We start from the raw sequence: 288,358 nt of genomic DNA, 5'->3' as shown, positions 1-288,358 counted from the left end.
TGTGTGTGCATGTGTGACAGTGTGCATGTGTTTGTGCAGGTGTGAGGGTGTGTGTGTGCATGTGAGGGTGTGCATTTATGAGTGTGTGCATTTATGAGGCTGTGCATTTGTGTGCATGTGTGAGGGTGTGCATGTGTGCAGGTGTGAGGGTGTGCGTATGTGTGAGGGTGTGCATGTGTGTGTGCAGGTGTGACAGCAAGCATGTGTGTGCGTGTGTGTAGGTGTGAGGGTGTGCGTGTGTGTGCATGTGTGGGGGTGTGCGTGTGTGTGTGCAGGTGTGAGGTGTGCATGTGTGAAGGCGTGCGTGTGTACGGGATGAGTGTGGCACTGTAAAAATTTGATGAACTCTGATAGCACTTGTCTTACTGCACTGCTAGCACAAATGAGTATCTGCACACATTCAGAGAAGCTCATGGGCATGCTGAGTGTCCATGGACTCCAGGTGACCAACCCAGCTCAAGGATTTTCACTTGAGTAAGGCTCATTGAAGAAGTTGGCTTCAAACCAGCCACTGGTAGAATGAAGTGTGCCACATACATTATTCATTTTATGCTACCCCTTAGTGCTTTTAAAATTTCACTTTCTAAATGTTTTCTCTCTTCAGTTAAATTTGCAAGCTCCTTGAAAGAAGTGGCAATGGACCTTAGATGAAAATACAAATAATTTTGATTAAACAATATAAATATAGTTGAACACATATCAGTCAGTGAACTAGGTGGCACAGTCAGTTTACTCTGCTGCTAGCCTAAAGGTTGGCAGTTCAAACCCACCCAGTGACACCATGGAAGAAAGGCCTGGCAAACTGCTTCCATAAAGATTACAGCCAAGAAAATCCTATGGAGCAGTTCTACTCTGTAACATATGGGGTTACCATGAGTCGGGGGCTAACTCAAAGCAGTTAATGACAACAACAAACATTAAAAGATTTAAAGCAGGAAACATTCTGTGGCCTGAAGTAATGAGTCTGAGATAACAGAGGCTAGCCTTTCATGGTGAAGCTAAATACGGTGCTGTCATTCTGTGACTTCGTGAAGGTAAAATAGGGACTCTACCACTGGGCTGTCCCACTCGATTGTTAGGGAGGGTCTGGCAGGTAAGAGAGGAGACAGAGAAACAGAAAATAAAGTAAGAGAAATAAAGGAAAAGAGAAGGAGGAGATGAGGCAGAGAATGGGAGGACAGATAGTGTATGTGGGAAAGAAAGAGGAGATGTCACCAAGCTAAGCCACCACCTGTCTGTCAGTTTGTTCTTCAACAGTGGCCTGTGCGTTGCTGTGATGTTGGAAGCTATGCCTGTGCCAATGTATTTCAAATACCAGCAGGGTCACCCATGGTGGATAGCTTTCAACAGAGCTTCTAGACTATGACAGACTAGGAAGAAAGGCCAGACATTAAAAAATTAGCCAATGAAAATCCTATGGACACAACAGAACATTGTCCAACTCTCTTGTTTTGGTCATGTATGTCATCAGGAAGGATCAATCGCTGGAGAAGGACATCATGTTTGTGAAACAGAGCCAACAAGGGCAAAGGAGACCTTCAGTGATATGGATTGGCACAATTGCTGCAAAGATGGAATTGAACATGCTGGTGATTGTGTGGAAGATGCAAGGCCAGGCAATGTTTTATTTTGTTGTACCTAAGTTCTCCATGAGTCAGAGTCAACTCTACGGCAGCTAATAACAACTTATTGAAAAGCTGCCAAGGTTTTCCAATTTCAAGTTCCTTGAAATGTTTTTGAACAATTCATTTCTACCTTTTGAGAATTTACTTTTTTTCACTTTTATTGTCACTGACAGACCTGAGAAGTGCAGGGGCAGGCAGAAACACATCTACAACTCCAGGCTGAATGATGTGTCATTTGTCATCTACTGTAAAGCTTGTCTACTACTTGTTTGCTCAGCCTCAGAACTGGTCAGTTGTGTGTCTTGGTTTCCGTTCATCCTTAAATTCTACTGTTGCACTCAACTCCAATAATACTTGTATGCATCTTATTTTACCATTAAACTAATATTTTCATTTCATAGACTGAATCTAACTTCATTAATCATTATCTAATCATCCTCTTTTCTTAGTGGGCATTCACAGTAGTGTCACCTTTATTGGCTTCTTCCAAAGGCCCCCTCCCCCTCTTAAAAAAGCTATCTGATAAAATTTAAAAGGTCAGAGGATGAGAAATATTGTGACATTTAATGAATATTTGCACATGCTTTTAATTTACTTGGGGGAGATAAAGAATAGCTATTACCAAATCAAATATAATAATTGTCTTAGTGGTAAGGTTGGAATAGATGTTTTAGGAGAATTAGAGTCAATATGCCAAGCAAATATTTATATAAGATGTAACTACTGATGAATACCTACTTGAACTGTCTTAATTGATTTCATTTTTAATTATCAGAACTATGTTTGTTTTCCTTCCAGGGATTTTATATTTATAAATATACACAGTGGACCCTTTATTAAATATGTTAAGGGAGAGAGAGGACGAGCAACCATGTTCTAGGCCGTGGTTTTGCAGAGTTCAGTCTTCAGAATGATAGTCTAAAACAGGAGTTGGAAAACTTTTTCTCTAAAAGGCCAAGTATCAAATTGTTCAGGCTTTGTGAGCCATAAGGTCTTTATACCAACTACCCTACTCTGCTGCTGAAGTTCAAAAGCAGCCATAGACCATACATAAACAAATGAGTATGGCTGTGTGCCAATAAAACTTTATTTATAATAATAGGCAGCATAAGTACATGCGGCTTATAGAAATATTTTAAAAATAGAGGTAAATCAGTTGGAAAGGAGCCCTGGTGGCACAACCATTAAGTGATCAGCTGCTAACCAAAAGATTGGCGGTTCAAATCCACTCAGCTGCTCTGCAGAAGAAAGACCTGCTGATATGCTTCCATAAAGTTTACAAGCAAGAAAAACCTATGGGGCAATTCTATTCTGTCACATGGTGTTGCTATGATTTGGAATTGACCCCCATGGCACCCAACAATAATAACAAATCAGTTGAGATTATGGACTTGAGGGACTGTCCTATACATAAAATGCAGGAGTTTTGGTTCACAAATTTTTGACATCTGATTGTTTAGAGTCTTTTTGTTTTCTCCTCTTATGTTCTGACTTTTAGTTCAATAGCTAAGGTTGCTGATGGAATGAGATGTTTCTGTAGGTCAAGGGTTAGAAAACTACAGCAGTAGGCCAAATCTGGCCCAAGCCTATTTTTGTAAATGAAGTTTTATGGCTGCTTTTTGAGTTACATGGGCACAGCTTAGTAGTTGCCACAGAGACCTTATGGCCCACTAAGCCTAAAATATTTACTATCTGGCCCTTTACAGAAAACATTCATGGACCCTGCTGTGTATAATTAACTACAACAACAATTTGAAGCCAGAAGATGAGGTGGTCAGTTGTATAATGTATTTGTCTAATAAATTTATTGTTCATGGATAGACCTGGTAAGCATGTGAACATAAAATTACTAATCACCATACCACCAAAAATAATTCTTATTACATATCCAAATCACATGAAGCCATTGCCCCCTGCCTTGTTCTTCCTGACATAGAAACACCTGCTTTGCCACTTGCCAGCTTGAAGAGTCACTCCAAGTAAAGCCTGTCCCGTCATCAGAGCTAAAATGAGACCAGGGAAAGTGAAGAAAGGAAGGAACTAGAAGAGGGATGAGAAGGACACTTAGTTGCAAATTTTATGCACAAGTTTTGTGATAAAAGCTATTGTTGTTAGACACTTTCTGATGCATAGTAACTCTATGTACAACAGAACGGAATGTTGCCTGGTCCCGTGCCATCTTCACAGTCATTGCTGTTTGAGCCCATTGTTGAAGCCATTGTATCAATCTATCTTATCTTCCTCTTTTTTGCTGACACTCTACCTTACCTAGCATGATGTCCTTCTCCAGGGACTGGTCCCTCGTGATAATATGTCCAAAGTACATGAGATGAAGTCTCACCATTCTAGCTTCTAAGGAGCATTCTGGCTGTACTTCTTCCAAGGCAGATTTGTTTGTTCTCACAGCAGTTCATGATATACTCAATATTCTACACCAACACCACAATTCAACAGCATCAATTCTTCTTTGATCTTACTTATTCATAGTTCAGCTTTCGCATGCATATGAGGCAATTGAAAACACCCTGGCTTGAGTCAGGCAGCTATCTTCAAAGTTTCTTAGCATAGACGAGTGAGCATGTGCAGCTTTGCACCCATTTGTTGAACCATCTCAATTGGTATTCTGTCAATTCCTGGAGACTTGTTTTTCGCCAATGCCTTCAGTGCATCTTGGACTTCTTCCTTAAGTACCATTGGTTTTTGATCATATACCACCTCCTGAAATGGTTGAATGTCAACCACTTATTTTTGATGCAGTGTTTCTGTGTATTCTTTCCATATTCTTTTGATGCTTCCTGCGTCATTCAGTTTGATGCCTTGAACACTACTGACTGCATAATGGAAGAGTTGTCGGATGACATCAGAGACATCATACATGAAGAAAGCAAAAGTTCATTAAAAAGACAGGAAGGAAGACTTAATATTGTTATGATGTCAATACTACCCAAAGCAATCTATAGATTCAACCCAACCCTGATCAAAATTTCAACAGCCTTCTTTACAGAAACAGAAAAACAAACCTCCAACTTTGTATGGAAGGGCAAGAGGCCCTGAACAGCTAAAGCAATGTTGAAAGAGAAGAACAAAACAGGAGGACTTACACTTCCTGATTTTAAAACATACTGTGCATTTACAGTAGTCCAAATAGGCTGGTACTGGTATAACAGTGGACACATAGACCAATGGAATAGAATTGAGAATACAGAAATAAACCCACAGGAGGTGGGACCAAAGACAGTGGAATAGTCAGACGCTTCCTATGGTCCCTCTTACAACAAAGACCTGAAAAAACAAGTGAATCAATTATATATGACAATCTAGAAGCCCTGATCATCAAATACAAAGTTGAGGAGCCGGACTGAGCAGCAGGGAGAGAAAGAAACAGTTCAGATGCAGGGAAGAAGTGCCAGTCATGAGGTAGCCGGCACCCTGTAAGTTGGGTCAGTCCACACACATGGGCTGAGGTGAACAGTAGCAATCGGGACGTGTTTCACCATGCTGGGAGAGGCTAGACGGCAGAAAGTCTGCACAAGCCTCCAGAGCCATGGGGATGCAGCACTGGACCTGCAAAATTAAGTACAAGCGTCTAACCTACTACTTGGGGTCAAAATAACCCCTCCCCCCTGGGACTTTCGCACTGGAGTGTCACTTTCTCCTCACTCATGCCCTCCCAGCTCTGCTCCAACACCAGCCCAGCAGTATTCAACAACTGCCATGCCCCCTAAGCCAGAACTAAGGGCTATCTGTACCCAAACCAGTCTCACAGCTTTGAAAAATCACCACACCCCCTAAGCTGGGAACTGTAGGAACTGCCCCTTTGTCAAGGCACTGGCATAAGGTGTCCATGGACTTGTAACGCCCTTCACCCCTTCCTAGACCTGTGTGGGCCAATTCAACACCTCAGGACCTCATTAATGCAAAGCCCCTAAGCTGAGAATATCATTAATATCACAGGCCCGGTCCTGTGCCATGCTAACAATCTTTGTTATGCTTGAGCACATCATTGCAGCCACGAGTCAATCCATCTCCTTGAGGTCTTCCTCTTCTTCGATGACCCTGTATTATACCAAGTATGATGCCCTCCTCCAGGGACTAATCGCTCCTGACAACATATTCAAAATATGTAAGACTTAGCCTCAACATCCTTGTTTCTAAGGAGCATTCTGGTTGTACTTCTTCCAAGACAGGTTTGTTCTTTCTTTTGGCAGTCCGTGCTATATTCAATATTCTTCACCAGCACAATTCAAAGGTGTCAATTCTTCTTCAGTCTTCCTTATTCATTGTCCAGCTTTCACATGCATATTATGCGATTGAAAAAAACACGGCTTGGGTCAGGCACACCTTAGTCTTGAAGGTGACATCTTTGGTTTTCAATACTTTAAAGAGGTCTTTTGCAGCAGATTTGCACAACAAAACGCGTCTTTTGATTTCTTGACTGCTGCTTCCTTGGGTGTTGATTGTAGATCCAAGTAAAAGGAAATCTTTGATAACTTCAATCTTTTCTCCATTTATCATAATGTTGCTTATCGGTCCAGTTGTGAGGATTTTTGTTTTCTTTATGTTGAGGTGTAATCCATACTGAAGGCTGTGGTCTTTGATCTTCATTTGTAAGTGCTTCAAGTCTTCTTCACTTTCAGCAAGCAAGGTTGTGTCATCTGCATAATACAGGTTGTTAATAAGACTTCCTCCAATCCTGATGCCTCATTCTTCTTCATATAGTCCAGCTTCTCAGATTATTTGCTCATCATACAGATTGAATACGTATGGTGAAAGAATACAACCCTGATGCACACCTTTCCTGACTTTAAACCACAAAGTATCTCCTTGTTCTGTCCAAACCACTGCCTCTTGATCTATGTACAGGTTCCTCATGACCACAATTAAATGCTCTGGAATTCCCATTCTTTGCAAAGTTATCCATAATTTCTTATGATCCACACAGTCAAATGCCTTTGCAGAGTCAATAAAACACAGGTAAACATTTTTCTGGTATTCTCTGCTTTCAGCAAGATCCATCTGACATCAGCGATGATATCCCTGTTTCCACATCTTCTTCTGAATCTGGCCTGAATTTCTGGAAGTTTCCAGCCAATATACTGCTGCAGCTCCTTTTGAATGATCTTCAGCAAAATTTTACTTGCATTAATGATATTGTTCAATAATTTCGGCATTCTGTTTGGTCACCTTTCTTGGGAAAAGCCATAAATATGTATCTCTTTCATTCGACTGGCCAGGTAGCTGTTTTCCAAATTTCTTGGCATAGAAAAGTGAGCACTTCCAGCTCTGCATCTGTTTGTTAAAACATCTCAACTGATATTCTGTCAATTCCTAGAGCCTCGTTTTTTGCCAGTGCCTTCAGTACAGCTTGGACTTCTTTCAGTACCGTCGGTTCCTGATCATATGCTATCTCTTGAAACTATTGCACATCGACCAATTCTTTTTGGTCTAATGACTCTGTGTATTCCTTCCATCTTCTTTTGATGCTTCCTGTGTCATTCAATGTTTTCCCCATGGAATCTTTCATTCTTGCAACTTGGGACTTGAATTTTTTCTTCAGTTCTTTCAGCTTGAGAAATGCCGAACGTGTTCTTCCCTTTTGGTTTTCTATCTCCAGCTCTTTGCGCATGTCATTATAATACTTTGTCTTCCCAAGCCGCCCTTTGAAATCTTCTGTTCAGTTCACTTATTTCATCATTTTGCTTTAGCTACTTGGTGTTCAAGAGCAAATTTCAGAGTCTCTTCTGACATCCATTTTGTTCTTTTTTTCTTTCTTGTCTCTTTTTTTTGGTGTGCTTTAAGTGAAAGTTTACAAATCAAGCCAGTCTCTCATACAAAAACTTATACACGCTTTGCTATGTAACCCTAGCTGCTCTCCTCCTAATGTGACAGCACACTTCTTCCCTCTACCCTGTATTCCTCGTGTCCATTCAACCAGCTGCTGTACCCCCTGCCTTCTCATCTCACCTCCAGACAGGTGCTGCCCACATAGTCACATATGTCTACTTGAACCAAGAAGCTGATTCCTCACCAGTATCATTTTCTGTCTTATAGTCCAGTCCAATCCCTGTCTGAAGAGTTGGCTTCAGGAATGGTTCAGTCTTGGACTAAGAGAGTGTCCTGGGGCCATGAACTCTGGGGTCCCTCCAGTCTCAGTCAGGCTGTTAAGTCTGGTCTTTCTACAGGAATTTGAGATCTGCATCCCACTGTTCTCTTGCTCCATCAGGGATTCTCTGTTGTGTTTCCTATCAGGGCAGTCATCAGTGGTAGCGGGACACCATCTAGTTATTCTGGCTGAGGTCTCTGGTTTATGTGGCCCTTTCTTTCTGTTGGGCTCATATTTATCTTGTATCTTTGGTGTTCTTCATTCTCCTTTGCTCCATATGGGTTGAGACCTACAGCTGTATCTTAGATGGCCACTTGCTAGTGTTAAGACCTCAGAAGCCACTCACCAAAGTGGGATGCAGAATGTTTTCGTAATATGTTTTGTTATGCCAGTTGACCTAGTCCCCAGTCCCTCATCCCTGCTACTCTGGCCTTTGAAGCATTTGGGTGTATTCAGGAAACTTCTTTGCTTTTGGTTTAGTCCGGTTGTGATGACCTCCCCTGTGCTGTGTGTTCTTTCCCTTCACCTGAAATAGTTCTTGTCTACTCTCTAATTAGGGAATACCCTCTCCCTCCCTCCACCCTTGTAACCATCGAAGAGTATTTTCTTCTGTGTTTAAACTTTTTTTTGAGTTCTTATAACAGTGGTCTCATACAATATTTGTCTTTTGCAACTGATATCCAGGTTCCTCTATGTTATGAAATGTTTCACGGATTCATTGTTGTTCTTAATCGTATTCCATTGTGTGGATATACCTAATTTATTTTTCCATTCATCTGTTGATGGGCGCCTTGGTTACTTCTATCTTTTTGCTATTGTAAACAGTGGTGCAATGAACATGGGTATGTACATATCTGTTCATGTGAGGGCTTTTATTTCTCTAGGATATATTCCAAGGAGTGGGATTGCTGGATCATATGATAGTTCTATTTTCAGCTTTTTAAGGAAGTGCCAAATCGATTTCCAAAGTGGTTGTACCATTTTACATTCCCACCAGCTCTGTAAATGTTCCAGTCTCTCCACAACCTCTCCAACATTTATTATTTTGTGGTTTTTTGGACTAATGCCTTTGGATTAATGGTATCTTATCGTAGTTGTGATTTGCATTTCTCTATGAGCACTTCCTCATGTATCTGTTAGTCGCTTGAATGTCTTCTTTGGTGAAGTGCCTGTTCATATCCTTTGCCCATTTTTTAATTGGGTTGTCTGTCTTTTTGTTGTTGAGGCTTTGCAGTGTCGTGTAGATTTTAGAGATTAGACACTGATCGGATTTGTTGTAGCCCAAAACTTTTTCCTAGTCTGTAGGTTGTCTTTTTACTCTTTTGGTGAAGTCTTTGGATGAGCATAGGTGTTTGATTTTTAGGAGATTCCATTTACCTAGTTTCTCGTCTGCTGTTTGTGGATTGTTAGTAATGTCTTGTGTGCTGTTTATGCCATGTATTAGGGCTCCTAGCATTGTCTCTATTTTTTCTTCCATGATCTTTATCATTCTAGGTTTTATGTTTAAGTATTTGATCCATTTTGAGTTAGTTTTTGTGCATGATGTGAGGAATGGGTCTTATTTCATTTTTTGCAGATGGATATCCAGCCACGCCAGCATCATTTGTTAAAGAGACTGTCTTTTCCCCATTTCACAGACTCTGGGCCTTTGTCAAATATCAGCTGCTCATATGTGAATGGATTTATGTCTGGATTCTCAATTCTGTTTCATTGGTCTATGTATCTGTTGTTGTACCAGTACCAGGCTGTTTTGACTACTGTGGTTGTATAACAGATTCTAAAATCAGGTAGTGTGAGCACTCCCACTTTGTTCTTCTTCTTCAGTAATGCTCTACTTATCCAGGGCCTCTTTCCCTTCCACTTGAAGTTGGTGATTTGTTTCTCCATTTCATTAGAAATGTAGTTGGAATTTGGATCAAGATTGCATTGTACCTAAAGATTGCTTTGAGTAGAATAGACGTTTTCACAATGTTGGGTCTTCCTATCAATGAGCAAGGTATGCTTTTTCACTTATGGAAGTCTCTTTTGATTTCTTGCAGTAGTGTCTTGTAGTTTTCTTTGTATAGGTCTTTAAATCTCTGGTTAGGTTTAGTCCTAAGTATTTTATCTTTTTGGAGGCTATTGTAAATGGTGTTGATTTGGTGATTTTTTCTTTGATGTTCTCTTTGTTGGTGTAGAGGAATCCAACTAATTTTTGTATGTTTATCTTGTATCCTGATACTCTGCTGAAATCTTCTATTGGTTTCAGTAGTTTTCTTGTGGATTCTTTAGGGTTTTCTGTGTATAAGATCATATCATCTGCAAATAGAGATACTTTCCTTCTTCCTTACCAATTTGGATGCCCTTTATTTCTTTTTCTAGCCTAATTGCTCTGGTTAGGACCTACAACCCAATGCTGAATAAGAGTGGTGATAAAAGGCATCCTTGTCTGGTTCCTCTTCTCAAGGGGAATGCTTTCAGACTCTCTCCATTTGGGATGATGTTGGCTGTTGGCTTTGAATAAATGCCCTTTATTATGTTGAGGAATTTCCCTTCTATTCCTATTTTGCTGAGAGTGTTTATCATGAATGGATGTTGGACTTTGCAAATACCTTTTCTGGATCACTTGATAAGATCATGTGGTTCTTGTCTTTTGTTTTATTTATATGATGGATTGCATTAATTGTTTTTCTAATGTTGAACCATCCCTGCATATCTGGTATGAATCCCACTTGGCATGGTGAGTTATTTTCTTTGTTGTCTTTTTAATGACCTCTTGCTTTTTTCATGGATGATGTCCTTGATGTCATTCCACAACTCGTCTGGTCTTCAGTCATCTATGTTCAAAATGTCAAGTCTATTGTTGACATGATCTCTAAGTTGAGGTGGGATATACTCAAGGTCATACTTTGGCTCTCGTTGACTTGTTCTAATTTTTTTTCAGTTTCATCCTGAACTTGCATATGAGCCATTGATGGTCTGTTCAGCAGCAACTGATGATATTGAGCTTTTCCATTGTCTCTTTCCACAGATATAGTCAATTTGGTTCCTGTGTATTCTATCTGGTGAGATTCATGTGTAAAGTTGCCATTTATGTTGATATCAAAAGGTATTTGCAATACAGAAGTAATTGGTCTTGCAAAATTCTATCATGTGATCTCTGGCATCATTTCTATCACAAAGGCCATATTTTCCAACTACTGATTCTTCTTATTTCCAACTTTTGCATCCCAATCTCCAGTAATTATCAACACATTCTGATTGCATGTTTGATCAATTTCAGACTGCAGAAGGCGGTAAAAAGTCTTCAGTTTCTTCATCTGTGGCCTTAGAGGTTGGCACGTAAATTTGAATAAAATCATATTAACTCATTTTCCTTGTAGGCTTATGGATATTATCCTATCACTGACAGTGTTGTACTTCAGAACAGATCTAGAAATGTTTTTTTGATAACGAATGCAAGCCATTCCTCTTCAAGTTATCATCCCTGGCATAGTAGACCATACAATTATCCCATTCAAAATGGCCAATACCAGTCTGTTTATTGATGCTTATGCATTCCATCTCATTTTTGATGATTTCCAATTTTCTTAGGTTCATACTTCCTACATTCTAGGTTCTGATTATTAATGGATGTTTGCAGCTGTGTCTTCTCATTTTCAGTTGTGCCACACCAGCAAGTGAAGGTCCCTAAAGCTTGACTCCATCCAAGTCATTAAGGTTAACTCTTTTGAGGAGGCAGCTCTTCCCTGGTCATCTTTTGAGTGCCTTCCAACCTAAGGGGGTCATCTCCTGGAACTATATCAAACAATGTTCTGGTGCTATTCATAAGGTTTTCACTGGCTAATTCTTTTCAGATGTAGTCTGCTGGGCCCTTCTTCCTAGTCTGTCTTAGTCTGAAAACTCAACTGAAAACTGTCTGCCATGGTGACCCTGTTGGTATCTGAATACTGGAGGCATAGCTTCCAGCATCACGGCAACATGCAAGCCCCCACAATATGGCAAACTGACAGACATTAGCCATTAAAAAGATGCAAATCAAAATCACAATGAGATACCATTTCACTCCTACTAGGATGGCTAAGATAAAAATAAACAAATAAACAACAACTGAAACAAACCCAGAATATAACAAATGTTGGCAAGAATGTGGGGAAATTGGAACCCTTGTCCATTGCTGATGGGATTGCAAATGGTACAGCCGTAGTGGAAAACAGTGTGGTGGTTCCTCAAAAAACTAAAACCAGAACTGCCATAACCCATTGCCATCCAGTTGATTCTGACTAACAGTGACCCTATAGGACAGAGAAGAAGTGTCACATGGCGTTTCCAAGGAGGGCCTGATGGATTCGAACTGCTGACATTTTGGTTAGCAACTGTAGCTCTTAACCAATATGCCACCAGGGTCTCCAGAACTACCATATGACAAAGCAATTTCACCTTTTGGTATATACCCAAAAGACATGAAAGCAGGGACTCAAAAAGAGACTTACAGACAAATGTTCTTTTTCAGCACTATTCACAATAGCCAGAATGTGGAAATAACCTAAATGCCTATCAACAGAAGAATGGTTAAAAAAAAGTGTGGTACATACATACAAAGGAATGCTACTCAGCCAGTAGGAGAAATGAAGTCTTGATACATGCTACAGTATGGATGGAACTAGAAGACATTATGCTAAGTGAAATAAGCCAATCACTAAAGACAAATACTGTATGTTTCACTTATATAAAAAGACAAGAAAAGGCAAATGTATAGAGATCAAAGTTTATTAGTGGTTACTAGGGATGGAAGGTTAACAGTGATGGAAATATTGCATTGATTAAGGGTAGGATTTCTCAGTTGATTACTGTAGTTGCTGTCAATAAGTTGTATACCTATAAAAAGCTAAATTGGCAAAAGTTGTGTGATAGATACATTTATATCAATGACAAAAAAAAAGAGCAGTTCCTAAGGCTGCTTATGTGCAACCAAACACCTCATGGTATTTGGTTCCTTGGTTTGGAAGTTTAGGATCATGGTTTCATGGGATATCTCAGGTAACATGTTTAGTGCTTCTCTTCTACCTCCTAGTTTGTTGTGTAGTGCCTAGGCTCTTAAAAGCTTGTAAACAGTCATGCAAGGCACAGCAATTGTTTTCTGCTCACCTGGAGCAACAGAGGAAGTAGAGTCCGGAAAAGGTGGAGGATATGGAGTGTGTGGCAAATTGCCTCATTGAATAAGTGCCTCTTTTGCAATGAGACAAGAACTGGATGGTGCTGACAACCATTACTGAACATTTTGATCAAAGATAGATTCTATAGAAGAATCCTGATGAAAAAGGGGAAAATGCAGAACAGAATTTCCAACTCTCAAGGACTGCAGACTTCTTGGAGCCATGGAGGGTGGGTGAACCCCTTAAACTATTGCCCTGAGATAATCTTTAAACCTTAAACAAAAAATATCTCCTGAAATCTTAAAACCAAACAATAGTTTAGCTTAACTAGTAAGAAAGATCTGCCTTGAGCACTATGCTTTTTTTTTTTTTTTTTTTATCTATGTGGGATCAAATTGACAACAGCAATTCAAAAGATTAGGTAGGAGCCTTACGGGGCAGTAAGTTTATGTTAATGAGGGAGGAACAACTGAGAAAAGGAGGATGAGAATGGTTGCACAACTTGAAGAATGTAATTAATGTCACTAAATTGTGCTTATAGAAACTGTTAAAAAAAGAGAGTGAGAATGTTGACAGATTGTGATAACTGTAACTAATATCACTGAACAATTTGTGTGGAAATTGTCAAATGGGAACAAACCTAACTTACTGTGTAAACTTTCAACAAATACTCAACAAAATATTATTTAAAAAAAATAGGAAAGAAAAGACCAAAACGAATGTCAGAAGAGACTCTGAAACTTGCTCTTGAACGTAGGAGTAGCTAAAGTGAATGGAACAAATGTGAAGTAAAAGAGCTGAACAGAAGATTTCACAAGGTGACTTTAGAAGAAAAAGTAAAGTATTATAATGAGATGTGGAGTTAAAAAAACCAAAAAAGAAGAAAGCACTGGGCATTTCTCAAGTTGAAAGAACTGAAGAAAGCATTCAAGCCTTGAACTGCAATACTGAAGGATTCTATGAAAAAAATTAGGCTTTTAAAAATTTAAATAAACATTTAATTCTGGGTTTTAAAATGTGAATATTTATAATGTGTATGGTTATTATTTCTTTGACTATATAAATGGCAAGTTTGGGTAATGGGTCAAGCAAATTGTCATTAATCACCGCCAGGCCTGGTGAAGCCATTCCGTTTTTTAGGTATGTTGTCATTGTTCCTCCAGTTTTTCAGGCTTTGCTGGGTGATCATTCACTGTCTTACCAAATATACCACAACGTGAGCTTCATAAAAATAGCAGAAACAAAACCACAGGGAAACTTTTAGAGATTCCTCCAGTTATCATTTCCCTTAAATGAAGAAACAGATGGGATGCCAAATTTGAACATGCTCATTCCCTTCCCTTGAGGTTATGGTTGCAGTTCTCTTGTCATTTTCTGCTATATTAATTATCTTTCAAGTATGACAATCTTAAATAAAGTATGCCAACATGTGAGCCAGACAAGGAGAGTTCTACTGCTTTGCAGTTGTGCGGTATCCCTCAGGGGCAGGAGGTGATTCACGAAGATTATTTTGAATGGTATGTAACAACTCTGGGCTTTATTGGGCACTTTAATGAAAGCTTTAATAAGGATGGCTTCTAGATAAAAATCCCACAGGCCTACAAAGCAGCCCTCAACAAAATCCAAAACATTGAGATAATACACAGTATCTTCTCTGATCACAAGGCCATCAAAGTAGAAATTAACAGTAGAAAGAGCATGGAAAAAAAATCAAATACATGGAAACTAAAAAACACCCTGATTTAAAACCACTGAGTAATAGAAGAAATCAAAGATGGAATAAAAAAAATTCCTAGAATCAAATGAGAATGAAAACACATCACAACAAAACCTTTGGGACACAGCAAAGGCAGTCCTCAGAGGTCAATTTATAGCAATAGATGTACACATCAAAAAAGAAGAAAGGGACAAAATCAAAACATTAGCAACACAACTCAAACAAATAGAAAGAGAACAACAAAAGAAGCACACAGCCACCAGAAGGAAGGAAATAATAAAAATCAGAGCAGAAATAAATGATATAGTGAATAGAAAAACAATAGAAAGAATCAACAAGACCAAAAGTTGGTTTTCTGAAAGGATCAATAAAATCGACAAACAACTGGCCCAAACGACAAAAGAAAAACAGAAGAGGATGCAAATAACCCAAATAAGAAATGAAATAGGGGGCATTACAACAGACCCAACTGAAATAAAAAGGATCATAACAGAGTCCTATGAAACCTATATTCCAAAAAATTTGAAAACCTAGAGAAATTGACAAATTTCTAGAAACACACTACCTAGCCAACCCAACACAAGCTAAAGTTATCAATCTGAACAGACTCATAACAAGAGAAGAGACTGAAAAGGTAATAAAAAAAACTCCCCACAAAAAAAAAGACCTGGCCCAGATGGCTTCACTGGGGAATTCTACCAAACATTCGGAGAAGAATTTACACCAGTACTACTCAAACTATGTCAGAACGTAGAAAAGGAAAGCATGCTTCCAAATTCATTCTATGAAGCCAGCATAATTCTGATATCAAAATCAGGCAGACACCACACACACACACAAAAAATTACAGACCAATATCTCTCATGAATATAGACGTAAATATTCTCAACAAAATTCTAGCCAATAGAATTCAGCATCATAGCAAAAAATAATAATAATAATAATAATACACCACAACCAAGTGGGATTCATAAAGCTATGCAAGGATGGTTTGACATTAGAAAATCAATCTAAGTAATCCACCACATAAATAAAAAAAGAATCACATGATCATCTCAATCAACTCAGAAAAGTCATTCTACAAAGTCCAACACCCATTCCTGATAAAAACTGTCAATAAAATAGATATAGAAGGGAAATTCCTCAACATAATAAAGGGCATCTATACAAAACCAATAGCCAACATCATTCGTAATGAAGAGAGGCTGAAAACATTCACCTTGAGAACAGGAACAAGACGTGGATACCCTTTATCACCACTCATATTTAACATTGTGCTGGAAGCCCTAGCTAGAGCAATAAGGCAAGAAGAAGAAATAACAGGCATTCAAATTGGTAAGGAAGAAGTAAAACTGTCCCTATTTTTGGATAATATGATACTGTACATAGAAAAAGACTCCATAAGAAAACTACTGGAACTAATAGAAAGATTCAACAGAGTGGCAGGATACAAGATAAACATACAAAAATTAGTTGGATTTTTATATACCAATAAAGACAACAACAAAAAGAAAATCAGGAAAATGATACCATTTATAATAGCCTCTAAAAAATAAAACACTTAGGGACCGGGGATGTAAAAGACCTATACAAAGAAAACCACAAAACACTACTGCAAGAAACCAAAAGAGAACTACATAAAGGGAAAAGCATACCATGCTCACGGATAGGTAGATTCAACATTGTAAAAATGTCAATTCTACCAAATGCAATCTACAAATACGATGCAATCCCAGTTCAAATACCAATGGCATTCTTTAAAGAGATGAAAAAAAATAATCTTTAACTTTAAACATAAAAGGAAAAGGCCCTAAAGAAGTAATGCACTTTTGAAGAATAAAGCAGGAGGACTAGCAGTAACTGACCTCAGAACCTACTATACAGCTACAGAAATCAAAACAGCATGGTGCTGATACAACAACAGATACATTATTCAATGGAACAGAATTGAGGACCCAGATGTAAATCCATCCACCTAGGGTCACCCTGTCATCGACAAGAGCCCAAAGTCCATCAAATGGGGAAAAAATCAGTCTTTGTAACAAATGGTGCTGGCAAAACTGCATGTCCATTTGCAAAAAAACTAATTCGAAATGTATCAAAGACCTAAATATAAAACCAAAACCTAAAAAGGTCATAGAAGAAAAAATAGGAGCAACGCTAGAGGGCCTAATACAAGGCATTAACAGGATACAAAGAGTAACAAACAACACACAAACTCCAGAAGATAAGCTAGATAACCAGGATTTTCTAAAAATTAAACACTTACTCTCATCAAAAGATTTCACCAAAAGAGTAAAAAGAGAACCTACAGACTGGAAAAAAATTTTTGGCTATGACAAATCTGACAAAGCCCTCATCTCTAAAGTCTACAGGACAATCTAACACCTCTACAACAAACCGACAAATAATCCAATTAATAACTGGGCAAAGGATATGAACAGACACTTCACCAGAGAAGACACTGAAGCCATTAACAGACAGATGAAGAAATGCTCAAGATCACTAGCCATTAACTAAAAAAAAATTAGAGAAATGCAAATCAAAACCACAGTGAGATACCATCTCAGCCTGGCATTACTGGCATAAATCAAAAAAACAAATGTTAGAAAGGCTGCGGGCAGATTGGAACACTTATGCACTGCTGGTGGGAATGCAAAATTGTGCAACCATTTTGGAAAACAATGTGGCACTTCCTTAAAAAGCTAGAAATAGAAATACCATATGATTCAGCAATCCCACTCCTAGGAATATATCCTAAAGAAATAAGAGCCATCACATGAATAGACACATGCACACCCATGTTCATTGCAGCATTGCTCACAGTATCAAAACAGTGGAAACAACCTAGATGCCCATCAATAGATGAATGGATAAACAAACTATGGTACATACACAGAACGGAGTACTATGCAACAATAAAGAACAACAATGAATCTGGAAGTATCTCACAAGTAAGTAGTGATGAAAAGGCCTGGTACCTGCATCCACCATGGCAGTGGAAGCCTTGGTAGCCTGTCTTTTGGTGCACTTGTGGATTTTTCTTGAGGTGAGATTCCACACATAGGTCTGCCTTAGCCCTTAAATCAACACTGACAGCCTCCCTTCTTGCTGTTCATCTGTAATAAAAATGTGGCAATGATAGGACAGCCCAAACATCTTAGTATTTTTGGAGCATGTCAGGACAAGGCTGGCATGGCCTTGCAGGCCCTGAGGGCCCAGGAGTCCTCCTCAGGCGATGGGAGCGCCAGTGTGGCTGGATTGACTGTGTCATCATAGAGCCCTAGGTGAGATGGCGGCACCCCTGATGGAGGCCAAAAGTGTTTGTACTGAGTCTCCTTCTACCAAACTGCATCGGAGAAAAAGCATGTCAGCATGCTTTACGTCTGGGAGGTACAACCTGGGGATCCCAGGGACCTGGATTCCCAGGAGAAGGTAGCACAAGGTGAGGAGGCCAACCTGCAGGAGAGGCCCCTGGTGGGTGTGTCTCCGGCTCCCCAGGGCACTGCCCAGGCCGAGGCTGGGTCACCTGGGTAAGAGGGGAAATGCAGGGCCCCAGGCAAGTCAGTTGGCAGCGTTCCCACGGGCTCCATCCAAACACAACCACACCACCTTTTTCTTTCACGCAGGAGAAGTAAGCTTGTTTAACGGGGGAGAGATGGCAGGCCCCTTCTCTGTTTCAGTCTGAGCTGTCTCTCCCTTCCTGTGTAAGGAATGACTGTGGAATGACCCTGGTAGCTCACTGACGCACCGTTCGCTGAGGGTGGAGGGTTCTTTGAACGCAGTGGCCCGCCCCTCTCCCACCGCCATCTGCCTGGAGTTTTCCTGTCCAGCCTCCAGGGGTCAGGTGAGCGCCTTAAGGGTCGATGCTGCCGCACGTGAGTGGTCTTGAGCCTCTGTTCTGGTCACTGCCCGCGGTGGACCGAGGGCCTCCGCGGGACAGCTCCGTTGGCCCACCGGTGGGGTTTGCCTCCGGGGCTCTGCGGACGCCTGGGAGGCCGGGTTGGAGCAGGCCAGGTCCGCGGTGGCTCACTTTTCGCGCTGCATTCAGGGCAAGCTTGTGGGAACTGTAATCCACGGTGTGGACGGCTGCTTGCGCCTGGCTCTCTGAGCCCAGCGACACGGAAGAGAAGCCGACCAGAGCTCCGCCAGGTCTTGGAATCACCTTATGACTTGGGGCGGAGGCTGCTTGTTGATAGGAAGCCACTCTTTTTTCCAGGGTCTCCGCTGAGGAGGGCCAGCTTGCTGGATCGAGGCAGGAAGAACCTGTCTTGTTTCGGTGCTGTCCTGAATTGCCTTTGAAATCTTGAAATCCAAACAACAAACATGAAGGCCCCAAAGTTCCGTGACTTTCCAGACTGCGGCGCTTGCCTGCCCTCGAGGGACCCGCAGAAGCCTGAGAAAGCCTCCCCCTGTGGGAAACCAGCTGCAGAGTCCCGGAGGCCTGCAACGCTGGCTTGGAAACACGGGGTCCTTCCTTGTGCAAATTAATCATCACTCTGATCATTCCCAGGGGCCCTCTGCGAAGACTACCCATTTCCATCGTAACTTCTGTGTTTGAAGCAGTTGACGCTCCAAGTTCAGCTGCTGCGATGCGCGTTTACTGCAGCTGCTTCAGAACCAAGCCCATTGCGGTCCAGTTGATTTCCATTCTTAGTGGCCCTATAGGACAGAGTAGAACTGCCACATAGGGTTTCCTAGGCTTTAATCTTTACCGAGGCTGACTGCCGCGTCTTCCTCCCACAGAGCGGCTGGTGGGTTCAAACCACTAACCTTTAGGTTCGCAGCTGAGCGCTTAACCGCTTCGCCACCAGGGCTCCTTCCAGAGCTGCTCACTGGAAGATAATTAAGGACTGTGCCTTATTTGGGAATTGACTTATCCTCGGCGTGTTTCCTTCGCATAATTTGGTTGAGAAGAAGTGGTTTATACAGTGAGCCTGTCTTGGTGGACTATCGTTAGCTGTGAAAAGCACTCTTTTTAATCCTTTTCACGTGGATGGTCATTGGCCTGAGCCCTGCTTCTATTTTGCAGGGTAGTGTGAGCGCTATGGTTGGTCATGTCAAATCTGAAGAACTTCAGTATGCTTTGGTCAAGAAATATTTGAACTAGTAGTACTATGTGGGGAGGTTTAATTGTAATCTTTAAAATATTCCCAAAGATTGAAAAAAATTATATTCTCCCTTGTTAAAATTAATTTCTGGTAGAAGAAATCCATAATATTTTATATGGTGGGAAATGTATTGAGGAATTATAGGTTTTTTGAGCAACAAAGGAACCTTAGAGAACATCTTAAATGGTTTTCAAAATGTGTTTAGTCAATGGACTTACATTACAGAGAAGATAAAAGTGAGGCTGGTTGGTTGAGGCAGGTGGGGGCCTTGGGAGCCCTGAACACATGGTCACCCCCTCCAGCCTCACAATGAGTGTACTATGAGGCCCACTGAACCTGGGTTTCCAGAGTGAAGGTGACAAGGGACTAGCGCACATATGGGGAGAAAATGTGAGAAAGCCCACTTTTTTAATCTCATTTTTAAAAGAATTATTTTTATGACTTTTTGCAATTCATATGGTATATGCACTGTATGCAATTCATATAATTTATATATTGCTGTTGTCGTGCTATTGTTAGGTGCCATCGAGTCAGTTCTGACTCATAGTGACCCTATGCACAACAGAACGAAACACTGCCCGGTCCTGCGTCATCCTTACAATCGTTCTTATGCTTGAGCTCATTGATGTAGCCACTGTGTCAATCCACCTCATTGAGGGTCTTCCTCTTTTCCACTGACCCTGTACTTTGCCAAGCATGATGTCCTTCTCCAGGGACTGATCCCTCCTGATAACATGTCCAAAGTATGTAAGACGCAGTCTCGCCATCCTTGCTTCTAAGGAGCATTCTGGTTGTACTTCTTCTAAGACAGATTTGTTCGTTCTTTCAGCAGTCTATGGTATATTCAATATTCTTTGCCAACACCACAGTTCAAAGGCGTCAATTCTTCTTTGGTCTTCTTTATTCATTGTCCAGCTTTCACATGCATATGATGCAATTGAAAATACCATGGCTTGTGTCAGGTGGATCTTAGTCTTCAAGGTGACATCTTTGCTCTTCAACACTTTGAAGAAGTCCTTTGCAGCAGATTTACCCAATGCAATGTGTCTTTTGATTTCTTGACTGCTGCTTCCATGGCTGTTGATTGTGGATCCAAGTGAAATGAAATCCTTGACAACTTCAATCTTTTCTCTGTTTATCATGATGTTGCTCATTTGTCCAGTTGTGTCGATTTTTGTTTTCTTTATGTTGAGGTGTAATCCATACTGAAGGCTGTGGTCTTTGATCTTCATTTGTAAGTTCTTCAAGTCCTTTTCACTTTCAGTAAGCAAGGTTGTGTCATCTGCACAACGCAGGTTGTTGATTAGTCTTCCTCCAATCCTGATGCCCCCTTCTTCTTCTTAGTCCAGCTTCTCAGATTATTTGCTCAGCACACAGATTGAATAGGTATGGTGAAAAGATACAACCCTGACACAAACCTTTCCTGACCTTAAACCAATCAGTATCCCCTTGTTCTGTCCGAACAACTGTCTCTTGATCTATGTAAAGGTTCCCCATGAGCACAATTAAGTGTTCCAGAATTCCCATTCTTCGCAGTGTTATCCATAGTTTGTTATGATCCACACAGTAGAATGCCTTTGCATATGCCCCACCATTGAGTATGATGTTAGCTGTAGGGTTTTCATACCTGCTGTTTGTCAGATTGAGGAAGTTCCTTTCTACTCCTACTTTTCTATGAGATTGAATTTTGAAATGCTTTTTCTATGTCTATTGAGATGATCATATGATTTTTCTTTCTTAGGTTCTTCATGTAAATTACATTGATTGATTTTTGAGTGTTAAACCAACCTTGCATTCCTGGAATAAGGCCAACTTTTTTTTTCTTTTAATGTATATTGTCGGATTTGATTTGCCAAAATTTTGTTTAGTGTATTTGCATGTATGTTTGTGGGACAAAGAACTAAGTTTAGCCTTTTATTTCTGGTTTTTAAAAATAGCCTGAGCAATTAAGGTGCTCTTTGTCTTTCTAAAATAGCTAGGTAATTAGGGGCTGCACAGGCTCCATGCCTATCGAACTCAGTTCAGGAAGGAAGGGAGGCATGATGCATTCATGCTTATTCATTGATTGGATAGGTCTATGAATTATAGCCCAGTCATTTTGCATATTCATTGAGGTCCCAATGACTAAGGGGTCCCAGAGCTTGAAGCTTCTTCTTTGGGGCTTCTGGGATTGGCAAGAACAGCCATGCACAGGAGAGAGTGCGGCACATCCCCGGGGACAATTGAAACTTCATGGCAAGACCTCTCCCAGACCTTGCCTAATGCATCTCTTGGATTATATCCTCTCTGGGTATAATAAATGGATAACCGTAAGTAAAGGTAATAGTTTCCATGAGGTATGTGAGGCATTCTAGTGAATTATCTAACTCACTGCGGGCAGTTAGAAACTAGCAGAGAGGTTGGCGTTTGCCTATTCGGCAGGCATTCTAGTGAATTATCTAACTCACTGTGGGCAGTTAGAACTAGCAGAGAGGCAGGGCCTGGAAAGACAGAGTCCTAACTTACAAGAGACCCAACTTTGGATGATTCTGGTCAGAGAGAGAAAATGCCACGTGGGTGGCTGGTGTCAGAATGATCAAATGGGAAAGTAAGGCTATGAGTTATCTTCACATTTTGGAAATTAGCCTTATGTCAGCTATTATTCATGAACGATATTGGTCTTTTTTTTTTCCTTGTAATGTTTTAACCTAGTTTTGGTATCAGGGTGATTGTTGCCTCAAAGAATGAATTGGGATATATGCTCTCCTCTTCATTTTTTCTGGAAAATTTTACATAGATTGGTAATATTTTCTCTTTAAATATTTGGTAAAATTCTCCAGTGAAGCCATCTAATCTTAGAGGCTTTTAACTACAAATTTCTTTTCTTTAATAGATGTAGGGCTGTTCAGGTTATCTATAACTTCTTAAGTGAGCTTTGGTGGTTTGTGTTTTTCAAGGACTTAGTCAATTTCATCACTCATCTATGCCAAGAAATTTGGAAGACAGCTACCTGGCCAACCAAATGAAAAAGATACATATTCGTGCCTATTCCAAAGAAAGGTGATCCAACAAATTGCAGAAATTATTGAGCAACATCATTAATATCACACACAAGTAAAATTTTGCTGAAGATCATTTAAGGCTGCTGTAGCAGTACACCAACAGGGACATGCCAGAAATTCAAACTGGATTCAGAAAAGGATGTGGAATGAGGGATGTCATTGCTGATGTCAGATAAATCCTGGCTGAAAACAGAGAATAACAGAAAGAGGTTTACTTGTGTTTTATTGACTGTGCAAAGGCATTCGACTGTGTGGATCATAACAAGTTATGGATAACATTGAGAAGAATGGGAATTCCAGAACATTTAATTGTGCTCGTGAGGAACTTTTACACAGATTAAGAGGCAGTTGTTCAAACAGAACAAAGGGATACCGCATGGCTTAAAGTCAGGAGACATGTGCATCAGTGTTGTATCCTTTCACCATACCTTTTCAATCTGTATGCTGAGCAAATAATCTGAGAAGCTGGACTACAAGAAGAAGGGGGCATCAGGATCGGAGGAAGACTAATCAACAACCTGCGTTGTGCAGATGACACAACCTTGCTTACTGAAAGTGAAGAGGACTTGAAGCACTTACTGATGAAGACCAAAGACTACAGCCTTCAATATGGATTATACCTCAACATAAACGAAAAAAAAATCCCTACGACTAGACCAATAAGCAACATCATGATAAACACAGAAAAGATTGAAGTTGTCAAGGATTTCATTTTACTTGGATCCATCATCAACGACCATGGAAGCAGCAGTCAAGAAATCAAAGGATGCATTGCATTGGGCAAATCTGCTGCAAAAGACCTCTTTAAAGTGTTGAAAAGCAAAGATGTCACCTTGAAGACTAAGGTTTGCCTGACTCAAGCCATGGTGTTTTCAATCACCTCATATGCATGGTAAAGCTGGACAATGAATAAGGAAGACTGAAGAAGAATTGATGCCTTTGAATTATGGTGCTGGTGAAGAATATTGACTATACAGTGGACTACCAAAAGAAGAAACAAATCTGTCTTGGAAGAAGTACAGACAGAATGCTCCTTAGAAACAAGAATGGCGAGACTACGTCTTACATACTTTGGACATGTTATCGGGAGGGATCACTCCCTGGAGAAGGACATCATGTTTGGTAAAGTAAAGGGTAAGCAAAAAAGAAGACCCTCAACAAGATGGAGTGATACAGTGGCTGCAGCAATGGGCTCAAGCATAACAATTTTGAAGATGGTGCAGGACCGGACAATGTTTCATTTTGTTACACGTAGGGTAGCTATGAGTTGGAACCAACTCAATGGCACCTAACAACAATGACAGCATAGGCATAAAGTTTCTTCAAATAGTATTTCCTTGTTATATTTTAATATCTGTAAAATCTGTTGTGTTGTCATCACTCTCATTCCTCTTATTGGGCATTTGTGTCTTCATTCTTTTTTTCTCAACAGTCTGACTAGGGATTTATCAATTGACTTTCTCAAAGAATGAGCTTTTGGTTTCATTAATTTTCTCTGTTTTTCTATTGCATTGATTTTCACTTTGATCTTTATTATTTCCTTCTTTCTGATTAATTTGTATTCCGTTTGCTCTTCATTTTCTAGTATCTTAACGTGAAAGCTAAGGTTATTGATTTGAGAGATTTCTTCTTTTCTAAGTGTTTAATACTATAAAATTTCCCTTAAGTTCTGCTTTAGAAGCATCCCACAAATTTGAATATTCTGTATTTTCATTTTTATTTAGTTCAGAATGCTTTCTAATTTCCCTTTTAATTTTTTTGTTGACTGATACATTATTTTAAACATGTTGTTATGCTATTTATTTCACAAATATTTGAGAATTTTCCAGATATATTTGTGTTATCGATATTAATTTAATGCCATTGGGGTCCAAGAACATATGGCGTACAACTTGAATACTTTTAATTGTAAAGATTTGTTCTGTGGCTCAGAAAATGCCCTGCATTGGTAATGCTTCATGTACTCTTTTAAAGAATGCTTATTCTGCTATTGTTGGGTGGAATGCTCTATACATGTCAATTAGATCAAGCTGGTTTATATCCTTTGTCCTCGAGTCGATTCCAACTCATAGTGACCTTATCTGACAGAGTAGAACTGCCCTATAGGGTTTCCCTGGAGCAACTGGTGGATTTGAACTGCCGCCCTTTTGATTAGCAGTTGTAACTCTTAACCACTGCACCACCAGGGCTCCAGACTGCTTCATAGTGTTGTTCAAATCTTCTATATTTTTTGCTGATTTCCTGTCTGTTTTTACTCGTTATTGAGAGAAAGTTTTTGAAATCTCCAACTATGGTTGTGAATTTATCTATTTTTTCATTGCAATTCTATCAGTTTTGCTTCACGTGTTTTGAAACTCTGTAATTAAGGGCATACCCCTTTATGATTATTATGTCTTCTCAATTGACTCATTTATCATAATGAAATGTCCTTACCTAGGAGTAGAATTGCTGGGTCATATGGTGGTTGTATTTTTAGTTTTTTGAGGAACCACTATGCTGTTTTCCATAATGGCTGTGCCATTTTCCATTCCCACCAGCAATGGATAAGGGTTCCAATTTCTTTGCATATTCGCCAATATTTTTTGTTTTCTGTTTTTTTTTTTTTTTTTTTTTTTTTTAATGTTAACCATCCTGGTGGGAGTGAAATGGTATCGCACTGCCATCTTTTTTTTTTTTAATATTATTATTGTACCTTAGATGAAGGTTTATAGAAAAAACTAACTTCTCATTAAACAATTAGACACATATTGTTTTGTGGCATTGGTAACCTACATGTGAACACTCTCCCCTTCATGATCTTTAGTTTCCTATTACCGGTTTTCCTGTCTCCTCCTGCCTTCTAGTCCTGGGCTTCTAGTCCCTGGGCTGGTGTACACATCTATCTCGTTTTGTTCTATGGGCCTGTCTAATCTTTGGCTGAAGGGTGAATCTCAGGAATGGCTTCATTACTGAGCTAAAAGGGTGTCTGGGGGCCTACTCTCGGGGAGTCTCCAGCCTCTGTCAGGCCAGTAAGTTTGGTCTTTTTTGCGAGTTAGAATTTTATTCAACATTTTTCTCCAGCTCTATCCAGGACCCTCTATTGTGACCCTGTCAAAGCAGTGGTGGGAGCTGGGCGCCATCTACTTGTTCTGGACTCAGTCTGGTGGAGACTGTGGTAGTCATGATTCATTAGTCTTTTGGACTACTCTTTCTCTTGTGCCTTTGGTTTTCTTCATTCTCCCTTGCTCCAGATGGGGTGAAAACAGTGGAGTATCTTAGATGGACACTCATAAGCTTTTAAGACCCCAGACACTACTCCCCAAAGTAGAATGTAGAACATTTTCATTATAAACTATGTTATGCCAATTGAGCTAGATGTTCCCCAAAACCATGGTTTCCATAGCCCTCAGCCCAGTAATTCAGTCCCTCAGGGATTTTGGATGTGTCTGTGCAGCTTTCATGACTTTGCCTTGGACAAGCTGTGCTGGCTTCCCCAGTATTGTGTACTGTCTTACTCTTCACCAAAGTTATCACTAATCTATTGTCTATTTACTGTTTTTCCATCCCTACCCCTCCCCTCCTTGATAAAACCTCCTTGATAGCCAACAAAAATTGTTTCTTTTTGTGTGTAAACCTCTTCATGAGTTTTTATAATAGTGGTCTCATACAATATTTGTCCTTTAGTGATTGATTTATTTCACTTAGCATAATGCCCTCCAGATTCATCCATTTTTTGAGATGCTTCCCAGATTCATCATTGTTCTTTATCATTGCACAGTACTTCATTGTGTGTATGTACCATAGTTTTTTTATCCATTCATCTGTTGATGGGCTTCTAGGTTGTTTCCACCATTTTGCTATTGTGAACAATGTTGCAGTGAACATGGGTGTGCATATGTCTATTTGTGTGATGGCTTCTATTTCTCTAGGATATATTCCAAGAAGCGGAATTGCTGGATCATATGGTATTTCTATTTCTAACTTTTAAAGGAAGCACCATATTGCTTTCCAAAATGGTTGTACCATTTTGCATTCCCACCTGCAGTGCATAAGTGTTGCAATCTGTCTGCAGCCTCTCCAACATTTGTTATTTTCTGTTTTTTTGATTCGTGCCAATAATGCCAGGGTTAGATGGTATTTTATTGTAGTTTTGATTTGTATTTTTCAAATGGCTAGTGATCTCGAGCATTTCTTCATGTGTCTGTTAGCCACTTGAATGTCTTCTTTGGTAAAATGTCTGTTCATATCCTTTGCCCATTTATTAATTGGATTATTTGTTTGTTGTAGAGGTGTTGGATTTTCCTGTAGATTTTGGAGAGTAGACCTTTGTCAGATTTGTCATAGCTGAAATTTTTTTCCCAGTCTGTAGGTTCTCCTTTTATTCTTTTGGTAAAGACTTTTGTTGAGCATAAGTGTTTCATTTTTGGAAGATCCCAGATATCTAGCTCATCTTCTGGAGTTTGTGTGTTGTTAGTTACAGCTCGTATCCTGTTAGTGCCCTGTATTAGGGCTCCTAGTGTTGATTCTGTTTTTTCTTCTATGACCTTTATGGTTTTTTGTTTTATATTTAGATATTTGATGCATTTTGAATTAGTTTTTGTTATGGTGTGAGATATGGGTCCTGTTTCATTTTTTTGCAGATGGACATCCAGTTTTGCCAGCATCATTTGTTAAAAAGACTGACTTATCCCCATTTGATGGATTTGGGCCTTTGTGGAAGATCAGGTGACCATAGGTGGATGAATTTACATCTGGCTCCTCAATTCTGATTTCCTTTGGTCATTCTCTTTGTTGGTGTATAGAATTCCAACCGATTTTTTTATGTTTACCTTGTATCCTGGTATTCTGCTAAATCTATTAGTTCCACTAGTTTTCTCGTGAAGCCTTTTGGGTGTCCTATGTAGAGTATCATATCATCCACAAATATGGACACTTTTACTTTTTTATTACCAATTTGGATGCCCTTTATTTCTTTTTCTTGCCTTATTGCTCTAGCTAGGACTTCCAGCACAATGTTAAATAGGAGTGCTGATAAAGGGCATCCTTGTTCCTGTTCTCAAGGGGAATATTTTCAGCCTCTCTCCATTAAGAATGATGTTGGCCGTTGGTTTTGTATAGGTGCCTTTTATTGTGTTGAAGAACTTCCCTTCTATAACTATTTTATTGAGATCTTTTATCAGGAATGGGTTTTGGATTTTGTTGAATGCCTTTTCTGCATCGATTGAGATGATCATGAGATCGTTTTCTTTTATTCGTGTGGTGGATTACACTGATTGATTTCCTAATGCTGAGCCATCCTTGCATACCTGGTACGAATCCCACTTGGTCATGGTTTATTATTTTTTTGCTATGATGCTGAATTCTATTGGCTAGAATTTTGTTGAGAATGTTTGTGTCTATATTTATGAGAGATATTGGTCTGTAATTTTCTTTTTTTGTGGTGTCTTTTCCTGGTTTTGGTATCAGGATTATGCTGGCTTCATAGAATGAATTTGGAAGTATGCCTTACTTTTCTATGTTCTGACATAGTTTGAGTAGTACTGGTGGAAGATCTTCTCTGAATGTTTTTAGAATTCTCTTGTGAAACCATCTGGACCAGGAATTTGTTTTTTCTTGGGGTTTTTTAAAATTACTTTTTAAAATCTCTTTTCTTCTTATGGGTCTGCTCAGATTTTCAACATCAGTTTGTGTTAGTTTGCGTAGGTAATGTGTTCTAGAAATTTGTTCATTTCCTCTAGGTTTTCAAATTTGTTGGCTTATAGGTTTTCATAGGACTCTGTTATGATCCTTATTATTTCAGTTGCGTCTGTTGTAATGTCTCCCATTTCATTTTTATTTGGGTTATTTGCATCCTCTTCTGTTTTTGTTTGGTCAATATGGCCAGCAGTTGTTGATCCTTTCAAGGAACCAACTTGGTTTTGTTGATTCTTTCTATTGGTTTTCTACTCTCTATTTCATTTATTTCTGCTCTGACCTTTATTATTTCCTTTCTTCTGGTGACGGAAGGCTTCTTTTGCTGTTCTTTTTCTATTTGTTCAAGTTGTGTGACCAATGTTTTGATTTTGTCTCTTTATTTTTTTGATGTGTACATCTATTGCTATATATTGATCTCTGAGCACTGCTTTTGCTGTGTCTCAAAAGTTTTGGTATGATGTATTTTCATTCTTGTTTGATTCTAGGAATTTTTTGATTCCATCTTTGATTTCTTCTATTACCCAGTGGTTTTTAAGCAAGGTGTTATTCAGTTCCCATGTATTTGATTTTTTTTTCCCTTGCTCTTTTTCTTGTTAATTTCTACTTTGATGGCATTGTGATCAGAGAAGATACTTTGTATTATCTCAATGTTTTGAATTTTGTTGAGGGCTGCTTTGTGGCCTAAGATTTGGTCTATGCTGGAGAATGTTCCATGCGAGTTTAAAAACCATGTGTACTTTACTGCTGTTGGATAGAGTGTTCTATATATGTCTATGAGGTCAACTTGGCTAACTGGGGCCTTTAGATATTCAGTATCTTTGTTGAGTTTCTTTCTAGATGTTCTATCCTTTACCGAAGGTGGTGTGTTGATATCTCCTACTATTATTGTGAAACTGTCAATTTTTCTTTTCAGTTCTTTTAGAGTTTGTTTTATACATTTTAGAGCCCTTTCATTGGGTGTGCAGATACTAATTATGGTTATGTCTTCATGATGGATTGTCCCTTTAATCATTTTATAATGCCCTTCTTTGTCATTTTTGGTGGATTTTGCTTTAAAGTTTAATTTATCTGAGATTAGTAATTACCTTCTACTCTTTTGTTAGCCATTTGCTTGATATATTTTTTTCCCATCCTTTGATTTTTAATAAATTTATACCTTTGGTTCCAATGTATGTCTCTCATAGACAGCATATTGATGGATCCTTTTTTTTTTTTAAATCCATTTTGTCACTCTCTGTCTCTTTATGGGTGCATTTAAGCCATTTATGTTCAGCGTAATTATTGATAGGTATGAGTTTATTAGTGTCATTTTGTTGTGCTTTTTTTTGTGTGTGTGTGGTGCTGACATTTTCTTTGTTCTTCTTACTTTTCTGGGGTAAAATCCTTTTGTTTGTGTGTGTGTTTTCATTTCTTTTGTTTTTGTAGATTTTGTGTTTACTGAGAATTTATGTTTTTCTTCTTTATTTTGATGAATAGGTTTGTTACCTTTCTTCATGGTTACCTTGAAATTTACCTTAATCTTCCTTAGTTTGAACCAGTCTAGAGGAGGCAGACATGACACCTAGGGCCAGGTGTTCAAGAGACAGGAAAAGAAGCAAAGTAGGAGAGACGAGAAACTGAGAAGTAAAGAGAAACAAAAAGGAAAAAAGAAAAAGAAATGCCCCCAAGGATCCCACGAGTGTGGTGGCAAGGACCAGGGAAGAGGTTCCACAGCCTTGTGGCCCTTCACAGCCTGGCAAGAAGGAGTGGAGACGGCACACGGAGCCAGGTCTTCAACAGAAAGGAAGGGAAGGAGATGAGAGAGAAAGAAGAACCAAAAGAAGCCTTATACCATTGTTACAGTATAAGAATCTTACATTAATGCACTTTTTTCCTTCCCTCCCAGCCTTAATCCTATTGTCATGCATTTTGCTTATACATATGTTATAAGCCCATAATACATTGTTATATTTCTTGTTTAAAAGCCAATTCTTTTATAAAAAATTAGGTAATGAAGTTATAATCTTGTATATTTTCTCATGCACTTACCATGTCCAGTGCTCTTCATTCCTTTTGTTGATCCATGTTTTTGATCTGGTATCATTTTCCTCCTGTCTGAAGGACTTCCTTTAACATTTCTTGAAGCATGAACCTCTCAGAGATGAATTATTTCAGCGTGTGTATGCCTGAAAACATTTTCATTTCACCTCCACTTTTGCAGGACATTTTTCACCAGGTGTAGATTTCCAGGTGACAGTTCAGTTTTTTTCAGTACTTAAAAGATGTTCCTTCACTATCTTTTCACCTGTATTGTTTGCAACAAGAAATGTGATGTCATCTTTATCCTTTTTTTCTCTCTTCTTTATTATTATTTATTGTGATTTAGGTGAAGGTTTACATAGCAAATTAATTTCTCATTAAACAGTTAATGCACAAATTGTTTTATGATGTTGATTGCCAACCCCACAATGTGTCAACACTCCCCTCTTATCCTGCTCTGTCCAGGACCCTCTATTGTGATTCCTGTCAGAGCAGTCAGTGGTGGTAATTGGACACCATCTAGTTGTTACCAACTCAGTCTGGTGGAGGTTGTGGTAGTTGTGGTCCATTAGTCCTTTGGACTAATCTTTCCCCTGTGTCTTTGGTCTTCTTCATTCTCCTTTGCTCGAGCTGGGATGGGACCAGTAGATGTATCTTAGGTGGTTGCTTGCAGGCTTTTAAGACCCCAGTCACTACTCACCACAGTTGGATCCAGAACATTTTCTTTATCGACTATGTTATACCAGTTGAACTGAATGTCCCTCATATCCTTGTTCTTCTGTATGTAGCATGTCCTTTCCACTGGCTGTTCTTAAGATTTTCTCTTATTGCTGGTTTGAACAATTTCAGTATGATATACTTTAGTGTGGTTTTCTTTATGTTGCTCATGCTTAGAGTTTGTCAAGTTTCTTACATCTCTGGATTTACAGTTTTCATCAAATTTGAAAACATGTTGTCCATTATTTCCTCATTTTTTTTTTGTCTAGTGACTCCAAGTACATGTATACTTAAAGAAGTCCCACAGCCAGTGATACTCTTTTTATTATTATTATGTTTTCTCAATATAAACAAAGCTGATTGAAGAGGTTGGATTAAGGAAGAAACATCATATTGATGCTCTGGGTCCTTAAGAGATGTCATTCATTCCTTCAACAAATTTTATGAGGTGAGATACAGTGGTGAACAGAATAGACACAGGTACCGTCCTCTTGAAGCTGTAGGGATAGAAGACTTGCATTTAACAAATAACAATGCTTTGTACAAAAAAAAAAAAAAGCAGGAGGGGAAAAGGGAAGGGCACTATGAGACCATCTAGCAGAGGGAATAACTTAGTTAAGGGACAAGGGAAGTGTCTATTTAAGCAGAGGAAGAGGCTTGATCATATTTTTGTCTTCAAGCAATCACCCTAGCTACGACGTGAAAAAGTCTAGCTTCGTGGGACATTGGAATTCATGGTACAACAGAATTGCCATGGCTATTTAGCTGTTTAGTGCCTCAAAAAACATCTTTTCTGATTCCAAATGCCTCCTTATTACTTAGGTCATTTTTAGTCCACCAAATCACAAGAATATATTTTCAAGTCTGAGAAGGTATCAAGGCCATGATCACGGATCTTAAGGAAGTCATTTTCCTCCACTGCCTCCTTTGGTGCAGCATCTAACAGATCTGAGATAGGACACTGGAATAACAGAGTGGAAATGTACACATAGTCCTGTAATATAAAAAGCTCTTAATCTCCCAGACTGGAATCATTTACAAGGAATTATTTCCCATCTTACATATTCTATAATTCCAAGTTTCTGATTATATTGCGAATATTAGGATTTAAAATAGACCATTTGGGTGTCACTAGAATGGCAGATGTGGTGCCATTCCTCTTCAATTTGTCATTCCTGGCATAGTAGACCATATGATTGTCTGACTCAAAATGCCCAATACCAGTCCATTTCAGCTCACCAATGCCTAGGATATCGTTCTTTATGCATTCCATTTCATTTGATGACTTCCAATTTTCCTAGATTCAAAATTCATACATTCCACAATCCTATTATTAATGGATGTTTTGCAGCTGTTTCTTCTTATTTTGAGTCATGCCACATCAACAAATGAAGGCCCCAAAGTTTTTTTCTATCCACATCATTCAGGTTGACTCATTTTGAGGGGGCAGCTGTTTGCCATTTGGATTTTGAGTGCCTTACAACCTGAGGGAAGTGCTCGCTCATCTATGCCAAGAAATTTGGAAGACAGCTACCTGGCCAACCAACTGGAAGAGACCCATATTTATGCCTATTCCCAAGAAAGGTGATCTAACCAAATGTGGAAATTATTGAACAATACCATTAATACCACATGCAAGCAAAATTTTGTTGAAGATCATTCAAAAGTGGCTGCAGCAGTATATTGACAGGGAATTGCCAGAAATTCAAGCCAGATTTAGAAGAGGACGTGGAACCAGGGATATTATTGCTGATATCAGATGTATCCTGGCTGAAAGCAGAGAATACCAGAAAGAGGTTTACCTATGTTTTATTGACTACACAAAGGCATTCAACTGTGTGGATCATAACAAATTATGAGTAAAATTGTGGAGAATGGGAATTCTGGAACGCTTAATTTGCTCACAAGGAATCTGTGCATGAATCCAGAGGCAGTCATTTGAACAGAACAAGGAGATACTGCCTGGTTGAAAGTCAGGAAAGGTGTGTGTCAGGGTTGTATCCATTCACCATACCTGTTCAATCTGTAGGCTGAGCAAATAATCCAAGAAGCTGGACCATATGAAGAAGAATGGGGCATCAGGATTGGAGGAAGACTCATTAACAACCTATGTTATGCAGATGACACAACCTTGCTTGCTGAAAGTGAAGAGAACTTGAAGCACTTACTGATGAAGATCAAAAACCACAGCCTTCAGTATGGATTACACCTCCACATAAAAAAAAAAAAATCCTCACAACTGGACCCATGAGCAAAATCATGATAAATGGAGAAAAGACTGAAGTTGTCAAGGATTTCATTTTACTTGGATCCATAATAAACATCATGGAAGCAGCAGTCAAGAAATCAAAAGACACATTGCATTGGGCAAATCTGCTGTAAAAGACCTCTCTAAAGTGTTGAAAAGCAAAGATGTCACCTTGAGGACTAAGGGTCATCTGACCCAAGCCATGGTGTTTTCAGTCACCTCACATGCACGTGAAAGTTGGAAAGTAGGAAGGAAGACTGAAGAAGAATTGACACCTTTGAATTGTGGTATTGGTGAAGAATATTGAATATGCCATGGACTGCCAGAAGAATTAACAAATCTGTCTTGGAGGAAGTACAACCAGAACGCTCCTTAGAAGCAAGGTGACAAGACTGTGTCTCACATACTTTGGACATGTTATCAGGAGGTATCAGTTCCTGGAGAAGGACATCATGCTTGGTAAAGTAGAAAGTCAGTGGAAAAGAGGAAGATACTCGATGAGATAGACTGACACAATGGCTTCAACAATGGACTCAAGCATAGCAACAATTGTGAGGATGCCGCAGAACCAGGCAGTGTTTCGTTCTGTTGTGCATAGGGTCACTATGAGTCACAGCCAACCCAACAGAAGCTAACAACAACAACAACAATGGGGACTATATTGACCGATAGAGGAAGCATCAAAAGAATATGGAGAGAGGCAAGGCCAAGATGGCGGATTAGTCAGACACTTCCTGTGGTTCCTGTACAATAAAGATGCAAAAAACAAGTGAGTAAATTGTATGTCACAAGATAGAGGCCCTGAACATCAAAGGCAAAAATGAGGCATTGGACTTAGCAGCAAGGGGGAGGGAAGCAGCGAGGAGTTGCCGGACTTGACCTGGCAGGAACTGGCACCCCGCAGGCTGATTCTGCCATTGCTGTGAGTGCAGAGAGGCAAGCAGAGGTGTTTGGGATGTGTTTTCCACATCAGGGGTCTCCAAACAGCAAAAAGTCTGCTCAACCCTCCAGAACAAGTGAGAAGCAGCCCACAATTGGCAAACGCTAAATACCTGCGTTTAACCTACCACAATCCAAAAATACTCCTTTGGGAAAAACCTCTCACCCGCTTACCTGCTCTCTTCGTGCTCTGCATTGGGTCCTAGCTAGCTGCATCCTCTGGGCCAGAAGAAGGACCCTGCACTCACCCTGAGCCATTCTCCCAGCCTGGAAGAGGGAACAAATCAACAAACAGGGAAAAAAATAATCTGCCAACTCCGCTAATCTGGAAACTCAGGGCTGAAACAGCTCCTTTTCCAGGCACAGGTGTACGAAGTCCACAGACTTTGAATGTCTTTCAGAGCTGTGTGGGCCCATTTCAAAAACAGCATAGGCCCTCATTAGTACAGTATAACAGGGTATATACCTGAAGTCTAACTTGAACTGTTTCAGCTACATGGTGGAGAGGCAAGTTCGTGCCATTTGACACCACCCTGCCTATTAAGCAGGGTCCTCACCTACCTGCATCAGGGGACTGAGGATTAGTGGCTTCACCCATGACACTTAGCCACCTGTGACAGGGGTCCAAGAATAAGTCATGCCTGCCAATCCTTACAGCCAACAGCATTGGATGCTCATAGTCTGAATGCAAAACCCACTCAGTGACACACTCTAGGGAACAGGGACACACTTTCCTCAGAAACTCGGGGTAGTTGTCAGCCCCCTTCCTTCCTCAGCATGTGACCCCCTACTGCGCCCAGAAACTGTGCCTACACCAATCACCCCCACTCATCCAGAACTGTAGGTGAGAACCTGCACCACACACTTGTTGACTATCTGGACACCTGAGCTGAATCCATACAAGAAGAGTAGATGAACTCCTGGGCTCACATACTTAGTAACAGCTCTCACCACCAGGTGACAGGACATTAGAGCTTCAAAGTCATGAATAATCAAACTGGCTCACTTGAGCAGCCTATTTGGGCATGTCAAAACAAAGCAAGAAGCTAGGACACAGTAAGCAAACATAAAATAAATAAATACGATAACTTATTGATGGCTCAAAGATAACAGTCAATATCAAATCACATAAAAAGTCAGACCATGGTGGCTTCAGCAAGCTCCCAAAACAAAGAATCAAGAAATTTTCTGGATAAAGAGAATGTCATGGAATTATCAGAGGTAGAATACAAAACATTAATATACAGAACTCTTCAAGAGATCAGGGATGAGATCAGGCAAGATGCAAAACAAGCCAAGGAATGCTAAGACTTAAGCAGATTAGACAAGAGCATAATGACAAATTTAATAGGCTGCAAGAATCCATACAGAGACAGCAAACAGAAATTCAGAAGATTAACAATGAAATTTCAGAATTAGACAATTTAGTAGAAAGTCATAAGAGCAGAACTGAGGCAATAGAAGTAAGAATAAGTGAGATTGAAGACAAAGCACTTGGCACCAACCTATTTGAGGAAAAATCAGATAAAATAATTTTTAAAAAATGAAGAAACCCTAAGAATTATGTGGGACTCTGAGTTGGAATCAATTTGACAGCATTGGGTACTGGGGGTTCTATCAAGAGGAATAACCTACAAGTAGTGATTGGAGCACCAGAATGGTGGCGGGGGGGGGCGGATAACAGAAAATACAGAGAGAATCATTGAAGATTTGTTGGCAGAAAACTTCCCTGATATCGTGGAAGATGAGAAGATACGTATCCAAGATGCTCATCGAACCCCACCCAAGGTAGATTGCAAAAGAAAGACACCAAGACATATTATACTCCTACTTGCCAAAACCAAAGATAAAGACAGAATTTTAAGAGTGGCTAGCAAAAAGCCACCTATAAAGAAGAGTCAATAAGACTAAGCTCTGACTAGTCAGCAGGAACCATTCAGGCAAGAAGGCAATGGGATGACATATATAAAACCTTGAAGGAAAAAAAAATTGCCAGATAAGAATGCTCTATCCAGCAAAACTGTCTCTCAAATATGATGGCAAAATTAGGACATTACCAGACAAACAGAAGTTTAGGGGATTTGCAAGAACCAAATCAAAATTTAAAAAAATACTAAAAGGAGTCCTCTGGTTAGAAAGTCAATAACATCAGATAACAACCCAAAACTAGAATTCAGGACAGAGCAACCAGATATCAACCCAGATAGGGAAATCACAAAAATAAAGCTAAAATGCTGAAAACAGGGAAACAGAGACATCATTATGTAAAAGATGACAACATTAAAACAAAAAAAGAGGGACTAAAAAATGTAGTCATATATCTTTCATAGGAGAGGAAGTCAAGGTGATATAAAGAAGTAAAAGATTGGCTTAAACTTAGAAAAATACAGGTAAATATTAAGGTAAGGTAACCACAAAGGGAAACTAACAATCCTACACATCTAAATAAAAAACAAGAAAAACATAAAGACTCAGCAAATACAAAATCAGCAATAATGAAAGAAGAAAAGAGAATATATAAAGAAAAACTCAGCACAGAAAATTAAGTGTAACAAAGAAACTGTAAACAACACAGAAAAAAGACATCAAAATGACAGCACTAAACTCATACCTATTAATAATTACACTGAATATAAATGGACTAAATGCACCAAATAAGAGACATAGAGTGGCAGAATGGATAAAAACAGACAAACAAAAAAACCCACGATCTGCCTATATGCTCCCTACAGGAGACACACTTTAGACTTAAAGACACAAGCACACTAAAACTCAAATGATGGAAAAAATATATATCAAGCAAACAACAATCAAAAAAGAGCAGGAGTGACAATATTAATTTCTGACAAAATAGACTTTAAAGTAAAATTCACCACAAAGGTTAAGGAAGGACACTATATAATGATTAAAGAGCCAATGCACCAGGAAGATATAACTATAATAAATATTTTGGTATTTTTGGAGCACCAAACAACAGGGCTCCAAAATACATAAAACAAACTCTAACTGCATTGAAAAGAGAGATAGACAGGTCCACAATAATAGTAGGAGACTTTAACACACCACTTTTGGTGAAGGACAGAACATCTAGAAAGAAGCTCAGTAAAGACACAGAAGATCTAAATGCCTCGATTAACCAACTTGATCTCAGACATATACAGAACACTCCATTCAACAGCATGCAAGTATACTTTCTTTTCCAATGCACATGGAACATTCTCCAGAATAGACCACATATTAGGCCATAAGGAAAGTCTTAACAGAATCCAAAACATCAAAATACTAGAAAGCATCTTTTCTGACCATAAAGCCATAAAAGCATAATTCAATAACAGAAAAAGCAAAGAAAAAAAAGAAACCAAACACACAGAATCTGAACAACATCTTGCTCAAAAACTACTGGGTTATAGAAGAAATTAAGAATGGAATAAAGAAATTCATAGAATCAAATAAGAATGAAAACACATCCTACCAGCGCCTTTAGGACACAGCAAAAGCAGTGCTCAAAGGTCCATGTATAGCAATAAGTGCACACATCCAAAAAGAAGAAAGGGCCAGAATCGAAGAATTAACCCTGGAACTCGAACAAATAGAGAAAGCAAAAGAAACTCTTGGGCACCAGTAGAAAGCAATTAATAAAAATTAGAACAGAATTAAATGAAACAGAGAATAGAAAAAGAATTGAAAGTGTTAACAAGACCAAAAGCTGGTTCTTTGAAAAGATCAATAAAATCAATAAACCACTGGCCAAACTGACAAAATAAAACAGGAGAGGAAGAAAATAACCCAAATAATAAATGAGATGGGCGATATCACAACAGACCCAACTGAAATTAAAAGAATCATAACATAATACTACGAAAAATAGTACTCTAACAAATTTGAAAACCTAGAGGAAATGGACAAATTTCTAGAAAAACACTATCTACCTAAACTAACACAGAGGTAGAATAACTAAATAAACCTATGAAGAAAGAAGAGATTGAAAAGGTAATTTAAAAACTTCCAACAAAGAAAAGCCCTGGCCCTAATGGCTTTGCTGGAAAATTCTACCAAACTTTCAGAAAAGAGTTAACACCACTACTACTAAAGATATTTCAGGGCATAGAAAAGAATGGAATACTCCCAAACTCATTCTGTGAAGCCAGCATAACCCTGATACCAAAACCAGATAAAGACACCACAAAAAAAAGAAAATTACAGACCAGTATCCCTCATGAACTTAGCCACAAAAATCCTCAATAAAATTGTAGCCAATAGAAGTCATTAACATATCAATCACTCAATGAATAAATAATTCACCATAACCAGGTGGGATTCATACCAGGTATGCAGGGATGGCTCAACATTAGAAAAATAATCAATGTAATCTACCATGTAAACAAAACAAAAGAGAAGACACACATGATCTTATCAATTGATGCAGAAAAGGCATTTGACAAAGCCCAACACCTATTCATGATAAAACTCTCAGGCAAATAGGGATAGAAGAGAAATTCCTCAATATAGTAAAGGGCATTTATACAAAGCCAAGAGCCAACATCATCCTAAATGGAGAGAGTCTGAACGCATTCCCCTTGAGAACGGGAACCAGACAAGGATGCCTTTTATCACCACTCTTAGTCAAGATTGTGTTGTAGGTCCTGGCCAGAGCAGTTAGGCTAGAAAAAGAAATAAAGGGCATCCAAATTGGTAAGGAAGAAGTAAAAGTATCTCTATTTGCAGATGATATGATCTTATACACAGGAAACCCTAAAGAATCCACAAGAAAACTACTGAAATTAATAGAAGATTTCAGCAGAGTATCAGGATACAAGATAAACATACAAAAATTAGTTGGATTCCTCTACACCAACAAAGAGAACATCCAAGAGGAAATCACCAAATCAATACCATTTACAATAGCCCCCAAGAAGATAAAATACTTAGGAATAAATCTAACCAGAGACGTAAAAGATCTGTTCAAAGAAAACTAGAAGAGACTACTGCAAGAAACTAGAAGAGACCTACATAAGTGGAAAAACATACCTTGCTCATAGATAGGAAGTCTCAACATTGTAAAAATGTCTGTTCTACCCAAAGTGATCTTTAGATACAATGCAATCCCAATCCAAGTTCCAGCAACATTTTTTAATGAGATGGAGAAACAAATCAACTTCATATGGAAAGGGAAGAGGCCCCAGATAAGTAAAGCATTAATGAAAAAGGAGAGCAAAGCGGGAAGCCTCACACTATCTGATTTTAGACCCTTTTTACTGTAGTCAAAATAGCCTGGTACTGGTACAACAGATACATAGACCAATGGGACAAAATTGAGAACCCAGACATAAATTCATCCACCTAAGAGCAGCTGATATTTGACAAAGGCTCAAAGCCCATTAAATGGAGAAAAGACAGTCTGTTTAACAAACGGTGCTGGCACGATTGGGCATCCCTCTGCAAAAAAAATGAAACAAGACCCATACCTCATTGCATGCACAAAAACTAACTCAAAATGGATCAAAGACCTAAGTATAAAATCTACAACAATAAAGATCATGAAAGAAAAAATAGGGCAATGCTAGGAGCCCTAACACATGGCATAAACAGTACATAAAACATTACTAACAATGCACAAACAGCAGACGAGAAACTAGATAACTGGGAGCTCCTAAAAATCAAACATCTGTGCTCATCTGAAGACTTCACCAAAAGAGTAAAAAGACGGGGAAAAATTTTGGGCTATGACAAATCTGATCAACATCTAATCTCTAAAATCTACAAAATACTGCAAAACTTCAACAACAAAAAGACAACCCAATTAAAAAATGGGTGAAGGATATGAATAGGCCCTTCATCAAAGAAGACATTCAGGCGGCTAGCAGATGCATGAGGAAATGCTCATGATCATTAGCCACTAGAGAAATGCAAATCAAAGCTACAATGAGATACCATCTCACCCCAACAAGGCTGGCACTAATCCAAAAAAACACAAAATAATGTTGGAGAGGGGTTGTGGAGAGACTAGAATACTTATACATTGCTGGTGGGAATGTAAAATGGTACAACAACTTTGGAAATCTATCTGGTGCTTCCTTAGAAAGCTGGAAATAGAACTACCATAAGATCCAGCAATCTGACTCCTTAGAATATATTCTAGAGAAATAAGAGCCTTCACATGACTAGGCACACATGCACTGTTAACAATAGCAAAAAGATGGAAACAACCAAGGTTTATCCAACAACATATGAATGGATAAACAAATTATGGTATAGTCACACAATGGAATACTACACAACCATAAGGAACAATGATGAATCTGTGAAACATCTGGCAACATGGATGAATCTGGAAGGCATTATGCTGAGTGAAATTAGTCAGTTGCAAAAGCATAAATATTGTATGAGACCACTATCATAAGATCTCAAGAAAAGGTTTAAACACAAAAGAAAACATTCTTTGATGGTTAGGAGGGTAGAGAGGGAGGGAGAGGAGTATTCACTAATTAGACAGCAGACAAGAATTATTTAGCTGAAGGGAAGGACAACACACAGTACAGGGGAAGTCAGCACAATTGGTCTAATGCAAAAGCTAAGAAGATTCCTGAATACAACCAAATACTCCGAGGGACAGAGTAGCAGGGGTAGAGGTCTGGGGACCATGGTTTCAGGGGACATCTAGGTCAATTGGCATAGCAAAGTGAAATGTTTTACATCCCACTTTGGTGAGTGGCGCCTGGGGTCTTAAAAGCTAGCAAGCAGCCATCTAAGATGCATCAATTGGTCTTAATCCACCTGGAGCAAAGGAGAATGAAGAACACCAAAGATACATGGAAATTATAAACCCAAGAGAAAGAAAGTGCCACATAAACCAGAGAGTCCATCAGCCTGAGACCGGAAGAAGTAGATGGCACCTGGCTACCACGAATGACTGCCCTGACAGGGAACACAACAGAGAATCCCTGATGGGCCAGGAGAAAAGTGGAATGCAGATCTCAAATTCTAGTTAAAAGACCAGACTTAATGGTCTGACTAAGCCTGGAGGGAACCCAGAGTACATGGCCCCTGAAATCTCTCTTAGCACAAAACTAAAACCATTCCCAAAGCCAACTCTTCAGACAAAGTTTATTCTAGACTATAAGACATAAAATGATAGTGGTGAGATGTGTGCTTCTTAGCTCAAGTAGACATGTGAGACTACGTAGGCAGCTCCTGTCTGGAGGTGAGATGAGGAGGCAGAGGGGGACAGGAGTTGGTTGAATGGGCATGGGAAATACAGGGTGGAGAAGGAGTGTGCTGCCACCTTTTAGGGAGAGCAACTAGGGTCACGTAATAATGTGTGTATAAATTTCTGTATGAGAAACTGACTTGAATTGTATCCTTTCACTTAAAAGCACAATAAATATAAAATAAACAAATAAAAGAAGATGGAAAGAATATAGAGAGTCACTGCCAAGAAGAATTGGTTGACCTCCAATCATTTTCAGGAGGTAGCATATGATCAAGAAACGACTGTATTTAAGGAATAAGTCCAAACTGCTTTGAAGGTATTGGTGAAAAACAAGGCTCTAGTTATTGACAGAATACCAATTGAGCTGTTTCAACAAATGGATGCAGCACTGGAGGTGCTCACTCATCTATGCCAAGGAATTTGGAAGACAGCTACCTGGCCAGCCAGCTGAATAAGATCCATATTCGTGCCTATTCCAAAGAAAGTTGATCCAACAGAATGCAGAAATTATCAAACAATATCATTGTTATCACATGCAAGTAAGATTTTGCTGAAGATAATTAAAAAATAATTGCAACAGTTCATTTTCAGGAAACTACCAGAAATTTAAGCCAGATTCAGAAGGGAACATGGAATGAGGTATATCATTGCTGATGTCAGTTGCATCTTGACTGAAAGAAGAGACTAGCAGAAAGATGTTTACTTGTGTTTTACTGACTATGCAAAGACTTTCAACTGTGTACATCATAACAAATTATGGATATCATTGTGAAGAATAGGAACTCCAGCACACTTCATTGTGCTCATGAGGAACCTGTACATAGACCAAGAGACAGTCTTTTGAATAGAACAAGGGGATACTGTGTGGTTTAAAATCAGAAAAGATGTGTGTCAGGGTTGTGTCCTTTCACCATATTTATTCAATTTGTATGCTGAGCAAATAATCTGAAAAGCTGGACTATATGAAGAAGGGGGCATCAGGATTGGAGGAAGACTCATTAACAACCTGCAATATGCAGATGACACAACCTTATTTGCTGATAGTGAAGAAAATTTGAAGCACTTACTGAAGAAAATCAGACTACAGCCTTCAATATGGATTACACTTCAACACAAAGAAAACAAAAATCTTCACGACTGGACCAATAAGCAACATCACAAAAAATGGAGAAAAGATTGAAGTTGTCAAGGATTTCATTTTACTTGAATCCACAATCGACGCCCATGGAAACAGCAGTCAAGAAATCAAACAACATATGATATTGGGCAAATCTGCTGCAACTGACCTCTTTAAAGTGTTCAAAGGCAAAGATACCACTTTGAGCACTAAGGTGCTCCTGTCCCAAGCCATGGTATTTTCAATCTCCTAATATGTACGGGAAAGCTGGACAATGAATAAGGAGGACCAAAGAAAAATTGACGGATTTGAATTATGGTATTGGTGAAGAATATTGAATATGCCAGGGACTACCAGAAGAATGAACAAATCTGTCTTGGAAGAAGTACCACCAGAATGCGCCTTAGAAGAGCTATGGTGAGACTTCTTCTCATGTACCTTGAACATGTTATCAGTAGGGGCCAGTCCCTGGAGAAGGACATCATGCTTAGTAAAGTAGAGTGTCAGGAAAAAAGAGAAAGACCCTCAATGAGATGGACTGACACAGCGGCTGCAACAATGGTCTCAAACATAGCAATGATTGCGGGAATGTAGTAGGAGCAGGCAGTGTTTTGTTCTGTTGTACATAGGGTCACTATGAGTCAGAAGAGAGTGGACCACATCTAACAAGAAAAGAATTCCAGATGCTGCAATTGGGGGAGTGTCACTCTGTGGAATTTTTGTAATTCACTTGATTTTACAAAAAAAGTAGGCTTTTTAAAAATTCCATTCACTGAAATACAGCAAGACACATTATTTAAGAAAATCGCAAAAGGCCACATTGCATTACAGACCTTAGAATCTGGCTCGGCCAAGTTCTTTGTTGCTTTGTATTCATCCAATAGAAGCACAGTTGGAGGCTATTTATGAACTTTCTGCACAGACCAGCCCATGCCCCCATTTCAAGGCACATTTGTGTCTGTTATATGACAGATCTTGTTGTCTTTTTTTAAGTGTATGCATGTAGCTTGAAACACATTAATCACTTTTCAAAACCCTTCAAGTATTTGTGTGGCAATTTCAATAAACTCCATTTCAAAGCAGGTGGGCATATTGCCAACAGGTGAGGCCCAGCCAGGAGCAGGATTGGGGCATTTCTTATTGCATGCTACGTGTCATTAAGGAAAATATTTCAAACAGGAGGGAGAGTCCAAGTATGCCAAGCTGTGGAGTTTCTTTCTTTCTTTTTTATGTCCTGTTTTTACAGCAATTTAAGGTTTTGTGCCAAGCCACAAATATTTCTAATTTTACTTCTGATCCTTACCTCAAACACTGTATGCATCTTTGCTGATTTGATTTCTAAGTACACCATGTTTCAAAAGCCAGGAAGGCAGCAGTGTCCTCCCCTCTGACCCTGTGGCAACTCACCGACAGTTCCCTGACCATGTTTGGTGACCCTGAGGCTGCGAGCTGGTGCCTGACAGCTCTGATAGGCTCATTACAAAGAAGAAGCTGGTACCTCATTTACTATGAGTTGGCACTGGCAGTAATACTCAGAAAGATCCCATGTCTCTGCTGACTTGCTGACTCTTCCCTGCCAAAGTCAATGAAACACTGACAGCACTAGATGACTGAAACCTCACCTTGTGAAGCCCATTTGCCAGCTTGCACCTTTTTACAAAACACAACATGTTTTTTAGTATTTCTCCCAATAATAATGTCGATACTTAGTGAAAGGTAGAAAAATTCATTTTCATATTCTCTGTATGGAGCCTAAAAAAGTGGAACTGAAGTTGGCAGCAAGCATTTAGGATAATTTGTCACTGTGGTTGGATTCTCTAGAGCCTGGGCCACACTCCACTGCCTGTGCTGTTGGCCCCACAAATGTGTATAATTCAGCTCAGTTGAAAGGCTAGTTTCTGGTCTGTTGGAACATATTAAACAACTGAGAATGAAGCCCTTCAGTAAGCCTCCTGGACTCTCTGTTCTGGAGAAGTGTATGGAGAGCTGTATACTGGTTGTTGTTTGCTTAGCTAGACATGCCTCTTCAAATTCTTAATAACCAAAGAATGCGTGTGATTTTACAATTTTATACTTTCTAGGTGACCTGCGCAGCACACGCCCTCGGCACCAGATGCTGATTCAAAGGCCATGCACACCCATCAACCTAAGAAGAGCAGTGATGAAACAATGCAGCTTGTTTGTGGCACCCAATCCCAAGTGGTTGGAGGGACATCTTGCACTCTCATTATGTCAAGGACATAAAGAAATATGCTGTAAAAATTAAATTGATCTGGCTTTAGCTGTTGCAAATTTAAGATCTTCCTTTTGGAAAGAGGAAATCACTGATGTTTCAGGGCTTACTCTGTTTATTACCTTGTGGGGTAAACTGAAAGCTAAAGGAAAGCAAGGTGTTTTCTTTGATACCTTCTTGAATGTTAGGTTTCCTTGCTCACAAATCTATGCCGTGTTTTTTTTTTTTTTTTTTTAATGTGGATAAATAATTTTGGAATATTTAACAGGCAAAATATTATCATTTTTCAAAATAGGTTTTGATCAAGAGTGTTTTGCAATTGTTTTTTAATTAACTTTTATTAAGCTTCAAGTGAACATTTACAAATCCAATCAGTCTGTCACATGTAAGTTTACATACATCTTACTCCCTTCTCCCACTTGCTCTCCCCCTATTGAGTCAGCCCTTTCAGTCTCTCGTTTCGTGACAATTTTGCCAGCTTCCCTCTCTCTCTATCCTCCCATCCACCCTCCAGTCAAGAGTTGCCAACACACTCTCAAGTGTCCACCTGATTTAATTAGCTCACTCTTCATCAGCATCTCTCTCCCCCCTGCTGACCAGTCCCTTTCATGTCTGATGAGTTGTCTTCGGGGATGGTTCCTGTCCTGTGCCAACAGAAGGTCTGGGGATCATGGCCGCCGGGATTCCTCCAGTCGCAGTGAGACCCTTAAGTATGGTCTTTTTATGAGAATTTGGGGTCTGCATCCCACTGATCTCCTGCTCCCTCAGGGGTTCTCTGTTGTGCTCCCTGACAGGGCAGTCATCGATTGTGGCCGGGCACCAACTAGTTCTTCTGGTCTCAGGATGATGTATATGCCATGTTTTTAAGTTCAACAATATTTCAAATTCAGACTTTTGTTTTAGAGTTAAAAATACTTTAAAAATTATTGCATATTAAATTAAAATAACAATTTAGAAACAGCTAGGCCCTATAAGGAAAACCTGGCGGCGTAGTGGTTAAGTATGATGGCTGCTAACCAGAAGGTCGGCAGTTCGAATCCACCAGGCACTCATTGGAAACTCTATGGGGCAATTCTACCCTGTCCTATAGGATCATTATGAGTCAGAATCAGCTCAATGGCAGTGGGTTTAGTTTTTGGTTAGGCCCTATAAGAAGCCCTGGTAGCATAGTGGTTAAGAGCTTGGCTACTAACGAAAAGGCTGGCAGTTCAGATCCACCAGCCCACAGAAACCCCAGACACTATCTCCTCCCACGTGAAGTGTGGACTTTTTCCACTTCTGTTTCTCTTGGTGCACTCCACTTTCTTGTTTTTGATGCTGGCTGCTGTGCCTAGTCCTGCACCATCCCTATGATTGATTGTGGATAAGACTGTTGTGACCTAGAGTTTTCTTTAGCTGATTTTTGAAAGTAGACTGGCAGGCCTTTCTTCCCAGCCTATCTTAGTCTAGAAGTTCTGCTGAAACCTGTTTAGCATCGCAGTAAGAAGCAAGCCTCCACTGACACACGGGTGGTATCTGTGTATGAGATGCATTGGCTGAGAATTGAACCCTGCATGGAAGGAGGGGATTCTACCATGGACCCACCAAGGCCTTCTTTTCCACTGCCTTAGGTAATTTTTATTTTATTTTTTATTTTAACCAGTGCTTATAGTTGTTCTCTGTGGCAAGGTTGGTCCCATAGGAACTGCTTTTCCATTCCTAGAGCTGGAAGTCCTTTGTCCTCTTTTGAACTATCCGATTTTAGGACAGTCCTACCTGAGGAATGTATTTCTATGCATGATTGTTCATAAATTATGTCTTTTCTGTGGGCTATCAAAATCCTATGTTGTTGTTGTTAAGTGCTGCCCGGAATGAAACACTGCCCGGTCCTGGACCATCCTCATTATTCTTGCTATGCTTGAGTCCATTGTAGCCACTGTGTCAATCCATCTCACTGAGGGTCTTTCTCTTCTTTGCTGACTCTCTATACTGCAGTAATCTTACTTAAAACAGTGATTGGCATATTAGTCTTGAAAGTATAAAATTGTTAGAGGTCTGTGTTCTGTGCTCCTGTTATGTAGGATTATTCCACTGGGACAGGCTCCAAACCTAGCAGTCCCTTAAACACAGGGGGATTCTAGGGCCTAGCCATCTTACTTCCTGACTCTGAGTTTCAGGAGGACATTTCCTGAGATTTGAAAATGATAGTGGCAGGGCTGATTTAATTTGACCCTGTGACCTAGGAAATGGTAGTTTCTGAAGATGACCTGCAATGTGCTGCCTTGGGAGGTGTCCCAGCCGAGTGTCAGGGGCCTGCTCTCTCCTCCTACACTGGTCAGCATGGACTGGTCACTGCCCCTGTAGGGGACCCATTTCCTCATCCACAAAGTGTACGGGTTGGACAAATTGATACTTCAGTCAAAACCAGCTCTCTGTAAAAGATAAGGGACATTTCAATTCTGAGAAAGAAGTGTTGAATGAAACAATCGAGTGTTTGCATTTTAGTAGGAGACAGGCCCTCATTACCCCCAGCTCCAACCCCACCTTTAATTTTTCAGCCCAAAAGATGAACCCTAATTGTAGAAGCATGAATATTTTTTGGGCCGAGGCAGAGAATATTTTAGAGGCCAGGCAGGTCTCCTAAGCCCCTAAAATGTCAAGCATGCACACACACGCACACACACACCTCTCATGAATCTAAGTCAACACTGAAAATAGGCATCTGTAAGAAAAAAATGCAGTCTTCTCTGAGCCCGTGACTATTCCAGCCTGGAGGCTATAGCCTCATATACATACAGCTGCACTGTGAACATTCCCCAAGTGTATTCAGTGCTGAGAGCCGTGCTTACGTGTCAGAGCTGGGAACAAGCCTTTCTGTGGTCTCTGCTCCTCTGGGGCGTGCTCCATGCTCTGTGACTAACACAGTGAGCTGGAGGAAGGGTTGTTGTTCATGTCAGTCCACAAGACAAACATGCCAAGTGACCGGGGACACCACCACCTAGTAAGGAGAGCGAGAGAGACAGAGAGACAGAGACTGATCCCTGGGGCCAGGAAAGGAACCATTGGAGGTGGATGGTAGTCAGTTGTCTACCTGGGTCAGTCCATGAGGAGGGGGTCACCCAGAACTGTAATATATCCTTCTTTCTAGAAGACATTCCTACCAAAAATGGCCTGTCCAGACCTGGGATGAACCTATTTGTTCCCAAATACCAAATTGAACCCCTCTTAGACTCTACTTCCTCCTCCCACAAAGTCTACTCTGAGGCCTTAGCCAGGTCACCTGCCCCCTTCAAGAATGACTTGGTCTGTCACTCCTCCTGGCCCCTAGGGAATACTATGCAGTGTTTCTTAGGTGCTTCAGGTGTGAGGGAGTAAGCCCCCCGACAGCAGTAGCTATAGGATTTGCTTCTTCATCACAGCAGCACTTCATATGCTTTTTAGAGCCTTTTGGTCACTAGGTTCTAGCAAAAATTATTCTCTGACTTAACTAATTTAGTGACCCATTATCAGGTTTTTCTTTACTGAGGTAGCTTTATGACTAAATGTGAGTTCCTCAGGCCAAACTAAAGGCTAGTCTTTCCAGTGGTGATGTGCTTTCCCTCCTGTTAAAGGTATCCCTGTTCCTAGGCCTGTCCCTGTCGGAATACCCAAGCTGACGGCCACAGAGCCGGCAGAAAAGGACCTAGAGTGATATGACAAGGATGTCCTTTGTCTGTTGGGACACAAAATCCTGTGCTGGTGAGGTAGAGGCCTGGTCCTCCTATGTTTCTGATACAACCACACCACCCAGAAGGTCCTTCCTTCCAGAAACCATGGTGCTATCAGCTCCTAAGAAAAGGATGTGAGAGAGCCAGGCCAAACGTTTCTTCACGCACCCTGGCAGGCTCAGAGTACATAGAGAAAGGGTTTCAATGTGAGTCTGAAGAAAAAGTGATTTGAATTCAGTACTATTAAAAAAGTGACCTTTGAGGGGTGAGGCTATAAAGCTCTCCGGGCATCCTGAGCAAAACCGTGCTGCTGCTTGTCTCTGTCAAGGCCCTTTCACACTGGCCACACCTGGTCTGCATTTGGCAGGTAAGTTGACGGTGACTGCCCAATGGCTGAACTTTAGTGATTGACAGCTTGACAGCCAGACTGGCCCAAGCAATTGCCCCTCTTATGGGAAAACTCAGAGAGCACAAAACAAAGAGGGGGTCTCTTGAGCTCATACTGTACCCAAAACTCCATGGAGGTGACATTTCTGTTTTTCATGGCACCAGCCAGAGCTCAGTCTTGGAAACCCTGGTGCTGTAGTATCCCTACAGACCCAACGTGTTAGTGGCTTGCTGCAGAGACCCCAACACTGAAAGGGGTCTGTGCCTGCCACTCTCTTGCAGTTATAAACAGTGAGAGGAATCATGGCACTGGAACACAGCTTCATCTGAAGTTGGGAAGGAATAGTAATCTCAACCTCTGTCCTTCTGAGTCAAGGATCTTAGCAAGGAATCATATTTTGAAATAACAGATAAGGATAAAAGAACAAGGAACCTGAGCCTCCCAGCTAGTACCCTGAGCTGCATGTATGCCTTCAGGAGCTAAGAGGAAAGGTCTAGAGCACACCTTCTTGTCCATCCCCACAGTGTTTCTTTCTGTGGTACATAGCGTCGCTATGAATGGGAACTGAGTCAACAGCACCTAACAACAATGATTCAATGGTTGTTCTTGTTGTTAGGTGCTGTCAATTCGGTTCCCACTCATAGTGACCCTATGTACAATAGAACAAAACATTGCCTGGCCCTGTGCCTTCCTCACCATTGCTGTTATGCTTGAGCCCATTATTGCAGCATCTGTGTCAGTCCATCTCATTGAGGGTCTTCTTCTTTTTTACTGACCTCTACTTTACCAAGTGTCAAGGACTTAATTATGTTCCCCCCAAAACTGTGTGTCTCAGTTGGGCTGGGCCATAATTCCTGGTATTGTGTGATTTTCCTATATGTTGTAAATCCTGCCTCTATGATGTTAATGAGGGAAGATGGGCAGCAGTTGTGTTAGTGAGGCAGGACTCAACCTACAAGACTGGATTGTGTCTTCAGGCAATCTCTTGAGATATAGAAGAAAGAAGCAAGTACAGAGGCAAGGGGACTTCATACCACCAAGAAAACAGTGCTGGGAGCAGAGAGCATCCTTTGGACCTGAGGTTCCTGTGCTGAGATTCTCCCAAACCAAGGGAAGCCTGATGATGAGGAACTTCCTCCAGAGCTGACAGAGGGAGAAAGCCTTCCCCTGGAGCTGGTGCTCTGAATTTGGGCCTCTAAGCCATCCACTTGTGGTATTTCTGTTATAGCAGCACTAGATAACTAAGACAGAATTTGGTACCAAGAGAGTGTGGTGTTGCTCTAACAGATATCTAAAATGTGGAAGCAGTTTTGAAACTGTGAATGGATAAAGGAGTGACAGCAGCCAAGGATCAGTGCAGCAGAGAGCCTGCGGTGGCAGAGAAGCAGCAGCAGCAGAACCAGGATACAGTGTGAGACGGTGCTGGAGTCAACCCACGGAGCGAGAGAGCTGAGTGCCTGTGCACAAGAGGCTTCCTGATGGAGTGGGGTGCCTCCAGGCACTTATCAGTGGAGCTACTGAGCTTTCTTGAACACTTACCCCAGCAGGGCAGATGCAGGTGTGAGGTCCCAGAGCTGAGAGGCCCAGAAACCAGGAAACAGGTGAAGAGACAATGAACACAAGAAGCCAAGCTGCCTCAGTCTCAAAAGGTTTGGCCATGACCTCAGGGGTTTCAAAGGGTGGAGCCACGGCCTCTGGTGTTTCTAAGGGTAGAATTGCCACTCAGATGGACTAGGAGAATGGTGCGCCTAAAGCTAAGGGAGCAGAGCTGCTGTCTCAGTGGACCTGGAAGGCGGAGCTGAAGCCCAGGGCTGAGGGGCTTCCACTTAGAGTCTGGATAGTGTGGCCAATACCTAGAGTGTGGAGGGCAGGGCTATTGTGTAAATTGTCTCAGAGAACAGAGGATTATTTTCAAAGCTTTAAGGGCTAATGTAATGTGTTCTGATAACTTGCTTGGTGCCTGTTATCCCTTCTTTTCCTCCAGTTTCTCCCCTTTGTAATGGAAATGTCTAGCTTGTGCCTGTTCTGCCATTGTACCCTTGGAAGAAGATAACTTGTATTCTAGATTTCACAGATGAAGAGGAATATTTTGGATTTTGTACTTGGAGTTACGACTTTTGTTACGGTATGATGGGGTGAATATGTTTTGCATGTTGCAAGGAAGTGATTTTTTGGGGGGCCAAAGGGTGGAATGTTATAGCAGCACTTGATGACAAAGACACCAAGCACGAAGTCCTTCCCCAGGGACTGGTCCTTCCTGACAACATGTCCAAAGTACATGAGACAAAGTCTCACCATCTTTGCCTCGAAGGAGCATTCTGTCTGTGCTTCTTCCAAGACAGATTTGTTCATTCTTCTGGACGCCCATATTGTATTCAATTTCTTTGCCAACAGCGTAATTCAAAGGTATTGATTCTTTTTCAGTCTTCCTGGTTAATTGTCCACTTTTGCATGTATGTGAGGCAATTGAAAACACCATAGCTTGTGTCGGGTACATCTTAGCCCTCAAAGTGACATCTTTGCTTTTTAATACTTTAAAGAGGTCTTTTGTGGCAGATTTGCTCAATGCAATGTGGTGTTTGATTTTTGACTGCTGCTTCCATGGGCATTGATTGTGGATTCAAGTAAAATGAAACCCTTGACAACTTCAATATTTTTTCTGTTTATCATGATGTTGCTTATTAAATCAGTTGTGAGGACTTTTGCTTCCTTTACGTGCAGGTGCAATCTATACTGAAGGCTGTAGTCTTTGATTTTTATCGGTAAATGCTTCAAGTCCTCTTCACTTTTGGCAAGCAAATGTTCATCTGCATATTACTGGTTTTTAATGAATCTTCCTCCAATCCTAATGCTTTGTTTTTCTTCATATAGCCCAGCTATATGAAATATTTGCTCAATTTAGAAATTAAGTATGGAAAAAGGATGCAAATCTGACCCACACCTCTCCTGATTTTAAACCATGAAATATACCCTTGTTCTGTTCAAACGAATGCCTCTTGGTCTAAGTACAGGTTCCTCATGAGCACAATTAAGTGTTCTGAAATTCCCATTCTTCTCAATGTTATCCATAATTTGTTATAATCCACACAGTCAAATGCCTTTGCATAACCAACAAAACACAGATAAATATCCTTCTGGTACTCTCTTCTTTCAGCCAAGATCCATCTGCCATCTGGAATGATATCCCTGGTTCTGCACCCTATTTTGAATCCAGCTTGCATTTCTGGCAGTTCCTTGCCAGTGTATTGCTGCAAACATTTTTGAGTCATCTTCAGCAAAATTTTACTTGCATCTGTTAATAATGATATTGTTCGATAATTTCCTTATTCTGTTGGATCACCTTTCTTTGGAAAGGGCACAAATATGAATCTGTTCCAGTCATTTGGCCAGGTAGCTGTCTTCCAAATTTCTTGGCACACACAAGAGAGCACCTCCAGTGCTTCATCGTTTGTTGAAATGTCTCTATTGGTAGTCCATCAATTCCTGGAGCTTTGTTTTTTCCCAATGTCTTCAATGCAGCTTGGACTACTTCTTTCAGTACCATCGGTTCCTGACTATATGCTATGTCCTGAAATGGCTGAATGTCAACCAATTATTTTTGGTACACTGACTCTATGCATTCCTTCCATCTTCTTTTGATGTTTCCTGTGTCACTCAATATTTTCTCCATAGACTTCTTCAATATTGCAATTCAAGGCTTGAATTTTTCTTTGGTTCTTTCAGCTTGAGAAATGTGAAGAGTGTGCTTCCCTTTTGGCTTTCTAAATCCAGGTCTTTATACATTTCATAATAGTACTTTTCTTTGTGTTCTTGAGCAGCCCTTTAAAATCTTCTGTTCAGCTCTTTTACTTCATAATTTCTTCTCATTCACTTTAGCTACTCTACATTCAAGAGTATGTTTCAGAGTCTCTGCAGACATCCATTTTGGCCTTTTCTTTCTTTCCTGTTTTTTAGTGACTTTTTGCTTTCTTTTTAAAAAATTTTTATTGTACTTTAGATAAAGGTTTACAGAACTAGTTTCTCATTAAACAGGTAGTACACATTATTTTATGACATTGGTTAACCACCCCACAACGTGTCAACACTCTCCCCTCTCAAATTTAGGTTCCCTATTACCAGATTTCCTGTCCTCCTCTGCCTTCTAGTCCTTGCCTCAGGGCTGGTGCACCCCTTTGGCATTGTTTTATTTTATGGGCCTGTCCTATCTTTGGCTGAAGGCTGAACCTAAGGAATGTCCTCATTACTGAGCTGATAGGGCATTTGGAGGCCATACTTTCAGGGTTTGTACAGTGTCTGTCAAGCCAGCAAGTCTGGTCTTCTTTTTGAGTTAGAATTTTGTTCTACATTTTTCTCCAGCTCTGTCCAGGACCCTCTACTGTGATCCCCATCAGAGCATTCAGTGGTGGTAGCAGGGCACCAAATAGTTTTACTGGACTCAGTCTGGTGGAGGCTGTGGTAGTTGTGGTCCTTTGGACTTAATGTCCTTTGGACTAATCTTCCCTTGTATCTTTAGTTTTCTTCATTATTCCTTGCTCTTGAAGGGGTAAGACCAGTGCAGAATCCTAGATGGTTGCTCACAGGCTTTTAAGATCCCAGGTGCTACTCACTACAATAGAATGTAGAATATTTTCTTTAAAAACAATGTTATGCCAATTGAGCTAGATGTTCCCTGAGACCACGGTGCCCACAGCCCTCAGCCCAGCAATTCGGTCCCTCTGGGAGTTTGGATGTATCTATGGAGCTTCCATGACCTTGCCTTGTACAGGTTGTGCTGGCTTCCCCAGTATTGTGTACTGTCTTACCCTTCACCAAATTTACCACTTATCTACTGTCTGTTTAGAGTTTTTTCCATCCCCACCCTCATAACCATCAAAGATTGTTTCTTTTTGTAGGTAAACATTTTCATCAGTTTTTACAGTACTGGTCTCATGCAATATTTGACATTTTGTGATTGACTTATTTCACTGAACATAATGGAGATGCTTTCCAGATTCATCATTGTTCTTTATCATTGCATAATATTTCGTTGTGTGTATGTACCATAGTTTGTTTATCCATTCATCTGTTGATGGGCACCTAGGTTGTTTCCATTTTTTGGTATTGCTGACAATGCTGCAATGAACATGCGTGGGTTGTGCATATGTCTATTCATGTGACGATTTTTATTTTTCTAGAATATATTCCTAGGAGTGGGATTGCAGGATCATATGGTATTTCTATTTTTAGCTGTCTAAGGAGGCGCCATATTGTCTTCCAAAATGGTTGCATTATTTTGCATTTCCACCAACAGAGTATAAGTGTTCTGATCTCCCCGAAGCCTCTCCAGAATTTGCGACTTCCTTTTTTTTTTTTTTTTCTGCCAGTAATGCGAGGGTAAAATAGTATCTCATTGTGGTTTTGATTTGCATTTCTCTAATGACTAGTGATCATGAGCTTTTCCTCATGTGTCTGTTGGCCACTTGAATGTCTTCTTCGGTGAAGTGTCTGTTCATTTCCTTTGCCCGTCTTTTAACTGGATTATTTGTCTTTTTGTTGTTGAGGTGTTGGATTTTCCTGTAGATTTTAGAGATTAGGTCTTTGATTTGTAACAGCCAAAACTTTTTTCCCAGTCTGTAGGTTCTCTTTTTACTCTTTTGGTGAAGTCTTTTGATGAGCATAAGTGTTTAATTTTTAGAAGATTCCAGTTATCCACTTTATCTTCTGGAGTTTGTGTATTGTTGGTTGTGGTTTGTATGCTGTTAATGCCTTGTATTAGGGCCTCTCGTGTTGATCCTATTTTTTTCTTCTATGAACTTCATGGTTTTTGGCTTTATATTTAGGTCTTTGACCCATTTTGAATTAGTTTTTGTATATGGTGTGAGGTATGGGTCCTGTTTCATTTTTTTTGCAGGTGGACATCCAGTTTTGCCAGCATCATTTGTTAAAAAGGCTGTCTTTTCCCCATTTGATGGACTTGGGGTCCTTGTCGAAGATCAGGTGACCATAGGTGGATGGATTTACATCTGGGTCCTCAATTCTGTTCCATTGGTCAATGTATCTGTCATTGTACAAGTACCAGGCTGTTTTTGACTACAGTAGCTGTATGGCAGGTACTGAGGTCAGGTAGTACCAGTCCTCCTACTTTATTCTTCTTCTACAGTAAACCAAAAAAAAAAGAAAACCCAAACCTGTTGCCTTCGAGTCAATTCCAACTCATAGTGACCTTGTAGGACAGGGTAGAACTGCCCCATAGAGTTTCCAAGGAGCACCTGGTGGATTTGTACTGCCAACCTTTTGGTTAGCAGCCGTAGCTCTTAACCACTACACTACGAGGTTTTCCTCTTCTTCAGTAGTGCTTTACTTATCTGGGGCTTCTCTTCTTTCTATATAAAGTTAGTGGTAAGTTTTTCCATCTCTTTAAAGAATGTTGTTGGTATTTTGATCAGGATTGCGTTGTATTTGTAAATCACATTTGGTAGAATTGTCATTTTCACAATGTCGAGTCCACCTATCCATGAACGTGGTATGTTTTTCCATTTATGTAGATCTCTTTTGGTTTCTTGCAGTAGAGTTTTGTAGTCTTCTTTGTATAGATCTTTTACATCCCTGGCTAGATTTATTCCTATTTTATTTTTTTAGGGGCTATTATAAATGGCATTGTTTTCCAGATTTCCTTTTCATTGTTCTCTCTATTGGTGTACAGGACTCCAACTAATTTTTCTATGTTTATCTTGTATCCTGTTACCCTGCTGAATCTTTCCATTAGTTTCAGTAGTTTTCTTCGGAATCTTTGGGGTTTTCTATGTATATTATTCTATCATCCACAAATAGGGACAGTTTAACTTCTTCATTACCAATTTGGATGCCCTTCGTTTCTTTTTCTTGACTTGTTGCTCTAGCTGGGACTTCCAGCACTATATTAAATAGGAGTGGTAATAGATGGCATCCTTGTCTTGTTCCTGTTTTTGAGGGCAATGTTTTCAGCCTCTCTCTATTAAGAATGATGTTGGCCACTGGTTTTGCATAGAGACCCTTTATTATGTTGAGAAATTTCCCTTCTATACCTGTTTTATTGAGAATTTTAATCAGGAATGGGTGTTGGACTTTGTTGAATTCCTTTTCTGTGTTGATCTAGATGATCATGTGATACTTTTCTTTCTTTTTATTTGTGTGGTAAGTTACATTGATTGATTTTCTGATGTTGAACCATTCTTGCATAGCTGGTTTGAATCCTACTTGGTTGAGGTGTATTATTATTTTTTTTTTATATGATGCTGAATTCTATTGGCTAAAATTTTGTTGAGAATTTTTGCATCTATATTCATGAGGGAAACCCTGGTGGCATAGTGGTTAAGTGCTACAGCTGCTAACCAAAAGTTCGGCAGTTTGAACCACCAGGTGCTCCTTGGAAGCTCTATGGGGCAGTTCTACTCTGTTCTATAGGGTTGCTATGAGTCGGAATCAACGGCAACAGGTTGGTTTGGGGTTGTTATATTCATGAAAGAGATCGGTCTGTAATTTTTTTTTGCCTGGTTGTGGTATCAGGGTTATGCTGGCTTCATAGAATGAATTTGGCAGTATCACTTCCTTTTCTGTGTTCTGAAATAGCTTGAATAGTACTTCTGTAAGCTTTTCTCTGAAAGTTTGGTAGAATTCTACAGTGAAGCCATCTGGGCCAGGGCTTTTTTATTGTTGTTGTTGGGAGTTTTTTTTTTTATTATTATTTATTAACTTTTCAATCTCTTCTCATGTTCGGGATCTGTTCAGATTTTCAAAATCATTTTGTGTTAGTTTGGGTAGATAGTGTGTTTCTAGAAATTTGTCCATTTCCTCTAGGTTTCCAAATTTGTTGGAGTATAGTTTTTCATAATACTCTGTTATGATTCTTCTTATTACAGCTGGGTCTGTTGTAATATCCCCCATTGCATTTCTTATCTGGGTTGTTTGCAACCTCTCCTGTTTTTCTTTAGCCAGTTGGGACAGTGATTTGTTGATTTTGTTGGTCCTTTCAAAGAACAAACTTTTGCTTTTGTTGATTCTTTTTATTGTTTTTGTGTTTTCTGTTTCATTTATTTCTGCTCTGATCTTTCTTCTGGTGGCTGTGGTCTTCTTTTGCTGTTCTCTTTCTATTTGTTCAAGTTGTGTAGCCAATGTTTTGATTTAGTCCCTTCTTTTTTGATGTGTGTATCTATTGCTTTAAATTGACCTCTGAGGACTGCCTTTTCTGTGTCGCAAAGGTTTTCATTCTCATTTGATTCTAGGAATTTTTTGATTCCGTCTCTGATTTCTTCTATTACCCAGTGGTTTTAAGCAGGGTGTTATTCAGTTTTCATGTAATTGATTTTTTCTCCCTTACTCTTCCTATTGTTAATTTCTACTTTGATGGTGTCGTGGTCAGAGAAGATACTTTGTATTATTTCAGTGTTTTGGATTTTGCTGAGTGTTGCTCTGTGGCCTAAAATGTGGTCTGTTCTGGTGAACGTTCCATGCACATTGGAAAAGTATGTGTACTTTGCTGCTGTTGGGTGGAGCGTTCTATATATATCTATGACGTCAACTTGGCTAATTGTGGCCTTTAGATATTCTGTATCTTTGTGGAGTTTCTTTCTAGATGTTCTGTCCTTTGCCAAGAGTGGTGTGTTGAAGTCTCCTACTATTATTGTGGAACTGTCAATTTCTCTTTTCCGTGCTGCTAGAGTTTGTTTTATGTATTTTGGAGTCCTGTCATTGGGTGCATAGATATTTATTATGGTGAAGTCTTCATGATGGATCGTCCCTTTAATCATTATATAGCCCCTTGTTTGCCCTTTTTGGTGGATTTTGTTTTAAATTCTATTTTATCTGAGAGCAGTATTGCCACTTCTGCTCTTCTGTGGTCGTCGTTTGCTTCATATATTTTTTTCCATCCTGTAATTTTTAATAAATTTAGATCTTTGTTTCTAAGGTGTGTCTCTTGTAGACAGTATATTGATGGATCCTGTGTTTTTTATCCATTCTGTCACTCTCTTTCTCTTTGTGGGTGCATTTAGGCCGTTCACATTCAGTGTATTTATTGACAGGTTTGAGTTTATTGCTGTCATTTTGTAGTACTTTTTTTTGTGGTGCTGATGTTTTCTTTGTTCCTCTTATTCTCTTGTGCTGAATTCCTTTTTTTTGTGGATTTCTTTTTCATTTCTTTTCATTTTGTAGATTTTGCTTTTCTTGAGACTTTATGTTTTTCTTCTTTTATTTATGAGTAGGTTTGCTAACTTTCTTTGTGGTTACCTTGAAATTTACCTTTATCTTCCTAGGTTTGAACCAGTCTATTATTACTTGATATTGCCTTGCCTTCCTCTCCATTAGAAAGTTCTACATCTTTACCGTTTATTCCCTCTTTTTTTTTTTTTTTTTGTTCTGACATCGATGTCATTTACAGATTAACCTTTCTGGTTCCCTGTTGTATTTCTTTAGTTTTGGATGGTCCTTGAGAATTAATTTTCTGGGTTGGTCACTGTCTGGTACAATCTTACTTCCCAGATTCAGGGTGTGGTCTGATGTTGTTTGTTCTCAGACTGAAAGACTTCCTTTAATGATTCTTGAAATTTTGGTTTGGTTTTTACATATTGCCTTAATTTCTTTTTGTCTGGAAATGTCCTCATTTCACCAACATATATGAGTGAGAGTTTTACAGGGTGTATTATTCTGAGTTGGCAATTTTTTCTTTCAAGGTTTTACATATGTCATCCCATTGCCTTCTTACCTGCATGGTTTCTGCCAAATAATCAGAGCTTGGTCTTACTGTTTCTCCTCTGTATGTGACTTTCTGTTTTTCTTGAGCTGCTCACAGGATTTTTCTTTGTCTCTGGTTTAAGCAAGTGTGATTGTGATAAGCCTTGGTGATTTTCATTTGGGGTCTATCCCATATGAGTTTCATTGATCTTCCTGGATGGTCAACTTTTTCTCTTTCATGATATTAGGGAGGTTTTTTGTCAGCAATTCTTCAATGATCCTCTCTGTGTTTTCCATTTTCTTCCCTTTTTCTGGCCCTCCAATCATTCACAAATTTTTGCTTTTGTTTGCATCCCACAGAATTCTCAAGGTTTCTTCATTTTTCTTTTTTCTGACTTTTCCTCAAACAGGGTTTTATCAAAGTGTTTGTCTTTTTTTCACTCGTCCTGTCTCCCATCATTTCCTACCCGCTACTCAGCCCTTCTATGACACTGTCCATTTCTGAAATCTTGTTGTTTATGTTTTGGGTATCTAGGGGTGGGGTGGGCAATTGTTGTTTTTGTATGATTTATAGTTGTGAATTTATTTTGACATTTTGTTCCTGCATCATTTTCCTGAATTCTCCCAATTTTTGTCTGTATTTTCCATGAATTTGTCTGCCTTTTCCATGAATTTGCGTATTTTTTCCTCATTTTTGTCTGCTTTTTGCTTCAATTTTTGGATAGCTCTGAATATTAGAGATTTGAATTCTCCGGTAGTTCTAGTGCCTTTTCTTCTACTGGTAGGTCATCTGGTGTTTTATCTTGTACAACTACTGGAACCATCCTGTCCTTTTCTGTGTGTGTTTTGATATTGTCTGCTGTCTTCGGGACATTCAGTGGTTATTTTCTTTGTTTATTGGTTGTAGATCTGTGTGTTTTGTCCTGCTTTTTTTGTTTTATTTCGTTATGTCTGAGCAGGCAGGCTGTGCATTTTTGGTTGTTTGCTCCTCTGTGGTTCACCTCCTTGTCCAAGAGGCAGGTCCAGTCACTCAGCTATAGTGCAGCAGGGCAGGTCCAGCTGAAGGGGTGGGGCTGCAATTTGTTGTTTGTGGTATGTACTAGGACTGACAGGGTGGGATAGGAATCAGTGCTGGGCAGTTTCCACTAGGCCATGCCTGTGCTGCTTGGTGTGATGTTCAGCACACAGTGCAGGAAGGTAGGAATGAGGAGGGAGATTGTGATATATGGAGCTAATATAGGTATGGGAAAGAGGAGAGCACTGAGATTCAAACAGGAGCCAAAAACAAACAAGCAAAAAGAGTAATAAGGAACTTGCCATTGGAATGGAGAGAAGAGAAACCAAGAAATGGAGAAAAACAAAAAGGAAAAAAGAAAAAGGGATAAAATAACTAGGTAAAAATTTGAAAAAAAAAAAAAGAAAGAAAGAAAAGAAAAGCCCCCAGGTGTCTCACCAGTGTGGCTTCAAAGACCAGGGAGTGGCTCCCAGGTTGCACGGTATAGCCTGGCTAGAGGGGGTATAGAGGTCACACAGCGCCAGGTATTCAGGAGACAGGAAAAGAAGGTAAGCATAGAGAGACAAGAACTGAGAAATGAAGAAAGACAGAAAGAAACAAAAAAAAAAATGAAAGAAAAAAGAAATACCCCCAGGGATCCCACTGACTGGGAAAGTGGCTCCTAAGCTGTGCATTGCAGCCGGACTAGGAGAAGCTCCAAGCCACAAAAAGGAAAAGAAAACAAACAAAACAAAGCAAAAAAAAAAAAAAGCCCTGGGGATCCCACCAGCGTGGTGTCTTGGGCCGGGGGAGTGGTTCCCCAGTCCAGCAGTGCTTCACAGTCTTTCAAGAAGAAGCAAAGATGGCACACAGAGCCAGGTGTTCAAGAGAAAGTGGGGTGGGGGGGGAGGTGATGGGAGGCATGTAAGAAACCAAAAGGAACTGAAAATAGCAACACCAGCAATGGACAAATGGCACTCAGGTAGCCGGCCTGTGTTGACGGGGTGAATCCAAGTGGCCCGGGCTAGAATCAGTTGCCTCCCGGCCAAGACACTGGGGCTGGTGGGAAGCAGAAGAGGTCTAGTGTGAGGAGAAGATGGGTGGGGTTAGGAAAGCATATATTACTGGTTACCAGCTGCTCTGACTCCTGCTGGGAACTTTGTGAAGCTGCTTTCCCATACTCCTTGTCCACCGATCTCTGATGCGGCAGCACAGAAACTGCACTTTCCAGCTGACAAAGCCACCACTGCCAGCCAGGAAGTGCAGAGGTAGAGCAGCAGAGAGAGGATGAGGGGTAAGAAAGTGTATATTGTTGGTTACTGGATGCTCTGTCTCTTGCTGGGAGCTCCGTGAAGCTGCTTTACAGTGCTCCCTGTCCCACAATCTCCAACAGGAGTCCAAGATGGCAAATCTGTGCTGCTTTAGCTGATAGGGAACCTCCGCATGTATCTTTCCTCACTCTCTGTCTCCATCAGTGTCTTATTCCATTCTGTGCTTGGCTGAATTCTTTATCTCTTCATTTGACATTTTGGGTTCCTGGAGCGACGTTTGTCTCTGTTTTACTTAGTTTTTCAGGTCTTTGCTGTGGAGGGACAGTGTGGTGCTTCTGTCTATGGTGCCGTGTTGGCCAGAAGTTTCGACCTTTTGCTTTCTTCATGTATGATGTCCTTAATATCATCCCACAACTCATCTCGTCTTTGGCCATTAGTGTTCAATGCATCAAATCTATTCTTTAGATGGTTTTTAAATTCAGGTGAAATATACTCAAGATTGTATTTTGGCTTGCATATATTTGCTTTAATTTTCTTCAGCTTCGACTTGAATTTGCATAGGAGCAATTGATGGTCTGTTCCGTAGCTGGCCCCTGGTCTTGTTCTGTGTGATGATATTGACCTCTGTCATCTCTTTCCACAGATGTAGTCTATTTGATTCCTGTGTATTCCATCTGGTGTGGTCCATGTGTATATTTGCCATTTATGTTACTGAAAAAAGGCATTTGCAATGAGAAGTTGTTGATCTTGCAAAATTCTATCATGTGATCTCTGGTGTCACTTCTATCATCAAGGCCATATTTTCTAACTACTGATCCTTCCTCTTTGTTTCCAACTTTTGCATTCCAACCACCAGTAATTATCAATGCATCTTGATTACATATTTTATCAATTTCAGACTTAAAAAAAAAAAAAGCAACCAATTCTGTTGCCATCCAGTTGATTCTGACTCATAGCCATACTATAGGGCAGAAAAGAACTGCCCCATAGGGTTTCCAAGGAACTGCTGGTGGGTTCTAACTGCCAGCCTTTTGGTTAGCAGCTGAGCTCTTACCTACTGAGCCACCAGGGCTCCTTCGGACTACAGAAGTTGGTAAAAATCTTAAATTTCTTCATCTTTGGTCTTAGTGATTTGTGTTTAAATTTGAATAATAATTGTATTAACCGGTCTTCTTGTATGCATATGGATATTAGTCTATCACTGACAACTTTGTACTTCAAGATAGTTCTTGAAATGTTCTTTTTGATGATGAATGTGACACCATTCTTCAATTTGTCATTTCTGGCATAGTAGACCATATGATTGTCCTATTCAAAATGGTCAATACCAGTCCATTTCAGATCACTTATACCTAGGATATTGATCTTTATGTGTTCCTTTTCATTTTTGACAACTTCCAATTTCCCTAGATTCATACTTCGTACATTCCACGTTCTGATTATTAATGGATGTTTGCAGCTGTTTCTTCTCATTTTGAGTGATGACACATTAGAAAATGAAGGTTCCAAAAGCTTTACTCCATCCATGTCATTAAGGTCTACTCTACTTTGAGGAGGCAGGCAACTTTTTCTCAGTCATATTTTGAGTGCCTTGCAACCTGAAGGGCCCTCATCATCTGGCACTGTATCAGATAATGTAGTGCTGCTATTCATAAGATTTTCACTGGCCAATTTTTTCAGAAGTAGACTGTCAGGTCCCTCTTCCTAGTCTTTTTTAGTCTGGAAGCTCTGCTGAAACCTGTCCATGCTGGGTGACCCTGCTGGTATTTGAAATACCAATCACATAACTTCCAGCATCACAGCTATATGCAAGCCACCCCAGTATGATAAACTGACAAATGATTGGTGGTATGATTCTATACCTACCTAATAACCTTCCAGTAAATTCTTTTTTTTTTTTTTACATTAGCTATTGTCCATTTCTGTTAGTATGAAGTCTAAGCTGTACTGAAGACACTGGTGAAAAGAAATGCTCTTGGAATTGACAGAATACCAACTGAGATCTTTCAACAAATGGATGCAGTGATCGAAGTGCTTACTCATCCATGCCAAGAAATTTGGACAATAGCTACCCAGCAAACTGAATGGAAGAGATTCATATTTATGCCTATTCTAAAGAAAGGTGATCCAACCAAATTTGGTGGTTATTGAACAATATTGTTAATATCACATGCAAGTAAAATTTTACTGAAGATCGCTCAAAAGCAGTTGCAGCAGTACATCAATAGGGAACTGCCAGAAATTCAAGCTGGATTCAGAAGAGGATGTGGGACGAAGAATATCATTGCTGATGTCAGATGGATCCTGGCTAAAAGCACAGAATTCTAGAAAGATGTTTACCTGTGTTTTATTGACTATGCAAAGGCATTTGACTGGATCATAATAATTATGGATAACATCACGTAGAATGGGAATTCCAGAACATTTACTTGTGCTCATGAGGAACCTGTGCATAGATCAAGAGGCAGTTTGTCCAGATAGAACAAGGAAATACTGCATGGTTTAAAATCAAGAAAGGTGTGCATCAGGGTTGTATCCTTTCACCATACCTATTTAATTTGTATGATGAGCAAATAATCCGAGAAGCTGAACTATATGAAGAAAAACGGGCATCAGGATTGGAGAAAGACTCACTTACAACCTGTGTTATGCAGATGACACAACCTTGCTTGCTGAAAGTGAAGAGCACTTGAAGGACTTACTGATGAAAGTCAAAGACTACAGCCTTCAGTGTTGATTACTCTTCAACATAAAGAAAACAAAAATCCTCACAACTGAACCAATAAGCAACATCATGATTAACAGAGAAGAGTTTGAAGTTGTCAAGGGTTTCATTTTATTTGAATCTACAATCAACACCCATGGAAGCAGCAGTCAAGAAATCAAATGACGCATTGCATTGGGCAAATTTGATGCAAAAGACCTCTTTAAAGTGTTAAAAAGCAAAGATGTCACTTTAAGAACTGAGTTAAGCCTGACCCAAACCATGGTGTTTTCAATTGCCTCATATGCATGCAAAAGCTGGGCAATGAATAAGGAAGACCTAATAAGAATTGATGCCTTTGAATTATAGTGTTGGTGGAGAATATTGTATATACCATGGACAGCCAAAAGAATGAACAGATATGTCTGGGAAGTACAGCCAGAATGCTCCTGAGAAGTGAGGATGGTGAGATCTCATCTTATGTACTTTGGACACATTATCAGGAGGGATCAGTTCCTGGAGAAGGACATCACTTTTGGTAAAGTAGAGGATAAGTGAAAAAGAGGAAGACCCTTAACAAGATAGATTGACACAGTGGTTGCGAGAACGGGCTCAAGCATAACAACAATCCTGAAGATGGCACAGGGCTGGGCAGTCTTGTACACAGGGTCACTATAAGCCCCAAGCTGACTCCACGGCACCTAACATCAACAACAAGAACAACTTTTCTGTTATTTGGCATCAAGAATGCTGACCAGTACACACAGGTTCAGATGGTTTCCATTTTTCACCATTTTCGGTTTGCCATAAAAATAATTTTGCAGAGTTGTTGTCATTTGTTTTAAAGAGCCATAAAGTGCATATTCAGTATGTGTAGGCACCATAACTCCTCTTGAGTTCCCAAGTGCAGACTTGATTTCTCTAGCTGGTTGTGCAATGGAACTGTTCAGGCTCACACAGAGATCCATGAATGCAAAGCCAGATATGTATTGCTGGACTGGTCTCTGTGTAAAATCACCAGCTCTTTTTGCCAAGACAACCTAGTGCACCAGGTCTGGGAGGACAAAGAGCTCAGGATCCTGCTCTGGCCTGGCAGATTAGCTTTTCAGCTCTGTCCCTATAGGTTTGTTCCTACCTGAATTTAGTTCTAAAAAAAAAAAAAGCTTCCATCACCCTTATAAATTTTCACGTTCTAAAATATTCTATTATCAGATAATGAAAACATCATAGTTAAATCTGCTTCTCTTTTAGGCTTAGTTGATTGATTCCTTACAGCCAGCTGTTTGTTCTCTAAATGTGGTCATTTTTCTATACTGGAGCTCACTGGCCTCACTTCTTCTGCCTCTATATGCAATCTTCATACCAAAGTTTTGTTTCTAAGCCTACAAAAGTGTCAGCATAAAGTGTAATAACAAGTGTGCTTCTGCGTATGTGTGAGTGCCAAAGCATGTGTGTGGTTTGGTATCAAAAGATAAATTTCTGAACAGAGTGCCAATCTTGATGATAACTCATTCTGAATTTTAATTCAAGTCAACACTTTTGTGTTAGACATATGCTGTGTACCAGACACTGAAAAAGAGCCTGATGTTTTGGGTATTTAGATGAAAGACAAGACTGGCTAATACTGGAGATGGGTACAGGGAGAGAAAGTCAACATATCTGAAATTATAACAGCTGGTCCCACCACTTAAAACCAAAACCAGTTTTTATGGAGTCAATTCCAACTCCTGGTGGCCTCATGTGAGTCAGAGTAGAACTGTGCTCCATAGGGTTTTCAGTGGCTGCTTTTTCAGAAGTAGAGTGCCAGGCCTTTCTCCTGGGGCACCTCTGGGTAGACTTGCGCCTCCAGCCTTTTGGTTAGCAGTGAGCACATTCTGTTTGCACCACCCTGAGCTCTCCCACCACTTAAAAAATCCAAGCCCACTGCCATTGAGTTGATTCCAACTCATAGCCACCCTGTAGGACAGACGAGAACTGCCCCATAGAGTTTCCAAGGAGCACCTGGTGGATTTGAACTGCCAACCTTCTGGATAGCAGTTGTAGCACTTAACCACTATGCCACCAGGGTTTCCCATCACTTAGAGTTGCTCAATTAAGCAACAACTCCTGTGAGCCCCTCTTGGAAAGGTTGAGTAGATCCAAATTCTGTTAAGATTCTGGTCCTTTGTGTTTTTAAGTTGTGCAGAATCAGAAGTGGGAGTAATAGACACTGTATATTTCCAGCTTCCTGATGAGGGAAAGACCAGCTGTGGTCTGTTACTGAAGACCTGGCTTATTTGCATAGCCTGTAGGCGTGATCCTGGCTTCTTTGGGCAGGTCACTAAACCTGGGGTCCTTGTCTCACCTCTCACCTCTGTTTCCACTGGCATCTTTCCCTCCCCTAGTCCATTCCCCTAGTTCCTCTGAAATGCCAGATATGGAGATCTTTATGTTCACTACATAGAACCGTGACAGGGCCAGCCCCTAGTACTGCTGGCCAGGAGAAGCAGGGTCAAACTGGACTCTTGCAGTAACTACTATGTGACCTTGGCTTAGCCGCTTGGCTTTTCAGGCCCCGCGTCTACATTTATAACATGGCAGGTTGACCTGGGTCATATCTGATTTCTTGAATGCATGTGTGTGGTTTGGTATACTACGTTTTCTATGACGATGATTTTCATCTAGGCTGAGTGGGGGTAGGGGGGTGGGGTGGGTTGTGAAGCCCTGAAATCCATTAAAATTCCATGCAGTGTCACAGGGTATATGCTGGCCTGAGTCTGTTGGGCTTCAACAGGTTAAATACTCAACTCCGCAGCAGCAGTTCTGGCGTGTCTTCACCTGTCTTTCAGCCTGAAAGCTCCCAGTCCTTCACACCCACCAGAGGCTATGCACACCCTTGCCTGGATCTCAAGCTGACTAAACCGTGGGAGCCCAGTGGAGAGAGATTGTTTACCTGCCTGCCTTGGAATTTACCTCTAAGACAGGCCCAGAGTAGGGGTGTGTGTGGTTTGTTTGCTAAAATGATGAATCTGTGTAATGCACAAGCAATGAACCATGGGAAAATCCCTTTCAGGGCATTTTTGAAAGATTTAGTGTTAAGAACTGGTTAACATGGAATATTTTTAAAGGGGAAGGTAAAAAACTACAACCATTTTGAAATAACCCCATAAAGATCAGCACTGTAAACAAAAACCTCTAGTGGGAACTTAGTGCTGCCATAGTTATTTCCAGCTCTCTCCACTCTGAGTCTGGTCTCCCACTCCCCACCCTCCATCTGTTCTGTGGGTTCCATGGAAGAGGAACATCCTGCTGCTGACTTCTGCTCTCTTTTCAGCCTAGCCAAAGAATTTCTATTTTTGTGAATAGAGTGGAGAGGAAAAAAGCACACATAGAATTTTAGTTGCAGCTGATTTTTAAAAGTTACAAACCTATTACTCCAGAAGGAGGTGATTAAAAAATAATCAGTGTTTACTTACTATGAAGATAAATGAAGGAAAAGTGACTAGAAAGACTCTTGAAGAATATGGCCCTTTGTCACGGACAGAGCATCTAATCTGCCTGTCTTGGGAGCTGGCGTGAAGACCCACCTGTACTTGTGCCAGTAGAGAAACAGCCTTCTGCAGGGTGGGGTGTAGGTGTTCGAGCACTTTTTTTTTTTTTTAATTTTTATTGTGCTTTAAGTGAAAGTTTACAAATCAAGTCAGTCTCTCACACAAAAACTTATATACACCTTGCTAAAAAAAAAAAAAATTTTTTTTTCTCCTAATTACTCTCCCCCTAATGAGACAGCCCATTCCCCCTTTTCCACTCTCTCTTTTCGTACCCATTTCACCAGCTTCTAACCCCCTCTACCCTCTCATCTCCCCACCAGACAGGAGATGCCAACATAGCCTCAAGTGTCCACCTGATCCAAGAGGCTCACTCCTCACCAGCACCCCTCCCATCCATTGTCCAGTCCAATCCCTGTTTGGAGAGTTGGCTTTGGGAATGGTTCTTGTCCTGGGCCAACAGAAGGTCTGGGGCCATGACCACCGGGACCCTTCTAGTCTCAGTCAGACCATTAAGCCTGGTATTTTTACAAGAATTTGGGATCTGCATCCCACTGCTCTCCTGCTCCCTTAGGGGTTCTCTGTTGTGTTCGCTGTCAGGGCAGTCATCAGTTGTAGCTGGGCACCATCTAGTTCTTCTGGTCTCAGGATGATGTAGTCTCTGGTTTATGTGGTCCTTTCTGTCTCTTGGGCTCATAATTACATTGTGTCCTTGGTGTACTTTATTCTCCTTTGATCCAGGTGGGTTGAGACCAATCAATGCATCTTAGATGGCCGCTTGCTAGCATTTAAGATCCCAGGTGGCACTCTCCAAAGTGGGATGCAGAATGTTTTCTTAATAGTTTTTATTATGCCTATTGACTTGGATGTCCCCTGAAGCCATGGTCCCCAAACCCCTGCCCTTGCTGTGCCGGCCTTTGAAGCATTCAGTTTATTCAGGAAACTACTTTTCCAAGCACTTTTTAAAGACCGAGGAGTACAATCTGAGACGGACATCCAAGTATCTATTTCCAAGGTGCCCAGGAAAGTCCCAGTTTATGCCTGGTGTTCCTGTGTAATTATGAATAGTACTTCTCTCACACGCCAGAGTGTCCCAGTTGGGATGATAAGTTACATGAGCATCTATCTATTATCCTAGCCTACAGATTTTTCTTAGGTTTTTCACATTTTTCAATATTCCCATTCAATTCTGCATGCCTCAGCCAGATTAATTTTCCTAAACCCCATTTTTTCCATGAGCCTCAACTGCTTTCAGGTAGAACTTGCCTACTGGGTCGAGTCCTTAGACAGACATTGGAGCCCTACACGGTTGCCTTAGTCTGGGTTGCTTAGGGGAGCAAAACCAATGGAGAGCATATATAAACATACATAGAGAGATTTACTTCAAGGAAATGGCTCATTTCAATTGTGAGAAAATGGCTAAAGCAATTGTGGGTGTTGACAATTCCCAAATTTGTGGTACCTCTGCTGGCTCACGTGGTTGCAGGGGCTGAGGAGCCTAAAATCTGTAGGTTAGGTGACAGGCTGAAGATTTCTGCGGACTTACATCCCAAGAACCAGGGGTCAGGCAACAAGATGATTATGGAGTCCAGAGAAAGAGAGAGAGAGGGAGGGAGAGAAACAAAGGAAGAGCCTTGCAGGAACATCCATTTGTATACTGGAGTCAGGCCACAACCCCAAGGAAACTCCCTTTTCAGCTGACTGTGTGATCACATCATGAAAGTGAATAAGTTGTACTATGGAAGAGCAATCAGTCTAATGTCTGCTAAACCACTGAGAATCATAGCCTAGGCAAGTTGACACATAACGTTAACCATCACCAGGGTCATCATTCAAATATTTACTAAGTGCAAGACACTGTGCTGGTTATGGCTCCATTCATCCTTCTACCACCTCCCTCCACCCCCTGCCCACCGCTCTGCTGCATCTTACTGCCCGTTTAAGTCCTCCCAGTCTTCACTGCTGGGCTCAGGCCACACCTTTAGCTGGCCCTTGAGCCCATGCTTTCCTCCTGTCCTCTGTCCATCATCTATTATCATTACTCGTCCCCCCAACCCTGATATGCAGGTACTGATCTTACTCATTTTGTCTCTTAATTAGTAAAGCTAGTGTATACTAAGCCTCTGTAAGTAAAGACCTTGACTATCGTGGCTTAAGCAAGAAAAGTTTGTTTCTTTCTGATGGTCACAGTCAGAAGAGAGTGGTCTAGGTTTGGTGGGGAGGCTCTGTAACTTCCAAGACTGCTGCACATTCATCATTGTTCCTAACCCATAGGAAGGGGATGACAGAGAGTTGGGGTAAGTGGCTTCATCTTTAGTGAGATTGCTCGGATATTACACTTCACTCCTGCTTTGACCCATTGCCCTTAACTTAGTCATGCAGTCATACCTGGTTGCAAAGAAGGCTGCAAATCCCTTTTCTAGTGGGCCATATGCCTACCTAAACCTCTGGGGTTCTGTTATTGAGAAGAAGGAGGGAGTACTGGGGGCAGTTAGCAGTTTCTGCTGTTGTTTTTGTTGTATGCCATCATGTCGATTCCAACTCATAGCAACACTATAGGACACAGTAAAACTGTCCCAGAGGGTTTCCAAGAAGCAGCTGGTAGATTCGAACTGCTGACCTTTTGGTTAGCAGTCTGAGCTCTTAATAACTTCACCACCAGGGCTCCATTTAACATTTGTCTCCCCAGCTAGAATCCAATAGTCTTAACCACAGAGGTCTTTCTCCTTCTTTTTGTAGAAACAGTGCCTGCACATGTAGATTGTGCTCAAAAAAAAAAAAAATTACACTGCTTTAGATCAGTCATGGATCCTCTTTGGCACAATGCATTAAAATATTAGAATGTACCTTGAATCACTTTTAGTTTTCTTTCTGCTTAAAGATGGTGGACAGATCTCCACTTTGTGGGTAAGAAAGGCTCATTGGTCTTTCTTCATGACTTTTGACTTCACCATCTTTCTTATTCAGTCTGGCCACTGTCTTCCAGATTCATGATACAGCCTGCAAAGATTACACAGAAAGGATTTCTAAAAAAAAAAGGGAGCTCTGAGACGAGATGGGCATTGATATCCTATTTCAGTTTTAGTCATCATAAACCTGACAAAACTAAGACACAGAGCATTGATTTTGGGACACAGACAACACAGTGTTTCTAGGCCACATGCAAGCCTTGCTTTGATGTGATGTTCTAAGTTTCCCTTGAAGAGTTCTGGTGTTAGAGCTCTGTCTTCCTTTTCTGCTCTGCCTCATGCCTCTGCTTGGATCCAGGTCACAGAATGGAGATTCAAACCTGGCTGTGGTGTCCAGCATATATGGAAGAGAACAGAGTAAAGCACTCAAGGGTTACTATTAGATCTCTCCTTGACCAGGACCAGTGGGACAACTGGTGGACCACTTCAGGAGGTACACATTTCTTTTGCTGCTGAGGCTGGCTGAGTTGGAGATCAGCATTAGTGCAGAGTCCAAGGGAAGACAGACAACGTCCCTACCTCCTCACAGAAATCCTTTGGACCTAGAAGGTACCCCTGATCTGTATCATCCCAGAGGTAATCCTGATAGTCTAAAGACATAGCCCTGGGCTATCTATTTGGACTTCAGAGCCCCTACACCTGGGAGCCTTTTGCTGTCAGGATTGGTAGTAATTTCAGTTGTTTATGTTTTGCTGGAATCTGACTCAATGGCAACAGGTTTGGTTTTGGTTTTGGATGTTTTGCTGTGTGTGGGTGTGCATTTGAGTGTACTTGCAGATGTGGTGTAGTCCCTGCCTGGTTCACTGGGAGTCATGAGCCTCTGTGACTCTTCCCTTTCACTGGATCACTCTTTGAGGTCCACCATCTTCTCCAACCAGAGCCAGGCTTTTGACAGAGAAGACTATGGCTCAGACCTAGACCATTTTTTCTTCTGACATTCAAACCTTCTGATTCTTTTATTTTTTGATGCCTAAGTTTCAAAATAACATTGTCTTACATTAAACTTTCTATAAAGACTACTGGACTCTGATTCTTAGTGACTTGAAACAATTAATGTAAAACCATCCTTGTTAATTGCATTTTCCCTGCAGAGATTGCTTATTCAGCTCAAGCTCTCTTAGCGTTAGGTTATGAAACTTGTAATTGTGACTTTTGAAAAAGGGAAGAACTTAAAGTGTCTGTGTAGGAGTAAGAAAAAATTATCACTTGATGAAACACGATGATGAAAAGAGGACTGCCCTTTTCAGTCTAAATACTCACATCCAAGTTCTCTAGGAATCTCCACTCTGCAGTGACCTTACTGAAGCCTGGGTTCCAACTCACTCCACTTTCTATTCCCAAGACTCAACCCAGGGCCTGGTCCATCCTTGGTGTTCCCCTTCATGGTGGCAAAGGTGGGAGTTGTCATTATAAGTAGCAAGCATATTACTTTATTAGTATAATTCATATTTCATAAGCAACCATCATCATCTACATAATCACTGAGCTTATATGTCATAGTAGCCATTTGACTATTTTTTCCAGAGGACTGTGAGGTTTTTGTGAGCCAGTGGTTCTCATGTATGAGGACAGGCATGATTCCTCATCTGTTTCTCATTCTCATGAGGTTCAGAAGGCCAAACAGGTCCCATCTGTAAAAATGGAGACCCCTGTGAAAGTGCCTCCGGGCCAAGCTCTCAAGATGTCTCCTGGAGGTCTCTACCATTTGTGCTCCAATCAAAACCACCTTGTCTTATTGGACATCTGTTTGTCCTAGACGGGCTTATCCTGATCTCCTCACATCAGTCACTTTGGGACAATCTGATTCTAATGCAGCAAACATGAAACAGGAGGAGTTCCAAAGGAAGGGAAGAGGCCAGTTCCCACACAGTCTTTGCACTATGTTCACTTGCGGCTGGTGTGCACTGCACCATACTCATCTGCACCACTGTGGACAATGCCCTGCTTGTAGGCTCAGCAAATCTATGCTTAACAAGAGGCTTAGAAAGAAAACCCTTTTCCCCCTGGTTTTCAACTAATGCATGTTCATTGTTGTAAAATGTAAAAAAAGCATTAAGAAGAAAAAAACAAGTAATGAATCTTACCACATAGATATAAGCAATCTTATATCATTTTTGTGCATTTCCATTCCATTTTTCTGTATATCTATTTTTATATAGTTCAGATAATGGAGTATTTTGATGATTTTCTACCCCATTACCTTATAACATAAACATTTTCCCGTGCCATAAAAACTATTCTTAGTGGCTGAATAATCAATCCTTCTCTCTATGCCAGGATTTCTTGGAGGTTTCAACAGATGGAGGCATCCCTAGTGGTATATAAGGTGATTTTAGCTGACACATGAATAAATACTTTTATTTTAATAAGTATGTGTTTGTTATAGGAACCTTGTGGCTCAGTGGTTAAAGTGCTTGCTGCTAACCAAAAGGCTGGTGGTTTGAACCCACCAGTGGCTCTTCGGGAGAAAGATGTGGCAGTCTACTTCTGTAAAGATTTATAGCCTTGGAAATGCTATGGGACAGTTCTACTCTGTCCTATAGTGTCGCTATGAGTCAGAATCAGTTTTACGGTAGTGGGTTTTTTGGTTTGATGTGTTTATTTTGATGTGTGTCTGAGACAAATATCTAACTATCATATCCCTGTTATATCAGAGATATTATTGCTTAGAATGAGGCTAAGTAAAAAGGCAGGCACTGGATTTAAGTAGATTTAAAGAAAAGTGTTACATAAGTGAAAAATATAAGTTGATTATGCATGTAGAGAACTTGTGAATGAAGCCTGGGAAGCCACGTTCTTAATGACTTTGTTTTGGATAGTTAAGCAGTCTCTGATATTTTGCTACAATAACAATGTTGTGAAGAAAAGCTTTGTGTGTTGTTCTTGTTTACATGTGTGGTTTGTTTCTTTAGGATGGATTCCTAGAAGTGTTACTGAAAACTTAAATGTCAGTATTACAAATTGTAGCCCTGGTTCAGGCGCCACAAGAGTGAAGTCTTGGAAAATGTGAGAAGGCTGACTTTTGAAGGTCTGATTTCCATGCATCCCGGTCCCTCATACAAATGGCAATAAACTCAGGGATTTTTCTCTCCACCTGCTGTTCCTCTTGGGATTGCCTGCTCCTGCTCTATCTCCCTCTTTATTGCTACTGATCCAGCATTGATACCTGGCATCTTCCTCCCTGCCCCTCCTGAGTTCTGCACCCCAGTTTGTAGGTCCAGGCTGAGGAATCCAGAGCGAGAGTAAGATTGTCCACAAACCAGCATCTCCAAGTGGAAGGAAGCTTACCTCCATGTCCTCTCAGTCACTTGATACAGGCCTGTGCCCTGGCCCAGGGTAGAGACAGCAGCCACGGAGGTCAGCTCTGCTCTCTCAGGGTCCCCACAGGCTCAGGCTCTGGGCAAAGCCAGGGATCTGCATATGCCTCTCAGCAATGCTGCTGGCCCCAAGACTCCAGAAACAGAAGACTGCCTCTACAATCAAGTAATTACCATATGTTTATGCAAATAACATACACCTTCTAAGTTTGTTTGCCAACAGTGTCCTTCACCTCCAGGTATTTTCGTAAGTGCACTATGCTAATTGTTTTTGACAGCAACATGTAAAAAAACTGGCGTAGCACTGCTTATGAAAGTGATGGGGGGAGAGGGAGGAGGGCATGATTGACAAAGAACTAGAAGGTGAGTGTTACTTGCATAAAAATACAGTATTTCTTTCTCCTGGGCTTAACCCATAATGTCTCAAAACCCTCACATTTCAACTTAAAAGAGATGCTTGTTTTTAAAGCTACCCTGGTTAGAGAAAGAGGCAGAGCTGAATCGCACACTAGAAGATGTGGGACAAGAAACTTGGTTGGAAGGGTCAGCTGCTCCCCCGCTGACCCAGGTCCTGTGTTCCCAGCCAGGGTGCAAGATAGGTGCTTAGAGGGACTTCCTACACAGTTGACACGGGGACTCGTCAACACAGCATGTGTCAAGTCTGGGGTGGGGGTGAGATCCAGAAGGGAGACAACATTCTGTGGGAAGAAATGCCCCCCCAACCCCTTGGGAAGACAGGTGAGATTTCAGATGGGGGTATAGGGAAGGAGGAGTCTGGGTAGTATGGAGCAAACCTGAGAAGAGGTTAGCTAGAAGTCCAGGGATGTGTCCACTGGGGATCCCCACTTCACTAAGGGGATCATAAGGAAAGCTCAATGGAGCCACTGGATGTGTTCGAATTGCTGACTTTTCAGTTAGCAGCTGAGCACTTAACCATTGTGCCACCAGGTTTCCTTTTAATTGTATATTTTAAAGGAGTGAATTTTATGGTATATAAATTATACCTCAATAAAGTTACTTTCTTTAAAAAAAGTTACACACTTCCCCTGTTTCCAGTTTTATTTTCCCCATATCTCCCTGACTCGCTTTCGTTCTACAGTTTAATGAAGGAAGAGGCATCCCCAAGCTGTGTTCATGCAGGCGCAAACACTCCCAACTCTAAGGAACTCCCTCAAGTCAGACATGCCTAGATAATACCATAGGCACCACATGACGAGTTCGGGTTATTTTAAAATACATTTCAGAAGCATTAAAACAAAATACAAAACAGCTCTGCAAAGAGCTTTCAGCAGCAAGTCCTTCCCAATTAGCCTTTGGAATTTGCCTCTCCTGAAACGCAACGTGTCAGTAGGTGTGCCGGGAGTAGAATGCAAGGCTCTCAACCGAACAAGCAATTAAAAATCAATTACCCCTGTTCACCCCCTTCTTCTGGAGAAAAGAGCTCGGTATTTTCTTTGAGGTAAAAATATCATGTTCAACGGGTAGATGCAAAGAAGATAACACCTCTATAGACTCCTATGAAGCTATAAACAAGGAATGTTCCATAGGTTGATGGAAAGAGAGCCACAACACCTTGTTAACTAATAAAAAGCAAGGTGCTGAAAAAATTTATGGCATGACCTAAGGCATTGAAAATATGTAAAAATGTTTTAAAATGGCACAAACGTACATTATGTACATACATGCACTTGTATTTACATAGCAAAGTATTTACATAGGAAAGCTGCCAACAACAATTTGGGGAGGGAATGAAATTTGTAGAGGAAAGGCTATGGCAGGGTCTTTTATTCAAGTGGAGATCTTGAGTGGTGCAAACAATTAATGTGTTCAGCTGGGTAACCAAAAGGTTGGAGGTTTGAGTCCACCCAACGGCACCTCTGAAGAAAGACCTGGTGATCTACTTCAGAAAAATCAGCCCTTAAAATCCTTATGGAAGTTCTACTCTGACACACACAGAGTCACCGTGAGTTGGCATTGACTCATGGCAACTAGTTCTTTTAAACTGGTTTATTAATTTAGCTTGGACACCTCTTGATTTATTTTGTTTTATAAATAGAAGAACAAAGAAAAGGAAAGTGTGTGATTGAGTGGTAAGGAGAGGAGAGTCTCTGTGCCCACCAGGTAGTTGTAACAGGACTGGTTGCCCAACCAAACTCTTTAAGATATAGCATGACATTATGGCCTTACTGGGAGGATGGGGAAAATAATCTAGATTTGCCTAAGGGTCATTGACCACAGGGTCCTGTGTTTGGTCTGTGCAGCTGATCGTAGGCACTGGTGTTTAAGGAGGACTGATGGGGCTAATGAAACACCTCTTTGAACAGCTGTAAATTTACTACATGCTCCTGGATAAGAAGCACTGTCCATCACAGCTAAGCCTGAATTAATGTGTAGTACAACACAGCTATCTTTTATCCTGGAAAGATGTGCAAGAGAAAATCTACATGATGGATGGAGCCCTCTCATTTTAAAAGGTGGATTTATTTCTTTTATCCTGAAGGAGTTACGCCTACAAGCACTGGTGACAGAACAGCCCTGCCAGCCCTTCCATTTACAACTTCTCTCTTCTAGAAGAGTACAGTAGGTAACATTTTTATACTCCAGGCAAAAGTCTCCTTATAAAGCTTTGCCCACATGAAACTCCTGGGGACCTACTGGATGGCTTCTTTAGCTGTTCGATTTTCAAGCATCCCAGTGGGGCTGAAGATGGAAAATTTCAGCTCCTGGTGGAGCCAAAATACTTTCTGTCCTCAAAGGCCCTATTGGCTCAGTGCAGGGGTCAGCAGACCATGGCCAGGGGCCAAATCCAGTGCCTGCCTGCTTTTGTATGACTGGCTGGCTAAGAATGGCTTCTTGTTGTTAGTTGCTATCCAGTCGATTCCAACTCTTGGTGACTCCATGTGTGCAGAGTAGAACTGCTCCATATGGCTTTCGAGGCTGTCAGCTTTCAGAAGCAGATTGCTAGGCCTATCTTCAGGAGCACCTCTGGGCAGGTTTGAATCGCCAACCTTTGAGCTAGTAGTTGAGCACTTAACCATTTGTGCTACCCAAAGACTCTAAGAACTGCATATGCATTTTTAAATGTTGAAAAAAAGATACAAAGAAGAATATACTTTGCGGCATGCGAAAATTATATAAAATTCAAATTTCAGTGTCCATAAATAAAGATTTATTGGAACAAAGCCGCACTTATTCTTTATGTATTCTTGGTTGTTGTCGATGTTGGTAGGTGCCATCTAGTCATAGCAACTCTATGCACAACAGAATGAAACGCTGCCCGGTCCTGCACCATCCTCATAATCCTTGTTATTCTTGAGCCCACTGTTGCAGCCACTGTGTCAATCCATCTTGTTGACCGTCTTCCTCTTTTTTATTGACCTAAATGTGATATCCTTCTCCAGGGACTGGTCCCCACTGATAACATATCCAAAGTACTTGAGACAATGTTTTACCATCCTTGCTTCTAAGGAGCATTTGACTGTACTTCGTCCAAGACAGATTTGTTCATTCTTCAGGCAGTCCATGGTATATTCAATGTTCTTCACCAACACCATAACTCAAAGATGTCACTTTTTCTTCAGTCTTCTTCATTCATTGCCCAGCTTTCCCATGCATATGAGGTGATTGAAAATATCATGACTTAGGCGAGGTGCACCTTAGTCCTCAAAGTGAAGTCTTTGCTTTCAAACACTTTCAAGAGGTCTTTTGCAGCAGATTTGCCCAATGAACCAGTCCTTTGATTTCCTGACTGCTGTTCCCATGGGTGTTGATTGTGTATCCAAGGAAAATGAAATCCTTGAAAACTTCAATGTTTTCTCCATTTATCATGATGTTGCTTATTGGTCTAGTTGTGAGGATTTTTGTTTTTATGCTGTGCAATCCATGCTGAGAGCTGTAGTCTTTGATCTTCATCGGCAAGTGCTTCCAGTCCTCTTCACTTTCAGCAAACAAGTGTGTCATCAGCATATCACTGGTTGTTAATGAGCCTTCCTCCAATTCTGATGCTACTTTCTTCTTCATATAGTCCATTTCTCAGATTATTTGCCCTGCATACAGACTGAATAAGTATGGTGAAAGGATACTACCCTGATGCACACCATTCCTGATTTTAAACCATCCAGTATCCCCTTGTTCTGTTCAAACGACTGCCTATTGGTCTAAGTACAGGTTCCTCATGAACACAATTAAGTGTTCTGGAATTCCCATTCTTTGCAGTGTTATCCATAATTTGCTATAATCCACACGGTTGGATGCCTTTGCGTAGTCAATAAAACACAGATAAACATCTTTTTTGGTATTCCCTGCTTTCAGCCAAGATCCATCTAACATCAGCAATGATATCGTTGATTTCTTGTCCTCTTTTTAATCCTGCTTGAATTTCTAGGGTTTCCCAGTTGATATATTGCAACCATTTTTGAATCATCTTTAGCAAAATTTTACTTGCATGTGATATTAATGATAAAAAAATAATTTTTTTAACGATAATAGTGTCCAATAATTTCCACATTCTGTTGGATCACCTTTCTTTGAAATGAGCACAAATATGGATCTCTTCCAGTCAGTTGGCCACGAAAGTGTGAGCACCTCCAGCTCTGCACCTGTTTGTTGAAACATCTCAATTGGTATTTACTTAATTCCTAGAGCCTTGTGTTTCGCCATTCCCTTCAGTGCAGCTTATACCTCTTCCTTCAGTACCATCAGTTCTTGATCATATGCTACATCCTGTAATGGTTGAATGTCAACCAATTCTTTTTGGTACAGTGACTCTGTATATTCCTCCCATCTTCTTTTGATGCTTCCTGTGTCATTCAATATCTTCCCTGTAGAATCCTTCAATATTGCAACTTGAGGCTTGAATTTTTTCTTCCTTTCTTTCAGTTTGAGGAATGATGGGTGTGTTCTTCCCTTTTGGTTTTCTAACTCCAGGTCTTTGCATAGTTCAGTATAATACTTTGCTTTGTCTTCTTGAGCCACCCTTTGAAATCTTCTGTTCAGCTCTTTTACTTCATCATCTCTTCTTTTTGCTTTAGCTACTGTACATTAAAGAGTGAGTTTCAGAGTCTCTTCTGACATCATTATGACCAAAAAGGGTCTTTTCTTTCTTTCCTGTCTTTTCAATGACCTCTTGCTTTCTTCATGTATGATGTCCTTGATGTCATTCCACCACTCTTTTGGTCTTCCGTCATTAGTGTTCAAGGTGGAATACACTCAAGGGCATACTTTAGCTCTCCAGAACTTGTTCTAATTTTCTTCAACTTCAGCTTGAACTTACATATGAGCAATTCATGGTCTGTTCCACATTCAGCCCCTGGCCTTGTTCTGCCTGATAATATTGAGCTTTTCCATCATGTCTTTCCACTAATATAGTTGATTTGATTCCTGTGTATTCCATCTGGTGAGGTCCACGTGTACCAAACACACACACACACACACACACACACACACACACACACACACACACACACAAACCTGTTGCCTTTGAGTTGATTCCAACTCATAGCGACCCTATAGGATGGAGTAGAACTGCCCCATAGAGTTTCCAAGGAGCACCTGGTGTATTCAAACTGCCGACCCTTTGGTTAGCAGCAGTAGCACCTAACCACTACACCACCAGTGTTTCCACATGCACAGTCACCATTTATGTTGTCAAAAATGGTATATGCAATGAAGAAGTTGTTTGTCTTGCAAAATTCTATCATGCAACCTCTAGTGTCATTTCTATCATCAAGGCCAGGCTTTTCAACTACCAATCCTTTTTATTTGTTTCCAACTTTCACATTCCAATCACCAGTAATTATTAATGCTTCTTGATTGCATCAATTTCAGGCTGCAGAGGTTGGTGAAATTTTTTAGTCTTCTTATCTTTGACATTAGTGATTGATCAAGTAAATTTGAAAAACAGATATATTAACTTGTCTTCCTTGTTGGCTTATTTATGGATATTATCCTATCACTGACAACTCTGTACTTCAACATAGATCTTGAAGTGCTCTTTTTGATGACAAATGCGATGCCATTCCTCTTCAATTTTCATTCCCAGCGTAGCAGACCACATGATTGTCCAGTTCAAAATGGCCAATACCAGTCCATTTTAGCTCACTAATGCCTAGGATATCAATCCCTATGCTTTCAGTTTCATTTTTGATGACTTTCAATTTTTCCTAGATTCATACTTCATACATTCCATATTCTGATTATTAATAGTTCACATCTTTTTCTTCTCATTTCAAGTTGTGCCACCTTAGCAAATGAAGGTCCTGAAAGCTTTACTCTATCCACATCATGAAGGTTGACTCTACTATGAGGAGTCGGCTCTTCCCCAGTTGGATTTTGAGTGCCTTCCAACTTGAGGGGCTCATCTTCTGGCACTATATCAGACAGTGTTCTGCTGCTATTCACAAGGTTCTCACTGGCCAATTTTTTCAGAAGTAGACTGCCAAGTCCTTCTTAGTCTGTCTTAGTGTGGAAGCTCTGCTGAAACCTGTCTGCCCTAGGTGGCCCTGCTGGTATTTGAAATACTGGTGGCATAGCTTCCAGCATGACAGCAACACGCTAGCTACCACAGTAGGACAAGATGACAGACACACAGGGTATTTGTGGTACAAGGGCAGAGAAAAGGAGTTGGAAACCTTATGGCCTGCAAAACCTAAGTATTTACTATCTGGCCCTTTACAGAAACAGATTTTTGACCCCTATCTATGGAATAATATGAAATTGAAGTTGAATGCATAGGGATCAATATCCTAGGCATTAGTGAGCTGAAATGGACTAGTATTGGCCATTTTGAACTGGACAATCACATGGTCTATTATGCTCAGAATGAAAAAGTGAAGAGGAATGGCATCACATTTACCATCAAAAAAAGAACACTTCAAGGTCTATGTTGAAGTACAGAGTTGTCAGTGATAAGATAATATCCATAAATAAGCCTACAAGGAAGACCAGTTAATATGTATGTTTTTCAAATTTACATGATCAATCACTAATGCTAAAGATGAGGAAACTAAAGATTTTTACCAACCTCTGCAGCCTGAAATTGATCAAACATGCAATCAAGAAGCATTAATATTGCCATTAAGGTCATTGGTAATAACAGCTAGGGAGGAGTCTGAACTGAATTTCTCCTTTAAGATTCCACTGGATGGGTGATTGTCTAAGGAGTTACTCTCAAGCTACAGGGAAGCATAACGAGTTACTTATCCTGCAGTTAGATGAGGTGAAAGCTTTACATTGACCTGCCTTTCTTTATTTCTAAGACATGGTTCATTGTAGTACACACCATTGATTTAGTAATTAAAAAAAATAAAACACTTTGCCATGGAGTCGATTCTAACTCATAGCAACCCTATAGGACAGAGTAGAGCTGCCCCATAGGATTTCCATGGAGCAGCTGGTGGATTTGAACTGCTGACCCTTTGGTTAGCTGCCAAACTCTTAACCATTGTGCCACCAGGACCCATTGATTTAATAAGTGGTGTTAAAAGTACATATCACTTGCATAATACACACAAATTTCAGAAATGTTAACGAGAGAATATGTGGTTATTTGTAAAGTGATTGCTTCATCTCTTATGAGTGAGCTTCTTGAGGGCTGGGACTCTGTCTGATTCATTTTGAAACCCAGGATGCCCTCATGGAGCCCAAAGATGTCAGGAATCCTGAGAGAGTTGTGTATTTCAATCACTGGTGGATTGTGACATTGATTTAGTGGACCTTCTTCCAACATTTTAAAAATGATGTATAATAGGGTGGAATTAGGAGATTAGCATAGAAGGTAATACAATAGAATAGGAAACATACATCACAGAATAAGCTTCCTTTCCTGAGTTTTTTTTTTTCAGTTGTACACCTGTGTGGTGGGCTATGCTATAAATACATTTCTTACTGTGGGTTGTAATAAAAGAGTCTGCAAGTCCTCCCTAATGAATGTATTGAGTTGTGTTGGCTGGGGTACTGGTGTGTGGTGGCAAAAATGAGTGAGAATAGCAGGGCATTGTAGAGCAGAGGGTCCCCTGTATAGGCCCCCCACAACTCAGTGAGGAGGCATCCTCCTCCCATGAGCACTTACTTCCGCAGGACCTACCACTCACTTCACACTGTGCCCAGTTTGCTGAAGGCTGCGAAACAACAGATGATGTGACTCTTGTCATCAAGAATCTGACTGCATAGCTGGGGAATGAGATTCATACCCTCAAAGCAATAATAAGCAAAGCGAGAGTGTCTGTTAGAGACCTCAGTGGTGTAGAATCTGGGTGTGGAGGTGTGGAGAGAGCCAAGAACAGTTGTGTTGTGGTTGTGCTGGCTGAGTGTTTATATAGGACCCAGCATTCTGATCCCTGAATATCTGACCAGCCATGGAGCACTATCCCGGTTTCCAAACACTGCTGTCATCTCCTGGTGAACCAGACAGGACTACTAAGTGTCACTCGAACTCCTGGAGAATAGGAAAGTCAATGGCATAGGATGCAAACAGGCTGTGTAGCCTCCTTGGCCCCACACCCAAATCTTGGGCCCCAGATTTTATACCTTGGATGGTAGAGGGGACCTCAAAAGAAAGGAGGAAAAGGAGAACGTGTCTTCCTGGGCCATTAGGACTGGCCAAGGCAGGCTGTTGGGTTTGAGCAAGAGACAGAGCTGTGAGTACAGGAAAGGCAGGGAGTCCAGAAGATGCCCCACAAGGAGAAATTGACACACTATTTACACTCTGATGGTCCAATAAATGCCCTGGATTCTGACCCACACACTGGGAACCTGGCAGTGGGCAGGGAGAGAGCTCTGACCTCTAACCCCCACCTCTGTATAGTTAGCATTTCCCTTTATTGGGGTACTGTCAGTGATCTCCCTAGGGTAGGGGTCAGGATCCTAGTCTTCATGGGCCTGGAGCACCCCTGTTTAGCACCTGGTTCAGAGAAGACATGCTGTCGATTCTGGTGAATACATGAATGGATGAAGAAATTTAGTGGACAATTAGTCATCTTCCAACTGTAGAAAGGACTCTCAGTGGATGGTGAGCTTTAAAACACCCAGTCAGGTTTAGAAAGAGAAAATTGACTTAATCTGAGCCTCAGGAGTAAGCTGTAGCCAGAGAGGAGACTCTCCTGTTCTAGGATACATTCAGAAGCTGAGATGCGTTCAGGAAAGTTGTAAGATTCCTTTAACAGTATCACATGGCCCATCTAAGCATGATGAGCTAAGTGTGGGTGTCATAAAAGAGGATGAGGAGCAAACTGTTTAGAAAAAGTCTCTGAATGTCTTTCAGCTCAGAGTCTATGATTTTATGTGAACTAAGATTTTGAGTCAGACAGGAATTGGACTGGAGTAGAGGATAGAAAATGATACTGGTGAGGAGTGAGCTTCTTGGATCAAGTAGACACATGAGGCTATGTGAGCACCTCCTGTTTGGAGGGGAGATGAGAAGGCAGAAGGGGTCAGAAGCTGGCAGAATGGACACAAAAATAGAGGGTGGAGAGAAGGAGCATACTGTCTCATTAGGCGAAGAGCAAGTAGAAGCATATTGCAAGGTGTATATAAATTTTTGTATGAGAGACTGACTTGATTTTTTAACTTTCACTTAAAGCACAATAAAAATAAAATTAAAAAAATGATGGACACCCTTTTCTCCAACAAAAACATGTATTTAAACTGGAGTGTAGTGACTTCCATGCACAAGGACTCATGTGGTTTACATCCTAGATTGTTAATCAAAGAAGAAGATGCAGCCCCTTCCAAAAGCAAGGTTAGTTGAGAAAACATGGCCTTCTGAATGGAAAGGAATCATGAGGCCTGTGTGTATGGCTCTGGTAGCATCACTTGTGGGGCAAAGACTCCACAGTTTCCCTGCTCTTGGTGAAGAGGTATCATCCAGCAGTCATCTTCCACCTTCCAACAGAAACCATGGTATACCAATGAGTGAAGCTTCAGATCTGAGCCATAGGACTCAATTTTTCTCTTTCCAAAAATAGTGATGGCTCCAAAGCACAAAGTTCATGGTAATGACGATGAAAACGATGATGATAGTGGTTTCTCCTATATATTGCTGGGTTTTATGGTTCCTGGAGTACTTTAACACATATCTCCTTTGTTGGTATGGGCAGAGCAGCTCTTCCTAAACAAACAAACAACAAAAAAACCCATTTCCATAGAGTGGATTCCAACTCTTAGTGATCCTATAGGACAGAGTAGAACTGCCCCATAGAGTTTCCAAGGCTGTAATCTTTCCGTAAGCAGACTGCCACATCTTTCTGTCAAGGTGGTGAGTTCTAACTACCGACCTTTTGGTTAGCAGCCGAGAGCTTAAGCACTGCACCACCAGGGCTCCTTAACTCTTACTAATGCTGTTTAAAAGATTGAAAAAAGGGAAATTCAGACAGGTTAAGGGGACAGTTCAAGGTCAGAAACTGAGTGCTATCACCAGGGCTCGAGAACCTAGATACACTGATTCCAGTTGCTCAGCCCTATTCTTTAGACCTCTGCTGCATTTTTGAGAGTCATACTTCCCCTCTGCTAATGGACCAGGGTGAGCCGGTTCTAATCTAAGTGTGAGGTCATTGGCAGAAACACAGGAGGGGTCAGGTCTGTGTAGCTCTTCCTCCTTTTTTTATTTTTCAAAGTAATGCACTTTTATAATAATAATCCAAAGAAAATACGTAAAATGAGAAGTGAAATTTTCCCCCTTCCCACATCTGAACACCTTGTCTGGTCCCACTCCTTGTAAATGTCCACTATACACAGTTTGGTGGGTGTGTCTCCAAGACTTTGTTTTATATTTACAACCCCATGTGGTCGTTGTATATACCATACACTATATATTACAAGGAACCCTAGTTGCACACCAGTTAAGCTCTTGGCTGCTACCCAAGAAGTTGTCAGGTCAAACCCACTCAGCGACTCTATGGGAGATCGACCTGGTGATCTGCTCCCATAAACATTACAGCCTAGGAAACCCTATAGGGCAGTTCTACTCTGTCCTATAGGGCCACTATGAGTTCAAATGGACTTGATGACACTCAACAACAATATATTACATATGCATTTTATTTTTGCACACATATTGTCTTTATTAGTCTCTTTGGGCTGCTAGTAAAAAAAGACTCAGACTTAACTGATTAAAACAGTTAAGGAAATATATTATCTCCATAACAAGAAGGCCCAAGGCGGTTTGCTCCATGCTAAGTTCATTCAATAGCTCTACCATGTCATTTAGGACCCAGGTGGTTCTGCATCTCTCCTCTCCTGTCCTTAGTGTGTGAGTTCTGTCCTTGGCTTGTTCTCACAGGCCAACTATCCTAGGCAGATACCACCATATTCAGAGGAAGATAAGGACAGCCCCTTCCTGTTTATTTTTATTAGAGAAAAGCCTCTCTCAGAGGCCTTCTCTCAGACTTCTTAAGTTTCGGTGGCCTGGATCAGGTCACTAACACATTCTTAGTCCGATCACTGCAGTGAGTGTGACTGTCCTGGGTTATTTAGGATTTATTCCCAAACCCATGAGGCAATGCTTGGTAGGTGAATGACTGTGTCTGCTGAACACACACACATACACACACACACACACTACAAAGTGAGGCCATAAACACTGCACAAAGAACTGCATCTTGACTTTTTATATGACAGTGTACTACAGCTTTTTCCATGTCAGTATAAATAATCTACTTTATTCTTTTCAGAGGCTACAAACATTCCATAGTGTAGATATACTGTAAATCATTTAAGATTTTCCTCACTGATGAACAACTACGTTGTTCTACCTTTTCAATACTACAAACCTTTAATATCTGTGAATATGTAACTGTGCACATGTGTGAGGTAGATTCTTGGACTTCAGATAAACTCCTAGATTTCTAGACTCCTGATTCTGAGATTTCTAATTGAAGAGTCTGTAACTCTTAAATTATGATGTTGGCTTAGGCTGGGTTCTCAGGGAGGCAAAACCAGTGAAGCATACATATAAATATACATAGAGATATTCGTATCAAAGAAATGCCTCACACAGTTGGGGAAGCTGAAAAGCCCCAAATCCATGGGTCAGACCACAGGATGGAGGCTTCCCCTCACTCATATTGTAGCAGGGGCTGATGAAACCAAAATTTGCTCACGTCCCAAAAACTGATGATCAGGGGATGACGAGTAGGATGCAGGATCCAGCGACAGCGAGTTTTGCCAGAACATCCACATATATTGGATGCAGGCCACGCCCCCTAGGAAACTCCCCTTTTAACTGATTGGCTGATCACATCAGATCACAAAATGGAGGATAATTACACAATATCTGCCAAAGTACTAAGAATCATGGCTAGCCAAGTTGACACCTTAACCATCACAGATATATTAGGAGTCCCTGGGTGCTATCAGTTGGAATCAACTGGACAGCAGTGGGTTTGATTTTTTTGGTTTTAGGTGATGCATATGTTTAACACACTCTGCTGCTAACTGAAGGATTGGTGATTTGAGTCCACTGCAGAATCAGCCATTGAAAACCCTGGAGCACAACTCTATTCTGACACACCTGAGGTTGCCATGAGTTAGCATCAACTACACAGCAACTGGTACTGGTACAACTGTATTGCCCTCCAAATAGGTGATCCCAGTGTACATTTGCACTGGAGCATAAGCAAGGATCTTTTTCTATGCACTTCCACCAACTCTGGGTATTAACAACCTTTTATGTTTGGCTATCAAATTTCTGAAGAATATTAAATTGCTTTTCTTTTAACCATTAGGTTGAGCATCTTTTTATAAACTCTATAAACTCTTTGCATATAAACTTTTCATATATCTTTTCTTTGAATTGCCTTTTCAAGTCTTCTGCCTACTTTTCTATTGAGTTATTTGACTTTTATATTAATTTATAGAAGCCCTTTATTTCTCACATTGTCGAACCTCTTAAATCCAACCCTTTCTTTATTATAGTTTCTTCTTTTCCCTACATGCGAAGACCATCAATAGTCTCACAGATTCTGGAACTTTGAGATCCTTTGTTGAGAGTTGATATGTAATATTAAGAATTATTGGATTTTTTTTTCTTCCTCAGTTATTCACTTCAGTCCATTTCCATTAATGGGGAAGGATCTGTTTCTGATCATCAGTGGTTCTTACAACCAAAGCATTTGTTTAAAAAAAAATACATAACTTAGCAGTGGTTATTTTCTTCAAACAAATGTTACATAAAGGTAGCTCTGTTCTAGTTAAATTGAAATACGGTACAAAAAATCTGTTTTTTTTTTGGCACCCCTTTGTCCCTGCTGTCACCCCTAATGTACCCCCTTCAAATCTCAAGAAAATTCAAAGAAATTTGGAAAACTCCTAACCTGCGGAATAAATTCAAAATCCCTTACACTCTTGATTTAAGGTCTTTCATCATCTTATTCAACATGTCTTCCCCAGCTTATCTCCTGTGACTCACATATTGAAGTTCTGCTCCTGTAGGGCCAAGTGCTATGTCAGTTTGCCTTGGTCTGGGTCTGGTCAGCACGTGGAAACTACTCTGGATACTTAATTAGAGACATTTTGTCATGGGGCATGACCCATAAAGGATGGTGAGGCACCCTGTAGACTATCAGCAGCATGTGGCCACTACCTTCCACAGGGCTGGAAGAACATAGGAGGAAGGGCATCCCAGAGCCCAGGGGATGGAGTCACCTGGCAGGTGGCAGAATCATGGCAGGCCACCAGGTGGGATTGGGGATTGTAGAAGGGGAAGTTTCCAGTGGGTGTTGTAGCCCAGAAGGAAGTGCAGTGCTACTAGAGAGAAAGGAAGAAATGCTATAGCTTCTCCCTTCCTCCCTGCTCCCAATTGCACCTCCCACTGGCCAAACTTAAAGACAGTCAAAGGGCAAGGTGCCTTGGGAAGTGTAGTTCCTTGATAGGTACAGAGAAGTGAAGCCAGAAATGTGTGAGCCTGGCTTTGGTGGGAGAAAGGCAATGACAAGCACACTGCCCCACAGCTACTAGCACAGTTTGCCTCTCTCCCAAACTTATGCCAGTGCAGTGTGACAGATCTGGCAGTCTTTCCCCTCACTGTCCACCTTTTCAATATTAAAATCACTTTAAAATAGGAAAAAGAAATCTCATAGAAATTTTAGAAGACGCTTTGCATAGCAAAACTGAGTCTCATGGAATTGAACCACCATCCCAGCAATTCAACCACTGCCTCCCCCTTCTTTGTGTGTGTTTGCATACTTCTTCTACCAACAGCATTCCTGATTTCTATGTCCTATCTCAAAGTTTACTCATAATTTTACTTCCTCTCAACTCTAGGATCCTGGTGGTGTTGACTTGTTTGTGGCCTGGCTTAACATCTTTTAAGCTCTAATTCCCAGTCTTTACCACCTACTTATCTTAGAATTTTCCAATTCAAATTCTTGAGCACAGAATCTGGTTTGCCCCAGTTAGCAAGAACATTTCTGTTCCAGGCCACTGCTGGCCTTGCCTCCAATGCTTGGCTTAGGGGGTGGCTGGTGCTGCAGGAAGCAGAGCATGAGTGCCGTGGGCTACATGCCAGCAGAGAATAGAAGTGTGGTAGGTTTCCTGAGAAAGAGGTGGTATGTAGGGTCCTTCCAGTTTTGTGTGTTTCTTTTAACTTTGTGAGTGTGTTACTTTTCTCTTCAACTTGATTATAAGCTCTTTAATTGCATTGAGTATGGACTATGTTGTATCTTTGGTGTCCTCCACTACTGTTCATTCATTTATTCAATTATTCAACTAATATTTTGTGAATTCTTTCAGGCATTGCGTTATACCATGGGGATAAAAGAAAGATCAAGGCCCCTCTTATTATGACCTTCCTGCCCTGTGGCTTCCACATCATAAAGCCTCCTGCCTCTGCACTACGTAATGGCATAATGTTTCAGGGGTGAGCCTGGGCCTTGGGAACATCAAGAACCAGAAAATCGCAAAGGCCATGAGACCTCATTTCAGCTCTTATATCTTCCATCTTTCTGCAGGTGAGCTTCTTTCTTCCTGCACGCAGGCTTCACCACAGGGCCTCGACACGGCTGCTGGTGCTTCGTGCCCTGTGGTTGCACAGTGGGCTTGGTCTTGTCTTGGCTTTCTCCTTCACTCAGCTCTCTTGACCTTCACACTGTGACTCCTGCATTTTTCACCCTTTGAAAGGGAGAGGGATTCAGACAATAATAATCTACAGACATACCTTTCTCCCTGCCCTGGTTCCTATTGTTCTCATTTTGACTTCCAGTCTAAAAGTAAGGAGGCTTACCTACTGGTCTCTAGGTCTCATTCTCCTCAAAAGATAACTGCAGGCATCATCAGCCTATTCAAAACCAACTTATATTTTGAATAATCTGGTCTCAGATTGAAATTTCTTCTAAAATCTACATTTTACTTATCTGTCTTTTTAAATATTTCTTACTCTTCTTTATTATTATAACTGTGAGGCACAAAAAAGGGAGATTTCTCAGTGCTGGCGTTTTGGCGAGTGAGCTGCAGCACTCCTCGCCTTCCTGTTCCAAATGATGTTCTAGAGCCTTCGGTGAAGCATGAAGTGAGGCCTGATTAAGAGTTTATTTTTCAGATTGTAGGTGTGTAATCACCTAAGGTAGTTATGTTATGGCTACAACGGGAAAATAGTTTATAGTATCTGAGCATGCACATGTTCCCACAGGCGATCCCAGTGGTCATAAATCTAAGTGCCAAGTGGAGTTTGTTTATACCCAAATGCAAGCTAATTCCACTTCACTGGAATCTATCCCTCTTTCTCCTCTCTGGAAGGGCTTGGGTACAACTGAGGGGCTTGGTGTATGGTTTTTGGATGCTTCTAGATATAGCTTAGCTGTATATTGACCTAAAACTTGTATCAGTTTGGTTTGGAAGTTGGTGTTGTTTTCAAGCTGTATCTATGAAAAATTATTTTTGTTTATTTGAGACGTAATGAGTACTCAATGGGTTGTATTAGTTTGAAAGCAATTGATTTCCAACACATAACTGCCAGGCTGTGTCCAGGAGCCATGAATGTGCAGTATTTATTGGTCCTTATCTGGAATAATCAAAGATTGTTCTTCCTACTTTTGTTTCTCTTCTTTGTCATCTCTTCCTGGCTTTCTTCATATTTGGCTTCTTTACTTACTATTACAGTGAAAATATTAATTCCCTTTTTAACTTCTGCATTCTAGCATGTTACCTCATAAAATTCCCCTGGATGTGCCCTTTTTGAATTGATGTTACCAAACAAGGAAACCTCAAAGGGACACACATGTGTGCGCACACACATGCACATATGCACTCACACACTCAGAGGCACATTCACACATTCATGCATGCCATGGTCCTCTGTTGCAATAATATTAAGCCCAAAGTTAGGAAATTCAGAGCTCTGACTTCTGCCCTATGTTTGCCTGATTATGTCTAGAGAGGCTACATTTTTTTTTTTAAATTTTTATTGAGCTTCAAGTGAACAAATCAAGTCAGTCTGTCACATGTAAGTTTATATACACCTTACTCCATACTCCCACTTGCTCTCCCCCTAATGAGTCAGCTCTTCCAGTCTCTCCTTTCGTGACAATTTTGCCAGCTTCCAACCCTCTCTACCCTCCCATCCCCCCTCCAGACAGGAGATGCCAACACAGTCTCAAGTGTCCACCTGATACAAATAGCTCACTCTTCATCAGCATCTCTCTCCTACCCACTGTCCAGTCCCTTCCATGTCTGATGAGTTGTCTTCGGGAATGGTTCCTGTCCTGGGCCAACAGAAGGTTTGGGGACCATGATGCCGGGATTCCTCTAGTCTCAGTCAGACCATTAAGTATGGTCTTTTTGTGAGAATTTGGGGTCTGCATCCCACCGATCTCCTGCTCCCTCAGGGGTTCTCTGTTGTGCTCCCTGTCAGGGCAGTCATTGGTTGTGGCTGGGCACCAACTAGTTCTTCTGGTCTCAGGATGATGTAAGTCTCTAGTTCCTGTGGCCCTTTCTGTCTCTTGGGCTCATAGTTATCATGTGACCTTGGTGTTCTTCATTCTCCTTTGATCCAGGTGGATTGAGACCAATTGATGCATCTTAGATGGCTGCTTGCTAGCATTTAAGACCCCAGATGCCACATTTCAAAGTGGGATGCAGAATGTTTTCATAAGAGAATTATTTTGCCAATTGACTTAGAAGTTCCCTTAAACCATAGTCCCCAAACCCCCGCCCTTGTTCTGCTGACCTTTGAAGCATTCATTTTATCCCGGAAACTTCTTTGCTTTTGGTCCAGTCCAGTTGAGCCGACCTTCCATGTATTGAGTATTGTCCTTCCCTTCACCTAAAGTAGTTCTTATCTACCAACTAATCAGTAAAAAACCCTCTCCCACCCTCCCTCCATCCCCTCCTCATAGCCACAAAAGTATGTGTTCTTCTCAGTTTATACTATTTCTCAAGATCTTATAATAGTGGTCTTATACAATAATTGTCCTTTTGCCTCTGACTAATTTCTCTCAGCATAATGCCTTCCAGGTTCCTCCATGTGATGAAATGTTTCAGATTCGTCACTGTTCTTTATCGATGCGTTGTATTCCATTGTGTGAATATACCACAATTTATTTAACCATTCATCCGTTGATGGACACCTTGGTTGCTTTCAGCTTTTTGCTATTGCAAACAGAGCTGCAATAAACATGGGTGTGCATATATCTGTTTGTGTGAAGGCTCTTGTTTCTCTAGGGTATATTCCGAGGAGTGGAATTTCTGGGTTGTATGGTAGTTCTATTTCTAACTGTTTAAGATAACGCCAGATAGATTTCCAAAGTGGTTGTACCATTTTACATTCCCACCAGCAGTGTATAAGAGTTCCAATCTCTCCACAGCCTCTCCAACATTTATTATTTTGTGTTTTTTTGGATTAATGCCAGCCTTGCTGGTGTGAGATGGAATCTCATCGTAGTTTTAATTTGCATTTCTCTAATGGCTAATGATCGAGAGCATTTTCTCATGTATCTGTTAGCTGGAGAGGCTACATTTTTATGCGGGTAGTTTAGAATATTAATGCTGCTTAAAAGAAATGAGGCTTTATTTCTTTCAGAGTGGCAATTTTATATTTTAACTCCCAGACCTATTCTTAGGGACCTTAGGTGATATTGTGCATATTCTTTTGTAGAATAAGGAAATGTTTATATTACACAGTTCCATTATAAGATCAATCAGTCCTTGATGGTGGATTTATAAACACTGTCTGCAGGTGGTCCTCATGTCTCGTTCCCAGAAGACAAGCCTTCATTCGCAGGAAAGCGGCCTCACACAAGTTCCACAGGGCTACCCAAGACTCCAGACCCAGCACTGGACTCACAGATCCTCGAGGCCCAGACAGTCATTGAACATGTTATCATGCATCTTGGCCCTGAAACAGCCAAGCTTTAAATTCCTGTTTCACCAGAGCATCCAGGCGATGACCCCTGCAGGCAGAGAGACATGTGATTCCAGGCCTCTTTCTGAGCAGTGGCACGTCAGGGCTTCTTTGAGAAGGAAAGTTGGCCCAGAACAACTAGGCTCTGCCTGGGCTACCTTTCTCCTGGTTTTGTAGCTAACCTCTCTTCTTCCCATTCTTCAGCATATCAACCTCTGTCTTAGTTATCTAGTGCTGCTATAACAGAAATACCACAAGTGGATGGCTTTAGCAAAGAGAAATTTATTTTCTCACAGCCTAGTAGGCTAGGAGCCCAAATTCAGGGCATCCATTCCAGGGGAAGGCTTTCTCTCTCTGTTGGCTCTGGAGGAAGGTCCTTCTCATCATTCTTCCCCTGGACTAAGAGCTTCATGCAGGAACCCCAGGTCCAAAGGACACTCTGTTCCTGGTGCTTCTTTCTTGGTGGTACGAGGTCCCCAACTTCCTGCTTGCTTCCCTTTCCTTTTTTATCTCTTGAGAGATAAAAGGTGGTGCAGGCCACATCCCAGGGAAACTCCCTTTACATTGGATCAGGGATGTGACCTGGAGTAAGGGTGTTATAATCCCATTCTAATCCTCTTTAACATAAAATTACAATCACAAGATGGATGACAACCACACAATACTGGGAAACATGGCCTAACCAAGTTGACACATATTTTGTGGGGACACAATTCAATACATGGCACTCTTCTTAAAGATGAGATGAATTTTTTGCCTTTATCTTTCAAGTGGCATTTTATTTCAGTCACTGTTGTTGGTGTTGTTAGGTGCTGTCGAGTCGATTCTGACTCATAGTGACCCTATGCACAACAGAACGAAACACTGCCTGGTTCTGCACCATTCTTACAATCGTTGTTATTCTTCAGCTCATTGTTGCAGCCACTGTGTCAACCCACCTCATTGAGAGTCTTCCTCTTTTCCACAGACCATGTACTTTGCCAAGCATGATGTCCTTCTCCAGGGACTGACAACATGTCCAAAGTATGTCAGATGCTGTCTCACCACCCTTGCTTCTAAGGAACATTCTGATTGTACTTCTTCCAAGACAGACTTGTTCATTCTTTCCGCAGTCCACGGTATATTTAATATTCTTCGCCAACACCACAATTCAAGGGCGTCAACTCTTCTTCAGTCTTCCTTATTCATTGTCCAGCTTTCACATGCATATGATGTGATTGAAAATACCACGGCTTGGGTCAGGCGCACCTTAGTCTTCAAGGTGATATCTTTAATTTTCAACACTTTAAATAGGTCTGTTGCAGCAGATTTGCCCATGCTGCCTGCATGGGTGTTGATTTCAGTCACCAAAGTTTCTTAAATAAGAGAATAAAGTTAAGGTTTCATACCATATTTGAGTTTTCCAGAAAACATTCAAGAGGTTGCCCCTTCTCTTAGATAACATTACTGTAATTAAGGTAGACTTCTAATTCCTTGGAAGAACTACTGGGCTCTGTTTGAAATTTACTTGTGGGTATTTATTTAAAAATAATTGCAAAGAAAACTAGTCTAAAGAAAGTGAGCATTTTTCAGGGGATAGTAATTGTACAATTTTGTTCTGCTTTTACATCTGTCTAGTCAGGATCAATTCCTGGCATTACGCAGTGTGATTTATAGGCGAAGGCACGTGAAAGTTGGGAATCAGAAGACAGAGTTCAAATGGTGCTTTGCCTTTAATTGGCCATGGGGGCTTAGACAAAGCCTTTGACCTCCCTGGATCAGAGAGTCCTTTCTTGAAGAAAGGGGTTGACCTAAATGGGCTCTGGGGTATCTTTCAACTCTCTACATTCTGTTATTTTTAACTTAATGCTTCTTTATAATCTGTGTGACTATAGTAGAGATTTGGCATAAACCCAAGGATCTGTTATTGGCTTAGAGAAAATAAACATTTCTGGGTCTTCTGAAATCATGGGCTTAGTTTTTGAAGGCTTGGAGGTGTGTAGGCTATTGTAGGTACAGCACAACAAGAGATTCCACAAGCAGAAATTTTTTTAAGAAAAGTGTTAAAAGACGTGGCTTTATGCAGTGAAGAATAGTCGGCTGAGGGCGACATGTTGCTTTTATTCCCCCTGTAATTTACCTGTCAACAGGCTCACTGGAGAAGAAGCAATAAACTATGAGCTTACAAGTGTCAGGGCTTGATTCTGGTGGGGCAATTTTCAGGCCCTATTTGAGCTGGAGTTGTACCAAGTATCTCAAATAGTATCTCACTGGTATTTCTCGACCCCAGAGCACAGGACTCAGTGCTAAATCCATGGGAAACTAAAGGAGACCTCGGCCCCTGGGGAAGAAGCTCTCTTTGATCTTCTGCAACCAGGAAGTACAGACAGGAGGCTACTCAAGTCAAACAAAACAAACCCTCCATTGAGCCCAAAAGGACTTGACCTTGTAATGCTTGCCATCTCCTTGGGCTACCTGCTTCTGCTGGGATTTCTGTGGTCCTGGCACATAGTCCCATGTTAAACCCCTGCTGCCTTGCACCCTGTGCACCCTCATGCTGGGCACCAGAAGCCCTGGTGCATCCTTGCCTTTGCATGGGTGGACAATGTTTGTTGTCTGTGCGATTTTGTTGAACGTCTGAGACCAAGCCTTGCTTCCTTCTGCCACCCAGATGGTTTTGGACCTTCTCCAGGCTTCTTAGTGCATTTGCAAAGCGTTATGCAAGGGGTTGTGTGAGGGTCATGATGACACTGGCTGTTTGCAGCTTCTCTGTATAAACCTTCTGTATAGAAATTCCAGTTTGTCAATATGGTTTTATGTTATATTTAGATTTTCCAGAAAACATTGAAGAAGTTGACACTTTTCTCTTAGATAACATTCCCGTAATGTGGTTATAAGTGGAGAGGTGGTTATGCCCATCGATAGAGGATTTTTCACACTTTAGGAAAGAATTCTCCATGTACTTATTTATTTTAAATTTATTATTTTGTTGTTGTTGTTGAGAATATACACAGCAGAACATACATCAACACAACAGTTTCTACATGTATAATTCCATTGCACTGATTACATTCTTAAAAGTTGTACAATCATTCTCACCCTCCTGTTCTGAATTGTTCCTCCCTCATTAACATAAACTCACTGCTCTCAAGCTTCTTATCTAACCTTTCAAGTTGCTTTAGTCCATTTGATCCCCTGTAGATAGTTCTTAAAAGAGCCAATGCTCAAGGCAGACATTCTTTACTAATTAAGCTAAACTATTGTTTGGTTTAAAGAAGACTTCAGGGAATGTTTTTGGTTTAAGTTTTAAAGAGTATCTTTTTTTTTTTTTTTTTTTCAGGGTGGTTGTTTTGTGGGTTCATCCTGTCTCCATGGCTCTGGAAAATCTGGAGTCCTGAGAATATGAAATTTTGTTCTACATTTCCCACCTTTTGATCAGGATTATTCTATGAAATCTTTGATCAAAATGTTCTGTAATAGTGGCCAGACACCACCCGGTTCTTTTGCTGTCATGGCAAAAGAGGCAGTTGTTCATGGAGGCAATTAGCCACACATTCCATTCCCTTCTCCTATTCCTGACTTCTTTTCTTCCTTTCTTGCTCAGGACAAATAGAGACCAATTGTTGTGCCTTGGATGGCCACTTGCAAGTTTTTAAGACCCCAGGCACTATGTAACAAATTAGGAGGTAGAACCAAAACACTAAACACCTCATTAGAGCAATTAAGTGGGATGTCCCTTGAAACCATGACCCTAAAACTCCAAACCAAGAAACCAAATCCCATAAGGTATTTGTTATATACAAGCAGCCTCAGCAGCTGCTCTTTTTTGTTGTTGTTGCTATTGTTGTAAATATATCTATCACATAACATTTGCCAATACAGCTTTTTACAAATATACAGCTTATTTATATCAATTACATTAATGGGCTGTGCAATCCTTACCCAGGGAGTTTTCTATCACTGTAAACCAAAAATCAGTGTTCCATAAGCAATAAACTCCCTCTTTACCCCTCCCTCTAACCCCTGGTAATCACTAATAAACTTTGATCTTATACATTTACCAGTTCTTGCCTTTTTATATAAGTGAAGTAATACAATATTTGCCTTTTATGATTGACTTATTTCATTTAGCATAATGTCTTCAAACTTTCAACATGTTGTAACACGTTTCAGGACTTAATTTCTCTTTAAAGCTGAGTAGTACTCCATTGTACATATGTACCGCATTTTGTTTATCCGTCCATTCATTGATGGACATTTGGATTGTTTCTACTATTTGGCTATTGTGAATTGTGCTACAACAAATGTCAGTGCATATACGTCTGTTCATATTACTGCTTTCAAGTCGCTTGAGTATATTTCTAGCAGTGGGATTGCTGGGTGATCTGGTAGTTCTATTTTTATTTTTTAGAGAAACTGCCACACTGTTTTCACAATGGCTGTACCATTTTGCATTCCTACCAGGAATGGATAAGGGTTCCAATTGCCCTGCATCCTCTCCAACATTTGTTATTTTCCTTTTTTAAAAAATTTTAAGTCTTAGCCATCCTAGTGGGAATGAAGTGGTATCTCATTGTGGATTTGATTTGCATCTCTCTGATGGCTAATGAAGCTGGGCATCTTTTCATGTGTTTGGTCACCAGTTGAATATCCTCTTTGATGAAATCTCTGTTCATGTCCTTTGTCCATTTTTTGACTGGGTTATTTGTCTTTTTGTTGTTAAGTTGTTGAAGTTATATGGATATATTTTGGTTAATTAGATCCTTATTGGATATATGGTTTCCAAAGATATTATCCCAATCAGTAGCTTGTCTTTTCACTTTTTTGGTAATGTCTTTATATGAACAAAAGTTTTTAATTTTTATGAGGTCCTATTTATTTATTTTGCCTTTTCTGTTTGTGCTTTTGTTATTGTATTAGGTAATCTATTGTTAAAACCTAGACCCCACAGCCTTGCCCCTGTATTTTCTTCTAAGAATTTTATGGCTTCAATTTTCACATTTAGGTCCCTAATCTATTGTGTATTTGTTTTTATGTATAGTATGAGACATGGATCCTGTTTCATTTTCTACATGTGGAAATCCAATTTCCCTAACACCATTAATTGAAGATACTCTTCCTTTCTCATTGAATAGACTTAGCACCCTTATCAAAAATCAGTTGACCATAGTCGTGTGGGCTTATTTCTGGACTTTCAATTCTATTCCGTTGGTCTGTGTGTCTGTTATTATACCAGTACCAGGCTGTTTTGATTACTGTAGCTGTATAGTATGTTTTGAAATCAGGGAACGTGAGTCCTTCTACTTTTTCTCCTTCATAATTGCTTTTAGCTATTTGGGGCCTCTTGCCATTCCATGCAAAGTTGTATAATCTCCCTATATTTAAATAGAAACTCCTATACCCATTTCTCTCTGGCTCTGCCCTCCCTCATTTTGAGTAGTTTTCTGGTTTCCAGGGCAGCAGGAAGGTAACCCAAAGGGCAGTAAGGCTTGTGTCTTAGTCATCTACTGCTGCTATAACAGCAATACCACAAGTAGATGACTTTAACAAAGAGAGGTTTATTCTCTCACAGTCCAATAGACTAGAAATCTGAATTCAGGGTGCTGGCTCCAGGGGAAGGCTTTCTTTCTCTGTCAGGTCTGGAGGAAGGTCCTTGTCATCAGTCTTCCCTTGGTTTGGGAGCATCTCAGCACAGAAACCCTGGGTCCAAAGGATGCGCTCTGCTCCCACCACTGCTTTCACGGTGGTGAGAGGTTCTCATCTCTATCTGCTGGCTTCTCTCTTTTATATCTCAAAGGAGATTGGCTTAAGACAGTACCAAATCTTGTAGATCTCATCAATATAACTGCTCCTAATCCATTTTATTATATCATAGTGATAGGATTTACAGCATATAGGGAAATCACATCAGAAGATAAAATGTTAGACAATCATACAATCATACAAGGGAATCATGACCTAGCCAAGTTGCCAGATATTTTGGGGGGACACAATTCAATCCATGACAGCTTATGTCTTCTGATAGCCACCTGCCTTAGTTATTTCAGTGCTGTTATAACAGAAACATCACAAGTGGATGGCTTTAACAAAGATAAATTTATTCTCTCACATCTAGTAGGCTAGAAGTCTGAATTCAGGGTGCCAGCTCCAAGGGAAGGTTTTCTCTCTCTGTCAGCTCTGGCGGAAATTCCTTGTCATCAATCTTCCTCAGTCAAGGGGCTTCTCAGCACAGGGACCCTGGGTCCAAAGGACGTGCTATTCTCCCGTTTCTTGTTACTTGGTGGTACGAGGTCCCTCTGTCTCTCCACTTGCTTCTTTCTTTTATATCTCGAAGGAGATTGACTTAAGACAAAACCTAATCTTGTAGATTGAGTCCTGCCTCATTAACATAACTGCTACTAATTCCACCTCGGTAACATCATAGAGATAGGATTTACAACACAGGAAAATCATATAAGATGGCAAAATGGTAGACAATCACACAATACTGGGAATCATATCCTAGCCAAGTTGACACACATTTTTGGGGGACACAATTCAATCCATAACGCCGTCCTTCTCCAATCTGCTGGTTCTGTTCTGCCCTGTGGAGGTAGGATTACAATTTCAGAGCAATCGATCTCTGCCGTTTGAGTTCCCAGAACCAAGAAATAGAGGGCACAGAAAGAGCAGAGGGCATGGTCAAGAGGCACAGGCCTAGTGGGAAGAGCGCAGGGTAGGTGCCAAGAGGTCTGGACGTGAATCTAACCTACTACCAGTTCTAGGTGTGACTTTAAGCCAGCGAGGTCACCTTTCTGGGCCTCAGTTTCTTCACCTGTAAAATGGATAGAGTTCACTGAATGATTTCTAAGGTTATCTGCAGCATAAATGTATTATGATTCTTTAGCTTGAGAGAAAGACTAGGTTTGATGTGGAGAGGGTTAAGCTCAACACAGGCATTTGAAACTAAAATCCTAGGAGCTGTCACCATTTGGAGAAGGGAAGATAGAGGACTCTGGAGTTTAACTAAATGTAAACCTGTATTTGATGACTGACATCTTTAAAGCCCATCTTCTGCCTTTACTAGAATGTTTGGTCTACAAGCAGAACTTTGCTTGGTCACTGCTATTCCCCTACCAGCCAGAGCTGTTTCTGGCACAGAGTATGCCCTCCATCAGTAATTATTGGATGAGTGAATGAATATATGAATGAATGAATAAAACCACAGTATCTGCCATTGCTTCAGCTATCAAACCCAAACTCCATTCCCATATTGCAAAGCCCTGCTACCCTGGCCCTGGTACCCTCATGACATGTCCACTGGCCATCAATGTGTGTTCTCTGCCACAGTGGGTCTGACCCTCACTGACCTTCTCCATATCTCCTGTTCATTGCCACTTCCATGACTTGCTTCATTTTGTCCCACCTGCCTAGAATGCCCTCCATCTTGAAGTAATGCAAATGCTCCAAGGCCCTGAGTTCTACCTCTTCCACAAAGTCCTCTGTGATCTTTGGGCCCTGGTCAAACTCATTGTTGATAACATCCAAGTTACCTACTTAATTCTTGCAACCAGCCAACCTGGGCTTGTCAACATCCCTTGTACACCTGATAAGGCCAACACCCTCATCCAGACTCAGTGTATAAACCAGCAACACAGAGGACTGGAAAAGCACAGCAATTAGAGTTAGACAGATGGGGCTATGACCCTTTCAGCATGGTCACCTGGGTTGAGCAAACCCACCTGTGCTTGCCTTGGTTTCCTCACCTGAAAAGGGACTGCACACCCCAAGTGTGTTGTGAGGATTACCTGAGGGATTCTCAGAAGCCCTTAAGTCCCTGCCCTCAGAGATAGTCCATGAAAAGCAAGTGTCATTGCTGAGGCTCAGGGGTGAAAATGAAATCTGATTCTATCCTTATTTATGGCATCAGGCCACCACCTCTAGGTTTTTAATGAAATGAACATATGATCTGGCAAATAGGGTGTCATCTGTACAACTTGGAAAGGTAGATTTACAAAGTCATATATGATGCATGCTCATGTTTCCAGATTTGTAGGTTTCTCGAGGAGTAGAACAAGGAAGTGAAGAAGAGAGAGGGAGGAGTGTGGACTAAATTCTACTTCCCTTAGAAGTCTTGGACACACATTCCATGTGAAACAAAGCTTCATAAATATCTCATATTTTCCACAGATTGTTGGAAGCTTAAAAACAAAGATGGAAGTTTGCTATTTTAGCAGTAACCACAGTGGTCATGTTTCAGGGATTTGGTGTCCTGGGACAGAACCAGGGGTGGCATTGCTCTCTTCTCTCAGAGACGCTGAGGGACTGTAGGCTCCAAACACATGGGCATTGCTAGATATGTTAAGATTTGGAGGAGGAGAGGGGATTTATAAGAGGTGAGAAAAATCAGAATTCAGGGAGCTGTGTATATAAATGCCACCTCTATAGGGGTCATAGTGTGATCCTACATCAGAGCGTGGGGTTCCTGAGAAGAAATCCAGGCTCTGTAACTGTCCTCACAAAAATCAGCTCAAGAAGAGGGTAATTAGAAGAAATCAAAGTACCATCCAACCTGTGGATTTTTCAGGGTTGTGGGAGTGCTCTCAACAGGCCCCCTCACTCTTATTCTGCCTAACATTTATTTTAGAAATTTCCATTTCCTCTTCTGATTTTTCCTTTTCCAATCTTGAAATCCACAGATATGGAATAAGCTGAAACTGAAATGAGCCTACCGTGTTCTTCTTCTCTCCATTCACTGGATTCAAAAGTATAACTTTTAGACAGAAAGTTAAATCTCCATGCTGCAGCCTCTGCCATATAGGGTTTGCAAATCCACACAGTAAGACCTTCTCCAGAGGAAAACTGAGGAACAGAAATGGCATGATTTTTAAGATGACTGTTGTTGTTGTTGTTGTTAGATGCCATTGAATCAGTTCTAACTCATAGCCACCCTACTACATACAACAGAACAAGATACTGCCTGGTCCTGTGGCATCCTCACAATCACTGCCATGTTTGAGCCCATCATTGCAGCCACTATGTCAATGCATCTCGTTGAGGGTCTTCATCTTTTTCACTGACCCTCTGTTTTACCAAGCGTGATGCCTTTCTCCAGGGACTGGTCCCTCCTGATAAAATGTCCAAAGTACATGACACGAAGTCTCACCATCCTCACTTCTAAGGAGCATTCTGGCTGTACTTCTTCCAAGGCAGATTTGTTCATTCTTCTGGCAGTCCATGGTGTAGTCAATATTCTTTGCCAACACCGTAATTCTTCTTCGGCCTTCCTTATGTACCTTTGTCCAGCTTTCCCATGCGTATGAGGCAATTGAAAATACTATGGCTTGAGTCAGGCACACCTTAGCCCTCAAAGTGATATCTTTGCTTTTTAACACTTTAAAGAGGTCTTTTGTAGCAGACCTTTAAGATGACTAGCCATACTCAATCATCAAGTTATTTCCCAAACCAATGCTAATGTTACTTCAAAACAGGCTGCTGCCTGTGACAATTTCAACACTGAGTATTTTAAGATATAATTAGAGAATCTACAAAACATCTCACAACATGTATGAATCTGTAGGGCATTATGCTGAATGAAATAAGTCAATCATGAAAGGACAAATAGTGTATGAGACCACTAATATAAAAACACATGAAAATGTTTCCAAATAGAGAGAAACAGTCTTTCATGGTTATGAGGGAGGGAAAGGATGTGGAGGGAAAAACATTAACTAGATAGTAGATAAGTGGTAATTTGGTGAAGGATAAGACAGTACATAATACTGGGGAAGTCAGCACAACTTGACCAGGGCAAAGTCATAGAAGCCTCACAGACACATCCAAATGCCCTGAGGGACTGAATTGCTGGGCTGAGGGCTGGGAACCATGATTTCATGGGACATCTAGCTCAACTGGCATACCATAGTTTATAAAGAAAATGTTCTGCATCTGACTGTGGTGAGTAGCAAGTGGGGTCTTAAAAGTCTGCGAGTGGCCATCTAAGATATATCTACTTGTCCCATCCTGGCTGGAGCAAAGAAGAATAAAAAAAGACCAAAGATGCAAGGGAAAGATTAGTCCAAAGGACTAATGGACCACTATTACCACAACCTCCACCAGACTGAGCCCAGAACAACTAGATAGTGCCTGGTTGCCACCACTGACTATTCTGGTAGGGATTACAATACAGAGTGGGAGAAAAATGTAGCATAAAATTCAAATTCACACACACACACAAAAAATCTTGCTCATCTGACAGAGGCTGGAGAAACCTAAAGAGTATGGTCCCCAGACACACTTTTAACCCAATACCGAAGTCATTCCTAAGGTTCACCCTTCAGCCAAAGATTAGACAGGGCTATAGGGCCAACGATAACACACTTAAGGGTCATGCTTCATAGTTCAATCATGTATATGAGACTAATCGGTGCACCAGCACAAAAGCAAAGAGAAGGCAGGAAGAGATAGAAAAACTGGATAAATGGAAACAGGGAAACTGGAATGGAGAAGGGGAGAATGTTGACATCTCATGGGCTGGCAACCAATGTCACAAAACAATTTGTGTATTGACTGATGAGAACTGATTTTCTCTGTAAATTTTCACCTAAATCACAATAATAATTAAAAAAAAAGATTTAGTTAGAGAAATCTCAGGTGAGAGACTGAGGAAAATAAAAGTTAAGTGTGATATCAACAGAACCAGTGAAGGGGATTTATTTATGTTTTTTAGTTTTTAAACTCCTCCTACTATTTGGTCATAATTATTGCTTTTTAAATGAGGGTCAAATGCTTCTTGTCTTTGAAAAGCTCAGCAGCTTTCTAAGTAAACTATCTGACAAACACTCCACAGCAGCAAGTGGTAACTTGCCTGGGTAGTGCCAAGTGACCCAGCCGGTACTGTTCTTAGCAATGTTTGCTCAGTTTCACCCATTAGAATGTTCTTAACAATGGGAGACATGTCAAAGCGATTTGACACAATAATCCTGAGTTTACAGAATTTCTTCACAGTGTGTGAAACGAGTCCTGATTCTTAACTTCACGTGATTGACCCTCAGAGATGAAGTAACTGAAACTGGAGGAGAGAGCTCTCCTGCTTCCTTCCCACCCTCCCCATGTCAGCCCTCCCTGCCCAGCCTTCCACAGGAGTCTGACTTCTTTTCATGTCTCAGCTACAATGGCACAGTCCGTCAGGTAGTCTACATGCCTGGCTGAGTCAGGACTTTGCAAAGCATTCTACACAGTTTTGATACAATCAAAATTTATTCTCGTGGCCAATATCTTTTCTTTTTTTCTTAGCTTGGTTAGGACTCTGCAGGAAACAGCTTTTTGAATAACAGTACATCAGAGGAAGGTACTACTCCATATATCCATTTATTAATATTAGCATCCATAAATATTATTTATTCTCTTGGTATATAGATGTACCCAAGCTTGATATTTATTTAACAATGTAGTATTTTAGAGCAGACCATTAATTTATATGTATCAAATGTATCTATCTATATGAATTATATTGTCATAATTCTTAAAAGTTGCAATCAACATCAAAAGTGGAATCTCTTACAGAAAGGGCCACATGAACCAGAGACCTACATCATCCTGAGACCAGAAGAACTAGTTGGTGCCCGGCCACAATCGATGACTGCCCTGACAGGGAGCACAATAGAGAACCCCTGAGGGAGCAGGAGATCAGTGGGATGCAGACCTCAAATTCTCATAAAAAGACCATACTTAATGGTCTGACTGAGACTAGAGGAATCCCGGTGGTCATGGTCCCCAAACCTTCTGTTGGCCCAGGACAGGAACTATCCCCGAAGACAACTCATCAGACATGAAAGGGACTGGACAGTGGGTAGGAGAGAGATGCTGATGAAGAGTGAGCTAATTATATCAGGTGGACACTTGAGACTGTGTTGGCATCTCCTGTCTGGAGGGGGGATGGAAGGATAGAGAGAGTTGGAAGCTGGCAAAATTGTCATGAAAGGAGAGACTGGAAGGGCTGACTCATTAGGGGGAGAGCAAGTGGGAGTAAGGAGTAAGATGTATATAAACTTATATGTGACAGACTGACTTGATTTGTAAACGTTCACTTGAAGCTCAATAAAAGTTAATAAAAAAAAAGTGGAATCTCTTAATTGTCCAATTTAAATTCTGAAATGTTCTTTTTACACAGTAAAAAATATCACTTAAAGTAATAGTGAAGGTTTTGATCTATTATTAGTTAGAGCTATGTTTGTAATAATTAGGAACTGCACAGACTACTGGCACCATGAACAGTCACAAAAGAAAAAATCTTCTAAATTTCTGTTGAATAATTCAAACAAACAAGAAGTGGCAAATGATTATAAGATACAGAGGTGTGCTGAATAAAAACTATTGTGTGATTTTTTAAATATTTTAAATATTGAGTGACAATTTAAATTAATAAACATTTTACTGAGTTAAACATCAGAAGACTTGGTTTAAAGCTATCTTGAAAAAAAAGAACAGAATAGGAGGACCCTCACTTGTGGATCTCAAAAAATATCACAAAGCTGCAGTGATCAAAACAATCTGGTACCAGTATAATGATAAACATACAGACCAATAAAATAGTATTGAGAGCCCAGAGGTAAGTGTACACATCTATGGTCAACTCATCTTCAACAAGGATGCTAAATTCATTAAATGGGGAAAAATATCCTCTTCGGTAAATGGTACTTCAACAACTGAATTTCTACATGCAAAAGGATGAAGATAGACCCATATTTCATACTATATACAAAACTAACTCAAAATGGATCAAATAAATAAATATATGACCTAAAACCATAAAACTCTGAGAAGAAAATTTTGGCGTGGTGCTTCAAGACATACTCCTCAAAAACAAATCCTTGGACATGACACCAAAGTCATGATCAACAAAACACAAAATAGATAAATGGGAGCTCATCAAAATCAAATAAGATCATCAAAGGAATTTGTCAACAAAATGAAGAGACAACCTACAGACTGGGGGAAAATTCTGGGGAACAATATAATAAACAAGGGTCTAATATCCAGAATGTATAAAGTACTCCTATACCATAACAAGAAAAAGGCAACAAAATCAAAAAGTGGGCAAAAGACCTGCATAGACATTTCACCAAAGAGAATATTAAAATGGCCAGTTAACAGATGAAAGGATGCTCAACATCTTTAGCCATCAGAAAGATGCAAATCAAAACCACAGTGAGGTACCTCTTCACTCCCACCAGAATGGTAAGGTTAAAAAATAAAAAAGGATGGAAAATAACAAGTGCTGACAAGACTGTGGTAAAATTGGAACCCTTATCCATTGCTGGTGGGAATTCAGAATGGCTCAACTGTTGTGGAAAACAGTGTGGTGATTTCTCCAAAAAACTAAAAATGGTTCCATATGACCTAACAATCCCAATCCTAGGTATACCTAAGAGCCTTGAAAGCAGTGATGTGAACAGATATGTAACACCAATATTTACGGCAGCACTGTTCACAATAGCCAAAAGGTGGAAACAACCTAAATGCCCATCAATGAACAAACGGACAAGCAAAATGTGGTACATACATACTATGGAATATGATCCAGCCATAAAGAAAAACAAAGTCCTGATACAGACTAAAACCTTGAAGATATTATGTTGAGTGAAATAAATTAATCACAAAAAGACAAATATTGTATAATCTCACTTATATAAAATGACAAGTATGGGCAAATAAATAGAGACCAAAGTTTATTAGTGGTTACCAGGGGCTGAAGGGAGGGGATAAAGGGGAGCCACTGTTTGAGAAGCAGTGAGTTTTTGTTTACAGTGATGGAAATTTTGGGATGAATTAAGGGTGGTGGTTGCACAACCAATTAATGTAATTGATATCAAAAACCTGTACACTTAAAAAATATTGAATTGGCAAATGTTGTGCTATATATATTGTTATGTCCCGTGAAAATATGTGTTGGAAATCTTAACTTCTATGCCATTAAGGAATGGATTGTCTTTGTTATGTTAATGAGGCTGGATTAGTGTGGGGTGTGTCTTGAGTCAATCTATTTTGAGATATGTTGTTGTTGCTAGTGCTATTGAGTTGGTTCTGACTTGTAGCAACCCTATGTACAACAGAACAAAACGTTGCCCAGGCCTGCGCCATCCTCAAAATCATTGCTATACCTGAGCCCATTTTTGCAGCCACTGTGTCAATCCATCTCATTGAGGGGCTTCCTCTCTATCTCAAACCTCTATTTTACCAAACATGATGGCCTTCTCCAGGGACCAGTCCCTCCTGATAACATGCCCAAAGTACATGAGGTGAAATCTCACCATCCATGCTTTTAAGGAGCATTCTGGCTGCACTTCTTCCAAGAGAGATTTGTTCCTTTTGGAAGTCCATGGTACAGTCACTATTCTTCTTCAACACCGTAATTCAAAGGCATCACTTATTCTTCAGTCTTCCTTATTCATTGTCCAGCTTTCATATGCATATAAGCAGATTGAAAACACCGTGGCTTGGGTCAGGCACACCTTAGTCCTCAAGTGATGTCTTTGCTTTTAAACACTTTAAAGAGGTCTTTTGCATCAGATTTGCCGAATGCAACGTGTTGTTTGATTTCTTGACTGTTGCTTCTATGGGCATTGATTGTGGACCCTAGTAAAATGAAATCCTTGACAACTTCAATCTTCTCTGCCTTCATCACGATGTTGCTTATTGCTCCAGCTGTGAGGATTTTTTGTTTTCTTTATGTTGAGGTGTAATCCATGCTGAAGGCTGTAGTCTTTGATCTTCATCAGTAAACGCTTTAAGTTCTCTTCATTTTCAGCAAGCATGGTTTTGTCTTCTGCATATTGCAGGTTCTTAATGAGTCTTCCTCCAATTCTGAAGCCCTGTTCGTCTTCTTATAGATGATTTGTTCAGCATATAGATTGAATAAGTATGGTGAAAGGATACAACGCTGACACACACCTTTCCTGACTTTAAACCGGATAGCATTGCCTCGGTCTGTTTGAACAACTGCCTCTTAATCTATGTGCAGGTTTTGCATGAACACAATCAAGTGTTTTGGAAATCCCATTCTTTGCAATGTTATCCATAATTTGTTATGATCTACACAATAGAATGCCTTTGCATAGTCAATAAAACAAGCTAAACATCTTTCTAGCATTCTCTGCTTTCAGCTAGATCCATCTGATGTCAGCAATGATATCCCTCATTCCACATCTGCTTCTGAATCTGGCTTGAATTTCTGGCAGTTCCCTGTCAATGTACTGCTGCAACACTTTCAAATTATGTTCAACAAAATTTTACTTGTGTGTGATACTGATATTGTTCCATAATTTACACATTCTGTTGTATCACCTTTCTTTGGAATGAGCACAAATATGGATCTCTTCCAGTCAGTTGGTCAGGTAGCTGTCTTCCAAATTCAAAATTCTAGTGCTGCATCTGTTTGTTGAAATGTCTTAATTGATAACCTGTCAGCTCCTGGAGACTTGTTTTTCACCAATGCCTTCAGTGCAGCTTCCTTCAATACCATTGGTTCTTGATCACATGCTACCTCCTAAAATGGCCGAATGTCAACGAATTTTTGGTACAGTGACTCTGTGTTTTCCCTCCATCTTCTTTTGATACTTCATGCATCATTCAATATTTTGCCAACAGAATCTTTCAATATTGCAACTCAAGGCTTGATTTTTTTTTCAGTTCCTTCAGTGATATAAAAGAGATTAAACAAGTGAGCAGAACAGAGATGGGGAAGATTGATTCCAAGCCACATGGAGAGCTCCAAGAAACCCGAAACAGAAGCTGAAGAATCAAGGACCTTACCCTAGAGCTGACAGAGAGAAAAAGTCTTCCCCTAGTGCCAGTGTCCTGAATTCAAACTGCCAGCCTCCTAAAATGTGAGAAAATTAATTTCTGCTTGTTAAAGCCATCCACTTGTGGTATTTCTATTATAGCAGGACTAGATAACGTGTCTTATGCATTTTTACAAAAAAGGAAAAAAGCAGTTATTGAGGCTGCTTATGTACAGCCAGGATTATGGAGACCCTGGTGGCATAGTGGTTAAGAGCTATGGCTGCTAACCAAAAGGTTGGCAGTTTGAATCCACAGGCACTCCTTTGGAAACCCTATGGGGCAACTCTATTCTGTCCCACATGGTCACTATGAGTTGGAATCAACTTTTTGGCAATGGTTTTTTTTTTTTTCTTTTTCTTTTTTAAATGTACAACCACACCTCATGGGATTTTTTTCTTGGTTTACAGGTTTAGGGTCATGGTTTTGAGAAACATCCCAATCAATTGGCCCTATATTGTTTCTCAGTACCTTCTTTCTACCTCTTTGAGCATCTAAGGTACAACAGTTGTCTCCATCCACCTGAAGCATTAGAGGAAGACGTAGAGTCAGGAGTCAGAGGAAGAAATTAAATGCCTATTTGGTTGCCTTCATGAACAACTGCCTTCTTTGCCATGAGACCAGAACTTAGATGTGCCCAGCTCTCATTATTCAATGTTTGATCAAAGATTCTATAGAAGTATCCTGATCATAAGGGGACAAATTAAGTAAAAAATTTTAAATTCGCAATAGAACCTAGACTTTCTGGAGCCATTGAAGCTAGGTGAATCTCCAAATTTATTGCCCTGAGTTAATCTTTAAACTTTAAACCTTAAACTTAAAGCTATCTCCTGAAGTCTTTTTTGAACCAAAAAATAGCTTATCTTAATTAGTAATGTATGTGTGCTTTGAGCATTATGCTATTTTAAATAATTATCTATGTGAGATCAAATTAACAATGGTAGCTCAGAAAGTTGGATGGGAAGTTTAGGGGGCAGTGAGTTTAAGATAATGCTGGTGGAGTAATTTGGAAAACTATAGCACAACTTGAATGTAATTGATGTCACTAAATTGTACATGTAAGACTGTTGAAATGTGTCTTTGGCTGTATATACTTTCACCAAAAAAAAAAAAAAATTAAATCAGGAAGGCTTTAATTATTTATGTGGAAAATCACCAGTATAGTCTTTGTGTTCTATACAAGTTTAAAATTTTTGTTATGATTAGCTTACCTTAGGAGCTGGATTAAAATGCAAGTAGCTCTTAGACTGTGTTTGAACATTTTTGTACAGAATACTATTGCCATTTTCCCCTTAGAAAATAGAAGCAAACTTGTACTATGTCTAAGTGAGATATTTGGCTATGTTTTAGTAAAATAATGGATAAATTAGCGATGATTTTGTATTGGCCAGCACAACCTGGACAAAGAAATGTTTTGTTTGTGATTTCTACTTTTCCTTAAATGCTGTCTTCTAATGATTAGATCCTCACTCCTCTTATTGGTGCCATTGAAACGTTAAGCCTTCTCTTCTGATGAAATGTCCTCAGGGATGATGGCCAGCCACTATGGTCTAGCCCTACCACCATAAGTGGAGAGTGGGAATTGATGGGGCTGCCTGGGAGGTATGTGGTTGCCATCACATCAGTTTTCCTAAACTGGGCCCTGAGGCCTTATTTTACATGTCAGTCTGGCCCTGGTAAGATGGGGAGACTCACAGCTGAGTCAAGAATCATGAGCAGGGCATTTGCTCTCCTGGCCACATCCACCAAAAAGGAAACATTCAACAGCACCCTTAAGGCCAAAACCCAAGCACCACCAGGGCTCTACATTTAAGACATAGGCACAAAAATGGAGATGTAGGTAGGGTCTTGTGTTCTGCATAACAACCAAATTATATAGGCCTTTTAGTCGTCTGGTCAAACCTGCTTAGTGCGCCAGGAAGAATTGAAGTAGGCTAACCATAAGTCACTCAAGCTGACCCAGGACCCAGCTCTGCTTGTCCTTACCTCCAGAATGGGCTTTAGAATTATTCAAAGTACTCTTCCAGTATGATGCAATAAGATGGACAAAATGAAAAGCAACAATTACACTGGACGAAACTGTCAAAGCAATCATTTTGAAACTCCAGAAATTAACCAAGCCCCCTTCCAGCTCTGTCAGAAAGACTGTTTGATCCAGGTGAGGCAGGCACTGCCTGGAGTGGTGGGGGGGGGTCTCCTAATCTGGAGTGTTATCAGTGACAGTGGTGACCTGGGGCAAGCCACAGAGAAGGTGGCGGTTCCACTAGCCTGAGGTTACAGTCATATTTGGGGAACTCAACATGTTGGCAGGTTGGCTGGGAATTCTAGGAGGTGAGACTAAGACTGTGAGCTTGATAAACTCTCCACATATCCAAGGCTGACTGGAAGCTGTGCACAAGTATAAAAGAGCAGAGTAGCCTCAACCCACCTATGCATCTCTGGCAGGGACTGGAGGCACATACCTAGAAGACACAGAGGACCTGTGGAAAGTAAAATCTGGGACAATCTTGAAATGGTCTGAACTTAGAATATGCTCCCTAGCCAACAGATCCACCAGCAGAGAATGAAAGGTGAATAATTACAAATTTTAAGCAATCTGCCTCTGATCACTGAGCTACACAGGCAAATGGGAAACTCTGAAGAAGACAAACCTAAAAAAAAAAAAAAAAATTCCTAAGAAAAATCTGAGCAGAGGCATCAGTGGCTACATTTTGAGAGGGATAAAAAAAATTACAAATTATTGCAGTCAACTTTCCAAACAAATAAAAAAGAATAATAAAAGCAACAGCAATAACAGCTCCCGTTGGGGAAAACCATAATCCATAATCCCTATAATATACAAAATTTCCAGTATTCAACAAAAAATAAGAAGACACACTAAGAAATGAGAAGTTCTGACCCATATTTTGGAATAAAGCTAGCCTCTGACTTGGATTGGGGACATCTGGGCTGATGCACTCAACATTCTCAAAATCTCAGGTTCTCCTCAACTCTCTAATCTTCAGAAGAGACCCACTCTTTCGTATTAAATCCTAGCCCTCCTTAATTTGCTTGAAGTCAATATATGTCCCCCCTCAGGACCTGCTTCCACCTTCCTTCTTGGTGACTAGACCAGTAATTAGGATCAGGTCACCATAAAACCCAGCCAGGGAAGTTTTAGCCTGCTAAGAGAGAAAAGGGACTAGACAGGGAAGGAACTATGTGACTTCACCACGGACTCTCAGGAAAAGTGTCTCCATGCTACTAGAACAGCTTATGAATACTTGGACAAAGCAATGACCCACACTAAGTGAACTAAAAGTGCAAGAACTGACATGGTAATAGTGTAGAAAAGGACCAAAAACATGCATAGAATGGGGCCTGCATGCATAAAACTGGAAAACATACCAGCTGACTATTTTACTTGGGAGGACCCAAAAGAGACTTCATTTTTCAAAGCAATAAGGAGTGCACCGGTGACAGGGATAACAACATCATTAAGAAACTCAGTGGTGTCTGTCTCGCTGAGAGTGGTTACAGGGCTAGTTACAGAAGTGAGGTCCCTGGTGTCAGTGGGGCAGTGATAGAATCCTGAAATAATAAAAGTGAACTGGTGGCACTTCACTGTCAGGAACAAGGTGGACACAATTACTAGGACAAGCAGCAAGCCAAAGTAGCTGCTGGGGGTTCCTGAACACAAAGTTCTTAGGGGCAAAATGGATAATTTCTATAACCAAAAGTCATAATGTCTTGCTCAGTTTCTGGACCCGAGAAAGTTCTCAGACTTGAAACCCATTGACTGAAGGAAAGGCTGGGTGTCCATGAAGAAGGACCAGGCAATACCATGGCAAGTGTATGTGGCAGTGAGTTCCCCAGTCCTTTCCCAAATGAACCTATGACTATTACTTGTATAGCCATAACTGGAGAAAAGAGAATACTCAAGACATTTTGAGAAGTGTTGGATACAGGGTTGATATTGACACTCTGGGACCTAGAGCATCTTAAAGTGTGTGTGTTCTGGGGCAGGGGGGTTTATGGGGACCAGGTACCAGTGAAGTACTGACCCCGGTCTGACCCACAGTGGGTTGGATATGTTCAGGGACTGGCCTATCAGCTACTTCCTTGGCTCCCAAATGTATAATTGGAGTAGATATACATGGCAATTGGAAGAACGTCTACATTATGTCTTTTGCCTGTGGTCTAAGATCCAGTGGAAGACCCATTGAGAACCTCTGCAACTTAACAGTGTATTGAAAACATCATGTTAATCCAACCAGATTATCAAGAAGTGCAAGTACATTGATGACTTTGTAAGACACACATGCTCCCAAAGATGAGTGAGAAATAAACTCCATTAATATTTAAGGGGTGTATCAGTTTTTTTTTATCAGTTAGGGTGTGATCAGAGAAGCACAGACACAATGAATGTGATAGAATAAGGTATTTATTATAACTTTAGACGTTTGTAATTGTGGGAGCTGGTTAAGCAGTCTAGGTAAGGCCTCTGAATCTGGTACAGAGTCTAAAGTTGGCAGAAAAGATGGATGTGAAGTGGGGGAAAGTAAGGATAAAAAACAACTGGAACCCTTGAGAACAAACTGGAATCCACAATGACAAAGTGGAGCCTGTACCTGTCCCTCCCACCTCCAATCTTTGCTATGGCAGCCCTGCAATATAAACTCTTCACTAAGGAGCTATGCATGCACTTGGTTCAAGGTTTGAAGAAGTTGAAGGAGGCCACCTGATGGCTGGAGTGGAAGCGGAGGGCTTGACTGTGGCTCACACCTCATGGTGAACCAGCAGTAATGTGTATGAACTGCAGTACAGCAGCATCACACCAGCCTTCCAAGTGGAAGAAGGTGGCTATGGTCTTGCTTCCATCCACATCTTGAACAAATTTCCCTTGTGACCAGCCTTAACTGAACCATACCGGGGAGGACATACTGTGAAATGTAATACCAACTTACCAAAGTGATAGAGTGCAAAGCCTCCTCCAATGAGCCCATCACACCAGTGAAACTCTTAAAGACCCAGCAGTCTAGGCTATGCTAGGACACCCCCTTCAAAAGCGAACATAAATGATCACATGTCACACTTGCCTCTACCAGGAAGGAAACACAGCCCTTGGTTGGCATCTTCAGAATCTGGAAGCAGCAGAGTCCTTTCTCGCTGATACTGCTTCAACTCATTCTGCAGGTGGCACAGAAGGCCTTCAGTGCATACAGGACCAAGAGTGGGAACAGGCACTGCAGCAGCAGGTCCACACTTTGGTGCAACAACACTGCCATGAAAGCCAGGAGAACTCACAGACCCATGGTCCTGGAAGGTAGCTGTGGTAGAAGACAATGACTTGTGTAGTGTATGGCAAACCCCAATAGATAAATCAAAACATGGGTCCCCTAGGGTTCTGGAGCGAGACCATGCCAGCTGCAACAGAGAACAGCACACCAGTTGAAAAGAACTCTTGGTGAACCACTGGATTCCAGAGAGAACTGAGTCTGAGCTTGGAACTTCAAGTGATTCTGTGGCCAGAACTCCTGTCCTGAGATAGGTTCTACAGACCTTGGATCTTACAAGGTCAAGAAGACCCAGCATAAATCCATTTTAAGATGAAGTGGTACATCTGGGACTAGGCACAAGCAGGATCAGAGGACACAAACTGCTACATGCCAATGGTCCGGACCCCATGTTGTATTGGCTCCTCTCCCTCAGCTCAAACCTATGCTTGCATGGAGGAAACTTATAAACAATTGACAGAGAGGAGAAGGCTGATGATTGCTCACAGTGGGTTGACTCTGTATGTGGATATAAACCAAGAAGTGGCCCTGAAAGGGAGCAGTAAGGGCAGACCCTTCCAGTGGCCCCTGATTCTGATGGTTTACACCATGAGGTTACACATAGACCCATGGGCAGTTGTGACCAGCCTGGCTGGTTAGTCAAGGATCTGCAAGGAACCAGATTGAAAGACTGGAGACAAGAAGATCTGGGTAGAAAGTGTGGGGTGTGGGGGTATGGGTGACCTGTGGAGTGTGTACAAGTGTGAGGATTTTTGCACGGTAAGCTCATTCCCACCAGAGAGCACTGCCGTGAGCAGTCACTGGACAATCTAGCAGAGGAAATATCACAGCCAGCTGACGTCAACTGACATCTCCAGAGCTGGCACAGCGGGCCCAAGAGCAGAGTCAACATGGTGATAAGGGTGGAAGCTGTTCCTTAGCCACAAACATGGGTTCCCAGTCACCAATGCAATCTAGCTGCTACCACTGCCCAGTGTTCAGCCCGCCGGTAGCAATGCCAAGGCTAAGCTCTCAAAATGACACCATTGTTGGTAGAGACCATGCAGCTTATATTGACCTCTGCTACACTGGAAGGGGCAGAGGTCCATCTTAACAGTAGTAAACACATTTTCCAGATGTAAGTATGACTGTCCTGTCCTTTGAGCCTTGTAACACCACTATCCCATGGCTTATAAAGTTTTTGATTGACTAACACAGAAACTTGTGTAACATTGACTGGAGCCACTTAACAGCAAATGCATTGCTGGTCCTGATCTGTCACCTACTTCATCACCCAGAAGCCACCAGCCCAATAGAGTCTTGGAACAGTCTTTTGCAAGCACAGTTGAGGCACCAGCTTTGAGAAGATACCCTGCAAGGTGAAGCCTTATCCTACAGGGTGTGATAATTACCCCAAACCAATGACCACTGTATGATTCTGTGACCCTAAATGTAGAATCTGTGGGTCTGAGAACCAAGGACTGAAAGCCAAAGTCATCCCACTTTCTACTACTCCCAGGGAATGACTAGGGTGCCTGTGCTTCCCATCTCATGACTTTAAGCTCCAGGGAACTCAATAATAATACCACTAAACTTAAACTACAGCACCATCTAGTCACTGTGGATCCTTGGCAAGGGGTAATCCCTCTTCCTCATTAAAAGAAGGTTGGGCAGCTACCCCGCAATGTGCACAGGAAAGAATGCCTTTGGCACTCAGGACCCTCTGAGGCATCTCATGGTGCTCTCTGCTCAATTTGGGTGATAAATGGACAGGTGTGGCAGTCACAGCCTGAAGGACATGGAGGGCTTTCAGTGATGGAGGTTTGGTCACCTCCCTAGGTGGGCTACTAGACTAGCCTAAGGGCACCTGTACCTGATTTTGCTACTTTGGGGTAGTTTGCAAATTTCATCAAGAAGAGAGACCAGCCAGAACCTCAGAGGCACTGTTCTCAGGTGGGACAAGTCTGCTGTAGTAACCACATGAACCCGAATGGTGCAAGTGGCTGCAGTGGATGCTGTGATGTGTCACCAGATCCTCCCAATAGCTGCTGAAGTGCTGGTTGCTGATGGCTCACACATGAGTAATGCATTCCATGGGCGGAAGCTTCCTTAACCAAGGATATGCATCTTCCCCACTGGAAGCACATGCCACATGACAGAGGGATGTAAGGATATCAAGACCTGGCCCCCTTACCCTGAATGGTCACCCAGATCCTCCACTCTCTGTGGGGTCTGTTGAAGTTTTGGCAGCAACTTCATCATGTTTCCACTTCTTCCTTCACTAGCTCTGCTTCCCTCATTCTTTTACAGTTGTGTTCCTGAGAGCACTGCCCAGCAAATCTTCTGTGTGAAAATCTACATCCCAGAGCCTGTTTCCTGGGAAAACCCATTCTGACACAGAGGGAAATGTACAGTTTGCAAATAATCACAGAAGTAATCATGTAATTATGATTTCCCAAAATGCCATAAAAGAAAAGTACTGTTACACAGTACTCACTAATTTATGTCAAGAAATTTGGAAGACAGCTACCTGGCCAACTGACTGGAAAAGATCCATATTTATGCCTAGTCCCAAGAAGGGTGATACAACCAAATGTGGAAATTATTGAACATTAAAATCATGTGCAAGTAAAATTTTGCTGAAGATCATTCAAAAGCGGTTGCAGCAGTATATCAACAGGGAACTGCCAGAAATTCAAGCTGGATTCAGAAGAGGTTGTGGAACCAGGGATATCATTGTTGATGTCAGATGGGCCCTGGCTGAAAGAAGAGAATACCAGAAAAGATGGTTACCTGTGTTTTATTGACTGTGATCGACTGTGTGGATCATAACAAATTACGAATAACATTGCAAAGAATGGGAATCCCATAGCACTTAATTGTGTTCATGAGAAACCTGTATGTAGATCAAGAGGCAGTTGTTCAGACAGAACAAGGAGGTACTGCAGGGTTTAAAGTCAGGAAAGGTGTGAGTCAGAGTCGTATCCTTTCACCACACCTATTCAATCTGTATACTGAGCAAATAATCCAAGAAGCTGGACTATATGAAGAAGAAGGGTGCATCAGGATTGGAGGAAGACTCATTAACAACCTACCTGTGCAGATGACACAACCTTGCTTGCTGAAAGTGAAGAGGGCTTGAAGCACTTACTGATGAAGATCAAAGACTACAGCCTTTAGCAAGGATTACACCTCAATATAAAGAAAACAAAAATCCTCACAACTGGACCAATAAACAATATCATGGTAAATGGAGAAAATAGTGAAATGGTTGAGGATTTCATTTTACTTGGATCCACAATCAACACCCATGGAAGCAGCAGTCAAGAAATCAAAAGACACATTTCATCGGGCAAATCTGCTGAAAAAGACCTCTTGGAAGTGTTGAAAAGCAAAGGTGTCACCTTGAAGATGAAGGTGAACCTGACCCAAGCCATGATGTTTTCAATCGCCTCATATGCATGTGAAAGCAGGACAATGAGTAAGGAAGACCAAAGAAGAATTGATGTCTTTGAATTGCAGTGTTGGTGAAGAATATTGAATATACCATGGACTACCAAAAGAACATACAAATCTGTCTCGGAATAAGAACAACTGGAATGTTCCTTAGAAGGAAGGACGGTGAGACTACGTCTCACATACTTTGGACATGTTAACAGGAGGGATCAGTTCCTGGAGAAAGACATCGCACTTGGTAAAGCAGAGGTCAGTGAAAAAGAGGAAGACCCTCAACAAGATAGACTGACACAGTGGCTGCAACAGTGAGCTCAAGCATAACAAAGATTGTGAAGATGGGGCAGAATCAGCCAGTGTTTCATTCTGTCATATATAGGGTTGCTCTGAGTTGGAATCCACTTGACAACAGCTAACAACAGCAACAACAATATATCTGATTCAATGAAGAGTGCTGTGATACTGTATTGTAAGTGAATCCAATCTAGACTCAACACTCTAAAAGAACTCCTGAGGAAGCTGAGATTGGAGGGATGGGCATGTGCAAAGGCCCTAAGACAGGAACGGAGCTTGGTATGCTGACAGCACCAGGTGATTTCCTTAATCTTTCTGAGTTTCATTATCCTTATCCTTAACCAAAAAAACCAAACCCAGTGGGCTTACTTTCCAAACCAAACCAAATCCAGTGCCATCAAGTTGATTCCAACTCATAGAGACCCTATAGGACAGAATAGAACTGCCCCACAGAGTTTTCAAGGCGTGCCTGGCAGATTCGAACTGCTGACCCTCTGGTTAACAGCCGTAGCACTTAACCACTACACCACCAGGGTTTCCAGTGGGCTTACTCTAAATATAATAAATAATAACATATTTTATTATATTTAGAGTCATTTCTTCACTTATAAAATATAAGATGTAGATAGGGCTAGTGCATTTTCAGCTGTACACATGTTAGTTGTATCATTTTGGGCACAAGTATGACTTTGTAATTGTCTTTATTCAGAGATTATGTATGGTTTAAGGAGATGCGTACATGTGGCAAGCTGACAAGGGGTGGACTGTGATGGTTAAGATTGTGTGTCAACTTGGCTGAACCATGATTCTCAGTGTTTATATGTAATCACTCCCATGATGGGATCTGCTATGAGTAACCAATTCAGTTGAAAGGGAGTTTCCTTGGGGGTGTGGCCTGGATCTGAATATAAGCAGGTGTTCTGGCTTTTTGCTTGCTGTGGATCCTGTGGCTGCCTCCTATTTGTCTGACCTCTAGTTCTTGGAACTTGAGCTATCAGCTTATCTGCTAATTTTTGGTTCATAGATCTTCACAGCCTGTGAGTGGAGCCCTGCTCTCTGACCTGCCAATCTTGGGTTCTCCAGCCCCTGCAGCTACACGAATTGGAAGAAGCTTCTATCCTAATCAATGGACTTGGGACATTTCAGCCTCTACAATTGTATGAGCCATTTCTTTGATATAAAGCTCTTGCTATATACATATTTATATGCTTTACTAGTTTTGCTATGGGCATATCATCTTCTGTTTTCAGGCTTAGAAATTCAGCCAGTCCCACTTCTCATGGGTAGAAGTAGGGCACAGATAAATGCTAGTTGGTGCAAATGCAACAATTAACAAGACCACTGTGGGTGGACAGCACTCCTGAGTGGTCCACAGCCTGAGTCCACTGAGCCATTTAACCCAGCAAGCCTGAGCCCTTTAGCTGCCCTTCCAGGCTGGAGACCCAGGTGGTAGAGTAAGTGTACCTGAGCCCAATCACCCCCCACAGACATGAGGAAAGAACCAGGCCAAGGCCTCATCCCATAGTGCTTTAGTTCTATTCTCTTACTCTAACTCTGCCCACTAAACAAAGAGCCCACGACAAGTCCTCGGGTTAACCCATTGCCTTTACAATGAGAGATTTCAGAGAAAGGGAGCATAGTTGCATCTGCAGTCCCAGAAAAGTCTTTTAAAGAGAGGAATGAAATCAGACTAGAAAGCTTTCAGAGCTGACAGGGATACAGATCTCCAGGCTCCATCTCCTTGTTACTGATGAGAAAACTGAGGCCCAGATAGGAGCAATAGACACCCAGGGCCACCAGCCAGGTGGTGGAAGGGCCAGGATAAGAACCATGTCCCGGCACCCACTACAGTCAGTCTGAGGCCCTTTCTCTTCCTGGCCAGTTAGTTATATCTGATCTTGAGCTAAAATGGGTGCATTACCATGCTAGGTCTCCCAAGAAGGGAAAGGGGCCAGTATACTTGTGTGCCTGTTTGGGGCAAGTTTATCTCAAGTAATCTTCCCAACAAACCTGCAAGTTAGAAGTGATGGTATTTTATAGAGCAGGGTTTTCCCACCTCAGCACTACTGGCATTTTGGGCCAGAGAGTTCTCTGTTGTAGGGGGCTGTCCTGTGCCATGTAGGATACTGAGCAGCATCCCTGGCCTCTATCCCAGTAGCAACCACCCCTTGTCAATGGTGAAGATCAAAAATGTCTCTAAACTTGTCAAATGTCCCCTGGGGGACACAATCACCCTCTTTGGGAACCACTAATATGGGGAAAATATTCTCCCAGCCAAGCCTCTCACTAGTAAGTGGCTATGATACGGTGTGAAGGTTGTTGTTGTTAGGTGCCATCAAGTTGGTTCTGACTCATAGTGACCCTATGTACAACAGAACGAAACACTGTCTAGTATTTGTTATGCTTGATCCCATTATTGTAGCCACTGGGTCAATCCATCTTATTGAGGGTCTTCCTCTGTTTCACTGACACCCTACCAAGCATGATGTCCTTCCCCAGGGACTAGTTCCTCCTGATAACATGTCCAAAGTTCTTGAGAGGAAGTCTTGCCAACCATGCTTCTAAGGAGCATTCTTTCTGTACTTCTTCCAAGACAGATTTGTTCATTCTTCTGGTATATTCAATATTTTTCTCCAGCACCATAAGTCAAAGGCATCAATTCTTCTTTGGCTTCTTTATTCATTGTCCATTCCTTATACATTGTCCAGTTCTCACATGCATATGAGATGATTGAAAACACCATGGATTGGGCCAGGCACACTTTGGTCCTCAAAGTGACATCTTTGCTTTAAACAATTTAAAGAGGTCTTTTGCAGCAGATTTGCCCAATGCAATGCATCCTTTGATTTCTTTCTTTTTTTTGGCTTTAACAGAGAAATTAATTTTTTCACAGTTTAGGAGGCTAGAAATCTGAATTCAGGGTGCAGGCTCTAAGGGAAGGCTTTCTCTCTCCAGGTTCTGGGTAAAGGTCCTTGTCATCAATATTCCCCTGGTATAGGAGCTTCTGAGCACAGGGACCCTGGGTCCAAAGGATGCACTGTTCTCCTGGCTCTTGTTTCTTGGTGGTATGAGGTCCTCACATCTCTCTGCTCGCTTCTCTCTTTTATATCTCAAAACAGATTGGCTTAAGACACAACCTAATCTTGTAGATTGAGTCCTGCCTAATTAACACAGCTGCCAAGAGTCCCACCTCATTGACATCATAGAGGTAGGATTTACAATACATAGGAAAATCACGTCAGATGACAAAATGGTACACAATCACACAATACTGGGAATCGTGGACTAGCCGAGGTGACACACATTGTTTTCGGGGATGAAATTCAATACGTAACAGTGACTCTGTAGGAAGATCCTTTGATTTCTTCACTGCTGCTTCCATGGCTGTTGATTGTGGATCCAAGTAAAACGAAATCCCTGAAAACTTCAATATTTTCTCCTTTTATCATAATGTTGCTTATTGGTCCATTTGTGAGGATTTTTGTTTTCTATCGAGGTGTAATCCATACTGAAGGCTGTGGTCTTTGATCTTCATTAGTAAGTGCTTCAAGTCCTCTTCTCTTTCAGCAAGCAAGGTTGTGTCATCTGTACAAGGTAGGTTGTTAATGAGTCTTCCTCCAATCCCGATGCACCCGTCTTCTTCATATAGTCCAGTTTCTTGAATTATTTGCTCAGTATACAGATTAAATAGGTATGGTGAAAGGATACAACCCTGAAACACACCTTTCCTGACTTTAAACCATGCAGTATCCCCTTGTTCTGTTTGAATGACTGCCCCTTGATCTATGTACAGGTTCCTCATGTGCACAATTAAGTGTTATGGAATTTCCATTCTTCAGAACGTTATCCATAATTTGTTATGATCCACATAGTCGAATGCCTTTGCATAGTCAAAACACAGGTAAACCTCTTTCTGGTATTCTCTGCTTTCATGGAAGATCCATCTGACATCAGCAATATTCCTCATTTCAAGTCCTCTTTTCAATCTGGCTTGAATTTCTGGCAATTTCCTGTGGAAGTACTGTCACAACAACTTTTGAATGGTCTTCAGCAATATTTTACTTGTGTGTGATATTAATGATGTTATTTGATAATTTTTTGCATTCTGTTGGATCACCTTTCTTTGGAATGGGCACAAATATGGATCTTTTCCAGTAAGCTGGCCAGACAGCTGTCCTCCAAATTTCTTGGTATAGATGAGTGAGTGCTTCCAGTGCTGCATTCATTTATTGAGACTTCTCAATTTGTTTTCCATCAATTCCTGGAACCTTGTTTATCGCCAGTGCTTTCACCTCAGCTTGAGCTTATTCCTGCAGTATCATTGGTTCTTGGTCACATGCCACTTCCTGAAATGGCTGAATGTTAACCAATTGTTTTTGGTATAGTGACTCTCTGTATTCCTTCCGTTTTCTTTTGATTCTTCCTGTGTCATTTATTATTTTCCCCATATAATCCTTCAGTATTGCATCTTAACGTTGGAATTTTTATTTCAGTTCTTTCAGCTTGAGAAATGCTGAATGTGTTTTTCCCTTTTGGTTTTCTAACTCCAGGTCTTTGCACATTTCATAATAACACTTTACTATGTCTTCTCGAGCTGCCCTTTGACATCTGCTCAACTCTTTTATTTCATCATTTATTCCTTTTGCTTTAGGTACTCCACGTTAAAAAGCAACTTTGGGAGTCTTTTCTGACATCCGTTTTGGTCTTTTCTTTCTTTTCTGTCTTTTTAATGACCTCTTGCTTTCTTCATGTATGATGTCCTTGATGACATTCCACAACTCACTTGGTCTTTGGTAATTAGTGTTCAACGAGTCAAATCTGTCCTTGAGATAGTCTGTAAATTCAGGTGGGATATACTCAAGGTTGTATTTTGGTTCTTGTGGATTTGTTCTAATTTTCTTCAGCTTCAACTTGATGTGAAGGTTGGTTGTTAGAGTCCACACTTCCACCAGCAGTTCTCTGAGAAATGGTGTAGAAACAGCAGAAGTACCTGATGGGGGATTTGGGATTTGTCCAGAGTCTGTGCTATAGATAGGAGGAAGTTTCCAGCCTCCCCAGGATGTCAGACTAACAGATACATGACTCGAGTGAGGTCCAGTTTGGGTTTATGTTAAGTGCAGGCTACCAGTAAAGGCCATGGGCAGCAGTGGATTTTTTCATATCTTTGTTTGCTCATCTTCTTCCTCCCTCTTTTCTCTCTTCTTTCCCTCCTTTTTTCTTCCTTCCTCTCTTCTTTTCTTTGTACCTTCCTTCCTCCCATCTGTCTGCCTTCCTTCCTTTCATATGATATAAATTAAGAGTAAAGCAGAATCTAGGCAATGATCATAACAAAAAAGACAACAGATATATGTGCCTCCTGATACAATAGATAATCAACACCACCTGTTAAGGGTTCCTACCTAAAACCTTGAGCCCAAAGTTGATTGAGCTTCCAGGTATGGTGACCAGTTTAGAGAAAATACAGGGATGGAAGAACACAAGGATGCAATCAGCAAAATTCTGGCAGGATGAGCAACTCTGTTTCTCCAACAATGACAACAAAATTTAAGGGTACAAAAGAAGATGCAGAGAAGCCTGTGGATTGAGACATAAAAGTGACACATTAACCAATTACAGAGTGTGGGCCTTGTCTGGATTCTAATTCAAACAAAGAAAATGAAATCATGAAACTGTTGGGGAAATTTGTACACTATAGGATACATGTTAATAGTAAAGAAATACTAACTTTTTTCATGTGGTGATGGCATTGTGATTATTTTTAAAAGGGGAGTCCTGACCTTTTTTAGTCTGGGGCTTTTTAACTCCTACAGGACAGGAGGGAGAGGTGTTTAGATGTTTTGATCAGAAATTTTCAAGATTAGCTTCTGTGTTCATCATCATGGTGGCTTGTGCCACGTGAATTCAAAGAGGTGCTTCTGCAAACTTATCCATCCAGAAGAAAGTCCATGAGAACTTCACAGAGCCAAGTGCCTAATAGGGTGGTGGTGGAGGCCAACCTGAGGGGCTAGCCTCAGAAGAAGTCCTTCAGTGGACAGCCCAGTGTGTCTGGAGAAGTGGAGGAAGCAAAGTCTATGGAGTGGCAGCACGCTCTGAGAAAGACCTGCTGTAGGGAAGCACCTGTCCACAGTGTTTTCCCATCCCTGGGTCTTACCTCAACCTTCTTCTTTTAGCCCTGTGGGCACAAACCATTATGCAGAATGAGACATCAGTTTGCTCTGGGCCACTGGGGAGTGTGGGAACTTCTTTGATTTACATTCCCAGTATCTCTTGTCCCTAGGGCTGCACTACAATGAGGAATGGACAACAACAAACTGTGTTTCCTCCTTCAGACACCACCATTACTGAAACTCATTTTTAGAGGGTCATGTGTTTAAATGCTTCCTTTCCCTCACATTTCACATGTCTTTTTTTTTTCTTAAACATTTTATTGTGTTTTAGGTGAAAGTTTGCACAGCAAATTAGTAAATTAGTTTCCCATTCAACAATTCATACACAAATCGTTCTGTGACGTTGGTTGCTATCCTTGCAGTGTGTTAGCACTCTCCCCGTTTCCACCCTGCCTTCCCCGTTTCCACTCCTCCAGTTTCCCTGCCTCTCCTTGCCTTCTTATCTTTGCTTTTGGGCAAGTGTTGCCCATTTGCTCTTGTATTGTTCATTGTTCATTGTTCTAAGGAGCACATTCCTCACGAGAGTTCTATTATTTGGCCGAAAGGTGATTTCCGAGAGTGGCTTCAGTTCCAGGTTAAAAGTTCTTGGGGGTTCCTCCAGTCTCTTTGACTCCAGTAAGTCTGGTCTTTTTTTTACGAATTTGAGTTTTGTTCTACATTTTTCTCCCATTCTAGCCAGGACCTTTTATTGTGTCCCTGGTCAGAGCAGTCTGTAGTGGTAGCAAGGCACCACCTAGTTCTTCTGGTCTCAGGCTAGAGGAGGCTGTGGTCCTTGTGGGCCATTAGTCCTGTGAGCTGATTGCTTCCTTGAGTCTTTGGTTTCCTTCACTCTCCTTTGCTTCAGATGGGAAGAGATGAGTAGCTGTATCTTTAGACAGCTGCTTGCAAGCTTTTGAGACCCCAGATGCTACCCATCAAACTAGGATGTAGAACATTATCTTTATGAACTATATTATGCCAATTGACCTAGAGTCCCCTGAGGCAATGGTCCTTTGCCTTCAAGCCCAGTAACTCAGCCTCATGAGGTGTTTGGATATGTCTAAGAAGTTCCTGTAACTATGACCCCTATGAGCTCTATTATATATTTGAATATATATGCAACACATACAAATATGTATATACAAATGCCCACAACTCTACCTATATATGCCCTGGTTGCACAGTGGTTAAGAGCTCAGGCTGCTAATCAAAAGGTTGGTAGTTCCAATCCATCAGCCACTCCTCAGAAACCCTATAGGGCAGTTCTACTCTGTCATATAGGGTTTTTATAAGCCAGCATCTACTTGATGGCAATGGATTTGATTTTTGGTTTTATAACTATATATGTGTGTTATGTACTGCCATACACCATACACTTTCCCATACCTATATAGTATGCATATCTACCTATGTAACCACTCAGAAATATTTGCTTGTTATTACTGCCATTGCAGAATCTTATATTTTATAGCATTTGTCATAGTTCCTTTATTCTTGTGTGCCTCTCAGTTTCTTCATTTACCATGGCTGTGCTGTGCTGACTTCCCCCACATTGTGTATTGCCTTTCCTTTCTCCAGAATTAATGTGTCTGCTAGCTAGTAAGTGATTCTGTCTCCCTCCCCGTCTCTTCACTGGTAATCATCAAAGAATGTTGTTTTCTGTGTGTAAACCTATTCTTGACTTTTTATAAAGTAGTATCATACAATATTTGTCCTTTTGTGATTGACTTATTTTCCTCAGCATAATTAATGTCCTCCAGATTCATCCATGTTATGTTTCTTGGACTCATCATTATTCTTTATCGTTGAGTAGCATTCCATTGTATGCATGTACCACATTTTGTTTATCCGTTTATCTGTTGATGGACGCTTAGGTTGTTTCCATCTTTTTGCTATTGTGAATAATCCTGAAATAAACATGAGTGTGCATGTCTATTTGTATCACTGCTCTTATATCTCTAGGATATATACCTAAGAAAGGGATTGCTGGGTCATATGGTATTTCTATTTCTAGCTTTTTGAGGAAGCACCATACTGTTTTCAATAGTGGTTGTACCATTTTATAATCCAGCTGGCAGTGTATAAGAGTTCCAGTCTCCCTACAATCTTGCTAGTATTTGTTGTTTTCTGTTTTTTTTTTTCTTTCACCAGTGTCATTTTTGCAGGAGATCATACCTCATTTTAGTTTTGATTTGTATCTCTCCTATGAGTCAGCATCAACTCGATGGCAACAGGTTTGGTTATTTTGAATGGCTAATGATCACAAGCATCTCTTCATGTGTTTGTTAGCCACCTGAATGTCTTGTTTGATGAAGTAATTGTTCATGTTTTTTGTCCATTTTTTGATTGGATTGTTTGTGTTTTTGAGATTAGACCTGTGTCAGATACGTTGTTGCCAAAAAAATTTTTCCCCAGCCTCTGTGCTCTCTTTTTTTACTCTTTTGGTAAAATCTTTTGATGACCATAAATATTTAATTTTTAAGAAGTCCCAGTTACCTACTTTATCTTCTGTTGTTTGTTAATTTCCAGTTATGTTCGATAGTGTACTTACGCTACAAATTAGGACCCCTAGCATTGTCCCTATGTTTTCTTCTAGTAACTTTATAATTTTAGGTTTAATATTTAGGTCTTTGATTTATTTTGAGTTAGTTTTTGTGTATGGTGTGAGGTATGGATCCAGTTTCATTTTTTGCAAATGGATATCCAGTTTTGCCAGCAATGTTTATTAAAGAGATTATCTCTTCCCCATTAAATGGACTTCCACCCATTGTTGAAGATCAACTGTCCGTAGCTGGATGGGTTTACTTCTGGGGTCTCAGTTCTGTTCCTTTTGTCTACATGACATGTCTGTCATTGTACCAGTACCAGGCTGTATAGCAAGTTCTTCTTGTCAATAATGCTTTATCTGTTTGGAGCCTCTTTCTGTTCCATATAAAGTTGGAGATTAGCTTCTACTTTTCCTTAAAGAATGTTGTTGGGATTTGGATTGGGATTGCATTATATCTATAGAAGACTTTGGGTAGTATCGATATTTTTACAATGTTAAGTCTTCCAATCCATGAGCATGGTATATTTTTCCATTTGTGTATGTCTCTTCTGGTTTTTTCGGTAGTATTTTGTAGTTTTCCTTGTGTATGTCTTTTATGCCATCCCTGGTTAGATTTATTCCTAGGTATTTTATTCCTCTGGGGGCTATAGTAAATGTTATTGTTTTCTTGATTTCCTTTTTGAAGTTCTCATTTTTAGTATAGAGGAATCCAACAGATTTTTTGTATGTTGATCTTGTACCTTGCCACTTTGCTGAACCCTTCTATTAGTTCCGGTAACTTTCCTGTAGAATCTCTAGGATTTATATGTATAGAATTATGTCATCTTCCATTTTTTTTTTTTCAAATAGGAATAGTTTTAATTCTTCCTTACCAATTTGGAGGCCCTTCATTTCCCTTTCTTTGCCTTCTTGTTCTGGCTGGGACATCTAGTACAATATTGAATAAGAGTGATGATAATAGGCACCCTTGTCTTGATCCTGTTATCAAAGGGAATGCTTTCAATCTCTCTCCATTGAGAATAATGTTGGTTGTTGATTTTGTATATATACCCTTAATTATGTTGAGGAATTTCCCTTCTGTTCCTATCTTGCTAAAAGTTTTTCTCCAGAAAAGGTGTCTGATTTTATCAAATGCATTTTCTGCATCTATTGAGATGATCATGTGTTTCTTTTCCTTTGTTTTATCTATGTGGTGAATTATGTTGATCGATTTTCTAATGTTGGACCATCCTTGCATCCCTGGTATGAACCCCACCTGATCATAATGTATTATTTTTTGGTCTGATGCTGTATTCTCTTGGCTAGAATTGTTGAGAATTTTTGCATCTATATTCATAAGTGATATTGGTCTGTAGTTTTTTTCTTTTTTTTTTTGATATCTTTGCCTGGCTTTGGTATCAGGGTTATGCTGGCTTCATAGAATGAATTAAGGAGTATTCCTTCCTTTTCTGTGTTCTGGAATAGTTTGAGTAGAATTAGTATCAACTCATCTCTGAATGTTTGTTAGAACTCTCCTGTGAAGCCATCTGGGCCACGGCATTTTGTTGTTGTTGGGAATTTTTTTTTTTAATGGCATCTTCGATTTCTTTTTTTGTTATGAATTTCTTTAGTTTTTCTGCCTCTGCTTGTGTTAGTTTAGGTAGATAGTGTGTTTCTAAAATTTTTTCTGTTTCTTATAGGTTTTCAAATTTGTTAGAGTACAATTTTTCATAATGTTCTATAATAATTCTCTTTATCTCAATTCTGTTGTATTGTGGCCCATTCTTATTTTGGTTATTTGCAACGTCTTTTTTTTTCCTTTATAAATTTGGCCAGGGGTTTGTCAATTTTATTGATCCTCTCAAAGAACCAACTTTTAGTTTTGTCGATTCTTTCTATTGTTTTTCTATTTAACTTATTTCTGCTCTAATTTTATTATTTCCTTTCTTCTGGTGACTGTGGACTTCTTTTGCTTTTCCTTTTCTATTTGTTAAAGTTGTTGGGTTAAGTTATGGATTTTGGATCTTTCTTCTTTTTCGATGTATGCATTTCTTGTGATTACTTTTCCTCTGAGCACTGCTTTTGTCATGCTTTGGAGGTTTCAGTAAGTTGTGTGTTAATTCTCAGTTTATTCTAAGAATTTTTTAATTTCATTTTTATTTACCCATTAGTTTTTAAGTAAGGTGTTATTCAGTATCCATGTATTTAATTTTTTTCCGTTGCTCTTTCTGTTAGTGATTTAAAGTTTTATAGTGTTATGGCTAGAGAAGATGCTTTGTATTGTGTTGATGTTTTTGAATTTATTGAGGCTTGCTTTGTGGTCTATAATACAGTCTATTCTGGAGAATGGTCTATGTGCATTGGAGAAGAACCTGTTCAGTGCTGCTTTTGAGTGAAGTGTTCTGTATGTCTATGAGGTCAAGTTGGTTGATTGTGTTATTCAGATCTTCTATATCTTCACTGAGCATCTTTCTAGTTGTTCTGTCCATCATCAAAAGTGGCATGTTGAGGTCTCCTCCTGTTTATTGTAGCACTGTCTATTTCTCTTTTCAATTCTGTTAGTTTGTTTTATATATTTCGGAGGTCCGTCATTGGGTGCATACATATTTATTATTGTTATTTATTCTTGATGGACTGACACTTTAATCAATATACAATGCCCTTCTTTGTCTCTTATAATGGATTTTGACTTAAAGTCTATTTTATTTGAAATTACTATTATTATTATCTTAGTTATTTAGTGCTGTTATAATAGAAATACCACTAGTAAGCAGCTTTAACAAACAGAAATTTATTTTTTCAAAATTTAGGAGGCTAGAAGTCCAAATTCAGGGTGCCAGCTCTAGGGAAAGGCTTTCTCTCTCTGTTGGCTCTAGAAGAAGGTCCTTGTCTCATTGGCTTCTGTTCTTCATTTCCTTGGAGATCTCCACGTGTCTTGGCATCTATCTTACCCCATCTCTACTAACTGGTTTGCTTATTTAAAATCTTTTATATCTCAAAAGAGTTTGACTGAAGACATATCCTACACTAATCCTGTCTCATCAACATAACAAGGACAACCCATTTCCAAATGAGATATAACCACAGGCATAGAGGTTAGGATTTACAACACATATTTGGAGGGGACACAATTCATTCTATAACATTCCACACTATGGCCAAAATTCATGTCCTCTCCACATGCAAAACACATTCACCCCATCACACCATCCCAAGAGTCTTAAATCAACTCCATGTCCAAAATCTCATCTTCTGAATCATCTAAATCAAATATGGGTGAGGCATAATCTATCCTGCGACAAAATTCCTCTTCTTCTGCAAACCTGTGAGATCTAGTTACAAGTTATTTTCCAAAGTACAGTGATGGAACAGGCACAAGGAAGACATTTCTGTTACAAATGGGAAAAATTGGAAGGAAAGAAGGGATAATGGGTGCCAAGCAAGTCCAAAACCCAACAGAACAATTTAGCTCTCAAGGCTTGAAAATAATCCCCTGTTCTCTGAGACCATCTAGGCAATGGTCCCACCCTCCAGACTGGGGTGTTGGCTACACCCTCTGAACTCTGGGTGGAGGCCCTTTGGTTCTGGCTTTCAGCTTTGCCTTCCAGGCCCACTGGGAGAGAGACTCTGCTGTATCAGGTTTGGGTGGCCCCATTCTCCTAGTCCATCTGCGTGGTAACCTCACACATAGTCCCAGCATGCCCCATTTTTCTGCCCTTAGGGCATGGCATCCCCACCCCCTCAGCTTTGGCAAGCAGCCCCATCCTCCTGGCACACCTTAATGGCACCCTCACACGCCAGAACCAAGTTGGCAAAGATCCAACTCTTTGAAACATAGGTGGCTGTGGCCCCCACCCTTTGAGATCCAAGAGACCATGGCCCCACCTTTTGAAACCAAGAAAGCTCTGCTCCCCAGGCTCCTTCCAACAGTTCAGTTGATGGCCAAGCTGCTCAAAAGATGGTCCTTTTCTTTTCTTGGAGGACAACAGATGTAGCTCCTTTGACCTGTTTCCCGCCTGTAAATTCCAAGAGGCAGACAATGTTCTTTCCTTTCGCCCTACCTCTGACCCCTTAAGTCTAAGCTGATGGGTTTTCAGCTGCAGTAGTTGGTTAGATCCATCAGTCACAGGCTTAATCTCTTTAACAAATGATTGTGTAGTGATGTCCTTGGTGAACATTCTAGGACATGTGTCCTTAGTTTGTACAATAGAATTTTCTAAATCGTTAAGTTCTATTTTCGTTTTGTACAGTTCATTTTTAAGTCCATTTCTTTCCACTCACATTTTACTATAATCAGCAAGGAGAAATCACACAACTGTTTTAAGATCTTGCTTAGAAATCACATGATTAAGACATCTGAATTCATCACTTACAAGTTCTACCTTTCACTAAACATTTGAACATAATTGAGACAAGCTCTTTGCCACTGCATAAAAAGCATCACCCTTCCTCCATTGTTCAATCACACTTTCATCATTTTCTTTTAAAACCTCACCAGAAGTGCATATGGAGCACTAGTGAAATAGTGGTTAAGAGCTCAGCTGTTGACTAAAAGTTCTGCAGTTTGTATCCATCAGCTGCTCCTTGGAAACCCTATGGGCAGTTCTACTCTGTCCTAGGGGGTTGCTATGAGTCAGAATCAACTCAACAGCAATGGGTTAGAAGTACATTTAACCCCCACATTTCTAGCAACATTCTGTTGCTGGCACTATAGGTGTTCTCTAAGATGATAAAACTTTCTCTATAGCTCTCCTCACTTCCTTCTGAGCCCACATCAGAAATGCCTTTGATGTCCACAATTCTACTAACAGTCTCTTCAAGGCAATCTAGGCTTTTACTATTATGCATCTTAAAACTCTTCCAGCCTCTCGCCATTACCCAATTCCAAAATGCTTCCACATTTTAGGTATTTGTTAGAGCATCACCTCAGTCCCTTGGTACGAAATTCCGTCTTAGTTATCTAGTACTGTCTAGATTAAAGTCAAATTGTAAATTCATGTAGCGAGCATGAATTCTTAGAAGTGGAGCTTGGCCTTTGCCTATGCCTTAGAAAGTGACTTTGAGGAGGAGACCCAGGCTAGTGTGCACTGTTCATTGGATAAATCCTCACATGTACACAGTGCTCTTACCCTCATTATTTGACTTGTTAAAGAGGAGAGTTGGACTGTCAGTAAGAAGAAAAGAGGAAGTGTCTTAGTTTCTATTGCTACTCTAACAGAAATACCACAAGTGGATGACTTTAACATATAGAAATTTATTTTCTCACAATTTAGGAGGCTGAAAGTCTGAATTCAAGATGCCAGCTCTTGAAGAAGGCTTTCTCTCTCTGTCAACTCTAGAGGAAGGCCCTTGTCTCTTCAGCTTCTGCTTCCTGGTTCTTGAAGTTCTTCATGTGTCTTGGAATCTATCTTGCCCCATCTCTGCTCACTCATTTGCTTGTTTTATCTCTTTTATATCTCAAAAGAGATTGGCTCAAGACACGCCCTACACTAACCCTGCCTCATTAACATAACATAGATAACCCATTCCCAAATGGAATTATAACCACATGCATAGAAGTTAGGATTTACAACACATATTATTGAGGGATGCGGATCAATCCATAACAGCTACTCCTGCTCTCTTTTGGATATTGTTTGCTCAATATATTTTTTCCAGCCTCTGATTTTTAACTTGTTTATGTTTTTGTGCCTAACATGTGTCTCTTGTAGTCAACATATTGATGGGCCATGTTTCTTTCTTTTCTTTAATCCATTCTATCACTCTCTGTCTCTTGACTGGTGCACTTAATCCTTTTCCATTCAGTGTGATTAATGATAGGTATGGATTCATTGCTGTCATTTTGTTATGCTTATTTTTGTGGTGTTAATAGTTTCTTTGTTTCTCTTAATTTTCTGTGCCGAGTTCTTTTTGTATATGGATTTTCTTTTCCTATCAATTGTTGCTGTTGTTTTTACTTCTTTTTTTTGAGGAGTAGGACTATTACTCTTCTTTGTGATTACCCTGAAGTTCATCTTAATCTTCTTAAAATTAAAATAGTCTGTTATAGATTGAAATCAGCTTGACTTTCTCTCCATACGGAAATTCTATAACTACATCTTTTGGAAAGTTTGATTATGATATCTCTTGGTGATTTGGGGGGGGGGGTTATCCTGTATGGGGTTCATTGAACTTCTTGGATGGTAATCTTGTCTTTTATAATATTGGGGAAGTTTTCAACCAATATATCTGCAAAAGTTCTCCCTGTATTTTTTTTCCTCCTCTTCTGGAATTCCTATTAGGCATAAATTATTCCTCTTGCTGGTGTCCCACTGTGATCATTAAGGTTGTGTGCCACCTTGGCTGTGCCATAATTCTCAGTGATTTGGCAGTTATGGTGTAGTTTGGCAGTCATATAATGATGTGATCACCTCCATGATGAGATTTGATATAATGTGATCACCTCCATGATAAATTATGGTCTGAGTAGCCAACCAGTTGAAAGGGAGTTTCCTTGGGAGTATGGTCTGCATCCAAAAAATAGGCAAAGTTTTTGGCAAGGCTTATGGGCTTTCCTTTGCTCTGGATCTTCCAGCTGACTTCTGTTCACCTGACTTCTGGTTCTTGGCACTCGAGCTAGCAGCTTACCTGCTGTCTTACCAGTCAAGCTTGGGATTCATCAGGCTTTGCTGCTTGTGAGCAAGAGTCCTGCTGTCTGACTTGCTGATCTTGGGTTTGCCAGCCCCTGTGGCTACGTGAATCAGGAGAAGCCTCCAACCCGACCCACAGACTTGGAATATTCCAACCTCTACAACTGTGTGAACCATCTCCTTAATATATTCTCTCTCTATATTGTATTTATTGGCTTCTCTAGGGAACCCAACCTAAGACAGCCACGTAACTCTTAGGCTTTCTTCATTCTTTTTTCTGATTGTTCCTTAAACAAATTAGTATCGAGGGGTATGTCCTCTATTTCACTGATTTTTTCTTCTATTGATTCAATTTTATTTCTGTGTTCTTTCATTGAGTTTTCTATTTCTGATATTTTATTATTAATCTTCTGAATTTCTAGTTGCTGTTTTTGTATGCTTTCCAATTGTCTATTGAATCTGTAATTTTGTTCTTGAATTGTTTTCCTGAGTTCTCCTTAGGTTTTTTTCTGTTTTCCTTGAGCTCTTTGAGGATTCTAAATGTGTCTTTTGAATTCCTTCTCAGGTAGTTCTATTATTGTTCATTCTTCTGGAGGTTTTCTTTCCCTTTATTTTACTCACCTGCTTGAGCCATCTTATCCTGTTTTTTTTTCTTATGATCTGTTATTATATTTGTTCTTATGATTTGTTTTTTCTTATGATTTGAGGCATGAAGGTATAATTTTATTTATTTACGTATTTATTGATTGACTATGTTTGTTTTGCCCTGATTTTTTTTGTTGTTTTGTTTGGATATATCAGGGTTGGTGGGATGGATGTGCTCCACTGATCACTTGTTTTGTGACATTGGAGTGCTCACCACCTGTTGCTGGGTGGGCAGGGCAGTGGTGGGCAGGGCTAGTGCATGCAGGCATGCAGGCAGCTGTGGGTGCACTGGGCTCCCGTATCCTTTTGTAAAATTCATTATTCTGAGGAAAAGTAATTAAATGGCATTAATCTGTCAGCAATCTAATTCATTGGTTATTTCTTTCTCTCATAGTACTACTTTAAAGAAGAAGGTCAGAAGAGTACATGGTAAGCAAAAAAAAAAAAGAGAGAGAGAGAGAACTTATTCTAGAATAGGAGTAGCTGTTTAGAATTCGGATCTACTTAACAACATATAGCCAGCCTACTGTGATGTCTAACTAATTTTTCCCAAGAAAGGGACCAAAAACTAGCAAAACAGTCATGATAGGGTCAAAACCTAAATTTGCATTCATCAGAATTTTTTCTAAGAATTGACATTAGTTTTGAGCCTCTCCTAATCAAATGCGAAATAGCTTTTATTATAAGGCAAAATAGCCTCAAATTGGGGCTGGATTAGAGGATGGAACAGGAAAAGGGAAAGAAGAAAGGGGCCATGAATTAAGGGAGAACTTCTTCTCTTAATTTGGGATTAAAAATGTTAGGGCCTCTCCAGCATGTGTGTATGTGTGAAGGTTGTGTCTTCAGATGACAGATGACGTTGGGGGGTTTGAGTGTATATGTTGGTTATGTAGGATTGTTTGTGGATGCTGTGTGTGTTGTGTGTGTGTTGAGTTTGTAGATATTGCATGTGTATGCGTTAGGTGTGTGTAGGGTTGTTTGTTGATATGGGGTTTATGCATGTGTGTTGGGTGTAAGGTAGTGTATATGTGCCGCCTGGGTGCTTGGAGTGTGTGTAGGGTAGTTTGTGGATGTTGAGTGTGTGTGTATATGTGTGTGTTTGAAATGTGCCTTCTTTTAAACTTGTACTTTTGATGTTCGATATTTTGCCCTTATGTTCTGGGGTTCTAAGACCACAAGAGAAAGGGAGTTTTCTTAGAAGAAGCAACATCAGTGGAATCTTCTGATCTGTAATCTAATAGAGCCAATTTCTATTAGCCCTTGGGGTAAAATATAAAAACTCTCACTCCTCTTAAACTATGGACCAAACAGATTTTTAAAATAAATAAATAAATAGAAAATCAGTACAGATATTTAGAAATGGGCCAAGAGAGAGGGCCAAATGAGAAACCTCTCTTGTTTGGGGGAAAAAAAAAATGAATCACTCAGCCAAAGGAGTCCAGTCCTAGGAGAAGTAATACCTACCCTTAAAACTCCAAGTTAGCTGCTTGTAGGATGGGGAATTTTTTAGTACCCTGGAATTTTTTTTTTTTTTTTTCTGAGAACCTATTCGGGAAATAAATTCCTGGAAGGAATGTAAATGATAATAAGAAGAATATTTAAGATTATATTCAACATTTTACTGCTAAAATGTTTATGTGAATAATTTTCCATTAATTCATCTATCTGTCTTAGTCATCTAGTGCTGCTATAACAGAAATACCACAAGTGGATGGCTTTAACAGAGAGAAGTTTATTTCCTCATATTAAAGTAGGGTAAAAGTCCCAATTCGGGGCACAAGCTCCAGGGGAAAGCTTTCTCTCTCTGTCTGCCTTCTCATCAATCTTACCCCAGACAAGAAACTTCTCTACACAGGGACCCTGGGTCCAAAGGATGTGCTCTGCTCCTGGCACTGCTTTCTTTGTGGTATGAGGTCCACCTGTCTCTCTGGGAGCTTATCTCTTTTATATCTCAAAAGAGATCACCTCAAGACACAATCCAATCTTATAGCTTGAGACCTGCCTCGTTAACACACAACTGCCACCCATCCCCCCTCATTACCATCATAGAGACAGGATTTACAGCATATAGGAAAATCACACAATACCAGGAATCATGGCCCAGCCAAATTGATATGCACATTTTTAGGGGGACATAATCCAATCCATGACACATCCATCCATCTACCCATCCATCCATCCCTTCCATCCATCCTCCAAACATTTACTTTGTGCTTACAGTGCAAGAGCAATGGTGACACAGACAAATACAACACAGCTTCAGGGTGGCACTCACAATTCATTCCCAAACATTCATTCTCCCATTCTGTGATAGCCACATGGGCTATCTCCACCCTCATAGAACTCAGGTTCTAGCAGGGAATTCAGGCACCAAGTAATTATAAGTTTATTTTAAAAATTATTTTAGTGGTACAAAGGTGATGTCTTGTGGTCAGGGAAGGATTCTCGGAGAAAGTTACAGATATTCTGAGATCCTTGGCATGAGAGGAGTTAGCCAACCAAAGCGAAGGTTGTGGACAGTGAGGGAGAGGGAAGAGATAATTCCAAATATAGAAATATCTTGTGAAGGTCCTGGGGTGACCCTAAGCTGGAACGAATGTGGGATGTTGGAGGAAATGAGGAAAACCCTGTGTGGCTAGAACACCTAGGGGATGGGGAGAGTCGGGTGGCATGGGGCTGGTAAGGAAGGCAAAGCAGGATCAGGTGGAATCTTAGAGACCATATTTTGAATTTGATCTCTGATAAGATCAAAGAATATCAGTTTATCTCTTGAGGATGAGGTTTCTTTCAGGGCATTGGGATAAATATCTTGAAGGGGGCTTCATTAGTCTACCATCTTCAGATGATATCGGGAGAGACATCTTTCTCTGGCCAGGTCTCCAGGCCATCGCTGGGTGCCCTGTTGTGAATGCAGCACGTGCAAGTCAGTCCGAAGTGAAATTCAGTCCTCACTTAGGGACTAGGTTTGCATTTTGGGCTCAAAAGGAAGAAATAGCCATGGAAATAGAATGTGAAAAGGGGGAAATATTGTTTCTACTTTTTTATTGTTGTTATGTTGGTCTTGGTGTTCATCAATAGCAGGCAACACCAGTGCCTTTGCTTTTCTCTATTATCTACTAAATTCTAAATGTGCATGGACTAATGTTCATTTTTCATTCAATACAATTTCCCCATCTAAACTAGATTGGACTGACTACAAGTTTTTTTTGAATCACATTGGAGCTGAGTTTATGGATTACATAATAAATGAACCTAATCCTACATACCATATACATACATACTTGTGTATATATATATATATATATTTATATATATATATATATACATATATAATACCCATTATGGATTTGAGAATGTGTGCAAACAATTTCTTGACTATCAAAGAATAAGAGTTAGAAAGGCCTGGATCTATTTTTTTTTTAATATAATAGAATTATAGGAATGTGACTGATGTTTATTCTTTAAAAAAAAAAAAAATTCTGTGGCTATGCCACATTAGCCAATGAAATCAAAGGACGGTAAATTCCAGGCACAGATAAGGAAGTGTAGTACCACTTAAGTCAGCAAGTCACTCCAGGAGGGATACTTCTAGTCAAATCCAGCTCTGATTGGAGCTATCAGAGGCCCTGATCACCTTGTAGGCACTTGATTTTGATCCATGGGTAGGTTCTGTGGGCTGTATGAAAGTCCTATACCCTGTAAGCTTTTATGAAACGGTGCTCAAACTCACTCATATTAAGAGAAATGTGAATTAAATGAGATACTTTTCTTTTTACCTAAAAGATAGGCAAAAATTCAAGGTTGCCAACACATTCTGTTGGCAAGGCTATAGGGAAATAGGCGCCTCCTCAGATTGCTGGAAATGTAAAAATTGGTTGATTACTACAGAGTTGAATTTGGCAACATAAAAGTACTTATCTTTTGACTAGGAAATTTCACTCTTGGGAATTTATCCTATAGATATACCTACACACGTGAAAAGATGGATATCAGCATTATTCATGGCGACATTGTGTGAAAAACGAAACATGGAAACCACCTAAGTTTTCATCAATATGAAATTGGTTAAATAAATGATGACACATCCATGTGGTAAATACCATGTAGAAAAGAATGAGGAGAGGCTCTTTATAAACTGATGTGGAAAGAGCTCCAAGATAGATTAGCTGGACAAAGCAAAGTGTGTATAGCATTTGTATAAGAAAGAGAGAAACATAGATGCATATATTTGTATGTGCTGGAATTTGCATAAAAAACTTAAGAAGGATACACAAGAAACTAATGAAAATAATTAACCTGATTATTGGGAGTGGTGTGGGTAGTGGGCAAAGAGAAGGAGGCAGACCAGAGTGGGAGCAAACTTTTCCCTGTATGTCTTTTTTTTATTATTATTAACTTTTATTAAGCTTCAAGTGAACGTTTACAAATCCAATCAGTCTGTCACATATAAGTTTACATACATCTCACTCCCTACTCCCACTTGCTCTCCCCCTCTTGAGTCAGCCCTTTCAGTCTCTCCTTTCGTGACAATTTTGCCAGCTTCCCTCTCTCTCTATCCTCCCATCCCCCCTCCAGACAAGAGTTGCCAACACAATCTCAAGTGTCCACCTGATATAATTAGCTCACTCTTCGTCAGCGTCTCTCTCCCACCCGATGACCAATCCCTTTCATGTCTGATGAGTTGTCTTCGGGGATGGTTCCTGTCCTGTGCCAACAGAAGGTCTGGGGACCATGGCCGCCAGGATTCCTCTACTCTCAGTCAGACCATTAAGTTTGGTCTTTTTATGAGAATTTGGGGTCTGTATCCCACTGATCTCCTGCTCCCTCAGGAGTTGTCTGTTGTGCTCCCTGACAGGGCAGTCATCGATTGTGGCCGGGCACCAACTAGCTCTTCTGGTCTCAGGATGATGTAGGTCTCTGGTTCATGTGGCACTTTCTGTCTCTTGGGCTCTTAGTTGTCGTGTGGCCTTGGTGTTCTTCATTTTCCTTTGCTCCAGGTGGGTTGAGACCAATTGATGCATCTTAGATGGCCGCTTGTTAGCATTTAAGACCCCAGATGCCACATTTCAAAGTGGGATGCAGAATGATTTCATAATAGAATTATATTGCCAATTGACTTAGAAGTCCCCACAAACCATGTTCTCCAGACCCCTGCCCTTGCTCCGATGACCTTTGAAGCATTCATTTTATCCCGGAAACTTCTTTGCTTTTGGTCCAGTCCAATTGAGCTGACCTTCCATGTATTGAGAGTTGTCTTCCCTTCACCTAAAGCAGTTCTTATTTACTGATTAATCAATAAAAAACCCTCTCCCACCCTCCCTCCCTCCCCGCCTCGTAACCACAAAAGTATGTGTTCTTCCTCAGGTTTACTATTTCTCAAGATCTTATAATAGTGGTCTTATACAATATTTGTCCTTTTACCTCTGACTCATTTCGCTCAGCATAATGCCTTCCAGGTTACTCCATGTTCTGAAATGTTTCAGAGATTCATCACTGTTCTTTATCGATGCGTAGTATTCCATTGTGTGAATATATCACAATTTATTTACCCATTCATCCGTTGATGGACACCTTGGTTGCTTCCAGCTTTTTGCTATTGTAAACAGAGCTGCAATAAACATGGGTGTGCATATATCTGTTTGTATGAAGGCTCTTGTATCTCTAGGGTATATTCCCAGGAGTGGGATTTCTGGGTTGTATGGTAGTTCTATTTCTAACTGTTTAAGATAACGCCAGATAGATTTCCAAAGTGGTTGTACCATTTTACAATCCCACCAGCAGTGTATGAGAGTTCCAATCTCTCCGCAGCCTCTCCAACATTTATTATTTTGTGTTTTTTGGATTAATGCCAGCCTTGCTGGTGTGAGATGGAATCTCATTGTAGTTTTAATTTGCATTTCTCTAATGGCTAATGATTGAGAGCATTTTCTCATGTATCTGTTGCCTGCCTGAATATCTTCTTTAGTGAAATGTGTGTTCATATCCTTTGCCCACTTTTTGATTGGGTTGTTTGTCTTTTTGTGGTTGAGTTTTGACAGAATCATGTAGATTTTAGAGATCAGGCGCTGGTCGGAGATGTCATAGCTGAAAATTCTTTCCCAGTCTGTAGGTGGTCTTTTTACTCTTTTGGTGAAGTCTTTAGATGAGCATAGGTGTTTGATTTTTAGGAGCTCCCAGTTATCGGGTTTCTCTTCATCATTTTTGGTAATGTTTTGTATTCTGTTTATGCCTTGTATTAGGGCTCCTAGGGTTGTCCCAATTTTTTCTTCCATGATCTTTATTGTTTTAGTCTTTATGTTTAGGTCTTTAATCCACTTGGAGTTAGTTTTTGTGCATGGTGTGAGGTATGGGTCCTGTTTCATTTTTTTGCAAATGGATATCCAGTTATGCCAGCACCATTTGTTAAAAAGGCTGTCTTTTCCCCAATTAATTGACACTGGTCCTTTGTCAAATATCAGCTGCTCACACGTGGATGGATCTATGTCTGGATTCTCAGTTCTGTTCCATTGGTCTATGTGCCTGTTGTTGTACCAGTACCAGGCTGTTTTGACTACTGTGGCTGTATAATAGGTTCTGAAATCAGGTAAAGTGAGGCCTCCCACTTTCTTCTTCTTTTTCAGTAGTGCTTTGCTTATCCGGGGCTTCTTTCCCTTCCATATGAAATTAGTGATTTGTTTCTCTATCCCCTTAAAATATGACATTGGAATTTGGATCGGAAGTGCGTTAAATGTATAGATGGCTTTTGGTAGAATAGACATTTTTACTATGTTAAGTCTTCCTATCCATGAGCAGGGTATGTTTTTCCACTTAAGTATGTCCTTTTGAATTTCTTGTAGTAGAGCTTTGTAGTTTTCTTTGTATAGGTCTTTCACATCCTTGGTAAGATTTATTCCTAAGTATCTTATCTTCTTGGGGGCTACTGTGAATGGTATTGATTTGGTTATTTCCTCTTCGGTGTTCTTTTTGTTGATGTAGAGGAATCCAAGTGATTTTTGTATGTTTATTTTATAACCTGAGACTCTGCCAAACTCTTCTATTAGTTTCAGTAGTTTTCTGAAGGATTCCTTAGGGTTTTCTGTGTATATAATCATGTCATCTGCAAACACTGATAACTTGACTTTTTCTTTGCCAATCCGGATACCTTTTATTTCTTCGTCTAGCCTAATGCCCTGGCTCGGACTTCCAGCACGATGTTGAATAAGAGCGGTGATGAAGGGCATCCTTGTCTGGTTCCCGTTCTCAAGGGAAATGCTTTCAGGTTCTCTCCATTTAGAGTGATATTGGCTGTTGGCTTTGCATAGATGCCCTTTATTATGTTGAGGAATTTTCCTTCAATTCCTATTTTGGTAAGAGTTTTTATCATGAATGGGTGTGGGACTTTGTCAAATGCCTTTTCTGCATCAATTGATAAGATCATGTGGTTTTTGTCTTTTGTTTTATTTATGTGATGGATTACATTAATGGTTTTTCTGATATTAAACCAGCCTTGCATACCTGGTATAAATCCCACTTGATCATGGTGAATTATTTTTTTGATGTGTTGTTGGATTCTATTGGCTAGAATTTTGTTGAGGATTTTTGCATCTATGTTCATGAGGGATATAGGTCTGTAATTATCTTTTTTTGTAATGTCTTTACCTGGTTTTGGTATCAGGGAGATGGTGGCTTCATAGAATGAGTTGGGTAGTATTCCGTCATTTTCTATGCTTTGGAATACCTTCAGAAGTAGTGGTGTTAACTTTTCTCTGAAAGTTTGGTAGAACTCTGCAGTGAAGCCATCCGGGGCAGGGCTTTTTTTTCTTGGGAGTTTTTTGATTACCGTTTCAATCTCTTTTTTTGTTATGGGTCTATTTAGTTGTTCTACTTCTGATTGTGTTAGTTTAGGTAGGTAGTGTTTTTCCAGGAATTCATCCATTTCTTCTAGGTTTTCAATTTGTTAGAGTACAATTTTTCATAATAATCTGAAATGATTCTTTTAATTTCATTTGGTTCTGTTGTGATGTGGTCCTTCTCATTTCTTATTTGGGTTATTTGTTTCCTTTCCTGTATTTCTTTAGTCAGTCTCGCCAATGGTTTATCAATTTTGTTAATTTTTTCAAAGAACCAGCTTTTGGCTTTGTTAATTCTTTCAAATGTTTTTCTGTTCTCTAATTCATTTAATTCAGCTCTAATTTTTATTATTTGTTTTCTTCTGGTGCCTGATGGATTCTTTTGTTGCTCACTTTCTATTTGTTCAAGTTGTTGGGACAGTTCTCTGATTTTGGCTCGTTCTTCTTTTTGTATGTGTGCATTTATCGATATAAATTGGCCTGTGAGCACTGCTTTTGCTGTGTCCCAGAGGTTTTGATGGGAAGTATTTTCATTCTCGTTGCTTTCTATGAATTTCCTTATTCCCTCCTTGATGTCTTCTATAACCCAGTCTTTTTCAGGAGGGTATTGTTCATTTTCCAAGTATTTGATTTCTTTTCCCTAGTTTTTCTGTTATTGATCTCTAGTTTTATTGCCTTGTGGTCTGAGAAGATGCTTTGTAATATTTCGATGTTTTGGACTCTGCAAAGGTTTGTTTTATGACCTAATATGTGGTCTATTCTAGAGAATGTTCCATGTGTGCTAGAAAAAGACGTATATTTTGCAGCAGTTGGGTGGAGAGTTCTGTATAAGTCAATGAGGTCAAGTTCGTTGATTGTTGTAATTAGATCTTCCGTGTCTCTATTGAGCTTCTTACTGGATGTCCTGTCCTTCTCCGAAAGTGGTGTGTTGAAGTCTCCTACTATAAATGGGGAGGTGTCTATCTCACTTTTCAATTCTGTTAAAATTTGATTTATGTATCTTGCAGCCCTGTCATTGGGTGCATAAATACTTAATATGGTTATGTCTTCCTGATCAATTGTCCCTTTTATCATTATATAGTGTCCTTCTTTATCCTTTGTGGTGGATTTAAGTCTAAAGTCTATTTTGTCAGAAATTAATATTGCTACTCCTCTTCTTTTTTGCTTATTGTTTGCTTGATATATTTTTTTCCATCCTTTGAGTTTTAGTTTGTTTGTGTCTCTAAGCCTGAGGTGTGTCTCTTGTAGGCAGCATATAGATGGATCGTGTTTCTTTATCCAGTCTGTGACTCTCTGTCTCTTTATCGGTGCATTTAGTCCATTTACATTCAGCGTAATTATAGATAGATAAGTTTTTAGTGCTGTCATTTTGATGCCTTTTTATGTGTGTTGTTGACAATTTCATTTTTCCACATACTTTTTTGTGCTGAGGCGTTTTTCTTAGTAAATTGTGAGATCCTCATTTTCATAGTGTTTGACTTTATGTTAGTTGAGTCGTTACGTTTTTCTTGGCTTTTATCTTGAGTTATAGAGTTGTTATACCTTTTTGTGGTTACCTTATTATTTACCCCTATTTTTCTAAGTAAAAACCTAACTTGTATTGTTCTATATTGCCTTGTATCACTCTCCATATGGCAGTTCAATGCCTCCTGTATTTAGTCCCTCTTTTTTATTATGTGATCTTTTACCTATTGACTTCCATGATTCCGTTATGTGTATTTTTTTAATTAATCTTAATTTGTTTGTTTTTGTGATTTCCCTATTTGAGTTGATATCAGGACGTTCTGTTTTGTGACCTTGTGTTGTGCTGGTATCTGATATTATTGGTTCTCTGACCAAACAATATGTTTTAGTATTTCTTGTAGCTTTGGTTTGGTTTTTGCAAATTCTCTAAACTTGTGTTTATCTGTAAATATCTTAATTTCGCCTTCATATTTCAGAGAGAGTTTTGCTGGATATATGATCCTTGGCTGCCAGTTTTTCTCCTTCAGTGTTCTGTATATGTCATCCCATTCCCTTCTTGCCTGCATAGTTTCTGCTGAGTAGTCTGAACTTATTCTTATTGATTCTCCCTTGAAGGAAACCTTTTTTCTTTTCTCCCTGGCTGCTTTTAAAATTTTCTGTTTATCTTTGGTTTTGGCAAGTTTGATGATAATATGTCTTGGTGTTTTTCTTTTTGGATCAATCTTAAATGGGGTTGGATGAGCATCTTGGATAGATATCCTTTCGTCTTTCATGATGTCAGGGAAGTTTTGTGTCAGGAGTTCTTCAACTATTTTCTCTGTGTTTTCTGTCCCCCCTCCCTGTTCTGGGACTCCAATCACCCGCAGGTTATCTTCTTGATAGAGTCCCACATGATTCTTAGGGTTTCTTCATTTTTTTAAATTCTTTTATCTGATTTTTTTTCAGCTATGTTGGTGTTGATTCCCTGGTCCTCCAGATGTCCCAGTCTACATTCTAATTGCTCGAGTCTGCTTCTCTGACTTCCTATTGCGTTGTCTAATTCTGTAATTTTATTGTTAATCTTTTGGATTTCTACATGCTATCTCTCTATGGATTCTTGCAACTTATTGATTTTTCCACTATGTTCTTGAATAATCTTTTTGAGTTCTTCAACAGTTTTATCAGTGTGTTCCTTGGCTTTTTCTGCAGTTATCCTAATTTCATTTGTGATATCTTTAAGCATTCTGTAAATTATTTTTTTATATTCTGTATCTGATAATTCCAGGATTGTATCTTCATTTGGGAACGATTTTGATTCTTTTGTTTGGGGGGTTGGAGAAGCTGTTATGGTCTGCTTCTTTAAGTGGTTTGATATGGATTGTTGTCTCTGAGGCATCACTGGGAAACTAGTTTTTCCAGAAAATCTGCTAAAAAAAAAACGCAGTCAGATCCCTATCAGAGTTCTCCCTCTGGCTCAGGCTATTCGGATGTTAATGAAGCCGCATGGGGAGGATGGGGGAGGGAACAGAGAGATAGGAGAGTAGCACCTCAGAATATAGCCAGAGTTGCTTGTCTTGCTTGGAATGACTATTATATCTGTGATTCCCATGGGGCACGTCGCCTATGTGTGCTGGCTGTGTGGAGATTGCCCCCGGGGGGTCTGGCCCGCTGGAGTCAAGGTCAGATCCTCCGCTTCCAGCCCCACGCCCAGCGTCAAGGCTCCCCTACTGGGACGGTGCACTCTCGACTCCAAAATCAGTCGCTGCTCCCGGGGACTTCTCGTCCCTCCAGCCGCGTTGCCGTGCCGCCTCTGCGAACCATTTGGGCCCCCTCCCGGGGTTAGTTCAGATGGGTGGAGCAGGTCCCCGTGCTTGTGCCGTGACCGAGTGTCCCGGCTGGGACGCTGTTCTCCCCGCTCCAAGACCAGTCGCTGCCTCCCGGGGACTTCTCCTACCGGCTGTGTCCCACGCCACCCGCGGAACTGGCTGGTCTCCCTCTCGGGGTTAGTTCAGGGGGGTGGAGCAGCTCTCTGTGCTTGTGCCATACCTGACTGGTACGCTGGCTCCAGGCTCTGAAAACAATCGCTGCTTTCCTGTATTAGTTCGTTCTCCGTCTCTAAATCTGTGTTTGTTGTTCAGGGTTCGTAGATTGTTAGGTATGTGATCGATTCACTTGTTTTTCCGTGTCTTTGTTGTAAGAGGGATCCAAGGTAGCGTCTGCCTAGTCCGCCATCTTGGCTCCGCCTCCCTGTATGTCTTTTTAGAGTGTTTTGATCTTTGAACTGGGTAACTGTATCACTTAGGCAAAAATGAAATTTAAAAAAGGAAGCATGGGCTCCAGAATTTGCCTTCTTAGGTTCAAATCCTGGGTCAGCCACTGAGCAAATGTGTGACCTCGGGCAGCTCATGCTTCTTTGTGATTTATTTTCCTCACTGGTAAAATCCCAGTGATAATTGTATCATCCATGTCATTAACCATATAATACATGTTTGCCCAAGTAATTTCTTATTCAGGGGTTCATTAGGAGAGGGGTAAAATTAGTCTGGAGGAGAAGTGCATTCAGAGATTAGGGTACAGAACACCAACTGGAAACTTTGAAGATATTTTAGAAATATGTTATTCTTACCCAGAATTAATTTTGATTTTGAGAACTAAACTTGAACTATGATTTTACCAAAAACTCATTGCCATCCAGTTGATTCCGACTCATAGCGACCCTATAGGACAGAATAGAACTCCCCCATAGGGTGTCCAAGGAGCAACTGGTGGATTTGAACTGCTGACCTTTTGGTTAGCAGCCAAATGCTGAACCACTACGCCACCAGGACCCCTATGATGTTACAGAGGAAGTATATATAGATAAATTTTTCATTCATCGTAACTGTGCATTGCTTAAGATCAAAGGAACAGCAGTTCCATGGAGCCTGCTTGAGTGGTGGTTAACAGTACAGTCTTCTGTTTCTGTATGGCTCTGTATCATCTTTTGCTGTATATCATTTTACATGTATACATTTTCTCATTTAATTTGATTAGGATAGTCTACCTAGCTGCATGATTCAGCGTTTTAAATGTTTGTTGGCAAACATGATGGTAAAACGAGAACAAGTCAGGGAATGAAATTTCTAATCTCTGTTTGTACAACCTTGAGCCCATCGCTACAGCACTGAGGGCAGTTGCTCTGTAGATTAAGGCAATAGCTACGAATGTAAAAGTTTACCAAGTACTATATACAAAAAATTAGTAATCCAATACTGATTTATTTAATTTGACCTGGTGCTGTGCTTAGCACTGATGATACAGTGATGAAGAAGAGATGACCTTTACCTGGAACAGCTCAGAGTTGGGATAGGACTGTCAACAAGCAGCTTCTGTCCAGGAAGCTGAGCTCTATACTGGAGCTGTGGGAGGCTCAGTATTGGAGGGGAGTCCAGTAAACTTTTCAGAGCAACACAGTGCTTGGCTTGGTTCAGGTAAAAGATTACCACCATGGCATGAGAAGATAAAAGGCTTTAGAATCAATTGGGCATAGCTTTGAATCACTAAGGTAGGTTCATTAATCTCTATGAGACCCAACTTCTTCATCTGTTAAATGGGATAATAATTCACCTTTCAGGGAATTTAAGAGAAAAAAAGGATAATATGTATATAAAGCAGCCAGGACAGAGCCTAGAATGCAGCAGGTGCTCAATAGGCGGCAGCAATAATGGTGGCATATCGCTGAAATGCAAGTTCCATGGGAACGGGAAACTTTGCTGGTTTTACTCACTTTTATTTTTTTATGTGCCTAGAGGAAATCCTGGTGGCATTCTGGTGGCATAGTGGTTAAGGGCTACGGCTGCTAACCAAAAACTCGGCAGTTCGATTCTACCAGGCACTCCTTGGAAGCCCTTATGGGGCAGTTCTACTCTGTCCTATAGGGTCGCTTTTTGTTGGAATAGACTTGATGGCAACTGGTTTGGATTTTTTCTTTTCTTTTCTTTTTTGGTTTATGTGCCTAGAGGAGCCCCTGGGTGGTAAAAAGGATTAAAAACTCAGCTACTAACTGAAAGGTTGGCAGTTCAAATTGACCCAGAGGTGCCTCAGGAAAGGTCTGGGAATCTATGTTCAAAAAAACCACCTATTAAAACCCCTATGGAGCTCAGTTCTACTCTGACGCACCTGATGTTACCATGAATTGGAGTTGACTTGACAGCAACTGGTTTGGTTTTTTGGCTGTGCCTAGAACAATGTATGGCACATAGTAGACACTTAAAAAATACATTTTTAAATGAATGGCTGATGAAAGGATGTAGCAGCAGAGAACATGGCACATATAAAAGAACCACCTAGTCAGATGGGAGTTGTAGTCACACGATTGCAGGTAGATAATATTGCCTACAGGAGAGGCAGGTGAGGCTGCCAAAAGGATGGCAGGAGGTGCTTTGTTAAAAGAAGCTTGAAAAGCTGATCCTACCATCAAGCTGACCTGAGATTTGTGGATAAACCACCCATAAAATAATTTGTTATAATGCCAAATACTTTTGGAAGGAGAGAGAAGAAAAGAGTGGACAGGAGGCGTTTGGAATTTCGTGTTATGGAAAAATCCACATCGTTGGTTCATTTCTAACTGGTACAGCATGTGATTTACATAACTGTACTTGGATTTACACTCTACCTTTTTCTGTAAAATGCAGGGCTGCTTTGGGGAGAATTAAATCTACATAGTCAGTCTGCATATTTTGTGTTTTCAATGCTCAGAGTTGCCTAATGAAACCAAATCCCTCAGGCCTCAACTTCCCAAAGCTGCAGGTTATTAAACTCTGCCTGACTTAGCAGTTGTGTGAACTGTGCTTGGAACTCCTTTCACAAAGTCCCAGATGACCTAAAACTTGTTTCTCTGACTTTCCACTGAAGTGTGAAGCACTCTGAGAGCTTTATTTTCGGGACAGGATGTTAGGGGTTACAGGATTGGTGGAGTTAATTTTTCAATAAACTTTAGAGAAAATAGAAGCCAAAGGTGAGAAAAGTTAAGTAATTCCTGGCTTTCAAAAATGCTTCTCAGGAAAGATTTCTGGTTCCAGAAATATGGTGGACAAGTAATATGAAATCTCTCCGACTATAAATATCTTTAAGTGCTAGAAAAATTTTAGCAAACACCTTTTTTAAATACACGGCTGAGATTGCAAGAAAGTACAGTATATTCCAGCGGTCAGAATTGAAAAGGGAGCCAAAAGACAGACAGTAGGCTGGTGAGGTCATACTGTGACTGGAGTGTGGAGGGCTAGGGGGTGAGGTCCATCCAGAGCAAAGGAGGAGGCACTCAGAATTGAGAACCTAACTCAAGCCAGGGTTGCAAAGGATTACAACTTCAGTGACCAAGTGGAAAAAAGGAAATGTGTCTACTGGCAAAAAGAGGTAACAAAAAAATCTTCTCTGTCTTATCCTAGACTTGGGATGAACAAAAAAATCTCTGAAGGGAATTCATAACAGTGGCCACCTCACGTCAGGTGCACTACGCAAATACTAAAGAAAAGTAAGCTGGAATAGCTATAACAATAACAGCAAATCTGACTTTAGGGCAAAAAAGGCACTATTAGTGTTAAATGAAATAAAAAAGGAGCTGTGTGGTTGACAAAATGGAGTCAGCAGTCTAGTGGACAGCACTCATATAACTTGTCTTTATGGAAACATAAGCCTAAACAAAGCTTCTTGTAATCACCTAGTTTTCCTGTAAATCAGCTCACCCTCATTTACCAATGACATCCTGACAGCACTTCAACAGTAAATTGTATAAACCAATCATAAATAAGCTTCTTTTGTTTCCACATTTTGTCATTAAAAGCCACTCACTGCTGATACTTGTCAGAGTACCTTTTCACTTTCAGTTTGGTGCTGCTCAACTGGTGAATGTTTTGCACAAGTAAACCTCATCCAATATATTAATTTTGTGGTGACTCACTTTCTTTTAACAACTTGTGGCGACCTCCGAGGACACCGCAGAAGCACGTATTGGTACCTGCCAAACTGCTTGGGCTTTTTGTCTCCATGCTGTTGGTGGAGATTGTCAGATAAGTTTCCTTTCAGATATGAACTCCACTCTTTTTGTGTTTAGAGTTCTCTGAGTTTTATTCAGTATTAGGGGAGACTGGGCCTGGCCCTCTGGAGGAACTATGTTTGTTTGAGACTTTCTGCTACTTACAGGTAAGACATGGAATCCTTAGGATCCATGGAGTCTGAATGAAAATCTTCCTTCGGGAACTCTGGCAAACTTTATGATTAAAAATTATGGGCAAGAAACTTTGCCTTTTTACTCAAATGGATAAAATTAACTAAGAACAATTTAGAACTACAGGGGCCATTATGGGGAAATTTTCAGGTAGATGAGTTAAAGCACCACCACCTGTCTGTTTGTCATAGCTTGCTTGTTGCTGTGATACTGGAAGCTTTGTCACTGGTATTTAAAATACTAGCAGGGTCACCCATGGTGGACAGGTTTCAGCAGAGCTTCTAGACTAAGACTAGGAAGAAGGAACTTGCAGTTTTCTTCTGAGAAAATTGGCCAGTGAAAACCTTATAAACAGCAGTGGAATATTGTCTGATATAGTGCCAGAATGAGCCCCTCAGGTCGGAAGACACTCAAAAGACTACTGGAGAAGAGCTGCCTCCTCAAAGTACAGTCAACCTTAATGACATAGATGGAGTTGAACTTTCAGGACCTTCATTTGCTGAGATGGCATGACTCAAAATGAGAAGAAACAGCTGCAAACATCCATTAATAATTGGAAAGTGGAATGTATGAAGTATGAACCTAGGAATATTGGAAGTCGTCAAAAATGAAATGGAATGCATAAACATTAATATCCTAGATGTTAGTGAGCTGAAATGGACTGGTATTGGAAAATCGTATGGTCTACTATGCCCGGAATGATAAATTGCATTCATCGTCAAAAAGAACATTTCAAGAACTCTCCTGAAATACAGTGCTGCCAGTGATAGAATAGTATTCATAAGCCTACAAGGAAGAACAGTTAATACAACTATTACTCAAATTAGTGCAACAACAACTGAGGCCAAAGATGAAGAAATTGAAGTTTTTTGACGAACTTCTGTAGTCTGAAATTGATCAAATATGCAATCAGGATGCATTGATAATTACTGGTGATTGGAATTAAAGTCGGAGACAAAAGAAGGTTTGGTAGTTGGAAAATATGGCCTTAGTGATAGAAACAATGCTGAAGATCACAGGATAGAGTTTTGCAAGACCAGCTACTTCTTCATTGCAAATACCTTTTTTTCACCAGTATAAATGGTGACTATACACATGGACCTTGCTAGATGGAACATACAGGAATCAAGTCAACTACAACTGTGGAAAGGGATGATGGAAAAGCTCGATATCATCAGTCAGAACAAGGCCAGGGACTGGCTGTGGAACAGACCATCAATTGTTCATATACGAGTTCAAGATGAAGCTGAAGAAAATTAGAACAAGTCCACGAGATCCAAAGGAAAACCTTGAGTATATCCCACCTGAATTTAGAGACCACCTCAAGAAAAGATTTGAAGCATTGAACACTAATGACAGAAGAACAGACTAGTCGTGGAATGACATGAAGGACATCATACATGAAGAAAGAAAGAGGCCATTAAAAAGACAGGAAAGAAAGAAAATGGACATCAGAGGAGACTCTGAAACTTGCTCTTGAATGTAGAGTAGCTAAAGCAAAAGGAAGAAATCATAAAGCAAAAGAGCTGGACTAAAGATTTCAAAGGGTAGCTCAAGAAGACAGTAAAGTATTATAATGAAACACGCAAAGACCTGTAGATAGAAAACCAAAAGGGAAGAACATGCTCAGCATTTCTCAAGCTGAGAGAACAAAGAAAAATTCAAGCCACGAGTTGCAATAGTGAAGGATTCTATGGGGAAAATACTAAAATACACAGGAAGCAGCAAAAGTAGATGAAAGAAATATACTGTCACTGTACCAGAAAGAACTGGTTGATGTTCAACCATTTCAGGAGGCAGCATATGATCAAGAACCAATGGTACTGAAGGAAGAGGTCCAAGCTGCAATGAAGGCATGGGCAAAAAACAAGTCTCCAGAAATTGGTGGAATACCAATTGAGGTGCTTCAACAAACAGATGCAGAGCTACATGCACTCACTCATCTATGCCAAGAAATTTGGAAGACAGCTACCTGGCTAACCAACTGGAAGTGATCCATATTTTGACCCATTCCAAAGAAAAGTGATCCAGCAGAAATGTGGAAATTATCAAACAATATCATCAGTATCACACACAAATAAAATTTTGCTGAAAATCATTCAAAATCTGTTACAGCAGTAATCAACAGGGAACTGCCAGAAACTCAAGCCAGATTCAGATGAGGATGTGGAACCAAGGATATCATTTTTGACGTCAGATGAATCCTGGCTGAAAGCAGAGACTATCACAAAGATGTTAACTCTGTTCTACTGAGTATGAAAAAGTATTCAACTGTGTGGATCGTAACAAATTATGGATAACAATTGCAAAGAATGAGAATCCCAGGACACTTAATTGCAGTCATGAGGAAAATGTACTTAGACCAAAAGGCAGTTGTTCAAAAAGAACAAAGGAATGCTGCACGATTTAAAGTCAGGAAAGGTGTGCATAGGGTTGTACCTTTTCACCATACTCATTCAATCTGTATGCTGAGCAAATAATCAGAGAAGCTGGATTATAGGAAGAAGAACTGGCATCAGGATTGAAGGAAGACAATATTATTAACAACCTGTGATATGCAGAGGACACAACCTTTCTTGCAGAAAGTAAAGAGGACTTGAAGCACCTACTTATGAAGATCAAAGACCAGAGCATTCAGTATGGCATACATCTCAATAGAAAGAAAACAAAAATCCTCACAACTGGACCAAAAAGGAACATTATGATAAATGGAGAAAATATTGAAGTTTAAAGGATTTCATTTTACTTTGATCTACAATGCCCATGGAAGCAGAAGTCAAGAATTAAACAACACATTTCATTGGGCAAATCTGCTGCAAAAAATTCTTTAAAGTGCTTAAAAGCAAAGGTGTCACTTTAAGGACTAAAGTGTGCCCGACCCAAGCCATGGTATTTTCAATCATTTCATATGCATGTGAAAGCTGGACAATGAACAAGGAAGATTGAAGAAGAGTTGATGCCTTTGAATTATGGTGTTGATGAAGAATATTGAATATACTATGGACTGCCTGAAGAATGAACAAATCTATCTTGGAAGAAGTACAGCCAGAATGCTCCTTAGAAACAAGGAAGATGAGACTTCATCTCATATACTTTGGACATCTTATCAGGAGGGACCAGTCCCTGAAGAAGGACATCATGCTTGGTAAATTAGAGGGTTAGCCAAAGCATAGAAAACCCTCAGTGACACACTGGCTGCAGCAATGTGTTCAAGTATAACAATGATTATGAGGATGGCACAGGACTGGGCAGTGTTTCATTCTGTTTACATAGGGTCACTATGAGTCAAAACCAACTCTAGTGCACCTAACAACAACAACAATTTAAAGCAACTCAGAGAAGTCCTCAAGAAACCTGACTCTAAGGCCTTTCAGAAAGAACAGGACACATTCTTTGACTGATATTTGGAAGAGTATAAACACAAAAATGACTACAAATTAACTTCTTTAAAAGATAATGTTGACAAATTATCAGAAACTTATCAGTTAGTTTCTAAAGTCAAGAATTTCATTCAGGGAAATGATCGGTTGCCTCTCAAAGAATGCCTGACAGATATGGCACCATTTGCCTTCCTCACCAGATTCTGAGCCTCTTTGGAATCTGTCTCTGAATCCCCCTCTTCCTCTGACCCCAACTTCTCTGGACAGATGCCCTTCAAGGTCAAACCATCTACTGATAGCGCTCCTGATGGAAGCTAGAAACTTGACCAGATTTCTTGTACTCCCTGGTAAAAAGCAAAATTAAGCACTATTGTAAAGGAATTTTCCAAACCCAGGGAGGACCCTCAAAAATTCAGTGAGGAATTTAGAATTAAAATTGGAATATATGATCGTGGTCTCCCTGAGTTATATCAGTTAACTCATATGATAATGGGACCTGGAGATGCCTGATATTGGATCCAAATGGCAGAATGGAAAAATCTGGAAAAGTGTGTAGAGGTCCCTGAGAATCTCAGGCCCTTTGAACAGGTCATGGAAGCAGCCTGAGCCATGGTGAAGGCATTTCTTGAAAATATTCCTCAAGGTTTCCCTAGGAAATTAAATTCTTCAAAAGTACAAAATTATTAACAGAAAGTGGATTAATTTCTTAGATTTTCAAGAAATGCTTGCAAGGGTGTTTGTAGAATTTTCTGGTCTTACCCTAAAAGAACAGAGGACATTTGCTGCCATTTTTGTTAATGGGCTAAGACCAAATTTTGGCAGCCTGATAAAAGGAATAGATTAGGCTGGGAGACTGGCCCCTTAGCTGAACTAACACAAATGGTTGAACAATTGTAATGGACCCTAGAACAAGAAAGGATTCAAAAAAACTAGTAAGCTCTTGGCCTTGCAAATTGGTAATTTCAAGGTTCACCAGAGTGGGGATATCAAATAATCAACTCATGAGTAGCACCCAACCCCCAGTACCAAAGAACACATGCCTCTACTGTAAACAACCAAACATTGGAAAAAAAGATTGTAGAAAACTTAAACAGAAGAATAGATTCCAAAGGGGAAATGCCAGTTGTGAAGGAGGATCCCCGACACCCCCCCCCCAGTACTTACATGCCCCCAACCATTCAAAACTGACCATGCTCTGGGGAAAATCTTTGGGGGCGGCAGCCATTGCTCTGTTGTTGTTGTTGTTAGCTGCCGTCGAGTCGGTTCCGATTCATAGCGACCCTATGCACAACAGAATAAAACACTGCCCAGTCCTATGCCATCCTTACAATCATTGTTATGCCTGGGTTTATTGTTGCAGCCACTGTGTCAATCCACCTCTTTGAGGGTCTTCCTCTTTTCCGATGACCCTGTACTCTGCCAAACATGATGTCGTTCTCCAGGGACTGATCCCTCCTGACAACATGTCCAAACTATGTAGGGCACAGTATTGCCATCCTTGCCTCTAAGGAGCATTCTGGTTGCACTTCTTCCAAGACAGATTTGTTCGTTCTTTTGGCAGCCCATGGTATATTCAATATTCTTTGCCAACACCACAATTCAAAGGTGTCAACTCTTCTTCAGTCTTCCTTATTCATTGTCCAGCTTTCACGCCCGTATTGTGTGGTTGAAAATACCGTGGCTTGGGTCAGCTGCACCTTACTCTTCAGGGTGACATCTTTGCTCTTCAACACTTTGAAGAGGTCCTTTGCAGCAGATTTGCCCAATGCAATGCGTCTTTTGATTTCTTGACTGCTGTTTCCATGGCTGTTGATTGTGGATCCAAGTAAAATGAAATCCTTGACAACTTCAATCTTTTCTCCGTTTATCATGATGTTGCTCAGTGGTCCAGTTGTGAGGATTTTTATTTTCTTTATGTTGAGGTGTAATCCATACTGAAGGCTGTGGTCTTTGATCTTCATTAGTAAGTGCTTCAAGTCCTCTTCACTTTCAGCAAGGAAGGTTGTGTCATCAGCATAACCCAGGTTGTTAATGAGTCTTCCTCCAATCCTGATGCCCTGTTCTTCTTCCTAGAGTCCAGCTTCTCGGATTATTTGCTCAGCATACAGATTGAATAGGTATGGTGAAAGGATACAACCCTGATGCACACCTTTCTTAACTTTAAACCAATCAGTATCCCCTTGTTCCATCCAAACAACTGCCTCTTGATCTATGTAAAGGTTCCTCATGAGCAAAATTAAGTGTTCTGGAATTCACACTCTTTGCAGTGTTATCCATAGTTTGTTATGATCCACACAGTCAAATGCCTTTCCATAGTCAATAAAACACAGGTAAACATCCTTCTGGTATTCTCTGCTTTCACCCAGGATCCATCTGACAGCAGCAATGATATCCCTGGTTCCACGTCCTCTTCTGAAACTGGCCTGAATTTCTGGGAGTTCTCTGTTGATATACTGCTGCAGCCATTTCTGAATGATCTTCAGCAAAATTTTGCTTGTGTATGATATTAATGATATTGTTCTATAATTTCTGCATTCTGTTGGATCACCTTTCTTGAGAATAGGCATAAATAGGGATCTCTTCCAGTCAGTTGGCCAGGAAGCTGTCTTCCATATTTCTTGGCATAGACAAGTGAGCACCTCCAGCGCTGCATCTGTTTGTTGAAACATCTCAACAGCCTTGTTTTTAGCCAATGCCTTCAGAGAAGCTTGGACTTCTTCAGTACCATCGGTTCCTGATTATATGCCACCTCTTGAAATGGTTGAATATCAACTAATTCTTTTTGGTATAATGATTCTGTGTATTCCTTCCATCTTCTTTTGATGTTTCCTGCATCATTTAATTTTTTCCCCATGGAATCCTTCACTATTGCAACTCGAGGCTTGAATTTTTTCTTCAGTTCTTTCACCTTGAGAAATGCTGAGCGTGTTCTTCCCTTTTGGTTTTCCATCTCCAGCTCTTTGCACATGTCATTATAATACTTGACTTTGTCTTCTCGAGAGGCCCTTTGAAATCTTCTGTTCAGTTCTTTTACTTCCTCAATTCTTCCTTTTGCTTTAGCTGCTCGATGCTCCAGAGCAACTTTCAGAGTCTCCTCTGACATCCATCTTGGTCTTTTCTTTCTTTCCTGTCTTTTCAATGACCTCTTGCTTTCTTTATGGATGATGTCCTTGATGTCATTCCACAACTCGTCTGGTCTTTGGTCACTAGTGTTATGCGTCAAATCTATTTTTGAGATGGTCTCTAAATTCAGGTGGGATATACTCAAGGTCATATTTTGGCTCTCGTGGACTTGCTCTGATTTTCTTCAGTTTCAGCTTGAACTTGCATATGAGCAATTGATGGTCAGTTTCACAGTCAGCCCTGGCCTTGTTCTGACTGATGATATTGAGCTTTTCCATCGTCTCTTTTCACAGATGCGGTCAATTTGATTTCTATGTGTTCCATCTGGCGAGGTCCATGTGTATAGTAGCCGTTTATGTTGGTGAAAGAAGGTATTTCCAGTGAAGAAGTCATTGGTTTTGCAAAACTCTATCATTTGATCTCTGGCATTGTTTCTATCACCAAGGCCATATTTTCCTTCTTCTTTATTTCCAACTTTTGCATTCCAATCACCAGTAATTATCAATGCATCTTGATTGCATGTTCGATCAATTTCAGACTGCAGAAGCTGATAAAAATCTTCTATTTCTTCATCTTTAGCCCTATGATTAGTGAGTAAATTTGAATAATAGTCATATTAACTGGTCTTCCTTGTAGGCGTATGGATATTATCCTATCACTGACAGCATTGTACTTCAGGATAGATCTTAAAACATTATTTTTGATGATGAATGCAACACCATTCCTCTTTGAGTTGTCATTCCCAGTATAGTAGACTATCCATTAATAATTGGAACCTGGAATGTACGAAGTATGAATCTAGGAAAATTGGAAATCGTCAAAAATGAAATGGAATGCATAAACATCAATATCCTAGGCATTAGTGAGCTGAAATGGACTGGCATTGGCCATTTTGAATCGGACAATCATATAGTCTACTATGCAGCCATTGCTCTAGCTAAACAAAAGAGGGAAACAGAGCTCAGAGTTAATGGGGAGATCTGTAGGTTTTTGATAGACTTCGGAGTCACCATTTCAGCATCAAACCCCATTTTATTAAAGTAGCCTCTTAACCAGAGTCAACACAAATTACAAATTGTGGGGATATCCAATCAGACTCAGGAAGTCCAAAAGTCTGAATCCATTCAGGTCCAACTAGGACCCATGAGAGAACACCACTCTTTCACCTCACCTTATGCGAAACTGCCCCCAATAAATTTACTTGGAAATGAGACATTCATTTCACTCCAGAGGAGAAATAACCTTAGAATTCCCTAAGGAACCCCTGACTGAGTTATTATGTGCACTGAAAACAAAATCTCCTGAACCCAAGATTGACATATCGGAATCACTGCACTTAGCTTCTGTACCTAAACTGTCATCTGTTTATTCTACTGAAATTGGCCATATCAAAATTTCAGAGCCAATTAAAGTACGCATAGATAACTCCAAGTCCCTACCTCAACTACCCCGGTACCATCTTAAGCCTAAAGCATTAAAAAAAAAAAAAAAAAAAGCTTATATCTATTAGTTGCAGATATCATCAAACAGGGACTAGTTCCCTGCACCAGCCCATGCAACACACCTGATTCATAAACTAAACAGCTGAGGATGGAGGTTTGTGGAGGATCTGTGGGTTATTGATTAAATAATTATTCCCAGATTTCCCGTAGCGCTCAATCCTAATGCTTTGCTGTCCCAAATTCCAGCTTATGCTAATTGGTTCTCAACAGTGGGCTTTACTCAACCTTTTTCAGTATCCCTGTTAATCTGGATAGCCAATAGTTTTCCTTTACTTGTTCAAATCAACAATATTCCTGGACAGACATACTTCAAGGATTTACTGAGGCTCCTTCACAGTCTTCTCAAGTATTGCATCAGGATCTTCCCAGAAAACCCAGTGCCATCGAGTTGATTCCGACTCATAGTGACCCTATAGGACAGAGTAGAAATGAAATTTTCCCTCTGATCCACTTTAATTCAATATATTGATGATTTACTTTTATATTCAGAAACCAAAGAAAGATGCCAACAAAACTCCGTTTATTGACTCAGTTAGCCCAACATGTCCGTAAGGCCTCAGAAGAAAATCTTCAGTTATGCAAAGAAAATGTTCTCTCTTGGGCATGACCTTTCAGCTAGAGTTTTTCTCACCACTGAACACATAGGGATGATTCAAGATTATTCCAAATCCCAAACCAAAAAGCAATTGTGAGGATTTTGGGGACTAACTGGATATCATTGCAACTGAGTCCCAAATCACTCTTTATTGGCTATACCTCTTTACCAACTAATATAGAATTCAGTCCCTGAAACTTTACCATGGCAACCAGACCAAGATAAAGTCTTTCATGAACTTAAATCGTCACTAGCCCAACCTCTAGCTTTAGACCTACCAAATCACTCTAAATAGTACAGTTCTTTTTAATGGATCTGTTAATAATGCCACCAATGCGGGTGTCCTCTGTGCACTCAAAGGCTATGTTTTTCATTGTGGAGGATCCAGTTGGTATAAAGATCATGAAACTCTTCAGAACTCAGACGAAACCTGGGCCCTCCAATGCCTCAATGACTGGAGGCTGCACTCTTGGAGCCCTTAGGGTTGCACTAGAATTCCATCCATACAATGAAAGTATAGATTGGACTAACATCCTAAAGATCTTTGAAAAAATTAGAAACAAACAAGATGTCTTGCCAGCGGATGTTAACCCCACAGCCTTTGCTTTCTTTGTTAGGTTCTTACTTCCCTGGTTGGGAATCAATACAAATGAAGTTGTAATTTATAACATGTATCTTACCAAACTATAGCAGCAAAGCTGAGTCAACAACTGAGGCTATACAAGCTCAACAGAAGTCTCTCAACTCTTTAACTAGGGTGATGCTAGATAATAGAATTGTTTTGTATTTCCTCTGGCCCAACAAGGAGGTGTTTGCGATAGCTAACACTTCTTGTTGTATATGGTAAATTCCACTGGACAGGTTTAAAAAGCTGTAGCCAAAATTCAATAACAAGCACACTGGTTACACCAAATAGACTCTCATCCCAACTGGGGATTTGATCTGTTTTGCTGGCTGCCTACTAATCTAGAGTCTTGGATGTATACTTTAATGTAAACAGGAATTATAATTTTAATCATGATTGTTGTTTTTTGTAGAATAATCAGATGTATTACTAATTGTTTTCAGGGTGTTTACAACGAATCTACCAACACTCTTTCCTTCCACAGAATAATGCTTTTAGAAGAAACTGTTTATGCCTCTGACAGTAAAAATAATCAAGCCATGGAGTTTGACTAGCTCGACTCAGCTGACATTTCTCAAACACGCTGTTACTCCTTTAATCATTCACCCCTTCAGCCTCTGGTTAGCACTACCCATAGCCTTAGCTGTGGTATGGTGAAGGCCTGGAAATAAGAGACCATCACTGGACATCAGTCAGTGAAAACCCATGCAGGAGAAGGCCTAGAAGAAGTCAAAACAAGATGCCAGTAACTTTATCAAATACCTTCTTTGCAGGTCTTGATCAGAAGGATGGGTTATTAAATAAAATAATAATGAAATCATGTGGTTGATAGAGTGCTGTCAGCAGTTGAATGGACAGCACCCCTAAGACTATTCTTTATCGAAACTTAAGCCTAATAAAACCTCTTGTAATTGACTAACTTTTCTGTAAATCAGGTCACCTGCATTGACCAATGAGATCTCAAAAATGCTTCAACAGTAAATTGTATAAGCCAATCAGAAATATGCTTCTTTTGTTTCCATGTTTTGTCAGTAAAAGCCATTCACTGCTAATACTTGGCAGAGTACCATTCCACTTTCGGGTTGGTGCTGCCCAATTTGTGAATCCTTTGTCCAAGTAAACCTCATCTATTGTATTAATTTTGTTTTGATTCAGTTTCTTTTGACATTAGGGAGAAAAAAGTCACCAAATAGTGTAGAAATAAACAATTCTGAGATTGTATAACCCTAATGACATCATCCCAATACACTTAAAGCAGAAGTTGACAGGTTCCCAAGGAGAAAATCCAGTGTCTCCCACCTCTCACGCACCCCTAGTTTGTTCACTCTCTGAAGGCAGGGACTCCAGAAGCTCTGCTCACTGCTCATCCCAGAGACCTCACAACGCAAATGCACATTTAATATTTGTTAAATGTATTGGGAAATAATGCAGGGAAAAAGCTCCAGGCTTTTGCCCCAGCCCACTGCAGCCACTCTGTGCAGTTTGGCAGAGGTAGCCACAGTCCCAGAGAACAACCACAGGTTGCACCCCTCCTAGAAGGCTCCTGCTGCTAGACTAGGGCTTCTTTTATTTTTTTAATTAATATTTTATTTTTTTAGTGAAAATGCACACGGCAAAACTTGCTCCCCTTCCACAGTTTTATAGACATAATGATCAGTGATATTGCTTAAATTCTTCACGTTGCATAAATATTATCGCTTTTGTTGTAGTTGTTCCACTTCCAATTACTTAAACTCCCTGTACCCTAACCTTTTTATCTATGCTTTAAAATAATAGCTGACCATTTGGTCTTTATAGATAATTTTTTAAAAAAGAATGCAATACTCAAGGGTGATGATCTACTTTTTGAGCTAATCTGTTACTTAGTTTAAAGGTGACTTCAGGGAGTAGTTTCAACTCAAAGTTTGAAGAGTAACTCAGGACCATGGTCTCAGGGACTCCTCCAGCCTCAATAGGTCCAATAAGTCTGATATTTTAAGAATTTGAAGCTCTGTTCCTCATTTTTCTCCCTTTCTTTTGGGATCCATCTATTGTGTCCCTGGTCTGAACGTTCAGCTGTGGTAGCCAGACACCATCTAGTTCTTCTGGTCTCAAAGTAGAGGAGGCAGTGGTTCATGGAGACAATTAGTCCTGTAGTCTGGTTCCTTCTCTGATTCTTGGGTTTCCATCTTTCTCTTTTGTTCCGGATGAATAGAGACCAATAGTTTTACCTTAAATGGCCACTTGTAAACTTTTAAGATCCCAAGCACAACTCACCATACTGGGATGTGGAACATAAACTTTAGAAACGATATTATGCCAATTTACTGTATTGTCTCAGGAGACCGTGACCCTATGCCCTCAAACCAAGAGAATTAATTCCGTAAGGTTATTATTATGTATAATTAGGGTCAGCATCTGTAGCCCTTCCCCATTTTTTTTTTAGGTGGTTCTTACTTTTGCAAAATTATATATAACTTAGTATTTACCAATTCATTTTTCCTTATGTACACCTTATTGACACCAATTACATTAGTCAAGCTGTGCAAACTTCACCTACATTTGGTGGCCCCTTTCTCATTACCATCAACAGAAAGTGACTACTACTTAGGGCATACTTCTTCTTCTCCCCCCTCCCACCCCTGATAACTACGAATGAACATTAATCTCTGTATATTTACCTTTTCATTTCATAAAAGTGGGAACATAAAATATTTGCCTATTTTACTGACTTATTTTGCTTAACATAATGTTCTTCAGGCTCATCCACATAGTAAAATGTTTCAGGAACTCATTTCTCTCTATTGCTGAGTAGTATTCCATTGTATATATGTACCACATTTTGCTTATCCATTCATCTGTTGATTGACACTTAGGCTGCTTCCGTCTTTTTGCTATACTGATAGTGCCGCAGTGAACATGGAGTACATATGTCTGTTTGTGTCATTTCTATTAGATCCCTAGGGTATATACCTAGAAGTGGAATATACTGGCTCATATGGTAGTTTTATGGGCTGGGACACTTGTAGAGGGAGTTCAAGCACCCAGAGGCTCAAATGAATATAATGGTTCTATGGTTCAGTTGTGCTTGGAATAGCTCTTTCTGCTGATGCCCTAAGCTCAGCTTAGGAGGCATCTTGGATCCCAGCCTTGGAGTTTCTGTATGGCTGGGCACAGTGCATGCTCAAAATAGTGAGGATTGCAAGGGATTTGAAGCACAGAGAAAAAGTTTCTACACTAGTTCTAGCCATACAGCTAAGAAGATCCCTTCTATTAACTGTCTAGAGAGAATTCTGGATCCCCAAGTTACAGAACACAGATTCTAGTCAAGTAGGACCTTGTCTAAAGTCACCACACTCTAGACCAGAATACAAATGTCAATGAAACAAAGAACTGTTATCACACAGTATCTAGTTAAACTAGAAATCAACAGCAGCAACAAAACCCACCACACCACATGTGGAATTACTACATTTTTTATTTTTTCTTTGAATCTACTCCATTTCTCCATTTGATCGTACATGCACACCAGACTCTCCAGGATGATGATGGACTCAAAGGGGCAAGGTGGCCACATACTTGTCTTGTTTTTGAATTCAGAAGAAAGAGTACATGAAGTATGTTGGTAACTGGAAAATGCATAGCTTCACTTTTTAGATTAAGGAATTTCCTCTCTATTTCTGTTTTGCTAAAGGTTTTAATGAAAAAGTGTTGAAATTAATCATATGGTAAATTTGACAAAGCTAAGGGTGGGCATGTGCTAGTGCATTATTTATTCCCTATCCTTTTCTGTACACTTTAAATTTTCCACAATTAAAATAATTGCTTTCTGGCAGCAATCACCAGCTCAGATGTTCTTCTTAACAACAGCAGCAGGTGCTGGGCACCAAACCATACACAATATTTTAGACAATTTATTCTGAATAATAAATTTATTCAGGGAAATTCTGTGAAGATGACAGCATAAACAGATCATCATTCCAACCCTTCCCCATAAATACACAAAGAAATACAACAAGAAAATGGTGCTCAACCTTGAGGGACTCTGAATTGAGGAGTAGAGGACAGCAGCAGGAAAGTGCAGATAAGCAAGAATCAATGAGACAAGTTGCATATAGTAGGAAATTCACTTCCTGTTCTTCAGCCCAGCCATGAGAGCTGCAGTTGCCATGAACTGGGAAAGTTACCCCAACAAAAGAGCTTCCTTTCCTAGCTACCACTCACTCTGCCTGTTTAAAGAGGCAGGACCCCAAGCTTCTACTCTAAAATCAACAAGGCAGGCATCTCTGAAAGTCTGTTCAGATCATGTCACCCCCTCCCCTACCTGTTGACTGTTGACTACCGGCCTGCTGCAAATTGCTACATAAGGCCCCTTGTAATGGAATTTGCTAGCATAGCCAGCACTCTGCCAGCCTGCACACCTCATCCTTCAGACCTCTGAAATTAACAGGACAGATCTCCCTGGAGGTCAGTTTTGGTCTGTCTGCCCCCCATTCTTGTCAGTGCTAAGAACTACTGATGAGACTGCTGTGTATCAGGAAACAGGCACCTTGAAGGGAGCCTGCACACACACCCAACATACTACTAGAGAGGCTCAGATATCAACAATGCAAAAAATGTCCCTGGCATTTGTTCAGAGTATGCCAGCCCCTATTCCACCTGGTAACGTCACTGCTGGACTGATATGAACTGCTACAGAATGCCCCCTGTTGTTGTGCTTGGAGGAGGGTCACTTAAGTGGAGACTTCTTCCCCAACTAATATCGGGTTCCTGGGGCTCTGAAATCAAGAGAAATCTCTTGGAGATTGGTCTGGGGAGTGCCAGCCTCTCCTCCTCCTGACATGGAGGAAAATCTGTTTGTGCTTCCCCTGAATGCCAGCTCAGATATAAGTGCCCCCACAGAGTAGGGAAGAAAGCCTCAGGCAAAACCTGAGGGCAATGCCCAACCTCACAGGGGAATCACTGGGTGTGGGCTTTCTGACTGAAAACATGGTTGCAGAAAGAAAGCTGGGAAGAGAGTGTTAACCAGAGAGAGATAACAGTGCCCCCTGTGGACAGATTGAGTAGTGTACCACATCTCACCTGAGTGGCTGCACCCTCTGGTGGGCAGATTGATCACTGCACGTTCTCTGGCATGTTTAAGAGACAGTGAAAGTTGAAAACTGAGATCTGAAACTTTCAAGTTCTAATTAAATCAGGGTGGGAGAAGGAGCTATCACAGTGAGAGAGAGGAAGTGGTAAGCAAGGGACTAAGACTTGGCCTGCCTAAGAGTTTCTTGTAGAAAGTAGTAGAAACAAGAACACCAAATAGTGGGTATAACTGAGAAAGTTAACACTCTCGAAAATTCCTATGCCCCAATAAAAAAAATCACAAGACACACAAAGATTTTAAAAAAACAATTGCCCATTCAAATGAACAAGAGAAAGGGAGTCTTGGAGGCCTGAATAATGAATGGAATGGAAGAATATAATACAACATCAAACATAATCAAAGAACTAAAGGAAAACATAGACAAAGATCTGAAAGAAATAAGGAAAACAATGCTTGAACACAATGAGGATTTAAAAAAGAGATAGCCACTCTAAAAAAAAAAAATCAAAAAAATATTGTGACTGAAAGAGACAATAACTGAAATGAGAAACACAATAGAAGGATTTGACAAGATTTAATCAAGCAAAAGAATCAGTGAAATAGAGACTAAGATAGGCTAAATAATGGAGGCTGAAGAGCAACAAGAATGGAGGCCCAAGGAGGCAGAGCAAAGTTTAATTGAATTGTGGGACAACATTAAGAGATCTAATATAGGCATCATGGGAGTTCCAGAAAGAGGTGAGAAAGAAAAAGGGACACAGGAATATATGAAGAGATAATAACAGAAAACTTTCTGAATCTGATGCAGGACATGAATCTACAAATCCAAGAAGCTCAAGGAACTCCAAGCAAGTTATACCCAAAGAGTTCAACACTGAGACACATCATAATTAGGCTCCCAAAAAAGAAAAGTTAAAGAGAAAACACTGAAGGCAGTGAGAGAGAAGCAAATAGTCACATATAAAGGATCCCCAATAAGTTATATCAAATGATATATTTGAAGTGTTGAAAGAAACTAACTGTCAACTGAAAATATTATAACCTGCAAAATGGTGCTTCAAGAAAGAGAGTAAGAGAATTCTGGTAAGACGGTAGCATAAATAGACCATCATTCTGACCCTATCCCACAAATACAAGAAATACAAAAGGAAACAGTACTCAGCTTTGAAAGACTGAATTGGGGAGCAGAGGAAAGTAGTGTGGAACTGCACACAGGTAAGAATCAATGAATTAACAATGAGTTGCATATTGTAGGAAAATCATTTCACCCACTGTTCCTGCCCTTCACCCCAGCCACGCAGAGCACTGGCTGCTGTGAACTGGAGGAGTGGTCCCAAAAAAGAAGCCTACTTCTCTAACCACCACAACCCTTGCCTATACAAAGAAACAGGACTATAAGCTTCTGATCTAAAAACAACCTCCCCAGGGCTCCATTTGGAGTGTGACAACCCCTCCCCAAACTGAGACAAAATGGTCCATCAAAATAAACACAACAAAAGAAGTGAAAGGGCATCTAGGGATGATCAGATAATGAAAAAACATGGAAAAATGTTAAATAAAAACATTAAAAATAGTTGAAGAACCAAAAGAAAACAAAGAGCTAAAATAAATAAGGAAAACAATGCAAGAACAAAATGAGGATCTAAAAAGAGACAGTGCAACTGAAAGGGACAATAACTGAAATGAGAAACACAATAGAAGATCTTAACAACAGATTTAATCAAGTAAAAGACAGAATCAGTGAATTAGAGGACAAGATAGGTAAAATTACAGATACTGAAGAGCAATAAGAATGGAGGCTCAAGAAGACCAAGCACACTTTAATGGAATTATTGGGACAAAAACAAGAGACCTAATACATGCATCATGGGAATTCCAGAAGCAGATGAAACAGAGAAAGGTAGTGAAAAAAGGTTTGAAGAAATAACAGAAAATCTCCCCAATCTAATGAAGGACATGAATCTACAAATCCAAGAAGCTCAAAGAACCCTAAGCAGGATAAACCCAAAGAGTTCTACACCAAGACACATCATAGTTAGGCTCTCGAGAAGCAAAGATAAACGGAGTATCCTGAAAGCAGCGAGAGAGAAGCAGTCACGTACAAAGGATCCCCAACAAGAATAGGTGCTGATTTCTCCTCAGAGAAATTGGAGGCCAGAAGGAAATGGAATGATATAAAGTGCTAAAATTAAAAAAAAAAAAAAAAAAGTGTCAACCAAGAGTACTATACTCAGTGAAACTATCCTTCAAGAATAAGGGTGAAATTAAAACATTCTCAGACAAACAGAAGCTGAGACAGAGTTTATACCCATCAGGCTGGCCCTACAAGAACAAAAGAACACTAGAAAGTAAGTAAAAGCCATACATAAAAAAGAAAGATCCCTAATAAAGGAAATTGCATGGGCAAGTATAACAGCTAGTAAAAAGATGTTCATGCTTGATAATTCAAAAAGTTTTGTCTTTCTTGTTTTTAAATAACAAATATATGAAAAGCAAGGATAAAATTATGTTGCAGGGCACATGAAATATAAAGACATAATTAGTGATAACAACAACACAAAAGCAGGGAGAGGAATGGTATAGATGTAGAATTTCTTGTAAGTTACTGAAGTTAAGTTGGTACCCACTTACCCTTGTTGTTGTTGTTAGGTGCCATCAAGATGGTTCTGACTCATAGCAACCTTATATACAACAGAATGAAACACAGCCGGGTCCTGCGCCATCCTTACAATTGTCATGCTTGAGTTCATTGTCGCAGCCATGGTGTCAATCTATCTAGTTGAGGGTCTTCCTCTTTTTCACTGGCCCTCTACCAAGCATGATGTCCTTCTCCAGGACTGATCCCTTCTGATAACATGTCCAAAATATGTGAGACGAAGTCTTGTCATCCTTACTTCTAAGAAGCATTCTGGTTGTACTTCTTCCAAGACAGATTTGTTCATTACTTTGGCAGTCCATGGTACAGTCTATATTCTTTGCCAACACCACAATTCAAAAGCGCCAATTCTTCTTTGGTCTTCCTTACCCGTTGGACATCTTTCCCATGCATATGAGGTGACTGAAAACATCATGGCTTGGGTCAAGTGCACCTCAGTCTTCAAGGTGACATCTTTGTTTTTTTTAACACTTTAAGGAGGTCTTTGCAGCTGATTTGCCCATTTTATTTCTCGACTGCTGCTTCCATGGCATTGACTATGGATCCAAGTAAAATGAAATCCTCGACAACTTCAAACTTTTCTCCATTTATCATGATGCTGCTTATTGGTCCAGCTCTGAGGATTTTGTTTTCTTTATGTTGAGGTGCAATCCACACTGAACACTGTGGTCCTTGATGTTCATCGGTAAGTAATTCAAGTCCTCTTCATTTTCAGCAAGCAAGGTTGTGTCATCTGCATATCGAGGGTTGTTAATGGTTTTTCCTCCAACCCTGATGGCCTGTTCTTCTTTATATAGTTCATCTTCTAGACTTATTTGCTCAGCATACAGAGATTGAGTTAGTGTAGTTAAAAAGATACAAGTCTGACACACACATTTCCTGATTTTAAACCACGCAGTATCCCCTTGTTCTGTTCGAACGTCTGCCTCTTAGTCTATGTGAGGTTCCTCAGGAGCACAATTAAGTGTCCTGGAATTCCCATTCTTTGCAATGTTATCTGTAATTTATTATGATCCATACAGTCAAATATCTTTGCATAGTCAATAAAGCACAGGCAAACATCTTTCTAGTATTCTCTGGTTTCAGCCAAGATTCATCTTACGTCAGCAATGATATCCCTTGTCCTGTTTTGAATGATATCTATGTTCTCTTTTGAATCCTGCTTGAATTTCTGGAAGTTCCCTGTCAATGTAATGCTGAAACCATTTTTGAATTATCTTCAGCAAAATTTTGCTTGTGTGTGATGTTAATGATACTGATGGATAATTTCCACATTCTGTTGGATAATCTTTCTTTGGAATGGGCACAAATATGGATCTCTTCCAGTCATTTGGCCAGGTAACTGTCTTACAAATTTCTTGGCATAGACAAGCAAAGGTTTCCAGGGTTGTATCTGTTTGTTGAAACATCTCAACTGATATTCTGTCAATTCCTGGAAGCTTGTATTTTGCCAATGCTGTCAGCGTAGCCTGGACTATTTCTTTCTTCAGTGCCATTAGTTCTTAATCTTATGCCACCTCCTAAAATGGGTGTATGTCGAGTAAATCTTTTTGTTAGACTGACTCAAAACACATCAGTAGAACAAAGGAAAAGAACCACAATGATCATCTCTATGGATGCAGAAAAAGCATTTGATAAAATCCAAACCCTTTCTTGATGAAAACCCTCAAGAAGATTGGAATAGAAGGGAAATTCCTCAAGATGATTCAGGACATATGTGAACAGCCAACAATTAACATTATACTTAATGTAGGAAGACTGAGATCTTTCCCCTTGAAATCAGGAAAAAGACAAGGGTGCCTGCTCTCACAGCTCCTATTAAATATTTTATTAGAAGTCCTAGCCAGACCAATAAGACAAGGAAAGAAATAAAAAGTATCCAAATCAGAAAAGAAGAACAAAAGTTATCTCTATACATGGATGATATGATCCTATATATAGAAAATTCCAATGAATCCGCCAGAGAGCTTATAGAGCTAGTAGAGAAATTTAGCAAAGTTTCAGGGTACAGGTTCAACAAACAAGCATCAACTAGGTTTCTTTACACAGCAATGAAAATTCTGAAAAGGAAATTAGGAAAATGATACCATTTACAATAACATCTAAGAGAATAAAATACCTAGGAATAAACTTAACCAGGGATGTGAAAGACATATACAATGAAAAGTATAAAACTCTGTGGAAAGAAATTAAAGAAGACTTAAATAAATAGGAAGGACCTAAATGTGAAAACTAAAACCATAAAATTCTTAGAAGAAAATATAGGAACTAGGCTGCTGAGTCTAGCTTTTAACACTGGATTATCTGATATAATAACAAAAACATGAATAGAAAAAGACAAAATAAGTAAAAGAGACCTAATAAAAATTGAATAGTTTTGTTCATAAAAAGACTTTATCAAATTTTTATATATTTTTTATTATATTCTTATTGGATATATGGCTCTGATGATATTCTCCCAGTTGGTAGCTTGTCTTTTTACTTTTCTGGTAAAGTCTTTTGATAAAAATCATTATGTTGAGTAAAATAAGTCAATCATAAAAGACACATTTATGTGACCTCACTTACATAAAAAGACAAATACGGGCAAATGTATAGTATAAAGACCAAAGTTTATTAGCAGTTACAGTGTGGCAGGAAGGGGGAAGGAAGGGGTTCTTGCTTATGAGCACTGAGTTTCAGTTTATGGTGATGGAAAAATCACATTAAGTGTAAAGTTTACACAGCCAGTTAATGTAATTGATGTCAACAGTTTTACACCTGTAAAAAGTTGAATTGGCAAATGTGTGATAGATGTATTTACAATAACAAAACAAGAGCAGCTACTGAGGCTGGTTTGGAGGGCTAGGGTCATGGTTTCATGGGACATCTCAGTTAATTGGCTTAATATCCTGTTAAATGCTTCTGTTCTACTTCTTAGTTTGTTTTGTAGTGCCTGGGGTCTTAAAAGCTTGCAAAAGTACCCGTCCAAGGCTCATTGGGGAAGGATTTAAATTTTGGGAAGAAAAAGCGTGTTACTCTTGTTATGATAGTTAATATTCCTATTCCGTGAACTTCTGCATTCGCACTACACAATTTGGAAATTTTTTCTAACAGGTGACACACACGAATCCAGATGAAATTGATTATTCAACCAGAATAAACTTTCCTTGGCTGATTACGTGAATTTACAGCACTCCAATTTAACTTTTAACTTTAATCCATTTGAACCCCCTTGGTTTTACAGTTTCTATATCAGAAACAGTACCATTTAGAAAAATATTTGAAATCTTTCTTAAGTTAGAAAATGAAAGTTTAGTTTGTTTTGTAGTGCCTGGGGTCTTAAATTAATTTGGGGAGTTGTTGAAGCAATCGTGGTCTGCTTCTTTATGTGGTTTGATATCGACTGCTGTCTCAGAGCCATCTATAAGATATTGTAAGGATTTATTTTATATTTGCTCACTGAGTCTTATCTTGTTTTGTTTTCTTTCAATATACATAGTCGGGCTACTAGATTGTGCTGTCTTGATTGTTGTAGGCTTTGAATCACTTATGTCCTATTACCAGCTGGTTTGAGCTGTTACCAGATATATAAGCCTAAGAGTCCATTCACTATTCTTGAGTAGAATCTGATTTTGGGTCATCAAGTGTGTGGTGTAGACTGTCACTTATTCACTTAGAGGAGTAGTGGTTATAGTTGTGTGCACCAGATTCTAGTAGCAGCAGGGTTCACTCTCCGGGGAGGGGGGGCAGGATGCTGACAGGCTTCCCCCAAGTGCCAGTGAGGTAGGTGTGTCTCTATTCCTAAAGCACTTTGGTGGGTGGGCTCTGCAGCTGTACCTTAGGCACCCAATGCATGTACCTCTACAGATTGGTAGGTGTCACTATCCTGAGACCCCTATGGCAGGAGGCTAGGTGGTTTGGGTGGAGCTTCAGCCCTCGGTTCCCCATTGTCTGTCAGTGAGGGCTCTGTTTAATAGGTAGAGATATCAGACCTGTAAAACTTGTCTTTCCAGTAATCTGCTAAAACAATTACAGTCAGATCACTATCAGAATTGCCTTTGCATTATTATAGCCACCTTGTTCCCTGTAGGGATGAAAGTCCAAGACTGTGGATCTCATATGCTTGGCTGGAGCTGCTTCTGTATTTTTATTCCAATTTCGGGAAGTCAGGGAAGGACTTTTGGTCCCTGGGTTTTTTGTAGCTGCTTCTCTCAGGCCAGGAGAATGGGATAGGAAAAGACAAGAACAAAAAACAAAAAACCACAGAGCACTTCACTTTCTGGCCCAGGAAATTCCAATGTTAATGAAGCCGGCTGGGAAGGGGATGGGAGGGATCAGATAGATAGGAGAAAGTAGCACCCAGGAATATAGGCAAAGTTACGTATCTTGCTTGGCAATGACTGTTTTATCTGAGATTCCCAAGGGGTGTGTAGCCTGTCTGCATTGGCTGGGTCAAGACTGCCCCTGAGGGTCAGACCCGTGTCCTGTGCTTGTGCTGTCTCAGATGCCGTGGTCAGTTCCTCTGCTCCTACTCCAAAGCCCAGTGGCAAGGTTCCCCGGCTGGGATGCCACACTCCAGGCTCCAAAACCAGTCGCTGCCTCCCGGTGACTTCTCCACCTGTCAGCTGCGTCACTGCACTACCTGCGTGCACTGGCTGGGCTTCCACTGAGGTCACGTCAGGGGGCTAGGGCTGCGTCCTGTGTTTGTACCGTCTCAGGATGCTGTGCTCATCTCCCCTGCAGCCAGTCCAAAGCCCAGCGCCAAGGTTTTCTGACTGGGAAGCTTGTTCCAGGCTCTGAAAACAGACTCTGCTTCCCCGTGGTTGCTCGTTCTTTTGTTAGCCGGGTCAGTGCGCAGCCTGCTTGCGCTGGCTGAGTCTCTACCAAGGTTACCCCAGGGGGCTAGGGGTTAGGGCTGTGTCTTGTGCCTGCCCCGCCTGAACAAGCCGCAATTAGCCCAGCCACTAGGCACTAGGGAATCACAATGGCTCAAGGCTGTGGTACCAGATGGTGGCTCCAGAGGCAGTTGCTGCTTCAGGACTACTCTTTAGATCTGTGTTTGATGGTCAGGGTTCGTAGATTGTCATGTATGTGATCAATTCATTTTTTTTTCTGAGTCTTTGTTGCAAAAGGGTCCGAGGTAGCTTCTACCTTGTCAGACATCTTGGCCCCACCTCCTAAACATGAAACTTTTTAACAGAGATTTTTAAGGAATGAAAATTTGGGAAGAAGAATGGATAAACAACAAAGATTGGCAACTCAGAATTTCAGATTTTGCCTTTACTTTAGACACCGACTTCTTTGGGTGCAAACGGCAACAGCTTCTATCATCTAAAAAACCCGAAAAACCCAAACCCATTGCTATCGAGTTCTTACTCATAGGGACCCTATAGAACAGAGTAGAACTGCTCCCATGGGGTTTCCAAGGAGTGGCTGGTGGATTCAAACTACTAACCTTTTGGTTAGCAGCTGAGCTCTTAACCACTATACCACCAAGGCTCCTATTTACCATCTAGGTCTCATTTATACCAACTTTAAAGTGAGGATAATAGTCACTCTTTACATACCTTGGCGGGTAAGGTGGTGATTAATTAGCTAAAGTTTTTAGTGCACTTTGACATGCTAAAAGTTATTAAGCTTCATTTGGATTAATAATTTCATGAACTAAGGGTTCTTCTCCCCAGCTGAGGCTTTGTAAGCTCTAGACCACATTCCTCAAATGGCCAGTTTTAATGGAAACTCCTTTTCAAAACTGGTACACCTTAGTATTTGCAATTAAAAAAAAAAAATGAAATGCTTGAGCAATCACCAGGTCTCGGTGTACCAGTGGGCAAAATAATCTCTTCAGCAATAATGGAGGTAAATATTAGTTTCTTTCCCCCTTTCTGCTTGATTCCTTCTCCTCTAGTCTCTTATATCTCAGTATCTTTTACATTGTCACAGTTCAGAGAGTTTGAAACAGAACTCAAGGTAATGACCTTTCACAACTCAACAGCCATGTTCAGCAGGATCCTGACCAGAGGCTTTGTGCTTGTGGGACACATGAGGTGTAGGGGCATCTCGGGTGGGGCTCACTGCTGCTGTAACATGCCTAATCAAGCCTGAGTTATTATCTATGTCCCCCTGGAGAAAACCCCAGAGTAAGATGGAGGTCTATGAAGGGCCTATTCTGAAAAGGCACTAAAATATTTTTAAAAAGCTTATTTAAAATTAGAAGGAGTCCTGGTTGCACAATGGTTAGGCACTTAGTTCTGAACCCAAAGGTTGACAGTTTAAACCCACCCAGTAGCTCTGCGGGAGAAAGTCTTGGTGATTAAAAAAACCAAAAGACTCATAGCGCTCCTATTGGACAGAGTAGAACTGCCACATACAGTTTCCAAGGAGTGGCTGGTGGATTCGAACTGCCAACTTTTGGTTAGCAGCCATAGCTCTTGACTACTGCACAACCAGGGCTCCCCCTGTAAATATTACAGCCTAGGAAACCCTATGGGGCAGTTCTACTCTGTCACATGGAGTCACTAAGAGTTGAAAACTGACTCCAAGACACCCCTGAGGTGGTCCAGTCGTCAGGCCAAGGAGTGGCAGTGTGGGACTTGTATGGTCTAGGGATTTGAGTAACTTGTTAGTGGCAGATAAAAACACAGACTGCTCTATCTTGCACCAGGCAGTGTATTTAGAAGTGATTCCAGATCTGTTAGCATGATGTGGGAAAGCACTGCTTTGAAGTCAGTCAATGGAGTCTATTTCACAGCCATGCCGGTGGCCACCGAGAGACACCTTCAGTACCACGGCCAGTCCTTGCTCTTCTAGCCTAAGAGCCCAGTGGCCCTGGAATAATGTGTAGGACGTCACTAGGGGTAGGATTGCATGCACCCCTGTTTTTATTTTACTGAATAAAATTATACTCTTAAAATCCTCTGGTCTTTCCTTCCCTTTGTATGTATCTACCATGTTTGTCTGCTATGTGGGGATTGCGTGACATGTACTTCTTATCTTTTACTTGATTATATTTAATCAGCATTTTCTAAATCAGGATACAACAGAAATACTTTCTATTTTTTAACTTAGTAGACTCACATGACTTTGATATAAGATAAAACATGTTTGATTGGTTTTGCCTTCCTTGTCAGATGAACACTTTTGGAATGTATTTCCATGAACCATGCTTCTCTTCTTCCATTGTGTTACCCTGAAAGCATATATATATATATATATATACACACACACACATATATATGAAACAGCCTAGGTAGCAGAAGGGAGGTACCTTGCTGGCCGTTCCCAGGGCATGGGCCAGCTGTTTGATCCCAGGGGTGCTGGGTGGTGCTGAGGCTCCTGTAATCTGATTGTAGCTCTGACTCTCCTGAAGAACTAGCTCCACTTCTCCCAGAGCTCTTGGTGTGTTTATAAGCGACTGATAGAATGAATTCTAGCTGGATGGAACAGACCGACAGGCATTATCTCAAAAACAGAGGCTTCAGGAATGAAAATTCCTCTTAAAACCACATTCTTAGGTAAATTTTGTGGAGGAACAATTCACTACAATTGTTGTATACATTTTTTAAAGTCTAACTGTTAAATGTAGACTTGAAAAGGCTATTAACCTGTATCAGACAGCGTGTTGTTGTTGTTAGTTACCATCGAGTTGATTTTGACTCGTTGTGATCCCATATGACGGAGTAGAACAGCTACCATAGGGTTTTCTTGACTGTAATCATTATGGAAGCAAATTGCCAGGTCTTTCTCCTGTAGAGCTCTGCTTGGGTTCCAAGTGCTAACCTTTTAGTTAGTAGCTGAGCATATAACCATTTCAACACCAGTGCTTGATATCAGACAGCATAAGTTAATATAAATCATGGTGAAACTTGTAGAGAAAAATTGGAATGAATACTCAACTTTGGGAAGTGAGTTTAACTCATTTTTCTTGCTGTCTAGTGGGAAATTGAGCAAAACATCCTTTATTTTTCTTTCAAGTCCTTGCACAAATATTTCTAAAATTATTAGCACATATTTTCCTGCTTCACTACATGTCATGGATTGAATTGTGCCCCCCAAAGATGTTGGTCAGCTCAGATCGGCCATGGTTCTCAGTATTGTGAGATTGTCCATCATTTTATGTGATTGCCCATCATTTTATGATATATGGGATGGATTAGCAGCAGTTATATTGATAAGGTCTACAAGATTATGAAGTGTCTTGGGCCAGTTCTTTTGAGATATAGGAGAGAGAGGTGAGTGGAGAGACATGGGAACATCATACCACCGAGAAAACAGAACCAGGAGCAGAACGCATCCTTTGGAACTGAGGTTCCTGTGCTGAGATGCTCCCAGACCAAGTGAAGACTGATGACAAAGACCTTCCTCCAGTGCCAACAGAGAGAAAGCCTTTCCCTGGAGCCTGCGCCCTGAATTTGGACTTGTAGCCTACTAGATAGTGAGAGAATAAATTTCTCTTTGTTAAAGCCATCCACTTGTGTTATTTCTGTTACAGCATCACTAGATGACTGAGACACCACATTCGGTATTATTGAAGCTAATTAGATGGTTTTGTTTAATAACCAACCAGTAGACCCACCCTGTCTACCAAGTCTTTTCCCAAGGGCTGCTCATAACATTAGGGCTCACTGGCTATAGTGTCCACCTGTCTTCCCTGTCCTGGCTTGAGTTTTGAGTAGTTGCTTTCAAAGTGACACAATGGAAGAAGAGAAGTAGAACTCGTGGGTAACCCACAGTCATGATGAACAAGCATAAAGAGATGAAGAGTTGATTATTGTTAGAGGGAAAAGTGAGCACCATTGGTACAAACATGCCTGCACCCAGTAGCTGTCACATGTGGCCCCTGGACTGGGATGAGCCCAGGAATACCTTGTTCAGTGAGATCTCCACACCTAGGGCACTGTCTGGCCACCTGTATCTGATGACCATGGTTACGGGGTTTATAAGGAACAAAATGGCCAGGTCCTTGTTATCAAATACAATTGTTCAGTACAGTTGGTTTCTTATATTTTCTTCCAGGCTCTTTCCAAGGAATGGTAAACCCCACGTAGCTGCAAAAGGTTAGTCGCCCCTCCCTCTCCTGTGCCTAGTGCTGTATGCTGAATTACATTATGACGTCTTTCTCCTTCTGGTTGGTGTCAGTGTGACTGTTCCTTGTATCAGGGCACTAAGTAGGTATTGCAGCAAATTCTAAGTTTTCCTGTCTTCTATTCCTAGCTCAGACATTACGTGATGAGTCTTTATCACCTGTGTGTCTATAACATTAGTGATGACTGCCTCGACTGAAAGAAGAGGCTCTCTACCTTCAAACCCTTCTTCAAAAGACTGCTGTCTGGCCTACCTCAAAATTTGTTTCTGTCTTCATGGGACTGTTGCTTTCTACTTTAGCTTTCCCTGACTGCCTTACTACTTTAGGGCCCTGTGGGCATAGCTTAAGTGAGGGCAGCAGATTCCATATTGGGACTAAATTGAAAAAGGCTCAATTACACAGAAGTTATAGAACATGGAATCAATCATGAGTATATCTATCAAATACCCTTCTGATGTCAGCAGCCAGCAATTCTTCTCATTAACTATTTTATCCCACAGTGTATTTAAGTGATTCTATTGCACTGATGTCTTCTAGAAAAAAATTTTTTTTTCAGTTTCTGGTTATAACATGTCTTGACCACTTGAAGAAATAGCAAAAGGCTTTCTATTCAGAGTTCTAATCACTTCAGTAGTTAGTCATCCCTGCTTCAGATAAACTTATAATCTCATTTTCTATATAGTTTCCACCTTTTTGAAGGCACTTTGCAACTGTTTTCTGTTTGTGGATTATTAGGTATATTAGCAAGATTATAAGCTTCTTGAGGAGTCCCTGGGTGGCGCAAAAGGTTAACACACTCAGCTGCTTCCTAAAAGGTTAGGGGTTTGAGTCCACTCTGAGGTGCCTCTGAAGAAAGGCGTGGAGATCTACTTCTGCAAAATCAGCGACTGAAAATCCTATGGAGCACAATTCCACTTTGATACATACAGACTCACCATGAGTTGGAATCAACTTGAAGACAACTAGTTGTAAACTTCCTGAGGATAGCAAAATTTTTGTTTTATAATCCACACAGAATTTAACACAATGACATGACACAATGCAGAATAGAGAAAGTGAGCTTACATAGACAAAGCCAAAGGCCCAGTGAGGCACTGGGGAGGAGACAAACTTCTTCACCCCATCCCTGGGTCAATCCAGCTAAACTCTTTTTTTTTTTTAATTGTGCTTTAAGTGAAAGTTTACAAATCAAGTCAGTCTCTCATACAAAAACTTGTATATACCTTGCTGTAGTTGCTCTCCCCCTAATGAGACAACACATTCCTTCTCTCCACCCTGTGTTTCCGTGTCCATTCATGCAGCTTCTGTCCCCCTCTGCTTTTACATCTCCCCTCTAGACAAGAGCTGCACACATAGTCTCATGTATCTACTTAATCCAAGAAGCCCATTCCTCACCAGTATCATTTTCTGTCTTATAGTCCAGTCCAATCCCTGTCTGAAGAGTTGGCTTTGAGAATGGCTCCTGCCTTGGGCTAACAGAAGGTCTGGGGACCATGACCTCTGGGGTCCCTCCAGTATCAGTCAGGCCATTAAGTCCGGTCTTTTTTATGAGAATTTGGGGTCTGCATCCCACTGCTCTCCTGCGCCTTCAGGAATTCTCTGTTGTGCTCGCTGTCATGGCAGTCATCGGTTGTAGCCAGGCACCATCTAGTTCTGGTCTCAGGCTGATGTAGTCTCTGATTTACGTGGCTCTTTCTGACTCTTGGGCTCATACTTACCTTGAGTCTTTGGTGTTCTTCATTCTCCTTGGCTCCATGTGGGTAGAGACCAATTGTTGCATCTTAGATGGCCGCTTGCTACCACCTAAACTCTTTACCTTATATCCTGACACAGCAAGTGTGGCATAGTTGAGTGATAACCTCACCCACAGGAAAAAAAAAATCTTTATGGGAGTCTGAGAACAAATTCATAGCTTATCTAAGAAAGCAGTCAATGTTGATCAAGGGTAAGGTCTCTGATAACATTTTCACTGAAACTCCAAATAGAATAACCTCATTTGTCACTCCCATGAATTTAGAGTAGCTTTAGCCATGAAGAAGAAAGTACTAGAACTCTTGCAGGAGTTATCTGCATGACTATGACTCAGTGTAGAATAGGGGTTGGCAAGCTTTTTCTGTAAAGGGCCTGATAGTAAAAATATCAGGCTGTGAGCCACCCAGTCTCTGTTGCAATGACTCAACTCTGCCTTGTAGCATGAAGCAGACATTATCATTGTTGTTGTTAGGTGCCTTCGAGTCAGTTCGGACTCATAGCGACCCTATGTACCACAGAAGGAAACATTGTCTGATCCTAAGCCATCCCCACAATCATCGTTATGCTTAAGCCCATTGTTGCAGCTAGTGTCAATCCACCTCATTAAGGGCCTTCCTCTTCTGCTGGCTGTGGACTTTACCAAGCATGATGTCCTTCTCCAGGGACTGATCCCTCCTGACAACATATCCAAAGTATGCAAGATGCAGTCTTGCCATCCTTGCTTCTAAGGAGCATTCTGCTTGTACCTCTTCCAAGACAGATTTGTTCATTCTTTTAGCAGTCTATGGTATATTCAACATTCTTTGCAAATACCACAATTCAAAGGCATCAATTCTCCTTTGGTCTTCTTTATTCATTGTTCAGTTTTCACATGCATATGATGCAATTGAAAATACCATGGCTTGGGTTAGGCACACCTTAGTCTTCAAGGTGACATCTTTGCTTTTTAACACTTTAAAGAAGCCCTTTGCAGCAGATTTGCCCAATACAATACTTCTTTTGATTTCTTGGCTGCTGCTTCCATGGATGTTGACTATGGATCCAAGTAAAAGGAAATCCCTCACAACTTACAGTCATTTCTCCATTTATCATGTGTTGCTTATTGGTCCATTTGTGACAACTTTTTTCTTTATGTTGAGGTGTAATCCATACTGAAGACTGTGGTCCTTGATCTTCGTCAATAAGTAATTCAAGTCCTCTTCACTTTCAGCAAGCAAGGTTGTGTCATCTGCATAACTCAGGTTGTTAATGAGTCTTCCTCCAACGCTGATGCCCCGTTCTTCTTCATGTAGTCCAGCTTCTCAGATTATGTCCTCAGCATACAGATTGAATAGGTATGGCAGAAGGATACAAACCTGATGCACACACTTCCTAACTTTAAATCACTCAGTATCCCCTTGTTCTGTCTGAAAAACTGCCTGTACAGGTTCTTCATGAGCACAATTAAGTGTTCTGGAATTCCTATTTTTCACAATGTTATCCATAATTTGTTATAATCCACAGAGTTGAATGCTTTGCATAGTCAATAAAACACAGGTAAACATACTTTTGGTATTCTCTGCTTTCAGCCAGGATCCATCTGGCATCAGCAATGATATCCCTGGTTCTGTGTCCTCCTCTGAATCCGTCCTGAATTTCTGGCAGTTCCCTGTCGATATACTGCTGCAGCCATTTTTGAATAATCTTCAGCAAAATTTTGCTTACACATGATATTAATGATATTGTTCTATAATTTCCGCATTTGGTTGGATCACTTTTCTTGGGAATAGGCATAAATATGGATCTCTTTCAGTCTGTTGGCCAGGTCGCTGTCTTCCAAATTTCTTGGCAGAGATGAGTGAGTGCTTCCAGCACTGTGTCTGTTTGTTGAAACATCTCAATCGATATTCCATCAATTCCTGGAGCCTTGTTTTTCACCAATGCCTTCAGGTCAGCTTGGACTTTTTCCTTCAGTACCTTTGGCTCCTGATCATATGCTACCTGTTGAAATGGTTGAATATTGACTAATTCTTTTTGGTATAATGACTCTGTATTCCTTCCATCTTTTGATGCTTCCTGAGTCTTTTAATATTTTCCCCGTAGAATCCTTCATTATTGCAACTCGAGGCTTGAACTTTTTCTTCAGTTCTTTCAGCTTAAGAAACGCCAAGCATATTCTTCCCTTTTGGCTTTCCATCTCCAGCTCTTTGCACATGTCATTATAATACTTTACTTTGTCTTCTCGAGCTGCCCTTTGAAATCATCTGTTCAGTTTTTTTACTTCATCAATTCTTCCTTTTGCTTTAGCTGCTTGATGTTAAAGAGCAAGTTTCAGAGTCTCCTCTGACATCCATCTTGGCCTTTTTTTTCTTTTCTGTTTTTTTCAGTGACCTCTTGCTTTCTTCATGTATGATGTCCTTGATGTCATTTCACATTCGTCTGCTCTTCTGTCATTATTGTTCAACGTGTCAAATCTGTTCTTCAGATGGTCTCTAAATTCAGGTGGGTTATACTCAAGGTTGTATGTACTTTGGCTCTTATGGACTTGCTCTGATTTTCTTCAGTTTCAACTTGAACTTGCTATGAGCAATTGATGGTCTGTTCCATAGTCTGCCCCTGGCCTTGTTCTCACTGATAATATTGAGGTTTTCTATCATCTCTTTCCACAGATGTAGTCAATTTGATTGCTGTACTCCATCTGGCGAAGTCCATGTGTAATTATGTTGGTCAAAAAAGGTATTTGCAACAAAGAAGTCGGTCTTACAAAATTCTATCATTTGATCTCCAGCATTGTTTCTATCACCATGGTCATATTTTCCAACAACTGATCCTTCTTTGTTTCCAACTTTCACATTCCAATCACCAGTAACTATCAATACACCCTGATTGCATGTTTGATCAATTTCAGGCTGCAGAAGCTGATAAAAATCTTCAGTTTCTTCATATTTGGCCTTAATGGTTGGTGGCTAAATTTGGATAATAGTCGTATTAACTAGTCTTCCTCGTAGGCATATGGATATTATCCTACCACTGACAGCGTTGTACTTCAGGATAGATCTTGAAATGTTCTTTTTGACGATGAATGCAAGGCCATTCCTCTTCAAGTTGTCATTCCTGGCATAGTAGGCTATATGATTTTCCAATTCCAAATGGCCAGTACCAATCCATTTCAGCTCACCAATGCCTAGGATATTGATGTTTATGTGTTCCATTGCATTTTTGACAATTTCCAATTTTCCTACATTCATATTTCATACATTCCAGGTTCCAGTTATTAATGGATGTTTGCAGCCGTTTCTTCTCATCTTGAGTCATACCACATCAGCAAATAAACGTCGCAAATGCTTTACTCCATCCACATCATTAAGGTTGACTCTACTTTGAGGCTCTTCACCAGTCATCTTTTGAGTCCCTTCCAATCTGGGGGGCTTATCTTCCAAGACTATATCAGACAATGTTCCGCTGCTATTCTTAAGGTTTTCACTTGCTAATTCTTTTCAGAAGTAGACTGCTGGGTCCTTCTTCCTTGTCTGCCTTAGTCTGGAAGCTCAGCTGAAACCTGTCCACCAGGGGTGACACTGCTGGCATCTAAATACTGGTGGCATAGCTCCCAGCATCACAGCAACATGCAAGCCCCCACAGTACGACAAACTGACAGACACATGGGGGAAAGCAGACATAGATATAATTAAATAAGCCATAAATAAATAACGACTGTTTTCCGATAAAACTTCATTTACAAAAGCAGGTGGCATGGTGAGCTGGATTTGGTCTTTGGCCATAATTTGCCAACCCCTGGTCTAAAAGATCAAGGATTCAATGTGGCTCTAAACTCTTGGATGTGGGCTTTACTCAGTAGCCAGGTTTGACATATGCTTCCTGGAGGCTTCACAGAGGTAAACATGGAAGCAGGAGAGGCCTGTCCTTCCCCAGGAATGCAGGAGAGCCAGCCACTGCTCTGCCTTTGTTCATCTTTCTCCCTCCACCCTGCATTGATTTCCTCTGTCTCTCCTGAGAAGTCCTCAGACACAGGTGGGATCAATTTGTTGGGATCCTTTGTTCAACAGAAGCACTGAATCTTTCTACTTAATCTATATAACTGAACTATTAATTGAAATGTTTTCCCATTTGTCTCTAAGCCTAGATTTTACTTTATGAACTTCTTTTCTCTAAACCAAGTCTCCAGATCTCCACATTAGGATACAGCAGAAGAAAATTTAGAATTATCACATCTATGGAGAAATCAAGCTACCATGAATGTATTTAGTCTTAAACAAATTTGCAAATAGACTAAAGTGATCTGAATTAGAGGTTAACGGTAAAGATAAATAGTTACTCAACTATTTTAAAGTTCAACTTTAAATGGTTCTCTGAAAAGATTTTGTTAGTTTTGGTAGATAAGGTATTTGAACGTTAGCGTCATGTTCATGTCACCTTTCTTCTATCAAATGTTCAAGTTATTAGGTGACTAGGAGATTATGAAAACATGAATACTGACTTTTTTGTATGTCCTGCCTAAACTGTTCTTCCTTGTGTCTGTGTTCACGAGAGTATAACAGGAAAATCCCTACCGTTAAATAGCACTCACAGAAAAGTTGTTGAAGAAGAAACATTCTGAAAACACTTTGGGAACAAAAGAATGTCAGCAAACCTTCGTATCTCTCATTTGTAAGGCACTGTCACAATAAATTCAGTGCTTGCCTGAATAAATTCAGAGTTTGGTTAAGTGAACTTAACCCCTTGAACTTAGTAAAAGGAAACATTTACTGGAAATCATAGGGGTACCTCCCGGAGCCAAGGGTAGGTATAGGGACTTGATGTGGGACCTGCCAGTTCTCCTCAGCTTTCTCTGCTTACTTTTTGGTATGCTTGGCTTCAAATGATCAACCCCAGAGAACCATCTTATTCTTAGAATCCCATCACTTCAAAGAGCATCAGACACATGAAGACCCTTAGTGAATTTTGATTGATTGACACAATTAATCAGCTCAGTGTCCACAGTTAACAAGATAGTCCATGTCTTGTTCATCACATTCCTGCGACGGAGGAATCAGTTGGCCTGTCATGAGACTACTGCCCAATTTATGTTCTGTCTGCTGTGAGGTGTGGCTGCAGGACTGTAGGGGCATACCTGGTCTTAGTGAGGCAGCTTTTAACAGAGGTCTGGACACCACAAAAAGTGCCTACTCTAGTGCCTTCACTTAATCTGAAAGCCTGGTTATTGAAATTAATGAGCACCTGTAGTCACGATGGAGGCCGAACAACTCAGTGGGTTCTGAAGTCCTTTCCCTACAGAGATGCTCCTCAGGCCTTGTTTCGCAGTGTGTATATCTTTGCAGAACAGGGAGTGTGGACTTGCATGACATATGTGCTCTTCATATAAACCTAGACTGCTGCTGCTCTCATTGATTCACAAAGGCCATATGGGGTGAGGCACATCAATTGATTAGAAATGATTTGCCTTTCAGTATCATGTAAGGTCAAACATTGCTATATATCATGTCCTATGCTAGAATGGTCCACTGGAAAGAAAGACTTTGGCCTTAACAGCATAACTCTGTGCTTGGGTGACCACCTGTCCTGGTGTGCCTGGGACTGTTGAGCTCTAGCATCAAAAGTCTCACATCCTGAGAAACCTCTCAGTCTTGGACAAACCAGAACGGCTTGTCCTCCTGACCCTACGATTAGCCTGAGCAAGCCAAGGAGGGCTGAAAGCAGCAGCCCACTTCTCAGTCAGCTTTGGAGGCCTGGAATACCCTAATTCTGGAAGCAGTTTCCGAATTAACAACACTGTTGTGTGTGCACATTGCCTCACTGTGTAAGATGTGCTCAGCTCATCCCAGCACTTCTCTAATTCTCAAAAGCTACACCCCCTGAGGATTGAGATTCTGGGAACCATGCCTGCAATTTGGAAATAGGCAATATTCACCAAGCTCTCCCTCTGCCCACCTGGCAGGTACCAGCCCTTCCAGGCCCTCTCGACTCTACTGTCAGACACAGGAGCTGCCATTGGGCAGCCTGCAGAGAAAGACAGAACCATCTATAACATCACATATGCAGACACATCATTTCCACCAGTGGCATCATGCCACCATATTATTACAGAAAAGCATGATATAATGACTATAAAAAATTTTTTTTTTGTTTACCCACCCCTCCAATGGATTGTATGTATCCAGCATACAGAGGAGTTGTCTGTTTTAACGCAGTAAATGGATGTATTCCTAGGGCCTGGAACAGTGAGTAGCACATAGTAGGCTCTTAATTAATATTTATTGAATGAGTGAGTAACTGAACAAATGAATTAAGGAACTGTAAGTAGAAGGACAATGTGACAATCTAGGAGACAGAATACAGAGATGACAAGGGACTAGGTGAGAATTTAAAAGGTGCTCTTGCTCTCTGCCTGGAATTATCACATTCATATATTTTCCTTGCTTGGAATGTTTCCAACCACCTTCTCCTGTTCCGGCCATCTCCTGACCTTCCTTGGCCCCCTAAGCTTGGCTTCTCTAATTTCTACTTATAATAAATAAATATAGATAGATAAATGACATACAGATATATAAGGTTTACAAATGTATTATAATAGAAAATTTCAAACATGTACAAAATTGGAAAAAATGAAATCTACGTACTCTTCACCAGCTTTCACAATGACCAAATTGACATCAATCTTTTCTCCATAGCCCACCTACTTCTTCCCCTCTCATATTATAAAAATAAGTATATCTCAGAAATATGGGTTTCATCTGTATACTTGGTTTTAAAATAACCACCTGCTATTGTTAAAATGGAAACCCTGGTGGCATAGTGGCTAAGTGCTACTTATGGCCACTAACCAAAAGGTTGGCAGTTCAAATCCACCAGGTATTTCTTGGAAACTTTATGGGTCAGTTCTATCTGTCCTATAGGGTTGCTATGAGTCCGAATCAACTAGATGGCAATGTTTTTTGTTTTTTAATTATTGTAAAAATTGCTGGGTCTTTTTTATTAGCCCGATTTGAGGAGGCAGAAACAGACAGGAGAAGTAATGAAACTGCTATTTTTTTTAAAAGCTCCCCTGGGGCTAATATGCAGCCAGGGATGAGAATAAACTTATCAGCTGTTCAGCTTCTGTGTTCTCCTGGAATTCTGTGTTTATGTGTGTGCTTCGTATTTTTTCTGGGCCTAAAGATGTGTTTCAAAGAATGCCTGCCTGTGATTCTGACTCCCCGCTGGCTTGTGGCTCTCTGAAACCAGGAACAGCATCCATTCATTGTAGTACACCAAATACTCAATACACAGAAAGTCCCAAATAAATATATATTTAATAACTATAAAGGTACGCTCAATAGGATTTTTTAGCTAATTGTATAAGGAAATGGGTTAAGGTACTAGGTAGAGTTATAACATATTCTTGGAGCTGAAGGGAGTGATTGAAAAAACAGTGACACCATTACATAAACAATGAAGCACAGAAGAGGAACTGTTTTGTGGGGAAGGTGATTAAGTCAGTCTGGCAATGTTGAATATGCGATGGCTGTTAGGTAATGAAATAAGAAGTTCAGCAAGCTGTGCAAAATGTACATTTGAGAATCAGGGAGGAGGCTAAATCTAGAGATAGAGGTTGGTGGTTAAACAGTTAGAAAAGGCAAATACAGAGAAGAGAGGATGCAATTTTGAAATGTTGTGGGGAGGGCAGTGAGGAATGGGATTTAAAGACTGGGAGGAGGAAGAGACTGTAACGAAGAATTTTTACAAATAAGAATTTGAGATGTAGAAAGATAATTGGACAGTACAATGTTATTAAAGTTAAAGGAATTGAAAGCTCCACATAGTGAACACCAGAGAGAGGGCCATAAGAGCTGAATAAAGACTGCTTATTTGGTAAAAGCATGACCATCAGGTAATCATCCTGAGGTTCTTTTTGTTGAAATGGAGTCAAGGACGGCAGATAACAAGGGGTTTGAAGGAACAAGTGGGAGGGGGGACCTACCGGCAGTAAGGAAGAATTTCTCTTTAGAGAAAGATGGTAGAATCTTTGGACAGTGACTTTAGGAAATTGTTTCTCAAAGCATGGTCCTTGAGTCAACCTCATCCCCCATCAGAATAATCTGGAGTATTCATGAAAAGACAGATACATTGAATTACACTGAAATACATTGCAGGGTGGTGAGCATGGGCTCTGCCTCTAGACTAGCCCCCAGGGTCTTATGAGCACTAAGGTTAAGGAGCACAGCCAAGCTAGAAGATTACCAGGTCAGGGAACACATTAAAGGATGAGCAGACTGAGCATGTCTATGGAGAAGGTGAGGAGAGGAAGATGTATTAATTTAGTGGGGAGGGGGAGCAGCCTCAGATTAGTAAGGAAAACAATTCTGAGGAGCCTGAAGGTGCCAAGATCTCTCATCCAGGAAATAATGACTGGTTCTTTCTTCTCCCAGGATATTGAAATAGAAGAACTAGCAGAGAACTGCAGGATTGGAAAGAAGGGCGGGGTAAGGACACAAACCGGGACAGACCAGATCTAAAGGAAGCTCAAGAGTGAGGCAGAGGCCTGAGAAGAGCCATTGTCACCTGAGGTAGACAGGCAGCCAGGGACACTACATGAGCTGTCCAGCAGAAGGCTGCCAAGACTTGACAGAGCCCTGGCAGATGATTTTGTGATGCTTGAGCAGTGCTCCCAAGCCTCAGAGAAATGGGCAGTAGAAGTTACCAAGGATACAGCACTGATCCTAGAAACAGGACTTTGAACTGGTTTTTTTCTAATAAGTTCCCAGGTGATGCTAATGCTGCTGGTTAGGCAACAACTCTGAGAGTCACTGATAGACACTGGTTCTCAAATTTTATTATACCTAAGACTCACCTGAGGATCTTGTCAAAATGTAGATTCTGATTCAGTATATCGGGTGCACATGCAAATTTTCAGCAGGGGTTCAAACCAGAATGAACCAGTTTGAAACCCTGTCTGGCAGAAGACTGACTAGGCAGGATCCCAGGGCTGGAAAAGTCATCCTTGGGAGGGCTGGACTGTGTCCGGGTTGGAAGGTTGTCAAATGAGGCCAGAGGGAGGTTGATGCATGCTGAGAATAGACAATGCTGAGGGACAAATGACCTTCATGAGCACAAGAAGCAGGTCTAGGGTGGGTCAGGGAGGGGGAGGACTTGAGAGATGGTCTTGCTCCCTGAGGAGCTGAAGAAGTATCTGGGCGTTAGGAGCACAATGTTAGAATTGGCAGAGCATCTCCATGAAAGATGTAAGTAGCTTATGGGGCTACTTCCTTTGACTGGAATAGACAGAACTGCATTTCATATAGATTCCGTAACTTACTTGGCCAGAAGCCTTTCACACTGTGGCTCTGTTGAAAGGATGTTATTCCAACCCATGAGAACCTGGCTACCTGGTACATCTTTCATCTGGGTTTCTCTTACATTCCCTTTGAGGGGAGAATCTTTAGCAGGAAAGGTATGGCAGGTGAAGTGGGGTATTGGTCACCAGAGTCTGGGGTGGCTTTGGTCAAAGCAGCTTTGTAGAGACACCTGGGGCTAAATCCTGTACCACCAGCACTGGACTCTTTAAGGCTCCTGTTCCTCATTTCATAACAGAGATAATAGTACCTATTTCTGTCAGTTTGTCCTACTGTGGTGGCTTGCATGTTGCTGTGATCCTGGAAGCTTTGCCACTGGTATTTCAAATACCAGCAGGGTCACCCTTGGTAGACAGGTTTCAGTGGAGCTTCCAGACTAACATAGACTAGGAAGAAGGAACTGGCAGTCTACTTCTGAAAAAAAATTGGCCAGTGAAAACCTGAAACAAAGTGGAACATTGTCTGATATAGTGCCGGAAGATGAGCCCTTCGGGTTGGAAGGCACTCAAAATATGACCAAGAAGAAGCTGCCTCCTCAAAGTAGAGTCCACCTTAATGAAATGGTTGGAGTCAAGCTTTTGGGACTTTCATCTGCTGATGCAGAAGGACTCAAAATAAGAATAAACAGCTGCAAACATCCATTAATAATTGGAACCTGGAATGTACGAAGTATGAACCTAGGAAAATTGGAAATCATCAAAAATGAAATGGAACACATAAACATCAATATCCTAGGCATTAGTGAGCTCAGATGGACTGGTATTGGCCATTCTGAATCAGACAACCATTCCTACTATGTCAGGAATGACAAATTGATGAGGAATGGTGTTGCATTCATCACCGAAAAGAACAGTTCAAGATCTATCCCGAAGTAAGAAGCTGTCAGTGATAGAATAATATCCATACACCTACAAGGAAGATCGGTTAATACAACTATTCTTCAAATTTACCCACCAACCACTAAGGCCAAAAACAAAGAAAGTGAAGATTTTTACCAACTTCTGCAGTCTGAAATTGATCATACATGCAATCAAGACACATTGATAATTACTGGTGATTGGAATGCAAAAGTTGGAAACAAAGAAAAAGGATTGGTAGTTAGAAAATATGGCCTTGGTGATAGAAACAACGCTGGAGATCACATGATAGAATTTTGCAAGACCAATGACTTCTTCACTGCAAATACATTTTTTCACCAATATAAATGGCAACTATACACATGGACCTTGACAGATGGAACATACAGGAATCAAATCAACTATATCTGTGAAAAGCGATGATGGAAAAGCTCCAATCATCAGTCAGAACAAGGCCGGGGCCAACTGCGTAACAGACCATCAATTGCTCATATGTAAGTTCAAGCTGAAGTTGAATAAAATTAGACCAAGTCGAGGAGAGCCAAATTACATCCTTGAGTATATCCCACCTGGATTTAGAGAGTATCTCAAGAATAGATTTGATGCATTGAACACTAATGACCAAAGACCAGATGAGTTGTGGAAAGACATCTAGGACATCGAACATGAAGAAAGCAAAAGGTCATTAAAAGACAGGAAAGAAAGAAAAGGCCAAAAAGGACTTAAGAGACTCTGAAACTTGCCTTGAATGAAAAGTAGCTAAAACAAAAGGAAGAAATGATGACGTAAAAGAGCCGAACAGAAGATTTCAAAGGGTGGCTCAAGAAGACAAAGTAAAGTATATAGTGAAATATGCAAAGATTTGGTGATAGAAAACCAAAAGGGAAGAACATGCTCAGCATTTCTTAAGCCTTCTTTTGAACTGAAGAAAAAAGTCAAGCCTCAAGTTGCAATATTGAAGGATTCTATGGGGAAATACTGAACAACACAGGAAGCATTGAAAGAAGATGGAAGGGGAGGGCAGAGCCAACATGGAATTCTAGACAGACGCACCAAGCTATTCTGCCCACAGTAAAAACCAGAAAAACTAAGTAAAACGGAGACAAACATCAATGCTGAAACCCTAAGGGTCAAATGAAGAGATAAAGAACGCAACGAAGCACCAAATGGAATAAGAAACTGACAGAGAGCAGAGAGGAGGAGAGATACAGAGTGGAGGTCCCCTATCAGCTAACATGGCACAGATTTACCATCTTGGACTCCTCTGCCACTGAGATGGACAGACAGGGAGCACAGGAAGGCAGCTTCACAGAGCTCCCAGCAGGAGACAGAGCATCCGGTAACCAGAGATACACGCTTTCCCACGCTCCACCCTTCTTCCCCCTGCTTGACCTCTACCATTTCTCAGTGGGCCGAAGCCACTGAGCCAGGCAGGTGCCGGCTCCATGCTGTGTGAATAGACCCACCAACTCCAGGTGGCTCCATCAGTGCTGTTTTTTAGTTGCTGTTGCTGCTTTTTCCAGCTTTTTTTTATTTCCTCTCTCTCTCTCACCTCCTTCCTGTCCTTCCTCTCAAACGCCTGACTGCATGCCATCTCCACTTCTTCTTGACAGGTGGTGAAGCACTGCTCTGCTGGGGAACCACTTCCCTGGCCCAAGCTGCCAGGCCAGTGGAATTCCCGGGGGCATTTTTTTTTCTTTTTTCCTTTTTGTTTTTCTTCATTTCTTGGTTTCTTGTCTCTCTCTACTTTCCTTCTTTTCCTGTCTCCTGAATACCTCTGGTGCTATGTGCCAACTCTACCCCTTCTAGACATGCTGTGCCACAGAACTTGGGAGCCACTTCCCTGGTTCATGCCACCACACTGGTGGGATCCCTGGGGGCATTTCTTTGCTTTCTTTCTTTATTATTATTATTATTTTTCTTTTTTCCTTTTACTTCTTCATTTCTTGGGTTTTGTCTCTTCCTACTTCCCTTCTTTTCCTATGTCCTGAATTCCTGGTGCTGTGTGCCATCCCTGCCCCTTCTTGAAGGGCTGTACAGTGCCTAGTGGCTGTGAGCCACTTCCCCAGTCCGAGCTGCCAAGCCAGTGGGCTCCCTTGGGGTTTTTTTTTGTTTGTTTTTTTCTCAATTTCTCAGTTTTCTCTCTGTATCACCCTCCTTTTATCCTGAATACCTGGTGCTGTGTGCCGTATCTTCTCCTTCTAGATGGGCTGTGCAATGCTCCATGGCTGGAGAGCCACTTACCTGATCCACAACCCCACACCGGTGAACTCCATTGGGTTTTTTTCCCTCTGTGTCCTTTTCTCAATTCCTTGTCTCCCTCTACCTTCCTTCCTTACCCTTTTCCTGAACACCTGGCACTGTGTGCAATCTCTGCTCCTTTTTAACAGGCTGTGCAGTGCCACTCAGCTGGGGACCCACTTCCTGTGGGCTCCTTTGGGGCATTTTGTTTTCTGTCTGTCTTCTTTTTTTCCTTAGTTTCTTGTCTCTATCTACCTCCCTTCCTTCTCCTTCTCCTTCCATCACTGCTTATTCTGGATGGTTTGTGTAGCACCACTCAGCTGGGGACCTGTTCCTGGTGGGCTCCCTTGGGGCATTTTTTTTTCTTTTTTCCTCGGTTTCTTGTCTCTCTCTACATTTCTTCCAACCCTTTCTTCTGACCACCTAGCCATGTGTGCCTTTCTGTCCCTCTCTCTTTTTTTCCGTCTAATATCTTGTCACTCTTCCTTCTGTCCTTTCCTTTCTCCTGACAATCTAGCTGTGTGCACTGTATCTGTTCCTTCTTGAGTAGCTGTGCCTCACCACCTGGCCGGAAAGCCACCAGCACACAGCTTCCCTAAATCTGCACCACTCCAACAGCAGGGTCCTTCAGTATTTTTTTCCTCTTTGGCTCCTGTTTCTCTCTCCTCTTTCTCTTCTTTTCCACACTGACTTAGCTCCACACATCACTACCTCCCCACTCATCCTGCCTGTCTGCACTGTGCACCGAACATCACATCCCTGAGCAGCACGGGCATGGTATACCGGAACCTGCCTTGTGCTGGCCCCCTATCCCCGCCCTGTTGGCCCCAGTACATGCCACAAACAACCTATCCAAGCCCCTTCCCTTTAACCAGACTTGCAGTGCTGCACCAAAGCTGAGCTACTGGCCTTGCCCATTGACAAGGTGGTGAGAAGTATTAAGCCCACAGATGAGCAAACAACAAAGTATGCCCAGGCTGCCTGCTCAGATATAACAAAATAAAACAAGAAAGTAGGATGAAACAAATAAATCTACAATCAATAAATGAAGAAATAATTACTGAATATCCTGAAGACAGCAGATAATCTCAAAACATATTAAAAAACAGAACAATATGGTTCCTGTAGGTGGCCAAAATAAAGCACCAGATAACCTTCCAGTAGAAGAAAAGGCACTGGAACTACGTGATAGGGAATTCAAATCTCTAATATTCAGAGCTATCCAAAAGGCGAAGCAAAAAGCAGACAAAAATGAGGAAAAAATAGATAAAAGCAGGGAAAAGATAGATAAAATAATGGAAGAATTCAGGTAAATACTACAGGAAAAAATTTCAAAACAAATTCACAACTAGAAGTCATACACAAACAATTAGAAATCCAAAAGATAAACAGCAAGATTTCAGAAATGGACAGTGTCATAGAAGGTCCAAAGAGCAGGTTTCAAACAATAGATGACAGGATCAGTGAAATTGAAGACAAATCCCTGGATACCACTTTGTTTGAGGAAAAATCAGAGAAAAGAATGAAGAAAAATGATGAAACCCTGAGAATGATGTGGAATACAATCAAAAGCAAAAATTTGTGATTGATCAGAGTTCCAGAACAGGGGGAGAAAAAGAAAAACACAAGATCATTGAAGAATTGCTGACAGAAAACATCCCTAATATCGTGACCACCCAAAAAGCTCAGTGAACCTCATATAGGACAGCCCCCAAAAGAAAATCAAGGAGACATATCATAATCACACTTGCTAAAACCAAAGACAAAGAAGAATCATGAAAGCAGCTCAAGTTCAGAAGGGAAACAATAAGACTAAACTCTGATTACTTGGCAGAAACCATGCAGATAAGAGGGAATAGGATGACATACATACAACCTAGAAAGAAAAAAAATTGCCAACCAAGTATAATGTATCCTGCAAAACTCTCACTCAAATATGAGAGTGAAATTAGGACATTTCCAGATAAACAGAAATTAAGGGAATATGTAAAAACCAAACCAAACATACAAGAATGATTAAAGGAAGTCCTTTAATCTGAGAACAAACAACATCAGAAGACAGCCTGAATCTAGGATGCAAGACCGCATCAGCCAGATACCAACCTAGGTAATGAGTCCTCAAGGATTAATCAAAACTAAAGGATTTACAACAGGGAACTGGAGAGGTTAATCTTAGTTCAAACTTAGGAAGATAAGGGTAAATTTAAAGGTAACCACAAAGAAAGTTAACAAACTTGTTCATTAAAATAAGGAAAAATTTAAAGTCTCAGTAAACACAAAATCTACAAAAACAAAAAAAATGAAAAAAAATCCACAAGCAAAAGGAATTCAGCACAGGAGAGTAAGAAGAACAAAGAAAACATCAGCACCACACACACACACACACACACAAAACTACTAAATGGTAGGAATAAACTAATACCTATCAAAAATTACACTGAACTTAAACGGCCTAAATGCATCCATAAAGAGACAGAGAGTGACACAATGAATAATAATAATTAAAAAAAAAAAAACAGGATCCATCAATATGCTGTTTACAAGAGACACACCTTAGAAACAAAGACACAAACTTATTAAAAATCAAGATATGGAAAACTAATAACAAGTAAACTGCTACCAAAAAAGATCAGGAGTGGCAATACAAATCTCAGATAAAACAGACTTTAAAACAAAATCCACCATAAAAGACAAAGAAGGGCATTATAAAATGATTAAAGAGATGATCCATCATGGAAACATAACCATAATAAATATCTACACAGTCAATGACAGGGCTCCAAAATACACAAAACAAAGTCTAACAGCACTGAAAACAGAAATTGACAGTTTCACAATAATAGTAGGAGACTTCAAGACACTGCTCTCACTAAAAAAAAAAAAAAAAATTTTTTTTTTTTCTCACTAAAGAACAGAATAACTAGAAAGAACTCAACAAAGATACAGAAGACCTAAAGGCCATAATCAGCCAACTTAACCTCATAGACAAATACAGAACACTCCACCCAACTGCTGCAAAGTACACATTCTTTTCTAATGCATCTGGAACTTTCTCCAGAATAGACCACATCTGACTCCATAAAGCAACCCTCAAACAAAAAAAAACATTGAGATAATACAAAGCATCTTCTCTGATCACAACACCATCAAAGTAGATATTAACAATAAGAAGAACAATAAAATCAATTACATGGAAACTGAATAACACCCTGTTTAAGAACCACTCGGTAATAGTAGAACTCAAAGATGGAATAAAAAAAAATTCATAGACTCAAAGGAGAATGAAAACACATCATAACAAAACCTTTGGGACACAGCAAAGGCAGTGATCAGAGGCCAATTAATAGCAATAGATGCACTCGTCAAAAAAGAAAAGACAAAATCAAAACATTACCTACACAACTCAAACAAATAGAAGGAGAATAGCAAAAGAAGCCCAGAGCCATTAGAAGAAAGGAAATAATGAAAATCAGAGCAGAAGTAAATGAAATAGAGACTAGAAGAACAACAGAAAGAATCAACAAAACCAAGAGTTGGTTCTTTGAAAGGATCAACAAAATTGACAAACCACTGGCCAAACTGACAAAAGAAAAACAGAAGAGGGCACAAATAACCCAAATAAGAAATGAAATGGGGGACATTACAACAGACTCAACTGAAATAAAAAGGATTATAACACAGTCCTATGAAAAACTATACTTCAACAAATTTGAAAACCTAGAGGAAATGGACAAATTTCTAGAAACACACTATCTACCAAAACTAACAAAAACTGAAGTTGAAAATCTGAACAGACCCATAAAAAGAGGAAAGCTTAAAAAGGTAATTAAAAAAAAAAAAAAACAAAAAACTCTGAACAAAAAAAGTCCTGGCCCATAGGGCTTCATTGGAGAATTCTACCGAAAGTTCAGAGAAGAGCTTATACCAGTACTATTCAAACTATTTCAGAACATAGAAAAGGAAGGGATACTTCCAAATTCATTCTATGAAGCCAGCATACCCTGATACCAAAACCAAGAAAGACATCAAAAGAAAAGAAAAGAGAATTACAAACCAATATGTCTCATGAATGAGTAATTAGTGGTCTGATCTACAGTCAGCCCCTGACCTTGTTCTGACTGACAATACTGAGCTTTTCCATCATCTCTTTCCACAGATGTAGTCGATTTGATTCCTGTGTATTCCATCTGGCAAGTTCCATGTGTACAGTCACCATTTATGTTGGTGAAAAAGGTACTTGCAATGAAGAAGTTGGTGGTCTTGCAAAATTCTATCATTCAATCTCTGGCATCATTTATATCACCAAGGCCATATCTTCCAACTACTGATCTTTCTTTTTTATTTCCAACTTTTGCATTCAAATCACCAGTAATTATCAGTGCATCCTGACTGGATGTTTACTCAATTTCAGACTGCAGCATTTGATAAAAATCTTCAATTTTTTCATCTTTGGCCTTAGTGATTGGTGCATAAATTTGAACAATAGTTGTATTAACTGGTTTTCCTTTTAGGCATATGGATATTATCTTATCAGTGACAGCGTTGTACTTTAGGATAGACCTTGAAATGTTCTTTTTGGTGATGAATGCAAGGCTATTCCTCTCCCAGTTGTCATTGCCAGCATAGTAGACCATATGATTGTCCAATTCAAAATGGCCAATAACAGTATATTTCAGCTCACTAATGCCTAGGATATCGATCTTTACGTGTTCCATTTCATCTTTGATGATTTCCAATTTTCCTAGATTCATGCTTTGTACATTTCAGAATCTGATTATTCATGGGTGTTTACAGCAGTTTCTTCTCATTTTGAGTCATGCTGCATCAGTAAACGAAGGTCCCAAAAGCTTGACTCCATCTACATCAAGTCAACTCTACTTTGAGGAGGCAGCTCTTCCCCAGTAGCATTTTGAGTGCCTTCCAACCTGAGGGGCTCATCTTCTGGCACTATATCAGACAATGTTCTGCTGCTATTCCTGTTTTCACTGGTTAATTCTTTTCAGAAGCAGAACACCAAGTCCTTTTTCTTAGTCTGTCTTAGCCTGGAAGCTCAGCTGAAACCTGTCTGCCATGTGTGAGCCTGCTGGTAGATATCTGAATACCAGTGGCATAGCTTCCAACATCACAGCAACACACAATTCCCTAGAGTATGACAAACTGGCACACGTAGCAGATATTACTCATATGCAAGTTCAAGTTGAAACTGAAGAAAACTAGAACAAGTCCATGACAGCCAACGTACTAACTTGAGTATATCCCACCGGAATTTAGAGACCATCTTAAAAACAGATTTGATGCATTGAACACTAATGATCAAATATCAAATGAGTTGTGGAAGGACATCATACATGAAGAAAAAAAGAGGTCATTAAAAAGATGGGAGAGAAAGAAAAGACCTAAATGGATGTGAGAAGAGACTCTGAAACTTCCTCTAAACATCAAGTAGTTAAAGTAAAAGGAATAACTGATGAAGTAAAAGAGCTGAACAGAAGATTTCAAAGGGTGACTTGAAAAGATAAAGTAAAATATTATGACGACTTGTGTAAAGAGCTGGAGGTAGAAAACCAAAAGGGAAGAACATGCTCGGTGTTTCTCAAGCTGAAAGAACTGAAGAACAAATTCAAGGCTTGAGTTGCAATACTGAAGGATTCTATGGGGAAAATATTAAATGACTCAAGGAGCATCCAAAGAAGATGGAAGGTACACACAGAGTCACTATACCAAAAAGAATTGGTCAATGTTCAGTCATTTCAGGAGGTAACATATGATCAGGAATCGATGGTACTGAAGGAAAAAATCAAAGCTGCACTGAAGGCATTGGCAAAAACCAAGTCTCCAGGAATTAACAGAATACCAATTGAGATGTTTCAGCAACAGGATGCAGCTTCGGAAATGCTCATTCACCTATGCCAAGAAATTTGGAAGACAGCTCCTAGCCAACTAACTGAAAGAGATCCATATTTATGCCTATTCCTAAGAAAGGTGATCCAACTGAATGCAGCAATTATCAAACAATATCATTAATATCACATGCAAGCAAAATTTTACTGTAGGTTATTCAAAAGCAGCTGCACCAGTACGTTGAGATGAACTGCCAGAAATTCAAGCCAGATTCAGAAGAAGGTGTGGAACCAGGGATATCATTGCTGATGAGAGACAGATCCTGGATGAAAGCAAAGAATATCAGAAAGATGTTTACCTGTGTTTTATTGACTATGATAATGCAATTGACTGTGCAGACTGTAACAAACTATGAATTATATTGAGGAGAATGGAAATTCCGGAACACTTAATTGTGCTCACGAGGAATCTGTACATGGATCAAGAGGCAGTCATTCGAACAGAACAAGGGGGTACTGCACGGTTTAAAGTCAGGAAAGGTGTGGGTCAAGGCTGTATCCTTTCACCATACCTATTCAATCTCTGTGCTGATCAAATAATCTGAGAAGCTGGACTATATGAAAAAGAATGGGGCATAAGGATTGGAGGAAGACTCATTAACAAACTTTGTTATGTGGAAGACCCAACCTTGCTTGCTGAAACTGAAGAGGACTTCAAGCACTTACTGATGAAGATAAAAAACCACAGTCTTCAGTATGGATTACACCTCAACATAAAGAAAACAAAAACCCTCACAACTGGACCAATAAGAAAGATCATTATGATCAGGGAAAAGATTGATGTTGTCAAGGATTTCATTTTACTTGGATTCACAATCGGCAGTCAAGAGATCAAGACACATGGCACTGGGCAAAATGACTACAAAAGGCCTCTTTAAAGTGTTGAAAAGCAAAGATATTACTTTGTGGACTAAGGTGCACCTGACCCAATTCATTATTTTCAATCGCCTCATATGCCTGCAAAATCTGGACAATGAATAAGGAAGACCGAAGAAGAATTGATGCCTTTGAATTGTGGTGCTGGCAAAGAATATTGAATATACCACGGACTGCCAAAAGAATGAACAAATCTGTCTGTCTTGGAAGAAGTACAATCAGAATGCTCCTTAGAAGCAAGGATGGTGAGACTATATACCACATACTTTGGACATGTTATCGGGAGGAATCAGTCCCTGGAGAAGGACATCATGTTTGGTAAAGTAGAGGATCAGCGGAAAAGAGGAAGACCTTCAATGAGATGGATTGACACAGTGGCTACAAGAATAAGCACAAGTATAGCAACAACTGTGAGGATGGCGCAGGGCTGGGCAGTGTTTCATTGTATTGCATAGGGTAGCTATGAGTCAGAAACTACTTGATCGCACTTAACAGCAACAGCAACATCTCTCATGGGTATCAATGTAAAAATTCTCAGCAAAATTCTAGCCAGTAGAATTCAGCATCATATCAAAAAAATAATATAACACAACCAAATGGGATTCATACTAGGTACGCAAGGATGGTTGAACATTAGAAAATTAATCAGTGTAATCCACCACATAAATAAAATGAAAGAAAAGAATCACATGATCATCTCAACACAGAAAAGGCATTTGACAAAGTCCAATGACTTTTTTCTCAAAAAAATAGGTATGGGAGGGAAATTCCACAACATAGTAAAGGGCATCTACACGAAACTAACAGCCAACATCATTCTTAATGGAGAGAGGCTGATAACATTCCGCTTGAGAACAGGAACAAGACATGGATGCCGTTTACCACCACTCATAGTTAACATTGTGCTGGATGTCCTAGCTAGAGCAATAAGGCAAGAAAAAGAAATAAAGGGCATCCAAATTGGTAATGAAGAAGTAAAACTGTCCCTATTTTTGGATGATATGACACTATAGGGAAACTCTGGTGGCATAGTGGTTAAAATCTATAGCTGCTAACCAAAAGGTCAACAGTTTGAATCCACCAGGTGCTTCTTGGAAACCCTATGGGGCAGTTCTACTCTGTCCTTTAGGGTCGCTATGAGTCAGTTTGGTTTAGTTTTTTTTGGTTATGATAGTATACATAGAAAACCCAAAAGGCTCCATGGGAAAACTACTGGAATTAATAGAAAGATTCAGCAGAGTAGCAGAATACAAAATAAGCATACAAAAATCAGTTGGATTCCTATGCACCAATAAAGAGAACAATGACAAGGAAATCAAGATAACAATACATTATATAATAGCCCCTAAAAAAACAAAATACTTAGGAATAAATCTAACCAGGGGTGTAAAAGACCTATACAAAGAAAACTACAATAAGGTACAGCAAAAAACTAAAACAGATCTGCATAAATGGAAAAACATACCTTGCTCATGGATAGGTAGATTCAATATCGTGAAAATGTCAATTCTACCCAAAGCAATTTACAAATACAATGCAATCCTGATCCAAATACCAACAGCATTCTTTAAAGAGATGGAAAAACTAATCATTAACTTTATATGGAAGGGGAAGAGGCCCTGGATAAGTAAAACACTATTGAAGGAGAAGAATAAAGTAGGGAGGGCTCACACTACATGATCTCAAAACCTACTATGCAGCTAAAGTAGCAAAAACAGGCTGGTACTGGTACAACAACAGATGCATTGATCAATGGAACAGAATTGACAACCCAGATGTAAATCTATCTACCTACCGTCACCTGATCTTTGACAAGGGCCAAGGGCCCAAGTCCATCAAATTGGGAAATGACAGTCTTTTTAACAAATGGTGCTGGCAAAACTGGATGTCCATCAGCAAAAAAATGAAACAGGACCCATACCTCACACCATACACAAAAACTAAATCCAAATGGATCAAAGACCTAAATATAAAACTAAAAACTATACAGATCATAGAAGAAAAAAATAAGATCCATGCTAGAGGCCCTAATATGCAGTATCAACCAGATGCAAACTACAACTAAAAACACACAAACTCTAGAAGATAAGCTAGATAACTGGGATCTTCTAAAAATTAAACACTTATGCTCATCAAAAGACTCCATCAAAAGAGTAAAAAGGGAAACTACAGACAGGGAAAAAAACTTTGGCTATGACAAATCTGACAAACATCTACTCTCTAAAATCTATAGGAAAACCCAACACCTCTATGACAAAAAGACCAATAATCCATTTAAAAAATAGGCAAAGGATTTGAACAGACACTTCATCAAAGAAGATAGTCAAGGGAGGTGGAGCCAAGATGGCAGAATAGACAGACGCTTCCGTCGAGCCCTCTTTACAACAAAGACCCTAAAAAACAAGTGAAACAAGTATATTTGTGACATGCTGGGAGCCCTGAGCATCAAAGGCAAGCTTAGCCAACGAACTGAGGGGCATGGGGAGGAAGAGGCCGTTCAGAAGTGGAGAGGAGTTACTGGACCTAGGGGAGCCCTTAGGCTCCATTCCTGGAGCAGTGGCGGTGGCGGGCTGGTCCTAACGTTCAGCCGCAGTTTCCTCAGGGAGAAGCAGCCAGCCACACAGCCCACTCACACCTCCGGAACCTGATCAGAATGATGCGCTCCCGGCAAAAGCTAAGTACTTGCGTATATTTTACCGTGCCCCCCCCACCCCCAAGCCCGCTTCAGCGGCTGAATCCCTGGGCCTGAGATAGATCCTGGTGAGCACCTAGAGCCGTCCTCCCGGCCTTGGGGAAGGAAAAATTTTGCAACTGGGGGGAAAAGATAATTTGCTAGCTCCATTAACCAGGGAAGCTCAGGACAGAAGTGGCTCCTCTCCAGGCATAAACCGTCCATGGAACTTGAGAACCTTTGCCTTCTGCATGGACGTGTGTGGGCCTGTTTCAGGGGAATAGGCCCTTGCTGGCAAACTCCAACCATTTCAGCTGTGCAATGGAGAGGTGGGTGTTTGACATTTGACATTGCTTTGCCTATTAAACAAGGTCCTCACCTACCCACAACAGGAACCTAAGGACTTGTAGCTCCACTCAGGTCACCCAGCAACCCGCCACAGGGGACCAAAGATAACTGGTACCCCCAGTTCTTACAACAAAAACTTTGGGAGCCCATGGTCCCTCTGCAGAACCCACTCACCAGCACACTGTAGGGAACAGAGCTGCATTTTCCTCAGAGACACTTGGGGGTCAGTTCTCAGCCCCCTGCCTTGTTCAGAGCGTGACCCCCTGCTGCAATCATATACCGGTATATACGGCAGTCATGCCTGCCCCTCTAAGACTTTAGGACAGAGCCTGTACCACACACTTGATATCAGCTACGTGGAAACCTGAGCTGAATTCATACAAGAAAACTGCATGGACTCCTAGACTGATATACCTGATAACAGCTCTAGCCAGCTGGGGACAGGACACCAGAGCTCCAAAGGCAAAAATAATCAAGCTAGCTCACTCAAGCAACCCATAGGGGTATACCAACACAAAACAAAGCAAGCAGCTACGACACAGTACGCAAGCATAAACTAATAGGATAATGTATAGATGGCTCGGAGACAACAGTCAATATCAAGTCACATAAAGAAACAGACCATGATCACCTCAACAGCCTCTCAAAAAAAAAAAAAAAAAAGAATCCAGGGATCTTTTAGATGAAAGTGCACTCCTGGAATTACCAGATGCAGAATACAAAAGTTTAGTATACAGAACCCTTCAAGATATCAGGAAGGAAATGAGGCAATACGCAGAACAAGCCAAGGAACACACAGATAAAGCAACTGAATAAATTAGAAAGATTATTCAGGAACATAATGAAAAGTTTAATAAGCTGGAAAAATCCATAGACAGACAACAATCAGAAATTCAGAAGATTAACAATAAAATTACAGAATTAAATAACTCAATAGAAAGTCTTAGGAGCAGAATTGAGCAAGCAGAAGCTAGAATTACTGAACTCAAAGATAAATCACTTGGCACTAATTTCTTTGAAGAAAAATCAGATAAAAGAATTAAAAAAAATGAAGAAATCTCAAGAATCATGTGGGACTCTACCAAGAGAAACAACCTACAAGTGACTGGAGTACCAGAACAGGGAGGGATAACAGAAAATACAGAGAAAATTGTTGATGATTTGTTGCCAGAAAACTTCCCTGGTTTTGTGAAAGATGAGAAGATATTTATCCAAGATGTTCATTAAACTCCACATAAGGTAGATCTCAAAAGCAAGTCACCAAGAGATATTATAATCAAACTTGCCAAAACCAAAGATAAAGAGACAATTATAAGAGCAGGAGGGATAAAGGAAAAGTCATCTAGAAAGGAGAGCCAATAAGAATACGCTCGGACTACTCAGCAGAAACCATGCAGGCAAGAAAGCAATGGGATGACATATTTAAAAAATTGAAGGAAAAAAATTGCCTGCCAAGAATCATGTGTCCAGCAAAACTGTCTCTTAAATATGAAGGTGAAATGAAGACATTTCCAGATAAACACAAGTTGAGGGAATTTGTAAAAACCAAACAAAAACTACAAGAAATACTAAAGGGAGTTCTTTGGCTAGAAAATCAATAATATCAGGTATCAACTCAAGACTAGAACACCGGGCAGAACAACCAGAAGTCAACCTAGACAGGGAAATCCAAAAAAACAAAGCAAGTTTTTTTTTTTTTTTTTTTTAAAAAAAAAAGCTCAACACAGGGTAACAGCGATGTTATTATATAAGACAACATTAAAATAATAAAGAGGGAATAAAAAATGTAATCATACACCTTTCATCTGGAGAGGAAGACACGGTGATACAAAGAAATAAAAGTTAGTTTTAAATTTAGAAAAATAGGGGTAAATAATAAGGTAACCGCAAAGGAGACAAACTACCCTACTCATCAAAATAAAATACAAGGGAAAAATACAGACTCAGCAGAAACAAAATCAACAACAACAAATATGAGGAAAGGACAATATACAAAGAAAATCTACTCAGCACATAAAATCAAGTAGGAAAAAGCTGTCACACACAAAAAAAGACATCAAAATGATAGCACTAAATTCATACCTATCCATAATTACCCTGAAAGTAAATAGACTAAACGCACCAATAAAGAGACAGTGGCAGAATGGATTAAAAGACAAGATCCGTCTATACGCTGCCTACAAAAGACACTACTTAGACTTAGAGACACAAACAAACTGAAACTCAAAGGATGGAAAAAATATCAGCAAACAACAATCAAAAAAGAGTAGGAGTGGCAATATTAATTTCTGACAAAATAGACTTTAAAGTTAAATCCATCAGAAAGGATAAGAAAGGACATTATATGATGATTAAAGGGACAATAAACCAAGAAGATATAACCATATTAAATATTTATGCACCCAATGACAGGGCTGCAAGATACATAAAACAAACTATCAGCATTGAAAAGTGAGATAGACAGCTCCACAACGATAGTAGGAGACTTCAACACACCACTTTCGGTGAAGGAAAGGACATCCAGAAAGAAGCTCAATAAAGACACGGAAGATCTAAATGCCACAATCAACCAACTTGACCTCGTAGATGTATACAGAACACTCCACCCAACACCAACCAACTATACGTTCTTTTCTAGTGCACATGGAACATTCTCTAGAATAGACCACATAAAAAAATATATTAGGTCATAAAGCAAGCCTTAGCAGATTCCAAAACATTGAAATGTTACAAAGCAGCTTCTCTGACCATAAGGCCATAAAAGTGGAAATCAATAACAGGAAAAGCAGGGAAAAGAAATCAAACACTTGGAAACTGAACAGTACCCTACTCCAAAAAGATTGGATTATAGAAAACATTAAGGATGGAATAAAAAAGTTCATAGAATCCAATGAGAACGAAAACATTTCTTATCTGAACCTTTAGGACACAGCAAAAGCGGTGCTCAGAGGCCAATTTATATCAATAAATGCACACATACAAAAAGAAGAAAAGGGCAAAATCAAAGAACTATCCCTACAACTTGAACAAATAGAAAGAGAGCAACAAAAGAAACCCACAGGCACCAGAAGAAAACAAATAATAAAAATTAGAGCTGAACTAAATGAAATAGAAAACAGAAAAACAATTGAAAGAATTAAAAAGACCAAAAGCTGTTTTTTTAAAAAACTCGACTGAATTGATAAACCATTGGCCAAACTGACAAAAGAAAAACAGGAGAGGAAGCAAATAACCCAAATAAGAAATGAGATGGGCGATATTACAACAGACCCAACTGAAATTAAAGGAATCATATCAGATTACTATGAAAAACTATACTCAAACAAATTTGAAAACCTAGAAGGAATGGATGAATTCCTAGAAACACACTACCTACCTAAACTAATACAAACAGAGGTTGAACAACTAAATAGACCCAGTAACAAAAGAAGGGATTGAAAGATAATCAAAAAACTCCCAACAAAAAAAAGCCCTGGTCTGGAAGGCTTCACTGCAGAGTTCTACCAAACTTTCAGAAAAGAGTTAACACCACTACTACTAAAGGTATTTCAGAGCATAGAAAAGGATGGAATACTACCAAATTCATTCTACGAAGCCACCATATCCCTGATACCAAAACCAGGTAAAGACACCACAAGAAACGAAAATTATAGACCTATATCCCTCATGAATGTAGACGCAAAAATCCTCAACAAAATTCTAGCAAATAGAATTCAACAACATATCAAACAAATAATTCACCATGACCAAGTGGGATTCATACCAGGTATGCAGGGATGGTTCAACATTAGAAAAACAATGTAATCCACCACATAAATAAAACAAAAGACAAGAATCACATGATTTTATCAATTGATGCAGAAAAGGCATTTGACAAAGTTCAACACTCATTCATGATAAAAACTCTCAGCAAAATAGGAATAGAAGGAAAATTTCTCAACATAATAAAGGGCATTTGTATACAAAGCCAACAGTCAACATCACCTTAAATGGAGAGAGCCTGAAAACATTACCGTTGAGATCAAGAACCAGACAAGGATGCCCTTTATCACCGCTCTTATTCAACATTGTGCTGGAAGTTCTAGCCAGAGCAATTAGGCTAGATAAAGAAATAAAGGGCATCCAGATTGGCAAGGAAGGAGTCAAAGTATCTCTATTTGCAGATGACATGATCTTGTACACAGAAAACCCTAAGGAATCCTCCAGAAAACTACTGAAACTAATAGAAGAGCTCAGCAGAGTATGGGGATACAAGATAAACATACAAAAATCAGCTGGATTCCTCTACACCAACAAAAAGAACATCGAAGTGGAAATCACCAAATCAATGCCATTTACAGTAGCCCCCAAGAGGAAAAATACTTAGGAATAAATCTTACCAGAGACGTAAAAGACTTACTCAAAGAAAAGTACAGTACACTTCTGCAAGAAACCAGAAGAGACTTACGTAAGTGGAAGAACATACCTTGCTCATGGATAGGAAGACTTAACATTATAAAAATGTCTATTCTGCCAAAAGCAATCCATACATTTAATGCAATTCCAATCCAAATCCCAAGGACATTCTTTAATGAGATGGCAAAACAAGTCACCAGTTTCATATGGAAGGGAAAGAGGCCCCGGATAAATAAGGCATTACTGAAAAAGAACAAAGTGGGAGGCCTTAATTTACCTGATTTTAGAACCTATTATACCACCACAGTAGTCAAAACAGCCTGGTACTGGTACAACAACAGATACATGGACCAATGGAACAGAATTGAGAATCCAGACATAAATCCATCCACATATGAGCAGTTGGTATCTGACAAAGGCCCCAAAACAGCTAAATGGGTAAAAGGCAGTCTTTTTAACAAATGGTGCTGGCATAACTGGATATCCATCTGCAAAAAAAAGGAACAAGACCAATACCTCACTCCATGCACAAAAACTAACTCCAAATGGATCAAAGACCTAAATATAAAATCTAAAACGATAAAGATCATGGAAGAAAAAAATAGGGACAACATTAGGGGCCCTAATACATGGCCTAAACAGTATAAAAAACATTGTAAAGAACGTAGAAGAAAACCTAGATAACTGGGAGCTCCTAAGACTTCACCAAAAGAGTAAAAGACTACCTACAGACTGGGAAAGAGTTTTTAGCTATGACATTTCTGATCAGCGCCTGATCTCTAAAATCTACATGATACTGCAAAAACTCAACTGCAAAAAGACAAATAACCCAATTAACAAATGGGCAAAAGATATGAATAGACACTTCACTAAAGAAGACATTCAGGTAGCTAACAGATATATGAGGAAATGTTCACGATCATTAGCCATTAGAGAAATGCAGATCAAAACTACAATGAGATTTCATCTCACTCCAACAAGGCTGGCATTAATCCAAAAAACACAAAATCATAAATGTTGGAGAGGCTGTGGAGAGATTGGAACACTTCTACACTGCTGGTGGGAATGTCAAATGGTACAACCACTTTGGAAATCGATTTGGCACTTCCTCGAAAAGTTTGAACCGCCATTCGATCCAGCAATCCCACTCCTTGGAATATATCCTCGAGAAATAAGAGCTTTACATGAACAGATATATGCACACCATGTTTATTGAAGCACTGTTTACAATAGCAAAAATATGGAAGCAACCAAGGTGCCCATTAATGGATGAATGGATAAATAAATTATGGTATATTCACAGAATGGAATACCACGCATCGATAAAGAACAGTGAGGAATCTGTGAAACATTTCATAACATGGAAGAACCTGGAAGGCATTATGCTGAGTGAAATTAGTCAGTTGCAAAAGGACAAATATTGTATAAGACCCCTATTATAAGAACTCGAGAAATAGTTTAAACTGAGAAGAAAACATTCTTTTGTGGTTACAAGTGGGAGGAGGGAGGGAGGGAGGGAGGGTGGGAGAGGGGTATTCACTAATTAGATAGTAGATAAGAAGTATTTTAGATGAAGGGAAAGACAGTACAGAATACAGGGGAGGTCAGCACAATTGGACTCAATCAAAAGCAAAGATGTTTCCTGAATAAACTGAATGCTTCGAAGGCCAGTGTAGCAGGGGCAGGGGCCTGGGGACCATGGTTTCTGGGGACATTTAAGTCAACTGGCATAATAAAATCTATAATGAAAACATTCTGCATCCCACCTTGGAGAGAGGAGTCTGGGGTCTTAAACTCTAGAAAGCAGCCATCTAAGATGCATCAATTGGTCTCAACCCACCTGGATCAAAGGAGAATGAAGAACAACAAGGACATAGGGTGATTACGAGCCCAAGAGACAGAAAGGGCCACATGAACCAGAGACTACATCAACCTGAGACCAGAAGAGCTAGATGGTGCCTGGCTACAACCGATGACTGCCCTGACAGAGAACACAATGGAGAACCCCTGAGGGAGCAGGAGAGCAGTGGGATAAAAATTGCAGACCCCAAATTCTCATAAGACCAGACTTAGTGGTCTGACTGAGACTGGAAGGACCCCAGTGGTCATGGCCTCCAGATCTTCTGTTGGCCCAGGACAGGAACCATTCCCGAAGCCAACTCTTGGACAATGGGTTGGAGAGCGATGCTGGTGAGGAGTGAGCTTCTTGGATCAGGTGGACACTTGAGACTAGGTTGGCATCTCCTGCCTGGAGGGGAGATGAGAGGGTGGAGGGGGTTAGAAGCTGGCGAAAAGGACACGAAAAGAGAGAGTGGAGGGAGAGAGCAGGGTGTCTCATTAGGCGGAGAGTAATTGGGAGTGTGTAGCAAGGTGCATATGGGTTTTTGTGTGAAAGACTGACTTGATTTATAAACTTTCACTTAAAGCACAATAAAAATTATTAAAAAAAATATTGAAGAGCTAACAGACACATGAGGGAATGCTGGTGATCACTAGCCATTAAGAAATGCAAATCAAATCCTCAATGAGATACCATCTCACTCTGGCATTACTGGCACAAATCAGAAAAACAGAAAATAGCAAATGTTGGAGAGGCTACTGGGAGATTAGAATTCTTATACACTGCTGGTGGGAATGCAAAATGGTACAACCACTTTGGAAAACCACATGAATCTTCCTTAGAAAGCTAGAAATAGAAATACCATATGATCCAGCAATCTCATTCCTAGAAATATATCCTAGAGAAATAAGAGCCATCACACGAATAGACATATGCACACCCATGTTCATCCCAGCATTGTTCACAATAGCAAAAAGATGGAAACAACCTAGATGCCCATGAACAGATGAATGAAGAAACAAACTATGTTACATACCCACAATGGAGCACTACCAAAGAAAGAACAATGATGAATCTGTGAAACATCTCACAACATGGATGAATCCAGAGGCCATTATGCTGAATGAAATAAGTCAATCACAAAAGGACAAATATTGTATGAGACCTCTAGTATAAAAAACCATGGAAAGGTTTAACACACAAAAGAAATAACCTTTGATGGTTATGGGGGAGAGGTGGGGAAGGAAAGCACTAAATAGACAATAGAGAAGTGGTAAGTTTGGAAAAGCCAATACAATTTGACCAAGGCAAGGTCGTGGAAGCTCCATAGGCATATCCAAACTTCCTGAGGGACTGAATTACTGGGCTGAGGGCTGTGCGGACCAAGGTCTCAGGGAACATCTAGCTCAATTTGCATAATATAGTTTATAAAGAAAATGTTCTACGTTCTACTTTGGTGAATAGCGTCTGGGATCTTAAAAGCTTGTGAGTGGCCAACTAAGATACTCCACTGGTCTCACCCTGTCTGGAGCAAGGGAGAATGAAGAAAACCAAAGATACAAGGAGAAGATTAGTCTAAAGGACTAATGGACCACAACTACCACAGCCTCCACCACCACTCACTGCTCTGATGGGGATCATAGTGGAGGGTCCTGGACAGCACTAGAAAAAAATGTAGAACAAAATTCTAACTCACAAAAAAAGACCAGACTTACTGACCTGAAAAAGACTGGAGAAACTCCAAGAGTATGGCCCCTGGACACCCTTTGAGCTCAGTAATGAAGTCACTCTTGAGGTTCAACATTCAGCCAAAGATTAGACAGGCCCATAAAATAAAAGGAGCCTGAAGGGACACATCAGCCCAGGGGCAAGGACTAGAAGGCAGGAGGGGACAGGAAAGCTGGTAATAGGCAACCCCAGGTCAAGAAGGGAGAGCGTTGACATGTCATGGAGTTGTTAACCAATGTCACAAAACAATCCGTGTACTAATTGTTTAATGAGAAGCTAGCTTGTTCTGTAAACCTTCATCTAAAATACAATAATAAAAATAAAAGAAGATTGAAGGAACACAGAGTCACTGTACCAAAAAGAATTGGTCTACGTTCAACTGTTACAGGAGGCAGCATGTGAAGGAAGAGGTCCAAGCTGCACTGAAATCATTGGTGAAAAACAAGGTTCCAAGAATTGACAGAATACCAGTAGAGATGTTGCAACAAATGGATGCAGCACTGGAGGTGCTAACTCGTTTATGCCAAGACACTTGGAAGACAGTTACCTGGCCAACTAAGTGGAAGACATTCATATTTGTACTCATTCCAAAGAAAGTTGATTCAACAAAATGCAGAAATTATCAAACAATATCATTAATATTACACATAAAGTAAAATTTTGCTGAAGATAGTTCAAAAGCAGTTGCAGCAGTACATCAACAGGGAACTGTCAGAAATTCAAGCCAGAAAAGGACATAGAATAAAGTATATCATTGCTAATGTCAGTTGGATACTGGCTGAAAGCATAGAATACCAGAAAGATGTTTACCTGTGTTTTATTGACTATCCAAAGGCATTCAGCTATGTTGATCATAACAAATTATGGATAATATTGTGAAGAATGGGAATTTCGGAACATTTCATTGGGCTCATGAAGAACCTGTACTTAGACCAAGAGGTAGCCATTTGAACAGAACAAGGGGATACTGTATGGTTTAAAGCCAAGAAAGGTGTGTGTTAGGGTTGTATCCTTTCACCATACTCAATCTGTGTACTAAGCAAATAACCTGAGAAGCTGGACTATGTGAAGAAGAAAGTGGCACCTGGATTGCAGGAAGACTTATTAACTACCTGTGATATGCAGATGGTACAACCTTGCTTGCTGAAAGTGAAGAGGACTTGAAGCACTTACTGGTGAAGATCAAAGACTATAGCCTTCAGTATGGATTTCACCTCAACATAAAGAAAATAAAAATCCTCACAACTGGACCAATAGCCAACATCATGATAAAGAGAGAAAATGCTGAAATTGTCAAGGATTTCATTTTACTTGGATGCACAATCAACACCCATGGAAGCAGCAGTCAAGAAATCAAAAGATGTATTGCATTGGGCAAATCAGCTGGAAAAGGCCTCTCTAAAGTGTTGAGAAGCAAAGGTTTAACTTTAAGGATTAAGGTGCACCTGACCCAATTCATGTTGTTTTCAATCACCTTATATGCATGTGAACATACGAATAAGGAAGACCAAAGAAGAATTGATGCCTTTGAATTATGGTGTTGGTGAAGAATATTGAATATACCATGGACTGCCAGAAGAATGAACAAATTTGTCTTAGAAGGAGTACAGCCAGAATCTCCTTAGAAGCGAGGAAGATGAGACTTTGTCTCACATACTTCTGAAGGTGTTATCAGGAGGGACCAAACCCTGAAGAAGGACATCATACTTGGTAAATTAGAGGGCCAGCAAAGAGGAAGACCCTCAATGAGATGGATTTATACAGTGGTTGCAACAATGGACTCAAGCATAACAATGATGGTGAGGATGGAGCAGGAGCTGGCAATGTTTTGTTCTGTTGTACATACAGTGGCTTTCAGTCAGAAGCAACTTGATGGCACCTAACAACAACAACAAGATTTCACTGGGTAACTGTGATGATTAAATGAAACAAAAAGTATGTTAAACATGTAAAAAACCTAGCTTATTATCTGGTACATGTGAGCATTCAATAAATGGTAGCTGTTATTAAGATAAAAACCAGTAAAACCTGTTGCCACGGAGTTGATTCTGACTCATAGCAACCCCATGTGTGTCAGAGTAGTAATGTGCTCCATAGGGTTTTCAATGGTATATTTTTCAGAAGTAGATTGCCAAGTTTTTCTTCTGAGGCCCCTCTAGGTTGATCCTAACTCCCAACCTTTTGTTTGGTAGCTGAGTGCATTAACCATTTTCACCACCCAGGTACTCTGTTGTTGAGGTAGTAGTGGTTTATTATTCCTATTTTTATCATTATTATTGGATAAATGCAAAGAGAAATTTCCCTGGGAAGGAGATTGTTCTGATGAAGCCAGAAGACAACAACTGCTGCCATTGCAGTGGAGCCCTGAGACTTTTGCCGGTGACTTGCTACCCTTCCTTCGTGCCTTCCTGCAGCTCAGTGTCCTCCCACCTAGCTATACATTGAAATAAAAGTATGTCCATCCACGGATGAATGGGTAAAAAAAATGTGGTATATACATACAATGGGATGCTACTCAGCCACAAAGAGAAATGAAGTTCTGATACATGCTGCAGCATGGATGAACCTGGAAAACATTATGCTGGGTGAAGTCAGTTAGCCATAAAAACAAACACCTGATTCCGCTTATAAGAAATATCTAGAATAGACAAATGCATAGAGACCAAAGCTTATTAGTGCTTTCTAGGGGTGGAAGGGAGGGGGAAATGGAGAGTCTTTGCTTAGGGGCCACTGATTTTCTGTTGATGGTGTTGGAATAATTTGGAAAAGGATAGTGGTGATGGTTGCTCAGCATGATAAGTGTAATCAATGTCAGTGAATTTTACATGTAAAAATGTTGAATTGCATATATTTTGCTATATACATTTTTATTATGATGAAAAAAGACCAAAGAGTGAATCAGAACTGCCAGGTACTGCCAGTTTCAAAAGCCCCTCAGTGAGGTCCCAATTCTGCCTGACACCATGGAACCCACTGTACACTGATGGCGGGCGGGTGGGGAGGGGTCTGCCAGCAGCAGCATTTAAGGCTGCCATTTACCATCACATGGAATTTCAAGGGACTAAGGGACGGTCTTGGCACTGCCCAGCTCCTCCCACTCTTCCCCAAGGCTGTGTGCTGTCTTGGCAACTCCTCCTCCCTCTGGGACTAAACTGATGTTTGCTGCAGATGGATGTCTCGACTTGCATGAAAGAAAGTTGTTGGAACAGTGAGTAAACATGAGGATACGTAGGTGATTTTCCTAGGTCTACTTTTCCCAGGGCTAAGTCCTGGGAGACACAGGTCACCTTCTGGCTTTTCTTGCCAGATGGGAACTTGCAGCTCTTTCTCCCCTGTGCTCTTCACTTCAGTGCAGTTTTTCTATTCAAGATGAAGTTCTTTTGTCTTGGATGATCTCTGTAGTGACTTTCTTCTCTCATGCCCAAGGACTTATACTAGTGAGTTTGGTGGGGTAGAGAAGGACTATGCCCTTAGCCATGTTTCCTTAATGCCTCTTGGAAGCATCCTTTGGGGACAAGTGCTATTGACGCCAGTCCCAGCCATTGCATGGGCTGAGGCTCCATTAGATTTGTCCTGAAGAACCTGCCACAGGCTGGGAAGGCAGTGATCTCAGGTAGAAATACATGACGTTCAAGCCTGAAATTTGGCAAATACCACCGTCCGACTCAGGCTCACATTCCCTGTGCTTATCAATTGTCAGCTTGATTTTCAAGGTTCAGCCACAGTGAGTGGAATCAATACGTTCACTTGAGTGTGGAGAGGTAAGAAATTGGGGTGAAGAGGAAAGGATAAGAATTAAGGGGCAGGGATTCTAGTCCAAATCCCACCATAAATCAGTGCTATAGACACGGACAAATTACTTTCCTTACCTCAGTCTGCTTAGTCAAAAAATGAGGTCAAACCCTACTGGTGGTTTCCAACATCTGTCCTTGCTTCATGCTGGTGGTCCCAGGCAATGTGGCTCACACAGGGACCTGGAAGACTTTTTTAATAATTCAGAGCCTGTTGGAACACCTTGAAGCCCAGAGCGCATCAGTTGGGAACCACCACATCAATGACCTTTGTGGTCCCTCTGGGCTGGGCCCTGGTGAACCAGGAAATACCCAAAGCCACCAGTGGGAGCTGCATTCCGGTGTTGTAGTGAATGGGAGGTGTGTGTTCGCTCTTGGAATCATTTTAGGTAATGAATCTGGCTAGGAAAATTACTATGCACCATGTCCCCTGGCTCCTCTCCACACCCCTCCTCCCCAACCTGCACCCACTCTGGCTGGCTGTTGCTGGCTTTGCCTACACAAGGCGGGCTGGGCTATGTGGCGGTTGTGGGTTTAATATAACAAAGGCCAAATAAACAGTAATTGCCCTTCCCAGTCATCCTAATAATTAAAAGATGAGACCGTATCTGCAAGGCTCTTAGCGTTGGGAACAAATGGTTCAGTGTTGCAACCCCTATTGCCACATGGCCTAAGGTGACTCCAGAACATTCTTTTGCCAAGAGACAGCAATGCCTTCTTCACAGAAAACTCCTAGGTCTGCTCAGAACCCACAGGTGAAAGGTGCCCCCAAAGCAAAAAGTCTGGTTTCAAGCCAAGAAATGGATGAGTTTGCTCTTGAGATGTGGGGAAGGTTTAAACACGGGTTCCCTGAATAGAAACCCATTTTACCCTGTCATTTTTTCTGCCTTATCCTTTCCTTGGCTCCAGCCACTAAAATGGAAGGCTCTCACTGGGGATGTGGTGTTTGCTCATTTGCAAATATTTGCCAGCCAGGTGAGAGGTGACTGTACACCCGGCCAAAGCCAGCTTGTTGGCACAAGCAGTTTTTCCCCAGAAATGTTGCACTTTTGTCTACATGAGCTAATCCAAATCCTCACCCACCATCAAGGCTCAGCGTAAACATCACTCCTTCATGACTGGTAGTGTGAGCCTGGCCTCTTCCGAGTCCTGTGGTACTTGCTATCTCATTAAGCTATTTACCTAGCTTCTGCCTCCACACACTTGCCAGGGTGCGGGTTTCTGGAAGGCAGGCAGTGGACCCTGACTGCTCACATAAACCACTCCATGCTCAGCACAGAGCTACGCACACAGTCAGAGGGCCATCAGCGGTCTCACGTGCACACTAAATCATACGCAAATATTGTTTGGTTTGGGCTCTTTCACCGTTATTAGAGGGAGGAAGGGAAATATCACAGTAAGAGAGACTCTGAAGTCATTTGGAAGCACCAAGTGAGTGTCTGTAAGGTCCTTGAGGGTTTAGATTTGTCTTCAGCAGAGATTGAGACTATCTGGCCCAACAGAGAGAGAAGGGAATTGTTGCTGTTTTCTTTGGTTCCTGATGGTTTCAATTTCAGTTCTTTTCTCCCCAGCTAGTGGTTTCTGGCACCTAGGGTCATGGGCTATTCTCAGCAACCCTTCTGGGCTTAGCACTATTTGGAGACCTTGATTTCACAGGGACTTTCACCGGCTGCCCAGGGACACAGCATCAGGGTGACTAGCTATCCTGGTTTGTCAAGGGATGAGGGGTTGCTGTGCTAGGACCGGAAGTCCTGGTCAGCCCTGTGAGGCAGCATCCATGCAGCTTCAGTCATCTGACCGACTCTACAGGGTGGGAGGGAGGGGGGCCTGGTCACACAGGCAATGATAGCTAAGACAGTCAAGGTAGAAGACCCAAGCTGAAGCAACCCCTAGCTAAGCTGCGCTTTCTGGGAACCACAGTACTTGGCAATAAAATAGCCCAGACAAGACTTGCAAACACCTGCCAGCTCCAGCTTATTGTGCAGAAGATTTATACGCCAAGAACTGAAGGCCCAGCCACAACATCAGAGAGAGGTTAAACAGAGAGTGAGAGACAGGCCAGCCTGTGTCTCCTGCACGGGTGCAGGGAGCCCTGTAGTCCCACTTAGAGAGGCCTGAGGTGAATTTGAGCAAAGTGATAGGGACATCAGCAATGCTCTGGAGCAGCCCCATACTCCCTGCCCACAGCTGGGGCTCTGTCAGCACAGGGGCTTCAGACCCAGCATGACCGATGGATTTCGGATGAGCTAACTTCTGACATCTTTGCCGGGTGATAAGGCAGCTCACAATGTTTCTCTCTCCTTTAATTATTAAAAACATCAGAGTGAATCCATTACTGCAATGAGAGACTCAGTTGATAAGCTATCTGGGGAAAGTCATGTTATTTTGATCTTTCAGGGAATTTTACCCTTTTTTGGTGAGTTGGTATACTCTTCAAAAATAACAAGAGAAGAGAAAGAGGCTTCATGTTCACAATCCCGTTAGGACAAAGAGTTTTTAAAATTCCCTGAAAACTAGTAAATATATGTTCGGAAATTAACAAAATCCAGTTCGCTTGATGTAAAACCACTTTCATTCATCTTTGAAGAGATTCTGTGTGCAGCTGTAGAAGACATTATCTTACCTGACGGGCACGCACAGCAGCAGCAGGCTTGCCAGTGTGAAGGTGTGATAGGGAATCATGACCCGGCAGTCTCCAGAGAGCAGGAGATAGTAACTGCTTACTGTGGAGCTGATGCTTATTCTAATTCCAAGTCCAGTCCACACATAGCCTCAAAATAAACCCCTTTTCCATGGTAATGTGAGTGAGCTTCTACTGCCTACATCTAGGACAGCAGACAGCCAGACACCATGTCCTCCCAGTAACACAGGACACCAACAACCCCAACTCAGCACTTAGATTGGGAGTTTGAGAAGGGTTTTTTTTTTAATGGAAAGGGAAAGAAATCTCCCATAAATGTAAGTTCGAATTTAGAAAGAGTTACCTTTTCAGTACCTGATACTTTTCAGAATTGTACGTACACAAATGATAACTAAAACTAAAAAAAAGGAGTTTAGGCTATTTTTTCCTATTCAACAAAGGCTATTCTTGTGTTCCTGATGATTTCACTGTAAGCTTTAGTTATTTATTTTTTCAAGAATGTTATTTTTGGAGACAATTTTTATCAGTGAGTCAACCTCTGTTGATTGTGTTGGTTTCAGCTTTTTTTTTTTCCCAATGCTCTTTCAGCTTTCACCATTTATTAAACCCTGATCCAAAGAAGGATACCTTCTCATTGTTGTGCTGACAACTGATAAGTCACCCCACATATACACCACACACACACTACACACACACACCTCATATACCACACCATAGCGTACATACCACACACATACCTTACATACCACATCTCACACACACACACACACATGCACACAAGCACACACATATCTCACATACCACACCGGCCCCCCCCACATACCTCACCAAACCACACCACACACAGACACATGCCTCGTATACACACTTCATCACACCACACTTACCACACACACACCACATACACACACCTCACTATACCACATATACACCACACATGCACACTCACACAAATCTTATCGCACCACATATACCCATATCACACACACACCTCATCACACCACACATACCATACACACACAAAACACATACCAAACACACACCTTAATATACCACACATACACCTCATCACACCACGTGTACCACACACACATGCCATAGGCACACATGCACGTACCTCATCACACCACGTATAAACATACCACACACATCGCACATGCCACGTGTAGACCTTACCACACATGCACGCATGCATATATCTCATCACACCACACACACACCTCAGCACACCACCCATACAATACACACACCCTCACTATATCACACACATCTCAGCACACCACACATACCACATGCACCCCCCTGACTATACCACACATACCACACACACACCTCAGCACACCGCATATACCACACACACCCCCCTCACTGCACAGCACATACCACACAGATACCACACATATCACATGTACCACACACACCACACACATCCTCTTACTACACCACACAGAGGCACACACACAACACATGCCACACACACACACCGCACACATACCTCACTCCACCACACATGCCACACACACCTCACTATGCCACACACACCAAACACCACACACGCAGACACGCACAACATGCCACACCCACACACACCATGTGAACACATGCACACTTCACCATACCACTTACTCGTGTGCACACATGACACACACACATACACACATACAACACACACCATACACATGCACTCCAGACTCACTTACTTACACAGAGTTATAGATTTTTCTCCAAAGTTGACTGCTTCATAAACCCTCCGTTTTCCAGAAACTCATGTGTGTCTTCTTACCACTCTCAGTGAAGAGGTTGATGGCCTTGCGGTATTCGGTGTGCTGGTTTTCATGCGGAAAGTTCCTATGAACAAGAGGACACTGAGGCAGGTTGTCACTGCCTATCAGTGGCTGATTCTACGAGTTTCCCCATGTGGAGGCCAAATAGCTCTTGCTGGATGAGAACACTGGAATCTCTGGCTTCTATTCTAGACCTCCAGTCAATGAAAAACAGCAGCTTTGGATAGTTCAGAAAATGATAGGGAAAATTACTCAGTTCAATTGAGCATGAGGAGCAACCCTTGAAGTTCTAACTGATCTCTTTCTAGTAGCTTTATTTTTCATGCCACTTGAATACCTCAAAAGACTCTTCTACACCATGGTTCATAACCACCGTTCCGCTGCAGAGTGGAGATGTATCCTCACTCTCACTGAATGCTCATCAAGCCGTCAGAAGCTCTGAGAGACTAATTGATTGGTTCCAGGTCACACAGTCTTCAGAATTTTCCAGGACAAGGCTCAAGAGTTGCCCTGTTTCTCTTTACGTGGTGAAGAAACTTAGTTCTTTAAATTTATTGCTATAAGATCTTTCATTGTGCTGTTTACCAAGTGATGCATTTTGAGGTAACAGAGCTAGCATGTTAAGTTTCCGAGGGCAGTCTGTAAATTACCCTAGATAAAGGGCATAAGTTCTTAATTCACAGCAGTGGAACTGGTGCAGCCTGTACCCTGACAGCTACTCGCTGCTCCCCCCGTTGCAACTCCTACCTTCCTCTGAACCCAAGATGGCCTTGTACATGGGCCTCTCTGTTCCTGCTGATGACTCTTGAAGAAGTGCCGTTTCGGAGTTTTTATATAATTTTTCTTCAGGACTTCCTTTTGCCCTCTAGTTTAATGTATACCAAAGATACTCATAAAGAGAGCAAAGTGTGTTTTCTTCATGGCCCCACCAGCCTTGCATGTGAGTCAGAGAATGCTTGAAGAGCCCATGTTAGTAGTTGAGGAAGACGCGCTTGAGGGAGGATGGGGATTTTCCACAAGAGTCCCCTCCAGCTCTAGCATGCTTTTGCTCACCTAACTGAAGACCTGTGGCTGGGAAATGGCTCATCTGAAACTGACTGCTCCAGAAATTTGCTATTTCTATGAGAAACCCAAAGGGGCAGTTTTCCCCCTAAAGTCTCATTGTGAAGAGCAGGGCTGGTGTCCCTGACCTAATCTGAAAGTGGGGATTCTATCGTTTGCTCCAATTTCTTTTGTATAAATCGTATATCCCCAGTTTCCTTGGGGGTAGGAACCATGATTTATACGTGGTGATTATTTAGCAAGTGTTCTGGAACCGCCTCCTGGTGAATTGATGGGTGGGGAGGCAGTGATAAAATCCATACTGCCTGTATTTCTGGTCAGGACCTATACTACCCAGACTAGAGAATTCCACCTAAACAAGAATCCCTCCAGGAATGTTGGAATTTCCTGGTGGAGGAGGAGAGCTATAAATCTGTTAGTCCATCTGATCTCTTCACCCAGAGTCTTGGGAGCTTTCTGTTCCCTCAGATCAGGGCATATACCAGCAAAGTGGCTGAGAGGATAAGTTTAGTGTCAGGTGCCTGGGTCTGACTCCCAGGGCCACCACTCAGGTGAGTGACCTTTATGCCAGTTACTTAACTGAGAACTCTGCTTCCTCACCTCTAAAAGGGGGTAATAATGGTAAGTATGTCAATGGAAGAGGGCATTGGTAGTACAGTGGTAGAATTCTCACTTTCCATATGGGAAACCCAGGTTCAATTCCCACCAATGCATATCATGCAGAGCCACTGCCTGTCTGTCTGTGGAAGCTTGCATGTTGTTATGATGCTGAACAGGCTTCAGGGGAGCTTCCAGACTAAGACAAACTAGTAAGAAATGCCCGGTGAGCTACTCGCAAAAAATCAGTCAGTGAAAACCCAATGAATCACCAGGGTCCAACCTGAAACAAATTACGGGGATGGTGTTTGACCAGGTAGCTTTTCTTTCTGTTGTGTGCAAGGTCTCTATGAATTGGTGGCCAACTTAACAACCACTAACAAGAATAACAATGTCCTAGAGTTGTGAGGCTAAATGATTTAATTCATGTGCTTAGAACAGTGCTTCACATGTAACACATGTTTAGTGAATGCTTGTGAATTTGGGGTTGTTATACCACTCTCCATCTTCTTTGGTTTTACTATTGGCATCTTGAATGTACACAGTTCTTCCAGCTATATACACAGCTGTACCAAGCAATTTTTCTTCAACTCTCTTTCTTCAAGTTCAGCTTCTTGTTTCTAGTGGCTGACAAGAGGAGGAGGCTCCTCTCCTTATGCCTGGATGGGCTTTGCAATGCCAGTCTTCACTTGGCTTCCTCAGAGTCAGAATTGACTGGATGGCAACGGGTTTGTTTGTTTGTTTGTCTTGGTTTTGTTTCTGCAGGCACAAGAGAAGCAAGACTTAGTCCCATTTGGATCCTTTCCTTTGTTCAAAACTTAGTGAGGATTTTTACCTTTCCAAAGGAGAGATCTGTGCATTTTTATTTTCTTTGGGGTCCCTGTCCCCTTTTTTCGTCTTCTACCTTCTCAGTCTGACTCCATGCCCAGATAAGGTCCAGAGATTCTCCAGGGCAGCAGGCACAACCCTGTAAACCAAATTCAGTTTACAGCTATGCTGTTTAAAAAACGAATCAAATAAGAGGTCAACACAAACACCTAAAAATAGGACCCTCTCAAAATTTGGAGTTTTTGGCTATTCCTGAAGGCCAAAGGATCAGACAAAATTTGGCCTTTCTTGCCTGAGGCAAGCACCTGCTGGAGCTGAGGGAATGTGGCACATTGCCAGTTTAACCAGCTCTCTCCAGGTTACCACCCTCCACACCAGCTTCTGTTGACCTCCCTCATCTGCCCACCACCTGGATTATGGAGCAGCAGGAAAGCCTGAGCATAGAGTCAGCCTGATGTAGAGGCATTGGAATGCCAAGACCTGCTGTCTGGTTATGACCTAGTACCTATACTTTTTTGTTTTCTAATCTGTGGTAGGGGCCCTGGTGGTGCAGTGGTTGAGAACTATAGCTGCTAACCAAAAGGGTGGCAGTTCGAGTCCACCAGCTGCTCCTTGGAAACCCTATAGCGCAGTTCTACTCTGTCCTATGGGGTCGTTAGAGTTGGAATCGACTCGATGGCAACGCTTTTTTTTTTTTCTAGTTAATCTGTGGTGAGAGATGAGGGCACTGGGCCTCTCACTTGCAGAGTCATTGAGAAGAACTCAGGAGCTCACGGGCATGACAGTGCTTTGTGAAGGGCATTGCAAATCTTGGTTCCCAAGAGAGAATGAAGAAAACTAAAGCTACAAGAGAAAGATTAGTCCAAAGGACTAATGGACCACATCTACCACAGCCTCCACCAGAATGAGTTCAGAACAACCAGATGGTGCCAAGATACCACCACTAACTGCTCTGACAGGAATCACAATAGAGGTTCTGGAGAGCTGGAGAAAAATGTAGAACAAAATTCTAACTCACAAAAAAGACCAGACTTACTGGCCTGACAGAAACTGAAGGAACTCTGAGAGTATGGCCCCCAGACACCCTTTTAGCTCAGTAATGAATCATCCCTGAGGTTCATCCTTCAGCCAAAGATTAGACAGACCCATAAAACAAATGAGATTAAATGGGCACACCAGCCCAGGGGCAAGAACTAGAAGGAAGGAGGGGACAGAAAAGCTGGTAATAGGTAACCCAAGGTCAAGAAGGAAGAGTGTTGACATGTGCTGGGATTGTTAACCAATGTCCTAAAACAATATGCGTATGAACTGTTTAATGAGAAACTAGTTTGTTCTGTAAAACTTCATCTAAAGTAAGAAAAAAACTTTAAAAAAAATTTTTATTGTGCTTTAAGTGAAAGTTTACAAATCAAGTCAGTCTCTCATGCAAAAATTTATATACATCTTGCTATATACTCCTAGTTGCTCTCCCCCTATTGAGAAAGCACATTCCTCTCCACTCTCTATTTTCACGTCCATGCAGCCAGCCTCTAACACCCTCTGCCCTTTCATCTCCCCTCCAGACAGGAGATGCCCAAATAGTCTCATGTGTCTACTTGATCCAAGAAGTTCACTCCTCACCAATATCATTTAATATCCCACAGCCCAGTCTAATCCCTGTCTGAAGAGTTGGCTTTGGGAATGGTTCCTCTCTTGGGCTAACAGAAGGTCTGGGGACCATGACCTCCAGGGTCCTCCTAGTCTCAGTCAGACCACTAAATCTGGTCTTTTCACAAGAATTTGAGGTCAGCATCCCACTGCTCTCCTGCTCCCTCAAGGAGTTTTCTGTTGTGTTCCCTGTCAGGGGAGTCACTGGTTGTAGCCGGGCACCATCTAGTTCTTCTGGTCTCAGAATGATGTAGTCTCTGGTTTATGTCTCTTGGGCTCATAATTACTTTGTGTCTCTGGTGTTCTTCATTCTCCTTTGCTCCAGGTGGGTTAGTTTTTGTGCATGGTGTGAGATATGGGTCTAGTTTCATTTTTTTTTTTTTTTTTTTGCAGAAGGATATCCAGTTATGCCAGCACCATTTGTTAAAGAGACTGTTTTTTCCCCATTTAACTGAATTTGGGCCTTTGTCAAATATCAACTGCTCATATGTGAATGGATTTATGTCTGGATTATCAATCCTGTTCCATTAGTCTATGTATCTGTTGTTGTACCAGTACCAGGCTGTTTTGACTACTGTGGCGGTATAATAGGTTCTAAAATCAGGTAGAGTGAGGCCTCGCACTTTGTTCTTCTTTTTCAGTAATGCTTTACTTATCCGGGGCCTCTTTCCCTTCCATATGAAGTTGCTGATTTGTTTCTCCTTCTAATTAAAAAAATGTCGTTGGAATTTGGACCGGAATTACATTGTATCTATAGATCACTTTTGATAGAGTAGACATTTTTACAATGTTACGCCTTCTATTGATGAGCAAGGTATGCTTTTCCACTTATGTAGGCCTCTTTTGGTTTCTTGCAGTAGCGTCTTGTAATGTTCTTTGTATAGTTCTTTCATGTCTCTGTTAACATTTATTCCTCAGTATTTTATCTTCTTGTTGGCTACTGTAAATGGTATTGATTTGGTGATTTCCTCTTCAATGTTCTTTTTGTTGGTGTAGAAGAATTCAACTGATTTCTGTAGGTTTATTTTGTATCCCGATACTCTGCTGAACATTTCTGTTAGTTTCAGTAGTTTTCTTGAGGATTCTTTAGGGCTTTCTGTGTATAAGATCATGTCATCTGCAAGTAGAGATACTTTTACTTCTTCCTTACCAATCTGGATGCCCTTTGTATCTTTATCTAGCCTAATTGCTCTGTCTAGGACTTCTAGCACAATGTTGAATAAGAGTGGTGATAAAGGGCATCCTTGTCTGAGTCCCATTCTAAAGGGGAATGCTTCCAGACTCTCTCCATTTAGGATGATGTTGGCCTTTGGCTTTGTATAAATGCCCTTTATTATGTTGAGGAATTTCCCTTCTATTCCTTTTTTCCTGAGAGTTTTTATCATGAATGGGTGTTGAACTTTGTCAAATGCCTTTTCTGCATCAATTGATAAGATCATGTGGTTCTTGTATTTTGTTTTATTTATATGATGGATTGCATTAATTGTTTTTCTAATGTTGAGCCATCCCTGCATACCTAGTATGAATCCCACTTGGTCATGGTGAATTATTTTTTTGATGCGTTGTTGAATTCTATTGGCTAGAATTTCATTGAGGATTTTTGTGTCTAAGTTCATGAGGGATATAGGTCTGTAATTTTCTTTTTTTGTGGTGTCTTTAGCTGGTTTTGGTATCAGGGATATGCAGGCTTCATAGAATGAGTTTGGGAGTATTCCATCTTTTTCTATGCTCTGAAATACCTTTAGTAGTAGTGGTGTTAACTCTTCTCCGGAAGTTTGGTAGAATTCTGCAGTAAAGCCATCCCAACCAGGGCGTTTTTTTGTTGGGAGTTTTTTGGTTATGTTTTCAATCTCTTCTTTTGTTATGGGTTTATTAATTGTTCTACCTCATTTTGTGTTAGTTTAGGTAGGTAGTGTATTTCTAGAAAATCATCCATTTCTTCTAGGTTTTCAAATTTGTTAGAGTACAATTTTCCATAGTAATCTGATATGATGCTTTTAATTTCATTTGGATCTGTTGTAACATCACCCATCTCATTTCTTATTTAGGTTATTTGCTTCCCGTCCTGTTTTTCTTTTGTCAGTTTGGCCAATGGTTTATCAGTTTTCTTAATTGTTTCAAAGAACCAGCTTTTGGTCTTGTTAATTAACTCTTTCGAATGTTTTTCTGTTCTCTTTTTCATTTAATTCTGCTCTAATTTTTATTATTTGCTTTATTCTAGTGCCTGAGGGTTTCTTTTGTTGCTCTGTTTGTTCAAGTTGTAGGGATAGTTCTTTGATTTTGGCCCTTTTTCTTATTTGTATGTGTGTGTTTATTGCTCTAAATTGTCCTCTGAGCACTGCTTTCTCCATGTCCCAAAGGTTCTGATAGAAAGTGTTTTCATTGTCATTGGATTCTATGAATTTCTTTATTCCATCCTTAATGTCTTCTATAACACAGATTTTTTTTTTTTTTTTTTTTTGAGCAGGGTATTGTTCAGTTTCCAAGTGTTTGATTTCTTTTCCCTGCTTTTTCTGTTACTGATTTCTACTTTTATGGACTTATGGTCAGAGAAGGTGTTTTTTAATATTTTGATGTCTTGGACTCTGCTAAGGCTTGCTTTATGACCTAATATGTGATCTATCCTAGAGAATGTTCCATGTGTGCTAGAAAAGAAAGTATACTTGGTTGCTGTTGAGTAGAGTGTTCTGTATACGTCTATGAGGTCAAGGTGGTTGATTGTAGCGTTTAGATCTTCTGTGTTTTTATTGGGCTTCTTTCTGGATGTTCTGTCCTTCACCAAAAGTAGTGTCTCGTACTAAAATTGTGGAGCTGTCTATCTCACTTTTCAATGCTGTTAGTGTTTGTTATATGTATCTTGCAGCCCTGTCATTGGGTGCGTAAATATTTAATATGTTTATATTCTCCTGGTATATTTATCCCTTTAAGCATTATATAGTGTCCTTCCCTGTCCTTTGTTGTGGATTTAACTTTAAAGTCTATTTTCTCAGAAATTAATATTGCCACTCCTGCTCTTTTTGATTGTTTATTGCTTGATATATTTTTTCCATCCTTTGAGTTTTAGTATATGTCTCTAAGTCTAAGATGTGTCTCTTGTAGGCAGCATTTAGACAGACAGTGTATTTTAATTCATTCTGCCACTCTCTGTCTCTTCACTGGTGCATTTAGTCCATTTACATTCAGCGTAATTATGGATAGGTATGAATTTAGTGCTATCATTTTGATGTCTTTTTTTTGTGTGTTGACAGTTTCTTTTTCCCACTTAATTTCATGTCCTGAGTAGATTATCTTTATATACTGTCCTTTCCTCATATTCATTGTTGTTGGTTGTGTTTCTGCTGAGCCTCTATTTTTTTCCTGTATTTTATTTTGATGAGTAGGATAGTCTGTTTCCTTTGTGGTTACCTGATTATCTACCCCTATTTTTCTAAATTTAAACCTAACTTTTATTTCTTTGTATCACCTTATCTTCCTCTCCATATGGAACATCTATGACTATATTTCTTAGTCCCTCTTTATTGTTTTAATGTTGTCTTCTTTTACATAATAACATTGCTGTTACCCTGATTTGAGCATTTTTTAATCTTGATTTATTTTTTGATTTCCCTCTCTGGGTTGACTTCTGATTGCTCTGCCCAGTGTTCTAGTCTTGGGTTGATACCTGATATTATTGATTTTCTAACCAAAGAACTCCCTTTATTATTTCTTGTAGTTTGGTTTGGTTTTTACAAATTCCCTAAATTTCTGTCTGTCTAGAAGTGTCCTAATTTCATCTTCATATTTGTGAGACTGTTTTGCTGGATATATGACTCTTGGCTGCAAATTTTTTTCCTTCAATTTTTATATAAGTCATCCCATTGCCTTCTTGCCTGCATGGTTTTTGCCAAGTAGTCTGAGCTTATTCTTATTGGCTCTCCTTTGTTTTTGGTTTTGGCAAGTTTGATTATAATATGTCTTGGTGACTTTCTTTTAACATCTACCTTGTGTGGGGTTCGATGAGCATCTTGGATTGATATCTTCTCATCTTTCACGATATCAGGGAAGTTTTCTGTCAACAAATCTTCAGCAATTCTCTCTGTATTTTCCGTTATCCCTCCGTGTTCTGGTACTCCAGTCACTCATAGGTTATTCCTCTTGATAGAGTCCCACATGATTCGTAGGGTTTCTTCATTTTTTTTTTAATTTTTTATCTGATTTTTCTTCAAATATATTAGTGCCAAGTGTTTTATCTTCAATCTCACAAATTCTGCCTTCCAATTCCTCAGTTCTGCTCCTTTGACTTCCTATTGAGTTGTCTAATTCTGTTGTTAATCTTCTGAATTTCTGATTGCTGTCTCTCTATGGATTCTTGCAGCTTATTAAATTTTTCGTTATGTTCTTCAATAACCTTTTTAATTTCTTCAACTGCTTTATCTGTGTGTTCCTTGGCTTGTTCTGCATATTCCCTGATCTCCTTCCTGATCTTGTTCTTGATGTCTTGAAGAGTTCTGTATATTAATCTTCTGTATTCTGCATCTGGTAATTCCAGGAATGCACCTTCATCCAGAAGATCCCTAGATTCTTTGTTTTGAGAGCTTGTTGAAGTGATCATGGTCTGCTTCTTTATGTGACTTGATATTGACTGTTGTCTTTGAGCCATCTATAAGTTATTGTATTAATTTATTTTGTTTGCTTATTGTATCCTAGCTTCTTGCTTTGTTTTGCTTTAATATGCCCAAATAGGCTGCTTGAGTGAGATAGCTTGATTATTTTCAGCTTTGAAGCTCTAACATCTTGTCACCAGACGGCTAGAGCTATTATCAGGTATATGAGCTTATGAATCCATTCATTTTTCTTGTGTGGATTCAGCTCAGGTGTCCAGGTAGCTGGTCATCAAGTGTGTAGTAAAGGCTCTGCCTTACAGTCTTAGAGGGGCAGGGGTGATTGGTGTAGGTACAGGTATCTGGTTGCAGCAGGGGGTCACACTCTGAACAAGGCAGAGGGCTGACAACTGTCCCATGAATGTCTGTGAGGAGAGTGTTTCCCTGTTCCCTAGAGTGCACAGGTGGGTGGGTTCTGCAGATGGACCATGGGCACCCAGTGCTTTTGGTTGTAAGGACTGGGAGGTACCATTTATCCTTGGACCCCTGTCACAGGTCGCTGGGTGACATGAGTGGAGCCACTAGTCCTTAGGCCCCTGATGTGGGTAGGTGAGGACCCTGTTTAATAGGCAGTGTCAAACCTCAAACACCAACCTCTCCACCACACAGCTGAAACACTCACAGTCTGCCAACAAGGGCATGTTCTCCTGAAATAGGCCCACACATCCCCATGCAGGAGGGAAAGGTATTCAAAGTCCATGGACCATTTATGCCTGGACAGGAGCTGCTTCTGTCTGGAGCTCCCTAGGTTAGCGGAGCTGGCAGATTATCTTTTCCCCCAATTGTGAATTTATTCCTTCTCTAAGGCCTGGAGAATGGCTCAGAGTGCTCAGTAGGACCTATCTCAGGCCCAGAGAACTCCACAGCCACTAAGCCAGCTTGGGGGCTGGGGGCAAGGTAAAATATATGCAAGTACTTAGCTTTTGCTGAGAGCCTCTGCTGGTTCTGGAGGTGTGAGTAGGCTGCATGGCTGGATGTTTCTCCCTGAGGAAACTGAGGCCGAATGCTACCACCAGCCTGCTGCAGTCACTCCTGGGAATGGTGCCTGAGGGTTTCCAGTGATTCAGGTCCAGCAACTGTCCTCCGCTTCTGTACTGTCTCTCTCTTCCCCTGCCGCTCAGTCCATTTCCTAACTTTGCCTTTGATGTTCAGGACTCCTAGCTTGTCATAAATATAATCATTTCATTTGTTTTTTCAGGTCTTTGTTGTAAGAGGAATCAGCAGAAGTGTCTGACTACTTTGCCGTCTTAGCCCCGCCTAACAAAAATTTTTTTTAAACATAAATTAAAAAAAAAAATTGGCTCCCTCATTGTTCTCATGGAGTTTCCCAGGGGCCATCTGTGTTGCTTGCATGAGATGTTGTGCCAATGTCCCTCGTCTTTGGCTCTTAAGGCAATGACTTCTGCTCTGGGTGTTGTAGGCCAGGACAGTATCAATCCAAGAAAGTCATTTTCTTTCCTCTTGTGTGACCCCCTGAAAGGAGGGTATGAGGTAGGGGTGCACAATGTGCTACTTCTCACCTCAGCTGCTTCCTTGATCATTCCTGCACACCCAGCTCCATGCCCATTCTCACTGCAGGTCCTCACACCTGCATACTGCCCACAAGCTGGCATGTTCCCAGTGTAAATAAACATTCATATTTTGTTGTTAATCATCAGTGTAAAAACACATGGCCTCTCTGTATTGTTCTGTGCCTTGTTCATACCCAGGGTAACTTCATACTGTTCCTACAGCCCTGATGTGTCCTAAGCTACAACTGGCACTGATTTGCTGACTTGTAAAAGGTGTTATCTGTTGTCAGTGTCCACACTGAGCTCTCTGGGAATTGCACAGGCAGTGACTCAGGCCCTGGGAGGGCAGTGCATAGAGAGGTCACATACCAGCAGAGTTGTCTACACTGAGAGCCTTGCATCTGGGCAAACACACTGGGCTTGATCCATACTTGTCAGGTCTATGGAAGTAGCCTCATGACAACTTCTTTCTTAATCCCTACATTTACTTCTTAAAAAAAAAAAACTTAAGTCAACCAAAATTCACTTGTAATTAGATCCATTCTATACCCACTTCAAAGGGCAAGCTTTTTAAAAGGGAGTATTTATGAGACAGCATGCATGACATAGATACATGTGGCCTTTGAAACAATCCTTGCTAGCTCTGAATACCTGTGGAGGACGTTTTTCCTTGTGGGAAGGAGATATTCATTGGGCACAGCTCACTACAAACACAAAGATCCAGGAGAGCAAGTCCAGCTCTGTGGATGTGCTGAACATGATGATGTCAACTTTTTAGCCAAATGTTGGTGAATGAAAATAAAACAATGTAAAATATATCCAAAATTAAAAAAGTTTTCAAAGTTTAAAAATACAACAAAATTCTCCTAGATTTCTAATTGAAGCTAATGTTCTCAAATTCTCTTTAAGTGCATTAAAGTGTTTTGTTAAGAACATTTCCTTCATTCCAAGACATATTTAGCCCCCTCATTTTTAACATATTTGAAATTAGGGAATGGTATATTGTGGAGAGATTGTTGGTACTTGCTAGATATCCATGTGTTCCTCTGCATTTCCTGGCCTTCTCTGCAGTTTCTCTGGGCCTGTTAATACAAGATGTACTACATGTTTCTTTCAGGGTGAGGCAGTTAACAGCCTGTGAGCCTCCTTTATTTCACTCACCCTTTACTTCTACAAACTTAGATGATACACATTACAGATAGCATAGCTATAAGATGAAGAAAGGCTACTCAGTCTGCATTTCACAGTGCCACAAAGAGGAAAGAAACAATTATTATGCCAAGTAAGATGTGTGGGGGTTATTTGTTACTGCAGCATAGCCTAACCTAACCAGCCTAATACAGACATTTAATGTAAGGGCATTTTCCTCCTGAAAAACTAACAGTAAATTTATGACAAAATTTTTAATCATTGTCATAGAACACAGAAAGTACAAAATTTATTTATTTTAGTTTCAGTGAAAGGAAGATGAAAAACTGTTGAAAAGCAGTAAGTGTATCAACAGAAGCAGTTCTCAGTTGGAGGTGGAGATGGCTCACTGAAAATCGCCTGGAGAGCAGTTTCAAACCTCCACACCCACCCAATTCTAACTCTCTTACCCTCCCAGATTTGGGTACTTTTTTTTTTCTACACACTTTTGAGAACCACAGATTAGAGATAAAAACATTTTGTAGGATAGTAAACCAGTTGCCGTTAAGTCAACTTCTACTCATGGCAAGCCCACATGTGTCAGAGTAGAACTGTGCCCCATGAGGTTTTCGATGGCTGAATTTTTGGAAGTAGTTCACCAGGCCTTTATTCAGAGGTGCCTCTGGGTAGACTTCAACCACTAACATTTTGGTTAGCAGAAGAATACATTAACCGTATGCAATACCCAGCAACTACGTAGGCATAGTAATATTGTTTTAACTGAAATCTCTGCTCTCTCTTTTGTCTACATTTCCTTTCTTTGTTTTATTTTTAAAAATATGTACTGGAAGAGGCCAAAGAGTCATCCAGTGCAGGGCTAAGAAAGTGGCTGGCAGGATTAGATCCAAGAAGGCAAATCAAGAAGCAGTCAGTATGGTCAGGGCTAAAGGGATGACTGAAAGCAGCTAGTGAGGTCAGGGCCAAAGGTGCCAAGACAATCAGTGGGGTCAAGGCCAAGGGCTGCTGAGCAAGGAGGCAACCAAGAAGGTTGGAGTTGAGGAAATAGCTGGTGGGGTTAGGGCAAACAGATGGCTAAGAAGGAGTCAGGTGAGATTGGGGCTATGGGGATGGCCAAAGAAGAAGCCAGCATGGCCAGGATGGAGGAGGTAGCTGGAGAGAAGTCCAGCTAGCCCAAGGCTGAGAAAATGTCCACGTCAGCATGGACAGGGCCAATGGGGAGACCGATGTGGAGGGTGGTACATAGCGGGTATGGAGCAAAATAAGTGCATATATTAAGGATAATGGCAGCCAGGTTCCTCACCATTGAAGAGGACAGTTATACATATAGGAAGTGAGAAGGCTCGAATAAACCATGTAGTGCTGGATTGGAATTGGAGGTATCAGTGTGAACTTGTGGTTTGGTGGCACAATGCTTACAACCTCATTTGGTAACCAAAAGTTGGCAGTTAGGACCCACCAGCAGCTCCATGGGAGAAAGACATGGCAGTCTGCTTCCATAAAGATTTACAGCCTTGGAACCGTATGGAGCAGTTCTACTCTGTCCTACAATATGAGTCAGAATCGACTGGACAGCAGTGGGCTTGGTTTTTGGTTTGATTGGTTAGTGATAGTGTGTGTATGTGTGTGCATGTGTGTGTAGTATATGCATATATACATATATTTCCTAGTTCTCTGCTGAGAAGATCTGGCAGCAATCACACAAACAGTAACAATGAGTGTTATCTACCACCAGGTCTTAGTTTATAAATACCATTTTCTGCTGAAAGTATCCAGGACTTCCTAGAGAAATGGCTAATTCCCAGCTGGAGCAGGATTAGTATAAGACCAGCCTAGAACACTTTGTTCTACTAGAAAATAAAGAAGTGTTAAAAAAATGGGACATGTCAAAAGGACACAGGAGCCAGCTTGTAGGGGCTCCCACTGGCCAAATCTTGGGTGGTTTGAACATCAGAATAATCGTAAAGTCAGATTATAACACACTGATGTAAATTAATAAATACATGTGGAAAAAGGAAAAATTCTTCCTTACAGTAGAATGCCAATTACCAAATGTAGATGGAAATATAAAATTAGAAAATCTCCATTTGGCCCAAAGTAGTAATAATTGATTTAGGCAAGAATCTTGAATGGATGCTAAAACTAGCAGGTGAAAGTTGTATAAAGAAAATTATTTGCCTAGTCTCAAAGTATTTCACCACTATAAGTGGAGAAACCAGGAAGACACCCCCTTGGTCAAATGATCCAAGTTAACATCACCAGGGATGACATATCAAAATAACATGTCTTATGAGATGATGCACAGAGAATACAAAATCACTTTTTGACATTCCTGCCAAAAATGCATAACCTCAGTCTAATTACGAGAAAATTCCATATAGACCCGAATTGTAAGACACTTCGCAAAATAACTGGCCTGTTCTCTTAAAAAGGTTAAGGTCATGAAAGACATGAAAAGACTGAGCAACTCTTGCACATCAAAGGAAAGTAAAGAGAAATGACAAGTAGATGAACTTCAGGATCTTGAATTAGACCTTGGATCAGTCTTTTTTTTTTTTTTCCTATGAAGGACAATATAGGGATAAATAATGAAGATTGACTGGGGTCCATGGATTAAGGGTTATTGCTGGGTGACGTCAAGTTGATTCCAATTCATAGTGACCCCACGTGACAGAGCAGAACTGCACCATAGTGCCTTTTTGGCTGTAATCTTTGTGGGAGCAGACCACCAGCTCTTTTTCCCATGGAGCTGCTGGGTGGGTTCAAACCACTGATCTTTTGGTTAGCAGCCAGGTGCTTAACCATTGTGCCACCAGAGCTCCCTGGATTAGAGGGGAGTGATGCATTAATGTCAATTTCCTGATTTGTGTGGTTATTCTGTGGGTGTAAGAAAGTCTCTCTGCTTTTAAGAAATATGTTTTTACAAATAATGGAGCAGGTCTTTCTCCTGTGGAGCTGCTGGGTGGGGGTTTGAACTACCAACTTTCAGTTAGCAGCCAAAGGCTTAACCATTGTGCAACCAGGCCTTCATATAAAAGTCTATTGCCGTAGAGTCAGTTCCAACTCACAGTGACCCTATAGGACAGAGTGGAACTGCCCCATAGGGTTTCCAAGGAGCAGCTGGTGGATTTGAACTACCAACCTTTTGGTTAGCAGCCTCAACTCTTAACCACCTCTCCACCAGGGCTCCATATAGATAATAGGTATATAAATGAGAAAGAAAATAATAAAGCAAATGTGGTAAAATGATAATTGGAGAAACTGGATAAAAGGTATATGGGAGCTCTTTGTACTGTCCTTCAAACTTTTCTGTAAGTTTGAAATTATTTTAAAATAAAAAGGAAAATATTCTAACCTCTGTGTTGCCTCTGATGCTCAGCTACCCATCCCACTACCCATTTCCCTTCCCTGAAACCATAGAAACCTCTTTATCATTAGCCCTCCATGAGTCTTGGGTTCTTTGAAAAAAAAAAAAAAGAAGAAAAAAAAAAGCAGGAAGGTGTTTCCAATGAATAGTAAAATGGCAAAAATTGAACAGAAAACCAAGGGAGAGAAGCTAGCGTAGCTGAGAGCTGACACTCAATTCCCAAAGGCATCATAAAGAAAACCAAATTCGGAGGGCAGAGCCAAGATGGCGGACTAGGCAGACGCTACCTCGGATCCCTCTTACAACAAAGACACGGAAAAACAAGTGAATCTATCACATACATAACAATCTACGAACCCTGAACAACAAACACAGATTTAGAGACGGAGAACGAACTAATACGGGGAAGCAGCGATTGTTTGCAGAGCCTGGAGCCAGCGTACCAGTCAGGTACGGCACAAGCACAGAGACCTGCTCCACCCTCCTGAACTAACCCCGGGAGGAGGACCAGCCGGTTCCACGGTCGGCGTGGGACACAGCCGGTAGGAGAAGTCCCCGGGAGGCAGTGACTGGTCTTGGAGCAGAAAGAGCAGCATCCGAGCCGGGGAACCGTCCCGCAGGGATTTGGACTGGACGCAGGTACGCCATAAACACGGAGAGTTGCTCCACCCCACTGAACTAACCCCGGGAAGGGGACCAGCTGGGTCACGCGGGCGGCGTGGGACACAGCCAGTAGGAGAAGTCCCCGGGAGGCAGGGACTGGTATTGGAGTGGGGAGAACAGCGTCCCAGCCGGGACACTCGGTCATGGCACAAGCACGGGGACCTGCTCCACCCATCTGAACTAACCCCGGGAGGAGGCCCAACTGGTTCTCGGGAGCGGCACGGCCACGCTGCTGGAGGGACGAGAAGTCACCAGGAGGCAGCGACTGATTTTGGAGTTGAGAGTGCACCGTCCCAGTAGGGGAGCCTTGACGCTGGGCGTGGGGCTGGAAGCGGAGGATCTGACCTTGACTCCAGCGGGCCAGACCCCCGGGGGCAATCTCCACACAGCCAGCACACATAGGCGACGCGCCTGCGGGAATCTCAGATATAATAGTCATTCCAAGCAAGACAAGCAACTCTGGCTATATTCTGAGGTGCTACTCTCCTATCTCTCTGTTCCCTCCCCCACCCTCCCCAGGCGGCTTCATTAACATCCGAATAGCCTGAGCCAGAGGGAGAACTCTGATAGGGATCTGACTGCATTTTTTTTTAGCGGATTTTCTGGAAAAACTAGTTTCCCAGTGATGGCTCGGAGACAACAATCCATATCAAACCACTTAAAGAAGCAGACCGTGACAGCTTCTCCAACCCCCCAAACAAAGGAATCAAAATCTTTCCCAAATGAAGATACAATCTTGGAATTATCAGATACAGAATATAAAAAACTAATTTACAGAATGCTTAATGATATCACAAATGAAATCAGGATAACTGCAGAAAAAGCCAAGGAACACACTGATAAAACTGTTGAAGAACTCAAAAAGATTATTCAAGAACATAGTGGAAAATTAATAAGTTGCAAGAATCCATAGAGAGACAACATGTAGAAATCCAGAAGATTAACAATAAAATAACAGAATTAGACAATGCACTAGGAGGTCAGAGGAGCAGACTCGAGCAATTAGAATGCAGACTGGGACATCTGGAGGACCAGGGAATCAACACCAACATAGCTGAAAAAAAATCGGATAAAAGAATTAAAAAAAATGAAGAAACCCTAAGAATTATGTGGGACTCTATCAAGAAGGATAACCTGCGGGTGATTGGAGTCCCAGAACAAGGAGGGGGGACAGAAAACACAGAGAAAATAGTTGAAGAACTCCTGACAGAAAACTTCCCTGACATCATGAAAGACGAAAGGATATCTATCCAAGATGCTCATCGAAACCCATTTAAGATTGATACAAAAAGAAAAACACCAAGACATATTATCACCAAACTCACCAAAACCAAAGATAAACAGAAAATTTTAAAAGCAGCCAGGGAGAAAAGAAAGGTTTCCTTCAAGGGAGAATCAATAAGAATATGTTCTGACTACTCAGCAGAAACCATGCAGGCAAGAAGGGAATGGGACGACATATACAGAACACTGAAGGAGAAAAACTGCCAGCCAAGGATCATATATCCAGCAAAACTCTCTCTGAAATATGAAGGCGAAATTAAGATATTTACAGACAAACACAAGTTTAGAGAATTTGCAAAAACCAAACCAAAGCTACAAGAAATACTAAAGGATATTGTTTGGTCAGAGAACCAATAATATCAGATATCAGCACAACACAAGGTCACAAAACAGAACGTCCTGATATCAACTCAAATAGGGAAATCACAAAAACAAACAAATTAAGATTAATTAAAAAAAAAAAAGTAAAAATACACATAACAGGGAATCATGGAAGTCAATAGGTAAAAGATCACAATAATCAAAAAGAGGGACTAAATACAGGAGACACTGAACTGCCATATGGAGAGTGATACAAGGCGATATAGAACAATACAAGTTAGGTTTTTACTTAGAAAAATAGGGGTAAATAATAAGGTAACCACAAAAAGGTATAACAACTCTATAACTCAAGATAAAAGCCAAGAAAAACGTAACGACTCAACTAACATAAAGTCAAGCACTATGAAAATGAGGATCTCACAATTCACTAAGAAAAACGCCTCAGCACAAAAAAGTATGTGGAAAAATGAAATTGTCAACAACACACATAAAAAGGCATCAAAATGACAGCACTAAAAACTTATTTATCTATAATTACCCTGAATGTAAATGGACTAAATGCACCAATAAAGAGACAGAGAGTCACAGACTGGATAAAGAAACACGATCCATCTATATGCTGCCTACAAGAGACACACCTTAGACTTAGAGACACAAACAAACTCAAAGGATGGAAAAAAGTATATCAAGCAAACAATAAGCAAAAAAGAAGAGGAGTAGCAATATTAATTTCTGACAAAATAGACTTTAGACTTAAATCCACCACAAAGGATAAAGAAGGACACTATATAATGATAAAAGGGACAATTGATCAGGAAGACATAACCATATTAAATATTTACGCACCCAATGACAGGGCTGCAAGATACATAAATCAAATTTTAACAGAATTGAAAAGTGAGATAGACACCTCCACAATTATAGTAGGAGACTTCAACACACCACTTTCGGAGAAGGACAGGACATCCAGTAAGAAGCTCAACAGAGACAAGGAAGATCTAATTACAACAATCAACCAACTTGACCTCATTGACTTATACAGAACTCTCCACCCAACTGCTGCAAAATATACTTTTTTTCCTAGCGCACCTGGAACATTCTCTAGAATAGACCACATATTAGGTCATAAAACAAACCTTTGCAGAGTCCAAAATATCGAAATATTACAAAGCATCTTCTCAGACCACAAGGCAATAAAACTAGAGATCAATAACAGAAAAACTAGGGAAAAGAAATCAAATACTTGGAAAATGAACAATACCCTCCTGAAAAAAGACTGGGTTATAGAAGACATCAAGGAGGGAATAAGGAAATTCATAGAAAGCAACGAGAATGAAAATACTTCCTATCAAAACCTCTGGGACACAGCAAAAGCAGTGCTCAGAGGCCAATTTATATCAATAAATGCACACATACAAAAAGAAGAAAGAGCCAAAATCAGAGAACTGTCCCAACAACTTGAACAAATAGAAAGTGAGCAACAAAAGAATCCATCAGGCACCAGAAGAAAACAAATAATAAAAATTAGAGCTGAACTAAATGAATTAGAGAACAGGAAAACAATTGAAAGAATTAACAAAGCCAAAAGCTGGTTCTTTTAAAAAATTAACAAAATTGATAAACCATTGGCTAGACTGACTAAAGAAATACAGGAAAGGAAACAAATAACCCGAATAAGAAATGAGAAGGACCACATCACAACAGAACCAAATGAAATTAAAAGAATCATTTCAGATTATTATGAAGAATTGTACTCTAACAAATTTGAAAACCTAGAAGAAATGGATGAATTCCCGAAAAAACACTACCTACCTAAACTAACACATTCAGAAGTAGAACAACTAAATAGACCCATAACAAAAAAAGAGATTGAAACGGTAATCAAAAAACTCCCAACAAAAAAAAGCCCTGGCCCGGACGGCTTCACTGCAGAGTTCTACCAAATTTTCAGAGAAGAGTTAACACCACTACTACTAAAGGTATTCCAAAGCATAGAAAATGACGGAATACTACCCAACTCATTCTATGAAGCCACCATATCCTGATACCAAAACCAGGTAAAGACATTACAAAAAAAGAAAATTATAGACCTATATCCCTCATGAACATTGATGCAAAAATCCTCAACAAAATTCTAGCCAATAGAATCCAACAACACATCAAAAAAATAATTCACCATGATCAAGTGGGATTTATACCAGGTATGCAAGGCTGGTTTAATATCAGAAAAACCATTAATGTAATCCATCACATAAATAAAACAAAAGACAAAAACCACATGATCTTATCAATTGATGCAGAAAAGGCATTTGACAAAGTCCAACACCCATTCATGATAAAAACTCTTACCAAAATAGGAATTGAAGGAAAATTCCTCAACATAATAAAGGGCATCTATGCAAAGCCAACAGCCAATATCACTCTAAATGGAGAAAGCCTGAAAGCATTTCCCTTGAGAACGGGAACCAGACAAGGATGCCCTTTATCACCGCTCTTATTCAACATCGTACTTGAAGTCCTAGCCAGGGCAATTAGGCTAGACAAAGAAATAAAAGGTATCCGGATTGGCAAGGAAGAAGTCAAGTTATCAGTATTTGCAGATGACATGATTATATACACAGAAAACCCTAAGGAATCCTCCAGAAAACTACTGAAACTAATAGAAGAGTTTGGCAGAGTCTCAGGTTATAAAATAAACATACAAAAATCACTTGGATTCCTCTACATCAACAAAAAGAACACCGAAGAGGAAATAACCAAATCAATACCATTCACAGTAGCCCCCAAGAAGATAAGATACTTAGGAATAAATCTTACCAAGGATGTAAAAGACCTATACAAAGAAAACTACAAAGCTCTACTACAAGAAATTCAAAAGGACATACTTAAGTGGAAAAACATACCCTGCTCATGGACAGGAAGACTTAACATAGTAAAAATGTCTATTCTACCAAAAGCCATCTATACATTTAACGCACTTCCGATCCAAATTCCAATGTCATATTTTAAGGGGATAGAGAAACAAATCACCAATTTCATATGGAAGGGAAAGAAGCCCCGGATAAGCAAAGCACTACTGAAAAAGAAGAAGAAAGTGGGAGGCCTCACCTTACCTGACTTCAGAACCTATTTACCGCCACAGTAGTCAAAACAGCCTGGTATTGGTACAACAACAGACACATAGACCAATGGAACAGAATTGAGAACCCAGACATAGATCCATCCACGTATGAGCAGCTGATATTTGACAAAGGACCAGTGTCAATTAACTGGGGAAAAGATAGCCTTTTTAACAAATGGTGCTGGCATAACTGGATATCCATTTGCAAAAAAATGAAACAGGACCCATACCTCACTCCATGCACAAAAACTAACTCCAAGTGGATCAAAGACCTAAACATAAAGACTAAAACGATAAAGATCATGGAAGAAAAAATTGGGACAACCCTAGGAGCCCTAATACAAGGTATGAACAGAATACAAAACATTACCAAAAGTGATGAAGAGAAACCAGATAACGGGGAGCTCCTAAAAATCAAACACCTATGCTCATCTAGAGACTTCACCAAAAGAGTAAAAAGACCACCTACAGACTGGGAAAGAATTTTCAGCTATGACATCTCCGACCAGCACCTGATCTCTAAAATCTACATGATTCTGTCAAAACTCAACCACAAAAAGACAAACAACACAATCAAGAAGTGGGCAAAGGATATGAACACACATTTCACTAAAGAAGATATTCAGGCAGCCAACGGATACATGAGAAAATGCTCTCGATCATTAGCCATTAGAGAAATGCAAATTAAAACTGCGATGAGGTTCCATCTCACACCAGCAAGGCTGGCATTAATCCAAAAAACACAAAATAATAAATGTTGGAGAGGCTGCGGAGAGATTGGAACTCTCATACACTGCTGGTGGGAATGTAAAATGGTACAACCACTTTGGAAATCTATCTGGCGTTATCTTAAACAGTTAGAAATAGAACTACCATACAACCCAGAAATCCCACTCCTAGGAATATACCCTAGAGATACAAGAGCCTTCATACAAACAGATATATGCACACCCATGTTTATTGCAGCTCTGTTTACAATAGCAAAAAGTTGGAAGCAACCAAGGTGTCCATCAACGGATGAATGGGTAAATAAATTGTGGTATATTCACACAATGGAATACTACGCATCGATAAAGAACAGTGACAAATCTCTGAAACATTTCATAACACGGAGGAACCTGGAAGGCATTATGCTGAGCGAAATGAGTCAGAGGCAAAAGTACAAATATTGTATAAGACCACTATTATAAGATCTTGAGAAATAGTAAACCTGAGAAGAACACATACTTTTGTGGTTACAAGGGGGGGGAGGGAGGGAGGGTGGGAGAGGGTTTTTGATTGATTAATCAGTAGATAAGAACTGCTTTAGGTGAAGGGAAAGACAACACTCAATACATGGCAGGTCAGCTCAATTGGACTGGACCAAAAGCAAAGAAGTTTCCGGGATAAAATGAATGCTTCAAAGGTCAGCGGAGCAAGGGCGGGGGTCTGGGGAACATGGTTAGCGGGGACCTCTAAGTCAATTGGCAAAATAATTCTATTATGAAATCATTCTGCATCCCACTTTGAAATGTGGTGTCTGGGGTCTTAAATGCTAACAAGCGGCCATCTAAGATGCAGCAATTGGTCTCAACCCACCTGGAGCAAAGGAAAATGAAGAACACCAAGGCCACACGACAACTAAGAGCCCAAGAGACAGAAAGGGCCACATGAACCAGAGACCTACATCATCCTGAGACCAGAAGAACTAGTTGGTGCCCGGCCACAATCGATGACTGCCCTGACAGGGAGCACAGCAGAGGACCCCTGAGGGAGCAGGAGATCAGTGGGATGCAGACCCCAAATTCTCATAAAAAGGCCAAACTTAATGGTCTGACTGAGACTGGAGGAATCCCGGCGGCCATGGTCCCCAGACCTTCTGTTGACACAGGACAGGAACCATCACCGAAGACAACTCATCAGACATGAAAGGGACTGGTCAGTGGGTGGGAGAGAGACGCTGATGAAGAGTGAGCTAATTATATCAGGTGGACACTTGAGATTGTGTTGGCAACTCTTGTCTGGAGGGGGGATGGGAGGATAGAGAGAGAGGGAAGCAGTCAAAATTGTCAAGAAAGGAGAGACTGAAAGGGCTGACTCAAGAGGGGGAGAGTAAGTGGGAGTAGGGAGTGAGATGTATGTAAACTTATATGTGACAGACTGATTGGATTTGTAAACGTTCACTTGAAGTTTAATAAAAGTTATTAAAAAAAAAAGAAAACCAAATTCATCCCATTACGGTTGAGTTCCAGCTCTTTCTCCACAAGGCTCTCAGCTTCCTTGCTCTCCCCTCCACCAAACTTCCTTCCTATACACTGGCCTGACTTTTCCTCCTCGGGCCTCTTACAGAAGTTAATCCACATTATACCAGGCTGACTCCCTACTGTCCTGAGGAAACTTCCTGTTGTTTTCTGTGTATGGTTCACAAAAGCAAGGTTTTAGTTTTTACCTCCTTCCTGTCCCCTTGTCAACAAGCTCATACTGGTAAACACTTAGACATTATGTCATAGTCATCATCACACCATACTCTGATAATTTGCTGACCAGACCAGTTGCCATTGAGCCAACTCCCACTTATGGAACCTCGTGTGTGTGGGAGTATAAGTGTGTTCTGTAGGATTTTCAATGGCTGATTTTCTGGAATTAGATTGCCAGGCCTTTCTTCCATGGTGCATCCAGGTGACTCAGACCTCCATCCTTTCATTTAGCAACCAAGCATGTTAACTGTTAGCACCACCCAGGGACAGCACTGGGTAATCCACAGGCAGGTCTCACATTCTTACAAGCTCACCCCTGTAGCACCTTCTTCCTCAGGTCTGCAACCATAGAGTGTAAAAGTGGGAAGGAGACTCAGAGATGATCTAGTGTAAGTTATGAGAGATATGTAGGCCTTTTCTGCAAACCCGTTATAGTGGTACCATCAGGACCTGTATGTGAACGGCTTGCAAGGTATGTGTAGGGGTAAAAAATCAGTGAAAAGCATATTTTTTAAGCTGCACATATATGAAAATAATAATGTATGGAATCCTTGAAGCTATACTCATGTCCCAGGAAATCAGGAAGTGTAGAAATTTCCATCATGTTAAAAAAAAAACTGCCGGGAGATTTTTTAAAATATCCTTGCTATTAGAATAAGCATTTTCTGATCACAAATGGAAGATTTGCCTTACTGTAAATGTGGCACTGTATAGTAGTTCATCAGGATCTTCAGGACCTCACCATTTCTGTCCACAAAGGGCTAACTTACCATTCAACTTTGCCAAACCCAAGAAGCACAGTAAATCTCCTCTTACTGCTTTAGGAAGGCTAAGCAGCTGGCAAGCCCTGCTGAGACTAGATTGAGTGGTTGTGAGATTGTCTAGGTCCTGGAAACCCGGGACCTGGAATTCAGATCCCTTCTCCCACATCTATAAATTTTGCTACAGCCTCCTGGGGATCATGGGAATAAATGCCAGGCTAGAGGTGGGTGAGACAATGACTATGCTAGATTGTAGCCTGCCTTTAATTCTTTAAATTGATGACCCCACACATGAGCCTACATATGTCTGCATTGCAAAACACATACAAGACATGCCCTGTTCATTATTTTGAGTAACTCTCTCTAGGGTGGGAGGTGTGACTTGGAGGCTGAGGATAGGGTCAGGCAGACACAGGTCTCTAAGGGCCAGCAGGGAGGGTTGGAGGGAGGAAAGACAGGACTTCATGGAAGGCCTGGTCTGGTCAGCTGTTTATAACATGGGAAGACTGTGACTCAAAAAATCCCGTTGCCATCAAGTCTATTCTGACTCATAATGACCCTATAGGACAGAGTGGAGCTGCCGCATACAGTTTCCAGTTTCCAAGGAGCGCCTGGTGGATTCAAACTGCCAACCTTTTGGTTAGCAGCCATAGCACTTAACCACTACGCCACCAGGGTTTCCAAGACTGTGACTACTCAGGGAAAATGCACTGGCAGGAAGGCCCAGAGGAAGTTTCCACCCTGGGTCGCACAATGTAATCACCCAGGAAGCTTTTAGGTATCCAAATTCCCAGGGGTAACTCAGGCATCAGTATTTTAAACCTCCCTGGATGAGTACAATGTTCATGAGAGTCTGAGAATTCTTGCTCTGAGTCCACTCTCAGTTAATAAACCTCCAAAAGATGTAATAACTTTGGTGAAGTTATTAATGAAACCAATAAATAAATTTTGCAAAAAAAAAAAAAAGAGCATCCTTGCAAAAAACAACACTGGATGAGTATAGTCAAAATGTTAGCAGTTATCCTTCACGGTGCAGTGAATTGCTTTTTATTTTATTTATTGTGTTGAGAATATACACAGCGAAACATATACCAATTCAACATTTTCTGCATGTACAATTTAGTGACCTTGATTACATTCCTCAAGTTGTGCAACCATTCTCACCTTCTTTTCTGAGTTGTTCCTCCCACTTTAAAATAAACTCACTGCGGCCTAAGGTTACTATCTAATCTTTCAGTTTGCTGTTGTCAAACTGACCTCTTACACATAGTTTATAAAAGAGCATAATGCTAAAGGAAGATTTTTTCGAATCCCTTTTATACAGTCTTTCTAGCCATGGTCTTGTGGCTACCACAAAATGATTGGCTGGGATCATGCAAATAAGGTGTGTAAAACCGTGGCAGGGATTCAAGAGTTTGCTGTTGTTGCTAGGTGCCCTTGAGTCGCTTCCAACTTATTGATCCTATGTACAAACGAAAGAAACATTGTCCAGTCCTGTGCCAACCTAACAGTCATTGCTATGCTTAAGCCAATTCTTGCGCTCAAGGAATAGTCCCTCCTGATAACATATTCAAAGTACTTGAGATGAAGTCTGTCCATCCTTGCTTCTTAGGAGCATTCTGACTTCTTCCAAGACTGTTCTTTTGGCAGTCCACAGTACATTCACTATTCTTCACCAACCACAATTCAAAGGATTCAATTCTTCTTCAGTCTTTCTTTTTGATTGCCCGTCTTTCCCATGCATATGACGTAACTGAAAACACCATGGCTTGGATCATGCGCACCTTAGTCTTTAAGGTGAAATCTCTGCTTTTTAACATTTTAAAGAGGTCTTTTTCAGCAGATTTGCCCAAAGCGATGCATCTTTTGATTTCTTGACTGCTGCTTCCATGATCATTGATTGTGGATCCAAGTAAAACGAAATCCTTGACGATTTTAAACTTTTCTCCATTTATCATGATGTTTCTTATTGGTCCTTTTGTGAGGATTTTTGTTTTCTTTATGATGAGGCATAATCCATACTGAAGGCTATAGACCTTCAAGTTCTCACTTTCAAAAAGCAAGGTTGTGTCATACGCATATCGCAAGTTGTCAATAAGTCTTCCTCCAATCCTGATGCCACACTCTTCTTCATATAATCCAGCTTCTCAGATTATTTGCTTAGCATACAGATTGAATAAAAATGGTGAAAGGATACAGCCTTGACACACACCTTTCCTCACTTTAAACCATGCAATATCCCCTGGTGGTGTTTGAACGACTGCATCTTGGTCTAAGTACAGGTTCCTCATGAACACAGTTAAGTGTTCTGGAATTCTCATTCTTCACAATGTTATCCATAATTTGTTATGATCCACACAATCGGATGTCTTAGCATAGTTAATAAAATACAGGTAAACATCTTTCTGATATTCTCTGTTTTCAGCCAAGATCCATCTGACAACAGCAATGCTATCCCTCATTCCATGCCTTCTTCTGAATCTGACTTGAATTTCTGGCAGTTCCCTGATGATGTACTGCTGCAGCCACTTTTGAATGATCTTCAGCAAAGTTTTACTTATGTGTGATATTAATGATATTGTTTAATAATTTCCACATTCAGTTGGATTACCTTTCTTTGGAATAGGCATAAGTATGAATCTCTTCCAGTCGGTTGACCAGGTAGGTGTGGTCCAAATTTCTTGGCATAGACAAGTGAGCACTTCCAGCCCAGCAACCATTTGTTGAAACATCTTAACTGGTATTTTCTCAATTCCTGGAGCTTTGTTTTTCACCAGTGCCTTCAGTGCAGCTTGGACTTCTTCCTTCAATACCATCAGTTCTTGATCATATGTTACCTCCTGAAATGCTTGACCATCCACTAATTCTATTTGGTATAGTGACTCAGTATATTCCCTCCATCTCCTTTTGATGCTTCCTGTGTCATTTAATATTTTCCCCATAGAACCCTTCAAAATTGCAACACAAGGCTTGAATTTTTTCTGCAGTTGTTTCAGCTTGAGAAATGCCAAGCATGTTCTTCCCTTTTGGTTTTCTAACTCCAGGTCTTTGCCCATATCATTGTTTAACCCTTTACGATCTCTTCTTGAGTTGCACTTCGAAATCTTCTGGTCAGCTTTTTTACTTCATCATCTCTTCCTTTTGCTTTAGCTATTCAACACTCAAGAGCAACTTTCAGAATCTCTTCTAACATCCACTTTGGTCTTTTCTGTCTTTTTAATGACCTCTTCATGTATGATGTCCTTGGTGTCATTCCACAACTCGTCTGGTCTTTGGTCATTAGTGTTCCATGTGTCAAATCTATTCTTGAGATGGCCTCTGAATTCAAGTGGGATATACTCAAGGTCGTACTCTAGCTCTTATGGACTTGTTCTAATTTTCTTTGGTTTCAACTTGCACTTGCATATGAGCAATTGATGGTCTGTTCCATAATAAGCATCTGGCCTTATTCTGACAATGGTATTGAGCTTCTCCAACATCTCTTTCCACAAATGCATTTGATCTGATTCCTGTGCATTCTGTCTGGTGAGGTCCACATGTATAGTTGCCATTTAGTTTTTGAAAAAAGGTACTTGCAATGAAGAAGCCATTGGTCTTACAAAAGTTTATCATGTGATCTCTGGCATCATTTCTATCACCAAAGCCATATTTTCCAAAAACTGATCCTTCCTCTTTGTTTCCAACTTTGACATTCCAATCACCAGGAATTATTAATGCATCCTGATTGCATGTTTGATCAATTTCAGACTGCAGAAGTTGGCAAAAATCTTCAGTTTCTTCGTCTTTGGGCTTAGTGGTTGGTATGTAAATTTGAATACTAGCCATATTAACCGGTCTTCCTTGTAGGCTTATGGATATTATCCTATCACTGACAGCATTGTACTTCAGGATAGATCTTAAAAAAGTTTTTTCGATGATGAGTGCAATGCCATTACTCTTCTGTCATTCCTGGCATAGTAGACCATATAATTGTTTGATTCAAAATGGCCAGTACCAGCCCATTTCAACTCAATAATGCCCAAGATATCTATCTGTATGTGTTCTATTTCACTTGTGACGACTTCCAATTTTCCTAGATTCATACTTTGTACATTCCAGGTTCTGATTATTAATGGATGTTTGCAGCTGTTTCTTCTTATTTTGAGTCATGCCACATCAGCAAATGTGGGTCCCGAAAGCTTGACTCCATCCAATCATTATAAAAAAAAATGGTTGACTCTAATTTAAGGAGGCGACTTTTCCCCAGTGGTATTTTTTTTATTTTGAGTTTCTTCCAACTTGAGGGGCTCATCTTCTGACACTCTATCAGACAATGTTCCACTGGCTAATTTTTTTCAGAAATAGACTGCCATGTCTTCCTAGTCTGTCTTAGTCTGGAAGCTCAGCTGAAACCTGCCCACCATGAGTAACCCTGCTGGTATTTGAATACTGGCGGCATAACTTTCAATATCACAACAATGAGCAAGCCCCCACATTAAGACAAACTGACAGATGTGTGAGGGGACAGTTTGCTATGACTATGTAAATAAGGTGACTATGGCCATCCTCTTAGGCTTAAAAGAGCTAATACCACAGATTCGGGGGACCTCACTATCATCAAGAAGAAGTCTTGAGCAGAGCATGTTATTTGGACCAAGGATCCAGAGTCCCTGAGTTGAGAACCTCCTAGACATAGAAGAAAGAGTGAACATTGGTGACAGTGAGAGACAGGAGTGATGAGCAGTGAGCCTGCCTGGCCTACAGAGCAAGAGCTGAGTGCCTTTGGGCAGGAGGCTTGTCAGGGGAGCTAAAAGAGCTCTAACACTAGTCTGTGTGGGGCAGAGGCCCAAGTATGCCCCACACAGGGGTTGCCTTGGAGAATTCTGTGCAGGGGTCTTCCTACAGCAGGGAGGGCACGGATGCTTCTGGGCATGAGGCTTGCTATTGGAGCCAAAACACTCACTTGTACAGGGCAAGAGAGGCCTGAGTGTGCCCTGTGCAAGAGTTGCATGCCTCCCCTCTTGGCATCATGTAGCTTGGTGTCAAGAGAGCCCCATAGGCCCAGGTAGCATGGCAAGACCCTCTGCAGAGGCTTAGAAGGGCCCAGTGGCAGAGCGTCAGGATGTCCTGTGCAGAATTGTTCCCACCAGCAGCAAGACCCATTAGCAGAGCAGAAGCCTAGGGAGCTATGCAGTCCCCCTCACACACACACAGTAGAGTGATGGTAGCCAGAGGCAGTGCTGACATGAAAACACAGCATCTGACCTGAACTATGCCTGCCCCAAAACATAAAAATATAATGGACATGGGTAATTTGGCAAAGGGTAAGCATTTCTCCTTTGGGAATCTGTTGTTGTTTACAGTTTGTTTTCTATAAATAATAATAATGGCTTTCACTTTCTCAACACTGCATAAGTGTCTCATGCGTCCAGCTCAATCACAGATAAACATGGCACCTATGGAATGGTTGATAACCAGTGTATGTGTGTGCCTCATTCCTAGCTGTCTGAATGGCTACCTGGAAGTTTGAGGCACAGCCTGTCTGCATGTGCAATGCAACTGTTGTTGCCTTGTTGTTAGGTGCCACCTAGTCAGTTCTGACTCATAGCAACCCTATGTACAGCAGAATGAAACACTGCCTGGTCCTGTGCTATCCTCGCAATCGTTGTTATGCTTGTTGCAGCCACTGTGTCAATCCATCTCTTTAAGGGACTTTTTCTTTCTCTCTGATCCTGTACTTTACCAAGTATAATGTCATTCTCCAGGGACTGATCCATCCTGGTAACATGCTCAAATTACATGAGATGAAGTCTTGTCATCCTTGCTTCCAAGGAGCATTCTGGCTGTACTTCTTCCGAAACAAATTTGTTCCTTGTTTTGGCAGTCTATGGTATATTCAATATTCTTCCCCAACACCATAATTCAAAGGCATCAATTCTTCTTTGGTCTTCCTTATTCATTGTCCAGCTGTCCCATGTATACAAGGCAATTGAAAACACCATGGTTTGGGTCAGAAGCACCATAGTGACATCTTTGCTTTTTAACACTTTAGGAAGACATGTATATACATCTTTTGCATGGTGGTGTGTGATTATGGTTAGTTTTCTTTTGCTTATCTACATTTTCAAAACCTTCCGTGTAGTAAATCTCTAATCAGTAGTGAGAAAATTAATGGAATTTTTTCTTTTCTTTTTTTGTTGTACCTTAGATGAAGGTTTACAGAACTAATTTCTCATTAAACGGTACACATTTTTTTTAAATTAACTTTTATTAAGCTTCAAGTGAACATTTACAATTCCAATCAGTCTGTCACATGTAAGTTTACATGTATCTTACTCCCTTCCTCCACTTGCTCTCCCCCTATTGAGTCAGCCCTTTCTGTCTCTCGTTTCGTGACAATTTTGCCAGCTTCCCTCTCTCTCTATCCTCCCATCCCTCCTCCAGTCAAGAGTTGCCTACACACTCTCCAGTGTCCACCTGATTTAATTAGCTCTCTCTTCATCAGCATCTCTCTCCCCCCCGCTGACCAGTCCCTTTCATGCCTGATGATTTGTCTTAGGTGATGGTGCCTGTCCTGTGCCAACAGAAGGTCTGGGGAGCATTGCCACCGGGATTCCTTTAGTTCCAGTCAGACCATTAGGTATGGTCTTTTTGTGAGAATTTGGGGTCTGTATCCCACTGATCTCCTGTTCCCTCAGGAGTTCTCTGCTGTGCTCCCTGACAGGGCAGTCATCTATTGTGGCTGGGCACCAACTAGTTCTTCTGGTCTCAGGATGATGTAGGTCTCTGGTTCATGTGGCCCTTTCTGTCTCTTGGGTTCTTAGTTGTCATGTGACCTTGGTGTTCTTCCTTTGCCTTTGCTCCAGGGGGGTTGAGACCAATTGATGTATCTTAGATGGCCGCTTGTTAGCATTTAGGACCCCAGACGCCACATTTCAAAGTGGGATGCAGAATGTTTTCATAATAGAATTATTTTGCCCATTGACTTAGAAGTCCCCTCAAACCATGTTCCCCAGACCCCAGCCCCTGGTCCGCTGACCTTTGAAGCATTCATTTTATCCCGGAAACCTCTTTGCTTTTAGTCCAGTCCAATTGGGCTGACCTTCCTTGTATTGAGTGTTGTCTTTCCCCTCACCCAAAGCAGTTCTTATCTACTGATTGATCAATAAAAAACCCTCTCCCTCCCTCCCTCCCCCTCCTTGTAACCACAAAGTATGTGTTCTTCTCAGTTTTTTCTGTTTCTCAAGATCTTATAATAGTGGTCTTATACAATATTTGTCCTTTTGCCTCTGACTCATTTCGCTCAGCATAATGCCTTCCAGATTCCTCCATGTTATGAAATGTTTCAGAGATTCATCACTATTCTTTATCGATGCGTAGTATTCCATTGTGTGAATATACCACAATTTATTTACCCATTCATCCGTTGATGGACACCTTGGTTGCTTCCAACTTTTTGCTATTGTAAACAGAGCTGCAATAAACATGGGTGTGCATATATCTGTTTGTGTGAAGGCTCTTGTATCTCTAGGGTATATTCCCAGGAGTGGGATTTCTGGGTTGTATGGTAGTTCTATTTCTAACTGTTTAAGATAACGCCAGATGGATTTCCAAAGTGGTTGTACCATTTTACAATCCCACCAGCAGTGTATGAGAGTTCCAATCTCTCCGCAGCCTCTCCAACATTTATTATTTTGTGTTTTTTGGATTAATGCCAGCCTTGTTGGTGTGAGATGGAATCTCATCGTAGTTTTAATTTGCATTTCTCTAATGGCTAATGATCGTGAGCATTTTCTCATGTATCTGTTGGCTGCCTGAATATCTTCTTTAGTGAAATGTGTGTTCATATCCTTTGCCCACTTCTTGATTGGGTTGCTTGTCTTTTTGTGGTTGAGTTTTGACAGAATCATGTAGATTTTAGAGATCAGGCGCTGGTCTGAGATGTCATAGCTGAATATTCTTTCCCAGTCTGTAGGTGGTCTTTTTACTCTTTTGGTGAAGTCTTTAGATGAGCATAGGTGTTTGATTTTTAGGAGCTCCCAGTTATCTGGTTTCTCTTCATCATTTTTAGTAATGTTTTGTATTCTGTTTATGCCCTGTATTAGGGCTCCTAGGGTTGATCCCATTTTTTCTTCCATGATCTTTATCGTTTTAGTCTTTATGTTTAGGTCTTTGATCCACTTGGAGTTAGTTTTTGTGCATGGTGTGAGGTATGGGTCCTGTTTCATTCTTTTGCAAATGGATATCCAGTTATGCCAGCACCATTTGTTAAAAAGACTATCTTTTCCCCGATTAACTGACACTGGGCCTTTGTGAAATATCAGCTGCTCATACATGGATGGATTTGTATCTGGGTTCTCAATTCTGTTCCATTGGTCTACGTGCCTGTTGTTGTACCAGTACCAGGCTGTTTTGACTACTGTAGCTGTTTAATAGGTTCTGAAATCAGGTAGAGTGAGGCCTCCCACTTTCTTCTTCTTTTTCAGTAATGCTTTGCTTATCGGGGGTTCTTTCCCTTCCATGTGAAATTGGTGATTTGTTTCTCTATCCCCTTAAAATATGACATTGGAATTTGGATCGAGAGTGCATTATATGTATAGATGGCTTTTGGTAGAATAGACATTTTTACTATGTTAAGTCTTCCTATCCATGAGCAGGGTATGTTTTTCCACTTAAGTATGTCCTTTTGAATTTCTTGTAGTAGAGCTTTGTAGTTTTCTTTGTATAGGTCTTTTACATCCTTGGTAAGATTTATTCCTAAGTATTTTCTCTTCTTGGGGGCTACTGTGAATGGTATTGATTTGGTTATTTCCTCTTCGGTGTTCTTTTTGTTGATGTAGAGGAATCCAAGTGATTTTTGTATGCTTATTTTATAACCTGAGACTCTGCCAAACTCCTCTATAACTTTCAGTAGTTTTCTGGAGGATTCCTTAGGGTTTTCTGTGTATACGATCATGTCATCTGCAAATAGTGATAGCTTTACTTCCTCCTTTCCAATCCGGATACCCTTTATTTCTTTGTCTAGCCTAATTGCCCTGGCTAAGACTTCAAGTACGATGTTGAATAAGAGCGGTGATAAAGGGCATCCTTGTCTGGTTCCCGTTCTCAAGGGAAATGCTTTCAGGTTCTCTCCATTTAGAGTGATATTGGCTGTTGGCTTTGCATAGATGCCCCTTATTATGCTGAGGAATTTTCCTTCAATTCCTATTTTGGTAAGAGTTTTTATCATAAATGCGTGTTGAACTTTGTCAAATGCCTTTTCTGCATCTATTGATAAGATCATGTGGTTTTTATCTTTTGTTTTATTTATGTGATGGATTACATTAATGGTTTTTCTGATATTAAACCAGCCTTGCATATCTGGTATAAATCCCACTTGATCATGGTGAATTATTTTTTTGATGTGTTGTTGGATTCTATTGGCTAGAATTTTGTTGAGGATTTTTTGCATCTATGTTCATGAGGAATATAGGTCTATAATTTTCTGTTTTTTGTAATGTCTTTACGTGGTTTTGGTATCAGGGAGATGGTAGCTTCATAGAATGAGTTGGGTAGTATTCTGTCTTTTTCTATGCTTTGAAATACCTTCAGTAGTAGTGGTGTTAAGTCTTCTCTGAAGGTTTGGTAGAACTCTGCAGTGAAGCCGTCCGGGCCAGGGCTTCTTTTGTTGGAAGTTTTTTGATTACCGTTTCAATCTCTTTTTTTGTTTTGGGTCTATTTAGTTGTTCTACTTCTGAATGTGTTAGTTTAGGTAGGTAGTGTTTTTCCAAGAATTCATCCGTTTCTTTTAGGTTTTCAAATTTGTTAGAGTACAATTTTTCGTAGTAATCTGAAATGATTCTTTTAATTTCATTTGGCTCTGTTGTGATGTGGTCCTTCTCGTTTCTTATTCGGGTTATTTGTTTCCTTTCCTGTTTTTCTTTAGTCAGTCTAGCTAATGGTTTATCAATTTTGTTAATTTTTTCAAAGAACCAGCTTTTGGCTTTGTTAATTCTTTCAATTGTTTTTCTGTTCTCTAATTCATTTAGTTCAGCTCTAATTTTTATTATTTGTTTTCTTCTGGTGCCTGATGGATTCTTTTGTTGCTCACTTTCTATTTGTTCAAGTTGTCGGGACAGTTCTCTGATTTTGGCTCTTTCTTCTTTTTGTATGTGTGCATTTATCGATATAAATTGGCCTCTGAGCACTGCTTTTGCTGTGTCCCAGAGGTTTTGATAGGAAGTATTTTCATTCTCGTTGCTTTCTAAGAATTTCCTTATTCCCTCCTTGATGTCTTCTATAACCCAGTCTTTTTTCAGGAGGGTATTGTTCATTTTCCAAGTATTTGATTTCTTTTCCCTAGTTTTTCTGTTACTGATTTCTAGTTTCATCGCCTTGTGGTCTGAGAAGATGCTTTGCAATATTTCGATGTTTTGAACTCTGCAAAGATTTGTTTTATGACCTAATATGTGGTCTATTCTAGAGAATGTTCTATGTGCACTAGAAAAAAAGTATATTTTGCAGCAGTTGGGTGGAGAGTTCTGTATAAGTCAATGAGGTCATGTTGGTTGATTGTTTTAAGTAGGTCTTCCGTGTCTCTATTGAGCTTCTTACTGGATGTCCTGTCCTTCTCCGAAAGTGGTGTGTTGAAGTCTCCTACTATAAATGTAGAGGTGTCTATCTCACTTTTCAATTCTGTTAAAATTTGATTTATGTATCTTGCAACCCTGTCATTGGGTGCATAAATATTTAATATGGTTATGTCTTCCTGATCAATTGTCCCTTTTATCATTATGTAGTGTCCTTCTTTATCCTTTGTGGTGGATTTAAGTCTAAAGTCTATTTTGTCAGAAATTAATATTGCTACTCCTCTTCTTTTTTGCTTATTGTTTGCTTGATATATTTTTTTCCATCCTTTGAGTTTTAGTTTGTTTGTGTCTCTAAGTCTAAGGTGTGTCTCTTGTAGGCAGCATATAGATGGATCGTATTTCTTTATCCAGTCCGTGACTCTCTGTCTCTTTATTGGTGCATTTAGTCCATTTCCATTCAGCGTAATTATAGATAAATAAGTTTTTAGTGCTGTCATTTTGATGCCTTTTCATGTGTGTTGTTGGCCATTTCATTTTTCCACATGCTTTTTTGTGCTGAGACGTTTTTCTTAGTAGATTGTGAGATCCTCATTTTCATAATGTTTAACTTTATGTTATTTGAGTCGTTACGTTTTTCTTGGCTTTTTTCTTGAGTTATGGAGTTGATATTCCTTTTTGTGGTTATTTTTTTTTATTATTTACCCCTATTTTTCTAAGTAAAAACCTAACTTGTGTCATTCTATATCGCCTTGTATCACTCTCCATCTGGCAGTTCAATGCCTCCTATATTTATTCCCTCTTTTTGATTATTGTGATCTTTTATCTATTGATTTCCATGATTCCCTGTTATGTGTATTATTTTGTTTATTTATTTATTTTTTAGAATTAATCTTAGTTTGTTTGTTTTTGTGCTTTCCCTATTTGAGTTGATATCAGGACGTTCTGTTTTGTGACCTTGTATTGTGCTGGTATCTGATATTATTGGTCATCTGACCAAACAATCTCCTTTAGCATTTCTTGTAGCCTTGGTTTGGTTTTTGCAAATTCTCTAAACTTGTGTTTATCTGTAAATATCTTAATTGTTCCTTCATATTTCAGAGAGAGTTTTGCTGGATATATGATCCTTGGTTGGCAGTTTTTCTCTCCTTCAGTGCTCTGTATACGTCGTCCCATTCCCTTCTTGTCTGCATGGTTTCTGCTGAGTAGTCTGAACTTATTCTTATTGATTCTCCCTTGAAGGAAACCTTTCTTTTCTCCCTGGCTGCTTTTAAAATTTTCTGTTTATCTTTGTTTTTGGCAAGTTTGATGATAATATGTCTTGGTGTTTTTCTTTTTGGATCAATCTTAAATGGGGTTGGATGAGCATCTTGGATAGCTATCCTTTCGTCTTTCATGATGTCAGGGAAGTTTTGTGTCAGGAGTTCTTCAACTATTTTCTCTGTGTTTTCTGTCCTCCCTTCCTGTTCTGGGACTCCAATCACCCGCAGGTTATCTTCTTGATAGAGTCCCACATGATTCTTAGGGTTTCTTCATTTTTTTTAAATTCTTTTATCTGATTTTTTTTCAGCTATGTTGGTGTTGATTCCCTGGTCCTCCAGATGTCCCAGTCTACATTCTAATCGCTCGAGTCTGCTCCTCTGACTTCCTATTGCGTTGTCTAATTCTGTAATTTTATTGTTAATCTTTTGGATTTCTGAATGCTGCCTCTCTATGGATTCTTGCAACTTTTTAATTTTTCCACTACGTTCTTGAATAATCTTTTTGAGTTCTTCAACAGTTTTATCAGTGTGTTCCTTGGCTTTTTCTGCAGTTAGCCTAACTTCATTTGTGATGTCTTGAAGCATTCTGTAAATTATTTTTTTATATTCTGTATCTGATAATTCCAGGATTGTATCTTCATTTGGGAAAGATTTTGATTCTTTTGTTTGGGGGGTTGGAGAAGCTTCTTTATGTGGTTTGATATGGACTGCTGTCTCCGAGCCATCACTGGGAAACTAGTTTTTCCAGAAAATCTGCTAAAAAAAATGCAGTCAGATCCCTATCAGAGTTCTCCCTCTGGCTCAGGGTATTCGGATGTTAATGGAGCCGCCTGGGGAGGGTGGGGGGGGGATCAGAGAGTTAGGAGTGTAGCACCTCAGAATATAGCCAGAGTTGTTTGTCTTACTTGGATTGACTCTTATATCTGAGATTTCCGCGGGGCACGTCGCCTATATGTACTGGATGTGTGGAGATTGCCCCCCGGGGGGTCTGACCTGCTGGCGTCACGGTCAGATCCTCTGCTGTGAGCCCCACCCCCAAGGTTAAGGCTCCCCTACTGGGACAGTGCACTCCCGTCTCCAAAATCCATCGCTGCCTCCCGGGGGCTCCCCGTCCCTCCAACCGCGTCGCGCGCCGCTCCCGCGAACCGAGTGTGACTGCGCATCCCGGCTGGGACGCCGCTTTCCCTGCTCCAAGACCAGCCACTGCCTCCCGGGGACTTCTCCCTCCGGCGTGCCATGCCGCTCGCGTGAACTGGGTGGGCACCTCCCGCACAAACGACTGGACCCCCCCCGGGGTCAATTCAGGGAAATGTAGGTGGTCCCCGCGCTCGCGCCCCGCCCGCTTCCCGCCAAACTCCCGGCGGGACGGCTCCCCGGCTGGGACGCTGCTCTCCCCCTCCCAAGACCAGTCACTGCCTCCAGGGGACTTCTCCCACCGGCTGCGCGGCCACACCGCCCACGCCAACCAGCTGGGCTCTCTCCCCGGATGAGTTCGGGGGCTAGGGTTGGGCCCCTTGTCTGTGCCCTCTGCTCCCCTGGCCTCTGCCCCAACTCGGGCTCCGAAGGTCACCTGCCTGGTGTGCTGGCTCCTGGCTCTGAAAACAATTGCTGTCTCCCCGTATTTGTTCGTTCTCCATCTCTAAATCTGTGTTTGTTGTTCAGAGTTCGTAGATTGTTATGTATGCGATCGATTCACTTGTTTTTCCGAGTCTTTGTTGCAAGAGGGATCCTCGGTAGCGTCCACCTAGTCTGCCATCTTGGCCCCGCCCCTCTGTACACATTTTTTTTATAACATTGGTTAAAAACCCCTTGACAGGTCAACATTCTCCCTTTTCAAACTTGGGTTCCCTATTACCAGCTTTTCCGTCCCCTCCTGCTTTCCAGTCCCCGCCTCTGGGATGTTGTGCCTATTTAGTCTCATTTTGTTTTATGGGCCTGTCTAATCTTTGGCTGAAGGGAGTACCTTGAGAGTGACTTCATTACTGAGCTAAAAGAGTGTCTGGGAGCCTTACTCTCAGGATTCCTTCAGACTCTGTCTGGCAGTAAGTGAATTAGAATTTTGTGAGTTAGAATTTTGTTCTACATTTTTCTCCAGCTCTGTCTAGGACCCTCTATTGTGATCCCTGTCGGAGCAGTCAGTGGCGGTAGCTGGGCCTCATCTAGTTGTACTGGACTCAGTCTGGTGGAGGCCGTGGTAGTTGTGGTCCATTAGTCCTTTGGATTAATCTTTCCCTTGTATATTTAGTTTCCTTCATTCCCCCTTGCTCCCGAAGGGGTGAGACCAGTGGACTATCTTAGTCGGCTGGTCATAGGCTTTTTTTTTTTTATTAACTTTTATTGAGCTTCAAGTGAACGTTTACAAATCAAGTCAGACTGTCACATATAAGTTTATATACGCCTTACTCCATACTCCCACTTGCTCTCCCCTTAATGGGTCAGCCCTTCCAGTCTCTCATTTCGTGACAATTTTGCCAGCTTCCAACTCTCTCCATCCTCCCATCCCCCCTCCAGAGAGCAGATGCCAACACACTCTCAAGTGTCCAGCTGATATAATTAGCTCACTCTTCATCAGCATCTCTCTCCTACCCACTGTCCAGTCCCTTTCATGTCTGATGAGTTGTCTTCGGGAATGGTTCCTGTTCTGTGATAACAGAAGGTTTGGGGACCATGACTGCCAGGATTCCTCTAGTCTCAGTCAGACCATTAAGTATGGTCTTTTTATGAGAATTTGAGGTCTGCATCCCACTGATCTCCTGCTCCCTCAGGGGTCCTCTGCTGTGCTCCCTGTCAGGGCAGTCATCAATTGTGGCCGGGCACCAACTAGTTCTTCTGGTCTCAGGATGATGTAGGTCTCTGGTTCATGTGGCTCTTTCTGTCTCTTGGGCTTTTAGTTATCGTGTGACCTTGGTGTTCTTCATTCTCCTTTGATCCAGGTGGGTTGAGACCAATTGATGCATCTTAGATGGCCGCTTGTTAGCATTTAAGACCCCAGACGCCACATTTCAGAGTGGGATGCAGAATGTTTTCATAAGAGAATTATTTTGCCAATTGACTTAGAAGTCCCCTTAAGCCATGGTCCCCAAACTCCCACCCTTGCTCCGCTGACCTTTGAAGCATTCAGTTTATCCCAGAAACTTCTTTGCTTTTGGTCCAGTCCAGTTGAGCTGACCTTCCCTGTATTGAGTATTGTCCTTCCCTTCACCTAAAGCAGTTCTTATCTACTAATTAATCAGTAAAAAACCCTCTCCCACCCTCCCTCCCTCCCCCCCTCGTAACCACAAAAGTATGTGTTCTTCTCAGTTTATACTATTTCTCAAGATCTTATAATAGTGGTCTTATACAATATTTGTCCTTTTGCCTCTGACTAATTTCGCTCAGCATAATGCCTTCCAGGTTCCTCCATGTTATGAAATGTTTCACAGATTCCTCACTGTTCCTTATCAATGCGTAGTATTCCATTGTGTAAATATACCACAATTTATTTAACCATTCATCCGTTGATGGACACCTTCGTTGCTTCCAACTTTTTGCTATTGTAAACAGAGCTGCAATAAACATGGGTGTGCCTATATCTGTTTGTGTGAAGGTTCTTATTTCTCTAGGGTATATTCCGAGGAGTTGGATTTCTGGGTTGTGTGGTAGTTCTATTTCTAACTGTTTAAGAAAACGCCAGATAGATTTCCAAAGTGGTTGTACCATTTTACATTCCCACCAGCAGTGTATAAGAGTTCCAATCTCTCCGCAGCCTCTCTAACATCTACTATTTTGTGTTTTTTGGATTAATGCCAGCCTTGTTGGAGTGAGATGGAACCTCATCGTAGTTTTAACTTGCATTTCTCTAATGGCTAATGATAGAGAGCATTTTCTCATGTATCTGTTAGGTGCCTGAATATCTTCTTTAGTGAAGTGCGTGTTCATATCCTTTGCCCACTTCTTGATTGGGTTGTTTGTCTTTCTGTGGTTGAGTTTTGACAGACTCATATAGATTTTAGAGATCAGGCGCTGGTCGGAGATGTCATAGCTGATAATTCTTTCCCAGTCCGTAGGTGGTCTTTTACTCTTTTGGTGAAGTCTTTAGATGAGCATAGGTGTTTGACTTTTAGGAGCTCCCAGTTATCTGGTTTCTCTTAGTCATTTTTGGTAATGTTTTGTATTCTGTTTATGCCTTGTATTAGGGCTCCTAAGGTTATCCCTATTTTTTCTTTCATGATCTTTATCGTTTTAGTCTTTACGTTTAGGTCTTTGATTCACTTGGAGTTAGTTTTTGTGCATGGTGTGAGGTATGGGTCCTGTTTCATTTTTTTGCAAATGGATATCCAGTTATGCCAGCACCATTTGTTAAAAAGACTATCTTTTCCCCAATTAACTGACACTGGGCCTTTGTCAAATATCAGCTGCTCATATGTGGATGGATTTATATCTGGGTTCTCAATTCTGTTCCACTGGTCTATGTGTCTGTTGTTGTACCAGTACCAGGCTGTTTTGACTACTGTGGCTGTATAATAGGTTCTAACATCAGGTAGAGTGAGGCCTCCCACTTTCTTCTTCTTTTTCAGTAATGCTTTACTTATCCGAGGCTTCTTTCCCTTCCATATGAAGTTGGTGATTTGTTTCTCTATCACCTTAAAAAATGACATTGGAATTTGGATCGGAAGTGCATTGTCTGTATAGATGGCTTTTGGTAGAATAGACATTTTTACTATGTTAAGTCTTCCTGTCCATGACCAAGGTGTGTTTTTCCGCTTAAGTATGTCCTTTTTAATTTCTTGTAGTAGAGCTTTGTAGTTTTCTTTGTATGGGTCTTTTACATCCTTGGTAAGATTTATTCCTAAGTATTTTCTCTTCTTGGGGGCTACTGTGAATGGTATTGATTTGGCAATTTCCTCTTCGATGTTCTTTTTGTTGATGTAGAGGAATCCAAGTGATTTTTGTATGTTTATCTTATAACCTGAGACTCTGCCAAACTCTTTTATTAGTTTCAGTAGTTTTCTGGAGGATTCCTTAGGGTTTTCTGTGTATAAGATCATGTCATCTGGAAATAGAGATAATTTTACTTCCTCTTTTCCAATCTTTGCCCTTTATTTCTTTGTCTAGCCTAATTGCTCTGGCTAGGACTTCTAGCACAATGTTGAATAAGAGCGGTGATAAAGGGCATCCTTGTCTGGTTCCCGTTCTCAAGGGAAATGCTTTCAGGCTTTCTCCATTTAGAGTGATGTTGGCTGTTGGCTTTGCATAAATGCCCTTTCTTATGTTGAGGAATTTTCCTTCAATTCCTACTTTGGTGAGAGTTTTTATCATAAATGGGTGTTGGACTTTGTCAAATGCCTTTTCTGCATCAATTGATAAGATCATGTGGTTTTTGTCTTTTGTTTTATTTATATGGTGGATTACATTATTGGTTTTTCTAATAATAAACCAACCTTGCATACCTGGTATAAATCCCACTCGGTCGTGGTGAATTATTTTTTTGATATGTTGTTGAATTCTATTGGCTAGAATTTTGTTGGTAATTTTTTGCATCTATGTTCATGAGGGATATAGGTCTGTAATTTTCTTTTTTTGTGATGTCTTTACCTGGTTTTGGTATCAGGGAGATGGTGGCTTCATAGAATGAGTTGGGTAGTTTTCCATCATTTTCTATGCTTTGAAATACCTTTATTGGTAGTGGTGTTAACTCTTCTCTGAAAGTTTGGTAGAACTCTGCAGTATAGCCAACTAGGCCAGGGCTTTTTTTTGTTGGGAGTTTTTGGATTATCATTTCAATTTCTTTTTTTGTTATGGGTCTATTTAGCTGTTCTACTTCTGATTGTGTTAGTTTAGGTAGGTAGTGTTTTTCCAGAAATTCATCCATTTCTTCTAGGTTTGCAAATTTGTTCGAGTACAATTTTTCATAATAATCTGATATGATTCTTTTAATTTCAGTTGGGTCTGTTGTGATGTGGCCTTTCTTGTTTCTTATTCGAGTTATTTGTTTCCTTTCCTGTATTTCTTTAGTCAGTCTAGCCAATGGTTTATCAATTTTGTTAATTTTTTCAAAGAACCAGCTTTTGGCTTTGTTAATTCTTTCAATTGCTTTTCTGTTCTCTAATTCATTTAGTCCAGCTCTAATTTTTATTATTTGTTTTCTTCTGGTGCTTGATGGATTCTTTTGTTACTCACTTTCTATTTGTTTAAGTTGTCGGGACAGTTCTCTGATTTGGGCTCTTTCTTCTTTATGTATGTGTGCATTTATCGATATAAATTGGTCTCTGAGCACTGCTTTTCTGTGTCCCAGAGGTTTTGACAGGAAGTATTTTCATTCTCGTTGCATTCTATGAATTTCCTTATTCCCTCCTTAATGTCTTCTATAACCCAGTCTTTTTTCAGGAGGGTATTGTTCATTTTCCAAGTATTTGATTTCTTTTCCTTAATTTTTCTGTTATTGATTTCCACTTTTATGGCCTTGTGGTCTGAGAAGATGCTTTGTAATATTTCGATGTTTTGGATTCTGCAAAGGTTTGTTTTATGACCTAATACGTGGTCTATTCTAGAGAATGTTCCATGTGCACTAGAAAAAAAGGTATACTTTGCAGCAGTTGGGTGGAAAGTTCTGTATAAGTCAATGAGGTCAAGTTGGTTGATTGTTGTAATTAGGTCTTCGTGTCTCTATTGACCTTCTTACTGGATGTCCTGTCCTATAGTAGTTGAAGTCTCCTACTATAATTGTGGAGGTGTCTATCTCACTTTTCAGTTCTGTTAAAATTTTATTTATGTATCTTGCGGCCCTGTCATTGGGTGCATAAATATTTAACATGGTTCTATCTTCCTGGTCAATTCTCCCTTTTATCATTATGTAGTGTCCTTCTTTATCCTTTGTGGTGGATTTAAGTTTGAAGTCTATTTTGTCAGAAATTAATATTCCTCTCCTCTTCTTTATTGCTTATTGTTTGCTTGATATATTTTTTTCCATCCTTTGAGTTTTAGTTTGTTTGTGTCTCTAAGTCTAAGGTGTGTCTCTTGTAGGCAGCATATAGACGGATCGTGTTTCTTTTTCCAGTCCGAGACTCTCTGTCTCTTTATTGGTGCATTTAGTCCATTTACATTCAGCGTAATTATAGATAAATAAGTGTTCAGTGTTGTCATTTTGATGTCTTTTTATGTGTGTTGTTGACAATTTCATTTTTCCACTTACTTTTTTGTGCTGAGGCGTTTTTCTTTGTAAATTGTGAGGTCCTCATTTTCATAGTATTTGACTTTATGTTTGTTGAGTCATTACGTTTCTCCTGGCTCTTATTTTGAGTTACGGAGTTGTTATACCTCTTTTTGGTTACCTTAATATTTACCCCTATTTTTCTAAGTAAAAACCTAACTTGTATCGTCCTATATCGCCTTGTATCCCTCTCCATATGGCAGTTCTAAGCCACCTGTATTTAGTCCCTCTTTTTGATTATTGTGATCTTTTACATATTGACTTCAATGATTCCCTGTTTTGAGCGTTTTTTTTTTAAAATTAATCTTAATTGGTTTTTGTGATTTCCCTATTTGAGTTGATATCAGGATGTTCTGTTCTGTGACCTTGTGTTGTCCTGGTATCTGATATTATTGGTTTTCTGACCAATTTCCTTTAGTATTTCTTGTAGCTTTGGTTTGGTTTTTGCAAATTCTCTAAACTTGTGTTTATCTGTAAATATCTTAATTTCGCCTTGATATTTCAGAGAGAGTTTTGCTCTATATATGATCCTTGGCTGGCAGTTTTTCTCCTTCAGTGCTCTGTATATGTCATCCCATTGCCTTCTTGCCTGCATGGTTTCTGCTGAGTAGTCTGAACTCATTCTTATTGATTCTTCCTTGAAGGAGACCTTTCTTTTCTCCCTGGCTGCTTTTAAAATTTTCTGTTTATCTTTGGTTTTGGCAAGTTTGATGATAATATGTCTTGGTGTTTTTCTTTTTGGATCAATCTTAAATGGGGTTCGATGAACATCTTGGATAGATATCGTTTCGTCTTTCATGATGTCAGGGAAGTTTTCTGTCAGCAGATCTTCATCTATTTTCTCTGTGTTTTCTGTCCCCCCTCCCTGTTCTGGGACTCCAATCACACACAAGTTATCCTTTTGATAGAGTCCCACATGATTCTTAGGGTTTCTTCATTTTTTTTAATTCTTTTATCTGATTTTTTTTCAGCTATGTTGGTGTTAATTCCCTGGTCCTCCAGATTTCCCAGTCTACATTCTAATTGCTCGAGTCTGCCCCTCTGACTTCCTATTGTGTTGTCTAATTCTGTAATTTTATTTTTAATCTTTTGGATTTCTACATGCTGTCTCTCTATGGATTCTTGCAACTTATTAATTTTTCCACTGTGTTCTTGAATAATCTTTTTGAGTTCTTCAACTGCTTTATCAGTGTGTTCCTTGGCTTTTTCTGTAGATTGCCTTATTTCATTTCCGAGGTCATCCCTGATGTCTTGAAGCATTCTGTAAATTAGTTTTTTATATTCTGTATCTGATAATTCCAGGATTGTATCTTCATTTGGGAAAGATTTTGATTCTTTTGTTTGGGGGGCTGTAGAAGCTGTCATTGTCTGCTTCTTTATGTGGTTTGATGTCGACTGCTGTCTCCGAGCCATCACTAAGATATAGTAGTGATTTATTGTATAATTGCTCCCTGAATCTTATCTTGTTTTGTTTTCTTTCAATATACATGGATGGGCTACTAGATTGTGCTGTCTTATTTGTTGTAGCCCTTGACTTACTTATGACCTATTATCAGCTGGTTTGGGTTGTTGCCAGATATATATGCCTGAGTCTATTCACTATTCTTGAGTAGAATCTGATTTTGGGTCATGAAGTGTGTGCTGCACCCTAACACCTATCCACCTCGGGAAGTAGTGGTGATAGTTGTGTGCGCCAGATTCGATTAGCAGCTGGGGTTCACACTCCGGGGGGGCAGGATGCTGACAGGCTTCCCCCAAGTTTCAGTGTGGTAGGTGTGTCTCAGTTCCTATAGCACCTTTGTGGGAGGGCTGTGCAGCTGTACCTTAGGCCCCCAATGCATGTACCTCTACTGATTGGTAGGCGTCACCCTCCTTAGACTCCTAAGGCAGGAGGCTAGGTAGTCTGGGGGGAGCTTCAGCCCTCAGTTCCCTATTGTGGGTCAGTTAGGGCTCTGTTGAATAAGCAGAGATATCAGACCTGGGAAACTTGTTTTTCCAGTAAATCCGCTAAAAAAAATGCAGTCAGATCCCTATCAGAACTGCCTTTGCACTATAACAGCCACCTTGTTCCCTGTAAGGATGAAAGCCCGAGATTTGGATCATATATGCTTGGCTGGAGCTGGTTGTGTGTTTTTAGTCCAATTAGGGAAAGATTTTTGGTCCCTGGGTTTTTTGTGGTTGCTTCTCTCAGGCCAGAAGAATGGGTTAGGAAAAGAACAAAGGAAAAAAAAGGGGGGGGGAAGCAAAGCCGCGGAGCAGGAGCCGTTCTCCCTCTGGCTCAGGAAATTCTAATGTTAATGAAGCCACCTGGAAAGGGGAGGGGAGGGTTCAGAAAAACAGGAGAGAGTAGCACCCCGGAATATAGCCAAAGTTGCTTATCTTGCTTGGGGTGACTATTTTGTCTCAGATTCCTGAGGGGCATGTCGCCTATGTGTGCTGGCTGTGTGGAGATTGTCCCTGAGGGTCTGGCCCTCTGAAGCTGCAGTCAGATCCTCTGCTGCCAGTCCAAAGCCCAGCGTCAAGGTTTCCCTGCTGGGACACCGCACTCCTGGCTCCAAAATCAGTCGCTGCCTCACGGGAACTTCTCGTCCCGCCAGCCACGTCGCCGCGCTGCCTCCACGAACTGGCTGGGCCCCCTCCCGGGGTTAGTTCAGGGGAGTAGGGCTGCGCCCCGTGTTTTTCGCCATGACCGGATGCCATGTTCAGCTCCCCTGTACCCAATCCAAAGCCCGGCGCCAAGGTTCCCCAGCTAGGACGCTGCACTCCCAGCTCCAAAACCAGTCACTGTCTCCCGGGGACTTCTCCTCCCACCAGCCTTGTGGACACGCCACCCGTGCAGACCAGCTGTTCTCCCTCCTGGGGTCAGTTCAGGGGGTTAGGGCTGCGCCCCGTGTTTGCGTCATCACAAGATGTTGTGTTCAGCTCCCCTGGGCCCAGTCCTAAGCCTGGCACCAAGGTTACCTGACTGGGGTGCTGGCTCCAGGCTCCGAAAACAGTCGCTGCTTCCCCGTAGTTGTTCGTTCTCCGTCTCTGTCACTCAGGTCAACTCTTTAAATCTGTGTTTGTTGTTCAGGGTTCATAGATTGTCATGTATGTGATCGATTCACTTGTTTTTCTGAGTCTTTGTTGCAAGAGGGATCCGAGGTAGCGTCTACCTAGTCAGCCATCTTGGCCCCCCCGGTCATAGGCTTTTAAGACCCTAGACACTACTCATCAAAGCAGAAAGTAGAATATTTTCTTTACAAACTATGTTATGCCAATTGAGCTAGATATTCCCTGAGACCATGGTCCCAACAGCCCTCAGCCCAGCAATTCAGTCCCTCAGAGAGTTTGGATTTATCTATGAAGCTTCTATGACCTTGTACAAGTTGTGCTGGCTTCCCTAGTCTTGTGTACTATCTTACCCTTCACCAAAGCTACCACTTTTCTATTGTCTATTTAGTGTTTTTCCATCCTTACCCCTCCCCTCCCTCATAACCAACAAAGACTGTTTGTTTTTGTATGTAAAAATTTTCTTCAGTTTTTAGAGTGGTCTTATGCAATATTTGTCCTTTTTTGATTGACTTATTTCACTCAGCATAATGCCCTCCAGATTCATCCATGTTGTGAAATGCTTCCCAGATTCATCATTGTTCTTTATTGTTGCATAATACTGCATTGCGTATACATACCATAGTTTGTTTATTCTTTTATCTGTTGTTGGGCATCTAGTTGTTTCCGTCTTTTTGCTATCGAGAACAGTGCTGCAATGAACATGGGTGTGCATATGTCTATTCCTGTGATGACTCTTTTTTTTCTAGGATATATTCCCAGGAGTGGGATTCCTGGATCATATAGTATTTCTATTTCTAGCTTTCTAAGAAAGCACCATATTGTTTTCCAAAATGGTTGTATCATTTTGCATTCCCACCAGCAGTGCATTAGAGTTCCAGTCTCCCATCAGCGTCTCCAACATTTGTTATTTCCTGTTTTTGATTTGTGCCAGTAATGCTGGAACGAGATGGTATCTCACTGTGGCTTTGATTTGCATTTCTCTAATGGCTAGCAATCGCTAACATTTCCTCATGTGCCTATTGGCCACTTTAATGTCTTCTTTTTTTTTTTTTTGGTGAAGTGCTTGTTTATTTCCTTTGCCCATTTTTGAATTGGATTATTTGTCTTTTTTGTTGTAGAGGTGTTGGATTTTCCTGTCAGTTTTAGAGATTAGACCTTTGTCTGATTTGTAATAGGGAAAAAATATTTCCCAGTCTGTAGGTTCTGTTTTTACTCTTTTGGTGAAATCTTTTGATGAGCATAAATGTTTAAATGTTTAGAAGATCACAGTTATCTAGCTTATCTCCTGGAGATTATGTGTTGTTGGTTGTGGTTTGTATCCTGTTAATGCTGTGTATTAGGGCCTCTAACATTGAATCTATTTTTTCTTCTATGAAATTTACACTTTTTGGCTTTGTATTTAGGTTCTTTGATCCATTTTTAATTAGTTTTTGTGTATGGTGTGAGTTATGGTCCTGTTTCATTTTTTTGCAGATGGATATCCAGTTTTCCCAGCACCATTTGAAAAAACTGTTTCATCCCCATTTGATGGGCTTTGGGCTCTTGTCAAAGACCAGGTGACCATAGGTGGATGGATTTACATCTGGGATCTCAATTCCATTTCATTGGTCAATTGATCTGTCGTTGTACCAGCATATAGCTGTATAGTAGGTTGTGGGGTCAGGTAGTGCGAGTCCTTTTACTTTATTCTTCTTCTTCAGTAGTGCTTTACTTATCCGGGGCCTCTTGCCTTTCCATATAAAGTTAATGATTAGTTTTTCTATCTCTTTAAAGTATGTTTTGGTATTTGGATCGGGATTGCATTGTATTTTTAAATTGCTTCGGGTAGAAGTGACATTTTAGCAATGTTGAGTCTACCTATCCATGAGGAAACTATGTTTTTTCATTTTCTTGGTTTCTTGCAGTAGTGTTTTGTAGTTTTCTTTGTGTAGATTTTTTACATTCCTGGTTAGATTTATTCCTAAGTATTTTGTTTTTTTTTAGGGGCTATTATAAATGGTATTGTTTTCCTGTTTTCCTTTTCATCCTTCTCTTTATTGGCATAAAGGAATCCAACCGATTTTTGTATGTCTATCTTATATATATTGCTACTCCCTTGAGTCTATTAGTGCCAGTAGTTTTCTCACGGAGTCTTTCAGGTTTTCTATGTACAGTATCATATCTGCAAGTAGGCACAGTTTAACCTGTTCATTTCCAATTTGGATGCCCTTTATTTCTTTTTCTTGCCCTATTGCTCTAGCTAGGAGTTCCAGCACAGTGTTAAATAGGAGTGGTGATAAAGGTTATCCTTGTCTGGTTCCTGTTCTCAAGGGGAATGCTTTCAGCCTCTCTTCATTAAGAATGATATTGGCTGTTGGTTTTGCATAGATGCCCTTTATTATGTTTGGAAATTTCCCTTCTATACCTATTTTATTGAGAGTTTTTTTTTTATCAGGAATGGGTATTGAACTTTCTAGAATGCCTTTTCTGCATTGATTGAGATGATCATGTGATTCTTTTCTTTCATTTTATTTATGTGATGGATTACATTGATTGATTTTCTAATGTTGAACAATCCTTGCGTACCTGGTATGAATCCTACTTGGTCGTGGTATATTATTTTTTTGATATGATGCTGAATTCTATTGGCTAGACTATTGGTGAGGATGTTTGCATCTGTGTTCATGAGATATTGGTCTGTGATTTTCTTTTTTTGTGTGTCTTTGCTTAGTTTTGGTGTCACAGTTATACTGGCCTCATAGAATGAATTTGGAAGTATCCTTTCCTTTTCTATGTTCTGAACTAGTTTTAGTAAAAAAAAAAAAAAATTGTAGTACTGGTATAAGATCTTCTCTGAATGTTTGGTAGAATTCTCCAGTGAAGCCATCTGATTCAGGGCCTTTTTTTGTTGAGGTTTTTTTGAAATTACCTTTTCAGCCCCTTCTCTTCTTATGGGCTTGTTCAGATTTTCAGTATTTTGTGTTAGTTTGGGTAGGTAATGCGTTTCTAGAAACCTGTCCATTTCCTCTAGGTTTTCAAATTTGTTGGTTTTTTTTTTCTATCGTTTTTCATAATACTCTGCTATGATTCTTTTTATTTCAGTTGGGTCTGTAGCAATGTTCCCCGTTTCATTTCTTATTTGGGTTATTTGTTTCCTCTTCTGTTTTTCCTTTGTAAGTTTGTGCAGTGGTTTGTCAATTTGGTTGATCCTTTCAAAGAACGAACTTTTAGTTTTTTTGATACATTTTATTGTTTTCCTATTCTCTATTGCATTTTTATCTGCTGTGATCTTTATTATTCCCTTTCTTTTGGTGGCTGTGCGGTTTTTTTTTTAATGCAATTTTACAAAAAAAAATTTTTATTGTGCTTTAATTGAAAGTTTACAAATCAAGTCAGTCTGTCACTTATAAGCTTATGTATACCTTACTACATATTCCCATTTACTCTCCCACTGATGAGTCAGCCCACTCCCTCCTTCTGGTCTCTCCTTTCGTGACCATTTTGCCAGTTTCTAACCCTCTCTACCCTCCCATCTCCCCTCCAGACAGGAGATGCCAACACAGTCTCAAGAGTCCACTCTTCATCAGCATCTCTCTCCAACCCATTGTCCAGTCCCTTCCATGTCTGATGAGCTGTCTTTGGGAATAGTTCCTGTCCTGGGCCAACAGGTTTGGGAACCATGACCACCAGGATTCTTCTAGTCTCAGTCGGACCACTAAGTCTGGTCTTTGTAGGAGAATTTGGGGTCTACATCCTACTATTCTCCTGCTCCCTTAGGGGTTCTCAGTTGTGATCCCTGTCAGGGCAGTCATCGGTTGTGGATGGGCACCATCTACTTCTTCTGGTCTCAGGATGATGTAAGTCTCTGGTTCATGTGGCCCTTTCTGTCTCTTGGGCTCATAGTTATCGTGTGACCTTGGTGTTCTTCATTCTCCTTTGATCCAGGTGGGTTGAGACCAATTGATGCATCTTAGACAGCCGCTTGCTAGCATTTAAGACCCCAGATGCCACACTTCAAAGTGGGATGCAGAATGTTTTCATAATAGCATTTATTTTGCCAATTGACTTAGAAGTTCCCTTAAACCATAGTCCCCAACCCCCCGCCCTTGCTCCGCTGACCTTTGAAGCATTCAGTTTATCCCAGAAACTTCTTTGCTTTTGGTCCAGTCCAGTTGAGCTGACCTTCCCTGTATTGAGTATTGTCCTTCCCTTCAACTAAAGTAGTTCTTATCTACTAACTAATCAGTAAATAACCCTCTCCCCCCTCCCTCCCTCTCCTCTCTCATAACCACAAAAGAATGTGCTTTTCTCAGTTTAAACTATTTCTCAAGACCTTATAATAGTGGATTTCTGCAATATTTGTCCTTTTCCCTCTGACTAATTTAACTCCGCATAATGCCTTCCAGGTTCCTCCAAGTTATGAAATATTTCACAGATTCGTCACTGTTCTTTATCGATGAGTAGTATTCCATTGTGTGGATATACCATAATTTAATTAACCGTTCATCCATTGACGGACACCTTGGTTGCTTCCAGCTTTTTGCTATTGTAAACAGAGCTACAATAAACATGGGTGTGCATATATCTGTTCGTGTGAAGGCTCTTAGTTCTCTAGGGTACATTCCAACGAGTGGGATTTCTGGGTTGTATGGTAGTTCTATTTCTAACTGTTTAAGAAAATGCCAGATAGATTTCCAAAGTGGTTGTACCATTTTACATTCCCACCAGCAGTGTATAAGAGTTCCAATTTCTCCGCAGTCTCTCCAACATCTATTATTTTGTGTTTTTTGGATTAATGCCAGCCTTGTTGGAGTGAGATGGAATCTCATCGTAGTTTTAATTTGCATTTCTCTAGTGGCTAACGATCGAGAGCATTTTGTCATGTATCTGTTAGCTGCCTGAATATCTTCTTTAGTGAAGTGCCTGTTCATATCCTTTGCCCACTTTTTGATTGGGCTGTTTGTCTTTTTGTGGTTGAGTTTTAACAAAATCATATAGATTTTAGAGCTCAGGCTCTGGTCAGAGATGTCATAGCTGAAAATTTTTTCCCAATCTGTAGGTGGTCTTTTTACTCTTTTGGTGAAGTCTTTAGATGAGCATAGGAGTTTGATTTTTAGGAGCTCCCAGTTATCGGGTTTCTTTTCGTCATTTTTGGTAATGTTTTGTATTCTGTTTATACCTTGTATTAGGGCTCCTAAGGTTGTCCCTATTTTTTTCTTCCATGATCTTTATCGTTTTAGTCTTTATGTTTAGGTCTTTGATTCACTTGGAGTTAGTTTTTGTGCATGGTGTGAGGTATGGGTCCTGTTTCATTTTTCTGCAAATGGATATCCAGTTATGCCAGCACCACTTGTTAAAAAGATTATCTTTTCCCAATTAACTGACACTGGGCCTTTGTCAAATGTCAGCTGCTCATATGTGGATGGATTTATATCTGGATCCTCAATTCTGTTGCATTGGTCTAAGTGCCTGTTGTTGTACCAGTACCAGGCTGTTTTGACTACTGTGGCTGTATAATAGGTTCTAACATCAGGTAGAGTGAGGCCTCCCACTTTCTTCTTCTTTTTCAGTAATGCTTTACTTATCCGAGGCTTCTTTCCCTTCCATATGAAGTCGGTGATTTGTTTCTCTATCACCTTAAAAAATGACATTGGAATTTGGATCAGAAGTGCATTGTATGTACAGATGGCTTTTGGTAGAATAGACATTTTTACTATGTTAAGTCTTCCTATCCATGAGCAAGGTATGTTTTTCCACTTATGTAGGTCCCTTTCAGTTTCTTGCACTAGTAGTTTGTAGTTTTCTTTCTATAGGTCTTTTACATCTTTGGTAAGATTTATTCCTAACTATTAAAAAATTAATAATAATAAAAAAATATATTAAATTTTTTTTTTTTAATTTTTTCTTCTTGGGGGCTACTGTGAATGGTATTGATTTGGTGATTTCCTCTTCGATGTTCTTTTTGTGGATGTAGAGGAATCCAAGTGATTTTTGTATGTTTATCTTGTAACCTGAGACTCTGCCAAACTCTTCTATTAGTTTCCGTAGTTTTCTGGAGGATTCCTTAGGGTTTTCTGTGTATAAGATCATGTCATCTGCAAATAGAGATAATTTTACTTCTTCCTTGCCAATTCGGATGCCCTTGATTTCTTTGTCTAGCCTAATTGCTCTGTCTAGGACCTCTAGCACAATGTTGAATAAGAGCGGTGATAAAGGGCATTCTTGTCTGGTTCCTGTTCTCAGGGGAAATGCTTTCAGGCTCTCTCCATTTGGAATGATGTTGGCTGTTGGCTTTGTATATGATGTTGGCTGTTGGCTTTGTATAGATGCCCTTTATTATGTTGAGGAATTTTCCTTCAATTCCTATTTTGCTGAGAGTTTTTATCATGAATGGGTGTTGGACTTTGTCAAATGCCTTTTCTGCATCAATTGATAACATCATGTGGTTTTCGTCTTTTGTTTTATTTATATGGTGGATTACATTAATGGTTTTTCTAATATTAAACCAACCTTGCATAAAATTTTAAAAAAAAACCTTGCATACCTGGTATAAATCCCACTTGATCATGGTGGATTATTTTTTTTGCTATGTTGTTGGATTCTTTTGGCTAGAATTTTGTTGAGAATTTTTGCATCTATGTTCATGAGGGATAGAGGTCTGTAATTTTCTTTTTTGTGTGGTGTCTTTACCTGGTTTTGGTACCAGGGATATGGTGGCTTCACAGAATGAGTTAGGTAGTATTCCATCCTTTTCTGTGCTTTGAAATACCTTTAGTAGTAGTGGTGTTAACTCTTCTCTGAAAGTTTGGTAGAATTCTGCAGTGAAGCCGTCCGAGCCAGGGTTTTTTTTTTTTCTGTTGGGAGCTTTTTGATTACCTTTTCAATCTCTTTTTTTTATTATGGGTCTATTTAGTTGTTCTACTTCTGATTGTGTTAGTTTAGGTAGGTGGTGTTTTTCTAGGAATTCATCCATTTCTTCTGGGTTTGCAAATTTGTTAGAGTACAATTTTTCGTAATACTCTGATATGATTCTTTTAATTTCAGTTGGGTCTGTTGTGATGTGGCCCATCTCGTTTCTTATTCAGGTTATATGTTTCCTTACGTGTATTTCTTTAGTCAGTCTGGCCGATGGTTTATCAATTTTGTTAATTTTTTCAAAGAACCAGCTTTTGGCTTTGTTAATTCTTTCAGTTGTTTTTCTGTTCTCTAATTCATTTAGTTCAGCTCTAATTTTTATTATTTGTTTTCTTCTGGTGCCTGATGGATTCTTTTGTTGCTTACTTTTTATTTGTTCAAGTTGTAGGTACAGTTCTCTGATTTTGGCTCTTTCTTCTTTATGTATGTGTGCATTTATCGATATAAATTGGCCTCTGAGCACTGCTTTTGCTGTGTCCCAGAGGTTTTGAAAGGAAGTGTTTTCATTCTCGTTGCATTCTATGAATTTCCTTATTCCCTCCTTAATGTCTTGTATAACCCAGTCTTTTTTCAGCAGGGTATTTTTTGGCTTCCAAGTATTTGATTTCTTTGCCCTATTTTTCTGTTTTGATTTCTACTTTTATGGCCTTGTGGTCTGCGAAGATGCTTTGTAATATTTCGATGTTTTGGATTCTGCAAAGGTTTGTTTTATGACCTAATATGTGATCTATTCTGGAGAATATTCCATGTGCACTAGAAAAAAAAGTATACTTTGTAGCTGTTGGGTGGAGTGTTCTGTATAAGTCTATGAGGTCAAGTTGGTTGATTTTAGCAATTAGGTCTTCCGCATCTCTAATGAGCTTCTTACTGGAAGTCCTATCCTTCTCTGAAAGTGGGGTGTTGAAGTCTCCTACTATAATGGTGGAGATGTCTATCTCACTTTTCAGTTCTGTTAAAGTTTGTTTTATGTATCTTGCAGCCCTGTCATTGAGTGCATAAATATTTAATATGGTTATATCTTCCTGGTCAATTGTCCCTCTAATCATTATGTAATGTCTTTCTGTATCCCTTGTGGTAGATTTAGCTCTATTTTGTCAGAAATTAATATTGCTACTCCTGCTCTTTTTTGATTGCTGTTTCCTTGATATATTTTTTTCCATCCTTTGACTTTTAGTTTATTTGTGTCTCTAAGTCTAAAGTGTGTCTCTTGTAGGCAACATGTAGATGGATCATGTTTCTTTATCCAGTCTGAGACTCTCTGTCTCTTTTTTGGTGCATTTAATCCATTTACATTCAGTGTAACTATGGTTAAATATGTGTCTAGTACTGTCATTTTGATGCCTTTTTGTGTGTGTTGTTGACAATTTCATTTTTCCAGTTACTTTTTTGTGCTGAGACTTTTTTTCTTTGTCAATTATGTGTTCCTCATTTTCGTAGTAGTCGAATTTATGTTTGCTGAGTCGTTAAGTTTTTCTTGGTTTTTATTTTGAGTTATGGAATTGTTAGACCTCTGTGCGGTTACCTTAATATTTACCCCTATTTTTCTGATTGTCCTATATCGCCTTGTATCCCTCTCCATATGGCAGTTCTATGCCTCCTGTATTTAGTCCCTGTTTTTGAGTATTGTGTTCTTGTACGTATTGACTTCAATGATTCCCTGTTTTGAGCGTTTTTTTCTTTTTAAAATTGATCTTAATTTGGTTTTGTGATTTCCCTGTTTGAGTTGATATCAGGATGTTCTGTTCTGTGACCTTATGTTGGACTGGTATCTGATATTATTGGTTTTCTGACCAAACAATTTCCTTCAGTATTTCTTGTAGCTTTGGTTTGGTTTTTGCAAATTCTCTAAGCTTGTGTTTATCTGTAAATGTTTTGATTTCACCTTCATATTTTAGAGAGAGTTTTGCTGGATATATGATCTTTGGCTGGCAGTTTTTCTCCCTCAGTGCTCTATGTATGTCATCCCATTGCCTTCTTGACTGCATGGTTTCTGCTGAGTAGTCTGAAACTATTCTTATTGATTCTCCTTTGTAGGAAACCTTTCTTTTATCCCTGGCTGCTTTTAAAATTTTCTCTTTCTTTGGTTTTGGCAAGTTTGATAATAGTATGTCTTGGTGATTTTCTTTTTGGATCAATCATATATGGGGTTTGATGAGCATCTTGAATAGATATCCTTTCGTCTTTCATGATGTCAGGGAAGTTTTCTGCCAACAGATCTTCAACTACTCTCTCTGTATTTTCTGTTATCCCTCCCTGTTCTAGAATTCCAATCACATGCAAGTTATTCTTCTTGATAGAGTCCCACATGATTCTTAGGGTTTCTTCATTTTTTTAAATTCTTTTATCTGATTTTTCTTCAACTATATTAGTGTCAATTGTCTTATCCTCCAACTCCCCCACTCTGCATTCCAATTGGTCGATTCTGCTTCTTTGACTTCCTATTGAGTTGTCCAATTCTGTAATTTTACTGTTAATGTTTTGGATTTCTGGATGCTGTCTCTTGCAGCTTATTAATTTTTCCACTATGTTCTTGAATAATCTTATTGATTTCTTCAACTGCTTTGTCAGTGTGTTCCTTGACTTTTTCTGTAGATTGCCTTATTTCATTTCTGAGGTCATCCCTGATGTCTTGAAGCATTCTGTAAATTAGTTTTTTATATTCTTCATCTGGCAATTCCAGGATTGTATCTTCATTTGGGAAAGATTTTGATTCTTTAGTTTGGGGAGTTGAAGAAGCAATTGTGGTCTGCTTCTTTATGTGGTTTGATATTGACTGTTGTCTCCGAGCCGTCTATAAGATATTGTAAGGATTGATTTTATATTTGTTCACTGAGTCTTGTTTTGTTTTCTTTCAATATACGTAGTTGGGGCTACTAGATTGTGCTGTCTTGATTGTTGTAGGCTTTGAATCACTTATGTCCTCTTACCAGCTGGTTTGGGCTGTTACCAGATACATAAGCCTAAGAGTCCATTCACTATTCTTGAGTAGAATCTGATTTTGGGTCATCAAGTGTGTGGTGCAGACAGTCACCTATTCACTTAGAGGAGTAGTGGTGATAGTTGTGTGCACCAGAATCTAGTAGCAGCAGGGGTTCACTCTCCGGGGGGGCAGGATGCTGACAGGCTTCCCTCAAGTGCCAGTGAGGTAGGTGTGTCTCTATTCCTAAAGCACTTTGGTGGGTGGGCTCCACAGGTGTACCTTAGGCACCCAATGCATGTACCTCTACAGATTGGTAGGTGTCACTATCCTGAGACCCCTATGACAGGAGGCTAGGTGGTTTGGGTGGAGCTTCAGCCCTCAGTTCCCCGTTGTGGGTCAGTGAGGACTCTGTTTAATAGGTAGAGATATCAGACCTGGAAAACTTGTCTTTCCAGTAATCCACTAAAACAATTACCATCAGATACCTATCAGAATTGCCTTTGCATTATAATAGCCACCTTATTGCCTGTAGGGATGAAAGCCCAAGACTGTGGATCTCATATGCTTGGCTGGAGCTGCTTCTGTATTTTTATTCCAATTTTGGGAAGTCAGGGAAGGACTTTTGGTCCCTGGGTTTTTTGTAGCTGCTTCTCTCAGGCGAGGAGAATGGGATAGGAAAAGACAAAAAAAAAAAAAAAAAACCACAGAGCACTTCACTCTCTGGCCCAGGAAATTCCAATGTTAATGAAGCCGCCTGGGAAGGGGATGGGAGGGATCAGGTAGATAGGAGAGAGTAGCACCCAGGAATATAGACAAAGTTACTTATCTTTTTGTTGATGACTGTTTTGTCTGAGACTCCCGAGGGGTGTGTAGCCTGTGTGTGTTGGCTGGGTGGAGATTGCCCCTGAGGGTCAGGCCCGTGTCCCATGCTTGTGCTGTGTCAGAAGCTGTGGTCAGTCCCTCCGCTCCCAGTCCAAAGCCCGACACCAAGGTTCCCCAGCTGGGACGCTGCACTCCAGGCTCCAAAATCAGTCACTGCCTCCCAGTGACTTCTCCTCGTGTCAGCCGCATTGCTGCGCTGCCTGCGTGCACTGTCTGGGCTTCCCCCGAGGTTACTTCTGGGGGCCAGGGCTGTGTCTCTTGTTCGCGCCGTCTCAGGATGCCATGCTCAGCTCCCCTGTGCCCAGTCCAATGCCTGGCATAAGCTTTTCTGAGTGGGAAGCTGGCTCCAGGCTCCAAAAACAGTCACTGCTGCCCCTAGGTTGCTCATTCTCTCGCTAGCCGCATCAGTGTGCAGCCTGCTTGTGCTGGCTGAATCTCTGTCACTTAGGTCAACTCTTTAGATCTGTGTTTGATGGTCAGGGTTCGTAGATTGTCATGCATGTGATCGATTGACTTGTTTTTCTGAGTCTTTGTTGCAAGAGGGATCCGAGGTAGCTTCTACCTGGTCAGCCATGTTGGCCCCTCCTCGCAATTTATTTTTTGACAGAATAAGTGGTAAATAACTTCAGATTTCCTCACACAAGTGGGATTCTGTTATTTAAATGATGGGGCACCTTAGAATCTAACATGGCCTGGTTTGGTCCTGGGAGAGTCTTCATTACTAAACTGGGGTCTTGCACACTCCAGGCAGGTGTGGAGCCAGCCCTCTGTGACTGCATTTAGATTAGGTGCAAGTGCAGCTCCAGGCACTGTGAAGTTGAAAGGTGGGACTGACAGTGGTCTAGCTTCCCAGGACCCCTAGATATGGATACTCCCCAGAGGAGGGAGGACATCAGCTCACTGATCCTCCTTTTCCCAGGTCAGCAGTACCTGTCCTTTTTTTGTGTGTGTGCTTTAAGTGGAAGTTCACAATTCAAGTCGGTTTCTCATACAAAAACTTATACACATATATTTAGGTGACCCTAGTTGCTCTCCCTACAATGTGAGAGCACGTTCCTTCTCTCCACCCTGTGTTTCCCATGTCCATTCAACCAGCTCCTGTCCCCCTCTGCCTTCTCATCTCACCTGCACATAGGTGCTGCCCACATAGTCTCATGTGTCTACTTGAGCTAAGAAACACACTCCTCATCAGTATCATTTTGTGTCTCATAGTGCAGTCTAATCTTTGCCTGAAGAATTGACTATGAGAATAGCTTTAGTTTTGGGCTAACAGAGATTTCAGGGGCCAAGACCTCTGGGGTCCCTCCAGTCTCAGTCAGATCATTAAGTCTGGTGTTTTAACTAGAATTTGCGGTCTGCATCCCACTTTTCTCCTGCTCCATCAGGGATTCTTTTTGTGTTCCCTGTCAGGGCAGTCATTGGTGGTAGCCAGGCACCCTCTAGTTCTTCTGGTCTTAAGCTGATGAACTCTCTGGCTTACGTGGAGCTTTCTTTCTCTTGAGCTTGTATATTCCTTGTGTCTTTGGTGCTCTTCCTTCTCCTTTGCTCCAGGTGGGTTGAGACCAATTGATGCATCTTAGGTGGCCGCTTGCTAGCTTTTAAGACCCCAGACGCCACTCACCAAAGTGGGATGCAGAACGTTTCACTTTGTTATGCCAATAGACCTAGATGTCCCCTGAAACCATGGTCCTCAGGCTCCCACCCTTGCTACTCTGTCCCTCAAAGTGTTTGGTTGCATTCAGGAAACTTTGTAGCTTTTGGTTTAGTCCCATTGTGCTGCCTTCCCCTGTATTGTGTGTTGTCCTTCCCTTTGCCTAAAATAATTCTTGTCTACTATCTAATTAGTGAATACCCCTCTTTCTCCTTCTTCACCCTCATAACCATCAAAGAATGTTTTCAAATGTGTTTAAACCTTTTCTTGAGTTCTTGTAATACTGGTCTAATACAATATTCATTCTTTTGTGACTGACTAATTTCACTCAGCATATTGCCTTCCAGATTCATCCATGGTATGAGGTGTTTCACGGATTCATCGTTGTTCATTATCATTGCATAGTATTCCTTTGTGTGAATATACCATAATTTGTTTATCCATTCATCCGTTGATGGGCACCTTCGTTGCTTCCATGTTTTTGCTATTGTAAACAGTGCTGCAATGAACACGGGTGTGCATATATCTATTCCTGTGAGGACTCTCATTTCTCTAGGATATATTCCAAGAAGTGGGATTGCTGGATCGTATGGTACTTGTATTTCTAGCTTTTTAAGGAAGTGCCAAACCAATTTTCAAAATGGCTGTACCATTTTACATTCCCACCAGCAGTATATAAGTGTTCCAGTCTCTCCATAAGCTTTCCAATATTTATTATTGTGTGATATTTGGATTAATGCCAGCCTTGTTGGGGTAAGGTGGAATCTCACTGTAGTTTTGATTTGCATTTCTCTAATAGCTAATGATCGTGAGTATTTCCTCATGTATCTAGTAGCCGCCTGAATGTCTTTGGTGAAGTGCCTGTTCATATCCTTTGCGCATTTTTAATTGGGTTATTTGTCTTTTTGTTGTTGAGATTTTGCGGTATCTTGTAGATTTTAGAGATTAGAGGCTGATCAGATTTGTCATAGCCAAAAGTTTTTTCCCAGTCTGTAGGTTGTGTTTTTACTCTTTTGGTGAAGTCTTTGGATGAGCATAAGTGTTTAATTTTTAGGAGCTCCCAGTTATCAAGTCTCTCTTCTGGTGTATGTGCATTGTTACTAATGTTATGTATACTGTTTATGTCATGTATTAGAGCTTCTAGCACTGTCCCTATTTTTTCTTCCATGATCTTTATCGTTTTAGATTTTATATTTAGGTCTTTGATCCATTTCGAGTTTTTGTGCATGATGTGAGGTATGGGTCTTGTTTCATTTTTTTGCAGTTGGATATCCAGTTAAACCAGCACCATTTATTAAAGAGATTGTCTTTTTCCCATTTAATGGACCTTGGACCTTTGTCAAATATCAACTGCTCATAGGTGTATGAATTTATATCTGGATTCTCAATTCAGTTCCATTGGCCTATGTATCTGTTGTTGTACCAATACCAGGCTGTTTTGACTACTGTGGCAGTAAAACTGATTCTAAAATCAGGTAGTGTGAGGCCTCTCACTTTGTTCTTCTTTTTCAGTAATGCTTTACTTATCTGGGGTCTCTTCCCTTTCCATAAGAAGCTGGTGATTTGTTTCTCCATCTCATTAAAAAATTCCATTGGAATTTGGTTTGGGACTGCATTGTATCTCTAGAATGCTTTTGGTAGAATAGACATTTTCACCATGTTGAGTCTTCCTATCATGAGCAAGGTATCTTTTTCCACATATGTAGGTCTCTTTTGTTTTCTTTCCGTAGTGTCTTATAGTTTTCTTTGCACAGTTTATGTCTCTAGTAAGATTTATTCCCAAGTATTTTATCTTCTTGGGGGTTACTGCAAATGGTATTGATTTGATGATTTTGTCTTTGTTGTTCTCTTTATTGGTGTAGAGGAATCCAACTGATTTTTGTATGTTTATCTTGTATCCTGATACTTTCCTGAAATCTCATATTAGTTCCAGTAGTTTTCTTGTGGATTCTTTAGGGTTTTCTGTGTATAATATCATATCATCTGCAAGTACAGATACTTTCACTTCTTGCTTACCAATTTGGATGCACTTTATTTCTTTATCTAGCCTAATTGCTCTGGCTAGGACCTCCAACGCAGTGTTGAATAAGAGTGGTGATAAAGGACATCCTTGTCTGATTCCTGTTCTCAAGGGGAATGCTTTCAGACTCTCTCCATTGAGGATGATGTTGGCTGTTGGCTTTGTACAAATGCCCTTTATTATGTTGAGGAATTTCCCTTCTATTCCTATTTTGCTGAGAGTTTTTATCATGAATGGGCTTTGGACTTTGTCAAATGCCTTTTCTGCATCAATTGATAAGATCGTGTGGTTCTTGTCTTTTGTTTTATTTATGTGATGGATTACATCGATTGTTTTCCTAATGTTGAACCATCCCTGTATACCCGGTATGAGTCCCACCTGGTTATGATGAATTATTTTTTTGATGTGTTGTTGAATTCTATTGGCTAGAATTTTGTTGAGGATTTTTGCGTCTAAGTTCATGAGGGATATAGGTCTGCAATTTTCTTTTTCTGTGGTGTCTTTACATGGTTTTGGTATCAGGGTTGGCTGGCTTCATAGAATGAGTTTGGGAGTATTGAATCCTTTTCTATGCCCTGAAATAGCTTTAGCAGTAGTTTTGTTAACTTTCCTCTGGAAGTTTGGTAGAATTCTCCAGTGACACCATCAGGGCCAGGGCTTTTTTGGTGTTGTTGTTTTTGTAAGTTTTTTAAATTACCCTTTCAATCTCTTCTTTTGCTATAGGTTTATTTAGTTGTTGTACCTCTTTTTGTGTTAGTTTAGGTAGGTAGTATGTTTACGGATATTCTTCCATTTCCTCTAGGTTTTCAAATTTGCTAGATTATTATTTTTCATAGTATTCTTTTCTGTTTCTTTTAATTTTATTTGGGTCTGTTCTGATATTGCCCAACTGATTTCTTATTACCAGTGACTTTCTGACTGACCTGTGGAGGTCACCTCACCCAAGCCTCAGTGCCAGCCCTCCTGTGGACAGCGCTGTGTTGTGATGACACTCACAAGAGTTTGTGAAGGGCCTGGCTTCTCCCTAGCAAACTCTCTTTGTGAGGCACAGGGCACAAAGACTTAAAGACACTTCAGGTGTGTCTTCTGAAGAGTTTTGGCAGAGGATATCCCAGTATGCCCTCCTGCTCCAGCTTTGATCTTAAAACCATGGGGGTGTTATTTTTCGAAATGCTGCTGTCACTGACCTTCTCCATTTTTCAGTAGAACTTCTGATGTTCATTTTCCCTAATACTGGTCTTAGCTCTTTTCATGTAACTACCTGCTGTCCTGTGCTTAATAAGGTGAGTTGAAAGAAGGAGCTTCTTCCTGTTTATTAAACATCAAAAAGTAACTTTCAATTTTTCTATTTTTCAAAGTAATGATATGAAGTAAAAAAAAAACTCCTTAGATGAATGAATAAGTAATCTTTACCTGCTAGATTCTACATTCCTGGGCAGAAGCCAGGCCAGCTTCCCAAGGGCAGGGAGAAAAGGGTGAGGTTGAAGATTTTAGACTGCCTTTTCTCAACCAAGTTCTAAAAAGAAGGTTAGAGTAGAAAAGAATTGTTTCCTTCCAACACATTTCAGGTAGTAGTTCATTGTATCAAAGGCCGATAATCCAGACCTTTTTGTCTTCCCCACCGTGTTCCTCCCCCAGCTTCCCCACATGGTGGCCTGAGGTCTGTTCTCAGAATGCCAGTCAGAACCACAGAGAACCTCCTTCTTCCCTTTCTCAAGACTCACTTTTGTCCTGGTCTCATGCTTTACTTTGCTTTCATGGCTTTTCCAGTTTCCACTGTTGGTGTCAGGAATGAAGGACAGGAGGGATGAAGAAATAGGAAGGGAGGGAGAAAGAACAGCAAGGGATGTCTGCCCTTGCCTTGTTTGCACTCCTTAAAGCACTGACTAATGAGCCCTCCTACTGTCTAAGCCTCTGTCTACAACTGGATTTGGCAAGATGTCCACCCAGGGAGTCCATAGGGGATTAAGAGAGGCCTTTACAGCAGGACAGGAGATTCCCCTTCCCCCCCACACTACTCACAGCAGAAACAAAAGGGTGATGGTCGAGGCAAGTGGATGTCATCTGGAGGCTAAAAGCATGACAGAAATAGGATCAGGGAAAGAGGAAAGAATGTGCACAGTTGGGCAAAGCAAGAAGCTAGGTGAAGGAAAACTGTCGAAAGTCAAGTTAAAATTAAGTCCTACCAAGATAATCTCTTGATGTATTTGCTCATCCAAATGCAAACATCCTTAAGGAGTAGTGACACTGAGGAGAATAAGATGAATGCCTTCTCCCTATCTAGTCCCTACTCCCCTCTCTACCCGAGAGGCCTATGGTTGTGAACTGGTCCTGGTGGTGGTGAGAGGTGACAATTGACAGTTGCCAATAGCTGGAGATACTGGCTGTCACAACTGGGGAGGGGGAAGATGTTTGCTACTGGTATCTAGTGGGTGGAGACAAGGGGTGTTGCTAAACATCCTACAATGCACACGAGGGTCACCACAAAAAAGGATTATCAGGTCTCAATGCCAATAGTGCAAGGTTGAGAAACTCTGCCATAGGCATTTATTCCTAGCATAAATGAAATCCTTTATTCCTAGCAATATTTGTGCTCTTTGATGTGACTTCTGAGAAGTGTTTTATTGTTTTTTTCCGAGTTTTACCCTCGCATTTATCACCGCCGTATGTCAGACTGAGGGAAGTTGGACTACTTTGCCCGAGGGTCTTCCAGAGCCTTATAAATATCTCACAAGTCAAACATGCAGCCTTCTTATAGTTCTGTACTTCTCCTTTATTATTCCTTCCTTATTATCTTCATGATCTCTATCTTTCTATTCCACCTCATCTCATTTTTCTCTCTATAAATTCTGTACTTTATTTTCAGATCTTTCTTCTGCTCCTAATAACCAGAAATCAAATCCAAACTCACAGCAAATTGTCTCAGGCTCCCAAAGGTGGGCTGAGTGCATGTTCTGATTCACATAGGGAATTTAAGGATTACATCTGGAATCATGTGTCAGATGATCACAGGCTTTCATGACTGCCTCGCTGTTTCTGATTGATGCTGTTACGTCTTACACTTTGCATGTACGGCTACCACAGAGACAGATGATTTGCTACAATTAAAACTTGATTCCTTATGAGGGGAAGGAATATGGGTGAGAAGCTTATGTCTCCGTGATGGTTAACATTGTGTGTCAACTTCTCTGGGCCACAATCCTCAGTGGTTTGGCTGTTATGTAACAATGTCGTTACCTTCCATTTTGTGATGCAATGTAATCATCTCCACGATGAGATCTGATGTCATCAGCCAATCAGTTGCAATAGGATTTTCCTAGGGGGTGTGGCCTGTATCCTATATGTATATGTATATATATAAATACACACACACACATATATGGATGTTTTAGCAAAACTCATTTGCTCTGGATCCTGCATCTGGCTTGTTATCATCTGACCTCCATTTCTTGGGACTTGAGCCAGCAACTTGCTGTATTGCCTACTGATCTTGGAATTCATCAGCCTCCATAGTCTGTGAGTCAGTGGCCTGCAGTCTTACCTACCAATCTTGGGATTTGTTGGCCTTCACAGCCTCTGAATCAGAGGCCTGCTTTGTGATCTGCTGATCTTGGATTCATCAGTCCCTGCAGCTGGGTGAGTCAGGAGAAGATGCCAGTCTGACACTTGGGACCTGCCAGCCTCTACAACTGCATGAGCCATTTCCTTGAGATAAATCTCTTTCTCTCTCTCTATACACATATGGAAACTCTGGTGGTGTATTAGTTAAGAGCTATGGCTGCTAACCAAAAGGTCGGCAATTCAAATCCACCAGGCTCCCCTTGGAAACCCTATGGGGGCAGTTCTACTCTGTCCTATAGGGTTTCTATGAGTTGGAATCAACTAAACGGCAATTGGTTTGGTGTTTTGGCTTTTGTATATACATATACATACATAAACACTTCACTGGTTTTGCTTCTCTAGAGAACCCAGCTTAAGACAGTCTTTGGTACCAGAAGAATGGAGTGTTGCTCTAACAAATAGCTCCAACGTGGAAGTGCTTTTGGAATTGGATAATGGGTGGAGACTGGAAGAGTTTTAAGGTGTGTAATATAGTAAAAGCCTGGATTGCTTTGAAGAGAATGTTGGTATAATTATGGTTATCAAAGCCAATTCTGGTGAAAGGAGTGAAGAGAGCTACAGAGAAAGTCTCTGTCAGTTTAGAGAATACATATGGCACAAGTAACAGAATGTTGCTAGAAATGTAGACTTTAAATGTGCTTCTGGTGGAACTATAAAAGAAAATGAATGAACATCTGATTGGACAATGGAAGAAGGGGGACCTACTACCACCAAGAAAGAAAAGCTGGGAGCAGAGTATATTCTTTGGACCTGGGTTGCTGTGTTGTGAACCCTCTAGACCCAGGGGAAGATTGATTCCAAGACACAAGGAGATTTCCAAGACAAGCCAGGCCCACAGATGTTGAAATGAGACAAGGACCTTCCCCCAGAGCCGACAGAGAGATAAAGGCTTCTGCTAGAGCTGGTGCCCTGAATTCGGACTTCTAGCCTCCTAGACTATGAGAGAATAAATTTCAGTTTGTTAAAGCCATTCACTTGTGGTATTTCTGTTATAGCAACACTAGATAAGGAAGACTGTCTCTCATAATCCTGTATTACTGAATAGCTCTGAATAACTATTTAAATTGGTGACAAAAACAAAGCATAAAATACTAAGAAAATGAAATGCATCATAAGAATTTGTGTGAGGCTGGAGGGATGCCCCATTTTATTAAAATTATGGATAAAGTCAGTATGAAGAACTCCTCTAAAGGTTGTAATGTTTGAGCCAGCCACAAGTTCCACAAGGCTGAACATTGCAGGCCACTGCCTAAGACTGGCCAATGTGGAAAGCCTTACAGAACTGGATCAAGTTCGAGATCTGTATGTGAGAAGGGATAGATTGGTACATCAGTTGGCCACATTTAGATATGAAAGCAATACATCAATGAGAAAATGTGCTGAAACCCATCCCATACGGGAAGGTCACATAAGCCCATTACTGTCCAGCCTTGGGAACTCATCTGTAAACCTTGTGAAAAGAGGACTGGCGACCAGGAGTGAGGACATTGTCTTCATGAAGAGTTTGTGGGATCCAGTGCTAACGGATAAGATGTGGCAGAGGGTGTGGGGGTGTGGGGATATGTGTGTGTGTGTGTTGTGGGGAGGCATAGGATGGTTGTGCATCTTGAAGCTGGTGATTTAGGAACATGGGAGAGGACATGCTTGAATTCATAGAGATAGGCTGGGTGAGATGCCCCTTCAGTGGGGCTGAGCTCCTTGCAAAGACCACCAGAAAAAGGGGTTGGATGAAAGACCACAGAGGACTCTTGACGCACATCTACGAATGAACCTCAGACCAGATAATTGGGTGTCTTCAGAAGGGGCCTGAGGTGGGAGCAAACCAGTGGAATTCAAGTTGTTCTAACTAATGTGTAAGCCCATAGGAACCTATGGAAACTCAAAGAAGAATCTCCTCTTTCCAGTCTTTCTGAGACGCCAAACCTTGTGTCTGTCTGATGTTTTCTTTCTTCCCAACCCCTGTATTCACCCAGCTATGGAGTTGACAGGAGTCCTGGTGGCACAGTGGTTAAAGCAGGTAGGCTGCTAACTGAATCACTCTCTGGGAGAAAGATGTGGCAGCAGTTTCCATAAAGATTTACAGCCTTGGAAACACTATGGGGGCAGTTCTATTCCCTCTTATAGGGTCGCTATAAGTTGGACTCAATGGTAAAGTGTTTTTGTTTTTGTTTTGATGGAGCTCTAGTGTGTTTGCCTTGCCTTTCTCCATTTGCGTTTCTCTTTTCCTTTGGTCTGAGCCCTTATCATCCCTCTCTGAAATGACTTCCTAGTCTCCCACCTGCATCCTTGCTCTCAGTTTTCCGTCTCAGAACCCACCAGATGCAGCTTATGCAGAGCATGCAAACACCTCTCCCGTCATGTCATTCCTTGTCCAGAAGTCCTCTCACGCTGTCCCGGGCCTCACAGGCCTGTGGTCCAAGCCCTCCATAATCTAGCCGCTCTGTGCTTGCCCATCGTATTTCTCATGACTACCCAAGACTCTTTGATCTTCATTAGTAAGTGCTTGAAGTCCTCTTCACTTTCAGCAAGCAAGGTTGTGTCATCTGCATAAAGCAGGTTGTTAATGAGTCTTCCTCCAATCTTGATGCCCCATTCTTCTTCATATAGTCCAGCTTCTCGTATTATTTGTTCAGCGTACAGATTAAACAGGTATGGTGAAAGAATACAACCCTGACACACACCTTTCCTGACTTTAAACCAACCAGTACCCCCTTGTTCTGTCCGAACAACTGCCTCTTGATCTATGTAAAGGTTCCTCATGAACACAATTAAGTATTCTTGAATTCCCATTCTTCGCAAAGACCACAGCCTTCAGTATGGATTACACCTCAACATAAAGAAAATAAAAATCCTCATAACTGGACCAATGAGCAACATCATGATAAACGGAGAAAAGATTGAAGTTGTCAAGGATTCCGTTTTACTTGGATCCACAATCAACAGCCATGGAAGCAGCAGTCAAGAAATTAAAAGATGCATTGCATTGGGCAAATCTGCTCCAAAAGACCTCTTCAAAGTGTTGAAGAGCAAAGATGTCACACTGAAGACTAAGGTGCACCTCACCCAAGCCATGGTATTTTCAGTCACATCATAGGCATGTGAAAGCTGGACAATGAATAAGGAAGACCAAAGAAGAGTTGACCCCTTTGAATTGTGGTGTTGGTGAAGGATATTGAATATACCATGGACTGCCAAAAGAACTTAGAAGAAATACAACCAGAATGCTCCTTAGAAGCAAGGATGGCGAGACTGCGTCTTACATACTTTGGGAATGTTGTCAGAAGGGATCAGTCCCTGGAGAAGGACATCATGTTTGGCAGAGTACAGGGTCAGCAGAAAAGAGGAAGACCCTCAATGAGGTGGATTGACACAGTGGCTGCAACAATGAGCTCAAGCATAACAACGATTGTAAGGATGGCGCAGAACCAGGCAATGTTTAGTTCTGTTGTGCATAGGGTCGCTATGAGTCGGAACCGACTCGATGGCACCTAACAACAACAACTAACACCCAAGACTGGCTGGACCACTTCTCCAGGAGTCTTCTCTACCTGTCAGTCCTGTCCTCATGTCAGAGACTTCAGCCATGCTGATCCCTTGCTGAAGTGAGCCACATAAGTACGAGAGAAACTCCTGTGGAGTAGAGAAACCTCACCCATTCTTCAAACTTCAGCTCAACATCCACATCCTCCAGAGGCTGTTCCCTAAGAACTTTACCCCATCTTGAATTTTTTCCCTTTTCAAATTTTGTATTACGCAATTGGTCCCTTGGCCATATACTTTAATATTTAGCCATTTTCCATAATTGTATCTGGTATTTTTCCTTAAGGTGTTTATTTCGTTAAACTATTGAGTATCCTCCACCCTTAACCTTTGTTCTGTTCATACACATCTATCGAAAGGTTCATAGGGTCACCCCATTCCTGCTCAAGACCCTCCAGTGACTTTTTATCCTGCTAGAATAAAACACAGTGTTTGACTGGCCTACCAGAGCTTCATCAGTGATTCTCACTCAGCTTCCCTGCAGATGACACTCACCTGAAGAGCCTCAGCCCCAACCCACAGCAACTGAATCCAGATTTCAGGAACCCAGCTCAGGAGTATTTTTTTTTTTTTTTTTTTTTAATCTCTGCAGTTATTCTAAGGGACAGCCATGGTGGAGAACCATCTCTCCATGTTATCTGTCCCAGCTGTCCCTCTGGCTCAGACATGCCTCTAGCCTCTGCTCATACTGCTGTGGCCACAGTGACCTCTTGGCTCCTCCCCCACACATCACATTTTCAGGGCAAAGGCACTGTCTTGCTCCCGCTCCTGGGAACATCCTCCCATATGCCCACGTGGCCCTCCCTCATTCCATCCAGGTCTCGCTCAAATGTCACATCCTCAGAGAGACCTTCCCTGACCACTCTGCCCCACTATGCTCTCTTCCCTTAGCCTGTTTTATTTTTATTCATAACATTTACCACTATCTGACAACATTATATATCTATTTTCTTTTTTTAATGAATCTTCTTTACTGGAATATAAGCTCTATGAAGGTAAAGAATCTGTCTGCTTTGTTCACTAGTGAAGCCTCAGGGCATCAGGCAGAGCATACCTGAGGTGTTCAATAAAAATGCATTGAATGAGTCTTTCAAATGAGGTTGTGCAAGTCCTTGGTGATGCAGACTAGAGCTAAAATTTATTTTGTGTAGTTCCAGTACTAAGCATCTGAGAGTCAAAATGTTGGAATTTTATTAAAATTTTCCATATATTTTCTTTTCCACAAGATTGAATGATACTCCTTTTCCTTGACTGCTAAGGCCTAAAAGTTTCAAATTTATTTAGCTAATAGATGTCCAATACAAATACATGGTGCTTCCCAGCACAAACGGGAAAAATCAGTCCTCATTTTCTTTCATAATCTCTAAAGATTTTAAGAAAAAAAAACAAAGCATATTTCCAGGCCACTTTGAGGATTTTGAAGAATAAAAGTTGAATCCTTGTCTATCATTTTGTAGGTGCCCTAAATTCCTTGTATGAGCTGACTCATGCAAAGTTCCAAAGAGAATGGAAAACATGCTTTTAACAGTAATAGCTGTTATGGATTGAACTGTGTTCCCTCAAAACACGTGCTGTAAATCCTAAACTCTATGTCCCCTGTTATGATTCCAATTGGGAATGGGTTGTCTTTGTTATGTTAATAAGGCAGGATTAGTGTGGGGTGTGTCTTAAGTCAATTTCTTTTGCGATATAAAAGAGATTAAATAAGCTAGGAAGCAGAGATGGAAGAAGAGAAATGTCAAGTCACATGAAGATCACCCAGTAGCAGAAGCTCAAAAGAGACAAGGACATTCCCCCAGAGTTGACAGAGACAGAAAGCCTTCCCCTAGAGCTGGCACCCTAAATTCGTACTTCTAGCCTCCTAAACAATGACAGACTAAATTTCTGTTTGTTAAAGCCGCTCATTTGTGGTATTTCTGTTACAGCAGCACTAGGTAACTAAGATAATACTAATACTAGTAAAATATTGACAACTTATTTTATGGCAAGCACAGTATACTTTTTTTTTGCATGGACTATTTCTAATTAAGAATAAAAACAGAAGAAGGAACCTGAAAGGTAGAAATTTTAAAGGTGGAGAAATTGAGGCTCAGTGAAGCCACTCTTTGCGTAAGGGGTCCACACTGATCCAAATGATTCAACTACAAAGACTTTGTTCTTCTCACTGCACCTTTTTGTTTTCCAAATCACCAACTTTAGAGAAGAAAGAACTGCTCCCACAAGATACCCAAATGTACTTCCTTCTTGGTAGTGTTAGTCAACAGGCTTGAGACTCCTGGATGAGGAGCTGGGGGGAAAGAAAGCAGAAGCGGAAAGCTGACACTTTTCCACCAGGTTTCAAAATGCATTTGGGCCGGCGGGGCCAAGATGGCGGACTAGGTGGATGCTACCGCGGATCCCTCTTGCAACAAAGACTCGGAAAAACAAGGGAATCGATCACATACATAATAATCTACGAACTCTGAACAACAAGCACAGACTTAGAGACGGAAAACGAACAAATACGGGCAGACAGCGACCGTTTTCAGAACTAGGAGCCAGCGTACCAGGCAGGTGACCTTCGGAGCCCGATCAGGGGCAGAGCCCAGGGGGGCAGACGGCACAGAAGGGGGGCCCAGCCCTTCCCCCCCCGAACCCATCCCGGGAGGAAGTCTAGCTGGTTGGCACAGGTGGTGTAGCAGCACAGCCGGAGGGAGAAGCACCCGGGAGGCAGTGACTGATCTGGGAGTGGGGAGAACAGCGTCCCCGCCGGGAAGCCGTCCCCCCGGGAGTTTGGAGGGAAGCGGTCAGGGCGCGAGCGGGGGGGGGTCAGCTATATTTCCCTAAAGCGACCCCGGGGCGAGGCCCACACGTTCGTGCGGGGGGACGCACACCCAGTCCACGCGTGTGGTGCAGCGCACCGGAAGGAGAAGTTCCAGGGAGGAAGTGACTGGTCTCAGAGCGTGGAAAACAGTGCCCCAGCAGGGGAGCCGTCCCGCTGGGATTTGGGCGCACACGCGGGCGGGGCGTGAGCGCGGAGTCCAATTATATTCCCCTGAATTGACCAAGGGGGCAGGCCCACCTGGTCGTGCGGGTGACGCCCACCCAGTTAATGCGAGCAGTGCCGTCCATCGGAGGGAGAAGTCCCCGGGAGGAAGTGACTGGTCTCGGAGTGGGGAAAGCAGCATCCCAGGCAGGGACCCATCCTGCGTGGATTTTGGCGGACGGGGGCGGAGCGTGAACGCCGTGTTCAGCTCTCTATTCTGTGGTGCTACACTCCTAGCTCTCTGATCCCTCCCCCACCCTCCCCAGGCAGCTCCATTAACATCCAAATACCTGGAGCCGGGGGAGAATTCAGATAGGGATCTGACTGCATTTTTTTAGCTGATTACCTGGAAAAACTAGTTTCCCAGTGATGGCTCGGAGACAGCAGTCCATATCAAACCACATAAAGAAGCAGACCATGACAGCTTCTCTAACCCCCCAAACAAAAGAATCAAAATCTTTCCCAAATGAAGATACAATCCTGGAATTATCAGATACAGAATATAAAAAAATAATTTACAGAATGCTTAAAGATATCACAAAAGAAATTAAGATAAATGCAGAAAAAGCCAAGGAACACACTGATAAAACTGTTGAAGAACTCAAAAAGATTATTCAAGAACATAGTGGAAAAATTAATAAGTTGCAAGAATCCATAGAGAGACAGCATGTAGAAATCCAAAAGATTAACAATAAAATTACAGAATTTGACAATGCAATAGAAAGTCAGAGGAGCAGACTCGAGCAATTAGAATGTGGACTGGGACTTCTGGAGGACCAGGGAATCAACACCAACATAGATGAAAAAAAATCAGATAAAAGAATTTTAAAAAATGAAGAAACCCTAAGAATCATGTGGGACTCTATCAAGAAGGATAACTTGTGAGTGATTGGAGTCCCAGAACAGGGAGAGGGGACAGAAAACACAGAGAAAATAGTTGAAGAACTCCTGACACAAAACTTCCCTGACATCATGAAAGACGAAAGGATATCTATCCAAGATGCTCATCCAACCCCATTTAAGATTGATCCAAAAAGAAAAACACCAAGACATATTATCATCAAACTTGCCAAAACCAAAGACAAACAGAAAATTTTAAAAGCAGCCAGGGAGAAAAGAAAGGTTTCCTTCAAGGGAGAATCAATAAGAATAAGTTCAGACTACTCAGCAGAAACCATGCAGGCAAGAAGGGAATGGGACGACGTATACAGAGCACTGAAGGAGAAAAACTGCCAACCAAGGATCATATATCCAGCAAAACTCTCTCTGATATATGAAGGAACAATTAAGATATTTACAGATAAACACAAGTTTAGAGAATTTACAAAAACTAAACTAAGACTGCAAGAAATGCTAAAGGAGATTGTTTGGCTGGATGACCAATAATATCAGGTACCAGCACAATACAAGGTCACAAAACAGAACGTCCTGATATCAACGCAACTCAAATAGGGAAAGCACAAAAACAAACAAAGTAAGACTAATTCTAAAAAATAAATAAATAAACAAAATAATACACATAACAGGAAATCATGGAAATCAATAGATAAACGATCACAATAATCAAAAAGAGGGACTAAATATAGGAGGCATTGAACTGCCAGATGGAGAGTGATACAAGGCAATATAGAAGGATACAAGTTAGGTTTTTACTTAGAAAAATAGGGGTAAATAATAAGGTAACCACAAAAAGGAATATCAATTCCATAAGTCAACAAAAAAGCCAAGAAAAACGTAACGACTCAACAAACACAAAGTTAAACATTATGAAAATGAGGATCTCACAATCTACTAAGAAAAACGTCTCAGCACAAAAAAGCATGTGGAAAAATGAAATGGCCAACAACACACATGAAAAGGCATCAAAATGACAGCACTAAAAACTTATTTATCTATAATTACGCTGAATGGAAATGGACTAAATGCACCAATAAAGAGACAGAGAGTCACGGACTGGATAAAGAAACACGATCCATCTATATGCTGCCTACAAGAGACACACCTTAGACTTAGAGACACAAACAAACTAAAACTCAAAGGATGGAAAAAAATATATCAAGCAAACAATAAGCAAAAAAGAAGAGGAGTAGCAGTATTAATTTCTGACAAAATAGACTTTAGACTTAAATCCACCACAAAGGATAAAGAAGGACACTATATAATGATAAAAGGGACAATTGATCAGGAAGACATAACCATATTAAATATTTACGCACCTAATGACAGGGCTGCAAGATACATAAATCAAATTTTAACAGAATTGAAAAGTGAGATAGACACCTCCACAATGACAGGGCTGCAAGATACATAAATCAAATTTTAACAGAATTGAAAAGTGAGATAGACACCTCTACATTTATAGTAGGAGACTTCAACACACTACTTTCGGAGAAGGACAGGACATCCAGTAAGCTCAATAGAGACACGGAAGACCTACTTAAAACAATCAACCAACATGACCTCATTGACTTATACAGAACTCTCCACCCAACTGCTGCAAAATATACTTTTTTTTTCTAGTGCACATGGAACACTCTCTAGAATAGACCACATATTAGGTCATAAAACAAATCTTTGCAGAATCCAAAACATCGAAATATTACAAAGCATCTTCTCAGACCACAAGGCGATGAAGCTAGAAATCAATAACAGAAAAACTAGGGAAAAGAAATCAAATACTTGGAAAATGAACAATACCCTCCTGAAAAAAGACTGGGTTATAGAAGACATCAAGGAGGGAATAAGGAAATTCTTAGAAAGCAACGAGAATGAAAATACTTCCTATCAAAACCTCTGGGACACAGCAAAAGCAGTGCTCAGAGGCCAATTTATATCGATAAATGCACACATACAAAAAGAAGAAAGAGCCAAAAGCAGAGAACTGTCCCTACAACTTGAACAAATTGAAAGTGAGCAACAAAAGAATCCATCAGGCACCAGAAGAAAACAAATAATAAAAATTAGAGCTGAACTAAATGAATTAGAGAACAGAAAAACAATTGAAAGAATTAACAAAGCCAAAAGCTGGTTCTTTGAAAAAGTTAACAAAATTGATAAACCATTGGCTAGACTTACTAAAGAAAAACAGGAAAGGAAACAAATAACCTGAATAAGAAACGAGAAGGACCACATCACAACAGAACCAAATGAAATTAAAAGAATCATTTCAGATTACTACGAAAAATTGTACTCTAACAAATTTGAAAACCTAGAAGAAATGGATAAATTCTTGGAACAATACTACCTACCTAAACTAACACATTCAGAAGTAGAACAACTAAATAGACCCATAACAAAAAAAGAGATTGAAACGGTAATCAAAAAACTTCCAACCAAAAAAAGTCCTGGCCGAGATGGCTTCACTGCAGAGTTCTACCAAACATTTAGAGAAGACTTAACACCATTACTATTGAAGGTATTTCAAAGCATAGAACAAGACGGAATACTACCCAATTCATTCTATGAAGCTACCATCTCCCTGATACCAAAACCAGGTAAAGACATTACAAAAAAAGAAAATTTTAGACCTATATCCCTCATGAACATAGATGCAAAAATCCTCAACAAAATTCTAGCCAATAGAATCCAACAACACATCAAAAAAATAATTCACCCTGATCAAGTGGGATTTATACCAGATATGAAAGGCTGGTTTAATATCAGAAAAACCATTAATGTAATCCATCACATAAATAAAACAAAAGACAAAAACCACATGATCCTATCAATTGATGCAGAAAAGGCATTTGACAAAGTCCAACACCCATTCATGATAAAAACTCTTACCAAAATAGGAATTGAAGGAAAATTCCTCCACATAATAAAGGGCATCTATGCAAAGCCAACAGCCAATATCACTCTAAATGGAGAGAACCTGAAAGCATTTCCCTTGAGAACGGGAACCAGACAAGGATGCCCTTTATCACCGCTCTTATTCAACATCGTACTTGAAGTCCTAGCCAGGGCAATTAGGCTAGACAAAGAAATAAAGGGTATCCAGATTGGTAAGGAGGAAGTAAAGCTATCACTATTTGCAGGTGACATGATCGTATACATGGAAAACCCTAAGGAATCCTCCAGAAAACTACTGGAACTAATAGAAGAGTTTGGCAGAGTCTCAGGTTATAAAATAAGCATACAAAAATCTCTTGGATTCCTCTACATCAACAAAAAGAACATTGAAGAGGAAATAACCAA

The sequence above is a fragment of the Elephas maximus genome, chromosome 1 (genome assembly GCF_024166365.1).
Source record: "Elephas maximus indicus isolate mEleMax1 chromosome 1, mEleMax1 primary haplotype, whole genome shotgun sequence".
NCBI lineage: Eukaryota > Metazoa > Chordata > Mammalia > Proboscidea > Elephantidae > Elephas > Elephas maximus.
This window is presented reverse-complemented; position numbering follows the sequence as displayed.